The 288358-nt window shown below is 42.7% G+C and overlaps 2 protein-coding genes, 1 long non-coding RNA gene and 1 other non-coding gene across 59 annotated transcripts; all 4 read right to left on the bottom strand.

Annotated features, from left to right (window-relative positions):
- Window positions 1-29866: 29866 nt before the first annotated feature.
- On the bottom strand, window positions 29867-82291 carry SREK1 (splicing regulatory glutamic acid and lysine rich protein 1). Of its 7 annotated transcripts, none has more exons than XM_070056805.1 (13): window positions 81971-82232; window positions 73403-73536; window positions 67959-68082; window positions 67555-67670; window positions 64378-64542; window positions 64089-64267; window positions 62805-62935; window positions 61835-61949; window positions 52698-52817; window positions 51960-52304; window positions 44657-44752; window positions 37301-37454; window positions 29867-34359 (listed from the first exon to the last, which is right to left on the bottom strand). In XM_070056805.1, the coding sequence occupies exons 4-13, from the start codon at window positions 67615-67617 to the stop codon at window positions 34210-34212; spliced, it is 1518 nt and encodes a 505-aa protein (XP_069912906.1). In that variant the 5' UTR covers window positions 67618-67670; window positions 67959-68082; window positions 73403-73536; window positions 81971-82232; the 3' UTR covers window positions 29867-34209. The 7 variants fall into 7 exon arrangements, with proteins under 7 accessions (XP_069912906.1, XP_069912907.1, XP_069912908.1 ...); XM_070056806.1 differs by having other exon boundaries at window positions 67959-70907; window positions 81971-82187; XM_070056807.1 differs by lacking the exon at window positions 81971-82232 and adding an exon at window positions 81315-81885.
- Window positions 82292-121624: 39333 nt separating this feature from the next.
- Window positions 121625-256262, bottom strand: ERBIN (erbb2 interacting protein). 50 transcript variants are annotated; one of them, XR_011382068.1, is made up of 28 exons: window positions 255870-256131; window positions 255189-255300; window positions 216353-216400; window positions 211536-211733; window positions 208068-208185; window positions 196507-196585; window positions 195248-195337; window positions 194218-194274; window positions 190155-190218; window positions 186918-186992; window positions 185143-185287; window positions 184245-184317; window positions 183608-183737; window positions 182988-183103; window positions 181654-181723; window positions 168233-168332; window positions 153966-154087; window positions 152882-153055; window positions 151668-151853; window positions 145562-145676; window positions 141870-142053; window positions 139589-141137; window positions 134150-134293; window positions 131110-131220; window positions 127497-127703; window positions 126428-126520; window positions 123848-125146; window positions 121625-123688 (listed from the first exon to the last, which is right to left on the bottom strand). XR_011382068.1 is itself a non-coding variant. In XM_070056779.1 (28 exons), exons 5-28 carry the CDS (start codon window positions 211722-211724, stop codon window positions 123581-123583), a joined length of 4230 nt encoding a protein of 1409 aa, XP_069912880.1. In that variant the 5' UTR covers window positions 211725-211733; window positions 212658-212763; window positions 216353-216400; window positions 255189-255300; window positions 255870-256131; the 3' UTR covers window positions 121625-123580. The 50 variants fall into 50 exon arrangements, 46 of the variants coding, with proteins under 46 accessions (XP_069912880.1, XP_051709642.2, XP_051709646.2 ...); XM_070056779.1 differs by lacking the exon at window positions 134150-134293 and adding an exon at window positions 212658-212763 and having other exon boundaries at window positions 125072-125146; XM_051853682.2 differs by having other exon boundaries at window positions 125072-125146.
- Window positions 128443-128549, bottom strand: LOC127492911 (U6 spliceosomal RNA). Its single transcript, XR_007922729.1, has one exon. It is a non-coding gene; the product is annotated as a U6 spliceosomal RNA (small nuclear RNA).
- LOC138845209 (uncharacterized) lies at window positions 174006-180281 on the bottom strand. The gene is made up of 2 exons (XR_011382072.1): window positions 175457-180281; window positions 174006-174830 (listed from the first exon to the last, which is right to left on the bottom strand). It is a non-coding gene; the product is annotated as an uncharacterized lncRNA (long non-coding RNA).
- Window positions 256263-288358: the final 32096 nt, after the last annotated feature.

The following is a 288358-nucleotide window of genomic DNA, read 5'->3' as shown; positions in this document are numbered from 1 at the left end:
TAGAAGGGCCTGGAGCAAATGCTGGTGGTGGCCTGTCCCACCGCCACTCCCCGTTGCCTTCTTCCTACCCCAGTCTCAATGACGTTAGGTATTTAACCATCCATCCTGAGAGACCCAAGACAGTCCCTGGCCAGGTTTCTCTTAGCCACTGTTAGCGGTCTCCAGTTGACATCTGGCCACACATGCTAAGGAGACTGTCTTCTCTTCCCCCTGGGTGGAACAAGGATGCACACTGCCCCTTCGGCCCCTGGCAGCCACATTGTGACCCTGAAGAGAACCACCTGCAGACAAAGCCGACAGCCCAAGGATGGGATTGTGGCAAAATGGAAAAAAAAACCTACATCTGTGGGGAAAATACTGTTGAGCTGCTGACCTAACCAATTTTGGAAACTGTCATACTAAATTTCTTGTTAAGTAAAATCAGATGTGTCTTTAACTGCTTTGAGGCAGAGTCACTGACATATGAAAGCATCTTAATTGATACTGGCTCCATGCCTGATTTATCTTTTTTTAATAGCCTATCAAGTCCCATGTTCCACAATTAGAGATTAATTCCTTTGAATATTTATGTTTCTTAATAGCTGCTATGCAAAAAAAAACATATTATCTTAGAAAGGGAACTATTTTTCTTAGTACTGCACCAAAGACAATGATTTATAAAGGAAAATATTAATATGCCTAACTGCATAAATAGTTAAAACTTTTGAACATAGAAATACCAAAATAAGATTTAAAGGGAAATTACAAACTGGAGAACGATTTTTCTGCATAAAATACAAAGAATTAATTGCCCTTTCTACAAGTCTACAAAGAACAACTGTGCCAGTACTCACAGATGAACTCTCCAAAACACACAAAGGATATGAACAAGCTCGGGCCACCACATACGACCTCTAAGGTTTAATCTTACTAGCAATCAAAGTGCAATACACGATCTGTTCACCCTTCCCTTGCTCCTGGCTTCCGCAAGGTGCTCAGCGTGCCTCCTTCTCCTCCAGGCTGGTCTCGGCTGGCCACCGTGGCAGAGTGAGGGGCACAGCCAAGGCCTCCAGCCTGGCCTCCGAACCGGCACGCTCTCGCTTCCCTGCTTCCTACCTGCCAGAAAGAGTCAAAGACCAGCAAAGATGTGAGAGAAACTGCTTCTGCCTGTCGGTGGGAAAACTTGCAAACTGTGCTCACAGGGAAAGGTGGGCAATCAATGCATCACAGCATGAACTACATCATCACAACTACACTTTAAAAAAAAAATGAAGTGGGCCGGCGCCGCAGCTCACTAGGCTAAACCTCCGCCTGCGGCGCCGGCACACCGGGTTCTAGTCCCGGTCGGGGCGCCGGATTCTGTCCCAATTGCCCCTCTTCCAGGCCAGCTCTCTGCTGTGGCCCAGGAGTGCAGTGGAGGATGGCCCAGGTCCTTGGGCCCTGCACCCCATGGGAGACCAGGATAAGTACCTGGCTCCTGCCATCGGATCAGCGCAGTGCACTGGCCGCAGCGCGCCAGCCGTGGCAGCCATTGGAGGGTGAACCAACAGCAAAGGAAGACCTTTCTCTCTGTCTCTCTCTCACTGTCCACTCTGCCTGTCAAAAAAAAAAAAAAAAAAGTGGGGACCAGTGTTGTGGTACATGCTAAGCTCCATCAGGTCTGTGCTGTGTGACCTCTGGCAGCCTACCGGACCTCTCTGATTTCAGACTCTCACCTGCAGACTGGGGTTATGCAAAGAAAACTTCCTGCAGAGGACCGTGGTGAGAACAGTGCTGGGCACATAATAATAAGGCTCAATCATGCTATTTTTATTCATAACCTCTTCCTCTGGGAAGCCTACCCTGACCACCTGGGCTTCTCCCATCACAGAACTTGTCATAATATAAGAAGTTGCCTCATCCCCATGCTAGCCTCCCATCAGTGCCTGGACCCTCTGACTAGGACCACAGTAATGGCTACACCCCAAGGCATAGCACGCATCCAGCACATGGGGCTGGTGCTGAGACACAGCAGGTTAACCTGCTGCCTGGCACACCAGCTTCCCACATGGGTGCCAGGTCATGTCCTGGCTGCTCCACTTCCAATCCAGCTCCCCACAAATGGCCTGGGAAAGCAGCAGAAGATGCCCCAACTGCTTGGGCTCTGGATGGAGTTCTGGGCTCCTGGCTTCAGCCTGGCCCAGCCCTGGCCATTGAGGCCACTTAAGAGTAAACCAGCAGATGGAAGATCTCTCTCTTTCTGCTTCTCACTCTCTCTCTCTCTAATTCTGCCTTTAAATAAATTAATAAATTTTTTCTAAAAAAATCAAAAGAATTTGGGGCTGGTGCTGAGGTGTAGTAGCATCCCACATGGGCACTGGTTCAAGTACTGGCTGCTTCTCTTCCAGTCGAGCCCCCTGCTGATGGTCTGGGAAAGCAGCAGAAAATGGCCGAAGTCCTTGGGCCCCTGCACCCACGTGGGCGACCCAAAAGCTCCTGGCTCCTGGCTTTGGATCGGCCCAGCTCCAGCCATTGTGGCCATTTGGGGAGTGAACCAGCAGATGGAAGACCTTTCCCTATCTGTAACTCTACCTCTGAGTAAATAAAACCTTTAAAAAAAAAATCAAAAGAATTCAAATTTTACACTTATGCACGTGGACTCTTAGTTGTTTGCATATCAGACTTCGTACTTGCAGTATTTACAAAATAACAGTTAAGAATAAGGTTTTGGGTCGTAGATTTAACTCTTTAATCCATGTTGAGTGAATTTTTGTGTAAGGTGAAAGGTAGGGGTCTTGCTTCATGATTCTGCTCGTGGAAATCCAATTTTCCCAGCACCATTTATTGAATAGATTGTCCTTACTCCAGGGACTGGTTTTAGATCCTTGATCAAATATAAGTTGGCTATAGATGTTTGGATTGATTTCTGGTTTTTCTATTCGGTTCCATTGGTCTATCCATCTGTTTCTGTACCAGTACCATGCTGTTTTGATAACAACTGCCCTGTAGTATGTCCTGAAATCTGGTATTGTGATGCCTCTGGCTTTGTTTTTGTTGTACAAGACTGCTTTAGCTATTCGAGGTCTCCTGTGTTTCCATATGAATTTCAGCATCATTTTTTCCAGATCTGAGAAGACTGTCTTCGGTATCTTGATTGGTATTGCATTGAATGTATAAATTGCTTTTGGGAGATTGGACAATTTGATGATATTGATTCTTCCAATCCATGAGCATGGAAGATTTTTCCATTTTTTTGGTATCGTCTTCTATTTCTTTCTTTAAGGTTTTATAATTTTCATCATAGAGATCTTTAACGTCCTTGGTTAAGTTTATTCCAAGGTATTTGATTGTTTTTGTAGCTATTGTGAATGGGGTCATTAGAGAGCATTGGAGAAGCCCTGCAAGATATAGGTACCAGCAAAGACTTCTTGGAAAAGACCCCAGAAGCACAGGCAGTCAAAGTCAAAATTAACATTTGGGATTGCATCAAATTGAGAAGCTTCTGTACTGCAAAAGAAATAGACAGGAAAGTGAAGAGGTAACCGACAGAATGGGAAAAAACATTTGCAAACTACGCAACAGATAAAGGGTTGATAACCAGAATCTACAAAGAAATCAAGAAACTCCACAACATCAAAACAAACAACCCACTTAAGAGATGGGCCAAGGATCTCAATAGACATTTTTCAAAAGAGGAAATCCAAATAGCCAACAGACACATGAAAAAAGGTTCAAGATCACTAGCAATCAGGGAAATGCAAATCAAAACCACAATGAGGTTCCACCTCACCCCAGTTAGAATGCCTCACATTCAGAAATCTACCAACAACAGATGCTGGCGAGGATGTGGGGAAAAAGGGACACTAACTTACTGTTGGTGGGAATGTAAACTGGTTAAGCCACTATGGAAGTCAGTCTGGAGATTCCTCAGAAACCTGAATATAATCCTACCATACAACCCAGCCATCCCACTCCTTGGAATTTACCCAAAGGAAATTAAATTGGCAAACACAAAAGCAGTCTGCACCTTAATGTTTATTGCAGCTCAATTCACAATAGCTAAGACCTGGAACCAACCCAAATGCCCATCAACAGTAGAGTGGATAAAGAAATTATGGGACAGCTACTCTATAGAATACTATACAGCAGTCAAAAACAATGAAATCCAGTCATTTGCAACAAGATGGAGGAATCTGGAAAACATTATGCTGAGTGAATTAAGCCAGTCCCAAAGGGACAAATATCATATGTTCTCCCTGATTGGCGACAACTAACGGAGCACCAAAGGGGAAACCTGTTGAAGTGAAATGGACACTATGAGAAACAGTGACTTGATCAGCTCTTGTCCTGACTGTTGATGTACAATGTAATACTTTATCCATTTTAGTATTTTTTTTTGTTCTAGTACTATTGGTTGAACTCTGTATTAACACACAGTTATTCTTAGGTGTTTAAATTTTAACTGAAAAGTGATCCCTGTTAAATATAAGAGTGGGAATAAGAGAGGGAGGAGATGTACAATTTGGGACACGCTCAATCGGACTTGCCTCAAATGGTGGAGTTAGAAATGTGCCAGGGGACTCCAATTCAATCCCATCAAGGTGGCATGTACCAATGCCATCTCACTAGTCCAAGTGATCAATTTCAGGTCACAAATGATCACACTGATAGGTCTAAGAGTCAAAGGGATCACACAAACAAGACTAGTGTCTGCTAATACTAACTGATAGAATCAAAAAGGGAGAGAACGATCCATCATGGGAAGTGGGATACACAGCAGACTCATAGAATGGCAGATGTCCTAAACAGCACTCTGGCCTCAGAATCAGCCCTTAAGGAATTCGGATCTGGCCAAAGAGCCCATGAGAGTATTTATTTTAGGCATGGAAAGCCAAGACACTCTGGAAAAAAAAAAAAAAAAAGACCTAAATGAAAGGTCTCTGCGAGTGAGATCCCAGTGGAAAGAATGGGGCCATCAAAGGAGGAACCTTTCTCTGAAGGGAGGAGAGAACTTCCACTTTGACTATGACCCTGTCTGAATAAGATCGAAGTTGGTGAACTCAAAAGGCTTCCATAGCCTTGGAAACTCATGACTAGAGCCTAGGGAGATTACTGACGCCATAAACAAGAGTGTCAAATTGTTAAGTCAACAACAGGAGTCACTGTGTAGTTACTTCTCATGTGGGATCTGTCCTTAATGTGTTGTCCAATGCGAAGTAATGCTATAACTAGTACTGAAACAGTATTTTACACTTTGTGTTTCTGTGTGGGTGCAAACTGATGAAATCTTTACTTAAAATACACTAAATCGATCTGTATATAAAGATAATTGAAAAGAAATCTTGATGTGAATGGAATGGGAGAGGGAGCGGGAGATGGGAGATGGGAGGGGTGCAAGTGGGAGGGAAATTATGGGGAGGGGGGGAACCATTGTAATCCATAAACTGTACTTTGGAAATTTATGTTTACTAAATTCAAAAAAAAAAAAAAGAATAAGGTTTATGTTCAAGTGTCCCCTATAAGAATACAGATGCTCCTGAGGGACAATCCTCATTGAAGCCCCGCCCAGAGCTCTCCGGAGAGCCAGGTCAGAGCCTGCAGGGCTGCCTGGTCAGAGACCCAGGCTCAATAGGGAGGGAGCAGGGGGCCTGGCAAGGCACGTGCTAGGGGCGGGTCCTCACCCCCCAGAAAACCAGGCTTGTGTTCAGGCTCAGTGTCCAGGCTCAGCTCCCTCTTGCCAGCGCCTTCCTGCTCTGCGCCTATCTAAGTAGCACTTAGATTTCACCATCTCCCTGGCCCCTTTAAACGGCCCCATGCGGCAGAGCTGTTTCCACTGAGCCTCCCTGCAAAACTGTCCAGAGAAGCAACAGCAGGTGAAAGCAAGCATGCCTCGAGGGACCCAGGCGTCCCCACTGAAAGGCCCCTCTTACTGCTGCTTCCATTTTTCCTCTCCTCTTCAACTCCAATTTTCTCCATCCAATCCCTCATTGTCAACACATTTAGGCTTTTCTCATTGATAAAAATGAGATGCATGTCTCCTACACTTGGGACTGCCTAATGGATATTTGGGACAAGCTGCTGGTATACAGGAGAGACAGAAATAAAAAGATACAAATCATTCAGGAGGACTTTGCCATCGGGCACATTATTAAAATAAATCATTGCATTTCCCTAACACCAGGGGATATTTATCATTTCATCCATCCAGACTTAGCTCAACCATTTTTAAAATGTGCCCCCAAAGGGGTCTGAAAACACATATGATTTTAGCCAGTGCAGTGTCTGCCTGGCTCCATCAAGTTCAGTAATAAATTTGATTTCCTGAAATGTAGCAAAGTAGGTCAGCGCTGTCTGCCGAAATAGCGCACAAAAATCAAAACATAGAGACTGATGAGAAACTCATTTTCACGGTGGAAAATCCAATACAAGGGTACTTCAAAAAGTTCAGGGAGAAACTGAATTAAAAGATAAGTTTATTTTGGTGTGCAAAACCTTTTTTTAGGATATATTTATTTATTTGAAAAAGTTACAGAGAGAGAGGGAGACACATAGAGAGATCTTCCATCTGCTGGTTCACTCCCTAGATGGCCGAAATGGACAGGGCCAGGCTGGTGCGAAGCCAGGAGCCAGGAGTTTCACCTGGGTCTCCCATGTTGGTGGCCAGCGCTCAATACGTGGGACATCTTCAGTTGCATTTCCCATGCCATTAGCAGGGAGCTGAGTCACCAGTGGGGCAGCCAGGACACGAACCAGCACCCACATGGGATGCTGGCATCACAATGGAGGCTTAAACCGCTACACAACACCAGTCCCACTAGTGCAAACATTTTTGAAATCCATGCATATAAGGAATCTCCAAAAGGTTCATGGAAAATGCACACTATAAACAAAACTACGCATGGATTTCAAAACGTTTACACGGAAACAAATTTCTTGTTCATGTCTGCACTTTTTGACACTCCCTCGTGGTATGCTTTTTCTGGATATACTGAGCCCAGCAGCACAAAAGCACAGCACTGACCTACTTCACAGCCCCAAGGGCCTACTCTTCTTGTAGTCATGCATGAATAAGTCCTCGGATGACATAAATAAAATTCAAAACTATTTGGCAAGTAGGATCTTGGGAGCTGATATTCATCTCGTTGTATCCCACTCCATGTAAGCCACCCAATGCCCCAGCTAAATCCTTACCTAAATAGGTAAGGATAGGTAAGGTAGGGCAGTTGATAAAATTTTTATAGGCCAAAGTCATAGGAACTTCCCAAGCACCTCCCTGGCAGTCCCATCTCCTGATACAATGTCATGTAAACCCGGCGCGTAGACACAGGCCCCAAAAACAGGTCATTACAATCCAGCATGCAATGTGATGGCTGGGAATAGAAAGGCCGACTTAGGGCCACCCACAGAATCAGGCCCTGTTCCCTGGAACCTGTAAATGGTACCGTATAAGGAAAAGGATCCTGGGGGGTGGGATTAAATCATGGGTCTTGACATGGGGAAAATAACCTGGATTATCAGGATGGGCCCTAAATCCAACCACAAGTGTCCTTGGATGAGACAGGCAAAGGTCTGATGCAGACCCACAGAACAAAAGGCCATGTGAAGGCAGAGGCAGAGAGTGGAACGAGGCAGCCCCTGGACGCTGGGACAGGCAAGGAAGGGATTCTCCCCCAGAACCTTGGTGGGGGGCAGCGTGCCCTGCCTCCACCTTCATTCTGGACTCTGGCCTTCACAACCACGACAAAGAACTTTCCTGTTGTTTTCAGTCATTTGTGACGGCAGCCACAGGAAAGTAGTATGTGAAAAAGTTGGGAATGGTTTCACAGGAAAACAAAACGCCCACGCTGAGTTGCAGAGGGGGCAGCGATAGAAGGTTTGAGAAGCCGCTGGCTGCTCATGGCATAGCTGAGCATGAAGTGCAAGAGCGCATGAGAGAGGAAACCAGCCCTGGGCTGGACTGGGAGACACTCAGCTCGTGTTGTTGATGTTTGTTTTGAGAGGCAGAGTGACAGGGAAAGAGGCAGACACACACAGCGTTCCCATTGGCCAGCCCACTCCCCAGACGCCTTGACACTGAGGCGCAGTGACGGAGGCGGAGCTTCGCAGGAGGTGACAGCACTTAGGGTTGCAATCTGCGCTTTAGCAATGCTCTCTGTTGGCCCTGTGGCGACGCCCACCACCTCCACTCCCGGATCCAGCCTACCATGAAACCCTGCAGGCTCCATAGTCCCAAAATGTCCGAAGTCCTGCTTGTATCCCTGTAGCCACTGCTGCCGCTCTGATTCAAGCCATCATCACCCCTTCCAGACTTTGAAAGAGCCTCCCGCCTGGTCTTGTGCTGGCCCACTCTCCACACAATGGCCACATGGCCCTGGGAAAACAGAGGCTACACCCTGTCATTCCCCTCCGCAGTTCACTCCAAGCACAGCCCCCTTTTTCACCACTCTCCTGCCTTACACCCCCTGCCTGAGGCATCCCGCACCCCCAGCCCGGCTCGCCCTCCTGCTATTCCTTAAACACAACACGGTGTTGTTCGAGGGCTTTCCACAGACTCCTCCCTGTGTCTGGAATGAGCTGGCCCCCAGATACCCTTGACCTCCTTCCCTCCACTGAATGCAGCTACAAAACCTGAGCAGGATGCAAGCAGCAGCCACTTAAGGATCTGAAACCCAGAGTAGCACGAGGAGTGGGGGAGAAGATCAGCACTGAAATTACCGCCAAGCAGTGCAGAGCTTTTCACTGCCCTTTTAGCTTCAGCACGCCCTCGCCTGGACTCAGGGCAGTGAGTGTTAAGAGCAGAGACTGCAAGAGCAGACGACGGGTGATGACAGTTGGAGCAAGCGGAGCCCCCAACCCTGTGGCCAACTACAACAAAACATTCGAGACACGCCACCTGTGACAGAAAGGTTTATGTCACTCACAGTTCCGGAGGGTCAAGTCCAAGAGGAGGCGGTCCTGCTGGTTTTGGGTCCGCTGAGGGTGGTGGCTGGCAGGGGTGGAGCATGAGTTGGAAGGAGCACATGGCGAGCCAGGAAGCTCAATTCTGTCCACCTCCCCTTCCTTCCCAGTCCAGGAAGCCCTTGCACGTCTCTCTCACCTTCTTCCACAGCAGCCCCATAGCATGCGGTCTGTCCCTAGCTGAGGGGTATGAAGGACGAACAATAATGCAAATGGGAATCACAGCACCAATCGTCCACTGTGCTCAGTGCTTCACAAGTAGGAATCCTTACAAAACCCTCAAGGTGGACAGCATCATCCCCACCCCTCCCCTGACAGACTCAGTACATCACAGTGATGTCGTTTGTTTTGTCTGCAATAATTCGACTAAGTTCTGTTAAACTGGGTCTACCCCGGAGCGTATCCTAGACTCACAGACACCAAGCTGAGATGATCCTAGCCACGGGCTTCGACTTTCGTCATTTTATCCCACAACGGACAGAATCGGGCTGGTTTGGTTTATTTCAAATTTGAGTCCAACACATGAAAGGTTTGTGAACTGATGGGCCTTGCCACGGCCCTCATGCTTCCTCCCGGGTCCCAAATAACACACCGAAAGACGCTGTGCCGGCTGGGAGGAGTTTTGTGCAGAACGCAGAGCCATTCCTGTTTCTCACTGTGATTGGAATGAAACAATTTACGTTTTTGAGCGTCAATACCTTCAGCTGACCTTGCCGCTCAATGAAAACTCACTGTGATTTTTGTGTTGCAGCACATTCCAAGTTCAAAGTAAGATGGATCTATCTTAGTAATACACGTTGGAGAAAAATCAATTTCTATGACAAATGGTGTGATTCCCTCTGCTCTCAGGGCAATGTCTGCAGCCCCGCCTGAGCACCGCACATCCATTCCTGAAAGGCCACAGCTCCCTGTGCACCCGAAGTGCTTACTTGTTACCTTAGACTGCTTCAGGCCCAGCCGACACGGCAGGGGAAGAAGCCAGTATTAACCATTCGATTATAATGTGTCGGGAGCTTTCCATGCAGAGGTCCCCGTATGGGGCCTTGAAGGAGAAGTGCAATTCAGACTTGCAGAAAGGCGACTCGAGGTGATGGGATGCAGATGGCTTTCCAATCTGAGGAAGGAGAGGACAGGGGGCCGCATGCACAGAACAGCCTTTGACTTAAGCACAGAGCATGCAATCAAGGGAGGAAAAAGAAATGTGGGTTAGAGAGATTGAAGGGGACTTCATTAGGCAGGACTTTTGCAATGGCAGTAACTGGAACCCGATTCAAATGAGGAGAAGCCAAAAGGAGGGGGCATCTGTGTTTGTCATACTTGGAACATCTAGGGCTGCTGCTGGTCTCACGCATTTTAGATCCCAAAACGTCCTCAGTGTTTCCCTCTGCCCCTTTCCTCAGCCGAGCTCACCCACAGTTGCAGGCCTTCCTCTACGCCTCTGCCAGCCCACTTCCTCCAGGCAGCCTGGTAGGTCCAGATGGCCGGAAGGCAGGGCACCTGCTCAGCCATTGCCTCTGGTGTTTGCTGTGAGGGCAATGGAAAATCACTGAAAGATTTTCCCCAGGGCACCAGCAGGAGCGGCCCTGAGTTTAGAAAGACCACTGCCCAGTGGTAAAACGTGGAGAGGGGGTCAGACATGGGACTGCTAGGGTCGGACGGGATCAGCGTCTAAACCCAGGCAAGCAGGGTGAGGGGGAACACACACAGCAAGACGTGGTGCTGGTGCAGGGGCTGCTCCTTAAATCAGCTCTCCCCCGACCTCCAAAACTCAAACGTCCCTGTGTTTCCCAGGTCCTCTTCCCAAAACCTCCTTGCCCTGTTCCTCAACAATAGGTTCAACTGTAAGCGTCAAGATGCTAAATCACTATTTCTTAAGCTGTTTTTACCATCTTCCCCACCAAGCTGGCCTCGCTAGCTTCAGCTAGATGCAGGCTGATCTGCTGAGCTGCACGGGCACTAAAAGGACAGCCACGACCTACAGATGACTCCCGGACCCAAAGATGTGCCCTGTGCCCATGGAACAAAAACACTGGAGAACCACCGGAAACAGAAGGGCCCGACAGCTTTCGGAAGCAAGGGCTCTGAAGATCACGTTCCCTGCATGGACTCTTCCTCGTTCTGCCCCACCACCCAGAAATCACCCTGTGACATGTCCAGTCCTGGCCTCCTTCCTGACCCTCTAGACCTGTAACAGGGGAAACACGTTTCAGTCCCGCTCCATCCCCATGCTGACCAGCCAGCCATAGAAAGCCATAGAAAGCCTTTCTTTTCTTAAAGGGACAGTACACAGGCTGTGTATTGTGTGCACTGCAGAGAACCGCTTCACTTAGCAGCAGTGTACAGTCAGGGCTACTGTTAGAGAATTCTGGTCCTAGCTGTCACTGAATGGTGACGTTCTTCACTGAGATGGGCTATAGGAGGAAAACTTGCTTGAGGTAAAGTCTAATTTTCCAAGTCTAAGGAGATATAGTGGCATAGTGGCTTAGGCCGCCACCTGTGACACCAGCATCCCATATGAGTGCTGAGTCTAGTCTCCGATGCTCTGCTTCCAATCCAGCGCCCTGCAAATGTGCCTGGGAAGGCAGTGGAACATGGCCCATGTACCTGGGCCCCTGCCGCTCATGTGGGAGCTCCAGGCTCCTGGGGTCAACCGGGCCTAGAAATAGCCACTGTGGCCATCTGGGGAGTTAACCAGCAGATAACAGATCAATCACCCTTTCTGTAACTCTGCCTTTCAAATAAATAAATCTTAAATAAAAATAAATTTCTAGGTCTCTGTCACTCTGAAGCAGCGTTCGCTTTCCCCGTTACGTCAGCTCCACCTACTGTGTGCCTGCGTGTGGTGGTTCTGTCACAGCCGCTGCTGCTTGCAGGCCAGCAGACAGCAGCTGCACGCCCCGGCCCAGCCTTCAGCCATCGCTAAGCGTCTAGAAGACGTCCAGGGCTTCCATGTCAGCAAGGTCTCCCCTCTCAGCTCTACTTTCTCCCCTACCCGCTGGGCCCAAGCCCTCGAGGTCCTCTTCCCCAGTCAGCCCCCCAGGTGCTGCTGACACCTGCTTTTCACTGTGTCAGGACCGCCTCGGGGTCAGGGGCAGATCTTGAAGAGGACAGTGCTTCCTCTCGGGGCCAGCCCTTCAGAAGGGTATGGCAGGCTTCCCCAGGGCATCACATGTTCCAAGAGGCTGTGAGCCAGAGCCAACAGTCCCCTGTTATCAACAGGAATCTGCCCAGCTATTCCACATTTTAGTATAATCTCATGATTGCACAAGAATGTTCTAGAGTTTAGCCAGTTTTCGTCAGCATCCTCACGTCCCTCCCCTCTCATGCCCTCCCAGACTTCATTCCCTCCCTCTCACAGCTGAGAGCAGAACAGACTGGGCTCCCTGCCGCTGCTCTATGAGGCTAGGGCTGGCGGATAAAGACCTGGAGTGCTGCTGGAACACAGCCCTATGGGAGTCGGGCTCTGCGGAGCCAGAGGGCGCACTCGGTCACTTTAAAAGCTTGTTATTTTTGAGGCCCCAAGCTCTAGGAATGAATTCAGAAAGAAAATGAAAAAACGAATAAGACAGATAGCAGAAGTGTGGCCGCCACTAACAAAGGCCATCAGCTGAAACCAATTTGGACAGCTCAGCTCCGTCTTGGCTCATGAACTTCGCCATACCTCAGAGAAGCCCTCCAGCCACAATGCACGTGAGCTCGTGGTGCGCGCACACATATGCACACAGAGACGACTGGCTTTCAAGCTATCGAGCATGAAAAAGGCGAAGGAAGCTTGCGTTCCCTTACTTAAGTGGTAATCACCGTAGCTGCGATTTAGGACATAGATAGATAGAGCCCAGTTTCATGACACAGAACTCCCAAAATCTTTGGACTCTCACCAAGTGGTAAGTGTTTTCTGGATGCTAATGAGATGATTGGTGCCTGGGTCTCCTGGTAGCCTCAGAATGCTAGGGGACAAAATGCATGACTCGAGGGTTGGATCTTTCATCCTCTCCCCTCCAGAGGGGAAGAGAGAAGGGCCCAGGCCGAGCTGACCACCAGCAGCCAATGACTTAACCAAACTGTGCCTACGTAATAAAGCCTCCATAGACACTCAACAAGGCAGGCTTTAGAGAGCTTCTGGGTTGCTGAGCGTGTGGATGGCAGCACAGCCTCCACCATACCTTGCCCTACACGTCACCTCCACTTGACTGTTCATCTGCATCTTTCATGATATCCTTTAGAATAAACCAACAGAAGTCAAGAAGACGCCTTCCTGAATTCTGTGAGCCACTCTTGCAAACGGTTGAACACAGGGAACCTCCAGTTCATAGCTGAACAGTCGGGGGCACAGGTCACATCCTGGGATGAATGGTTGGAATCTGAAGTGGGGAACAAACTCATGAGACTGCGCTCTTAGCCCCTGGGGCCGGTCTCTAACTCCAGGTAGGCGGTATCAGAAGTGGACTGGACAGGACATCTGTAGTGCCTGGACAAGAACTAGTTGTTGGGAGAAATCCTTCAACACATTCTGGAGACTGTTGAGAGAACAACCGGAGCAGATGGTCCCAGATTGTTCTCCTGCTACTGCACAAGTGTCTTTAAATTGTTTACTTACAGTCCCTCTCTCCTCAATAAAACCCTTTACCTGTCCCACGTGTTCCATTTCACTTACTGGTGCCACCACCTTCAACCCAAATGCTCAAGTCAAAAGCTGAGCATCACCTGGAACTCTCTCACCTTCCCACACACAATCCATTAGTACCCTGAGACACCGTTTCCAAAAGGTAACTTAACGGCGCACTACCACTCCTCACCCTCGTTTTCACTATCCAGTTGTGTATACACATGTATCTGTGCCAGGAAGCGTATCCAAAGTAGCTTTTTTTTTATTGAGACAGCAGGGATACTCATTTTATTTTAGGCTGTTCTGTGACAGTAGGTATGAGCTTTTCCTACTATGAACAGGTATTACTTTCAAGCTAAAACAGTGCTTATGACGTATGTCCAAAAGGGCGCCTGCTCTTTGTCTTGCTCGCCTTTGAGAGGTGAGCGGAAAGAATACAGTGCTAAAATTCTAATGTATTTTCTATAAATTTTAAGATTTTATTAAATAATTCAGACATAGAAAGAAAGTGAATAATATAAAAATACCTCATTGTACTGAGAACCCAACCTGAGAAATAAAGTATTTTAAATGCAGGTAATACCCCTTGTATTTTTCCTAACCAACCACATAATAGATCAGATTTTAAAAGAAAGGAGTAAAAGCTAGATGCACCCTGGCTCTTGTCCCTAAACACTTACCCCCTGGTCTCACTCCCACTTGCTCCTAATTATTCCTCACTGGATACTGAGTTATACTGAATAACTGACTCTACGACTTTAATGCAGTGTCAGCACAACACCAGTAAAACTCCCACTATGTCCCTTGTTATTCAGACTCAATCCTTACAATAAACACAGCCTTTTTGGTTTGCTGTGCTTAGGTCCTTTATGGTCAGAAAAGGGAATAAATGAGCACAAAAAGGCCAACAGTTAAAAGAAAAACAAGACATAAATTGTGCCTACAATCTGTCTCCCTGCTTCGGCAGGACCTTGTTCTTCAATTAGCTGGTATGACTTCACTGTGAGAGCTTATGTCCAGACCTGGTGACTCAGAGCCAAAGTGGTTTCCTTAGCCATAGAGCTGCAGGTCAATAGTCGGGGGCCACTCACTGCCCATCAGGATGCGGCCTGCCTACATTTTCCATTCTCACCTTCTACCATCGCCTCCTATGGTTCTGCCAGTCCCTGGGAAGTGCTGAGCCCTTTCCCACCCTGGAGCCTTAGTACTTGCTTTGAACTCCACCTAATCTTTCTTCTCCTTCCCATGGCTGGCTCATGCTCATCCTTTCAAGTCTCAACTTAGAAATCATTATCTTCAGAGAGGCTTCTCCTGACCACACCAGGTAAACCTCACTGTTGGTGTTTTCCTGCACCGTATGCTGTGCTCAGAATCCTTATGTCTCTCAAACTTCCTATGTTTAAACCTAATGCAACAGGATTAAGAGGTGGGGCCTGCAGGAGATAATATAGGTCCTGAGGGTGGAGCCCTGAAGAACAGGAATAGTGCCCTTATAAAAAGGACAACCAAGGGAGCTTGTTTGCCATTTCAGCCATATGGACGTATGTAATCTTCTGGGTCCTTGATCTTGAACTTCAGAGCCTCCACAACTGTAGGCAAGAAATTCCTGTGTTTTTCAGTTACCCAGTTCAAGGTACTGGTTATAGAGACCAAGCATACAAAGATATCACATATATTAATTTTTTTCTAATACTTACAGGATGGTTGACTTGTTAACTGTCAGGTAGTATGTATGGCATGGCCTGCACCTAACTCGGGGCCCTGCACAAAGCTATGGTAATGACTGTCTACAGTGCTTTCGTATTTGTACTAGCATCAGGGCTGCATGCTGCTGTATGGATACAGCTGTGTCCTCCAAAGAGAGGTGTTCAAACCTCAATCGCTGGCACCTGTGGACGTGACCTTATTTGGAAGCAGGGTTGCTGCAGCTGTGGTTAAGATGAGACCACACTACCACAGGATGGGCACACAATCCAGTATGACTAGCACCCGTATGAGAAGAGAGGCACTGGAGCACACACAGGGAGAACATCAGGTAACAGACACAGAGGCTGGAGCGCCGGGTCTATTAAGCCAACAAGCTCCAGGTTGTGCTGGCAACACCAAACTTTAAGAGAAAGGTATAGGCCCTCCTGAAGGGTCTCTAGTCTGGACTGAGGAGAAAATAAATTTATAGTCAAGTCCCCTCATTTGTGGTACTTTGTTGTGGCAGCCATGTTGTCTGCTATGAGGGTGAAATGGGAAGGTGATAAAATATTCCTAAAATAAAATCTACGGGAAGACATTTGGCACAGCAGTTAGGATATTGCTTGGGCCGGCACCGCCGCTAACTAGGCTAATCCTCTGCCTGCGGCGCTGGCACCCCAGGTTCTAGTCCCAGCTGGGGTGCTGGATTCTGTCCCGGTTGCTCCTTTTCCAGTCCAGCTCTCTGCTGTGGCCCGGGAAGGCAGTGGAGGATGGCCCAAGTGCTTGGGTCCTGCACCCGCATGGGAGACCAGGAGGAAGCACCTGGCTCCTGGCTTCAGGCTAGCCGGCCGCAGCGGCCACTTGGTGGGTGAACCAACGGCAAAGGAAGACCTTTCTCTCTGTCTCTCTAACTCTGCCTGTCGGGGGAAGGAAAAAAAAAAAAAAAAAAAAAAAGATATTGCTTGGGATGCCACCATCCCATATCAGAATGCTGGGTTCAAGTCCCTGCTCCCCTTCCAATTCCAGGTATCTACTAACACACACCCTGTGAAACAGTAGGTGATGGCTAGAGTGGCTGGATCCTTGCTAACCATATGGGAGACCTGGACCGAGATCCAGGCCCAGCCCTGGCTGTTGTGGGCATTTGAGGACTGAACCAATCTATACAAGAAATGCTCTCTCTGCTTTCAAACAAAATGAAAATAAATTTTTAAAAATTAAATTAAAATCTAGCTCCATGGTAGAGTCTCTGCATAGTAATTAGTAAGGGAGTGAAGTTCAGCCTAATAACGAATATGGGGGACCTGGAAATTTTTAATAAACATCCTATTCCTTGAAAGTAAAATTCTCCTAACCCCAACTTTAACATTTTGTGAGCGAATGTTATTCCAACACTTAGAGCAAACTCTTTAAGACATTTTGGTTCACCAAGCAATTAAATCACTCATTAAACTTTTGCCACCTGATCAGGGAGAACAGAAAATCACATTAGAGTAATGTCAGATGTTCTCATGTTTATTTTAATAGCTGTAATACTTTTAAGTCATGTAGTGATAATGAAGTTACATCGGCCTTTTAGGACATCTTTGAACACAAATTGCATTAAGTCACATATCTCAGTTGGTCACCAAGAGTAATGGAATTACTACTGCCAGAAGCCATGACTGCCACTGAAGTAAAAATTTTATTTTTTCAAATATCATAAATGACAATGTTTGGAAGTTCTGTAACCACAGAATCAGAGAACTAAAAATATTTTTACCTGAATTTTAAGATGAGTTGTAATCTAAGTGTCACTTTGGGAAAAAAATCTATTCAAATTTTAAGATATTAAAGTAGTAGTCAAGAATTGGAAAGAAAATTGCTGGTGGCTGAGTAGCGGGTGTGGGAAAACCACAACCTAGAATTACGTGATTCTGTGCTACCCAGACTGTACCACGTAACTCGGGCTGAGACTTTGGCCACTCCCTTCCTCCTCGAACTTCGGTCGAGGCGCCGGATTCCGTCCCGGTAGCTCCTCTTCCAGGCCAGCTCTCTGCTGTGGCCAGGGAGTGCAGTGGAGGATGGCCCAAGTGCTTGGGCCCTGCACCCCATGGGAGACCAGGAGAAGCACCTGGCTCCTGGCTTCGGATCAGCGCAGCGTGCCGGCTGTAGCAACCATCTGGGGGGTGAACCAACAGAACAAAGACCTTTCTATCTTTCTCTCTGTCTCTCTCTCTCTCTAACTCCACCTGTCAAAAAAAAAGAGTAGGAAGAATGGGATCATTTTCGAATCCTCTCAATTTCTAAAATACTGTTGATAGGGGCAGTATTATTTGTATGGGTTCAGATTTCACAGCTAGCTTTTCCTCTTTTTAAAGTCCACAGGCCTCTTACTGGCCTCTCCATCTCTCCAGCTGTCACAGAGAACAGCCAAAGGCTGGGAGCAGGGGAAGGGGTCCCCTGCCATTGGTGGACCTTGTGTAGCAGGTTTACTGGCCAAGGATGCCCTGTCCAGCAAAGGGAGCCTGCACTCCAGATGGACCTCCACTGGCCAAGCCATGCACTCCTTAGCTTGCATCACCCAGAGCAACACCTGTTCCTACCTGCACAAGGGCACCCAAGAGGCCAGCGGCAGCCTTGCTCCCGCCTCCTTGGATTTCATAGTCCTTAGAGAGGCTGACAGAGTCCCTTTGTGTTTCAGAGAAGATTAAGAATGTACTTATTTGTACCATGCTATTATCAACGTTCCTAAGCATGGATAAAAAGCTTAATGAACCTAGGGTATTCTCAAACCAGAGAGTAGCTGTGTAACTTCAAGATTTCAGTTATCCTTACACTGCACATGACAACAATCTTAACTGTCCGTTTAGTATTGTCTAGCTAACATTGTCAAGAGTCATGATTTGTTCTAGAATCACATCATCCCGATGGGGCGCATCTCAGTTAAACCTCTGCTCAAGTGTCTGGTGTCAGCGTGCTCTCACGTCATGCGACTGGAGCTCAGAGTTAGCACAAAGAAAGGACACAGGCATGCACTAGAGCAGGCGAGTCGGGACTGCCTCCAGGCCAAGCGAGCAGCCGCGCACCCGCCTTTCCTGCTCCCGACCTGTCTGGACGCCACGTTGCCTAATCTAGAGGCACAGGCAGGACCACTGCGCTTTATACTAAGCCTCTGGTAGAGCGTCTTCCCTGAATCTTTAAGGAAACAGGTGTATATGACTGTGAAGAAACAAGTCCTTGTAAACACTGGCTCCTGCATCGTGCCGGCCATGATGTACCTGGGAAGAGTGCCATCAGGCCGGTTTGAAGCCTGCCTCATGAGAGCTCTTGTCCTCCCTCTTTTCTCAAACACAACCAAAAGATGGACTTACTGTGAAGCTAACATAGTTGCAACCTCAGGATCCCCCTCACTGTCACCAATCCTTCTGCCCTGGGAAGAACCTTAGCAATATGCCTACGTGAACTCTTCTTTCCATAGGAAGAAAAATACAATGTCAGCAAAATGTAGTCAGTGAAAACCACAGCTAGCATTATCACAGCTGACTTCCCTTTTAGCCAAAAGGGAGGAACAGGCACTACGGCTTCCACGCCACTTAAACAACAAAAAAACAATGATTTTCAGACACAGGTCAGTAATGATCCCTTATCAACAAATGAGGTCAGCCCTATTGACTGCTCCAGCTTACTGCCAAGAAAAACTTTTTAGGCTAAAGTAGAGAGAAGCCGAACTCAGGTTGAACACAGGGGTCTGAGTTCAAAGTGGGAGTCCCATGAGGTCAAGGTGGCCAGAAATCATAGCGTAAGACTAAAAAGAAATGAGCTACACAGAGAATGAGCTTGAAAGATCTGCATTTTCACCTGAGTAGTGAAACTAACCAAGGCCCAGGAAAAAAAATGCCTGAGAGATCACAGGGAAGAATCTCCAGTGCTGAGCTTGAAAAATTGCGCACCCATGGGTCTAAGGGCGCGGGCAGAGACATAATTCCTGGGGCATGAAGTATTCAGAGGGTGTTGCTTGGGGAGGTGGGCAGTATTAGCCCAGAAGTTTAAAAGGCTGACATCCTCCCTCACAAAGCTTAAATACCAAGTTTTGAAGGAAATAGTTCCCACGTAACTTAAGTGTGCTGCAAAACAAAGCTCAAAAAAATCCATGGGATACTGGAGCAGGATTTATTTATTTATTTGAAAAGTAGAGGGACCAGCGCTGTGGCATAGCAGGTAAAGCTGCCACCTGCAGTGCCAGCATCCCATATAGGCGCCAGTGCGAGTCCTCGCTGCTCCAATTCTGATCCAGCTCTCTGCTATGGCCTGGGAAAGCACTGGAAGATGACCCAAGTCCTTGGGCCCTTGCATTCATGTGGGAGATCTGGAAGAAGCGCCTGGCTTCACATCAGCTCAGCTCAAGCTGTTGCGGTCAACTGGGGATTGAACCAGTGGATGGAAGACTTCTCTCTCTCCTTCTCTCTCTGTGTAACTCTGACTTTCAAATAAATAAATCGAAAGAGAGAAAGAGAAAGAAAGAGAGAAAGAAAAAAAGAGAGAAAGAAGAGAGAGAGAAAGAGAGAGAGAGAGAGGTTCCATCTGCTGGCCACAACAGCCAAAGCCAGGAGCTAGGAACTCCACCCTGGTCTGCTACATGGGTAGCAGGAGACAAAATACTTGGACCACCTTCTTTCCTTTCCCAGGTGCACTAGTAGGGAGCTAGATCAGAGGCAGAGCACCCATGACTCATGTTGGTGCTCCAACATAGGATGCTTGCATAGAAAGCAACAGCTTAACCCACTGCACAACATCAGCCCCAGGAGCAGGCATTTTGCATAGCAGTTAGAATATTTGTTGGGACACCTATGTCCCATGTCAGAGTACCTGGGTTCAAGTCAACACAGCTCCCAATTCTAGCTTCCTGCCGATGCATTCCCAGAGAAGTAGCAGGTGAGAGTTCAGGAGGTTGGGTCCCTGCCACCCACACAAGAAACTCAGATTAAGTTCCCAGCTCCTGAATTTGGCCTGACCAAATTTGTCTGGTGTTACAAACATTTGGGAAGTGAACCAGCGACAGATCTTTGTCTCTTTCTTTCTTCTCTCTGCTTTAAAAATAGAATAAAAAACTTGGTGGCCAGCATTGTGGCATAGCAGGTAAAGCCATTGCCTGCAATGCCAGCATCCCATATTGACTCCACTTCCAACCAGCTCTCTGTTAACAGCCTGGGAAAAGCAGCAAAAGATGTCCCCAAGTGCTTGGGCCCTGCCACCCACATAGAGGACCTGGATAAAGCTCCCGATTCAGCCTGGCCCAGCCCTGGCAGTTGTGGCCATGCGGGCAGTGAACCAAAGATGGAGACCTCTGTCCCTCTTTCTAACTCTTTCAAAAAATAAGTAAATCTTTAAAAAAAAAAACTTCCTTAAAAAAAAAAAAAAGAGTATCTGTAGAATATAAAAAAGTTAAGCATCCAACATAGTAAAATTCACAAACAGTATTTTACATGCTTAAATTACATTTGTAAGTAAAATGGAGACACAAGAAATGTAAAGCTGACTTAAACTGAAACCCTCAAATTACAAAACACAGTATCTAGGTTTTTATTTTTTTTAAAGATACACTGGGATGGGGCCAGTGCTGTGGTGTACTGGAGTAAGCCACCACCTGAGAAGTTGGCATCCAGTATGGCTGCTCACTTCAAACCCAGCTCCTTGCTAATGCACCTGAGAATGCAGCAGAAACTGGCCAAGCACTTGGGCCCATGCACCCATATGGGAGAGCAGGAAGAAGCTCCTGGCTCCTGGCTTCAGTATGGCCCAGCTCCAGCCGTTGTGGCCAAATTGGGGGGTAAACCAGCAGATGGAAGTGGTCTCTCCTTCCATCTCTCTGTGTAACTCTGCTTTGCAAATAAATCAATCTTAAAAAAAGATATATCGGGTAAGTTAACAGCAGATGAGTGTATTAGTCACCTCGATATTAAGTACTACTCATGAACGAAATTCCCGCTCACGGTTTTGGAGGTTCACAGTTCAAGATCAGGCAGCCCCACTGGCTCAGCATCTTGTGATGGTGTTGTGCTGGCAGAATCTCCAGGCATCACAGAGCATCATTATGGCAAGAGGGAACGCATGCGGAGGAAGGATCACATGGCAAGCCAAGAAGCAAAGAGAATGGACAGGTAAGACACAGGCTTTCTAAAGCAACTCTGGGAGAATCACCTTCCAGCTGCATACTCCAAATGGCCTAAGGACCTCAAACTAGACTTACCTCCTGATCACAACTAATGGATTAAGCTTCCACCTGCTTAATACTGTTAACTTATGACTTCTGAGGTTTAGATATCTGCATGAGTTACAGCTAAATTTTGTTCATAAAAGGAATTACAAAAGGAATAAACTCAGATACAGCAATAGAACTATCCAAAACAAAACAAATAAAAACTCTGAAAAAAGAAAATGAACACAGCAACAATAAGTTGTGAACACCTCTTAAAGGTGACCACATATACACATACCTGGAGATCATAGAGTGGATGGGAGAGGGGATATTTGATGAAATTATGGTTGGGAACTTTCCAAATTTAGTGACAGCTCAAAACAGACCCAAGAAGTTCAAAAAACAAACATAAGAAACAAAAAACTATGCCAAAATTATACCATAGTCAAGTTTATCAAAACCAAAGGGAAAAAAAAAAAACACACAAGACTTTCAAAGTGGACAATCTCTGTAAATACTGATGGAGTTTGTGGATTCAAATGGCTTCCATAGCCCAGACAGCTCATGTCAAGAGCATCGGGTGATCACTACATCATACATGAGAGTGCTGTTCAATTAACAACAGGAGTCACTGTGCACTAACTTCCCATTCAGGACCTCTGTCCTCAGAGAGTTGTATTATAATTATGTCTAAGTGCTCGCAAAAGATGTAATATTCTTGTGTGCTTCTTTAAAGTTAAGTTTCTAAAAATAATTTTTAAAAAAAAGTGAAATTAACTTCAAGATGCAATGACTTTGAACAGCCCTTGTCCCAACTGTTGAGGAAGTTTTCTTCTTTCATGCAAGTTGTTGAACCCTTTACTTAGTATAGTCTGTCTTCTGTGTATAAAGTTAATCGAAAATCGATCTTACTGGAGCATGGGACTGGGAACGGGAGACAGACTGGGACCACAGGTACGGTGGGAAGAATCACTATATTCCTAAAGTTGTACTTATGAAATGCATGAAGTTCGTATTCCTTAAATGTATCTTTGGGGGGGGAAAATGTGGCCACAGGATAAAGGTCACAAGAGGAACAGTAAGAGTGAGATCAGACATCTTTTTGGGAACCAAGGAAATCAAATTTAGTGGGGCACATCTTTAAAGTACTGAAAACACCATTAATGTAGAATTCTATAGCCAGCAAAAATATCTTTCACACACAATACTGAAACAAAAACTTTCTCAGCATGCAAAAGATGAATCTATCCGCAACAGACCTGTACTATTAGAAAAGTTAAACGATGTCTTTAGGTAGAAAAAAACTACCATGGGATAGAAATCTAAAGCTAGGGGTGGGTGTTGTTGAGCAGATTAGACCACCACTCCCAAGGCCTGCACACAGCATGCAATCTGAGCAGCGCATCCTCTTGGGATCCAGCTTCCTGCAAGTGCACCCTGGAGGACAGCAGATGTGGTTTAAGAACTTGGTCCCTGCCACTCACGGGAGAGGCCCACATGGAGTTCTGGACTTCTGGCTTCAGCCAGTCCCAGAAAGAGCTATTGCAGCCATTTAGCGGGTGATGGAAGCCCCCCCACTCCCCGACCTTTCAAGTAACAATAAAACTAAAAATCAAGAACAAATCCACAGAGGAGAGCACTTTAAGTTGTACATTTGTGGGTAAATATAAGACACATTTTCTTCAGGACTGCTTTAAAATAGAGCTGATTAGGGCTGGCACTGTAGCAAAGCATGGCAGGTTAGGCCACAGCCTGCAACATGGGCAACCCCTGTGGGTCCTGGCTGCTACACTTCCCATTGAGCTCCCTGCTAAACTGCCTGGGAAAGCAGCATAAGATGCCCGAGTGCTTGGGCCCCTGCACCCACGTGGGAGACCAGGAGGAAGCTTTTGGCTCTGACTTCAGCCTGGCTCAGTCCCAGTGGCCATTTGGGGAGTGAACCAGTAGATACAGGATCTCTCTCTCTCTCCTCTCTGTAACTCTTTCAAATAAAATAAATAATAAAAAGAAAAAAATAGAGCTGTTTAGAACAAAGATAGCAAGGTATAGTGGGAGATTTTAATACATGCATCAAGTAAAATGCATGACAAAAGTAGCACAAATCTGGGAAACCGCAAGATTCTTATTCTATATATGAAATAGCATATTACTTAAAAGTAGACCGTGCTGGGCTGACACTGCACTTTTGACACTACCCTCTGGCAACAGAACGCCAATTCAAGTCCCGGCTACTTTAATTACAATCCAGCTTCCTGCTAATATGTTTGGGAAAAGCAACATGAAATAGCCCAAGTGCTTGAGCCCAGCACATATAGGGGAGCCTTGAATAGTTCCAGGATCCTGGCTTTGGCCTGGCCAAGGCCTGGCTGTTGTGCCATCTGAGAAGTGAACTAGTGCATGGAAGATCTCTGTATCTCTCAGAAACTTTGCCTTTCAAGTTAGTAAATCTTTGTTTAAAAAAAGTACACTGTGATAACTTTTATAAGCACATTCCTACTGTGTACCCTGGAAGGCAGTAGGTGACTGCCCAAGTACTTCAATCCTTGTCATTCATGTGGGAGACCCAGATTTATTTAGTTCTGGACTCCTGGCTTCAACCTAGCCCAGTACTGAAACGTGTGGGTATTTGGGGAGTGAACCAGCGGACAGATGGAAGACATCTGCATGTTTGTGTATGTGTGTATCTCCCTCTGCCTTTTAAAGAAAAAAAAATTTTTAACGATTTAGTTATTTGAAAGGCAGACTTAGAGAGAGAGAGAGACAGTACTTCCATCTGTTGGTTCATTCCCCAAATGGCTACAACAGCTGGAGCTTGGTCAGGCCGAAGCCAAGAGCTTCTTCTGCCGGGTCTCTTACATGGGGGCAGAGACCCACGCACTTAGGTCATCTTCCACTGCTTTCCCAGGCCATTAGCAGGAGCTAGAACAAAAGTGGAGCAGCTGGGACTCGAACCAGTGCTTATATCTGAATCTGGCACTGAAGGCAGCAGCTTTATCCACTAAACCATAGCACCAGCCCCTAAATCAAAATTTATCCCTGATATACAGGGATGGCTCAACAATTGCAAATCAATTAATGTGATACATCACATTAACAAACTAAAGAAAAAACCATATAATTATCTCAATAGATGCAGAGAAAGCATTTGACAAAATACAACACCCTTTCATGATGAAAACTCTAAGCAAATTGGTTCATTCCTCAAAAAAATCAAGGCAGTTTATGAAAAACCCACGGAGAGCATCTTATTGAATGGGGAAAAGTTAGAAGTATTCCCACTGAGATCTGGAACCAGACAAGGATGCACATTCTCACCATGCTATTGAATATAGTCCTGGAAGTTTTAGCCAGAGCCATTAGTCAAGAAAAAGAAATCAGAGTGATACAAATTGGGAAGGAAGAGTCAATCTATCCCTATTTGCAGAAAACATGATATTATATATTGGGGATCCAAAAGACTCCACTAAGAGACCATTGGAACTCATAGAAGAGTTTGGTAAAGTAGCAGGATATAAAATCAATACACAAAAATCAATAGCCTTTGTATACACAGACAATGCCAAGGCTGAGATTGAACTGCTAAGATCAATCCCACTCACAATAGCTGAAAAAAAAAAAAAAATATTTTGGAATAAATTTAACCAAGAGTATCATAGATCTCCATAAGAAATACAAAGCAATAAATAAAAGATACAAAAAAAAAAGAATATGTTCATGGATTGAAAGAATCAGTATCATCAAAACGTCCATTCTTCCAAAAGCAATCTACAGATTCAATGTGATACCAATCAAAATACCAAAGGCATTCTCAGATACAGAAAAAATTATGCTGAAAGTCATTTTTAAACACAGGAAACCTCGAATAGCTAAAGCAATCCTATACAACAAAAACAAAGCCCAAGGCATCAAAATACCAGATTTTAAGACATACTACAAGGCAGTTATAATCAAAACAGCCTGGGGGCCGTTGCTGTGGCACAGCAGGTAAAGCCACCGCCTGCAGTGCTGGGCATTCATATGGGCATCGGTTTGAGTCCTGCCTGCTCCACTTCCAATCCTGCTCTCTGCTGTGGCCTAACAAAGCAGAGGAAGATGGCCCAAGCCCTTGGGCCCCTGCACCCACGTGGGAGTCCTGGAAGAAGCTCCTGGCTCCTGGCTTCAGATCAGCACAGATCCAGTCGTTGTGGCCAATTGAGGAGTGAACCAGCAGATGGAAGACCTCTCTCTTCCTGTGTAACTCCGTCTTTCAGTTAAATTAAAGATAAAGTTAAAAAAAAAAAAAAAAAAAAAAAACAAACAGCCTGATAACTGCTACAAAAACAGATGGATAGACCAATGAAACAGAAATGAAACACCAGAAATCAATCCAAGCATCTACAACCAACTTATATTTAACCAAGGAGCTAAAACCAATCCCTAGAACAAGGACAGTCTCTTCAACAAATGATACTGGGAAAACTGCATTTCCACATGCAGAAGTATGAAGACCCCTACCATACAACTTACACAAAAATCCATTCAAAATGGATTAAAAATCTAAATCTACAACCTGACACCATCAAATTATTACAGAACATTGGGGAAATCCTGCAAGACATTGGCACAGGATAAGAGTTCTTGGAAAAGACCCCAGAGGCACAGATGGTTAAAGCTAAATTTAACAAATGGGATTACATCTAATTGAGAAGTATCTGTACTGCAAAAGAAACACTCAGCAAAGTGAAGAGGTAGCTGACAGAATGGGAAAAACTATTGGCAAACTATGCAACTGATAAAGGATTAATAACCACAATATACAAAGAGATCAAAAAACTCCACAACAATAAACAAACAACCCAGTTAAGAGAAGGGCCAAGAACTTAAACAGACATTTTTCAAAAGAGGAAATCCAAATGGCCTACAGACATCAAAAAATGTTCAGGATCACAAGCCCTCAGAGAAATGCAACAATTAGGTTTCACCTCATCCCAATTGGAAGACAGTATGGATACCTCAAAAACCTGAATATAGACCTACCATATGACCCAGCCACCCCACTCCTTTTTTTTCCCCATTTTTTTTCTTCTTACTATTTGTTGAACTCTTTACTTAACATAGAGCTAATCATATGTGTATAAATCAATTGAGGATCGATCTCAGTAAAAAGAGTAGGAATAAGAAAGGGAGTAGGAAGCTTATAACTATAAAGCTGTATAGTTCACCATACATTCCTATGGACTTACTTCTAAGGGTACGGTTTAAAAATGTCATGGGACCCCAAATCCCATCAGGCTGGGTGGTAAAAATGCCATCTTAAGTGTTAAAGTAGCCTCTCTGTCCCTTCATCTCTCTCAAGTTCTCCTCCCTCTTTTCCTTCTTCACCACCTCCTTCCCATCTGTTGGGTTTCACCACCAATAAACTCTTCCCCTTAAAAAAAAAAAAGTGTTAGTGATATTAAGTGTTAGTGATCATGTAAGTAGGAACAAGTATCTGATAACAGAAATTAAAAGGAGAGAATGTTCCAGCCTGGGAAGTAGTCTACCCAGCACTCACAGGATGACAATTGCTTTAAGTAAAACTCTGACCTTAGAATCAGCCCTTAAGGCTTCCTGTTCTGGCTGAAAAGCCCATGACAGCATTTCATGGCATGGAAAGCCAAGACACTGACAAAAAATGTTCTACATGAAGCATCTATTTGAGACCCCAGCAGAAAGAAGTGGCCACCAAAGGAGGTACTTTTCTCTAAAGCAAGATAACTTCCACTTTGCTTATGGTCTTGTCTAAATACTTATGGAGTTTGTAGATTCAAAAGGCTTCCATACCCTAGATGGCTCATGTCAAGAGCCCTGGATGGTCATTGACCTCATATATGAGTGTAAATTGCTAAATTTGCAACAGGAGTCACTGAGCACTACTAACTCTTCATGCAGAACCTCTGGCTCAATGAGTTCTATTATGAGAGTTAACTATAAAACTTATGTTTTTTTGTGTCCATGTGTGCGCAAATTATTGAAATCTTTACTTAGTATAGATTTTTACTTTACTTAGTATAGATATACCTAGTATAGTATAGTAAGTTAATTGAAAATGAAAAATTTACTTAATGGAGAATGAGACTGGGAAGGGGAGAGTGAGGAGGAGGGTTGGGAGTATGGGTGGGAGGGCAGGAATAGGAGGAAAACTGACTATATTCCTAAAGTTGTACTTATGAACAACAAAAAGGACTAAGATTCCAAAACAAAATTATAGCTAATAAGCCAACAAAGACGAAATGAAAGAATAAAAAGCATTCAACTGGGGCTGCTGCAGTGGTACAGCAGGTAAATCCACACTGCCTGCAATACCAGCATCCCTTATAGGCACCGGTTCGAGTCTCGAATGCTCCTCTTCCAATCCAGCTCTCTGCTATGGTCTGGGAAAGCAGCAGAAGTCTTTGGGCCCCTGCACCCAGGTGGGAGACCCAGAGGAAGTTCCTGGTTCCTGGGTCGGATAGGCACAGCTCTGGCTGTTGCAGCTATCTGGGAGCGAACCAGCAAATGAAAGACCTCTCTCTCTATGCTTCTGCCTCCCTGTAACTCTGCCTTTCAAATAAATAATCTCTTAAAAAAAAAAAAAATACAGGCGTTCAGTTAGCCCAAAAAATACAAATGAAAATAAGGGGAAAAAAAAAAAAAAAAAACAAAGGAAAAATAAGATACTACATTTAAATTCAATGACATCAATAACAACATTTAATGTAACTGAGCTAAACATTTCAACCAAAAGGCAGAATTTGTCAAACTGGACAAAAGCAAGCTTAATCTCTATGCTTCCCACAAGAAACACATTTTCCATTTAAATCCACAAAGAAGTTTGATGTAAAAGGATACAATAAGACAAAATCAAGCTAATGTTTAAAAAAAAATTAACAGCAATGCTAGTGTTAACATCAGAAAAAATATTTCAAAGCAAGTAACACTATCAGGAACAAAAAGGGTAATTTAATAATGATACAACGGTCAACTTAATATAAGGACAATTAAAAACCCTAAACATTTATGAACCCAGTAACAGAGCTTCAAAATGCATAAAGCAAACAAACTAAGAGAAATCACAAATGTAACAATCTAGTAAGAGATTTCAAGGCCTCTCATTCATGGATGGAAAAGCAGACCAAAAAGTAAGGATATAGAAGACTTGAACATCAATTACCAAGTGACATCATATAACATTATAAATGACATCTTTGAACAATAGCATAAACACAATCTTTTCAAATGCACACAAAACACATACCAAAGTAAGCAGTAAAACAAATCTCAGAAAATTTAAGGAATAAAGATACACAAATTATAGTTTTCTTAAAAAAAAAAGAATTATTTATTGAAAAGCAGAGATGGGGCTGGCATTGTGGGACAGTGGGTTAAGCTGCTACCTGCAACACCAACATTCCTTTTGGGCATCAGTTAGTGTCCTAGCTGTTCCACTTCCATCTCCCTGCTGATGGCCTGGGAAAAGCAGTGGATGATGGCCCTGCTACCCTATGTGAGAGACCCAATGAAGCTCCTGGCTCTTGGCTTTGGGTTGGCCCAGCCCTGGTCATTGTAGCCATCTGGGGAGTGAATCAGTGGACTAAAAATCTCTGTCTCCCTCCATTCTGTCTGTATCGCCCTCCATTCTGTCTGTAACTCTTACAAATGAATAAATAAATTACAAAAAAAAAAAAAAAAAAAAACGACAAGACAGAGTGATGAGATAGATCTTTCATCAGCTGATTTACTTCCCAAATGGTCTCAATAGCCAGGGCTGGGCCAGACTAAAACCATGCGTCAGGAACTCAATCTGGGTCTCCCATATGGTGGCAGGGGCCCAAGTACTTGGCCCATCTTCCACTGCTTTCCCACACACATTAGTAGTGAGCTGGATGGGAAAGTGGAGCCAAGGGGACTGGCACTCCGACTTGGGATGCTATCATCAAAGGCAGCCACATAATCTGCTGTAGCACTACACTGGCCCCACAAATTGTTTTCTAATCATAGTAGAATTAAGTTAGAATTCAGTAACAAACACATCTGTGGAAATTCCCAAATACGTGCATGACTGGCAATTTACTTTATTAAACAGGAACTCTGGACTCATGCTGTCTCCACTCCCCAGGAACCCTGAGGATACAGATCGTGTATCTAATATATACTTCTGATAACTGGGAAAAGGCATTAAAACTGTTAAGACAGGGCAACAATTTTCCTCATACAAATCCCATAGTAAGCAGATTTTATGAACAAAAGGGAAATGCAAAAAGCAGCCATCACTTACTAGAACACCACAAAATGTTTAAATATGAAAGTCTTGACTGGAGTTTTGGCCACACCACACGAAGATTGCCCAATATATAAAAACATCAATTTTGGTAGTAATTTTGAACACTGGAAGGGTCTACTGCTACCTTTCAGTTACCAATATAAACTTTAAAACGCAAATAAATGTCCCAGAAATAGGTGAAAATACTACTCAACAGTGGCAAGATTTTAAGATTTTCATTTTATTAAAAATATAGCAACATAATAGCAGCATCATTTAATAAATCTTTACCAGTACCATTTTAAAAGTCATCCTACTCGCAAATATACACCACCTATGCAGCATCTTTGTTCACATTTGAAATCCTCCCTTGATACTCCATAGCACTACTCTATTAAGCTAATCAAGATCAACGTAATGATTTAACTATTAATTTTACCTATACAGCTACACCATATACTCAAAGTTAATATTTTGGGGGAATCGGGAATTATTCTTTTAGGTCATTTGCCTACCTTAAACTGGTAGAAATCAATCTCTTCTTTCAGTGTGATTTTCAAGAATTTGAACTTATATACATACTTAAGCAGTTATCTAACAAATAAAACCTAATTAAGAATAGAGAGAACTACTTCATCCCAATCCTGGAAAAAGAAAATTTAGAGATAAAATAGGAGATGTCTCCCCCCAAATTAGCAATTTTCAAAATTAAAATGATAGGCAGATATAAATTTAAAAAACAAGCTACAAATTAAAACTCAGCTTCTAAAACTACTATCTTAAGAAAAATTCTATTAGACACAAACTAATAATTCTAACAAATAAATTGCTACAAATTATGAAAATATCTTAGACTAGAATGGAAAGATTATTAGTTATCAAATCCAACCTAAGAGAAAATGGACCAAAAATTACAAATGGCTTTAGCTTATTTTTAAAATAACATATCACTTACTGGGCAAAATTACCAATAAAAGTGTACTAAAAAAACCCACACCCTCAAACCCAAGAATAAGTATGGAAATTAATTTTACTGTAAAAGATTTTTATCTTTTAAAAGATAAGCAGGTTCCTGTGTCCAGAGATATAACTTAGCCCTTTTAAGAACATCAACTTTTGAAATTATTAGTATAAAAATTTAAAAATACTTAAACACATAAGGAATGTATGATCACTTTACTTTTACTTTGGGAGACTAGATATACTTCATACCCAACCAGATAAAATCAAGTACTATCTTTTAATGAAAATATAAAATAACCCACAGAAATATTACAATATATCATTCCAAAAGGATCCATTTTGCTAACATAAAAATCAAAGAAAGATGATTAAATCAAACCATGCTCCGTATTTCTGGTATCACGTAAATTGAAAAAAAAAAAAAGAGCCTATAAAAGCCTATTAATATACATTATAATCCTTAAATGTGAATGTCTTCAGTGGAGAGCAGGTTTGGATAATACCATATACACAGGCAAGGACAGATTCCTGAAAATGATGAATATTACAAAGCAAATTATTTTCATAACCAAAAAAAAACTATTTTTCATTATAAACGGCAGCTTTTAATTGAGCAAATCAAAATTTAAGCCTCTAATGCTCTGGTAATCAACATTGCATACATTAAAGCCCTTCAAAATGGAATTCTAAATATGGAATTTCTAAATAAGCTGACCAGTGTTTGCTGTAGTTATAGGCTAAATAATAAGATTGGAGAAAAAGTAACTAAGGAGGTAAGTTAGCAGTTATAGATTTACAAGCTGTCACACATGAAACTGACTGGCAAGTTTAGGAAGGCCCGTCCTATGTGGTCAGGTCAGTTTGTGTTGCTGAAAAGCAAGAATAAGAGTTCCAACAAAATTTTCCTAGAATGATGAACAGCAAGTACAATTTAAGGAAAAGCATATACTCTTGCATAATCTAGCTAAAAAAGATAATCAGAAGATATCAACTGTAAAATGCTGTCCTCTTGGCCTTACCTCAAGTTTTTCTGACAACATCTACCTGGGATGAAAAAGAGGTTTAAAGATAAAACACAAAGTACCTTGAAAAAAAAATCTACAAATGAAAACTTTATCAGCTCCAGGTCAACAAAAATCTCTTTCTCTCTCTCTCTCTCACTCACACACATACACACACACACACACACTCTCACTAGAACCTAAAAAGCTTTGCTTCCCTAAGACCAAGTCAAACGTCAAATACTGCATAATAATCTGATATTACTCTCTACAGAACCCTTGTACTCCCATTCATTTCCAGCTTTAATAAATCAGCATCTTTCAAGATTTTTACAATTTTTAAACTGAACAAATCAACAGCAGGAACCAGATTAAATGTTAATTACCAACATGAAAGACATTTAATAGAGTCCAGAGTATAAGAAAACACTCCAACTTCAAATGATAGTTTTATAGACAGCACACAAAACATGCACTCTATATGGCAAAATAATCTCTACACCAATTAAAAGAAAGGCAGGATGAAACTAAGATGCCCTTTTGAAATGCATAAACAAATAATTTCCTCTAAAATACTTAGCTTTATTAGAGAAATGGTACTAAAAATAACAAAGATTCAAACATTTGCTCTAGTCTACTTACATATCATAAATAAGACAGCTGTTGATGCAAGACACACAATCCTACACAGTCTCTCCATATGCACCCAAGCATTCTTATATCAGAATAAGCTGTTTACAGCCAACCGTATGTGGTTGAATGATTAAAATGACCATCTATACTTTACATAGTAAAGCATTTTCCAAAGTTTTAATGTACACAGTGACCAAAAAAAAACAAAAACAAAAAAAAAAAAAAAACCACACAGTAATTCTGAACACATGAAGAGTGATTAAGCAGCTTCATAATCAAACCAGGCTTCATTACTTGCAGTAAGGGCAACTCTTTCCATTCTCTACCAAATACTCAAACTTCAATAGTATTAACATTAAAAGAAAACTCAAGGTGAAACCAAGTAACTAACTGCTACTCAGCTTTTTAAATCTATCTATAAAAGTAACTCTTCCCATGAGGTAAGGCAACTGAGTAATCTGATTGTATTAAACTGCATTAAAATAATTATACTTGATTTTTTAATAACATGCTAATTATAATGCATGACTTTTTTGGAAATAGAACAGTAATGAAATGAATTAAGAAACCACAACTTAAAGAGTTTTGGGGGAAACCTTAGCAATGTTGTCATTTTACTACTTGCACATTTTCAGCAAAAAGTGAGCCTAAGAATGATGGATGACCTGTATCTTAAACTGAAGGAAACATACCCTTGAACATAAAACCTCCCAGGTATGTCTATTCTTCCCGTTAAGTATAATTTCTGCACATCATTTATGAGAAGATGATTGAGAGGTAACAGTTAAGGCCATCCAATGTAGACAACTAAAAGGTTTCCTTCACTTTAAAGAAAATAATGTGTTTCAATTATCACAGTATAAAACTGATGGTCCCAAAACTGCATTGTTGTTTCAAACTCTAGAGTCAGTCTTGAAAACAGGACTTCCTTCCCCTATTAGGTGAACTAAGAAGCTCTTCTGACACATCACTTGCACACTTCTCTATGGATGTAAATAGATTATCCATCTAGATTCCACATGAATTGCGAATGACTAGCACGTATAAAATTCTAGAAAACAGTACACCACATCATAGAAGGCACTAAAGCTTCAGCTTGTGCTCCCATAGCCCATTGTGAAAACCCAGTTTCCTTTAGATAAGGGCACCTTTGCCACCTATAGCTGACAATACACACTGAACTATTATTCATAATAAGCTTGGAAATGTCAAGAAAGTTTAAAAAGAAATGCTCACTTTGTGGGTAGACCCAATGATTCTAAACACTGAATACTAATACAGTATTAGTATTCAACACAGTTACTCTTCCTTTGAAAGAGAACAGTAGCATGCATTGTCAGTTGTTTTTTTAATCCACTTATTTAAACAATTTTAATCTGTCAAACTATTTTAAAGAAAAACTGCTGTCGTAAACAGTGAACAAAAGAAAACACAAGTGAGAATTTAACACAATCACTGTAAATCTTGTGAAGTAAATGTTAAAACTTCTTACATACTTTGCACTTACAAAGGGTGTGTTTATATTTGCACCAATTTCAAGCACATCATCAAACTGTATATACTGAAACTGTTTTTTCAAAAAGTAAAATACAAAATTCAGTAACCAGCCTTGTTTTAAAGAGCCTCCAAAGCTTATTACCAATATTTAGAGATGGTATAAATTTGGATCTCTGATGTTCTATTGTAATGGTTCATGGCAAACACTAATAAATCACATGACGAGTGTGTCGGCCACCATGGAATTGCACGGATTTTAGATGGGACGGCTGAGTAACATCTATTCTCTCCATGTCCATGCTCTTACTCAGAAACAAGATGACCACTACGTCACCTAACAGTTGGAAAGCTGTTAGCTGCTATCTTTATGCTCAACTGGATTTCTTCCCTGTTTACTACATCTGGTTGTTGAGACTTAAAAGCTTTGGATTTGATTCCAGCGTTGAGTGCAGAGGTGCCTTGGTTGGTCCTATACTGTTTCTGTTTTGGTAGAGAGGTTTTCTTCATTTGGCTGACAATTCCCATTTTGCTGGACTTGGTTCTCCTCAGTCCTCGGTGCATCCTTGTCATCTACTTCTTTGCCCACATCTGAATCCGGTTCTTTATTGTGCTCCTTCTCCTACAATGAATATTAATGTATACTTAATATTTTCCTAAGTGTTGCCCACTATATTTTGTATTTTTATCTTCTGTGAAATAACAACACTAAATATTTTTTCCCATTGTTTTCATATAAAAAAACAAAAAAGTGCCTGTAAATTTGTCCTTTGTACTTCTCATAAAATTAAATGAGAATAAAATGAGTGAACCAAAAGTTGTTTAGAAGCACAAAATAAATCTGACAGAGTTGAAAGAATGGGACAGATTAGAAGAGTGAAATATTTCCAAAAGATGTCAGGATAGGTTTGTAATAAGGATACCAAAAAAGCAAAACCAAGGAAACGAGGAGCCAGCACTTGCTCGGCAGGTTAAGCCGTCACTTGCAACACTGGCATCCCATCTTGGAGTGCCAGTTCAAGTCCCAGTTACTCCACTTCTGATATACCTGCTAATGCACCTGGGAAGGCAGAAGATGGCCCAAGTACTTGGAACCCTGGGACCCATGTGGGAGACCAAGATGGAGTTCTAGACTCCTGCCTTTGGATTGGCCCCAGAGCCGCCTGTTGCAGCCATTTGGGGAGTGAATCAGCAGCTGAAAGATCTCTGTAGCCATCTGTGTCTCTGTCTCTCTGTCTCTTCCTCTTTCACTACCTGGGCTTCTCCCTCTCTGTTGTTCTTTCAAATAAATAAATCTTTAATTAAAAAAAAAAGGCTTTCAAGAATTATAAAAATTTTGCTTTTAGCCTAAAGAGAAATAAGAACAGTGTCTGCTACATAGAAAATTATCAGTAAATATGACCAACATTATTGATAATAAACTTCTAGCACCATGAGTAAATAAAACTATAAAGTGAAAGTCCTAGAACTCAATTAATTGACTTCCAAATACAAATATACTTCGCCAATAAAAGCATTAACATAATTCATCAAGTACTTAAAATACTTATCCAAGTAGAAGCTTACTTGGTGAAATTTGGTTTAAGTATTCTAATTCAGCAAATCTAATTTAAACTATGTATTACAAAACTAATTACAACACAAAAGTTAAATTCAATAAAAAACATTCAGAAAAATGGCATCAGGTAAAAATCTTACCAGTATAAAATTAAACACAGAATTCTGAGACTGAAAAATAGAGTGATAGGGCGTAGGGTATAGCTGGGTCTGGAAAATCACTGTGTCCAGAATCAGCGGCTCAGAGCTCCCTGGCTACCTGGGGTGGGTCACTGTGGAGGGTTCTGTGCTCACACTGAGGACTGCACAGATCCTTTATGTGGTTCATGCCAGCACAGGTGAGGGTTGTACCACTGTGGACTAACCCTGGGCATTGAGCAACTTGGAAGAGAGGAGGTGAGGATCTGATTATGCCAATAAGCTTGATCATACCCTCCTCACTGCTGACAACAGAGGAGATCTACGACACCCAACATAGGTGTCACCCTGGATTCTCACCCCACCCTTGTCCACTGATCAGAACTCCCTAGCTCCACACAGCACAGGCCTCTGGGTATTCACTGAAAGAGCAGAGACTCCACCAAGCCACAGAGGCATAGTTCTAAGATAAAACCCATCAGTGTAGAAAATCAGTAAGTATTTCCACAAATGCCTAAAAATAAATGCAGAAATACAAGTAACAAGAACATGGAAGACAACGTGACTCCCCCAAAGAAATGCAACAACACTTCAAAAAAGGAAGTATGACAAAGAGATTGATGAAATGCCTGAAAAGAGGCATGCCATATGGGTGCCACTTTGAATCCTGGATTCTCCACTTCCAATCCAGCTCCCTACTAATGTAGCTGGGAAAGCAGTCGAAGATGGCCCAAGTGCTTGAGCCCATGCACCCATGTGGGAGACCTGGAAGAAGATCTAGGCTACTACTGGCTTTGGCCAGGATATCCATTAACCAATGACTGGATAAAGAAAATGTAGTATATATACACCATGGAATACTACTCAACTATAAAAAAGAATGAAATCCTGTCTTTTGCAACAAAATGGTACAACTAGAAATCATTACACATACTGAAATAAGCCAGCCCCCCAAAAATAAATACCATTTGTTTTCCCTAATCTGTAACAGTTCAAAAAAATGTAATGGGGGACAGTGCTGTGGCGCAGTGGGTTGACGCCCTGGCCTGAAGTGCCGGCATCCCATATGGGTGCCAGTTGGAGACCCGGCAGCTCCTCTTCTGATCCAGCTCTCTGCTATGGCCTGGGAAAGCCACAGGAGATTGCCCAAGTCCTTGGGCCCCTGCACCCACATGGGAGACCTGGAAGAAGCTCCTGGCTTCAGATCAGCGCGGTTCCGGCTGTTGCAGCCCATTGGGGAGTGAACCATCAGATGGATGGAAGACCTCTCTCTCTCTGCATGTAACTCTGACTTTCAAATAAGTAAATCTTTAAAAAAAATGTAATATATATGACCACAATTGACATTTTGAGAATTACTGGTTACAGCCCTTGTCTCTACTGTTGCAGAACAGTGTTTTTTTTTTCTTCTATTTGTTGAATTCTTTACATAGTGGAGTGTTAATTTTATGATTATAAAATAAACAAAGGATGTCAATGTAAAAACTGAAATAAGAAAGGAGGAGGAGTGAGGGTGTGAGTATGGGTGGAAAGTAACACTAAGCTCCTAAATCTGTATATATGATATATGTTCACCTTATATAAATTTTAAAAATTGTAAAAAAAAAAAACATTAAATACACTCATTACTTGCATATTTCTATAATTTTTCTCATTGCACACTATTCTGATTCTCTAAGGAATGTGGTTTTAAAATTTTAATTCACTCATATCTTCAAAATTTAATGAGATTTATCAATTTAACAAGTACTTTTAAAACCCAGCAATGTAAAGACACTGTTGCTCTCAAGAAGTTCAGTCTAAATGTTCTCCATGCCATAAAGAACAATCTCCATTAGTTATCCAAAGCCCAGAACTGAATGACTTACATCGCTTACTCTGAGTGCAGTACTGTTCTTCTCCACCTTCTCCTTCCCATCTCTGTCCTCAGAACCTTTTTTTATAGAGGTTGAGCGTTCTCTCTCTCTTCTTTCACTGCCATGGTCCCGTTCCTTTTCTCTCTTTTTATCCTTCTTATTTCTGCTACAAGAATATTGGCAATTTGTCAGCTTCTAAGAAATTAAAGATCTACTAGTCTTGACAAAATATCCTTATCTAACAGAGCAACAACCAAAAAAAAAAAAAATCCTTATAATTAGATGCACTAGTAATCAAAAATAGCTGTCCCTCACACAGAATTCTAAACTTTTTCTATTAAGTATGAATAATTTAGAAATACACAAAAAGCAATCAGAATAATTAAAAGACAGCTAGAAAACAGACCAAAGTACATATATAAGAAAATTTAGTATAATTAAGGTAGCATTTCAGATCACTACAGTTTCTAACAAGGTTTTGGGACATCTGGATAAGCACTTGGAAAGTGACAAAACTGGATCCACATCTCATTATTTCAGGCCCACATACAGAAAGTAAGTGTTTTTGAGCTAGAAACCAGAGGTTTTTACATGAAACTAAACAGTACTAGAAAAATCAGGGTAAATTCCTTTATAACTTGGATGAAGAGCTGAGCCAATCAGAAGCCAGAGCCAGGAGCTTCCTCCAGATCTCCCACACAGGTGCAGGAGCCCAAGGACTTGGGCCATCTTCTGCTGCTTTCCCAGGCCATAGTAGAGAGCTGGATCAGAAGAGAAGCATCAGGGATCTGGTGCACAGATGGGATGCTGCTGCTGCAGGCAGAGGCCTAGCCTACTGTGCCACAGCACCAGCCCCAATTGTATCTAATCATTACTAAAACTCCAAGTACTTCAAAGAAATGATCAGGGGCCAACACTGTGGTGCACAGATTAACCCTTGTCTTAAAGCGCCAGCATCCCTTATGGGCGTCGGTTCTAGTCCCAGCTGCCCCACTTCCAAGCCAGCTCTCTCCTATGGCCCAGGAAAGCAGTAGAAAATGGCCCAAGTCCTTGGGCCCTTACACCCACGTGGGAGACCTGGAAGAAGCTCCTGGCTGCTGGCTTCAAATCAGCACAGCTCCAACCATTGCGGCCATCTGGGGAGTGAACCAGTGGATGGAAGACCTCTCTCTGTCTCTACCTCTCTCTGTAACTCTTTCAAATAAATAAAATAAATCTTAAAAAAAAAAAAAAAAAAAAAAAAAAGAATAAGAAAGAAATGATCAGTACATCTGCCTACAGAAACCGTTATATAAAAGCAAAAAGAATTAAAAAACCAACTCAACACTAGCAAGAAAAATGACAAAACAAAAGCTGCCACCTATTTGTGTGTGTACCTTTTAAAAAAAAATCAGGGCCGGCGCCGCGGCTCAATAGGCTAATCCTCCGCCTTGCGGCGCCGGCACACCGGGTTCTAGTCCCGGTCGGGGCGCCGGATTCTGTCCCGGTTGCCCCTCTTCCAGGCCAGCTCTCTGCTGTGGCCAGGGAGTGCAGTGGAGGATGGCCCAGGTGCTTGGGCCCTGCACCCCATGGGAGACCAGGAAAAGCACCTGGCTCCTGGCTCCTGCCATCGGATCAGCGCGGTGCGCCGGCCGCAGCGCGCCGGCCGCGGCGGCCATTGGAGGGTGAACCAACGGCAAAGGAAGACCTTTCTCTCTGTCTCTCTCTCTCACTGTCCACTCTGCCTGTCAAAAAAAAAAAAAAAAAAAAAAATCAGGGCTGGAGCTATGGAGTAGCAGGTAAAGCCACCACCTGCAGTGCCGGTATCCCATATCGGCACAAGTTCAAGTCCCAGCTGCTCCACTTCTGATCCAGCTCCCTGCTAATGCACCTAGGAAAGCAGTGCATGACCCAAGTGCTTGAGCCCCTGTACCTACACGGGAGACCCAGAAGAAGCTTCTGGCTCTAGCCTGGCCCAGCCCCAACTGTTTAGCCATTTGGAGGCTGAACCAAGCCAACAGAATTTTCTCTTAATAACTTTGGCTTTGAAATGAAATAAATAATCTTAAAAAAAAAAAGTATGATTAGTGAAAGAAGCCAGTAATAAAACATCACACATAATAAATCTATATAGGAAAAATTCAGAATAAGCAAATTCAGAGACAGCAGTAGAGGAGGGGCTGGAAGAAGACTAATATAGGGTATACTGCTAAGGAGTACACACTTTCTTCTACAGTGATGAAAAATGTCCAGGAAGTAAACCCTGCTGGTATTTTCAAAACATTATGAACATAACTAAAATCAAGGACTTCGCCTGCAACACCTCATATCCGGGCTGCCCCACTTGCACTCCAGCTCCCTAATGGCCTGGGAAAGTCATGGATGATGCTCAAGTGCTTGGTTGCCTGCCACCCGTGAGAGACCTGAACGGAGCTCCCAGCTTCAGCCTACGCCAGGGCTGGCTGTTGTGGCCGCCGGGGAGTGAACCAGCAGATGGAAGATCTGTCTCAGTCTTTCTGTAACTCTTTCAAAATAAATAAATAAATCTTAAAAAAAAAAAAAAAAAGACTTGCACATCTTGAAGGGTAAATTCTATAAAATGTTAATTATATCTCAAGATTGAGGAAGCTATGTGGCGCTAAGCATAGTCACTAACCACATATACATACACACACACATATGCAAGCACAAGTATACTGTGCTTTGTGGAGAAATTAAAAAGACACTCGCTTAATTTTGCAAAAAAAAGCAGAGGAAGGAAAATATAAATGACTGATCATAAACAGAAGGCAAACAAGGTCAAAGGAATTAAGAAGGTAATGAAACCTTCTGAATATATCTTTTTCTAATGAGATCACAAATGAAAAAAAATTTAATTTTCCTAAGTATTTGTTTCAAAAACACAAATAAGGCCCACCTCTACAATCCTACACTTTCCATTATTCTCATCAAAAAAAAACAAAAACCCAGGGCTGGCACTGTGGCGCAGCCAGTTAAAGCCCTAGCCTGAAGCGCTGGCATACCATATGGGTGCCGGTTCAAGACCCAAGTGCTCTTCTGATTCAGCTCTCTGATATGGCCTGGGAAAAGCAGTAGAAGATGGTCCAGTACTTGGGCCCAGGCACCTGCATGAGAGACCCAAAAGAAGCTCCTGGCTTTGTATCAGAACAGCTCTGGCTGTTGCAGCCAACTGGGGAGTGAACCAGTGGATGAAGATCTCTCTCTCTCTGGGAGGGAGGGAGGGAGGGAGGGAGGGAGGGAAGGAGGGAGGGAAGGAAGGAAGGAAGGAAGGAAGGAAGCAAGCAAGCAAGCAAGCAAGCAAGCCTTGGTTCAAGTCCTGTGCAACAGGTCCCCAGGATTGGGTCCTAAGCTCCCAGCTTCTGCTGGGCCCAGACCTCACTACTGTAGATACTCAGAGTGACAGGACAGGAGCTTCCTCTGTGTGTCTGCTTCTCTCCTAACATATATAAAAATAATAATGATATAGTAACCTTCCTATATACAAACCAAACCTCCAATTAGGAAAAGACCACTTACAATAGCAACAAAAATGGAAAAATACTTTGAACAGGAAATACATATAACCTGTATGAAACAAGCACTGAATCATTCCTGAAAAATACTAAGGATGGCCTGAATAAAATGAAAAATATACCACATGCCTAGGCAGAAAGATCCACCGTCTTGAAGATTCATTTATTAACAAATCTGTTTATCAATGTTCCCTAAATTGATCTAAGAATTTGATGCGCTGTAACAGAAACCATCAAAACACTTTATTTAAAGAACATACACAACTGGCATTGATGGCCAAATGAAAAAATAAAACACACCAAAACAATCAGGAAAGCTCAAAGAAAAAGCAATGAGAGGTATCAGGAGATCTCAAAAAGATACTAAAAAACACCATATAATTTCAAGACTATAAAGTGTGGGACATGGGCACAAAAATGGACAGTAGACCCATTCTACAGTACAGACGACCGAGAAACAGATCAAAGCACATACAGAAAATATTCATGTATGACAAAGACAGTATATCAAATTAGTGTTAGGAAACCTAAGCTTTTAATTAATAGCACTGAAAAAATAGGGAAGCATTAAAAAAAAAAACTGTATCCATATACCAAACTATACCTATGGAAAAATTTAACAACTCAAAGCTTTAAAAATTAAAATCATAAAGTACAAGAAAAAACAATGGAGAAGTTCCATTATAACCTCATAATAAAAAGGACCTTTCTAATTTTATAACTCAATATCTGTTAACTCAAAATCTGTTAAGTCAGAGGTTGAGGTTGTGGCACAGCCGGTTAAGCCACGGCTTGCAACAGCAGCATCCCCTGTGGGAGTGCCAGTTCCAGGTCTGGTTGCTCCCCTTCTGATCCAGTGTCCTGCTATTGCACCTGTGAAGGCAGTGGAAGACAACCCAATTACTGGGCCTCTGCCACCCATGTGGAAGACCTGGAAGAACTACTGGCTCCTGACTTCATCCTGGTCCAGCTCTCGCTATTGTGGCCATTTGGGGAATAAACTAGTGGATGGAGTATCTCTGTCTCTTCTCCTCTGTCACTTGACCTTTCAAATAAATATTTTTTAAAAAATCAAGAAATAAAAAAAAAATAGATTAAAAAATTCAAAATCTTTGTAAAACTAAGTTTCATAAGTAATTTCTAAAATGAAACAAACTAGGAATGATTACTTATAATCACAGCACTAAATAATCTGTAGTGCAGGAGGGTAAAGCCCTGGCCTGAAGCACCGGCATCCCATATGGGCACCGGTTCTAGTCCCAGACCCCTGATGCTCCTCTTCCAATCCAGCTCTCTGCTAAGGCGTGGGAAAGCAGCAGAAGGCAGCCCAAGTTGTTGGGCCCCTGCACCCGCGTGGGAGCCCCAGAGGAAGCTCCTGGTTCCTGGCTTCGGATAGGCGCAGCTCGAGTTGTTGCAGCCATCTGGGGAGTGAACCAGCAGATGGAAGACCTTTCTCTCTGTCTCTACCTCTCTCTGTTAACTCTTTCAAATAAATAAAATAAATCTTTAAAAAAGTAATCTAATATAAAAAGTCCCCAGAAATAGAAACGCTCATCAGAAAAATGGACAATGTATACATACAACTCACAGAGAAGGAAATACAAATGGCCTTCAGATGTAGGAAGAGATGATCACCTTAACTCATATTAACAGAAATTAAATTAGTCTGATTATAATAAATTAAAATAATTAAATAATTAATACAATTATTATAATACATAATTACACTATATGATTATGTTATATTTATTATTAAATATGACAGTTATATTAAATGATATTAAATAGTATAATTATGTTAAGTATAAATATGTGTTGTGTGAATCTGTATTATATATAGATATATTAAATATAAATATGAATGTTTATATTAAATATAATTATATTAAGTGATATAATAATTATTAAAATATAATTATAATATATGATTGATATAAGTAAAAATTAATATAATGATTAAATTATTCTGATTATGATGTTGTAGTTTCTTCTATGAGATGAACAAAAATCTGTAACTGATAATCTGGTGCAAATGGGACTAAAAGCACTATCCTACTCAGCTGGTTATAGAATAGAAACTGCTGCCAGGCGAGCGCCGCGGCTCACTTGGCTAATCCTCCACCTGTGGCGCTGGCACCCCGGGTTCTAGTCCCGGTTGGGGCACTGGATTCTATCCCGGTTGCTCCTCTTCCAGGCCAGCTCTCTGCTGTGGCCCGGGAGGGCCATGGAGGATGACCCAAGTGCTTGGGCCCTGCACCCGCATGGGAGACCAGGGTAAATTTCCTGGCTTCGGATCGGCGCAGCGCGCAGGCCGTGGCAACCATTTGGGGGGTGAACCAACGGAAAAGGAAGACCTTTCTCTGTCTCTCTCTTTCTGTCTAACTCTGCCTGTCAAAAACAAAAAAAAAAACCTGCTGCCAACCCTTACAGAGGTTCATCTGACTATATTCCTCAAAAATTACAAACATCCTGGAGCCAGCGTTGCAGCAAAGTGGGTAAAGCCACCTCCTGCAATGCCAACATCCCTTATGGGACCTGGTTCCTGTCCTGGCTGCTCCATTTCTGATCCAGCTCCCTGCTAATGGTCTTAGAAAGCAGTGCAAGATGGCCTGACTCCTTGGGCCCCTGCTACCAACATGGAAGACCTGGAGAAGCTCCTGGCTCCTAGCTTCAGCCTGGTCCAGTCCTGACTGGTGCAACCATCTGGACAATGAGCCAACAGCTGCAAGATCTCTTCCTCTGTCTCTCCCTCTTTTTCTACAACTCTTTCAAGCAAATAAATCTTAAAAAAGAAATTACAAACATCCTCTAATGCAATACTACTGCTGAAAATGTTTCCTGCATGCTCTAAGTTACATATTAAGTATCACAAACTTTCAAACAGGAAAATTCTGAAAACTCTTTCTACTGCAGGCTGATTAATGCCTTGTTCAAACCCCAGATACTCCACGCTTCTGGTCCAGCTTCCTGCTGATGTGCTTGAGAGGCAAGTACTTGGGTTCCTGCCACCCACATGGGAAACTCAATCGGAATTCCCGGCTTCTGGTTTTAGCCTGGCACAGCCCTAGTTTTTGAGAGTATTTGAAGATTGAACAGGCAGACAGAAGATGTCCTTTAAAAAAAAAAAAAAAAAAAAAAAGATTTGAGAGGCAGAGTTACAGAGGGAGACACAGAGAAGTCTTCCATCATCTCCTCAAATGGCCGCAATGGCCAGAGGTGGGCTGATCAGGAGCCAGGAGCTTCTTCCAGGTCTCTCCCAAGGATACAGGGGCCCAAGCACTTGAGCTGTCTTCCGCTGTCATGTAGGTGCAGGGGCCCATGCACTTGGACCATCTTCCACTGCTTTCCCAGGCCATCAGCAGGGAGCTGGATCAGAAGCAGAGCAGCCAGGACTCAAACTGGTGCCCGTATGGGATGCAGGCATTAACAGGTGGAGGCTTAACCTACTATGTCAGGGCACTGGCCCTGGAAGTTATCTTTCAATCTCTCTCTGTTGCTGTGCCTTTCAAATATATAAATAAATCTTAAAAATGAATAAACAAATAAATAAAAACTGGCAAGTGCATAATAGTGTAGTTTGTACTACTTTTCATACAACCAGGAAAAAGATGACACATTCTCATCTTCTACACCAAACTGGAAGGATATACAAAAAAATTAATGAAGTTATTACAAACAGGAACAAGGTAATGAGCACATAAATTGAAGCCCAGACTTCTAGAACACCTCAAACTTTCTGAATGATGCAAGTACATTATTCACTCAAATATATACAGTTCTAAAGCAGGCTGAGGAGAATTTGTTAAACTATTTCCTGCTTCCTCCTGTGTAGTGTTAGCAACTGGTTTCAACTTACCCTCTTGGGGAGGGAGACCTGGAAGACTTCCTTTTTATGGTTTTTGATGTTCTTGGGGATCTAGAAGAACTCCTACTCCTCCTCCTACGCCTTTCCCTAAAAGCCAAAAATACACCGTTTTAAAAAACAGCAATCAATATTAAAGGTCAATTCAAATATATAAAAATTGAAAAGTTCCTTGATACTCGTAAGTGCACAGTATTCCTCAGAGGCCAGCTGAAACCCGTAACCTTTATGATTCCATTCTATTTCCTAATTTTAGAATACGGGTCTAACAATGAACCTTAAATTTTACAGACTGATCAAAACATTATCTAAGATTTCACATGAGAAAGGGCAGAGGTCCTCCTTTTTTCACCTATTTAAATATTTTTTTTAATTAATTAATTTATTTGAAAGGCAGAGTTAGAGAAAGAGATTTCCATCCACTGGTTCACTCCCCAAATGCCTGCAACAGCTGGAGCTGGGAGGATCCAAAGCTAGGAGACAGGGCTTCTTCTGCTCTCCCACACCAGTGCAGGGGCTCAAGGACTTGGGCCACCTCCTGCTCCTTCCCTGGCACATTAGCAGGGAGCAGGATTAGAAGGGGAACACCTGGGACTCAAACCATATGAGATGTGGGCACTGTAGGTGCTGGCTTTACTCACTGCATCATATTACCAGTCCCTAAATGATTTCTTGAGTACAGAAACTATATTAATGATATTTCAGATTCTCAAGTTAAAACTACTCTCCATATTTAAAACATCTTTCGTCTATCAGAACCTTTAACATGCATCTAGCTCCTTGCCATTTCATTGAAGATTATTCTCTAACAGACCCATTCCAAGAACTCAGATACCCTTTCAAGAGGTGAACCAGACCCAAATATTTAAAATGAGTACTTACGTTAACATAATTTTACAGAACGCTGCTTTGCCCTCTAACCTCCTACCACTTCATTATTGCTTTTAATTTAAAATTGAAGGGATGGGCATTTGTCCTGGTAGCTAAAGATGATTGCCAGGAAGGCTGCTCAAGTCCCAGTTCCACTCCCAATTCTGGCTTCTTCCTAATGCACACGCTGGGAGGCAACAGTGATGGCTCAAGTAGTTGGGTCCCTGCCACCCAAGTGGAAGACCTGGCTTGTTGCCTGGCCCACCCTTGTCTATTGCACATATCTGGAAAGTGAATCATCTCTACCTCTCAAATATATACATAGAAAGACACATACAGAGGCAGGTGTGTGCACAGTGGTTCAATCACCACTTGGGACAACACCAACAATTGTACTAAGAGTGCCTGGTTCCAGCTTTGGCTTCCCAGCTTCCAACCCAGCTTCCTACTAATGTGTACCCCTGGAAAGCAGCAGGTGAGAGCTCAACACTAGGACCCCTCTCCCGACGTGGGAGACCCAGGTTGAGTTCCAGGCTCCTGGCTACAGCTTGGCACAATTTTGGCTGTTGTAGGCATTTGGGGAGTGAAGGAAAGATCTGTCTTCATCTGTCTGTCTCACTCTCACCCAGCGCCCGCTTCAAATACAATAAAAATAAAATTTTTAAATGATAAAAATTAGTATTGCATGCACTAGTTACTTAGAAACAAGTAAAACTGTTAAAATTTGGAACTTTAATCCAACAAAGTAAGAAACAGAATAACTGTTTACTATTAACACACTATTTAGCTCAGGAGCCAGTGCTGAATTAAGCTGCTGCTTGCAAAGCTGCCATCCCGTATCAGCATGCCAGTTTAAATCCACTCTGTTCCAATCCAGCTCCCCACTAATGCCCCTCAGAAGGCACTGGAAGATGGCCCAAGCACATGTGTCCCTACTACCCATGTGAGAGACCAGGATGAAGTTCCTGGCTCCTTGCTTCAGCCTGGGCCAGATCTGGCTGTGGTGGCCATTTGGGGAATGAACCAGTAAATGGAAGATCTCTGTCTCTATCACTCTGCCTTTCAAATAAATACATCTTTTTTTTAAACTATTTTGCTTAACACATTAGCAAATGATTTCATTTATAAAGATGATTAACTTAGAAATAAAGAATTTAATGGTTTCCATAATTCAGGAGATGAGGCATGAGGGTATATTTATTTAATGACCAATCAATCTAATGATATCTCACAAGAAGCTCTGGTATTCAGTGACCACATACCTGAAAGAAAGAAATCTGGAATTCAAGCTCTTCCTACTAGCCTCAATAAATTGATTCTACACTAGTAAAAGCATTTTTCTAAGTTTCTCATTCACAAACAAAGTCTAAACAATGCTCATATGTGATACATGTGGTAGAAGTTTGAGAACACAAATCAATTCAAACTACTAATGCTCTCTCTTCTTCATTATCAAATTTTATTTAAGATACCCCAAAATAGTGTTTCCTGCTAGGGAAATTAGATAAAGATATTTCATTCAATCAGTGACATTCTGTAACAGTTCAGCATAATAACCTAAAGTACTTTATTCATAGCATGAGAATATCAGTATATTATAGACTTTAATTTTGCACAAAATGGTTTTGTCTAAATCAGTATAGTTTTTTCCTTGTATGTATAGGTGGATGTACAGTTACAATGACTAAGCTGATAATAATGAGTTAACTTTGGATACACAGTAATCTTGACTGTCAGTTATCTGAGAATAATGCTGTGAGTTAATATATAAACAAGTGGCATTGATTAGACTTAGATTTAAATTTTAATGCCTTATCTTACTAGATACCCCACTGGAGTGTTTAACCTGAGAGATGGGCGTAACTCAAGCACAACAGGCTTGCTAGGGTACCTGTAAAGTGCTGTCACGCAGACAGCATGGTATGCAGTAGCTGCTCAATTATCTTCTCTTTCCCTTTCTTGGTCTTACTTTCATTGACATTAACATTTATTCTTGGCCGGCGCCGCGCTCACTAGGCTAATCCTCCACCTAGCGGCACCGGCACCCCAGGTTCTAGTCCCGGTTGGGGCGCCGGATTCTGTCCCAATTGCCCCTCTGCCAGGCCAGCTCTCTGCTGTGGCCAGGGAGTGCAGTGGAGGATGGCCCAAGTGCCTGGGCCCTGCACCCCATGGGAGACCAGGAGAAGCACCTGGCTCCTGCCTTCGGATCAGCGCGGTGCTCTGGCCACAGTGCACCAGCCGTGGCAGCCATTGGAGGGTGAACCAACAGCAAAAGAAAGACCTTTCTCTCTCTCTCTCTCTCTCTCTCCACTCTGCCTGTCAAAAAAAAAAAAAAAAAATTTATTCTAACATCAGAAATTTTTTTCAAGTATCAAAATTTTATTAAAAAATATAGATTGGGATATAATGTTGGAAATGAAAATATTAAGCAGACTATTTTTCTCAGGAGTTAAAATGTTTCCTATTTAATAAACAAAACTCAGAGCATCTGAAAAGCAGAAAACTGCTAAAAGATGAAACCTCTTAACTCTTTACCAATCTCTTCTGAAAGCATGAAGATTTCAAAATTGCTCAACTCTTATGAATTAATGTGTTAACTTTTATTCACTCAGCCCTAGGGACTATACATGAGCATCTACACTTTCTTAAAGATCAAGTGACTTAAAATGACCCAGAAAAAATTAAACATGACAAAGTAATCAGAAAATTAAGTTGAAGGTATTAAAAATTAAAACATTTGGTGCTGGGAAGGTTAATGTCTAAGTCATCGCAAAAACACAAAGGCATATACGACACAATCAATAAAATCACTCTGCAGCGAAAAGTAGTCACAAGGCTCAACTGATAACCACAACAAGTTGTGGTTCAATGTGCAGAAATCTGGCAGTAATCTATTTTGAACCCCATTTTAACATATGAATATAAGGCTGCTGTCAACTTCATACTTCTGAGGCAGTATGTTGTTTTGTGTTGTTTTGTTTTGTTTTTTTTCTTATTTGAAAGGCAGAGCGAGAGATACACAGACGGAAAGGAGACATGCACTATTTCCTATCTAACTCCCGAAACACCCACAAAGGCTGGAACTGAGCAGCCATGGCCAGAAAGTCAGTCTTGGTATCCCATGTTGATGGCAGGAACTCCATTACTTGAGCTATCACCTCCTACCTCCCAGAGTAGGCATTAACAAGACACTACAAATCAGGAGCCTCAGTTTGAAATCAAACTCAGGTACTTCGGTACAGTACTGTAACCACCAAGCCTGTGTCCGAGGCAATTTTTAGAAGTAGGTTTCGCACTTTCTGTCTCTGGCACCCACAGTGTGAGGCGTCGCTGCTGCCGTCCTGTCCACGCACCTGCAGTGGATGATTGTGTGCGACTGCTCCATGTTCCCTCCAAGAGGAAGAAGCAGAACACAGCATCGAACCCGAAAACCTGAAGGCCCACAACTCGTTCTGCTACTTTTTTCCCTCTGCCCCACCTCCACTGCTCAAATAAATTAATTTTCTAATTAAAGTAAGATGCAGACCACATCCACTGGAAGACCATGGGCATGGAGCCGGCGGCTGACAGCAAGGGTGTCCTGGTGGTCATGGAGCAGAGATCTGGTCAGCGAAAACCAGCACCTCGTACATTGAAATACCATCAACAAGAATGTGCGGGCCACCCTCAGCAGCATTCGGCACATGATTTGCAAGAACAAACACCACCCTGATCTGCACATGGCTGCCATCAGCAGAGCCAGTGCCTTCCTATGTAGCCAGAAGCCGATGATGGTGAGAAGGAAGCACACCCGCCCTAGCTGGAGCCCCTGAGCCTCCTTGCCCCAAAGCAATACAGTCAGACTGTATCACCAAAGGAAAAAAAATAAATAAAATGAAAAGGTTCCAAAAACTGGTGAGAAAGTTTTAAACCAAATCTCTAAAAGGAAAAGTAAGGATAGACGTTGTGGTGCAGTGGGTGAAGCAGCTACTTGATATGCTGACATCCCCTATCAGAGTGACTGGGGTTGAATCCTAGCTACTCCACTTCTGATTCAGTTTCCTACTAACGCATCCAGGCAGCAGTAAATGATGTGATGGCCCAAGTACGTGGGCCCTTGCCACCCACACAGGAGTCTCAGAGTTCATAGCTCTTGGCTTCAGCCTGACCCAGTCTCAGCTATTGCAAACATTTGGGCAATGAACGAGCAGAAGAAAGGTCTCCAGCTATCTCTTGTCACTCTCGCCTTTGAAATAAATAAACCTTTAACAGAAGAAAAAGAAAAAATAGAGCTACTGAACTTCTGATACTCAGTACAGTCCAGGGGCAGACTTTTCCCAGCTTATTAGACACCGATGAGAGGTCCACATCCCACATCACAGAAGCTAGGTTCAACACCTGGCTCCAGCTCGTCACTCCTGCCTCCTGCTAATGCAGACCCTGGGAGACAGCAATAACTGCTCAAGTTGGGTTCCTGCCACCCTACAGGAGACCTGGACTGAGTTCCAGGCTCTCATCCTGGCCCCTGCTGGTATTTGGGGAGTGAACCAGCAGATGTGAATGCTTCTTTTCCCTCTCCCCCACCTCCACTGCTCAAATAAATTAATTTTCTAATTAAAGTAAGATGCAGACCACATGAAAAATTTCCTCTAAGCTTTAGTTTCCTCATGTTTTGGAACAGTTATAACAGTCTTCACATGGGCATACTTTGTGGATTAAATAAGGTGAAGCATGAAAATATACTGATATATAATATCTGGAAAACGATAATACCAGTCAACAGCTCGTGTTAAAAATAAGCTATTAAAGCACCAATTTTAAAGATGAGAAACAGGGCCAGCATCTTGGAGTAGCAGGTAATGCCACTGCCTGCGACATCTGCACCCCGCACAAGTGCTAGTTCATGTCCTAGCTGTTCCACTTCCAATCCAGCTCCCTGCTAACTGCCTGGGAAAAGCTGAAGACAGCCCAAGTATTTGGGCTTCTGACACGTTGGAAGACCCTGATGAAGCTCCTGGCTTTAGCCTAGCCCAGGGTTGGCCATTTGAAGCCATCTGTGGAGCAAACCAGTGGATGGTAGATCTCTGTCTCTCCTTCTCTGTTACTCTGATTCTCAAAATAAATAAATCTTATTTTTTAAATATTTATTTACTTATTTGAGAAGCAGAGTTACAGAGAGAGGTAAAGACAGAGAGGTCATCTATCCACTGGTTCACTCCCCAAATGCTGCAACAGCCGGAACTGGTTCTACTGCTTTCCTAGGCACAGCAGCGAGCTGGATCAGAAGAGGAGCAGTGAGGACAGCATCCCATATGGGATGCTGATGCCGCAGGCAGACTTAACCTATCATGTCATAGTGCCAGCCCATAATCCTTTTTTTAAAAAGAGAGAAAACACATGTCCATTTCTCTCAACTAGCTTTCTATAAAAAACCACCTTTAAAATAATTTTTAAACTTACATATTTATTTTTAAGAGACAGTTTATCACAAGTTAGGAACCACATTTATTTATAGTTATAGTATCATCTAGACTAGGGGATGTGGGTTTAGGTAACTGTAAACTTCATGGAGAGTTCTCATTTTGCAAATGTTACTATGGCAACCTGCTGCCATCTGGTGGCAGTGTACCTATTAATAATAAATTGAGACTAGTCCAGAGGGGATAAAAAATGTAACCTTTAAAATTTACAAATAAAAGAGAATCCACATTTAAATATCATGCACTCAACAAAATGGAGAGATAAAAATTAACCTAGACGAGGGAGAGGGCATTTAAACTAGTGGCTCTGACACCAACACATCACAGTGTCTAGGTTTCATTTCTGGCTCCAACTCCTCACTCCTGCTTCCTGCAGGATGATTTGAGCAGCTGGGTCCCTGCCATCCACATGGGAGACCTGGGTTGCATTTCCCGGCCTGCGTCTTTGGACTGTGTCCCAGCCTCAACCATTTTGGGCATTTGCAGAGTGAAACACCAGATGGGAGCTCTCTTTCTCTCTCTTCCTCTCAGAAAAGTAAATAACCTAGATGACAATAAGGACAAACACTACAACATTAGAAATCATTTGGCATAATAATATTACACCATTCCAAAGAAAGAAAGAAAGAAACTTGAGATCAAATTCTATATTTTTAAAAAATATTGTCTTCCCTTACCTTCCCACCTTCCAAGAAAATCACAACAAGAATGAAAAGATTAAAACAACAAAGGACAGCTAAACTTTTCAAACACCTTTGCCCACTATTATCTCGTCCTCTTCACACGTTCAATACTGGGGTAATCCCTATGCTAGAGAAATATTCTAGTCTGCAATCAGGGGAAAATGTTCTCATGTGACTGTACAGGTTTTACTTGCATAGAACCACCTTATCCCCTCTCAGTTAAAAATGCATGTTTTTACTGGTCATAAGTAAACCCCTTGGTACACATTTTAAGCATTATCAAACCTGCTGGAACTACGAGATCTTCTTGATGCATTGTAACTTCTGGGTGGCGTTCTGGATTTTTTATCCTTCTTTCTTTTTTCATCTATCTCTTTGGATCTGTCCTTTTCTCGTTCCTTGTCTTTGTCCTGTTCTTTTTCCTTCTCTCTGTCCCGCTCTCTCTCTCTGTCCTTTTCCTTGTCTTTGTCCCGGTCCTTGTCCCGGTCTTTCTCTTTGTCTTTACCCCGCTCCTTTTCTTTTTCACGTTCCTTCTCCCTCTCTCTCTCTTTTTCCCTTTCCTTTTCTCTATCTTTCTCTTTCACTCTTTCCTTTTCCTTGATCTTTTCTCGCGTATCTTTTCTCTTGTCCCTTTAAAAACAAAGAAAAATTAATTAATTAATTAATTGATTGATAACTAAAGCAATTCTTCCCCACCCAAGCAGGACCTCCCTCTCTTTCCTTAACAATTATCAACACTAAGTCATTTATAATGGCTATAAACATAACATACAGATTTCTATACAACTCAGGTGTACACAAAGCTGCTAAATGAAGCAATTACCAGGCTGAGTGGAGAAGTTTGGAAACCTCATGAGTCATACTGACCATCAGATTCAAATCAATGGCAACCAATATTAATCCTAGATTATTAAAACAATCAGAAAAAAAGTTTTATTTCTCTCATTTAAAACCTAAGCCACAACAGATTTTTAACAAATGAAGCCAATCAAAATGTTTTTCTTAATTTCCCCGAAAACTCACCGTGAACGTGAACGACTCCTTGATTTCCGTCGCTCTCTTGATTTGGAACGTTTTTTATGTGGGCTCTTAGATCTGCGTCTGTCTTTCTGTCGTGAACGTGATCTATTATGGGATCTACTCCTAAAGGAAAAAAAATTGTTAGAATATCAAGACCTAATCTTAAAATTTTTTAATTTTTTAAAATTGAAGATGTCTTTCAAATAAAAAAATTTAAAAATCTACCCCAACAGTATTTATCAACTTCTATAAATTTCCCATTTGTGCTTTAAATGACCAGAAACAAGTTTATTGGGAATATTACCAGATGTTTCTCTATCTAGAAGGCAGAAAATACAAATAGGATTTAAAAGCTACCTTCTACACCAGACCTACATTATTTCAGGTGTGGCTTTATTTGCTGCAATTAATGAAATGCTTCAAATTAGTACAGAAGGTTTCCCCCACAGTCCAAGTTTTCATACCATAAATTGTCTTTAACTCTTGACTCACAAGTCATTTGGCTATAATTCAGCTTAGTTTTATGATTCAATACTTTCTATAAATGGTTGTGTTAATCTGTCCTTACAAATATATTAAATACATATAAGCACAGTATAATGACAGTGCTAGCTCCATAGGAAAATAAATATCATTACTTATGAGTTAAAACAACATAAAATCAAAGATTAGGGAGCCGGCGCCGTGGCTCAATAGGCTAATCCTCCACCTTGCGGCGCCGGCACACCGGGTTCTAGTCCCGGTCGGGGCGCCGGATTCTGTCCCGGTTGCCCCTCTTCCAGGCCAGCTCTCTGCTATGGCCAGGGAGTGCAGTGGAGGATGGCCCAGGTGCTTGGGCCCTGCACCCCATGGGAGACCAGGAAAAGCACCTGGATCCTGGCTCCTGCCATCGGATCAGCGCGGTGCGCCGGCTGCAGCGGCGGCCATTGGAGGGTGAACCAACGGCAAAGGAAGACCTTTCTCTCTCTCTCTCTCTCTCTCTCACTGTCCACTCTGCCTGTCAAAAATAAAAAAAAAATAAAAAAGATTAGGTTGCAATCTGACATTGTAGCTGTACCTACAAACACAGCTATTAAACCTTTATTAGAGCCGGCGCCGCAGCTCACTAGGCTAATCCTCCGCCTGCGGCGCCGGCACACCGGGTTCTAGTCCTGGTCGGGGCGCCGGGTTCTGTCCCGGTTGCCCCTCTTCCAGGCCAGCTCTCTGCTGTGGCCAGGGAGTGCAGTGGAGGATGGCCCAAGTGCTTGGGCCCTGTACCCCATGGGAGACCAGGAGAAGCACCTGGCTCCTGCCTTTGGATCAGCAGGATGCGCCAGCCGCAGCGCGCCAGCCGTGGCAGCCATTGGAGGGTGAACCAACGGCAAAGGAAGACCTTTCTCTATGTCTCTCTCTCTCACTATCCACTCTGCCTGTCAAAAAAAAAAAAAAAGAAGAAGAAGAAAGAAAGAAATCTTTATCAGAATTAGCATTACAGCACAGCATGTTAAGCTGCCTCGCAATGCTGGCACTCCACACTGGAGTGCAGGCTGGAGTCCCTCGACTGCTCTGCTTCCCATCCAACTTCCTAGTAATGTGCCTGGGAGAGCAGCCCAAGCGCCTGAGCCCCTACCATCCACGTGGCACCCACACGGATCTCCTGGTTCCTGGCTTTGGCCTGGCCAAGCCCTAGCCATTGAGGACATTTGGGAATGAATCAGAGGATGGAACCAAAATTCTCTCTCTTTCTCTCTCTGCCTCTCCTTCTCTGTTTCTCTGCCTTTTAAATCTTTAAAAAAAAAAAAAAAAAAAAAAAAAAAGTCATTACTAGAACTCTTGCAGGAAAAGTAATTAATACAATTTTGACTGAGCCCCCTCGCCCTCTGAAATATTTGCTTTGGTAATGTTATCCTCTTTATAATGAAGTATCTTATGCACTACTTATTAAAACAGAACAAAACATGCAGCCAGCATTGTGGTGTGTATAAAGTTAAGCTGCTGCTCACAATGCAGCATCACAAATGGGCAGTGGTTAGAGTCCCAGCTGCTCCACTTCCGATCTAGCTCCCTGCTAACGGCCTGGGAAAGCAGCAGCACGTGGATTCCTGCCACCCATGTGGGAGACCCAGAAGAAGCTCCTGGCTTTGGCCTGGTCTAGCCCTGGCCATTGCGGCCATTTGGGGAGAGAAGCAGCAAATGGAAGATTCCACTCTCTTCCTCCCTCGCTGTAGCTCCGCCTTTCAAATAAATAAATCTTAAGGAAAAAAGAATAAATATAAAATAAAATTTGTGGGGTGGTGCTGTGGCACAGCAGGTAAAGCCGCCTCCTGCAGTGCCAGCATCCCTTATGGGCGCTGGTTCGAGTCCTGGCTGCTCCACTTCTGATCCAGCTCTCTGCTGTGGCCTGGGAAAGCAGCAGAAGATGGCCCAAGTCCTTGGACCCCTGCACGCGCGTGGGAGACCTGGAAGAAGCTCCTGGCTCCTGGCTTGGGATCGGCGCAGATCTAGCTGCTTCGGCCAATTGGGGAATGAACCAGAAGATGGAAGACCTCTCCCTCCCTCCATCTCTCTTCTCTCTCTCCCTCTCTCAGCTTCTCCTTCTCTGTGTAAAACTTTCAAATAAATAAATAAATCTTAAAAAAAAAAAAATCACAAACCTACCTCTCCCTAATACTGTCATAAGGATTAAATCAGACGATGTATGTGAAGCTGCCAAGCATTCTCTGACACAAAGTAAATGCTTATTAATTCTTCACTCTCATTATCATCATCATTTAAAATTAACCAACTTTGTATTTTTATTTATTCCAAAGAGGTAATGAACTGGGGCCGGCGCAGTAGGTTAATCCTCCACCTGTGGTGCTGGCACCCCATATGGGCGCCAGTTCTAGTCCTGGCTGTTCCTCTTCCTATCCAGTTCTCTGCTGTGGCCTGGGAAAGCAGTGGAGGATGGCCCAAGTCCTTGGGCCCTGCACTCGTGTGGGATACGGGAGGAGGCTCCTGGATCCTTCCTGGCTTCAGATCGGCACAGCTCTGGCCGTTGCGGCCATTTGGAGAGTGGACCAGCAGATGGAAGACCTTTCTCTCTGTCTCTCCCTCTCACTGCCTGTAACTCTACCTCTCAGATAAATGAATAAAAATCTTTAAAAAAAAAAAAAAAAAAAAAAAGAGGTAATGAACTGCCACAAGTATGTTTTATGTATCTAAAACTCCTCTTAATATTTAATATTAGAAAAATCTATAAAATAATATAAATGACTGCTCGTGGTAGAAGACCAAAATTATCTTTATTCTTCAATGATGAAATTTTATTTTAGACACATTTTTCAGTTAATCAAACTTTGTTTTCCAACAGCTAATTTTTAGCTGAACTACTGATGTGGTATATGGCTTTAAAAATAACACACTTCGGCTGGCGCCGTGGCTCACTAAGCTAATCCTCCACCTGCAGCACCAGCACCCCAGGTTCTAGTCCCAGTTGCTCCTCTTCCAGTCCAGCTCTCTGCTGTGGCCCGGGAGGGCAGCGGAGGATGGCCCAGGTGCTTGGGTCCCTGCACCCGCATGGGAGACCAAGAGGGGGCACCTGGCTCCTGGCTTCGGATCAGCGCAGCGGCAGCCGTGGCAGCCATCAGGGGAGGAAACCAGCGGAGGGAGGACCTTTCTCTCTGTCTCTCTGTCTAAAACTCTCTCTGTATCTCTCTCTCTAACTCTGCCTGTAAAAAGAAAGGAAGGAAGGAAGGAAGGAAGGAAGGAAGGAAGGAGAAGGAGAAGGAGAAGGAGAAGGAGAAGGAGAAGGAGAAGGAGAAGGAGAAGGAGAAGGAGAAGGAGAAGGAGAAGGAGAAGGAGAAGGAGAAGGAGAAGGAGAAGGAGAAGGAGAAGGAGAAGGAGAAGGAGAAGGAGAAGGAGAAGGAGAAGGAGAAGGAGAAGGAGAAGGAGAAGGAGAAGGAGAAGGAGAAGGAGAAGGAGAAGGAGAAGGAGAAGGAGAAGGAGAAGGAGAAGGAGAAGGAGAAGGAGAAGGAGAAGGAGAAGGAGAAGGAGAAGGAGAAGGAGAAGGAGAAGGAGAAGGAGAAGGAGAAGGAGAAGGAGAAGGAGAAGGAGAAGGAGAAGGAGAAGGAGAAGGAGAAGGAGAAGGAGAAGGAGAAGGAGAAGGAGGAGAAGAGAGAAAAACAGTGGAAGATGGCCCAAGTGCCTGCACCCCTACTACCCACATGGGAGATCTGGAGGAAGCTCCAGGCTCTTGGCCTGTCCCAGAGCTGGCCACTCCAGCCATCTAGGGAGTCAATCAGTGGATGGAAGACCCCTCCCTGTCTTCCTCTTTCAAAATAAATATAAATCTTTAAACACACACACACGTCTTCATACCACCTGTTTCATGCAAGAAGATAATTCATACCTGGTGAACTCTTTGTTACTAAGAATCTCAGACACAAAGGTCAAGTAGCTGGTGATATAGTAAACTACAAGAAAACATTTTTAGTCTACTTACAGATATTACAAGGGGTAATCTTTAAAAAAAAAAAAAAGGATTGGATTTATTTTGAAAGTCTCAAGTTACTGAGAGACAAAGACATCTTCCGTCCACTGGTTCAATCACTAGATGGCCACAATGGCCAGGTCTGGGTCAGACTGAATGAAGTCAAGCTTTGAAAAGAGCCTTTGCTTCTATGTACTTAATAAGAAATGTTAGTATAAGATTTCTGTTCTAACTAGAACCTTGCTAAAAATATAATATTTTGTTTTCCTTAAGTATTTTTCAACCTTAAGTAAGCAAAGAATTTTTTAAATAAATTAAGCACAGCTATTATAAATAAAATAAAAAGTACTGATCCTTTGGCTTACCACCTTACCCTGCAGCTCTTGAATGCAAAAAGTCACTGCCCAAGAGTGCTTACTGAATTTTGACATTAAATATTTCCTCATCTCTGTCTTATGCACTCACTAGCTGTCTGATTAAGAATTAATCAAAAATAGATCTAATCTGGCTAAAGATCTATCTTTAACACTTTTTATTTTTAATAATTTGCAAAATCATAGTTTTAAATAAAACTGTAAATAGCAACTTACCATCATGCTGCATCAAAGTTCACTTGCAAATCAGTTGCTTTCCAATAAAATATTATAAAATGTCTTAATAGTTCCTATGCTGGTCTGTAAAGGTCACTTAACTTAAAAATATAACAATTACAGTACTACCCACCTTTTCTAACATCATCTCTATGAATAAAACCAAGTAGCAAAATTTTGACAAAGTGAAAATATATCTCCCAAGTCCTAGGCAAGGTCACAGGGACAGGAAATCTCTTCCTGTCTCACCCTAAGAGAAACGAATAGGGAAAGCAGAAGGAGAGTTTGGGGATCGGACACCATAGCTCATTATCTGTTTTTTAACTGACACAGAAGAACTATACATATTTTTAAGTATTGTACTAATTCAATACAATATATGCATACCATATGAAATGATCAAGTCAGGGTAATTAACATTTCCATCTTAAAACATTTACCATTTCTTTGGTTAGGAACCTTCTAAATGCCTTCGGGTTCTTTATAAAATACATAATAATTTGTTGTGAACTAGTCAGTCTACTGTGCTACATAACACTAGAACGTACTCCCCAATCTAACTGTACATTAGTAGTCACTGTCCAACCTCCGTCTTCTACCTTCCCAGCCTCTAGTTAGCAGAATTCTACCCTCCAATCCTGTGAAATCAAATTTTTTAGCTTCCCCATTAGTGAGAAGCAGCATTTATCTTTCTGTGACTAGAGAAGCATAGCTTTAGAAGCATCTGAAAATTCTAAAGAACGTGGGCTCCTACAACCTATACTCCTCTAAGTCTAATGACACAGAGCAAGACCTGCGGACAACAACTCCCACCAGCAGAGGAGGGAAAGCCAAAAAAGGCCCGTGCCCCACCCCGTGTCCTGGAGCATGGGGTGTTCTAGGTCAAGATCCTTAAGTAAAATGTTTTTATAACCTCCTTTAAAAAGAACTCTTGCTCTTTTGTATTTAAGAACTTCATCGGCCAGCGCCGCGGCTCAACAGGCTAATCCTCCACCTTGCGGCGCCGGCACACCAGGTTCTAGTGCCGGTTGGGGCGCCGGATTCTGTCCCGGTCACCCCTCTTCCAGGCCAGCTCTCTGCTGTGGCCCGGGAGTGCAGTGGAGGATGGCCCAGGTGCTTGGGCCCTGTACCCCATGAGAGACCAGGAGAAGCACCTGGCTCCTGCCTTTGGATCAGCGCAGTGCGCCGGCCGCAGCGCGCGGGCTGCGGTGGCCATTGGAGGGTGAACCAACGGCAAAGGAAGACCTTTCTCTCTCTCTCTCTCTCTCTCTCACTGTCCACTCTGCCTGTCGAAAAAATAATTTAAAAAAAAAAAAAGGGCCGGCGCCGCGGCTCACTAGGCTAATCCTCCGCCTAGCGGCGCCGGCACACCGGGTTCTAGTCCCGGTCGGGGCGCCGGATTCTGTCCTGGTTGCCCCTCTTCCAGGCCAGCCCTCTGCTGTGGCCAGGGAGTGCAGTGGAGGATGGCCCAGGTGCTTGGGCCCTGCACCCCATGGGAGACCAGGAAAAGCACCTGGCTCCTGGCTCCTGCCATCGGATCAGCGCGGTGCGCCGGCTGCAGCGCGCCGGCCGCGGCGGCCATTGGAGGGTGAACCAACGGCAAAGGAAGACCTTTCTCTCTGTCTTTCTCTCTCACTGTCCACTCTGCCTGTCAAAAAATAAAAAAAAAAAAAAAAAAAAAAAAACTTAATCAAGGCCGGCAACACAGCTCACTAGGCTAATCCTCTGCCTTGCAGCGCCAGCACACCAGGTTCTAGTCCCGGTCGGGGCGCCGGATTCTGTCCCGGTTACCCCTCTTCCAGGCCAGCTCTCTGCTGTGGCCCGGGAGTGCAGTGGAGGATGGCCCAAGTACTTGGGCCCTGCACCCGCATGGGAGACCAGGAGAAGCACCTGGCTTCTGCCATCGGATCAGCGCGGTGCACTGGCCGCAGCGGCCATTGGAGGGTGAACCAACGGCAAAGGAAGACCTTTCTCTCTCTCTCTGTCTCACTGTCCACTCTGCCTGTCAAAAAAAAGAACTTAATCAAAGCTAAATGGATTTCTATAAGCAAGTTTAATGGTAGAATATACTGACCAAAAAAATACATATACATACCAAGAGCTAGTCATTTCAAATGCTACACAGACAGATCTACATGAGACTACTTCCATGAGTAAGAACAGTAATTCTAATTTAGACTGAAAACCCTCCCCCTCAACCCTGTAAGGAGAATATACCCAAATATATAGTACTTAAAAACAAAGACCTTAGCTAAATTATGAAAATTTACTATAATTTCAACAAGCAGATAAAACTTCCCACAGATTGTCATCAAGCAAAAAATGATATTAATCATCATCAAGTTTTAGTTTGTTCCAGCCTTGGACCCTAGTAATCTCTTAAAATCACAATTAAGATTCAATTCATTGGTCTTTCTTCCAACAAGTTACCACTTTTCAGTTCAACTGTATGTTTCTTCGACCTCTTTTTTTTTTTTTTATTTTATTTTTTTTTTTATTTTTTTTGACAGGCAGAGTGGACAGTGAGAGAGAGAGACAGAGAGAAAGGTCTTCCTTTGCCGTTGGTTCACCCTCCAATGGCCGCCGCGGCTGGCGCGCTGCGGCCGGCGCACCGCGCTGATCCGATGGCAGGAGCCAGGAGCCAGGTGCTTTTCCTGGTCTCCCATGGGGTGCAGGGCCCAAGCACCTGGGCCATCCTCCACTGCACTCCCTGGCCACAGCAGAGGGCTGGCCTGGAAGAGGGGCAACCGGGACAGAATCCGGCGCCCCGACCGGGACTAGAACCCGGTGTGCCGGCGCCGCTAGGCGGAGGATTAGCCTAGTGAGCCGCGGCGCCGGCCTCGACCTCTTTTACTCTCACGCCAAGCCATCCGCATACGGAAGTGTCCAGTCTCACACCACTGCTGCTTCTGGAAGTCTGCTTTCATTCAAGACTGACTTCTACTACACTGCCTAAATAGGAAATCCCTATACACCAGCTTCCTTCACCACTTGGCTCTGAACTTGCCTTACTGTATGAGCTCAGAGAGAGAGATAGTAAAACCATATTCCAAAGGAGATTTTGCAAGTCAAGAATAATGGAGAAATAAACGCTAGTAAATAGCCAGAAGTACAGCTCACCAGACTCAAAGGAAAGCATCCTATTTTCCTATCTCCTTTGATTCTCCTTCATTATCACAGGAAAACAAACTTGAGCTTGGGGGTGATACTCAACATACAAACTGCACATTTGTTCCTTCCTTCTTGCCCTCCCCTGAAACCCACTTTATCTAACATCCTTACAACATTCACACATGTATGCCCACATTACTTTTACTCTCTTGACACATAAACGTGTATGTACATGCAACATGCAATTAAGATCCACTGTATACACTTTAACACTTCAACCACAGTTCACTTCTGACATGATTCTTAGGGTATTTCCAATCAAGATCATGTTCCAAGTTTACTTTTTGAGTTTCCCCTTGAACCAAATGCAAAGCAGTGACAGACAAAATAAGAGGAAATTAACATGACAAAGCTATGACAAATCAAGACAGAAACAGTTTAAACACAGCACAATAGGTGGATCTGCAGCTGCAAGTTACTCCTGTGTCTCAGGTCCAAAAGTGGGCAGAGGAGGCTCCCATCACCAGAAGTGTACCAAGACTCAAATGCTCCATGACACACTGCACTGGAGACAGGGAATTGCTTGCAACAAGATCCGGGGTGGTGTTCCCCAGGCCTGGACTACACTGGGAAAAACAAAGCTGCAACTTAAGCAATATTTTCAGTTTTGCCACTAAGTTTCCTGACCTCAATTTGAATAAAAAGTCTGTCACTTCTGTATAAAAACTAGTTTACTCTTAGAAAAACCAAGAATAGACCATCTTTACCTAGAAAACTTCTAAAATTGATAATCAGTTGAAATATTACGAATTAAATATGAATTAGACAAAATTTAACTACATTATAACTAGAGTAATATTTACTGGAAACCACACTTCCAGGTGAATGCTACTGAAATTTCTAAATTGTTATTTTGACAAAAATTCATAAAATGTTTATTAAATATAAAAACTGAGAACAATATAAAATATGAGAGTCAGAATTCTCACCTGTGTTTTGACTGTGATCTTTTCCTTCTAGAATGGGATTTTGAGCTAGACCTGGATTTTGAGCGAGTATGGGAACGAGATCGACCGCCTTTTCTTTCATTGCTCTTTCCAGACTCTGGGAGGAAAAAACCACTTTGCAGTGTAAGCTCAGAACAATTAAAGATCCCAGTTAATAATTAGGCACAAGTGGAATGTACCACATATAGTGCAAGGGGCCTACTCTCTGTACATCCTCCTCCTGTGCAATTATCCTTCAGAAACATCCAAGAAAGTCATTGCAAAAACTCGTTGAGTGCAGCCACCCTGCAGCAGTACATATAAACCAGATAATTATAAACAGGTGTTCGTAATATTTTGTTGCTGCCATAACGTACGATTATAACATGTCTGTAATTCCTATGACAGTGATTTCAAGTCTCCATTATTTTCCTAGAATTGAAGCTTAAATTCTGAATGCTAATTTAGAAAATCTGCTCAAATGTAAACTGCCTAAACATTTTTAGATTGGATATTAAACTTATTTTAGCAACACAAAACTTAGAATTAGTGTTCTTCTCTAATTGCTAAAACAGAGTATCTGTATTTTATCTAAATCATGGGCTCTCATCTAATTTTAAAATTAAAATTTGGAGAGTAAACCTGCTTAACTGTAACATTTTAAATATATTTACTTGTTTCCAGCTTCAGAGTAACATACTTTGCTTGTAACAAATCAGTTTTGAATACTTAGTTTTCAATTAATATATAAAGAGCTGATTAATTCAGGCTAATGCATCTCAGTTGAGAATCCTGGGAAGTCAAGATTGGTGCCAAGTTGTACTCTGACATGAGTAGGCCACTTATTATTTGAGTCTCAGTCTTCTTCTATGTAAAATAAAGGGACTGAACAAAATAATTTCTGAAATCCCTTCCAGTCCTAAAATTCTATGATCTTTAAACTGTGATCTATATAACAACACTATGGCCTTACCTGGTTCAATAGCTGCTGAGATAAATGACTGAGCCTCTCGTACCCGCTTCATTACTTCTTCTAACTCCTTAGCTGCAGCCTGAGGTGTCATCTCAGGGGGTTTTACTATTGCATTGTTGGAGTGATTTATTCTAAATTAAAAATATTAGCATATCACAAATACACACCATATTTTACAAAACATGAAATAATTAAATGCTCATATGATACTTATAAATCTGAGGACATCTAAAAAGCATAGTAAGAACAATATAGCAAAGTAATGGTCAAAAACAACCTCAAAACCATGAGTAAACCCTTACCCTCACCTGCCATTCTCTCTTGCTAACAAAGTCAAATCAAAGAAAAAGAAAAGCTGAACCCTGGCTGATCTCCTCAACAACTCAAACAGGCTCGAGGAAGTGTTTTCCCACCTGGCTCAGAATTATAATAAATTAATATGTTGATACCAATGAATAATTTGTTGTCAATCTGGGCCCTCTGGGAGGATGAAGGGAAAGCTATATATCATGTGCACCATTTGTATTAATGCTGACTCAAACACACCTTCAAACCTGAGAGCCTTCTGATAAAACTCTTTGCCTAATACAAGCAGCTTTTCTAACGCACATAAATTCAATGTGCCTCACTTCATCCCTTCCATATTGAGAAGAAATAAGAACAATTATTTCTTCTATAATAGCAAAATCTTGATCAAACTGTGAAACTCAGGGAATCATCTACAGAGTTCAGACAAAACTGTGCCTCAATAATCACAGGAAACAGAATTTCTAGTCTTGAATTTCTAAAAAGTTACTTTTTACAACCAAGGATAGGAACAATCCTGAAAGTAAAAATAATTGGTTTAAAACACTTCTAGATACTTAATATTTTTTTCTGCAATTTTGAATTTACCAACGTTCTTATTACTAGAAATACTATAGTTCAAACCACATGAGAAGTTACCCCATTAGTCTAGTCATAATACAAAATCAACTTGATTTTGCTATAGCTTATAGAAAGAGACACAAGTGTTAGGTAGAGTATATAAACAACATCAACACTGGATTGGACCTTAGAAACAGAAAATTAAGAAAATAAGATAAATGTCTTCAAATATAACTTCAGGAATTTAAAGACTAAAATGGTAATTATCTCATGTATTTCATTTATACTTAACACAAAGTCTTCCTTTCCACACATTGCCAATTACTAGTAAAAAGAAAAAAAAAGGCCTTAATTACATCAAAGATATTTTAAATTTGTTTCAAAATCATTAAAATGTCTTTGTTTAAGATTTCTTACTTCAGTGGCCTGTCTCCAAACATAACTCCATTAAAAGCAAGGGCCCTTGGTACAGAATTTTGGTCTGCAAATTCCACAAAAGCAAACCGAGTTGGCTGAGTCTCATCACCTGCCATCCGTACAAACTTTACTTCTCCAACTTGTTTAAAAAATTCAAGTAGTTGATCAGCTGTGGTTGTCTAAAGAAACAAAGTGACACTTTAATAAAGTACACACTTCTATAAAATCAGGTAAATGTTTATCAAGTGACAGAGTTTCTTAGACGGTCTCTCGATTTCTCATTAGTTACCTGGGAATTCAAATTTCCAACATAGACTGTTCTCCTAATTTCATCAATTTTGGAAGGATCCACATTTCCCATGAGTGGCGGCTGTGGTATCTCCCCAAGTGCTGCAATGTTGGGGTCTAGTGCTGCTGCTGGTATAGCTCCCAGACTGCTAAGTGACACACCAAGCTATGACGAGAAAAAAGAAAAAAGAAAAACACACCAGATATTTTCTATTAGTGTTCAAAATTACCATTCTCCAATCTTGACAAGAATTCAATCACATACAACAAAAATGAAAAGAGACTTATGGACTCCTAACTTTAGCTCACTTCTATTTTTGAATTTTAAGATAGTGAAGTCACATTATTTTCGAATCCAATTAGATTTATATATATTTTTTTTTAAAGATTTTATTTATTTCAAAGGTAGTTACAGAGAGAGAGGGAGAGACAGAGAGAAGGGTCTTCCATCTGCTGGTTCACTCCCCAAATGGGCACAACGGCCAGAGCTGTGCCGATCCGAAGCTAGGAGCCAGGAGCTTCTTCCAGGTCTCCCACGTAGGTGCAGGAACTCAAGGACTTGGGCCGTCTTCCACTGCTTTCCCAGGTGCATTAGCAGGGAGGTGGATCAGAAGCGGAGCAGCCGGGGGCCCGAACTGTCGTATAGTGGGTAAAACCACTGCCTGCAGTGCTGGCTTCCTATATGGGTGCCAGTTCAAGTCCTGGCTGCTCCATTTCTGATCAAGCTCTCTGCTTTGGCCTGGGAAAGCAGTACAAGATAGGCCAAGTCCTTGCGCCCCTACACCCACATGGGAGACCCAGAAGAAGCTCCTAGCTCCTGGCTTCAGATTGGCACAGCTCCAGATGTTGCAGGTAATTAGGGAGTGAACCAGCGGATGGAAGATCCTCCTCTTTCTCTCCCCCTCTCTCTCTCTCCCTGCCTCTGCCTCTCTGTAACTCTGAATTTCAAATAAATAAATAAGGACCAGCACCATGACATAGTAGGTTAATCCTTCACCTGCAGCGCCGGCATCTCATATGGACACCAGTTCTAGTCCCGGCTGTTCCTCTTCCCATCCAGCTCTCTGCTGTGGCCTGGGAAAGCAGTGGAGGATGGCCCAAGTGCTTGGGTCCCTGTACCTGCATGGAGACCAGGAAGAGGCACCTGGCTCCTGGCTTCGGATCAGCACAGCTTCGACCACTGCAGCCATTTGGGGAGTGAACCAATAGAAGGAAGACCTTTCTGTCTCTCCCTCTCATTGTGGCTCTACCTCTCAAATAAAATAAAATAAAAAAATCAAATAAATAAATCTTAAAAAAAGAAAGAGAAAAAGTGGAGCAGCCAGGACTTGAACTGGTGCCCTAATGGGATGATGGCTCTGTATTCAGCAGCTTTACCTGCTAACGTCACAGTGCCAGCCCTAAGATTCATATTTTGCAACTGAGTATTTCAAGAATGTTTAAACTTGACACTAAACATGGACAATTGAGTCTCATTATGTCATCATATGTTAGGTAGTTATGTTAAATGAAGCTGACATGAACAATGAACTCATATTATTGAGTACTGAACAACTATTTCTGGGAAAATATAAGGTTAAGTTCCCGAGATATTCTGGTCATAATTTTGCCAATTGACAAATATACATAACCTTGCTTTATATACAAATTTCTGCCTAAAGACACTTTAAGGTATGCTGTCGATTCATTAACACAAATCCCATGCCCAGCAGTACTGTAACTCCTGACAAAACACATATTTTCTCCATAAAGCACACCTGTACACATTCCGGTACTAAGGAAACCACACAACACTTTGGTACCATGCTTGGAAGCTGGTCTATATGATGAAGTCAGCAAGAAAAAATAATTTCAAAAAATATGGCACTAGACTGTAAAAAGTGTGCATGTTTATAGTATGAGTGTTGAAACAAGGCAGAATGTCACCTTGTTTGACTTCATCTGGGAATGTACTTATCAATTAACTCAAATTGTGTCACTCTTTGTGTCCACAAGCGATCACAAAGGATTGATTTTGCAGTTGAAAAAAATGTCTAACCTTGTAAGCGAATTCACAAATACACAACTGAGTCTGATGGTAATTCAAAAGAATGACTATGAAGAATTCAAAAAAGTCAGCAATCATCACAGCAACTAATTTTGCTCAGTGATTATTAACTATAGGGCAAGCACTACGGCAAAACGGGTTAGCCACTGTTTTTGACACCAGCATCCCATATGAGCACCAGTTCATGTCCCAGCTGTTCCACTTCAGATCCAGCTCCCTGCTTACAGCCTGAAAAAAGCAGTGAAAGACGACCCAAGTGTTCCGGCCCCTGCTACCCACATGGGAGACCATGAAGAGGCTCTGGGCTGCAGCCTGGCCCAGGCCCAACTGAAGACATCTGGGGAGTGAACCAAACCAGTGGGTGGAAGAGCTCTCTGTCTCTCTCTCTAACTCTGACTTTCAAATAAATAAATGAATCTTGGAAGGAAGGAAGAAGAGGACAGCAAAGGGAAAAGGAAAGGAAAAAGCAAAGAACTTAAGAGAATTAAATGATTTTCCCTAAATCTACTGAGCTACCAAGTAGAAAAGGCAGGGTATCATATGGTCTGACTAAAATTGAAATACAAAATTTATTTAAGAAAACAAATTTAAGGCCGGCGCCGCGGCTCACTAGGCTAATCCTCTGCCTTGCGGCTCCGGCACACCAGGTTCTAGTCTATGGCATCACGCTGATCCGATGGCAGGAGCCAGGAGCTTCTTCCTGGTCTCCCATGCGGGTGCAGGGCCCAAGCACTTGGGCCATCCTCCACTGCACTCCCTGGCCACAGCAGAGAGCTGGCCTGGAAGAGGGGCAACCGGGACAGAATCCGGTGCCCAGACCGGGACTAGAACCCGGTGTGCCGGCGCCGCAAGGCGGAGGATTAGCCTGTTGAGCCGCGGCGCCAGCCAATATCTGATTTTCTAATGAGTAATCTGAGTTCTCAAATTTTAACAAATCCCCAACTACTTTAGAAGCAATTCCAAAAAACAGTTTAAGTCAGTGAGAACCTGAGGAAAAACAAAGACCTTTAAGTAGAGATTTCAAATTCTCTCCAAAAAAAGATCCAAAATGCAAGTAATTTTCTGAGCTCTTCATTCAAACAATCCATAGCTGAATGTTCTGCCACTCACTGGAGGACTGGAAGCACTTACTGTAGTCAAGGGATTGGGGGTTGGTATGGGAAGCAGTCCTGCACCAGGCATCAGACTTGTCATGGTTGGAGCAGGAGCCAATAAGGAGAGGGCTTTGGATTCCTCTGGGATTTTACCTGCAGAGGCAAGTTCCAAACATTAAAGAAAGCAGAAACACCACACAAACGTTACACTATCATTTTACAATTACCCTTGCACTTAAAAAATAATAATAATAAATGAGAATCTATCTATCAGATCCATACAAAGAAATAAATAAGAACTTAAGTCTTTCCTTTTATCCTGCTCTACTAGGAAAAATAAAAGTGAGCAAAACTTCAAAGACTAACAATCTCATTAATGGAATATTATTTTAAAAACTGAATAATGTAGACAATTATTTAACACTTTGAGCTATGGGTCACCTGTACTGGAAACTTAATGTTCATGAACCAAACGATATCAAGCATGGACGCTTTCCCAGGGCGGTGTTTTCGCGGTGATCGAAAGTTGTGTTACACATGACAACCGTTCGTGTTGGCTGCATCACTAATAGCACACAGAACATCAGATACAGAAAAGAAGAACATTTTTTAAAGTTTAATCCCCAGAAATGGCAAATAACCAAATCAGTCAAAAAAAAGAAAAAGAAAAAACAAATATGTGCGAATTGAAATTTGTTCCTTAATGAGTGCCCCTATCCTGTTACTGAAACTACCTACTTGTGATGCAAACAATTTTGATAACCTTCCATTTGATTCCATCCAATTTCAAACAAACAAGAAAACAAAAATCTACTCCACATAATCAAGCTGCAATTTAAAAGAAAGCCTACACACATTCCATTACTAAGGCAGCCCACCAACATCCAGGATGCCTGAGTCCAGTTCCAAGGAATATGCCTTGCAAAATTGTTACAAGTTTGGGGATAACTAACTACAACAAAAAAAGTTCCCAACTCTCAGGAAACTGCTATCTTGTAGAGTCAATTTCTGTATACTTATCTGAAGAAGGGTGGCTTAAATGTCTTATCAACATTTTAAATGCCTAATAACAACAGGTAATTCTAAAATAATCATAGAAACTAAAGGGAAAAAAGCCTAAAAGCTGAAAAATTCACTTTGAATAAATACACTGACTTGCCATATTTGTTGAACTTTAATCAATTAATTTTGGTGAGAACCGTAACTTTTACACATTTTCCCCACCTACAGTTTAGCCAAAAAAAAAGTATTTCTTAAAAAGGTGACTACATACATAGGAAGAACTACTCCTGTGGTAGTTAGCTACACATTTCCATTATAAATTTCTTCAGGTGTTTTAAGACAGTGTACAAAATCACACTAAGCTGAAACACAGCTTATAGTAAATTTTCAAAAAGCAATTCAATGCCTAATTTCATGGATAAATTCAAAAAACATGGATAAATTCAACATGGAAGTTAAAACTTGCTTTAAATAAGCTGTATCTTATTTATAGGAACAGAATAAAAATCACATTTTATTTAGCTTTAGCAAATGCCTACTATTTTCTAACTTTGCAGCATGTAAGTTTATATTACTTTAAATATCTTATTTCAAAGTAAATTCTGGAAAACAGCTTTCTTAACATGCATAAACAAAAGGTAGGTAGCCTCACTGAAGACATCAAATAACAGTAACCTAGTTTATATGTATTAATTACTAATAAACACATGTATTCATGAATATCCTCAAATATATTATACTGTTTATATTAATATCACACATTTTACTGTTACAAATAGATATTATTTCTGAAAAAGATTTATAAAACCTGAACACACTGGATAGGTCAACTGAAGTTCTAAGGTACAAATCCTATGCTTTACTATCTTAATAACTGCACCTAAAAAAAGGATTCCAACCCAGTAATTTTCCAAATTTAATATTACTTGCCAATTAATAACCAAAACTACCCATAAAGACAGTGTGGGAAGACTAAACAAAAAAGGGTATTCAACACATGCCAAAACATTCTGCATCATGAAGTCTTTCTCTTCTGGCTTAAATAAAGCATCAGTAGGTTGTCAAATTCAGACTTTGATGACAGTAATATACTATAAATCTCTATAAATGTAAGCTAATATTTTTATCTTACTTTAATTATCACTAAAGATACATTAACCCATTAAAGTCTCAAATTCTGAATTCTGTAAATATTCAACAACATAATATTTACTTCAAAGTTACCATAAGCAATTTATTTCTTGCTCAATTTGTTTTTATATGTGCCATATATATAGCACAATGGGACATAATGGGTTAAGAAAAGAAAAAGTTCCACAGCTTAATTTTCAAGATTGAACACTACCAAATTCACTCTCCAAACCTGAGGGGGCTTTTAAAAGTTCATGGAAAATTTGTCTTTATCTCTTTGCTCAAATTTTCCACTAATTTTTTGAAGTCCCCAATCAGTGTGCATAGAAGTATAAAATGCATTTAGCATTTTCCCATATTATACTCCTCAATGACAACTGAGAAGAAAACATCTCTCATGGGATTAAAGTCTAAATCTTAATATTAAAATTCAATTAAAACTATAATCTCAGAAATATTTTCAAAAAATTTTTCAAGCAAACAGAAAAATACACATGAAAATAAGTAACCAATGCTTCTCAAATATCCATTCCCCACATAGGCAAAAAAAAAAAAAAAAATGAAATCTTCGTAAGTCAAGGAAATAAGTTAAAATTCTATAATGAATAAGCAACGTATAAGTAAAGGCTCCTTTCTCCTCCACTCAAACTGCTGTAAGATATTCACTTAATTTCTCCAATGATTTTGTAAGCCTAAAATTCTAAGGGGAAGGATGAACATTAGAAGCAATCAGTGAAATGTGGACTTGGAAAAAAACTACAAAAAAGGTTACCTTGAGATCAGAAAGTGTCCCTTAAATTCTTATCAGTGTTCTAATGTTTTGAGAACAAAATGTATCTGATCAGTCTACAAACACCAATGAGTTTTACAACACTATATCCTAATTTACTGCATGAAAACTTTTTTCATCTTAAGGCTGAACTCTTCTAGTCATTTCCCAATATAATTTGCAACACATTATGACCTTTAATGGAATACCATTTACGAAGAACTGGAGAACCAGCTCACAAGTTAAAGTGAAAGAGATTTTAACAAAACAAAAACAAAAACAAACAAAAAAAAAGGGACAAAATAAAGAAAAAGAAACGAAATTAAAGCAAAACAATAAAAAACAGAGACAGGGCGTCCATCTTCTGCGGTTCAGACTCCGATCTCATTTCCCCAATGAAGGTTTCACTTGACGGCAGGTTTAGTGGCATGGCAAACAATGCCTAACTCAGGCAAGTGTAACAGGTCTGCCTTGGCCAGTCTAGTCATCTAATAATGCACAAATATCACATAGAGAAAACATACAAAACCAAATTAATAGTCAAAATCCATCTACCAAAAATGTGGACATAAAGTTATGACTGATGATTACGCTGACACCCTTTTTTGTTTGACCTTATCCTTTTCTAAGTGTTAACATTTATTTATAAAAGAAATCTGAAATGCACACAACAACAAAAAGAGGTCATATTTGGACAAGTATAATGAAAGTATGTTTTATTTTGAAATGGCCTATTTTATTAACAACAGCTAATGCTTCCAAAGTATGAAACTGTTACAAATCCAACACTACTTTTACAGCAAAATCTTCTTACTTCACTGTCTGCACTAAAAAATAGCCAATGAAAGAACCAAAAATACTTTTCTGAATATTTTGCCTACTGCTTTTCTCATTTACGTCATGATGCTGTTTCTGTAAGGTCAAGGAAAATAATGCAGTCGGGGAAGTGAACAGAAGACTGCATACAGCATCACAGTGTTTCTCTGCTTCCAGAACTTACTGCCCTGGGATACTTTCCTTCGGCTTTTTCAAATTCATCGCTTTTGTAGTATAATAATACATTATTTCTTAACTTGCAGTGCATAATCAGACTTCCAACATTTCACAGAAAACCTTCATGTTTCATAAATTCATAATTGCTAATTTAATATAACTAATGAAAAATATATCTGAATGCTTTTCTAATACCAGTTATTTTATAGTTTAAAATTTTCACTTATTTATAACCAAATTTCAGTGCAATTTTATAGTCTCGTGTTCAAAAATGGTAAATTTTATCTCAAAACAATAGTAAAAATATTTTTAAAAAGCTGTAACTGACTTTGCATTTATTAATTATGTAAAACAAACAAAAGAAACCTCTATATACCCATAACCTTAAATATCTATGACAAACCAAAGGGGTTCTTTGCTGCATCAAAAATTCTATGGGAATATATCAAAGGTTCCACCAAAGCAATGATAAAATTCTTTCTTCCAAATAGTAAGGAGCTAATTAATAAAAGAGCCTGTGGTGTTGGTGGGATAATTTTCTGTTTACTAAATCCTTCTACCTGATTTTTCTCTCTTGCAGCTTATTGGTATGAAATTTCAAGGATGAAGAACTAAACCATTAACCAGCTCCTTTCCCACCTCCCTATCCAATTTTGGTTTCACTGTACCCTTACAGATCAGCAGATAAGGATGTATTTAGCAAATAATTAACTTTGAATAAATCTTTACTTTCTCTACTCACTGTAACCCATCAAGCATGGGAAATCTACTCTGAATGTATCTGAAAAATTCCAGAACATCCTATTCTGGGACTTCAAAAATACCAGCCTAATTACTCACTATATTTGAGTGTAAGGTTTTTGACATCCCAAAATAGGCATTCTGAAATAACCGTAAAATCTAATAGTATAGCAAACTGATTATATATGATGTTACATTAATGTTAACTTGGCCAATAAAACAACTTTTAAAATTACACATGAAAGCCCATTAAATGATTTCTAGTGAACTTGTATGTTGTAAAACAGTTACCATTATCCACCAGAGAAAATCTATTTTAAGGACATTTAAATTTACAATAATCTAATACTAAAATTCATATACACATGCCATAGTCAGTGCTCTGAATAGAAGTTAATTACACACCAGAACTGTCAAAATTCAGCACAGTCTATTGTATGTGATTGGCTCTGCAAAAAGAAGTCACTAAAAATTATTAGTAATAATTAGCTCTTAAAGCAGTGTGTCATAAAATTTAACAAGTAACTCTAAGGCCTCTAGCCTTCCTCCTGTCTTCAACAACTATTTCCTTGATCGAGGCTTTGGAAAGCAGGTGGTGGGGAGGGGACCAGAATAATTTTTTCAATTACCACCTACCAAAAGCCAATAAAAGAAAAAAATAAATTCTAGCTGCAAACAATTATACTGAATATGAAACAATAGTCTCATAAGTAATAAAATAAGAGGATACTTGAAAGCATAAATTATGACTATTTTTCTTATAAATACCACTTAACCTCTCTATTTGGTAAAATGTGTACACTATTTTTATTTGTAATACTATTAATATTGTACACACAGGGTAAATATTTATTTACATATACAACTTCTCATATCATATCTCTATTTTTCTTAATTTCAGGAAGCTTTTTTACAACCTGAAAATTGACTACAAGAAAGCCAAAGCAAAAACAGCAAAGCCAAATAACTTACAAATTTTTTAAATGTTAAATCATAAAATCTGAAATACATCAAGCAAACTATTTTAAAATAATTTACTATTGGGTAAAAATCCCTTCCTTCTCCAAATTTCATTCTTGGTTTTACAAACATATTCTTTCTCTTCCTCTCCCTCTATCCTTCACATATATACGATACATACATACCCACACACCAGTACTGTCTACCTGCCATTTCTAGGAAAGTCAAAGGCAGTAACAGACAAGACAAACATTAAACAATAGGGAAAAAAAACATGTAAGATACCAACCTTCTGCACAAGGAACAACTATCAGAGCTCTGTCAATAAAAACCGTGTTAGTTAGATGCTGGGCCACACCAACACTTGATGGGTCACGAAACTTAACATAACATACTTTGGAGGAAAAAGCAAGAGGTGTGTTGCTGTAAGATAAAAAAGAAACACAATTATAAACATTTGCTTGGCTCTGTTATTTGCATTTAAAAGTTACTTCTTGTATCTTTACATAGTCTTACATAATCAACACATAAGAAATTTTTGGTGCTAAGGATCATTAAGGCATAAAATTTAATTTAGTCATTTAATCCTGATCTGCCAATGCAGAGGCAATATAGGCCAGTCTCTAACCTTACTTTTAAAAACTTGAAACTCAAATTAATCAGTAAAGTATGAAAACAGCTGATATAACACACAGACGTTTACCCAATATGTCATCATAAATGGGCAAAGTCCCTTTATAAAACCCCCTAACCCTTAGGACTTCAATTTTTTTATAGTAACACCTTTCAATCCAGCTGATGATATAAACATGAAACACTTCTATATTTAAGGAAATTAAGAAAATCCCAGGCAGTTCCTAGAGTACTACTACAAATACAGCCTCACCTACAGTAAAAGTGAAGCCATTCAATCAGTTTGCTCATCACCAAGACATCAAATTTTATAATTACTCCAACTCTGTGATTCTTTAGCATTTATCACTAAAAATTTCTCAATTGTCTTATAAACAACCAGATAACATGAACCAAAACTAAAGTCTTCTGCATTTAACAGACTGTTTTAAGCTAGACAGCAATGTGACTTTACAAACAAAAGGTCCTACCAAAAAAAATTTTCATATTTTATATGCAAAGAAGCATAAACTCCAGCCCTAGTTGATCAAGTTCAACCTAGGCAGACTTACAATAAAAATGAAGCAGACATAGCACAAATTTTTTTGTAATACAAATCCATCTTGCTAGATTATGAAATTTACCATCCTTGGGGCCGGCGCTGTGGCATAATGGGTTAAACCACCACCTGCAGTGCCAGCATCCCATATGGGCGCCAGTTCTAGTCTTGGCTGCTCCACTTCCAATCCAGCTCTCTGCTATGGCCTGGGAAAGCAGGAGAAGATAGTCCAAGTGCTTGGGCCCCTGCACCTGCATGGGAGACCCAAAAGAAGCTCCTGGCCCAGCTCTGGCCATTGCAGCCACTTGGGCAGTGAACTAGTGGATGGAATACCTTTCTGTCTCTCCCTCTGTTACTCTGCCTCTCAAATAAATAAGCAAAATCTTTAAAAAATAAAATAAAATTTACCATCCTCATGGACATTTTTCAACTTCTCATTTAAAGTCCATAATTCTTTAACAAAAAAAAAAAAAAAAACAGATCCAATAAACATATACCTTATCTATAACAAATGTACAACCTTTTGAAACATTGAGATTGTTCACACTAAAAAAGCACAGATCACTTGAAAAATATTATATATGACTTTTACAATAATTGTAATTTATTATGATTTACAAAACAGATAAGGAAGTTGACTATAATGCCTTGAACAAGCAAATAGCACTTAGGATTTCAAGACTAATCATCTAATTCCAAAGCTCATGCAACCTTATTTTTCAACTAATCAAGAATTTTTAAATCATTCAGATACACTATGTAATTACTAGTTCTACAAATAATTTTTTTAAGATTTATTCTATTTATTTAAAATGGAGATTTAGAGAGAGGCAGAGTAAGAGACCTTCCATCCTCTGGTTCACTCTCCAAATGGCTGCAATAACTAGAGCTGGACAGATCCAAAGCCAGGAGTTTCTTCCGGGTCTCCATGTGGGTACAGGGGCCCAAGTAGTTGGGCCATCTTCTGCTTTCCCAGGCCACAGCAGAAAGCTGGATTGGAAGTAGAGTAGCAGGAACTTAAGCCGGCACCTACATGGGATGCCAGCACTAGAGGCAGCGGCTTTACCCACTACACCACAGTGCCAGCACCAACATTCAATATTAAAATTCAAAAATCAGCACAGCTCCAGCTGTTGCAGGTGGATGGAGGGTGTCTCTCTCTCTCTGCCTCTTGAACTCTGCTTTTCAAATAAATAATAAAATCTTTTTTAAAAAAATTTAAAAATTCAAAAGTTTCTCTCTGTAATCTCTCACATAACAAAACTATCTTTAAACAGTATAGAATAACCACATTAATAATATTAGCCAAACATTGTGATAATAAACTGTATCTACATTTAAAATTTGAAACTATATTATTGGGGCCAGCGCTGTGGCACAGCGGGTTAACACCTTGGCCTGAAGTGCCAGCATCCCATATGGGCGCCGGTTCGAGTCCCGGCTGCTCCACTTCCGATCCAGCTCTGCTATGGCCTGGGAAAGCAGTGGAAGATGGACCAAGTCCTTGAGCCCCTGCACCCACGTGGGAGACCTGAAGGAAGCTCCTGGCTCCTGATCGGCATAGCTCCAGCCATTGCAGCCATCTGGGGAGTGAACCAGTGGATGGAAGACCTCTCTCTCTCTCTGCCTCTCCTCTCTGTAACTCTTTCAAACAAATAAATAAACCTTTAAAAAAAAAACTATATTATTAATGTACTAGTACTGCTGACTAAAGCTGCAAAAAAAACCCCAAAACATTTCTACCTCTTTGCCACCCAACTCATTTCTGCCTAAAGCCACTGAATTTGGGATTCATGCTAAGGAACACCAAAAATCCCCACTTATCTGACATATAAGTCAAAGCACTTTATGTATTGTCACTTCAGTAAATACTTCCACACTTCAATTTAACTCACCACCTTGAGTTACCAAATCTCCAATTTAGTTCTCTCCTGAACTCCAGACACCCAGATTCAAGTGCCTGCTGCAAGATTACACCTTGGTAGTCATGAGGACCCACCCCTTCATTTAGTAAGTGCAAAATACATTCACCAACCTCATTCCTTACCAATTCTGCCCTCTCCTACACTTCATATCTCAGTTAAAGATACCATCACACTGCCCAAGTCTGAAAGCCCAGAGTCACTAGTGTGACAGTCATTAATGTTGCTCAAGTACTTCCAAAGTTCCTTCTGGGTACACAGTAAAATTCCATTTTTGTTGCTAGAATTTAGGTGCAGCCACATAACTCACCTTAGTCAATTAAGTATGAACAGAACTAGTAAAGTATCACTACTTGTTAAAACTATTAGAGTCTCTGCCACAGTGACCAGCAAAATTCAAGACAGGTGATCCAATGATCCCAGTGATCCAATGAGTAGAGTTCCTAACCCCACCAATCAAGTGTAACAATTAATCTGTTTTATAAAACTGCTAAGACTTCAGGAGTTGTTTCCAAGATTCTGCCCATACTGACTTAACCACTACTGGTCAATAAATTCTGCTTAGATTCTCAAATACGTGTCATATAACTTCTTTCTTCATTTCCATTGTCAGTGCCTTCATCAGGCCCTCATAATTTCTCACATGCAATACCACAATGGCTCCTAACCAATCATACTTTAACCCTTTATTAGTGACAAAAAAAAAAAAAAAAAGCTGCCAGAGTCATCTTTCTGAACCCTAAATGTTATTCTGTCACTCCACAGCTTAAACTTCCTCAAAGGCACCCTTCTGACCTTGCTGCATCATCTAACTGCACCCCAAATCCAGGCATAAACACTTTTGATTCTGAAAACACACGGTGACAGCTGAGTCTTTGTACAGGCCATTCTATCTGGCCTCCCTAACTCCCTTTTTTGAATAGTAAATTCCACTTTTCTTCAAGGCTCAAGTTCCAAGCTTTCTGGTAAACCATCTTAAGATACCAAAGGGATTAGGTAGCCCCCTCTCCACAGTGCTAGCAAGACACTCCATACAGCTTCAGCATAGGCATTACCACAATTTCCTTAAATTGAGTGAAAACCCTCAACAGATCTTGTAAGCTTCTCTAGCCACAACAGATTTGCTGTTTGCCACAAGGACCCATTTCATAGGCTGAGCAGCAACCTGTAATCTGGGTGGTCAGGCTTGACCAAATGAGCTCAGAACAATCAGATTCTCTCTGTGGGCTGGAAAGTGACTTAGAGTCATCTTGGGCCAGATGATGAGTATAATTTAAGTCTGCAAAGAAACAGAGCAGCCACACAGAAACAAACTGGGCTGACAATAAAGCCTCTTGAGAGACTCTCACGGCTGATACCAATCTGGGTCCCAGTCCCAGTTCCCCAGTCTTTATCCTTCCATGTGGTGCAACCTTTCTTTCTAATAAGGTCCCTTTTTTAGTTAGACTGAGAAACACTGTTTCTGTCCTTTGCAACCAAAAGAATCTATGGTTACAATAACCTACTAAAGCCCTAGCCATTGTAACAGGTAATAAACTCTTGTTGCCCTAAATCTTCAAGATCCTGAAAACCCATCTCCAACCTACATTTCCTAAACTGACAGATTCTCTTGTGAAAGAATGAAAACCTAATCATTGCTGAGAATAAAAATATTTCCAAATATTCCCTAGTTGAAACTCACTTCATTTTTCATTTAATAACAACCGCAGGAATAGGAAATCTGAGCGTGGTTTGTAAAGCAGCTGAAGCTTGGGAATGAGTCTCAGTGTTGGGTCTGTTCTGAACGGCATTATCATGGCTGTATAGATACTAAGTATGGGTACCTCCCAACTTTAAGCCAGAAGCTGAAAATTAAATTCTGATCTCCCAAGCAATTTTTTTAGTCTTCACCTCCAATTACCTTCCTTAAAACAGAAAGGCGGACAACTTATATTTCCTTTGTATACATGTAAATATTTGAGCTTTTCAGCAAAGATGGTAACTATTTTAAACTTATAAGCTAAAATATGATATACTGACAAGTCTACAAGTGGATAATGAATATCTTACCCAGAAAAGTATTCATAAATTGTATATTTTCAAATTTAGATATTTCAACTGTATCTAAACTATTATACTTTTATTAAATAGGATTACTATTTTAAAATGTAGTCTTGATCTAGCTTTAATATTTTTAAAGAAGTTTCATATTTTATTTGGTCCAAATGCATGTTTTTATACCAAGCAGCAGTACCAAAACTTCACAGATTTTAGCTTGACATCAAATTGTTGTTTTTCACTATAAAACCTTACCCTTGAAAAGAAAATCAGAATTTCTCACTGGATGTTCATTCCAGACATCAAAGAACCAGCTTTTCACATGTCAGGAAAATCTCCTGGGCCCTAGCTGGTTACTCCTATTTTCTATTAACTATGGCGTTGGCATTGTACAATTTTTTTAAAAACTCAACGCGGGGGCCAGTTCTAATCGTGGCTGCTCCTCTTCCGATCTGGCTCTCAGCTAAGGACTGGGAAAGCAGTGCAAAATGGCCCAAGTGCTTGGGGCCCTGCACCTGTGCAGGAGACCAGGCAGAAGCTCCTGGCTTCAGATGGGATTAGCTCCAGCTGTTGCAGACATCTGGGGAGTGAACCAGCAGATGGAAGACTTTTCTCTTTGTCTCTGCCTCTCACGGCCTGTAACTCTACAAATAAAATCTTAAAAAAAAAAAAAAAAAAAAAAAAAACGGGACGGTGCCGTGGCTCACTTGGTTAATCCTCCACCTGCAGCGCCGGCATCCCATATGGGCGCCGGGTTCTAGTCCTGGTTGCTCCTCTTCCAGTCCAGCTCTCTGCTGTGGCCAGGGAGGGCAATGGAGGATGGCCCAAGTGCTTGGGCCCTGCACCCGCATGGGAGACCAGGAGAAGCACCTGGCTCCTGGCTTCGGATCGACGTAGCTCTGGCCGTTGCGGCCATTTAGGAAGTGAACCCACGGAAGGAAAACCTTTCTCTGTCTCTCTTTCTCACTGTCTGTCACTCTACCTGTCAAATAAATAAAAAAAATTTTTTTAAACTCCATGTGGTACTATCATGTCTAATATCTTATTAGCACATTCTAAAATATCCTTTAGACAGGGGTGCAAAACATGCAGTCCAGGGACCATACAAAGCCAGCAAAATCATTGGGTCTGGCCCTGCCAAGGCAACCACAGCGCAGGACTCAAAATTCAATAATCTATAGCAGACTAATTTTTGAGTTGATAATTTTATTTGGCTTGCAAATGGTAACATAAATATCCAAAAATGGGTATTTAGCCTAGTGGCTAAGATGCAAGCATCCCACATACCAATACCTGGGTTCTTTTCCCAGCTCCTGATTCAGTTTCCTGCTGATGCAGATCCTGGAAGGCAACAACGATGGCTCAAGCACCTAGGTCCTGTCACCCACATGGGAGACTGGATGAAGTTCCTAGTTCCTGGCCCAACCCTGGCTGTCACCAGCATTTAGGAAATTAATGAGCTAATGCAGATCTCTATCTCTGTCTCCCTCTCTGCCTTTCAAATAAAATAAAAATGAAAAAAAAGTTAAATTAGAAAAAAAGGGGTGGGGAGGGAGCCTTTCAGCCTGGCAGTGAAAACACCCACATCCCCATCAGAATGGTTAGGTACCACTACCAGCTCTGCTCCTGATTCCAGCTTCCTGCCCTGGCTGTTGCAGGCATTAGGGCAAAGAACTAGATGAAGGAAGAGATCTTCCCCCCGCCACCATCACTATCAGTAACTGGTAGACAGCTCATGCAAACACAGGTTTTAAATACCACAAATGCTATTATGTTAGCAAAGCATTCTGCGATGTATATCTTCTACCTACTACAACCTTGAAAGCAAAATCATTTTACCGAAGTTCACCTACAGAATATTTTACTGATTCCAATTCTTGAATGATACAACATTCCTCCAAACACTTCTCAATTATTAAAAAAAAAAAGTTCTGAGAACTTGAAATAGTTGAAAACATTTTCAAAAGATATTCAGGGCCGGCAATGTGGCATAGTGGGTTCGGGCACCGCCCACAGCACCAGCAGCCCATTTGAGCTCTGGTTCAAGTCCCAGATGCTCCACTTCTAATCCAGCTCCCTTCTAACGCGCCTGGGAAAGCAGCTGAAGATGGTCCAAGCGCTGGGATATCCCCCTCCCCACTCAACCCCCACCCCCGCACCCAAATGAAGCTCCTCACTTCCTTCTGGCTCAGCCCTGAGGGGTTCAGAGCATTTGGGGAGTGAACCAGCCCAGGGAAGACCTCTCTCTCTCTCTCTGCCTCCACCTCTCTGTAACTCTAGCTTCCAAATAAATCTTAGAAACAAAATTTAGATTGCTAACCAATCAAAAACATGGGTGTAGCCAAAAATACATTACTTGAATCTCATCATGAATAACCTATACAACCTTCGATTACAGCTCCTTCTACAAGACAAGGCAAACAAGACTAAGTACCAATGTCATAAAGGAGTATCTAACAGGGGACTGGCTGGGAGGGGGTCTTCTACATTTAAAGGAGATAAGTAAATGCTGCGGGTGGTCTGATTATACACCAGATCAAAAGGGAAAAGGGCATGATACTAACAGGGAATTCTAATAATTAACTGTAGCAAAAATTGATGAACACACGTCTACGGGACACAGATGCTCAATATATTATCGCTCCAACTGTTCTGTATGCATGAACTATTTCTCGAAAGAGGAGAAAAACTTAAGTGAAACTTAAACATCCACATGTGTAACAACTTTTACCAGTATGTACGCAGCGGCACTTTATGGTTCACACCCATCACTTTGAAATAAGGTAAATAGATGTCACTTTTTTGAAAAATTTCAGAAAATCGTAAGCAACGACTTCCTTCAAAGGACTGACACATTCAAGAAAATGCTGTCGATCTTCCAAAATCCACGATAAAAAAAAAAAAAAAAAGGTGCTTCTGCATGCACGAGTGTGAGTGATTCGCAAGCTTCCTGAGTAGGTAACACCGCGCAAGACAAACCCTACCACGTCCAAACACACCCCTTGGGAATGCCAGCTCAGGCCTGGCGTTCCCAGCGCGCGAGCAGCAGGGACAATCCTGCACCGACTCACCCTTCCTCCGAAAGGTCTGGAAAAGTGGGACCTTCCCGAGGGGACATTTTAATCTGGTGTCAACAGGGTGACCACACACGCTGCTGACCGTGCACGGGCTCGGTCAGGGCCAGCGAGATGCTAAGTTAGCGAAGCCGCCTCCTAGCGAACAAATGCAGCCCGAACTCCATTTTGCACCGGCCGCAGGCTTCCCCGTCTGCACTAACGGTCTGCCCCGAAGGCCTTAAGAACCCGACGGTGGCTCAGATGCGGTCTCCGCGACTCTCGGAGGGCAGAAAAAAATAAAAAATAAAAAAAGGCACCCCGGGCAGGCGTTCGCCTGGAGCACGCGCGCGGGCCCACCTGCGGCCATCTTACATTCGGGGAGGAGAAGCGGCCGGGGGCCCCGCAGCGAGCACGAGGCCGCAGACCCGGCCGCCGCGGCCTCTCCCACGCCTTTGTAAAGGCCGGGGGCAGGCGCCAACCCCCAAGACACGACTCACGGGGGCGCAAGCCCCGCCGGCCCGGCGCCCTCCTCACACATGGGCACCGGGGTGGGCACCGGCCGTCACGTGACAGGCCCCGCGCGCCCGCGCCGCGTCCGCGCGCCCCCACGCCGCGGCTCGCGAGGTCGCGATGGCGCCCGCGCCCCTCCCCCAGCCGAGCTCCGCACTTACTCCGGGGGGTAGAGCCGCAGCTCCTCGATTTCTCCTAGGAAGGAAAAGAGCGTCCGCATCTGCTCGCTGGTCACGGCCGACGACAGGTTCGTCACCTGAATCACCGCCGTAGGGATCAGGCCGAAGCCTAAACCCAAGCCGAAGGCGCCTCCGCTGTTCATCCCGCTCCCCAACGTCCGCGACGCGTCAGTGACGGAGCCGGGGAAGCGGAGCCCGCGCGGCCGCGAGCGCGCTCCCGCGGGCGGATTCCCGGCGCCGGGCAGGTCTAGCCGCCCGTGTCACAACTCGCCTGCTCCGCGGCTGCGCGCGCCGGCCGGAAGCGTCGCCCCGGCAACCCCGCGGGGCCGGAGCGGCCGCGGCCCGGGACGCCGAGCGCCCGGCGAGGCCGCCGTCGCCTGGGTCTTCTCCGATGAGAGGCTTGTCGCTGTTTTGTTTTTCAGTCAAACGTGGTCGAGGTCTTGCTCTCCTGTCAACATGGAAGGCCCGGCTCTCTGCTGTCTGTACGAAGTGAGCGGGCGAGGCGACCGCGCGGCGGGCCTGGTGGCGCGGGGCCGTGAGGCGGGAGTGACGCGGGCGACGCCCGTGAATGCTCGACCGGCGCTAGGGCGTCGTGGTTAAGCACCGACAGCTCCCGCCCCACTTTTATTTTTTAATTGGCAGGCGCCCTAATTGTGAAAAGACATGGAAAATTTTACAAAACAACGTAGATTCAGATTGCGTAAGAGAGAAGCTATGCCGTTGTGTTCACAAGTTGTGATTCATTCGCCCCTTCTGCAAGGGCGCTTAAAAAACAGATACACAAGGGCCACGGACAGCTTGCAAGCTAAGTAGAGAAAATAAGATTAAAAGATGTTTATCTGGGGCCGGCGCCCTGGCCTGAAGCGCCGGCATCCCAAATGGGCGCCGGTTCTAGTCCCGGCTGCGCCTCTTCAGAACCCGCTCCCTGCTGTGGCCTGGGAAAGCAGTAGAAGACGGCCCAAGTCCTTGGACCCCTGCACGCCCCCTGGGAGATTCGGGAGAGGCTCCTGGCTCCTGGCTTCGGAACAGCTCAGCTCCGACTGGTGTGACCATGTGGGGAATGAACCAGTGGATGGAAGACTCTCTGCTTCTGCCTCTACAGAATTAAAAAAAAAAAAAAAGTTTATTTGAGTCCAAAGAAATTTTGAACTCCATGCAGAATGGTCTCATGTGCCCTTCCCATTTTTTATGATCCTTCTCTTAGGAGATCCTAGACCAGCTGTTTCCAAATAACTTCCATGTTACCCTGAGGGTCCCAAATTCTTTCAGTGGCTCTGCAAGATCAAAAGGATTTTCGTAATAAAACTAAGGTTTTTATTGACCAGTCTGGCTTTGTTGACATCTGCTCTATTCATCTGATTAATAGCAATGGTTGATTAAACTGCCGACGCCTTAACCGGAATCAAGGCTGTGACACCACACTGGACCAGTAGGATGTAGTCTTCACTTCCAACCACCTAAAGCATACAAAAGTTAGGAAAAAGGGGTAAAGAGAAGTTGATTACGTCACACCCTATCGTACAGTTCCAAACAGTGCACGTAAGGACATGGAAAGTATTTCTGCTATGTCCGAGAGGGACAGCTGTCTTCAGTAAACATACTGTGTGCTGGAGTTTTCACACAAAAATACAGATCTTGTGATACTTGTATCTGCCACCTTAGCTTCACAGTTTGCCAATACTTAAAGGCTTCTCTGCCTGAGTCACCAGGAATATTAACAAATTTGTTTTTGACATTTTACAGTGAAATAATGTCAACATTCGGACCATCCCTACGACTCAGTGTGCAGCCACTTTCCACATGACCAGTGGGAGCTACTACAAAATCAAAAAGGGGGCCTGACATTGTGGCACAGTGCCTACAATGTACCAGATAGAGTCCTGCCTGCTCTATTTCAGCTTCAGCCTGGCCCAGCCCTGACTGTTGTGGCCATTTGTAGAGTGGACAAGCCGATGGAAGATCTCTCTTGCTCTCTCTAACTCTGCCTTCCAAATCAATTAATATATCTTTTTACAAAATAAAAAAATTCTAAGAGGTGCAAGACACTGATGGATTTCAATATAACAATAAAAAAGGTTAACTGATGGTTTCAGGCTACATTACAACTGCATGCTAAGAAGCTACCACATGTCAAGTTTGGTATTGTATCAAAGAAGAATATCTAGAATTATCTAGAAAGGCTATGAAAATAGTTTTCCCTCTTCCAACTCCTTATCTGTGTGAGATCAGATGTTCTTCATACATTGCAATCCAAACAGAACACAACAGATTGAACATACAAACATCCAAGACCTGAGCTGCCTCCCATTAAGCCAGATATTGCAGAAATTTGAAAAATAAAACAATACCACCCTTCTCACCAACTTTTAAAAATATCATTTCATCAGGGGCAGGCATTTGGCACACCAGTTGAGATACCCGCATTCCATTTCAATGAGTCCCAACTACTCAGCTTCCTGTCCAGCTTTCTGCTAATGTGTACCCTGGGAGGCAGCAGGTGATAGCCCAAATACTCAGGTCCCTGCAAATGCATGGGAAACCTAGATTGAATTCCAGGCTTCTGGTTTCAGCCTAGCCCAGCCCTGGCTGTCATAGGCATTTTGGGAGTGAACTAATAGATGCAAGATCTCTATTTCTGTATTTCAAATAAATAGTAAAATTTTTTTAAAAATCTTTTTTTTTTTCACAAAACGCATCATTTATATTAATACCTAAGTTTAAAATTGCTTTTCTATTTTTGTAATATTTATTGATTTATTTGAAAGAGAGGGAGAGAGAGAGTTTTCCATCTGCTGGTTCACTCAAGTGACTGGTACAGCCAGCGCTGAGACAGGCAGAAGCCAGGAAAACAGGGGCTTCCTCCAAGACCCCCAAGTGGGTGGCAGGGGCCCAAATATTTGGGCCGTCTTCCACTGCTTTTCCCAGCCATTAGCAGGAAGCTGGCTTGATAGTGGAGTAGCTGAGACATGAACCGGCACCCATATGAGATGCCAGAGTAGCAAGCAGTGGCTTTACCTATTACACCACCAGGCTGGGCCCGAAAATCACTAGATTTAAAACATCAAATTTGTTCATTTTAATTTCTCATGTCTAAATATAGATAGATATCCCATAAGTAACAGGTCTTTATGGTCCTCCATAATTTTTAAAAGTGTCTAGGAGTCTTGGAGACCGGCATTGTGGCATAGCGCGTTAATGCTGGCCTGAAGCGCTGGCATCCCATATGGATCGAGACCTGGCTGCACCACTTCCAATCCAGCTCTCTGCTATGGAAAAATGGGAAAGCAGTAGAAGATGGCCCACATCCTTGGGCCCCTGTACCCACATGGGAGACCCAGAAGAAGCTCCTGGCTCCTGGCTTCGGATCAACACAGCTCCGGCTACTGTGGCCAATTGGGGAGTGAATCATTGGATGAAAGACCTCTCTCTTTCTCTGCCTCTCCTCTCTCTGTGTAACTCTGACTTTCAAATAAAAATAAATACATCTTTAAAAGAAAAAAAAGAGTGTATAGGAGTCCTAAAACATCAGTGTTTGAGAATTGCTATCACAGGGATAAGGATGGGGGAACTGGCCACTTAAATTTAGTCCCAAGAGAAGAGTTAGTACTTGAGCTGATCCTGAACAAACACAATTTCAAATAAATCAATAAATTAAAAAGTATGTACACACTGTGAATAATTTCACTTCCCTGGAATGTGTTGAGACTTACCTAGTGGATCAGTGAGCTTTTCATGACTATGAAAAAATACCTGACACAGGCTACTTAAGAACAAGAGGTTTATTTTGTTTATAATCTTGGAGGTTCAAGGGCAGGGCACTGGCATCAGGTCAGTACTGGGAAGGGTCCTCTCTCCACTGCATCGTGTCGTGGCAGACTGCAGTGGCCAGGGTGCCTATCAGGGCAAGCGGTTATACCTCAAGCCAGCAGCAGAGAATGGCTGGAGCAGGTTAAACTCAGTTTTTAGAGAATTACCAAGGAGCCCCATGAGAGCCACTCCCAATACCTAAGGACCAGCCACTTGGCCCCACCCCTAAAGGGTTCCCCAGCAGCTTTGGATCACAATGGACGCTCAATGGACCCGCAGCACAGCACCTACCATATGTTCTGGAGATTGTCTGTGTGCCCTTTGTAATGTGTTCTGCTCTTGTTTGGTTTATGTTCTGTAAATGTCACCTAGGTCACATTCGTGAATAGTGCTAATTCAGGCTGTTAGAATCTATGTACCATGCTGCGCAGGATCCAAGCATGGCGAAACTGCCCTTGCTGCAGGTGGTGGTGGCGGGCAAGCGCAGGCACTGCAGGAGCCGACAGTGCTGAAGGCACACCTTCCACAGGCGTGAGTGTACCCTGAGAAGTGTGCCAGCACCAGGAAGGAAAATCCGTTCCGGCTGCATTAACTCTTCAGCGCCCTCTACTGACAACGTTTAATATTGAGCCATCTTGCAAAGGCCCAGATTCACTTTCAAAGAGCTAAAAATCAAGGGTGAACTTGGAGCTAAGGAGCAATAGAGAAAATAACTGAATCTGTCCCCGCTGTGGTATATGGCCATTAATGTCCCTGCTCTGTTTTAAGAAATTCTTACTGTGGGCCGGCGCTGCGGCTCACTAGGCTACTCCTCCACCTGCAGCGCCAGCACCCCGGGTTCTAGTCTGAGTCAAAGCACCGGATTCTGTCCCAGTTGCCCCTCTTCCAGTCCAGCTCTCTGCTGTGGCCCGGGAGTGCAGTGGAGGATGGCCCAAGTGCTTGGGCCCTGCACCCCATGGGAGACCAGGAGGAAGCACCTGGCTCCTGCCTTCGGATCAGCGTGGTGCGCCGGCCGCGGCGGCCATTGGAGGGTGAACCAACTGAAAAGGAAGACCTTTCTCTCTGTCTCTCTCTCTCTCACTGTCCACTCTGCCTGTCAAAAAAAAGAAAAGAAATTCTTACTTTGAAGTTTTAGCTCACTTCCTAGGTGTTGTCTCTCTGCCTATATAGCCTGGTAAGCTGGCTGCTGATGGGTCTGAGAGATTGGCCTAAATGCCTCAAGCTAAGTTCTCCCTGCCAAAGGACTTGTACCTGGGTTTACAAATACATTCAAAATTCGGGCACTTTTGAGGTCTGTCCCAGGATTGACCTCATCCTAGGCCCTCTCAGGCTTCCTCTGCAGGTGCACGCTGACTTCCAGGCAGCTGCAAATGTCTACAGAGTTCAGCAGGCCTCCTATGGCTCTCTCACTCCCAGGGTTTATCCTTGTTATGCTTCTGGCTGGTCAACAGATCTACCACATATCCCAGCCAGATTAGCACAAATGTGGGCCTTCCCTACTGGTTTGCTGGTAGGTTTGCTCGCTCTGTTGAAAACACCAGGTCAGGGCCAGGGCTGTGTCATAGCAGGTAAAGCCACCATCTGCAGTACTGGCATCCCATACAGGCGCTGGTTCGAGACCTGGCTCCACTTCTGATCCAGCTCTCTGCAATGGCCTGGGAAATCAGTAGAAGATGGCCCAAGTCCTTGGGCCCCTGCACCCACGTGGGAGACCAGGAAGAAGCTCCTGGCTCCTGGCTTCAGATTGGCCCAGCTCTAACCATTGCAGCCACTTGGGGAGTGAACCAGTGGATGGAAGACCTCTCTCTCTCTCTGTCTCTCTGTCTGTCTCTCTCTCTCTGCATCTCCTTCTCTCTGTGTGTAACTTTTTCAAATAAATGAATAAATCTTTAAATAAAAAAAAGAAAGAAAACGCCAGGTGATACTATCTGCCCTTATTTTTTATTTTTATTTTTTTAATTTTTTTTGACAGGCAGAGTGGACAGTGAGAGAGACAGAGAGAAAGGTCTTCTTTTGCCGTTGGTTCACCCTCCAATGGCCACCACAGCCAGCGCACCGCGCTGATCTGAAGCCAGGAGCCAGGTGCTTCCTCCTGGTCTCCCATGCAGGTGCAGGGCCCAAGCACTTGGGCCATCCTCCACTGCACTCCCGGGCCACAGCAGAGAGCTGGCCTGGAAGAGGGGCAACCGGGACAGAATCCGGCGCCCCGACCGGGACTAGAACCTGATGTGCCGGCGCCGCAAGGCGGAGGAGTAGCCTAGTGAGCCGCAGCGCCAGCCATATCTGCCCTTCTGTCCATATCAGTCAGCCCCTCAGCAGAAAGTGCGGGACTCCATGTGGTCAGCCATGCCCGCCCTATGGAGCATCCAGGCCTTTGGAGATGAGATGGGAATGGAACGGAAACAGCCCAGGCAAGAGCCCCTGAGGCTCCCACTGTCCTTACCTGATGTCTAACAGCTTTTCATAAACACTTCTCAGTTTGTTTGCCTTTAGTAAACTTTCAGGGCCTTTGAATGGCTGTTCCCGGGGAGACCACGTGCCAAGCTCTTCACTCCAGGAATTCGTGCCACTGGACTTTAAAGTGGAAATCTTCTCTGGGAACAGTTTTATGGTAAACACTCGTCATTCCTGTGGCGCTGCTACAGAGGCCCGAGCCATACGACCAAAGCTCCGGAAAGCTGTGCTGAGCACCGCTCTCCTGGCAGCCTTCCAGAGGCTGGGAAGCCCGTCCCTGGGAAGCCCGTCCCAGGCCACAGGACCGCCAGGCAGAGACTCCAGTCTGTTTCCTCCCAGCACTCTCCACTTGCCCTTCGACAGTAACTTAGGTGTGAATACCTTCAGTGGAAAGTGAACTTTGAACAGCTTACTTTGTTTAATCCGCGTTAGAGACCTCTAAAGTAGAAATTTTGATAAAGGTTAATCTGAGGCATAAAAGGAATGCTTAAAAAGAAAAGGACACACCAAGATTCCAACACAGGCTTTCTGGTTCCTAACTATGTCCTTTATTCATTGAATCAGAGTTGTTTAGAACATAAACCTTAAGCAGAAGATCACTTACGCTGTGTTCTTTTGATTTTTAAAAATTTGAATAATACATGTAAAGAACCCAATTCAAAAGATATGAAAGGATGAATAGTTAAAAGCCTCTCTCAGTCCCTTTTCCCAGCCATCCAGTATTCCTTTCATGAGAGAATAAATTATGCCATTTGCTTTGATCCCTCTTGGTCAGGCACTGAACTGTGTACCTAATGGGTTCTAACAAAGAGTTTCAAAGTCGCCACACAGTGAGTGTCCAGCCTAAGGGCTAAACAGCCACATCCCACATCAGTGTATCCGGGTTAAAAACTGGCCACTCCTGACTCCAGCTTCCTGCGAATGCCAACCCTAGGAGGCAGCAGTGGTTGATGTGGGAAAGGTCAGGGAGATAGTTCACCGGCTGGAGGCCACACCTGCCCCACCCCCATGGAATCCTATCATCAATCAGATGACCCCTCCCCTGACCTGGGACCTGGGCGCAGTCCCATGGAAGCCTGGGGAAGGGGAGGGGGCTCTCCCTCCCTTTTTTTCTCTCTCTCTCCACCTCGTGGGCCCAGGACAAGCAGAGCAGGGTCTGAAATTCTCCTTTTTTTTTTTTTTTTAAGATTTATTTATTTATTTGAAAGTCAGAGTTACACACAGAAAGAGAAGCACAGAGAGAGAGAGAGAGAGAGAGAGAGAGGTCTTCCATCCACTGGTTCACTCCCCAGTTGGCCACAATGGCCAAAGCTGCGCTGATCCGAAGCCAGGAGCCAGGAGCTTCTTCCTGGTCTCCCAGGTAGGTGCAGGGGCCCAAGGACGTGGGCCATCTTCCACTGCTTTCCCAGCCATAGCAAAGAGCTGGATCGGAAGTGCAGCAGCCGGGTCTTGAACCGTCACCCATATGGGATGCTGGTGCTTCAGGCCAGGGCATTAACCTCCTGGGCCACAGCGCGGCCCCCATGAAATTCTCCTTGTTAACTTTCCTGGCCTCCTCTCCCTAAATGAAAGTGTCCTGTGCCTACGTATTCCTCTCACTTTCCAAATAAACGTTATCATGCTACATGCCGTGCTTGTGCCTGAACTCAGCATTTTCTCTAAGTAAAAGGCAGGAGCTGGGATGTGAATGTGGCCCAGCCTAGCCCACAGCAAAGCACCTGGGTTCCTGCAACCACACGGGATGCTCAAATTGAATTACTGACTCTCAGATTCCTGCAGCCATTTGGGGAGTGACCCAAAATGATGAGGTTCTCCCTCTCTGTTTTCTCACTGTCTCTCAAATAAAGACATTTTTTAGAAGTGTCTTCTAAAGTAACCACATATAGGCAGTATAAAGATAGTTGGATTTTTTTATAAACTTTTTTTTAAAGATTTTATTTATTTGAGAGGTAGAGTTACATACAGTGAGAGACAGAGAGAAAGGTCTTCCATCCACTGGTTCACTCCCAAAATGACCGCAATAGCTGGACTTTGCCAAGTTGAAGCCAGGAGCCAGGAGCTTGTTCCGGGTCTCCCACGTAGGTACAGGAGCCCAAGGACTTGGGCCATCTTCTACTGCTTTCCCAGGCCATAGCAAGAGCTGGATCAGAAGTGAAGCTGCAGGGTCTAGAACCAGCACCCATATGGGATGCCAGCGCTGCAGGCAGAGGATTAACGTACTTCGCCACAGCACTGGCCCCTAGAAGCAACATTTTTAAAAATTGCATAAAAGGTGGGGGGGGGGGAGAGAGAGAGACTGATCTCCATCTGCTGGTTCACCCTCCAAGTGCCCATAACAGCCAGGGCTGAAGTCAGGATCTAGGAACTCAAATACGTAAGTCATTCCCCGCTACCTCCAGAGTCATCAGCAGGAAGCTTGAATCGGGAGTGGAGTTGGGACTGGAACTCAGTCAGTCCAGTCCGGGATGTGGACATCCCAAGCAATGGCTGATGGCTGCGCCAAACATCTGCCTGTTGGATTTTTTAAATGTCTTTCCTGACATCTAAACAAAAGAAATTGCATTAATTATATTAATGAAGCTAATCATTTTTCTACCCTAAATTAAAACTTTCTACCCTAAACTAAAACTTCCTATTTGTCCTCATTTTGTGCTTGGGGAAACAGCTCAGAAAGAATAACTGCTTACAGGTGGTCTGGAGGAACAAAATGCATAGTCTTGCAGTACAATTACAATAGAACCAAGTACTGGCAAGATGAGGTAACAGAGGATAAGGGTGGGGGCCTTGTGGTACAGCAGGTTAGGCTGCTGCTCTTGAGGCCATATCCCAGCGCAGGGTGCCTGGTTTGCTTCCTGGCTACTCCACATTTCCAATCCAGCACAGCATCCTGCTAACGCACCTGCGAGGCAGCAGGTGGCTGGCTTCCTGCCACCCACATGGAATACATGGATGGAGTTCCTGTCCCCTGACTTTAGCCTGGCCTAGCCCTACCTGCTGCAGCCATCTGGGGCTTGAACCAGCGATGGAGAATATATCTAGTCGTTCCTAGTACTAGCTGTCAACTTTCTTACAAGTTTGAAATTTTTCACACGCACACGCATACAAAAGGGAGCTCATGACAGAGGACATGGAATTTTAGCACGCTTAAATTTAAGTCAGGTATGTTTCGCCTTGTCAAAACACAAAGTGTTGGGTAGGAAGACAGGAATTAGCCTATGAGTGTGACAGGGGCCTAAGGAAAACACACACCTGCCGAGAGGAACGGAGCAGCCTCCAGCAGCCTTGCAAGCAGCCAGTGTTTATACTCCAGAGACCTCCCCAAACCCCAGTAACGGTCCAGGCGGCCCCAGCCTCCCCTCGCCGCCCCCCATCACCACCACCAAGGAAAGCACCCAGAAGAATCCTCTCTGCCCAGCTCCAAGTGGGCTACCCACTCTGATGATATCGGGCAATAAGCATTGGGAGAATTTTCACCAACTTCACAGCCAACAAACCCTTTGCCCAGGTGGGGGTCGAGGATAGAAAGGGAGGGAAGGCCTTCGAGGCCCCAGTCTGGATCCCAGCTGCACTCTCAGGGACGCCCGTTTGCTCTACCTGGTGTATTTCTCCTAGCTTGGCTCTCGGTTTTTGGCTCTGTTTTTGGCCAGGTGTATTCTCTCCATTAACCTATGTAACCTTGCTTATCCCAGCCTGAATGACTGGACACTCACTCTCTGGGTACAGGAGCCCAAGGACTTGGGCCATCTTCTACTGGAGAGGTGTCCATCTCCATCTGTTTGACAGATGGAATTACACAGTGAGAGAGAGAAACAAAGAGAAAGGTCTTCCTTCTGTTGGTTTACAACCCAAGTGGCTGCTACAGCCAGAGCTACACCGACCCGAAGCCAGGAGCCAGGTGCTACCTCCTGGTCTCCCATGGAGTGCAGGGCCCAAGCACTTGGGCCATCCTCCACTGCACTCCCTGGCCACAGCAGAGAGCTGGACTGGAAGAGGAGCAACCAAGACAGAATCCGGCGCCCCGACCGGGACTAGAACCCGGCGCCCATATGTGACGCCGGCGCAGCAGGCAGAGGATTAACCAAGTGAGCCATGGCGCTGGCCCCCAATTAAACCTTGCTACCTTGCTTGCCACTACCCTATGTCTCATGCCTGAATTCTTTCTTGCATGAAGACAAGCCATCTGCACTAACAAAAGGAGCATGCTAAAATTCTAATTTAATAATAAGAGGAATTAAAAATACTTTGTAGTGGCACAGCAGGCTACACTGGCACCTGCGACACTGGCACCCATGTCAGAGCACTGAGTCAAATCTCAGCTGCTCCACTTCTGATTCAGCTCCCTAGAACGCACCTGAGAGGCAGCAGACAATGGCCAAAACTTAGGTCCCTGCCACACGTGTGGGAGACCTGCATGGAGTTCCTGGATCCTGGCTTTGGCCTCGCCCAGTCCCCACCACGGCAGCCATTTGGAGTGTGAACCAGCGGATGGAAATTCTCCCCCCCATCCCCCTCCCCGTCTTTCCTTCTCTCTGCGTCACTCTACCTTTTAAATAAATAAAATAAACCTTAAAAAAAATCCAAGAACTAAAATCACTCTAGAACCATTTTTTAAAATAATCTTTACTTCACAAGAGGGACCTTAACTTTATGATACAGTCACCTATCACAAATATTTTTTAAAAGATTTATTTATTTTGGCTGGCGCCACGGCTCAATAGGCTAATCCTCCGCCTTGCAGCGCTGGCACACCAGGTTCTAGTCCCGGTCGGGGCGCCGGATTCTATCCCGGTTGCCCCTCTTCCAGGCCAGCTCTCTGCTGTGGCCCAGGAGTGCAGTGGAGGATGGCCCAAGTGCTTGGGCCCTGCACCCGCATGGGAGACCAGGAGAAGCACCTGGCTCCTGCCTTCAGATCAGCGTGGTACGCCAGCCACAGCGCACCGGCCGCGGTGGCCATTGGAGGGTGAACCAACGGCAAAGGAAGACCTTTCTCTCTGTCTCTCTCTCTCACTGTCCACTCTGCCTGTCAAAAAAAAAAAAAAATATATATTTATTTATTTGAAAGACAGAGATAATGAGAGAGAAGGAGAAAGAGAGAGAACTTTCTTCACTGGTTCACTCCCCAAGTGGTCACACATCTCGGGCTGGGCCAGGCCAAAGCCAGGAGCCAGAAGCTTCTTCCAGGGCTCCCATGTGAATGCAGGAGCCCTAGCACTCAGGCCATCTTTCACTGCTTTCTCGGGTGCATTAGCAGGGAATTGGATAGGAAGTGGAGCATCTGGGACTCAAACCGGCACTCATATGGGATGCCGGCACTGTAGACAGAGTCTTAACCTTCTACGCCTCAATGCAGGCCCCACAAATATTGTTTTACATGGGTCACAAACATTGATACTGAGTTTGGGTGAAGGGTACATATATTAACATTTGAGTGAGGTGAGCCTCCAGGATATATCTAGTAACTAGGTCTTGAGTTAGAAAACTTGAATTAAAAACAGACATTGCAAAATAAATTGCATGTGGACTTTTACCTACGTACACAAAGGAGAGACCAGCTATTTTATAAATCACTCAAAAGCCTCTACCTCTAGAGGCAAGGACATATTTGAAGCAAAGAAAACCAAGTTAATCATCCCAGAAATAGAAGCTGAGAGATTTTTAGAGCTAAGTTTGATTAAGACCCAATTATTTTAGCACTGAATTACCTGAGAGCTATTATATAAGGAATTGGGATGAAAAATAGGAAAAGAGCAGATATTTCTTCTCTAAAAGTAACAGTTATAAAATTTCATTATGAAAGTAAGGCATTTTCAACATTTTGAAAATATATAGAAGCACAAAATAATTTGCTTATACATTCAGAAGACTATCAATATTTTTGCTTAACACTTGCCCTTTTATATAAATATATAATATAAAATATATAGATTTGTAATATATACTATATTATGTATAATATAGATTATATATATATATATTTGTAAAAAATGTTTATTTGAGAGGTAGAGAAAGAGACAGAGAGAGTTCCCATTCACTAGCTCCAGCCCAGAAGCCCGTAGTGGCCAGACCTGGGCCAGGCAGGAGTCAGTGAACTCAACACAGGTCTCCCATGTGGATGGCAGGAACCCAGTCACTTGCGTTACCATGGCTGCCTCCCAGAGTCTCCATCAGCAAGAAGCTGGAGTCAGGAGCCAGAGCCAGGCATCAAACTCAAGTACTCATATACGGGAAGTGGGCATCTTAATACTAGGCTGGGCAGGGGCTGACGGGGCACGGTGGGTTAACCTGTTGCCTGCAACACTGACTGGCATTCTACATGGGTGCCTCTTCAAGCCCTGGCTGCTCCATTTCCCCTCTCTGTCTCTCCTTCTCTTTAAAAAAAAAAAAAAAAAAAAAGCCGTCTGAGGGACGACCAGCATGGTGGCACAGCAGATGAAGCCGCTGCTCACAACACCTGGCGTCCCACATAGGAGCACAGGTTCAAGCCCAGATGGAGGCTCTTGTCTCCAGCCTGGTCCAAACCCAGCACACGTGGGCGTTTGGAGCGTGAACCAGCAGATGAAAGATCTCCTTCTGCCACTCTACCTTTCAAGAAAAAACAAAATACATCTTTTAAATAAACCTTTTTTTTACAAAAGAAAAGCTAGAAAGAAAAATCTGAGCTTTTTTTCTTTTAAAGATTTATTTTAACTTTACTTGAAAGGCAATGAGAGAGAGAGAGAGAGAGAGAGAGAGAGAGATTTTCCATCTGCCAGTTCACTCCCCAGGTGGCCACAATGGCTAGGGTTAGATTGAACCAAAGCCAGGAGCCCAGAACTCTATCCTAGTCTCCTGCATGGGTACAGGGACCCAAGCACTTGGGACATCTGCTGCTTTCCAGGCACATTAGCAGGAAGCTGAATTGGAAATGGAGCAGCCAGGATTCAAACTCCATGTCACCGGTGGCTGCTTAATCCACTGTGTCACAACACAGTCCTCTGAGCTTTTCTTTTCATCTTATGGTGTCTTCAATATTTTAAAGATCTGTAATGATGTTCCTTTTTTGTATTTCCAATATTATATCTCCTCTTTTTTTTTCACAATACCATTCTTACCACAATGCAAAAATTTAACATAAATAAATAAACAAGCAAAATAAAATAAAATAACACCCACTCACGTTGTAGTCAAATTACTGAAAAAGAATGATCAAGAAAAAAAAGTAGGGGGACATTGCGGTGCAGCAGTTTAAGCCGCCATCTACAGTGCTGGCATCCTGTATAAGCACTGGTCTGAGTCCCTGCTGCACTGCCTCCTCTCTAGCTCCCTGCTAATGCGCGGGGGAAAGCAGTGGAAGATGGCCCAAGTACTAGGGCCCCTGCATCCACGTGGGAGACACAGATGGAGTATTTAGCTCCTGGCTTCAGCTTGTCCCAGCCCTGGCCATTCTGGCCATTTGGGGAGTGAACTAACAGAGGGAAGATCAATCAATCTCCTCTCTCTCTCTCTCTTTAACTGCCTTTCAAGTAAACAAAATAAATCCTTTTTAAAAAGAAAAAAATAACCAAAATGGACCAAAAAATTACAGTTGGCATCTTTGCCAATCCATATTAAGTTATTTTACTACTAGAAACATGAGGAATTAACTGTACAAAAGAATCAACTTTAAAAGCATTTTGTAGGGTACATCATTTCTGTAACCATACAGCGTATTTAAGTGATACCAATAGTAAGTGAACAAACATCTAAGAAACGTATGCACTGTGAAATTTAAATTATTCTTAGGACACATTCACTAGGAGTTACATTGCCCTTTTAGTGCCATAATTTGAAAGAACTAAAATTGTCAAAAATCATATTTTTAAAAAGTTACATGTCAGTGGGCTTTTCCTTGATAATTTATTCAATCTAAAATATTTAGAGGTTTGTTGGACTTTCATAAATTCAATACAATCTTTATATTGGTCTACCTGCTACTATATTGAATGATTTTTTAAAACTGCAGAAATGTAGATTTTGCTAATATCAAAAGAAAACTATCCTAATAGATTCACCTTGTTTTCCAGTGAGCTATAAATTACCAGCTAAGTACTGATCAATTCTTGTCTAACAAGAGTTGATTCATTTGAGCAGTATGATTTATTTATTTTTAAAACCAAACACCTCCTCCGTAACTTACAATGGTTTTGCAGTAATGCGCATCAGATCAGAAGCTCTGGGAAACTGTCTCTAGGATGACAACATGTTTCAAGTGGTATTGAAAGGTGTACTAATGGACACGTAACAGTAAACATAGCTGTTATTACATGAAAAAGAGCAGAGACAAAAGACATACAGGAAAACACTAATGAGAACAATGGCCGCCTCCTCATCAGAATCCATGCAAATTAGAAGGGAATGGGGCAGGGCCGGCACGTGGCTCGCCAGCCTAATCCTCCACCTGCGGTGCCGGCACCCTGGGTTCTTGTCCCGGTTGCTCTTCTTCCAGTCCAGCTCTCTGCTGTGGCCCAGGAAAGGAAGACCTTTCTCTCTCTCTCTCTTACTATCTCTGACTCTACCTGTCAAAAAAAAAAAAGATTTATCCTGGACAAAAATGACTATGAAATAAAGGTGAAATAAGACATCTTTATAGAAATGGGAGCTGAAAGAAACTGTAGCCAGCAGATTCCATTCTTTAGAAATGCTTTTACTGAGTACAGAATCCCATTCAGGCTCTCACTTTTTCTTTCTTTCTTTCTTTTTAAGATTTATGTATTTGAAAGACAAAGTTATAGAGAGGGAAGGAGGGAGAGAGGAGGACAGATATCTTCCATCCACTGGTTCACTTCCCAAACAGCCGCGATGACCAGAGCTGAGTGGATCCAAAACCAGGAGCCAGGGGTTGCTTCTGGGTCTCCCACCCGGGTTCAGGGGCCCAAGCACCTGGGCCATCATCCACTGCTTTCCCAGGCCATCAGCAGGGAGTGGGATGGGAAGCGGAGCAGCCAGGACTCAAAGCAGCGCCCATATGGGATGCCAACGACACAGGCAGAACCCTAACCTACAATGTCCAGCGCCAGCCCCAAGGTGGGGCCCAAATACTCAAGCCGTCTTCCTCTGCTTTCCTAGGTCTGGGATACAGGCAGTGCAGGTGGCAGCGTAACCCACTGCAGCACCACGCAGGCCCTCATTTCCATACTTTTTGACTTCATTTTTGCTGTAGAGACGTCAAATGTGAGTCTATTTGTTAATCACTTGCCTTAATGATCTGTCGGTGTTGTTTTTTTCTTCTGGCTACTCTTAAGCTTTTCCCTTTTATTTTTGTATTCTACGCTTTTTTTATTTTCCCTTCTTGGGTTTCATTTGGCTTCTGAACCTGGAGATTTGTCTCTGGACAATTTCCTCCTCTGAGTGCCCGCGTTTGCTTTGGTTTTGGCCTGAGCATTCTGGCTTTTCTCAACAACTTACAGATGCATGTAATATTTTATTAAAAAATACTGTATCTGAAATTTTCTCATTGTGGAACTCAGTTCTACTGCATTAACCTAGGTAAACCTCTCTCCAGGATATGTAATTTCAGCAACCGTATTTGAAATCTCTGCATGTGCTTTCTTGCTCTCTGTTCTCTTTTATTAATTATGGTATCTAATTCTTCTAAGGACGCACGGTCTCCCAAAAATCTTGGAAGAGAAATGGGCGTCTGGCCTAGAGGTGGGCGTCTGCATCCCACAGCCGAGTACCTGAGTTTCAGTACTTTCTCTGGCTTCCTGCTAATGGGGATCCCTAGAAGCTGCGGGGGATGGCCCAAGCAGCGAGTCCCCACCACCCACGTGGGAGACCTGGACTGAGTCCCTGGCTTCCAGCTCTGGCCTGGCGCGGCACCAGCTATTGTGGGCTTTCGGGGGATGAATCAGCTGTTGGAAGATCTCTCTGTCTCTGTCTCTCTCCCTCTCTCTAAGTCTCACAGAGCTACTTACTGGGAATACCTCAGGAAAAAGATAGCTTCTCATGACAGCGCTTGTCAGAACAAACATTGGTAATGCGGCCTCCGTCTCACTTCCTCTTAAAAAAAAAAAAAAGAAACTTGGATGAGACGGGCAGGCTCTTGGCCCAGCAGGTAAGCTGGTGAAGACGCCGACGTCCACAGCAGAGCGCCTGCGTTGACCGCGGCTGTGTCAGCTTCCTGCCAACACAGGGCAGCAGCGGTGACTCGGTGGTTCCGTCCCTGCCATACCCGTGGGAAGTCTGCATTGAGTTTCCAGTTTCTTTCACAGCCCCAGCACAGCCCGGCTGCTGCGAACACACAGGGAGGGAACCAGGGGAAGGAAACGTGATCCTCCCTGCCTCCCTCTCTCTGCCTCTCAAAAAGATCTTTTTTTGTAATCTTGGAAGATACACCTTTTTTTTTTTTTTTTTTTTTTTTGGCCAGGCAGAGTTAGACAGTGAGAGAGAGACAGAGACAGAGAGAGTTATAGACAGTGAGAAAGAGACAGAGAGAAAGGTCTTCCTTCCGTTGGTTCACTCCCCTAATGGCTGCTACGGCACCCACATGGGTGCAGGGGCCGAAGGACTTGGGTCATTTTCTACTGCTTTCCCAGGCTACAGCAGAGAGCTGGACTGGAAGAGGAGCAGCCGAAACTAGAACCGGCGCCCATATGGGATGCCGGCGCCGCAGGCAGAGGATTAACCTACTGTGCCACGGTGTCGGCCCTCTCTTCTTAGTTTAGTGCTCCTCATTCTTTTATCTTCAACCATCCATTTGGGATCATTTTTCTTTTGTTTGAAAAATAATTTTTAGAATCTCCTTTATTTCAGATGCCCTCCTTAGTTTTTGTTTAACAATGACTTTCTTTGAGCTGTGTTCACCAACTATAGGATTGTATATGAATGATTGTTTTCTTTCAGCTCATTAAACAACCCTTCAACTGCCTTGGCATTCATTGTTTTGATTTGCAAGTCAATTGCCTATCAAACTATGGCTCCTTTGAAGTTAACTTTTTCTCAATCTGATTTTAAGATTTTTATCTTCATCTTCAATTTTCTGCAGTTTCACTGTAATGTGTTTTGCTGTGGAAATTGGACACTGCAGACTCACCATCATTTTGAAAATCTCCGTCTCTGAGACTATTATTCATTCAAATGTGCTCTGTGCCCCATTTTCTTAAGCTTTATTTATTTGAATGGCGAAGTGATGAGAAAGTGGAGGTGTTGGAGAGAGAGAGAGAGAAAATCTTCCACTGCTGATTCACTCTTCAAATGCCCACAATAGCCAGGATTGGGCCAGATCAAACCTAGGAGTCCAGAACTCCATCTGGGTCTTCCTTGTGGCCCAAGTACATGAGCCATCACCTGCTGTCTCCTGAGGTTCGCATTAGCAGGAAGCTGAATTAGAAGTGCAGAGAGGTGGGGAGTCAAACTGGGCACTCTGATATGGGATGCATGTGTCCCATGCCGGGCTAACCCACAGCACCACAGCACCTGTCCCACACCACTGCCTTTTTTTTTTTTTTTTTTTTTTCAGTTTGAGGCTTTATTCTAATTTCTGGCCACGCAAGTTCATTCCTACTGTGTTTTTTTTGTTTATTGTTTATTGTTTTTGTTTTTTAAATGAGGAGACAGGGATGGGAAGGAAAACCTTATACCACCCCCAAAGAAAACTTATTTAAGGAATACAAACTTCATGCATTTCATAAGTACAACTTTAGAAATGTAGTGACTCTTCCCACCATATCCACCCTAAGGTTTATTTATTTATTTGAAAGGGAGAGAGACACAGAGAGATGGTGGGGGAGAGAGAGAGAGAAAGAGAGAGAGAGAGAGAGAGAGAGAGGGCTCCCATCTGCTGCCTGACTTTCTAAATTGTTGCTACAACCAGGGCTGGGCCAGGCAGAAGCCAGGAGCCAGGAATCCAAGTAGTTGGGCCATCATCATGCCGCCCGGGTGCATGAGCAAGAAGCTAGATTGGAAGCGTATGAGGACCAGCGCCACGGCTCAACAGGCTAATCCTCTGCCTAGTGGCGCTGACACCCGGTTCTAGTCCCGGTAGGGGCACCAGATTCTGTCCCGATTGCCCCTCTTCCAGGCCAGCTCTCTGCTATGGCCCGGGAAGGCAGTGGAGGATGGCTCAAGTGCTTGGGCCCTGTACCCACATGGGAGACCAGGAGAAGCACCTGGCTCCTGCCTTCGGATCAGCGCGATGTGCCGGCCACAGTGCGCCAGCCGTGGCGGCCATTGGAGGGTGAACCAACGGCAAAAGGAAGACCTTTCTGTCTCTCTCTCTCACTATCCACTCTGCCTGTCAAAAAAAAAAAAAAAAAAAAAATTATCTAGAGGCCAGCGCTGTGGCGCAGTGGGTTAACGCCCTGGCCTAAAGCGCTGGCATCCCGTATGGGTGCTGGTTCTAGTCCTGGCTGCTCCTCTTCCAGTCCAGTTCTCTGCTGTGGCCTGGGAAAGCAGTAGAAGATGGCTCAAGTCCTTGGGCCTCCACACCCGTGTGGAAGACCCAAATGAAGCTCCTGGCTCCTGGCTTCGGATTGGCACAGCTCCAGCCTTTGTGACCAAATGGGGAGTGAACCAGCGGCTAGAAGACCTCTCTCTCTTTACCACTATCTGTAACTCTGTCTTTCAAATAAAGTGAGTCTTAAAAATAAAAAAGAACTTATATCCTTATATTATGATTCATTTAAAAAATTATCTAGCAGCTGGCATTGTGATGTAACAGGTAAAGCCATTACCAGCAATGTCAGTATCTCACATGGTTGCCTGTTCGTGTCTCAGCTGCTCCACTTCCAATCCAGCTCCTTGCTAATGCACCTGGTAAAAGCAGTGTAAAGATGGCCCAGGTGCTTGGGCCCCTGCCACCCACATGGGAGACCCAGAAGAAGCTCCTGGCTCCTGGCTTCTGCTTGGCCCAGCCCCAGCCATTGTGGTCATCTGGGCAGTGAAGCAATGGATGTAAAACTTTCTCTCCCTCTCTTCCTCTCTCGATAACGCTTTCAAATAAATAAATAAATAAATAAATCTTTTAAAACATTTTCAAAATTACCTAGATTATTTCTTATTGTTAAAGAAATTTTCTTCTTTTAGATTTGTCAGAGTGAGGGAAAAACTTAGTAAACTTTTTTGTTAGCAACTAAAATAAAAGATGCCCAGTGACTAATAAACAGAAGTAAGTGGACACTTGATTTTTCCTAATGTCCTAATCCAGTGGACTCCTTCCTTTTTTTTGAATGTTTTGATACAAACTGGCTCTGATTAATATATTTTTAATATAATAAATTCTTGACAAATGAAATTCTGAGCTTATGAGTCATATTGCCAAAGCAGTAGCATAAATAATGTTATGTATTTATTGAAACTTGTATTTGCTCTATTTGAATGGCAGAGAGAGAGAGAGAGAGAGCACATTTCCATCTCTTGATTCACTCCTCAACTGCCTGCAGGGCCTGGAGCCATGCTGATAGGAGCTGGGAACTCAACATGAGTCCTCCAAGTGGGTGACAGAGATCCAAGTAAGAACTTGAACGGTCACCTGCCGTCTCCCAGGACGTACATTAGCAGGGAGCTGGAGTCGGGAGCAGAGCTGTGACTCGAAGCCAGGCACTCCCGTATGCAGGCAGGTTAACTGCCAGACCAACTCCTCAAGTAACGCTATTGATTTTTAAAGCATTTTTATTAATTTTATTTTTATTTATTTGAAAGACACACACACAGAGATTCCATATACTAGTCCACTCACCAAACACCTGAAACGGCAGAGGCTGGCCAGCCAAAGTCTGGAACTCAACCCAGGTCTTCCATGTGGGTGCAGGAACCCAAAATCTTGGGCCAACACCTGCTGTCTCCAGGCTGTGCATTTAGAAGCAGAGGCAAGACTCAAACTCCGGCATTGCAGCAAGCGCTGCAGGCGGCCCGTGCCTCAGCCTAACTGCCGCACCAAACACCAACTACCAACAACGACCTTGAACATGAGAGTACATACCAGAGCACACCACTTTTCCAACATAGCAGTGAGAAGGTTTCGGAAGTATTTAGATAGGACAGCTGATGTTCCAGACCCTCCCACCAGTTAAACCCAACCCATTTTTAAACCCTAAAGAGAGGAATCGCAGTAGAGGCTTTTACCTTTTCCCCTCTGTTGTGAGGAAACTGAGGATGAAGACAGATGGGGTTTTTGGCAAACGTGAGGCCAGCCTGCCTGCCGGCAGCAGGAACTGGCTAGCGCCCCGGCAGACGGTGCTGGTAATTCCTCAGTCAATTAAAGAAGTGCCATCCGCGATTTGCCAGTCGGAAGACATCTTAACTACTTTTTCTTAAAGCCAAGAGCAACTCCTGTAGAACCTCTTCCAGAGCCACGCAGCCAACTTGGGGTTCCCTCTTGACAGCCTGCGCATGTCGGTCTTCCGGGGAATGTGTGGTGATGCCTAGAGATACTGCTCGCAGGCACGGGAGCTGCTTCATGTGACAGCGTGTCCCATCTGAACAACGCGTGCATGATGCAGCCATGTACCCACAAATATTGATGGAACTGAAGCGCCCAGTGCGTGCGTATATGCAGGTCAAATCCCTGATTCCGCCTGGCGTCAGCACGAGGCTTTGCAGGCACGCAAGCAGCTCTTCTGGCTCCCCTGTCTCCACGGTGTGCATCGATTCCCCAACGTCAAGGTTGTCCTCATAAAGGCCTAGGAGACCCTCCACAAGCTTCCCTTTTGTGTCTCCGTATTTTGACCCCTCTCTCCTCCCCGCCCCTCCTCCCTATGTGTGGGTACAATGTGAAATTCCAAGTTAGAGAGACAAATCATCCTTTTATTTTTTATTTCCTCAAATATTAAAATACTTTTTTTTTTTGCCTTACAGAAAATACTAACAGAAAACCTTTGCTGAAGAGTGGAACACACATTTTTGCTTCAAAAACCACAAATAGGGGGCCGGCGGCCGCCTGCAGGGCAGGCATCCCAAATGGGCAAATCTTTGTGTCCTGGCTGCTCCACTTCTGATTCAGCTCTCTGCTGTGGCCTGGGAAAGCAGTGCAAGATGGTCTAAGTCCTTGGGCCCCTGCACCCACTCTCTCTTTCTCTCTCTCTCTCTCTTTGCCTCTCCTTCTCTCTGTGTAACTCTGACTTTCAAATAAATAAATATCTTTTTTTTGAAGATTTATTTATTTATTTGAAAGATAGAGTTAGAGAGAGAGGTAGAGCCAGAGCCAGAGAGAGAGAGAGAGAGAGAGAGGTCTTCCACCCACTGGTTCATTCCCCAATTGGCTGCAACGGCCGGAGCTGTGCCGATCTGAAGCCAGGAGTCAGGAGCTTCTTCCCAGTCTCCCATGTGGGTACAGGGGCCCAAGGACTTGGGCCATCTTCTACTGCTTTCCCAGGCCACAGCAGAGAGCTGGATCAGAAGTGGAGCAGCCGGAACTAGAACCGGCACCCATGTGGGATGCCGGCGCTTCAAGCCACAGCTCTGGCCCCAAATATCTTTTTAAAGAATGGTTCTAGGGGCTGGCTCCGTGGCTCACTTGGTTTATCCTCTGCCTGTGGCACCGGCATCCCATATGGGTGCCGGTTCTAGTCCCAGCTGCTCCTCTTCCAGTCCAGCTCTCTGCTGTGGCCCGGGAATGCAGTGGAGGATGGCCCAAGTGCTTGGGTCCCTGCACCCACATGGGAGACTGGGTGTGGGGCACCTGGCTCCTGGCTTTGGATCGGCGCAGCACCAGCCGTAGCAGCCATTTGGGGGGTGAACCAACAGAAGGAAGACCTTTCTCTCTGTCTCTCTCACTGCCTAACTCTGCCTAATTAAAAAAAAAAAGAGAGAGAGAGAGAGAGAGAGAGAGAGAAGAAAGAATGGTTCTCTCAGTGCTGGAATGACAGGCAGTATAATGCTCTTACTGCGCCTTCAACAACTTTCAAAGTACAGATCATCCTTTCACGTGCTGAGCACCTGCTGCACACCCAGAACCAGAGTGGATGTAAAAGGCTCTTCTGCGAAGTTTCCTGTAGTTTTAGAAATGAGACCACGTAATACTCATGACAAAGTGAGAATCAACTGGTGCTAAATTACATGGTATGAATTTTCAACACCAAAGAATGGAACTGCTCTGAGTTTAGAAAAGGCACATTGGGACCATCTCCTTGTAGAGAGTTCTCATGACAATAATAAACTCACGGCCTCCAAATCTTTATCTCACTCCTTTCTCTGGGTGCTGGGTGGGCATTTCTAAATGCCCTGAACTAAGCAAGTGCGACACAGGACTTGTTATTCCTCATCTCAGTCAGTGTCACCGCCACCTCCGCCTCCTCCGCCTCCTCTGCACCCCGAACCTTGAAGTCACCCCTGATTCCTCCAGCCTCTCTGCGTCCCATTTGCCTGATGCTTGTGAAGGATGCCCAAGATAAGCATCCTCCTGTTTCTTTTTTCTTTTTTAAGATTTATTTATTTGAGGCCGGCGCCGCGGCTCACTAGGCTAATCCTCCGCCTAGCGGCGCCGGCACACCGGGTTCTAGTCCCGGTCGGGGCGCCGGATTCTGTCCCGGTTGCCCCTCTTCCAGGCCAGCCCTCTGCTGTGGCCAGGGAGTGCAGTGGAGGATGGCCCAGGTGCTTGGGCCCTGCACCCCATGGGAGACCAGGAAAAGCACCTGGCTCCTGGCTCCTGCCATCGGATCAGCGCGGTGCGCCGGTCGCAGCGCGCCGGCCGTGGCGGCCATTGGAGGGTGAACCAACGGCAAAGGAAGACCTTTCTCTCTGTCTCTCTCTCTCACTGTCCACTCTGCCTGTCAAAAAAAAAAAAAAAAAAAGATTTATTTATTTGAAAGGCAAAGTTACAGAGAGGCAGAGGTAGAGAGAGAGAGGTCTTTCATCGGCTGGTTCACTCTCCAGATGACTGCAACGGCCGGAGCTGCGCTGATCCGAAGCCAGGAGCCAGGAGCTTCTTCCAGGTCTCCCACGCAGGTACGTGCAGGAGCCCAAGGGCTTGGGCCATCCTCCACTGCTCTCAAAGCAGGCCATAGCAGCTCTGGATTGCAAGTGGAACAGCCAGGACTCGAACTGGTGCCCATATGGGATGCCGGCACTGCAGGCGGTGGCCTTACCCATTATGCCACAGCGCTGGCCTCTCATCCGCCTTTCTAAACTCCCAGTGCCAGTACCTTAGCTAATCTGCATATCGGATTGCTGCCCTCTAACTCTGCCACCAGCTCTGAGCTTTGTCCTCCAGCCGCTGCTCCCCCGTGCGTCTTACAGACAGCAGAGCGAGCGCTCCTTCCGGAGAGCCAAGCACACAGGCCACTCCCTGTGAGCCTCAGACTAAAATCCCCTGCGAGACATCAGTGGGCTTCCTTGTTCCACATCCCTTCCAGACGCCCTTCTGGATGCTCTCGGGGTTGATGGAAGGGAGGAGCTGCTCTCCCAGCGATCCAATCCAACAAGTCCCATCGGAGTCAATCAAGGCGGCTGATCCGAGGGGGTGGGGCAGGTCTGGAGGAGGGACTTTGGAAATGCGGTTCCTGGCCAAGATTCCAGGCTCCCGGAGGCGCCACACCTGCCATGCTGGGTGGTGCTGCAGGAGTCAGGGAGCTGAGGAGGACACTGAACAGGGCTGGTCGTCTTTATTCTCTGTTGCTGTGAGTACCGGGGAGCATTCAAGCTGCACACGTAAACTATCTCACAGCTGCTGTGGGGCCAGATACGGTGTGGCTTGGCTGGGACCCCTGCCCAAGGTCCCACAGGCTGCAGGCAAGATAGAGGCGGAGCCAAATTCTCACGCTCAGCTGGAGTTTGGGGTTCTCTTCCAAGTTCACATGAGGTGGTGGAATCCGGTTCCTTGCAGTTCTTGGACTGAGGCCCTCGACTCCTAGAGGCCCCCCTCCCACGGGCAGTTCGCAAAGTGGTTGTTCACTTCTCTAAGGCCAGCAAGACTTCCAAGTCTTTCTTTCAGAGAAGGTCTCGTCTCTCTCCCTCCCCCTCTCTCTGTCTTTCTATTTATCTTTCATTCGATGGCTCCTCCACTTTGTTATCCCTTCCTCTCTGATCCTAGCTGTAAAATCACGTTATCGGAGGCAGGGGTTTGGCCTGCTGAGTAAGACACCGACATTCCATATCCGAGTGCCCGGGTTCAAGTCCCGGCTTTGCTTCCGATGCAGCTGCCTGCTTACTGCCCCCTGAGAGGCAGAGGGTGGTGGCTCAAGCATTTGAGTCTCTGCTACTCATGTGGGAGACTCCAACTGAGTTTCTGGCTCTTGGCTTTGGCCTGGCCCAGCCCTGGTTGTTGTGGGCATTTGGGGAATGAACCAGCAGATGGAACATCTCTGTCCTTCTAGCTTTGCCTTTCAAATAAATAAATAATTTTTAAAAACTTCATTATGGGGGCCAGCACTGTGGCGCAGTGGGTGAAACCCCAGCCCACTGGTTCAAGTCCTGGCTGCTCCGTTTCCAATCCAGCCCCCTGCTAATGTGCCAGGAAAAGTAGTGGAGGATGGTTCAAGTGCTCGGGCCCCAGCACCCAAGCTTGGGCCATTGCGGCTATTTGAGAAGTGAACCAGCAGATGGCAGATCTCTCTCTCTCTCTCTCTGTGTCTCTACCTCTCTCTGTAACTCTTTCAAATAAATAAAATAAATCTTTAAAAAGTTACATTATGGAAGGGCAATTTTTCTAGGCAACTTTTTTTTTTTTAAAAAAGATTTGTTTATTCATTTATTTGAAAGAGTTCAGAGAAAAAGGGACACACACACACACACACACACAGATCAATCTTCCATCCGCTGGTGCACTCCCCAAATGGCCACAACAGTTAGGGCTGGGCCAGGATGAAGCCAGGAGCCAGGAGCTCCATCCAGGTCTCTCACATGGGTGCAAGGCCCGAGTCCTTGGTCCATCCTCCACTGCCCTCCCAGGCCCAGTAGCAGTGAGCTGTATTGGAAGTGGAGCAGCTGGACTCCAACCAGCACTCATATTGGAGACTGGCATTTCAGGTGGTAGCTTAACCTGCTATGCCACAACTTTAGCTCCTCTTGGTGGTTTGTTGAACAATTACTTTCACCCATTAACCCATTGTCTAGGTACTATTACCAACCCTCTGTCGCATATGGGTAAATGAGACAGAAACTTCAGAGAACTTGCCTAAGTTCACACAGCCATTTGTAGCTAGCTAGAAACACTAAATGCAAAAAGGAGGAATACCTAGAGACAGAAGACTCACTCTCTCCATAGAGTTGCACTCGTGGGTGTCAGGTGAGAGGGCATTGGTTATAATGATTTTTTTAAAAAAAGATTTATTTATTTATTTGAAAGTCAGAGTTACACAGAGAAAGGAGAGGCAGAGAGAGAGAGAGAGAGAGAGAGAGAGAGAGAGAGAGAGAGAACTATCTGCTGGTTCACTCCCCAGTTGGCTGCAATGGCCAGAGCTGCGCCTATCTGAAGCCAGGAGCCAGGAGCTTCTTCTGGGTCTCCCATATGATTGCAGGGACCCAAGCACTTGTGCCATCTTTTTTTTTTTTTTTTTTTTTTTTAATCTCTCTCTCTCTCTTTTGACAGGCAGATTTAGACAGTGAAAGAGAGACAGAGAGACAGAAAGGTCTTCCTTCCGTTGGTTCACCCCCCAAATGGCCGCTACGGTCGGTGCTGCACCAATCTAAAGCCAGGAGCCGGGTGCTTCCTCCTGGTCTCCCATGCAGGTGCAGGGCCCAAGCACTTGGGCCATCCTCCACTGCCTTCCCAGGCCATAGCAGAGAGTTGGATTGGAAGAGAAGCAGCCGGGATTCGAACTGGCGTCCATATGGGATGCCAGCTCTGCAGACGGCAGCTTTACTATGTTTAAGTCTACAGTTCAGTGGTGTTAAGTGTACTCATACTGATGTGCAAGAGATCTCTAGAACTTTCTCATCTTGCAGGACTGTAGCTCTATATCCACTTAGACACTAATTCTCTCGCTTTTCTGCCTCTAGTCCCCGGTAATCATCTTTCTTCTTTCTGTTTGTGCTATTTTGACTACATTAGATATTCCATATGCATGTAGTCACACAGTATTTCTCCCTTTATGACTGGCTTATTTGACTTAGCATATCCTTGTGGTTCATCCACCTGGTAGCCAGGCCAGGATTCTTCTACGTGTCTTAGAGCTGGAAAATATTCCATTGTATACAGGATAAAATGCTAACAGTGTTGAGATACCCTTTGTAGCCCCGGGAGGGGGCTCAAAGATCCAATGCAACCAACTTGGCAGGAGGAGGAAGGCCCACGTCCCATTTGATGTGGCCTCTCCCACTGTGAGAGTTCTTGGCAGAAGTAGTAATGCTGGCACACAGGGGAAGCCTCTGTGTCATAAACTGAGAGTCCACTCTTTTGTTCCCAGGATACAGTCTTACCCAGTGCCAGGGGGAGTCCAGGAAGTGACTGTGGCATCTGGGTGCGACAGGCCTCATCAGCAGCCTGCTTTCAATCAGTCTCATTGGAAATTGGGTCTTTGGGCCAGCACTGTGGCACAGCAGGTCAAGCCACTGCCTGCAATGCAGGCATCTCATCTGGGAGCACCAGTTCCAGTTCTAGCTGCTCTGCTTCCGATCCAGCTCCCTGCTAATGCACCTGGAAAAGCAGAGGAAGATGGCCCAAGTGCTTGGGCCCTTGCCTCCCATGTGGAAGACTTGGTTGGAGTTCCAGTCTCCTGGTTTTGGCCTCTTCAGCCTTAGCCATTGCAGGCATTTAGGGATTGAACCAGCAGATGGAAGATATCTGGATCTGTCACTCTGTCTTCCAAATCAATCAATCAATCAAGTCGATTGAGTCTTTATTGAGGACATCTAGTTGACTGATCCAGGGTCTCCAGTTGACAGCCAACATTTGTTTCTATAGGCCACAAAGAAGGATGTCTTAAATCTGCCATTTGCGATTCTCCACGTGGCAAATCAAACAGATCAATGATAATAACCTAAGATTTAGAAATAACATAAGGTTTGTCAACGAGGAGTATTCTCTTAGAGCTATGAGAACGGCCTTGAGTCCTGTCCACTGCATGGAGTCCATGTACACTGTGGGTTCTGCTTAGCTGAGGCCAAACAGTCTCTCTGGCCCTGTGGAATCACAGGGTTTTGGTTTAGCTGAACCCCAAGTGAAATAAATCCTAGGCCTTCGGGAAAATCTCCATGAATCAAGTGTGCCACTGGGCCCAGGACTTCTTTTAGTAGAGAAGTCGGTGGTGGTGGTGCAGGGATAGCGCAGCTGCCAACCTGTCAGGTGCAGCTGAGATTCTACGGCGGCCAGACCAACAGCATCCTGGAACACAGCGCTGCTAGGCTGACGGATGAGGCACGCTCAACACTTCTCATCTTATTACTCATTGGGTTCAACTTGATCCACCCCCAAAATGGGTAGTATCTGAAGTAGGCTAGGGACTCACAAGGCCTCCATGGTTTCCTGGGAGCAAATTACTAGCTGCTTTTCAAAAGAGGTGTTCCTTGGGGCTGGCGCTGTGGCGCAGTGGGTTAACGCCCTGGCCTGAAGTGCCGGCATCCCATATGGGTGCCAGTTCGAGACCCAGCTGTTCTACTTCCTGTCCAGCTCTCTGCTATGGCCCAGGATAGCAGAAGATGGCCCAAATAAATAATAATAAAAATAAAATAATCAAAATAAATAAATCTTTAAAAAAATAAAAAAAAAAAAAGAGGTGTTCCTGGCAACGAGGTCGTGGAGATGAGCTCAGCGCGTCAGAGGCACTGCCGGAAGCCCCGGTGGACACCATCACTCTGCTGAGGCTTCATGCTGAAAAAGGTCTTAGAATTCAGGAGCAGGCAGGTGGGGAGCTTGCCACAGATGGCTTCATAGCTTCGATGCACCACCGTGGTTTGGGTCTCACCCAAAGAATACAGCCTATTGTGTATAAATGACAAAGTATAGTGCCCAAGCGAGGTACATGCTGTTCCCAGTATTAGACTGAAAAGTTCAGTAAGGTGCTAGGCCAGTGCTTTTGTGGAGAGATGCTGAAGAGAATGGTTCTCCCTTCATTGCCAGAAAGACTAAGCATTATGAATGTGCCACACTGTCACTAAGGACCCTGAATTTTTTTTTTTTTTTTTGACAGGCAGAGTGGACAGTGAGAGAGACAGAGAGAAAGGTCTTCCTTTTGCTGTTGGTTCACCCCCAATGGCTGCTGCGGCCAGCGCATTGTGCTGATCCGAAGCCAGGAGCCAGGTGCTTCTTCCTGGTGTCCCATGGGGTGCAGGGCCCAAGCACTTGGGCCATCCTCCACTGCACTCCCTGGCCACAGCAGAGAGCTGGACTGGAAGAGGGGCAACCGGAACAGAATCCGGCACCCCGACCGGGACTAGAACCTGGGGTGCTGGCGCCACAGGCGGAGGATGAGCCTATTGAGCCATGGTGCCGGCCAACCCTGAAGGTTTTTAAGGTTTATCATCCCACCCCTAATGCCTTCTTGTTGGAGGTACAATGACACTGCCTTCAGGACCACTGAGATCACACACAGTGAAAGCTTCCACACAGTGCAATCCTGCCTGGAAGAGAATGAACAACAATTCTGCAGACTTGTTTCAGTCCCATCGTTGCTGCCCAGCCATTCATTAACAGGTGCATCATCGGGGATTCTTGTCCTGACCACTCACTGCCAACCAAATGGATGACATGAGATGCTAGAGAGTTCTCTCACTTGCCCTCACTGGATCACCAGGGACCTTTCCTTTCTTTTCCAGAAAGCACACATCTTTGATACCAAAAACTGACAAATATCATATCAAATATCGGATGTTTTAGTCCAGTTGCAAACTCACAAGTTTGCCTGGCACAATTTCATGGATGCTGGTAAAAGATGTGAAACTTTTGGGTTGCCGGCACCACAGCTCACTAGGCTAATCCTCCACCTGCGGCGCTGGCACACCGGGGTCTAGTTCCGGTCGGGGCGCCGGATTCTGTCCCGGTTGCCCCTCTTCCAGGCCAGCTCTCTGCTGTGGCCAGGGAGTGCAGTGGAGGATGGCCCAAATGCTTGGGCCCTGCACCCGCATGGTAGACCAGGAGAAGCACCTGGCTCCTGCCTTCGGATCAGCGCGGTGCGCCGGCCTCAGCGCGCCAGCCACAGTGGCCATTGGAGGGTGAACCAACGGCAAAGGAAGACCTTTCTCTCTCTCACTCTGCCTGTCCAAAAAAAAAAAAAAAAAAAAAAAAAAGAAAGAAAGAAAGAAACTTTTGGGTCAGAGACAAAAGACTGGATTGCTGAAGGCAGATGGCAAAGGAAGCACCATGAGTTTCATGTCAATGTCGGTGCCCCCTCCCCACCGCTCCCCATCCTAGGATCCATGGAAGTGACACAGAGCAGCCCACACAGATGGTGGCGAGGCAGTGGGATTGCATGGAAACTGAAGAATCTAAAGGCTGGGAAAGTTGAAACTTTTATAAGGGGCCAGAAGCAAATCATCCTGGACTTTGCCCTAGAGGGAAACATTGTCTTTAGTGTACTGAACAATAGATAATTCTGCCCTCTGCTCCAGGGGAAGCCACTTTCTCTGTCTCACAAGGATGTTCACTACGCAAACATCTTGGACAAATCACCCAGGTCAGAGGTACCCAGCGCATCACCTCTGAGATGTGCAGAAATAAGACACTCACAGAGAACTGACTCCCAGCAAGAACTTCCATGAACATAAACACAAAATTCTTTACCAAAATATTAACAAAACAAATAGAGCAACATAGAAAATGGTTAATATGTAATTGCCACATAGGTAATAATCCTTAAATGCAAGCTTCTTTTATTCAGAAATTAACCAATGTCAATGAACATACTAACACATTAAAAAGAGAAAAGCATATGCTTGTCTCAGTAGATATAGAAAAAGCACTTTTTCAAAATTTAACGTCCACTTACGATAAAACTTTTTTTAAAGATTTATTTTATTTATTTGAAAGACAGAGTTACAGAGAGGTAGAGACAGAGAGAGAGGTCTTCCATCCGCTGGTTCACTCCCCAGATGGCCGCAACGGCCGGAGCTACGCCGATCCGAAGCCAGGAGCCTCTTCCCAGGCGGGTGCAGGACTTGGGCCATCCCCTACTGCCTTCCTGGGCCACAGCAGAGAGCTGGATCAGAAGACGAGCAACCGGGACTAGAACCGGTGCCCATATGGGATGCCGGAGCCTCAGGCCAGAGCTTTAAGCCGCTATGCCACAGCGCAGGCCCCACAATAAAACTCTTAATACAACTAGAAAGGAACGTTCACAATCTGATCAAAGACGTCTACAGAAACAAAACAAAAACCTGGAAGCTAGCATAATACTGAAAGACTTAGTTTTTTCCTCTTGAAGAAGTGAAACTATGGCCAGCAAAGGATCCCTCTGCCCTTAGTTAACAGCGAGCTTCCCTTAGCTGCCCAACACGTCTGCCTGGTGCACAGTAATGCAAGGTGTGCGGCGCGTAACAAATCTTCCCAGGCAGATGAATCAATTAATTCACAGGCTTTTATTGGGGTTCTGCTCCCGGGTGAGGTTCCCCGGTCCCAACAGAGCAGGGACCGGAGAAGTCGTGCGTCAGAGATTGGGAGGGCCCCATTTACAGATACAGGGCATGGGGTTAAAGGTTGAGGCGGGTCTGATCCTCACTGGTTGACCTTTAGGCACCCACAGGGACCTTGACAAGGACTTTTCTTCCCAAGAAGTGCAGGTAGGGACTTCTCCATTCCCGGAAGTATAGGCCTTCCTCCTTGCGGATCCCAAAGCTACCATCTAACTGTTATCCCATATAGTTGTCTCTGCTGGAAATTTGCTGAATTGTTCTCTTAGGCTCCTTGAGAAAACCAGACAAAACCAGCTGCAGCCAAAATAAACTGGTGCCTGTGCAGAGCAGCTACCAATGGCCTGACAGTGACCTTATGGTTCACTGCAGTGTTAAATGACGCACCCAGATGGCATGTCCATGGCCGCCTCTGAAGGCGCAATGCCTGCGAAGGCAGACTTGTTCCTGTGCGTGCCCGAGGGAGTTTCAGGCTCCTCTCCTCTGCACCTGTGGTGTTCCATCACTTTGCTTCCCAGCTATACTCCATTTACCATAAATTCCTGAACCACTTTCTGACCAGGGAGATGAACTTGGGTTTGTTTCCACCCCTTCCTTTCACCCCCCACCTCCGCCATGTCCTTACAGAGCCTTCTACTAAAGCTTCTCCCAGAAGATACACATCTGGTGTGGTTTTCCAGCAGCGGCGGACAAGTAGGGTGGGCCTGTGCTTGGTCACGAAAGCATGTTCTTACCACTTCTGCTCAACCTTGGACTGCATATTCTTGCCAATGCAATATGGCAAGAAAAGTAAAGATACACACACTGGAATGAAAAATGACAGATACATGGAAACTGAACTGCGTGTTACAGGGTTTCCCCTTGACGCCCCAAACATAAAATTCTCTTGTTATGCTTTGCTTTCCCATTGAGTCTGATCTTTTTTTTTTTTTTTTTAAAGATTTAGTTGTTTATTTGAAGAGCAGAATTAGAGAGAGAGGAAGACACAGAGGGAGAGAGAGATTGATTCCATCTGTTGGTTTACTCCCCAAATGGCCACAATGGCTGGGCCTGAGCCAGGCTGAAGCCAGGAACCAGGAGCTTCATCTGCGGCTCCCACATGGGTGCAGGGGGCCAAGGATTTAGGCCATAAACTGCTGCCCTCCCAAGGCTCATTAGCAGGGAGCCCGAACTCGAAGCAGCTCAGTGCACATACGGATGCCAGAGTCCCAGGCAGTGGCTTAACCCACTGCACGACAACGCCAGCCCCAAGGATTTATTCATTTATTTGAAAGGTAGAGGAATAGAGTGACCTTCAGTCCACTGGTTCACGCCCCAGATGTCCACAGCCAGGAGCTCCAGCTGTGTCTCCCACGTGGCTATAGCCCCTGGCCATCCTTCACTTCCTTCCCAGGCCCAACAGGGAACTGCATTGGAAGCGGAGTAGCCAGGCCTCGGATCTGCACTCAGATATGGGATGCCAGCAATGGCTTTACCACTGCCCACAAACACACCCCTGATCGTGTTTTTGAAGTCTGTGCATTTTAGGCCATGGCCACGCCTGTGCAGAGAGAACCTGGAGCAGGGAACTGTGGGTCGTGGAAGCCGGGCATGCACGGAGGGGGAAGGCTCTGACTGGAGGAACCAGAGAAGCCAGGGCAGCACTGAAACTTGGGAACATTGGATGCAGCTCAGAGGCGAGGGGGTCCCTCAGTCACAGAAATACAGAATTTAAAGCCCTCTTCCCACGCTGGCTTGATTCCAAGCCCCTCCTACCAGGGTTTGCCTTGTCAGGCATTGCCACTTGCCAGCTGACTCCCACCTCTCCTGGAACGGGGAGGCTGATGAGACTTCTCTGGCTTCTTTATCCGCAAGTGGTAGCGATAAAGCCTTTCTCTTCTCAGACCTGCTTCATGGAGCAGTGGGCAGGAGGCCTATCACAACATGATGGTCTCTGTTAACAGACGAAAAAGCTCATGGAACTGATGAGATTAGCAAAGTCACAGGAAACAGGTCAATATAGAAAACCAATTGCATTTCTGTACTTGGCAATGAACAACAGAAAATGAAAATTGGGGCTGGCGCTGTGGTGTAGCAAGTAAAGCTGCCTCCTGCAAAAATGGCCTCGGTGTAGGTCCCGGCTGTTCCCTGAGAATGTGCTTGGGAAAGCAGCAGCAGATGGCTCAGGTACTTGGGGCCCTGGCACCCACGTGGGAGACCTGGAAGAAGCTCTGGGCTCCTGGCTTCTGCCTGGCCCATCCCTGGGCTCTGCAGCCATTTGGGGAGTGAACCTGTTGCTGGGATACTAAGACACCCGAAGCTTTAGCAGGAAGCGGAACTTGTTTACCTATTGATACTAGCATAGGGCCCACAAATCAGAGCCACAAACAAAAAGGGAATTGCCTTATATACAATCTTAGTTTATTTTTTTTAAGATTTATTTATTTATTTGAAACTCAGACTTACACAGAGAGAGGAAAGGCAGACGGAGAGAGAGGTCTTCCATCTGCTGGTTCACTCCCCACTTGGCCGCAATGGCTGGAGCTGTGCTAATCCGGAGCCAGGAGCTTCTTCTGGGTCTTCCTCGAGGGTGCAGGGGCCCAAGGACTTGGGCCATCTTCTACTGCTCTCCCAGGCCACAGCAGAGAGCTGGATTGGAAGTGGAGCAGCCAGGTCTCCAACTGGCGCCCAAATGGGATGCCAGCACTTCAGGCCTAGGCGTTAACCCACTGTGTCACAGTGCCGGCCCCTACAATTTTAGTTTCTTTAGCTCCCTTGTATGGTTACATACATTACGGTTGGGTACATTAAGGCTATAGTGTCGGTATAGGGTTACCATGTGTATTTAGTTAATGGTTAGGCCACTGGTGTCCTTTGTTCTGGGAGAGTTCTCAATCTTTCCTTTGATCTGGGAGAGCCCTTAACTTTCCTTTTGGAAAGTTTCTACCACAAATCAGCATATAGAAGGCCTCTCTCTCCTCTCTGTAACTTTCAAATAAATCTTAAAAATAAAGAAACTATACATCAAAATCTACAAAATATTACTGGGAGAAATTAAAAGCATCAAGTTAACTAACGATCATAGACTGGTAATTGATCTAATTAATAAGTTAAGATTCCCCAAATATAGGATCGATGAAATTCCAACTAAAATCCAAGCAAGCCTTTTTGTGTTGAAACCGGCAAATTCAAGGGTGGCACAGGAGTCAAGATGCTGCGTGCGATGACAGCATTGCATGTCAGAGTGTGGAGTCTGAAGCTCAGCTGTGCTCCTGATTCCAGCTTCCTACTAAGATGCACACTGGGAAGCTGTGGTGATGGCTCAAGTAGTTGGACTCCTGCCACCTACCCTGGGGACCTGGACTGCATTCCAGTCTCCTGGCTCTGGCCTGGTCCACTCCCAGCTGCTGCAGGTATTTGAGGAGTTAAACAGTGCATGAAAGGTCTGTGTGTCTCTGTCTCTTTGCCTTTCAAATAAATAAATTAATTAAATCAACAAATTCATTCTAAAATTTATTTGTAAGTGCAAAAGACTTAGAATAGCCACAATGATTTTCTTTCTTTTTAAAAGATGTTTATTTGTTTGAAAGGCAGAGTTAAAGAGAGGCAGAGGCAGAGGGAGAGAGAGGTCTTCCATTCACTGGTTCACTCCCCAGATGGCTGCAACACCCAGAGCTGCGCTGATCCAAGGCCAGGAGCCAGGAGCTTCTTCTGGGTCTCCCACATGGGTACAAGAGCCCAAGCACTTGGGCCATCTTCCACTGCTTTCCCAGGCCATAGCAGAGAGCTGGATTGGAAGTGGAGCAGTCGGGACTTGAACTGGTACCCATATGGGATGCTGGCACTGCAGGTGCTGGCCTCAACCAAAATGATTTTCAAAAAAAGAAAAAAATTGCAAGAATTACTTTTCCTGACTTCAAGACTTAATGTAAATCTCAGTCATCAGGACAATGTGGTTCTGTAACATCTTTTCTTTCCCTTTTCACACTCACCTTGTGACCAGCCACAAATCCGAAACTGCAAAGAAAATACATCTTCCTCTCCTTTTCACATTTTAATGAACAAAAGCTAACTGCTAATCTTGAGACTAATCAGAATGTTTGTTCAATGATGACTAACACTTTTCTAAGAACTCCAGGGACTAATTTCAGGAAACAGCAGATCTCAGGTAGGGAAGGAATTCACCATCACCAGCTACACACAGCCAAGCTTCACAGCAAACAAACCTCCGCTGCACTAGCTCAGGATGAGCCCACCTGGAAACCAGACGGACATCAGCCAACCAGACCCATCATCTTCCCGAAACTCCCCAATGCTCCTTTCTCTTTTCAAAATCCTTCTGCTAACTTACAAATTGGGAAAGGCACTTTTGAAACTGAACATGTCTGCCTTTTTCCCCGCTGAATGCTAGCCTCCTGAATAAACCTGTTTCCTTGCATCAACTCTGGGGAACAGGCTGTCCAGCTATTAGGTAAGAAAACAGAAATTAGCCTACATTTGTGAAAGGAGCCTAAGGAAAACAGAGAGCCTGCAAAAAGGAATGTAGCAGCCTCAGAATCATGCCTTGGAAGCAGCTCCGCATTTTATACAACAAAACCCTGCCCAGGACCCCAGTGACTTTATAGGTGGTCCCAACTTCCCCTCTAAGAAAAGCACTCAGGAGAAAGCTACCCAGTCTGGTACCAGTGTGTAACAAAACCTTGGGAGGAATTTCACACCCAGGTAACCCACTGCCCAAGGGAAGAAGGTGGGGGAAAGGAGAAATGGAGAATTGGACCCCATACCTTTATAAGACCCCAGTATGAATGCAAATTGAGCTCTCACCTGGCCTGCCAGGGGTATTCTCTTCACTGAATTTTGCTCCATTGCTTACCCTGGTCTGTATGTAGACTGGGCACCCAGATCCATCTGGCAGCTGGTGGAAACCTGGCTACCTTGCTTACACCGGTCTCAGGTCTGAAATTCTAATAGTAATAAGCCGTCCAAGACTAATTTTAACAGTTTCTTGTATTGGCATAAAGAAACAGATATATGAAACAGCACACAAACTTATCAAAACACCAAGGTGATTCGATAGGGCAAGAACACTTTTTTTTTTTTTAATTTTTATTTATTTGAGAGGCAGAGTTACAGTGAGAGGAAGAGACAGAGAGAAAGGTCTTCCATCCACTGGTTCACTCCCCAAATGGCTGCAACAGACGGAGCTGCGCCGATCCAAAGCCAGGAGCCAGGAACATCCCCCGTCTCCCACATGGGTGCAGGGCCAAAGGACCTGGGCCATCTTCTGCTTTCCCAGGCCACAGCAGAGAGCTGGACTGGAAGAGGAGCAGCTGGGACTAGAACCGGTGCCCATATGGGATGCCGGCACCGCAAGTGGAGAATTAACCTACTGCGCCAAGGCGCTGGCCCCAAAGAACAGTGGTTTTCAACAAAGGGTACAGAAACTGTTGGCTCTCTGTGATATTGTGAAGTTTCTATTTGGTCTTTGTTCCAGTTCCTAGCATACACTCCTAAAAGCCTTGGAATCGCCACGGTGATAATGGCTCGTCGTGTACTACTGAGTTCACTGAGGGCTGGCAGGTAGCTTCAGGATGGCAGCTGCTCACAGGAGACAACAGCAGGTAGAGGACTGGGAACCGGCAGGGGCTGAAGGTTTAAGCCAATCGCCAATGGGCAATGATTTAGTCACTCACACTGATGTAATGAAGCCTCCACAAAACCGTGAAAGGGGAGCCTGCACACTGCGTTGTAGCTGGTAAAGCCCGCCACCTGCAGTGCCGGCATCCCACAGGGGATGCTCCACTTCCAATCCAGCTCTCTGCTATGGCCTGGGAAAGCAGAGATGATGATCCAAGTCCTTGGGCCCCTGCCCCCAAATGGGAGTCCTGGAAGAAGCTCCTGGCTACTGGCTTCGGATTTGCACAGCTCCAGCTGCTGTGGCCATTTTGGGAGTGAACCAGTGGATGGGGAAGCCCTCTCTCTCTGCCTCTCCTTCTCTCTGTGACTCTGATTTCTTATAAACAGACAGACCTGAAAGGACAGGGTGCAGTTTTGGAAGGGCAGCGCATGGAGGGTTCGTGGCAGGTGATCCCCTGCAAAGGGAATGGATGCTCCACACCTCTTCCTCTGTACCCTGTCATCTGTGTCCTTCACCATCCTTTATAACAAACCAGCAAACTCAAAACGTTTCCCTGAGTCTTGTGAACTGCTCTGCCAAATTAATCAAGCCCGAAGAAAGGTATTAGAGAGAGAGAAGGAGAGAGGAAGAGATGAGACTTTCCATCTGTTGGTCAGATGGCTGCGACAGATCTGGGCTAGGTTGAAGCCAGGAGCCAAGAGCTTCCGCTGGATCACCCACGTGGGAGTAGGGGCCCAAGCACTTGGGCCATCCTCCATTGCTTTTCCCAGACTATTAATAGGGAACTAGATCAGAAGTCGGACACCAGGATTTGAACCAGCACCTATATGAGATGTCAACATCACAAGCAGCTGCTTAACAAGCTACATGATGCCAGTCCCATAGGACATTTTAAAATTTCACGGATTCAGATGAACTGACAATTCCTTTACAGACCAACATTAAACACCTGTGCCAAAATTCATGAATAAACTGATGATATGATTTTATGGGTATAATTTTTAACTATTGAGTAAGAAATTTTAAACACTGTTTCTAAAAATAAGACAGTTCTGGTTCTGAAGACTTACTATACTTATTAAAGTCAGTTCACTAAAGGGTTTAGGCATTATCTAAAAATGTCTACATTTCTTCAAAAGATTTTTCTATCCAAATTTCAAACCCTTATTTACCCTAATAAAATTTCTAATGGAATCTAATTTTCCAACATTTTGTAAGAAAACTTTGTTCATTTTATTTAAGTTGTTAACCACATCCTTTGTTCATTTTATTTAAGTTGTGAACCACATCCTTTTATTTTTAAATTTATTATTATTTTTATTTGAAGGGCGGAGGAATACAACTCTCTCACCCACTGGCTCACTCCCAGAAGACAAGAGCCAGAACTTCATCTGGATCTCCCACGTGGTGGTAGGGACCCAGGTACTTGAGTCATCATCTGCACCTTCCAGGATGCACGCGGATACACTGAATCGGATGCAGACATGGGACTTAACCCCAGGCAACTCCAATATGGGAAGCAGGCATCCATTGCTGTGCCATAATTACTGCTCCTGTTAATTTTTTAAAAAATGTTTTAAAAAAGATTTTATTTATTTGAAAGACAGAGTTACAAAAGAGGTAGAGACAGAGAGAGGTCTCCCATCCGCTGGTTCACTCCCCAGATGGCCGCAATGGCCGGAGCCGAGCTGATCGAAAGTCAGGACCCAGGAGCTTCTTCTGGGACTTCCACGTGGGTGCAGGGGACCAAGCACTGGGCCATCTTCTACTGCTTTCTTAGGCCACAGCAGAGAGCTGGAATCAGAAGTGGAGCAGCCGGGACTAAACCAGCACCCATATGGGATGCAAGCGCTTCAGGCCAGAGTTTTAACCTGCTGTGCCACAGCACCAGCCCCCAACTTAAGTGCAAAACTTTAACGCTATTAATTTTAGGTTATATCATGTGTTACTCTTGGTAACAAACATTCTCATTCGATCTTTAATTATAATAATATCACAAAAACTTAAACAGAATAAAATATTAGTGCATATAACACATGCTATATTTGTAATATTTTAATAGGCAGAAAAATAAGCTAAGATTAGATCACTGAGGAGCCAGCGCTGTGGCGTAGTGAGTAAAGCCGCTGCCTGCAGCGCCAGCATCCCATATGGGCGCCAGTTTGAGTCCTGGCTGCTCCACTTCTGATCCAGCTCTCTGCTATGGCCTGGGAAAGCAGTAGAAGATGGCCCAAGTCCTTGGGCCCCTACACTCACATATAGGAGACGGGGAAGAAGCTCCTGGGTCCTGGCTTTGGATCAGCATAGCTCTGGCCATTGTGGCCAATTGGGGAGTCAACCAGCAGATGGAAGACCTCTCTTATCTCTGCCTCTCCTTCTTGCTCTATAAAATTCTTTCAAATGAATTAATTAATTTAAAAAAATCACTGAAAAACCAACTGTTCTTTGGGTTAGTTCCTTTTCCAAATTTTTAATCTATGTATCTAGAATAAAGTAGCTGAACACTTCACAATTATAAGTTTCATGTATCCCTGACCAAAAGCATAATGTAGGGGCCGACACTGTGGCGTAGCAGGTAAAGCCATTACCCACAGTGCCGGCATCCCATGTGGGCGCCGGTTCGAATCCTGGCTGCTCCACTTTCAATCCAGCTCTCTACTATGGCCTGCGAAAGCAGCAGAGGATGGTCCAAGTCCTTGGGACCCTGCAGTTGTGTGGGAGACCCGGAAGAAGCTCCTGGCTCCTGGTTTCAGGCCAGCACAGCTCCAGCCATTGCGGCCATTTGGGGAAGTGAACTAGTGGATGAAGACCTCTCTCTTCACTAAACAAACAAACAAACAAAAACAAAAGGCTGGTGCCACGGCTCACTAAGTTAATCTTCCGCCTGCGGTGCCAGCACCCTGGGTTCTAGTCCCGGTCGGGGCGCCAGATTCTGTCCTTGTTGCTCCTCTTCCAGTCCAGCTCTGCTGTGGCCCGGGAGGGCAGTGGAGGATGGCCCAAGTGCTTGGGCCCTGTACCTGCATGGGAAACCAGGAGGAAGCACCTGGCTCCTGGCTTCAGATGGGCACAGCACGCCGGCCGTAGCGGCCATTTGGGGGGTGAACCAACGGAAGGAAGACCTTTTTCCGTCTCTCTCACTAACTCTGCCTGTCACAAAAAAAAAAAAAAAAAAAAAAAAAAAGGCTCTAACTCTTTCAAATAAATGAATAAATCTTAACAAAAACACAATGTGATTGTGAAAATTTAAAAGCAATAGAGAATGTGAAGATTATAGATCATCTAAGAAAAAAGGGAACAGAGACTTGTTTTAAAGAAGCCGTCATTCTTTTTTTTAGAGATTACAACACACATACAATAAGTGAATTTTATCAAAATACAGCACATTTCTTCTACTATATCCATAAAAATCAATTCCTATGTAAATAGTACTGAAAATCAACTAAAATGAGTTAAAATTTACAAAGAGTTGTTAAAGGGTTTCAATCAAAATTATTAAAACTATACAGTACAATAACCAATTGACAACATCTTGAAAGAAGTGCAATATTTGAGTTCACATATTTTAAAAAGTGCTGCCTAGTTACTTTGACTAGCATATGTGGAAAATGAATCCAAGTTATTCTTGCAAAAATAATGCAGGTTGGTGTTTTATCGCTAGTCCTATAAGAATTTTTATTAAATCAAAGTTAAATAAAGAATAAAGCATAACATATTAAAAATTCCCAAATTTTCTTAGTAATTAAAAATGAATTGCAAGAACTGAATATTGCTCTAAAGACTAGCCTCAACTAAAACATTTATTGGTCTTCTATGGCACTTTTTTCTGGTCCAAATAACCATGCATTAATTCTTACCACTGCATGTTACTCAAATTTTATTTGATTACATAGAAGAAAAAAATTAATGGTTTGGAAAAACAAAATTAATAAACCTCTATCATCAAATATTTGTTACAGTAATGAGGAACAGAAGGCAGTTGGTGGTAAAACACTATTACACTGATAAACTTAAGAAACCCTTTAAAGACTCTGAAGTGTTGAGTTCACATTTAACGTTACCTGTAGGAACAGCCCTTTATTTGAACGTCTTCACACACGAGCAGGCCTCAAGGACCCTCCCTTTGCTCTACAGCTCTCCACAGCGATTCTCACTGTGCCAGTTCACAAGCTTGCTTTGGTTTCCTAGCTCCATGCGTGCTCCATGTTTCCTTTTACTTTACCAAGGCAATGCAAGGCCAAACAGAAGTCAAAAGGCTTTCCTAAACCTCCTTACATTTTGTGTTACAGGTAACACAATCTTAAAACTGGCCATTTTAATTTCACTTGCTGCTTAAAATAAAAAAATTATAAATTAGATTTAAATGGAGTACTATTATAAAACAGATTGCAAGTACCACCATTTACAAATAAACAAACAAACAAACAAAAAAGTCAGGGGATTTCCATAGCACAGAAAATGCATGGACATGCATCCACAGTAGAGTTAAAAAATTTCCTGTGACTAAAAAATTAAAAACTGAATCACCAGTAACAAATGTATAGTCAATTACTATGACAAGAACAGATCCTGTAGAGCTCTTAAAATGTAATTATTGTCTTTTCCACTCCTTAAAAAAGACATTACATATTTTATTGCATTATTCGATCAATAAAAACACATGGACAGCTTTTTTTTTTTTTTCATTCTTTGCTTCCAGATCTTTATAGGAAATAACTTTTAATCTGGCCTTGGAAAGTGAACCCATCAGCACCACCTTCACCTACTCACTCTTCAATTCAATATGCACATAGCAAAAGCCAACACTTCAAATCTCTGCCCACATTAAGAAAAGTAGTTTCAGCAGAAAACATTAATCCCAGTCAAATAAAAATAAGGGCACAAAAGCTATGAGGCAGACGGCTCTGCCATCCGCCTCTGGGCTGCAGTCAAGGCTAACTATTGCCTTGCACACAGTCATGTACATGAAATCCAAAAATAAAGCCACCATCTATACAAAAACAACGTGGGTTTGTTTCTGCAGCCTTGATTGCTATGTTTAAAAACCTAACAGTAAGTTTCATATGGTACGAATTCAACAGTCTTCTTTATATTCTGTACAGTGGTTCTTTCCCTCTAACCACAAGTTCCATTATTTCATTAATGTACAAATTTGAACATAATTTTTTGAGTTCTTTATATATAAAAATAGTCAAAATATTAATTTCCCCTGCAAGTATCTTCCAGTAAATCTTGCTGTCTTCCCCCTTGCTTGTCCACAGTGCTTATGAGGGAACTTCTCGTACAATGATGAGTTCTACTGTATTCTGGAAAGTTTTAAGCAAGGACACTGCTTGTCCATGTTCAATATTGATAAAACTGTAGCCATTAGCCTAAAATAAAGAGGAAAAATGTCTTTAAGAAAAACATTTCATATAATTTATTTGCATTTCTGTACTTAAATTTCTGCCAAGTAGTTCACAAACCTGGCAGAAAATAACAATCACTTTGGCAACTTAAAACACACCAGGCTTATAGGTCCTACCCCATACCTTTGTAAATAAAATCTCTGAAGATGTAGTCCAGGAACCCGCATTTTGTCCACGTTTTCAGACAAATCTTATGGAGCAGCCCACTGTAGTAAACACTTGTCTAATTCAGTGTCAGACATGGTCCTGTCTGTGTGTGTGTCCTAATGTAGCCTGAAGTGACCAAACTGCAAGGTAGGGGGCGCTAGCCTTCTCATTTGCCTTAGCAGATGAAGACCACCAGACCTAGAATTAAAGCTGACATTATTGAGGTCTTACTATGTACCATGCACACAGTCCTAAGTGCTTCAGAACATGAATTGAATTCTTTGATTTTCATAACAACATTCAAAAGTTTTTCATCTTCTTCTACAGAAAAAAAATCCAGGCATGGAGAGGTAAAATAATTTCCTTAGTCATAAAATTGCAATAGATTCCCAAATGGTTCAGGAAAAATAAGTGTATATGAATGTGTGAGTGTGCATGGAGAGGGAGGGGAGCAGAAAGGGAAGAGGACAAAGTCTAAAGACAATGTGGCAAAATATGAGCAACTGGTGACAAAAAGAAGTGTACACAGGTGTTTGCTGTAATATTCTTGTAACTTTTAAGTTTGAAATTATTTAAAAACTTTTTAAAATTATATGTATAAAAAACTTACAAATTACTATATATCTCCCCCTAAATTATATTTTTAAAAACTGTTAGATCCAGGATCAAACTCAGGCAGCCTCAGTCCCAGAGTCTGTACTTTTGGTTAATAAGCTTTACTATCTCTATCCTAATTTTAGTTTGAGGATTATTTATTTTTTAAAAAATTAATTACTGGGGGCAGACATTTAGCCTAGTGGTTAAAGATGCCACTTGGGAAACCTGCGTCTCAAATCAGAATGCCTGAGTTGGAATGCTGGCTCCAGCTCATGTACTTAAGTTCCTGTCACACATTCAAGGAACCTGAATTGAGTTCTCAGCTCCTGGCTTCAACCTGGCCCAGCCCCAGCTGCTGCAAACATTTTGGGAATGAACCAGCACCAACAAATAGGAGCTCTCTCTTTCTGTGTCTCTGTCTCTCTTCAAATAAGAAAGATGAATGTCTGCACTATTAACAATGAAGGCAGGAATAGAAAACGAGAGCTGTATTTCTCTGAGCCTGTCTTCTAAGCCAGAGCCACGCTGTGCATGTTCAGATAAAATAAGCACCTAAAGAAACTGAAAAAGAGGGGACATGGGAAAATAAAAAATCTTAATTACCTGAATAATTTTATCACCTGGTTGCAGTAATTTTGATGCTGGTCCTTCAGGCTGTACTCTTGTTACAAATATACCCTTTAATAACAAGAAAGTTATTTACCACAAAACAATATGCATAAACAACAGAGTACACACAGCAATCTTATTTTCATGTCATGTAAATATGTGAATCATGGCCCAAGATTTCTTAGGGTCCTAGTGTGACAATCATTTATTTATTTTTTTAAAACTTTTTTTTTAAAAAAATACTTATTTATTTGAAAGGTGAAGTGACAGAGTGAGAGTGATTATGCGAATGTGAGCAAGCACTCATGCTCAAGATGGAGATAGGCCATTTACTGGTTCATTCCCCAAATGGCCAGGGCTAGGCTGAAAGCAGGAGGCCAGAATTCCATCCAGGCCTCCCACGTGAGCGGCAGGGGCCCAAGTATTTGGGCCACCATTTGCTGCTTTCCCAGGCAATTAGCAGGGAGCTGGATTAAAAGTGGAGCAGCTGGGATTTGAAGTGGCACTCTGGTATGTGATGCTATTTTTGCTAGTGGGAAGCTTAATTTGCTGTGCCAATAGCTGGTGCCAACCAGCTCCCTGCTGTTGCTCCTGGGAAAGCAATGGAAGATGGCTCAAGTGCTTGGGCCCCTGCTACCCATGTGGGAGACCAGGATAAAGTTCCAGGCTCCTGGCTCCAGCCTTCTGGGGGGTAAACTAGTGGATGGAGATTTTTGTCTCTCCCTCTTTCTCTGTCATTCTGTCTTTAAAATAAGTAAAATAGATCTTTAAAAAAGGGGGAGGTGTGGCACTGTGGTGTGGGGGGTTATTGCGATGCCAGCATCCCATATGGATGCTGGTTTGAGTCCTGGTCGCTTCATTTCTGATCCAGCTCCCTGCTAATGTGCCTGGGAAAGCTGTGGAAGATGGCCCATATACTTGAGCCCCAGCACCCATGTGGGAGACCCATAAAAAGCTCTTGGCTCCTGATCACCAAGTCCTGGCTGCTTTGGCCATCTGGAGAGTGAACCAGTGAATGGACGATCTCTCTCTTTCTTTCCCTCTCCGTCTCTGAAACTCTGCCTTTCAAATAAATAATCAATCTTAAAGGAAAAAAAAAGTTACAGAATTACTTTCACAGAGGTATGGAAAAGCAGTAAGAAAATTAAGAAGCACTTGATATTATCATGAACATTCAAAATTTCTGGTTATATTTTCTTTCTCAATTACTTAGAACTGATCAAATTTCAAAACCAAAGTTAAATAATACAGAGGGAAATTCAAAAAATGATATCTATCCAGATTTACAGAAACATCTATTCAATTTTCACTTATATACAAGAGATATTGGAATTAATAAACAAAGCTTACATCATCATCAGGTCTGAATGGGTTTCCTCTACCTCCAACACCTCCTGATATGCTAAATCCAAGCTCTGGATCCTTTTCAATTCTTACTCGAATCTGAGTTAACATGAAAATAAAGAATACTACTATAACTATTCCAAAACAAGCCACAACATGACAATATTCATATTAAATATTGGTGAATTAAATTCAAATAAATATGTAAGGATTCCTCAAAAATAAACATTTGGGCAGATGAAATGACACTGTAACACAGAACATTATGTTAATGAGTTAGTGAGTTAAAGGCACAGCTAGGATTACAAAGCATAGCTCCTATTTTTTGCTTATCTTAGGAAATTAATGTTGACCCTATTTTACTTTTTAGATACCATGGATTCTAATGACATAAGCACAACACAGGTATTATCAGTTTGTACTTGTGGACCGTCTAAATTAAACAGTATCTCCGTCTATTGGCTTGTTTCACAATATATCTAAAATATTCATTTGTGGTTTTGGGATAATAACTCTTCATTTCCTGAAATTGATAGTGTTTATAACCTAGCTATAAAAATGTTATCACAACTAAACTTTTTCACAGATTACTCCCTTTTATCAGAGACTCAGCCAAGACAAAGCACTTGATCTTTATCTAAGTTCCTAACAGTATTTATCACTTTATCAATAAACTACCAATATATATGAATGGCCTAGGAATTTAAGTAATTTTTAAGATTAAATATTACAATAGTATGTAGACTTCTAGTCCAGTCAAATTTCAAAACCTGAGGAATGAAGCCTGTGTCACAGCTTAACAGCCTAGTATTTATACTCCTATAGAAGGTCTAAATACTGGAATATTATCAATTATTTCTGGAAAAACAATCTCCTTGAAATAAAAAAAAGCCACTCCAGAAATACTAGCTCCTATGGTATGATCTATGAAGTTTAACATCATATAAACAATATAAAACTAAACCTTTAAACAAATGCTAAAACTCTATATAGTATTATTGCTAATAATTAAATAACCTATAAAAACACATGACAAGCTTAGTCTCATATTTCAAGTAGTCTTGATTATTCTTACCTCTTGTTTTGCCAGTTCTTGGCCTTGTCTAGGAGAACAATGGGGCTGTGTATATGGAGGTTGGTGGGCCACTTTCAGCATCAAGTAATCAATTAGTTGTTCTCTAGAGGGATGCCTTGCCACAGATGCCTGAGGGGGGTGATGTATTTGACTATAATTTGCCTGAGGCCTGAGAGGCTGGCCCATCTGTCCATTACTCAAAGGCATCTAAGAAAAACATGAAGTATCTTAAAATGACCAATAATAATGTCTTAATACAAATATTTGGATTTTTTTCTTGGAGGATTAAAGTACTAAATCACTAGAGTTTTAACATTCTAAATTACATAACACCATGCCACTTACTATTTTTCTCTAATTTTAAACCTTAAAACAAAGAAGGTATTAGTGTCTTAATTCTAAACTTTCCTGATAGATTCACTCTTTAAAGCTTTCAAATGAAACTATATCATCTATACTTTAAATTATTGCTTTGTTAGACATAAATGTTCCTACCCTTTTTACAGTAACCAAGTATTAAAATGGTAAATAGTATTCAGAACTTTTAATTAAAATTTAAGTAAATGTAAATGACTATCTTTCCCCATACTAAAGTTAATCAAACACACATACATTCAAAATATATCCAGGGGTTGGTGCTGTGGCACAGGGGGCTTAAAGCCCTGACCTGAAGTGCCAGCATCCCACATAGGTGCCAGTTCAAGTTCCAGCTGCTCCACTTCTGATCCATCTCTCTGCTGATGTATCTCAGAAAGCAGAGGAAAACAACCCAAGTCCCTGGGCCCTTGCATTCATGTGGGAGACCCGCAAAAAGATCCTGGCTCCTGGCTTCAGACTGGCTCAGCTCCAAGCTGTTGCGGCCATCTGGAGAGTGAACCAGTGGATGGAAGAACTCTGTCTCTCTGTAACTCTTTCAAATAAATAAAATACATCTTTTTTTTTTTTTTTTAATATGGAACGCTTCACGAATTTGCGTGTCATCCTTACGCAGGGGCCATGCTAATCTTCTCTGTATCGTTCCAATTTTAGTATATGTGCTGCCGAAGCAAGCACATAAATCTTTTTTTTTTTAAAAGAGTATATCCATTCATTTTTCTTCAGATAAAAGTTAACTTTGTGGTACACTTTTCCTTAATTTGAGTTAATTTTCTACATTTATTCCTTTCTTTCCAGATTTAACAACCCAATTCAATTATCTATGTGGCAGAAAGTTTCTTTATTCCTCCTATGTGTATTTATAAATTTGAAATTTAAAACTCTTATAATATAAATCTCATATTAATTGCAAGAATCAACTGTTGACATTTTACTTTATTTCTCACAAACCAAACAAAAACTTGAGATTATTAGTTTATCATGTTTAAAGAACTATCTTTGCTTTAAATGCTGCTCATTTTTTAGTGACTGAGCCTGAATTTTAGACTTCACCTTTGCAGCTTATTAGTATGAGGGAGAAAAACAGGCTACATTCATGTTATAAATATTTGCATACAAAAATATTTTTGCATAAAAAGGGGGAAATAAATACATTTAAACTATTCAATCATTTAAAAATTTGTTAGAAAAGTTTGGAAACTGGTAACATTTTTAGACCTGCACGTTAATTCTTATGTGAGGGCCGGCGCCGCGGCTCACTAGGCTAATCCTCCGCCTTGCGGCGCCAGCACACCGGGTTCTAGTCCCGGTCGGGGCGCCGGATTCTGTCCCGGTTGCCCCTCTTCCAGGCCAGCTCTCTGCTGTGGCCCGGGAGTGCAGTGGAGGATGGCCCAAGTGCTTGGGCCCTGCACCGCATGGGAGACCAGGAGAAGCACCTGGCTCCTGGCTTTGGATCAGCACGGTGCACTGGCCGCAGCGCGCCAGCCATTGGAGGGTGAACCAACGGCAAAGGAAGACCTTTCTCTCTGTCTCTCTCTCTCACTGCCCACTCTGCCTGTCAAAAAAAAAAAAAAAAAAAAAAAAATTTCTTATGTGAATGTCTAGCCTTGCTGAAAGATACACAAAAGTCAGACTGAGGTGAAGAAAATGTACACTTTTTTAAAAAAAGGAACTCTCGGGGCCAGCACTGTGGTGTAGCAGGTAAAGCTGCCACCTGCAGTGCTGGTATCCTATATGGGCACTGGTTCAAGTTCTGGCTGCTCTCTGCTATGGCTTGGGAAAGCAGTGGAAGATGGCCAAATCCTTGGATCCCTGTACCCTCATGGGAAGACTGGGAAGAAAACTCCTGGCGCCTGGCTTTGGAGTGGCGCAGTTCTGGCCGTTGTGGCCAACGGGGGAGTGAACCAGAGGATGGAAGACCTCTCTCACTCTCTCTGCCTCTCCTCTCTCTGTGTAACTCTGACTTTCAAATAAATAAATAAATCTAAAAAAAATGTACTCTTTCATTGTTAGACCTGAGAACTTAGTACAAAATTGTGAGTGGAGATTTTATGACACAGCACAAAGATTATACTACTGTAGGACAAATCTTGTATTGGTGATGAAAAAGAAAATAAGGAGGCATATTATCCCTGTTATTTTTGAAGAAACTATGGTTATTTGTTACCTGGTCACTATAGATTTAAAGTACTTGATTTGCCCAGAAGTAATTAACTGGTTGTGCTGTTGCTCTACTGTACACAGTTCTGCAGCTATCCCTTGTGTTTCTCTAAGTTTGTATCATTTATTCCTATGTGCAGGTTCAGCATCTTTCTCCCAAGTAAAATCCAGATAATAATTACTACTGACCTAAGAGTCCTCACAACTGGACTTTTGGTCTTGCCTATATCAATGTTTAACACACACATGAACTATATTAAGCTATGATTACCAGATGGCTCAGAATATTAAAAAGTATAAAATAAACTTGGAAATGCAAATCACACAAAGCATATGACAAAAAAAAAAAAAAAAAGAACTGGATGACACAGTTCAAATAAAAGAAAAAAAGCTCACGTAAAACAGATGTGTCTAACTTATGTATCAGGTGCCTGGGTATCTATTCTCATAAGGAAAAGTTACATAAAACAAATAATTATGCTTTATAATTATACTTGGTTATACTAGAAGGCACAGGATTAGTTAATAAAATGAGAAAAAATAGCTGAGAGAAAATAGTAAAGAATTAGCTATCTGGCATTGGCCACAGATAATCTATTTCCAAATGAGTCACCCTTTTTTCTTTTGGGCTAAAAAGGGGCTGAGAACACAACCATTATCTATTTCATATACAAAAGTCAAGGTGATCTCTAACAACATTTGAAGTATATTTAATAACATTTGGTAACAGTAAAAGATCCTAGAATAAAGAATTTAAGTTGATATTCAACTCTCCAAATGGGTGTATTATCAAGAATAACAAAAAGCCCTTGCTTCAAATGATAATATTTATAAGTAGGTAGTACTAGAGAAATTCAAATGCATCAATAAAACAATTTTCCAATATGGAAACTCATGAAATAAACCAAGAATAACAGACAAATTCTTTTTTATTTATTTCTGAATTAAAAAACCTAATTAATCATTATGGGAAAGCCTTCTCAAAAAAAAGTATTATCAGTTAAAGCATAAATGGTAGTTCTAGTGCAAAACACAGTAAACTCACAGATACTACTTCATTTATTTCCTGAGCACCTACTTTTATCAAGCTGTCTGGAAGAACATCTTTGTGACTAAGTGTAGCTGACGAGTAGTTCTGCTGTCCTGAAATGAATGTATCATCTTGGCAAGGATCTCCTGGACTGGATGTCTGGGGATGGTTCAAATGAGGAGGAAATAAAAGGTAAACAAATAATGCTCTTCAAGATGTGAAACCAAAATGATGATGACACTGAGAGAAGATTATCAAAAAATAATGCTAGATAGTGGAAAGATGACAGCCCAAATTGAACATTATCATCATCACTGCCATCAATTACTACCTTTAACTTCTTCCAAAGGTGCATGGCAAGATGCTTGTTCTTGCAATGTGTGAAAAAAATGATAGATGCATACTGTTAATCTATTTCTTAGTAATAGACACACATAGAAGACAAAATCTTCTACGTTTCTTCTTCCTTTTTAAAATACAATACACAATTTTTTACACTTTTTAAGAAATAAATTCAATTATTAATCAAAGTTAAGGGTCTCAAATTTTAAGAGCAAATTAAACATACTATTGATGAGCACCACAAAAATTTTTTTTTTTTTTTGGTAAAAAAAAATTAACCACTGTTCTTTTAATAGCATGGTACCACATGGGATTTTTTTTCCCCCTAAACTTTACTGATTAGCAGCACCAATAAATTTATGGTCTTACAAAACTTACTTTAACTTAATTCTGTCCCATTATTTTAAAAGCACTGATTTGGAGAAATGCTTCTAAAATCAACTAGTTTGTATCTTCATATGCCAAACAATACTTTAATAATTGACCTTACTGATTGGTTTAGAGGAAAAACAGACTCAATCTCATTATCCCTGAATATTTCATATTATAAGAAATAAGACACCTGTATTTTTCACTATAATTTAGGTCTAAGCACATCTAGACATATATTAGTAAACAGATTATGATAAACAGCACTATTTTCAAAACAGTACATGACTAGCAACAGAAATATAAATTACCATGTTGAAAAATAATCTGAAATCTACTTCATTAGAAATTTATATCTTAGAAATGATTTTTGCAATATATCTACCTTGAAGACCTAGTTGCTAGTTCAAACCATGGCTTAGCAATTTTGGACATGGTAGCTAATTTTGTGTGTATAAGCAATGAATATTTTCCTTCTTGTGATACGCTTTTAGAATATGTAATAATCAACTTGCAGCTTGAAATTTAAATCCAAGCCTGAAAGTACAATTATGTTTATCTACTCCTTAAAAGAACAAGCATATTTTGAATGAAAAAAAATTCAAAGGATTTAAGAAAAATAAGCACAAAATGTTATTGTAAAAAGAATATGGAAGGATAGGCATTTTGGCCAAAGGTTAAACTGGCACTTGGGACCCATCTATATTAGAGTGCCTGGGATGGAATCCTGTCTCTGCTTCTGATCCAGCTTCCTTCTAATGAAAACCCTGGGATGCAGCAGATGATGGCTCAAGTACTTAGGTCCCTGCCACCCACAATGGAGACCCAGATACAGTTCCTGGTTCCTGGTTCCCCGCTCCTGGCTCCTGGCTCCCGACTCCTGATTTTGGTCTGGCCCAGCTATGGCTGTTGTGGGCATTTTGGGGTAAGATGGAGGGTGAATCAGCAAATAAAAGATGTTTCTTCACATGACTCTCATTTTGCCTTCCAAATAAATAAATAAATTTCAACAGCACAGGAATCAATTGGTGCTAGGTGACAAAAGACAGGGTTAAGACTAGGTCAGATGGTAGCCAGTGAAAAATAAACCCAAGAGACTGTTCCTATTCTAGAACACAAAACAGGAATGTAGAAGGGAACTTCAAAAAGTTTATGAAAAAATGGAATTAAAGATAGTTTATTTTGAAGTAAAAAAAGTTTGAAAACCATGCATAGACTTTTCATAACATTAATTTTCCAAGAACTTTTTGAAGACCTCTTATATTCAAGAAAAGAAGGGTGATAGTGACACTAGGAAAAAGTGAAAGACTGAGAAGTAAGCAGTCAATATGGAAATAAAAACTATGGAAAGGGGATGAAATACAGTTATGGGGGAGAAAAATCTTTTCATTTCAAGATGGGAGGAGGGAGCAGAAGAAGTTATCTGTTTAGGAGATGTGCTGCTTCTAGTTATTATGGTGATGGGGCTGGTAAGCTGTTGCCTGCAGTACCAGCATCCCATAAGGGTGCCAGTTTGTGTCCCGTATTCTGGCTGCTTCACTTCAGGTCCAGTTCCCTACTAATGCACCTAGGAAAGTAGTAGAAGATGGCCCAAGTATTTGGGCCCTTGCCAGCCACACAGGAGACCCGGATGAAACTCCTGGCTTCTTCCTGGTCTGTTTGTGCAGTTAACCAGTGGATGGAAGAGCTCTCGTCTCTGTCACTCTGCCTTTCAAATAAATAAAAAAAATCTTAAAAAAAAAAGTTGTTATGGTGTGAAAAATTTTGCTACAACTGCCAAGCCAGAGTTGGTCACATCTTTCTCTGCCCTTAATTTCATTAAAATAATAAACCTTTCCGTTCACTACTTAGGACTATGGTGAAATATGAGTATGATGAAGGATCTGGCTTTTGCTTTCTCACCGGTATTACTACAACTTCTCCAGCATCATATTTCATCAGACCTAGTGAATAATGATTAAATTTAGTTCCAGGCCAATCACTGGAGGTAAAATTATTCCTTCCTGAATGAGCTCTATGGATTAAATACAGCATAGCCTTAAAACCCTGAATAAGGGAGAGTGAGTTAATTTTACTATTAAAAGAAAAACCTATAAATAGTTTTAAAAAAGCCTCTCAGATAGCTACTCCTAACTGATAAGCTCTTTTTGCACAGATAAAAAAGAATAGTATGTTAACTTATGACCAAAGAAAATGAAGGGTTAGACTAAATCGGCATTGAAGAAAGTTTTAGAACTAAGCCATGGAAGAACTTGGAGGAAATCAAGATTTCTAATCCAGAGTAAAAAAACTTCTTCTAGAGCCATGTAAAAAACATTTAAAATTTGGGGTTTTCTCTTTAATGTGCTAAAAATATTGGTCTACTACAGGTACTCACTCGAAAAATGTGCCCACCAGAACCTCTTCCGTCTGCAACACTCAAGGCAAGACTGCCCTGGCTGCCATGCAGATCCCTAGAGCTGCCATAGTGAAAACTGCTTACAGCAGTCAAATTGGAATTAAAGGACCTTGACAGCATGCTCTGGATGAAGAGGGGACAGATTTAAGAGATTAGTGTAGCATGCAAAATCCACAAGACATGTTATGTATATAGACTTATTTACAAGTAATCCCAATACCACACAGAAATCTCATGCAAGTTGAATTTGTTTAGATGCACAGAAAGAAGTGGTCAGAGCCACTGAAAGATGTATTATTTACCATATATTTACATAACACACAAATATACACATAAATTAAAAACAAGGGAAAATTTACAAACATATAGCTCTTTTATCATGCTATTATTTCCTAACACATTTTTTATGCTTCAGAAAATAGAAACTGACACAATATTCAAGTATATATTTAGATAGTCATGCACAAACTGATTTCTCAAGATAAAGATGAACTTTACCAAGTTAAATGGATTTCTAGAGCATTCACTTCATTTTACAGAAACGAATTCTATTTTACTAAGTAAACTGAGAGGTTAAACATATATACTCTAACGCAAAATATATTTGTGAGAAGTATCTGACTCATGCCAATTTCCATTTCTATAAAAAGGTATCTTCCACATTTATATCTTACATTAAAGTTTCACACACACACACACACACACACACACACACACACACATTTTAGGATAAAACTTTTGAAAGGTTCCTGCTGCTCTACAATATCCAGAAGAAAAAAAACTAAAAAATGCATGTGTAACACATTTTTCCCATTCAAAAAGATCTCTGTTTTGGGAGTACTGGTGGCCTTTGCTGCCTAAACCTGAGGAACCACTCATGGAATCCTTCCACAGACTGAGTTCAGAGGTGTTGGGTGGAAAGGTACACAACAGCCCATGTGTGTGAAAGAGCCAAAAGGAAAAAAGAAGTTGACATGGCAAAGAACACATTAGCCTTCAAAGAGTGCTGCCCATGCTCAACAACCTTGTTGAGGGTTCCCAGCCTTCCCCACTTCTCTGTGACATCACAGAAGAATCTTCCTAGCAGCACCAGGAGGGCCTGTTCAGTCTGATACCACTGTGAAAATGAAACTTCAAGAGCATTTTCATGAATTTCACTGGAAAAAGCTCTGCTTAGCAACATCCCAGAAAATGAAGGAAGGGCAAGGAGAAACAGCAAGAAGTGGATCACATACCCATATAAACCCCAGTCTAAATGCACACTGGACATCAGTTCCTTGCTGAGCTGCCCATCTAGCCTGTTGGATGTACTGGCTTCATCAAACTTTATTAGCTTGTTTATTGCCACTCTGTCTCAAATCTGAAAACTCTTTACTAAGAGGGGGACAAGAACCTGATTCAGCCATCTCTGGTAATAAATGTACCTTCAGTAAGTGCACTGTCTGGCTTTCACTTTTTGATACGGTGTTATGGTGTTATTTCATGTGAATGCTTTTTTTTTTTTTTTTTTTTTGGACAGGCAGAGTGGACAGTGAGAGAGAGAGAGAGAGAGAGAGAGAGAGAGAGAAAGGTCTTCCTTTTTCTGTTGGTTTACCCTGCAATGGCCACTGCGGCCGGCGCACCGCGCTGATCTGATGGCAGGAGCCAGGTGCTTTTCCTGGTCGACCTGGGCCATCCTCCAATGGACTCCTGGGCCACAGCAGAGCTGGACTGGAAGAGGGGCAACCAGGACAGAATCTGGCGCCCCAACTGGGACTAGAACCAGGTGGAGGATTAGCCTATTGAGCCAAGGCACCGGCCCATGTGAATGCTTTAAGTCATGTCCATGAATACTGAGCTCTTGATGGTCATATTGGGAAACCCATATTTTGTGTGCATGGCCTGTTAGCAGGAAATACAGAAATTGGGGCTGGTGCTGCAGCACAGTGAGTAAAGCTGCCCCCTTTGGCACCAGCATCCCATGTGGGCGCTGGTTTGACTCCTGGCTGCTCCACTCTTGATGTAGCTAGCTCCCTGCTAACGGCCTGGGAAAAGCAGCAGCAGATAGCTCAAGTGCTTGGGCCTTTGTCACCCATGTGGGAGATCCGCATGAAGCTCCTGGCTCAGCCCTGGCCTTTGCCGCTATCTGGGAAATGAACTAGTGGATGGAAGATCTCTCACTCTAACTCTTCCAAGTAAAATAAGTAAATCTTAACAACAACAAAAAAAGTGCAACAGACCTATTTAAAAAATAAAAAAAGAAAAATTCCTCTGCCTGCGGTGCTGGCATCCCATATGGGTGACGGGTTCTAGTCCTGGTTGCCCCTCTTCCAGTCCAGCTCTCTGCTGTGGCCCAAGAGTGCAGTGGAGGATGGCCCAAGTGCTTGAGCCCTGCACCCGCATGGGAGACCAGGAGGAAGCATCTGGCTCCTGGCTTTGGATCGGTGCAGCACCGGCCATAGTGGCCATTTGGGGAGTGAACCAATGGAAGGAATGCCTTTCTCTGTCTATAACTCTGTCAAAAAAAAAAAAAAAAAAAAAAAAAAACCTAAAATTACAGAAATCAGGGCAGGCATGTTTGCCTAGTGGTTAAGACATTGGTTGAGACACTTGTGTCCCATAAGGGAGTGCCTAGGTTTCACAGCTGCCCCTGCTCTTGACTCAAGCTTCTTGCTACTGCAGATCCTGGGAAGTAGTGGTGATAGCTCAAGTAACTGGGTCCCAGTCACAGGTGGGAAACCTGGATTGAGTGCTGGGCTCCTGGCTTCAGCCTGATCCACTCCTGGTTGTTGCTGACATTTAGGGAGTAAACCAGTGGTTTGAAGATCTCTCTCTCCATCTCTAAAATACATACATACATACATACATATATATATATATTTTTTTTTTTTTAATTACATACACCAAACACTACAAATGACACACAGAGTTTTAGCATGTTGTTAACTAGAGTGGTCTTTTTTAATGACATGCAGGTCCAGAAATATACAGGGGCTGGTGCTGTGGTGCAGAGAAGTCGCCACCTGCAGTGTTGGCATCCCATATGGGCGCCAGTTTGAGTCCTGGCTGTTCTACTTCCAATCCAGCTCTCCACTATGCCCTGGGAAAGCAACAGAAGATGGCCCAACTTCTCCCTGTACCCACGTGGGAGACCTGGAAGAAACTCTTGGCTCCTGGCTTAAGATCGGAAGAGCTCTGACCGTTGCGGTCAATTTGGGAGTGAGCCAGCAGATCGAAGACCTTTCTTTCTCTCTACCTCTCCTTCTCTGTGTAACCCTTTCAAATAAATAATAAATCTTAAAAAAAACCCAAAAAACTGTACTCTGTCACAACCCATGTGCAGAGCTCAATTAAATGTTAGGCATGATGTTCTCGGCAATCCTGTTCATTACATGCTGACAGCTGCATAATACAAACCAACATGGCATTTATCATGTTGTGTTAACCGTATTATGGTTTGCATTGCTTCATACTTGAATTTTTATATAATAAAGAATATCACAAGTGCTAATATTAATAGTAATTCAGTGAAAATAATTTAAGAAGTTCTTACTCCTTATTAGTCTGATATGGGATGTCAGCATCACAAGTGGTGGCTTAACCTGCTGTGCCACAATGCCAGTCCCTGCAATAATTTTTTTTTTTTTTTTTTTTTTTTTGCCAGAAAGAGTGGACAGTGAGAGAGAGAGACAGAGAGAAAGGTCTTCCTTTGCTGTTGGTTCACCCTCCAATGGCCACCGCGGCCGCTGGCCGGCGCACCACGCTGATCCGAAGGCAGGAGCCAGGTGCTTCTCCTGGTCTCCCATGGGGTGCAGGGCCCAAGCACTTGGGCCATCCTCCACTGCCTTCCCGGGCCACAGCAGAGAGCTGGCCTGGAAGAGGGGCAACCGGGACAGAATCCGGTGCCCCGACCGGGACTAGAACCCGGTGTGCCGGCACTGCAAAACGGAGGATTAGCCTAGTGAGCCTCGGTGCCGGCGGGGCCAGGAGCTTCTTTCAGGTCTTTTACATGGGTGGTGGGGCCCAAGGATTTAGGCCATCTTCCATTGCTTTCCCAGGGGCATTAGCAGGGAGCTGGATTGGAAGTGGAACAGGACTTCAACCAGTCCTCATATGGAATGCCAGCATCGCAGGCTGTGGCTTTACCTGCTATACCACAACCCTGACCCCCAAAATAAATCTTAAAGAAAAAAAAAAAAAAGACATGGAAAGCAATGAGACAGCTGGCTGCTACCTGCTTCCTATTCACTAAAGTTCAGGCATATCTGTCTGATAGAAAAGGAGGCAGAGAACAGTCTTAGAATTAAACTACACAGAAAATAATCAAAATTTCTCTCTTCCTCCAAATCTGCTACTTTTCCTCTATGTCCAGTAATTGCAAACAGTATTCCTCAAAACTGTTTTAGTTATTCAAGACAAAAATCTCAAGGTTTGTCCTCTTTCCCTAGTGACTACTTATAGGAATGCTCAATCAGAAGTAAACGCTTATAAAAAGTCTGTTTCAGAATGGCTCCTGAATTCATTCCTTTGTCTCAGCTCCACTAATAACAGTTTATATTTCATTTCTTATCTGGATCACTAACTGGCCTCTTAATGCAATCTCCTTGACTACAGTCAGTTCTATACTATCACCTGAAGTTTATTTATAAAACACAGCTATGTTACTCCTCTGCTTAAGAAATTTCCAAGTTTCTTAGGAAAAGTACAAAAGTTCAAATAACCTCAACAGTATGTAGTTACAACAGAAACAAAAAGGACCAAAGAGAATAAAGCAAGCTGACAGACACTCAGCTATTTAAAGTTGAGAGGGTCACACTAGAAAGAACTAAATATTGGTTGAGACTCAAAAGGAAGATACAGTGCACTAATCACATTTTATGTATCTTTCTAAGAATAACAACTGAAGCTGAACATGGTCAGAAATGCAGTTCAGAAAAGTCCAGAATGCCATGCCAGAAGCCTTCTGCGTCAGTAACAAGGTTAGTTCAAGATAACATAGATGAGGAAAAATAAAACTCTTGGGCAAAAAATTTACATTTGCAATACATTTTCTGTTGTTTTATTAACTACACAAGTAAACTGCTATTTTCTTACAATATTTACAAGGCCAACAATAGAGAACAGGAGGTCAGAAAATCCTAAATGGAGGTACATATGTATTATTTCTCATGTGGGAACAATCTAAAAGAGATAAAGACATAAACATGAAAAGTGAATATTCACCCATCAGAAAAACCGGGGAATGAGAAAGGGAAAAGAAGCATACACTACCACCTCAAGTGTCCTGGTTAAGTTTAAACTTAGAACTCTCAGTATTAGGGAAAATCTCCTAAAACACAGACAATCAGTGATTTAGAGTATCCTGTTTTATCTTATTTAAATATTTCATGAGACAATAGTTAAGCTCATAAAGAAGAGAATAAATTTATGTTCAATTACCTTTTCTAACTTTTTGGCCTCGATGTGTCGAAGTACTTGTTCTCGCCAATCATGAGGAACTTTACTTTTTCCTGGAGGCTCTAATAAAGAATGTTCAGAACCCACCCTTGTATTTGGTCTTTTTGAAGGGCTAGTCCGTGAATAATTGAAATCACTAACTGACATAGTTCTCTCTGGTATTTCATTAACAGAAGGCCGAGCACTCTGAGGCCTTGATGCATTTGGACCATCAACGCTGTATGTTCGTGCAGAAAGAGGTCTCTGTGATCCTGACATCATTGGTGGAGTTCTTCCCACTGAATGTAACTCTCTGTATGATAAATAATCTCCCTCAGGAATTTGGGCCCTCCTTGTGGGACCTAGATCACCAAGATTTATAGAGGCTGTGGAGGACACACTACTTTGTCGCTGAATTGTACCTCGAGTTACTGCAGGAATGAGTCGTTCATTTGGTGAGATGGCCCACATTTCCCCATGTCTTGCGGGGCCAAGTCTCTGATGTAAATGGTATGCAGTGTTAGCTCGAACATTATTATGGTTAGAGAAATTCATATTGGCAGAATGTTTGGCATAGCTGTGATTTTCTGTGCTCTCTGATCTAGGAAGGCGCTGAGGAGGAAAACTTACTTGATCTACTTGTGGATTTTGTTTAGAATGCCACAAAGTGTCTTTGACTGCAGGATTGCTACTGTATTGGATGTTATATTGTGGGGGACCATATATTTGAGGCATAGATTGTGGGCCACTTGTTGTGGGGCCTCTTACTGTATTTGGCTCTTCAGGATTATGGTTTGAATCAAACTTGAAAATCGCTTTTGTACCTGATATTAAATCAGAAGATGAAGAAGAACCAGTAAATACTTGCAATGGTTGATCATATAACAGCGTGGCAGACTTGCTCCTGACTATATTTTTTCCATCAACAGTAGATGTGATTTTAACTGCTGCACTTGGTTGCTGAGGTCCATTATCACTAAGAATGTCATAGATTTTTAATCCTCCAGTTTCTATATTGGTTATGCTATGAGATTTCACAACAGATCCCACTGGACCACTTCTCTGAGGAGAGAGATCTTCAGTGCTTTTAGAAATACCCACGTCAACGGTAGCATCAACGCCATGTGGTTCAGCCCTACTAGGAGACTGTGGCGTGTCCTCAGAATGTCCATTTACTTTGTTTGTGGATTCCAAATTAGGATACTTATTTCCATTTTCCAAAGGCTCAGCTTCTCTTTTAGAATTACTGCTTAAAAAGTTGGTTCCAAGCATTATATCTTGCGTCTTTGATCTTCCCGCCATATCAGGTTGAAATGTTTCATTAGTTATAAGTTTATTAAAATTCATATTGAGATGGTCTAATTTCTGAGATTCATTGGATGTGGCTGTTGATTCAACACCTTTATCAAGCAGAACTAATCGCTCTTCAATATTCAGATCATATTCAGGTAAGTCAAAATCTTTTTTATCACGAACCTTGAATTTTTCCTCTGTTGAATTGTTTAAAATATCTCCATTCTGTAAAAGGCTGTTGAAATTTTCATCTTCTTGCCTAAAATAAAGGTAATTTTAAGAAAAACAAAAAGTTACGTATTCTTAGCAACTAGGGACATTAGTATCTAGTTAGTACAAAGTTAGAGTTGATGAGAAGCACGGATGAAATGCATTTATTATCAAGAATGTAATTTTGAAATATTATCTTAATAGTCAAGTAATAATGATTTATAGTAGTTGGTAACAAGTAAAACATAATTACACAGACATACCTACATTAAATGTGACCAATGCATTAAAGCTAATTTTCACAAAATGGCTTAATATGGCTACACTATAAAAAAGATATTACAGGGGCCGGCGCTGTGGCGCAGCAGTTTAAAACCTTGGCCTGAAGCGCCAGCATCCCATATAGGCGCCGATTCTAGTCCTGGCTGAATTGACCTTTGAATGGCATCTCCCCAAAATGATTCTGAATTTCTAAGTACAAAAATATCTTTTTCTACTCATTTACCTAGAAATATTGTATAATTTGTTCAACCTTTGAATCAGGAGATTGAGAATCTAACTGAATTCTTTATTCCTCCATTTAAAAAACTTACTTGAAAATGGTGATTATAAATTTAACTAAGCAGATAATTAGTAGTAAAATGGCAGAGAAAATATACGTTGCTAGAATCTTTTTTAGAACCACTTTTATAGTTATTCACGAAACACTTTGATTTTTAAAATTTGCCCATTTCTACTTAATTATTAAATGAATAAATTATTTTCTAAAATGTTCACAAACCTGATTTTGGCATTAATATCAATATGAGTTTGTTTCACTGGAGAGCAGAGAGAGGTGTCTTGACTACTATCTGTATTAAGAGAAACTGAATCAGACATCCGAGATGGAGAAGAACAATTGCTGTTATTCTGATTGCTATTGTGTGTAACTTCATCTGATAAAGAATCTGCATCCTTTATATCATCTGAAACAAAGAATTTAAGACCAATGATAAATTCACTAAGAATTTGTATGAAATGTTTTTTGTTGATGACAAATGGCATTTATATTGTTCTGATTGCATATATGAAATAATAAATCATATGGTAAGAAGATGACAAGAGAACATCACTAAAAATTCAGTCTTTTTTTTTTAAATACTTATTTATTTGAAAGGCAGAGATATAGAGAGAAGAGAGAGATAGACTGAGAGAGATCTTCCACCCACTGGTTCACTTCCCAAATGGCTGCCAATGGCCAGGACTGGGCCAGGTCGAAGCCAGAAGCCAGGAGCTTCTTCCAGGTCTCCCATGTGGGTGCAGGGGCCCAAGCACTTGCGTCATCTTCCACTGCTTTCCCAGGCACATTAGCAGGGAGCTGCAAAGGAAGTGGAGCAGCTAGGACTTAAGTGCCCATGTGGGATGCTGACACTGCAAGTGGAGGCTTAACCTATGCCACAGCACCAGCACCGAAAATTCAGTTTTAACACAAAGATAACAGAATTTTAAAACAGAAATGCCACTTTTTTTTTTTTTTTTGACAGGCAGAGTGGACAGTGAGAGAGAGACAGACAGAGAGAAAGGTCTTCCTTTGCTGTTGGTTCACCCTCCAATGGCCGGCGCACCGCGCTGATCCGAAGGCAGGAGCCAGGTGCTTCTCCTGGTCTCCCATGGGGTGCAGGGCCCAAGCACTTGGGTCATCCTCCACTGCCTTCCCAGGCCACAGCAGAGAGCTGGCCTGGAAGAGGGGCAACCAGGACAGTATCCGGCACCCCGACCAGGACTAGAACCCAGTGTGCCGGCGCCGCAAGGCGGAGGATTAGCCTAGTGAGCCGCGGTGCCGGCCGAATTTTTAAAAATTTAACTATTAATGCTACCTAGATTTTTAACTAGTGATATGCTGTTTTCTAAGAACATCAAATTTAGTGAATATGCCTTCTATCAATTCACAAGTTGAAAAACTCATCACAAAAATAGTTACAGTTTAACAACTTATCTGGATAAGAAATCATTTCATACATGAGTGGATTTTTAAAAATCTGGTAACAGAAATGAACAATGCAACCAATCTACTACAACCACCAACTGAAAAACCAAGGAATTTTCAAGGTCAGCTCTCTCATTTCTTTATGTTTTTAAAGCATTTCATAATGTGAGATGGTTGTATTAGAATTATATAAGCAAAAACAGACAGTGGTCATATTCTATTTTGGACAGTTGATGTAAAAAGTAGTTACTTAAAGCAGTGAGAAAAGGTTGTTTTCACTCAAGTCTAGCCAAACCATGGAAATAGTATAAGCAGACACATCCATTAAGGGTATATGAGTTAAAGATATTTTTACTGTTCTCAGATCTCAGACGCACAGCTTAACTAGTCTTATAACATCAACTTCAAGGTATTTGGGTCTTGGATTATTAATTTTAAGAAATATGGTTAAACTGGATGTTTGTTAAGTTCTTTCCTGGACATATTCTACTTCCTCTTCTTCATCACAGGGTTATCTAGAAAATAACATGCAAAATATTTAGCATGGTATCTAAGTAAGTAGTAAGGAAAACACTCAATGCAGGGCTGGTGCTATGGCACAGCAGATTAAAGCCCTGGCCTGAAGCGCTGGCATCCCATATGGGCGCAGGTTCTAGTCCCGCCTGCTCCTCTTCTGATCCAGCTCTCTGCTATGGCCTTGGGATGGCAATGAAAGATGGCCCAGGTCCTTGGGCCCCTGCACCCACGTGGGGGATCCAGAGGAAGCTCTTGGCTCCTGGCTTTGGATCAGCGCAGCTCCAGCCGTTGCAGCCATCTGGGGAGTGAACCAGCGGATGGAAGACCTGTATTTCTCTATCTCTACCTCTCTCTGTAACTCTTTCAAATGAATAAAACTTTAAAAAAATACTCAATGCATACTAGGTATCCTATCATAATTATGAACACAAGCCATCCAAGGGCCAATTTGACATCAACACTGATGTCATAATGGCTAAAGGCTGGATAAGCATTTGATAGTAATGAAGAGATAACCGGGCTTTGGTGGAGTAGGATAAGGGAAGTAAGGACATCCTTCAAAAATCATCTCATGTGTGAGATTCTGTTGCATGAAAAAATAGCTGGTGGGATAGTTAAAAAAATGTTCTGGAATAATTAAAGAGTAAAATAACAATGAACATCCACCATACATCAGGTACTGTACTGGATCTGAATAGTTTACATAATCGTCAATTTGATATAAAATCTTTCATTAGCCTCACTGTATGTCAAATTACATATATTCTCATACATATGGATGAAATTAAGTAACTCAAGGATCATGTGGTAGATAAATTATATAAATGGAATCACTTGTGAAATTTAGGTTTCTCTGACTGTGAGGTCCGTGTCCCCATAAGTAAATTTGTTTGAGGGGAGAGAAAAGATTAAGGGGACTTGTCATCATGACACAGCAGGTTGGTTAAGTTACTGCCTGCAATGCCAGCATTCCATATCAGAGCACAGGAACGAGTCTCAGCCGCTCTGCTTCAGCTTCAGCTTCTTGCTTTTGTGCCTGGGAAAGCAGTGAAAGATGTTCCAAGTGCTTGGGTCCCTGCCACCCACAAGAAAGACCAGATGGAGGATCCAGACTTTGGTCTCGCCCAGCCCTGGCTACCATAACCATTAGGGGAGTGAACAAGCAAAAGATCCGTCTTGTCTGTCTGTACGTCTCTCTGCCTTTCAAATAAATATAGTAACTCTTCAAAAAATATTTTTAAAAAATATTTCTTTAAAGGTAAAGCTGCTGCCTGTGATGCTGGCATCCCATATGGTGCCAGTATGTGTCCCAGCTGCTCCACTTCTGAAACAGGTCCCTGCTAATGGCCTGGGAAAGCAGCAGAAGATGGCCCAAGCCCCACCCACATGGGAGACTCAGATGAAGCTCCTGGATTTTTTTTTTTAAGATTTATTTATTTGAAAGGAAGAGTGAGGGAGAGGCAGAGGCAGACACAGAAAGAGAGGTCTTCCATCTGCTGGTTCAGTCCCTAGATGACCACAATGGCCAGAGCTGATCTGATTCGAAGGGAGAAGCCAGGAGCTTCCTCTGGGTTTCCCACGCGGATGGAAGGGCCCAAGGACTAGGGCCATCTTCTACTGCTTTCCCAGGCCATGGCAGAGAGCTGGATCGGAAGTAGAGCAGCCAGGACTCGAACCGGTGCCCACATGGGATGCTGGCGTTTCAGCTGACAGCTTTATCTGCTACACCACAGCGCCGACCTCAGAAACTCCTGGCTTCTGCATGGCTCAGTCCTGGCCTTTGGGGCTACTTGGGGAGTGAACCAGCAGATGGTTTTTCTCTGGCTCTAATCTTTAAAAAATACCCAAAAAACAAAAAGCACTTGTTTTAAAAGTATGTTTTAAACAACATGACATTCAATGAATCTGCCCGTATCTCCCACTTCCCCCTCCATTTATAAATTTTCCTTTAGATCTTTTCTGTTCTTTACTGCTGTCCTTCAATAGCTAACCTTTTTTGTTATTACTAAGTGCTACAACTTTTGGCTGGTTAATAGAGGTTTCAATTAATGGTGGTCTCATCTCTGCCATTTTCATCTCCTCATCAGAAGAAAGGTCTTCAGATTCCTAGTTCAAAGAAAGAAGGGGGAAACACAAGAATTAAATTTTGGTTTCTTTAAATGAGTATTACATCATAAGAACTTCAAAGGGAAAACAAAGAATATTAAATATTAACATATATGAAAACTTGTCATGATAACTGTGACTAAAATTAGCATATGATGCAATTTTTTCAAGACATGGCAATAAAACTATGGCCATCATTTTTTTGTTTTTGTTTTTTTTTTTAGAGCCTGGGCTCTTTTTTTTTTTTTAATTTATTTGACAGGTAGAGATATAGATAGAGAGACAGAGAGAAAGGTCTTCCTTCTGTTGGTTCACTCCCCAAATGGCCGCTGCGGCCGGCGCTGTGCCGATCCGAAACCAGGAGCCAGGTGCTTCTTCCTGGTCTCCCATAAAGGTGCAGGTGCCCAAGCACTTGGGCCATCCTCCACTGCTATCCCAGGCCACAGCAGGGAGCTGGACTGGAAGAGGAGCAACTGGGACAGAACCAGTGCCCCAAACAGGACTAGAACCCAGGGTGCCGGCGCCACAGGCGGAGGATTTGCCAAGTGAGCTGTGGCGCCAGCTGATGCAAACTAGTTTTTTTTATTTTTATTTTTTATTTATTTTTTATTTTTGACAGGCAGAGTGGACAGTGAGAGACAGAGAGTCAGAGAGAAAGGTCTTCCTTTGCCGTTGGTTCACCCTCCAATGGCCGCCGCGGCCAGCGCGCTGCGGCCGGCGCACCGCACTGATCCGATGGCAGGAGCCAGGAGCCAGGTGCTTTTTCCTGGTCTCCCATGGGGTGCAGGGCCCAAGCACCTGGGCCATCCTCCACTGCACTCCCTGGCCACAGCAGAGAGCTGGCCTGGAAGAGGGGCAACCGGGACAGAATCTGGCGCCCTGACCGGGACTAGAACCCGGTGTGCCGGCGCCACTAGGCAGAGGATTAGCCTAGTGAGCCGCGGCGCCGGCCCGCAAACTAGTTTTTAAAAATAAAAATGCTATGGGAAAATTTAATTAATTTATTTAAATTTATTTGAAAGTCAGAGAAAGAGAGAGTAAGCTTTAATATACTGGTTCAGGCCCCAAATGCCCACAACATCCAGGCTATATCAACTGAAGCTAGGAGCCAGGAACTTAATCTGGGTCTTTCACGTGGCTGGGAGGCATCCAAGTACTTGAACCATCACCTGCAGTCTTCCATGTACACATCAAATTGTACCAAACTATGGCAATTATTAACAATATGATAATGTACCTATGGGATAATTTTCTTACGTAGGCCTTAATTCAAGTGTATTAATCATGACCATATTCCTTGTACTGTCAAGGGCATGACAAACAGAAAAGAATAAAAGCCAATTCCTATCTTTAAAAAACTAAGTTTATGGGGCCGGCGCCGCGGTTCACTTGGTTAATCCTCCACCTGTGGTGCCGGCATCCCATATGGGCGCTGGGTTCTAGTCCCGGATGCTCCTCTTCCAGTCCAGCTCTCTGCTGTGGCCCGCGAAGGCAGTGGAAGATGGCCCAAGTGCTTGGGTGCCTGCACCCGCGTTGGAGACCAGGAAGAAGCACCTGGCTCCTGGCTTCAAATCGGCGTAGCTCCAGCCATGGCGGCCATTTGGGGGGTGAACCAACAGAAGGAAGACCTTTCTCTCTCTCTCTCTCACTGTCTAACTCTATCTGTCAAATAAAAAAAAATTATTAAAAAAAAAAACAACTTGGTTTAGTCAGGGTGTTTCAACAAAGCCACTCCCTAATTCTCAAATGTATTCTCTTAAGGATCACTGGATTTCAAGGACTCATAGGGACTGAGGTGGTCAGGTATTAAAATAAACTAATTTCAGTTTCTACCCAATTTGAAGACAGATTTTTAAAATAATTTTCTATGATCTTGTCTCTAATATTTGGTAACTGGTCCAGATTAGCTATCACTGAATGCTATCAGTACGAAATAGCTTGTTAGTAGTAGAAGCAATTATATATATATACACACACACACACATATGTATATACGCGCTACATATGAAATAAACTCATCTGCAGGCTAAATCATTCCATGTGAATATGATGAAAATAAAAGTCCTTAAGAAAAGGTTCCCGGTATATATTAAATGTATGAAGTTGTATTCCTTAAACAAACAAAAAACAAAGATGCCCTGTCACCTAGTTGTTTAAAAGAAATGTTAAACAGATCTAAAGGAAGACATAAACTATGATACAATAGTAATTTGGGTCTTCAACACTCCACTTTCATCAATGGATAGATCAACCAGACAGAAAATCAACAAAGAAATAACAGAGCCAACAGAAACGATGGATCAAATGGACCTAACTGCTATATACAGAACTTTTCATCCCACAATTGCAGAATACACATTTTTCTCATCAGTGCATGGAACTTTCTCTAGGATAGACCATACAGTATATAGGCATAAAGCAAGTCTCAGCGAATTAAAAAAAATGAAATCATACCATCAATCTTCTCAGATCACAATGGATTGAAGCTGGAAATCAACAACTCAATAATCTCTAGAACATATACGAACACATGGATACTAAACAACATGTTCCTGAATGAATAGTGGGTCATAGAAAAAAATCAAAAGAGAAATCAAAAAAATTTCCAGAAATGAAGGAAGATGACAATATATCATATCAAAACTTGTGGGCTACAGCAAAAGAAGTTTTAGGAGGGAAGTTTATAGCAATTGGTGCCTACATCAAGAAATTGGAAAAGTACCAAATAAATGAGCTTTCAGTGCATCTCAAGGACCTAGAAAAACAACAAACTAAACCCAAAATTAGTTTGGAGAAAAGAAATAATTAAAATTAGAGAAAAACTAAACAAAATTGAAACCAAAAAATAATACAAAACATCAGTGCAATGAAGAGTTTGTTTTTTGAATAAAATTGACACATCAATGGCCCAACTAACCTAAATAAATAAATAGAGAAGACACAAATCAATAAAACTGGAGATGAAAAAGGAAATGTAACAACAGATACCACTGAACTAAAAATAATCATCAGGAATTACTACAAATAGTTGTATTCCCACAAATTGGGAAACCTAGAAGAAATGGATAGATTCCTGGACACATAAATCAACCAAAATTGGGTCACAAAGACACAGAATACCTAAACAGACCAATAAACAAGATGGAGACTGAATCAGTAATAAAAACCCTTCCAACAAAGAAAACCCCAGGTCCTGACGTCTTCACTGCTGAATTTTGACAGACATTGAAAGAAGAACTAATTACCATTCTCAAAGCTACTCAAACAATTAAAAGGGAGAGAATCCTCCCAAACTCCTTCTATGCAGCCTGCACCACCTTAATTCCTAAGCCAGAAAAAGATATGAGAAAGAAAACTATAGACCAGGTTCACTGATGAATATAGACGCAAAAATCATCAACAAAATACTAGCCAATCAAATCCAATAACACATCAGAAAGATCATCCACCTGGATCAAGTGGGATTTATCCCTGGTATGCAGGGATGGTTCAACATTCACAAATCCATAAATATGATACAACACATTAACAATCTGAAGAACAAAGACTATATGATTATTTCAATAGATGCAAAGAAAGTATTTGATAAAATACAACACCCTTTCCTGATGAAAACCTTAAGCAAACTGAGTATAGAAGGAACATTTCTCAACATAATCAAGGCAACCTATGACAAACCCACAAGCAGCATCTTATTGAATGGGGAAAAACTGGAGGCATTCTCACTAAGATCTGGAACCAGACAAGGATGCCCACTCTCACCACTGCTATTCAATATAGTCCTGGAAGTTTTAGCCAGAGCCATTAGGTAAGAAAAAGAAATCAAAGGGATATAAATTGGAAAGGAGGAAGTCAAACTATCCCTATTTGCAGATGACAACATTCTATATATAGGGGATCCAAAGACTCCACTAAGAGACTACTGGAACTCTAAAAGTAGCAGGATATAAAATCAACACCTTTGTATACACCTACAATGCCATGGCTGAGAAAGAACTTCTAGGATCAATCCCATTCACAACAGCTACAAAAAAATGTAAATATCCTGGAATAAATTTAAGCAAGGATTTCAAAGATCTCTATGATGGATATTACAAAACATTAAAGAAAGAAATAGAAAAAGACATAAAAAAAGTGGAAAAACCTTCCACAATCATGGATTAGAAGAATCAATATTATCAAAATGTCCATACTACCGAAAGCAATCTCTAGATTCAATTTGATCCCAATCAAAATACCAAAAACATTCTCCTCAGATCTAGAAAAAATGATGCTAAAATTCATTTGGAAACACAAGAGACCTCAAATAGCTAAAGCAATCTTACAAAACAAAAACAAAGCTGGAGGCAACAAAACACCAGATCTCAATGCATACTACAGGGCAGTTATAATCAAAATAGCTTGGTACGGCATATCTGTTTGATGTGTAGACTAATGGAACAGAACTGAAATTCAAGAAATCAATCCACGCATCTACAACCACCTTATCTTTGACAAAGGAGCAAAAATCAACTCCTGGAGCAAATAGTACTGGGAAAACTGGATCTCCACGTGCAGAAGTATGAAGCAAGAACCACACCTTACACCTTACACAAAAATTCACTCAAAATGGATCAGTGACCTAAATCTATGACCCGAAACCATCAAATTATTAGGGAACATTGGGGGAAACCCTACAAGACACTGGCATAGGAAAGACTTCTTGGTAAAGACCCCAGGGGGCTGGCACTGTGGTACAGTGGGTAAAGCTGCCGCCTGCAGGGCCGGCACCCCAAATGGACACCAGTTCAAGTCTCAGCTGCTCCACTTCTGATCCACCTCTCTGCTATGGTCTAGGAAAGCAGTAGAAGATGGACCAAGTCCATAAATAAATTTAGCAGTATATGGAGATAAAATAAAATGGCACAACCACTTGGGAAAAATGTTTGGCAGTTCCTCAGTTAAACATAGTTATTGAATGATCTAATAATTCTTCTATAGCCAAGAAAAACAAAAGCAATATCCACACAAAAACCTGTACACAAAACAGAGTACTTCAAAGTTTGTGGAAAAAAGGAATTAATAGGTAAAGTTTATTCTGGAGCAAAAGATTTAAGTCCATGCCTTCAAAAAGTTCCACTTTCCACAAACTTTGAAATATTCTGATATTCAAGACAGTCTTGTTTACTACCAACAAAAAAGTGGAAATAACCCAAATGTATACCAATGAAGAACAGATGAACAACACAGTATATATGTACAACAGAGTATTATTCAGCCATAAAAATGACTGCAAAATTGATATATGCTACAGGATGGATAACCTAGACAGTATCTTGCTAAGTGAAAGAACTTGTCATAAAGACAACACATGATTCACTTCATGCAAAATGTCAACAATAGGCAACTTTATAGAGGCACATAATGTAAATTTTTGGGAAGTGACAGTTAAGGACTATGGGATTTCTCTCTGGGATGTTAAAATGTTCTAAAATGACTATAATGATGGCTATACAACTTTGTAAAGAAAATAAAAGACACAAACTGTATGCTTTAAATGAGTGAATCGTATAGTATGTGAGAGATATCTCAATAAAATTGTCTTTAAAGAAAGTTAGAGGAAAGACCACCTCAAAAAAAAAAAAAAAAAGTCAGATATTTAGCAAAATACACCCTTCACATTCAGTGATAAATGCTTAAATAAGTCAAAGAATTGAGTATAATTACAGTAGCAGCCTTTTCATTTTTAGGTTACAGAAATAAGAGTAAATATAATTATGTATTTTACAGTACATATATCCTCCATAATATAATTGACATAGTAAACACATGAGCACCAAAGGTATAAAAGTGAGAAGTTTAAAGCAATGTGAAGAATATTCTAGTAAATATCAATAATGAACTTATTAACATTATTTTCCATAGTCAGTATCAAGCTTCTATCTTTAGCTAGCAAACAAATATTAACTTGCGAAGTCTTACGACTGCTCCAGAATGATTATAAAATCATACCTCAAAAACATCATCATGGTTAACAATGTGCTTCACATTCTCAGAGGCTTTCATATGTGCAGTCACTGATAAACTCCCAGGACTGATCTCAGTTTCAGGTTCACTGATCTTCAAAATAGAATTTCCTATCATATACTTTTCTCTTTCATCAACTTTGCTTTTTATTGCAGCAGTACTTTCTGAAGTCTAAGTGAAAGAAAATATTAATTCTTATATCTGTTTTTGTATTAAAGTTTAGATAAAAATTTGCAAGTAACGTGTCAACTTTCAGGAAACTTTAAACTTAGAAACTTGTTATCACTCACAGATAAAAATACCCATTTGGGGAACAGGTGGCCTCTGAAGATTCATGTGCCACATTATAATTGATAATTCAGCTAAGGCTACTCTTCCCCTTAAAAGTTGCAAGGCTGCCTTAGACAAATCAGTCACTTAACTTGGCAAGCTCCACACTGATGGTCAGAATTGTTTTCTGCTCATTGTGGGATATACAGTAACTGTAATGATCTGATAAAATCTTATTCAAATGTCTGTTTTAACAATTACCTTTGAAATCAGAATTGGATAGATTGGATCAGTATTACTGGAGGGCACAAATAATATTTTCCCAATAATCATTTCCCAGGCATACTCTTTGTTCAGGCAATGATTTTCTTGCTTTTAAATATTTACTTTATTTATTTGAAAGGAACAGTTACAGGGAGAGAAAGACACAGAGCTCTTCCTGGCTGCAATGGCCAGGGTTGGACCACGCTGAAGCCAGAAGCCTGGACTCTATATGGTTCTCCCACTCTGGTGGCAGTATCCCAAATACTCAAGCCATATTCCACTGCCTTCCCAGGTGCATTAGCAAGGAGCTGGATTGGAAGAGGAGCAGCTGGGACTCGGACTGGTACTCATCTGGGATGCTGACACTGCAGGCAACAGCTTAATCTGGTGCACCATGAGGCCATCCCCTAGGCAATGGTTTTTTTGAGAGACTACGTTGACTCTATCCTGCCAAACTGAAGATTGTACAGCCATGGAATGATAATAATAGCAATTAGGGAGTTCATTATCACCATAGCTTTGCAGTTCAGGTAGTTGATAACAAAACCACAAACTTAGAAGTACATTTAGCATATACAGAAAGGATCAATTTATCATTTAGAAGTTAAAATTTTTAATGAGTTGGATATAGGCTTTGTCAATCCCTTTGAATTGAGTTTTCTAACCTTTTCACCCATATCTTTGTTTACAACTTGCTGATCTTCATGTGGTTTTAAATCTCTTCCAGAGTCTTCATTGGTCTCTTCATCTTTTAATCTATGTACAATGGTTTGAACAGTTTTGACCATATTCTTAAGCTCATCTGGGTATGGTGTTGGATATCTCTTTAAATTTCCTTCCTAGAGGAATTAAATAAGTGAAACATAAAGTATAAATATTTCTAATGTCAATCTCAAAAAATTTTATAATCCATCTGAACTACACCAAATACCTAGCTCACAACTCTGAGGACAGATGACAGGTTTTAAAAGTATTTTAGACTTTAAAAAATGTGGTTTTAGCACAAAATAGTTAAAGACTTAACTACAAATTTTAATGTTTTGAAATCTTTTTCCAACAGACTTAAATATTTTCTATTTGGAGACACAGTGGGGATACTGACAAAATTGTGTCACTTGGGTTTGAAACAGATATGCTTTCTACCATCTAGACATTTATCCAAATGTAAAATTCACACATACACTTAAGTCTCCTGTGCCAGGAACAGAACTCTGCCAAGGTCAGCCTAACTGTCATTTTCTGGGATTCAGCTAGGTACATAAGTGGCAAATAATTACATCCTTAAGTAAACTGTAAATATGTACTTTCTACTAAAATCATTGTGACACATGTTCTCAATCCCATAAGGAATCGAAATATCTGTAACAAAAAGTTATTAATTTCCGGGATTTATGTAATTAAATCTTAAAGGAAAGGGGGAAAATCACTATAAATTTAGGGAACAAGGAAGAAAACTCAACTCGAGTTTTAAAAGCCACTAATTAGAGACGAAGTTCTGGTTAATTTCCCTAGCCTAAAGAAGAGTCTGGTTTTCTCTTAAATTAACTTTACCAGAAATTCAGCTTTTAATAACATCATTTTATATTGTGCTCAAATGTTTTCACATGTGAAATATTTTGGATTAGTAAGTTCCCTGAGGACAAGGAATGAATTTAGTAGTTTTTCTTAAGACCCAAGTAGCACAGTAGAGGTGTATAGCACCAATTTAAATATTAGCAGGTCTGTTTAAATCTGAAGGAGCAGACTCACCCTTGGAGGTGCTTCCCTTTCATCTTTGTCTTCATCACATTCAAATGCCACTTGAGCTCGCTGTTTCCTCTGTTCCTCCCACAATGAAGGATTAAAACTTTCATTATCTGATATGAACATAACTGGAGAAAAGAAAAACCAAAAAACTACATATTACTGTAATTATAGAAAACCACTATTTAGTAATAATTTTCTTTATGTGTTATGTTCTTCAGAGCAAGTCTAAGTTAAGGCTGGCAAGGATAGCAGCAATAAAACCCTAAGGTAACTATCAGACTGTGATTCTAAGGTTTCTTTACAAAGTAAATCACATTATCTTTTCTCTCTCTGCAGCTGATGTGTCTCTTGTTTTTATACCAGAAGGGGCCCTGAAGAGAGTCTATCAATTAAAACACTAGACAGACAGTTCTGTGAACTACCCTGCAAGGTAACATGGTAATACTGTATATAAGATATAATTTTGTTCAAATTTGCATTTTTGTAACTTCTAATTCCAGTAGTTTATTATGTGTATAGGGGCATGGGAAAGTTTGATAACATTAAGATATTTTGATAAAAAGGATTACCTCAATGGTATGCCATCTTTGCATTAAACATTATATACAAGGTAGATCACTAAAAATGTTAGGACTTAAAAAATCCTTTCAACTATTTTACACTCTACAGAAACTGTAATACAAGAGAAAAATCACAACTCTTTTATCCATTAAAAAAATGACTATCACTACTTAAGAAGAAATTAAAAGCAGCCGGCGCTACGGCTCACTTGGCTAATCCTCCACCTGCAGCGCCGGCACCCGGGGTTCTAGTCCCAGCTGGGGCGCCAGATTCTGTCCCGGTTGCTCTTCTTCCAGGCCAGCTCTCTGCTGTGGCCTGGGAGGGCAGTGGAGGATGGCCCAAGTGCTTGGGCCCTGCACCCCATGGGAGACCAGGAGGAAGCACCTGGCTCCTGACTTCAGATCGGCTCAGTGCGCCGGCCACTGAGGGGTGAACCAACAGAAAAGGAAGACCTTTCTCTCTGTCTCTAACTCTGCCTGAAAAAAAAAAAAAAGATTAAAAGCACCAAAATTATTAGCTAATAAGAAAACTGAAATTCCTGGAATACCCATACATGGTCAATTTGAATGTTTATATGAAACTAGCATAATGCTAAAAACTTTAAATTATCATTTATATTAAGCCCTTGTTGAAGGCTTCTATCCTTTTAAAATCTCATGTCTATACTAAGTATGCCATGAAAACAAATACTATTCATGAGAACAGAACTTTCTGATTTATCCTATTCTCTGTATTCATTATTCAGCTCACAAATATTTTCTACTTGTTTGGTTGCATTGCTTAACATTTAGTCACCAAATCAGAATTTCTGTTGTTATTCAAAACAAATGTGGGCTATGGTTCAAACTCCCGTTGATACACTTTTGTGGTATCCTTAATGAGGGAAAGAGACCCAAGTAGTATCCAACAAAGACTATTTCTGGGATTCATATAAATCTCTCTCCTACTTACGGCAGTAATTCCAATCACTAGACTCACCCAGAGATCACTAAGAGTGTTGGATTATAGTGACAGAATTTTGCACACTATGCAGAACCACAAGGTACTCACAAGCAACCTCACTCCTGTCAACTTCTATCCTACTCCCTTCTGACCATTAATCCCACGCCTTCAACGACAGGTGGTTGTTATTATTAAGGTGATTATTCATAGGTAATAATGCTCTGTCCCTATATGATTGGTAATCCAATCATATCCTTTCATTAAGGACTCAAGTATTTGGCTACAGATTTTCTCTCCAGACCTGCCAATATCCTGAAAGATGTGATGACCCCATCACCAACACTGTGATTTTATAGTTCCTTGATGTTCTCAATCCCAGTATCCATCCAGGTGACTAATGATCATTAAGATCACGGCTTTCATGAAACTTTTCCACTTCCCTAGCACACCTGCCCCTGCAAATCACTCACTTCTTTATTACTAATGCCAAATTTTCAGTTCCTTAACCACCTTTCTTTTTCTCCCTATTAAACCCACTCCAGGCTTTACTTCCTTCTCTATTAGGCTAATTTCAGTACACATTGCTCTTCACCACTTGCCTCAAATGTCCTTTCCCCAGCCTCCAGAGGCAAATCACACTTCACTGTGAAAAGAAATGTAATAAAAACCTTCAGACTGACATTCCCCTAATATCTTGTGTTCCCAGTTATACATATATTGTTACATGGATGTGTAGATAATAATTTATTAGATACTTGAAGGTAATGGCTTTTAAGTATTAGCTGTACCACACTGCCTATTACATAAGAGGGTTAATAAAAATGAACTAAATGTGAACAAAGTGTTTAATGCTCTCTAATTGGTATAAAACCCAAACCCAAGAATATACTGCCTAACATATCTATTTCTTAGAGGGAAGGAAAAACTTTTCATGCAACTGAAAAGAAATTCACTGATCTTATCACACAACTGCAGTCTCCGATTCAGTATTTTAATGGCATTGTTGAATGCACTGCTTAAAACATCCAAAGTAAGAAACTTGGAAGTGACGTTACAACTTCTAAGAGCACTCAAATTATCATAATTGATACTTATATTTCAAGCTTTTCCATTATATACTCTGCGCTACTCTAAAATTAACAGTGGTTCAAAAGGCTTCCAAAGCCTTGGCAACTCATGACTAGAGCCTAGGGTGATTACTGATGCCATAAACAAGAGTGTCAATTTGTTAAGTCAACAACAGGAGTCACTGTGCACTTATTCCTCATGTAGGGTCTCTTGTCCTTAATGTGTTATTCAATGTGAATTAATGCTATAACTAGTACTCAAACAGTATTTTACACTTTATGTTCTGAGTGGGTGTAAACTGTTGAAATCTTTACTTAATATATACTAAATTGATTTTCTGTATATAAAGATAATTGAAAATGAATCTTGATGTGAATGGAATGGGAGAGGGAGTGGGAAAGGGGAGGGTTGCGGGCAGGAGGGAAGTTATGGGGTGGGGGGAAGCCATTGTAATCCATAAGCTGTACTTTGGAAATTTATATTTGCTAAATGAAAGTTAAAAAAAATTAACAGTGGCAAGATTTTGTTAGTTCTATTTTTCCTATCAGAAAGAAATTTCTTACCTGAACTATGATCTCATTTAAGAATAAACAGAAAGAGGCCGGCGCTGCGGCTCACTAGGTTAATCCTCCACCTTGCGGCGCTGGCACACCGGGTTCTAGTCCCGGTCGGGGCACCGGATTCTGTCCCGGTTGCCCCTCTTCCAGGCCAGCTCTCTGCTGTGGCCCGGGAAGGCAGTGGAGGATGGCCCAAGTGCTTGGGCCCTGCACCCCATGGGAGACCAGGAGAAGCACCTGGCTCCTGCCTTCGGATCAGCACGGTGCGCTGGCCGCAGTGCGCCAGCCGTGGCGGCCATTGGAGGGTGAACCAACGGCAAAAGGAAGACCTTTCTCTCTCTCTCTCTAACCACTCTGCCTGTCAAAAAAAAAAAAAAAAAAAAGTATAAACAGAAAGAAAATACAGCAAAATGATAGAAAAATTAGGCCAGGCAGATGTGCATAGTGAAAATGGAAACCAGTAGTAACAACTCAAGTTAAAATGGCTTAATGCAGGATTTAGAACTATTTCTATAAAGGTCCAGATGATATTTTAAGTGTTGTAAACCAAGAGGCAATCGATGGTAACAGTATCTATTTTGGAGGCTGTTTAAAGCATGAGAATTTTAATGGATACATAGTAGATAGCACTGTTTGATTCAAACTGGCTATTATTTTTCTTTTCTGTCTTATAACATCAGGAAAATTATTTTTCTCTGAAGGGAGGAGAGAACTTCCACTTTTGACCATGGCCTTCTCTAAATATGATCAGAGTCGGTGAACTCAGGGGGCTTCCATAGCCTTGGCAGCTCATGACAAGAGCCTAGAGTGATTACTGATGCCATAAACAAGACTGTCAATTTGTTAAGTCAACAACAGGAGTCACTGTGCACTTACTCCTCATGTAGGATCTTTGTCCTTAGTGTGCTGTACATTGAGATTTAATGCTATAACTAGTACTCAAACAGTATTTTTCACTTTATGTTTCTGTGTGGGAGCCAACTGTTGAAATATTTACTTAATGTATGCTAAACTGATCTTCTGTATATAAAGAGAATTGAAAATGAATCTTGATGTGAATGGAACGGGAGAGGGAGTGGGAAAGGGGAGGGTTGCGGGTGGGAGGGACGTTATGGGGGGGAAGCCATTGTAATCCATAAGCTGTACTTTGGAAATTTATATTCATTAAATAAAAGTTTGAAAGCAAAAAAAAAAATTTATATTTATTTTAAAAGCAGAGTTATAGTTAGAGAAGGAGAGAGATATCATTCATTTGCTGGTTCAATTCCCAAATGTATACAACAGCCAGGGCTGAGCCAAACTGAAGCCAGGAGTTTCATCTGGGTCTCCCATGTGGGTGGCAACAGCCCAAGCACTTGGGCCATCTTCTGCTGCTTTTTGCAGGCCATTAACAGGGAGCTGGATTGGAAGTGAAACAATTGGGAAATGTACTAGTGCTCATATGGGATGCTGGTGATGATTTTACCTGCTACACCACAATGTCAGCCATCATTTTTCTGTTTTTTTTTTTAAGAGAGACTTATTCATCTATATTTGAAAGGCATAATGACAGAGGGAGAGACAGAGGCAGACATAATGACCATCCACTGGTTCACTCCCTAGATGGTCACAATAGTCTGGGTTGAGCCAAGCCAAAACCAGGAACAGGGAATTCCATCAAGGGTAGCAGGGGCCCTACTATTTGGGTCATCCTTCACTTCCTTCCTAGGCGCTTTAGCAGGAAGCTGGATTGGAAGCAGAGTAGCTGGGACTCAGACCAGCAATCCAATATGGGATGTGGGCATTTCAAGCAACATAACCTGCTATGCCACAATACCAGGACCAATTTTTTCTAAGGTTTTTTTTTTTTTTTTAAAGATTTATTTATTTAAACTCAGAGTTACACACAGAGAGAAGGAGAGGCAGAGAGAGAGAGGTCTTCCATCGGCTGGTTCACTCTCCAGTTGGTGTCAATGGTTGGAAATGCAGCGATCTTAAGCCAGGAGCCTCTTCCAGGTCTCCCACATGGGTGCAGAGGCCCAAGGACTTGGGCCACCTTCTCCTGCTCTCCAAGGCCATACCAGAGAGCTGGATCAGAAGTGGAGTAGCTGGGACTAGAACTGGCACTGCAGGCAGCATCTTTACCCATGATGCCACAGTGCTGGGCCCCCATTTTAAAAATTTATTATTTTGGGGCTGGCATTGTGGCACAGTGGGTTAAAGGCCCAGCCTTCAGTGCCAGCATCTCATATGGGTGCCAGTTTGAGTCCTGTCTGCTCTATTTCCCATCCAGCTCCCTGCTAATGCACCTGGGAAAGCAGCAGAGGATGGTCCAAGTCCTTGGGAGCCCCGCACCCGTGCAGGAGAAGGTCCAGGCTCTCTCTCTCACTGTCTAATTCTATCTGTCAAAAAAAAAAAAAAAAAAAAAAAAAAAATCTTGGACCCAAAAAACTCAATAAATGAAATTAAAAAAAAAAAAAATACAGTTGACAGCCTCAACAGCAAAATTACCAGACAGAATGTGTGAGCTTAAAGATAGAGCTTCTGAAATAACCCAGTAAGATAGTTTCAAAAAAGGAACAAGGAAAAGTTTCTAAGACTTATGGGACACCATTAAGCGAATAAGCATATGCACTGGGGGTCTTCTATAAGAAGAGTAGGGAGGCTAATCCTCTGCCTGCGACGCCGGCACACCGGGTTCTAGTCCCGGTAGGGGCACCGGATTCTGTCCCGGTTGCCCCTCTTCCAGGCCAGCTCTCTGCTGTGGCCAGGGAGTGCAGTGGAGGATGGCCCAAGTGCTTGGGCCCTGCACCCCATGGGAGACCAGGAGAAGCACCTGGCTCCTGCCTTCAGATCAGCGCAATGCGCTGGCCGTAGCGCGCTGGCTGCGGCGGCCATTGGAGGGTGAACCAACGGCAAAAAGGAAGAACTTTCTCTCTGTCTCTTTCTCACTGTCCACTCTGCCTGTCAAAAAAAAAAAATTAAGAAATAAAACTAAGAGTTACATACTTCAAAATTCCACTCTCATCAATAAAAATCAACCCAGAAACATTGGAGTTTAACTATACTTTGGACTAAATGGAGCTAACAGACATTTATTGACCATTTCATCTAACAGCTGCAGAGACCATATGTTGGGCCACAAAGCAAGTCTCAACAAAGCCAAACTGATATAGCATGACTAATACTAGAAACTGTACAAATACACAGAACTCAAACAACATTCTCTCTGAAAGATCAATTGGCCAATAAGTCAAGAGAAACTTAAAAATTTCTTGAAACCAATGAAAATGAAAACACACAATATACAGAACCTATGGGATATTGCAAAAGCAACACTAGGAAGATTATAGGAAGTGCTGACATTTAAAAATAATAGATTACAAATTAATAACCTAATGATAAAACTCAAGGAACTTAAAAAGCAAGAAGAAACCAAACTCAAAGATAGAAGGAAAGAAATAAAGATCAGAGCATAAACAAAATAGATTAAAAAATACATAAGATCAATGAAATAAAGACTTGTTTTTTCGAAAAGATGAATGGATAAACTTTAGCCAGACTAACCAAGAAAAAAAAAAAAAAAGAAGAAGAAGAAGAAGAAGAAGAAAAGAACCAAAGAAATGCAATCAAAAAAACCAAAGAAAGAGGACACACAGAACCCGATACTACAGAAATGCAAAGGCCTGGGGTTGGCATTGTGCCACAGTAGGTTAAGCCGCTGCCTGCAACACCATTATCCCATATGGGAATGCTTGTTGGAGTCCAGGCTGCTCCACTTCTGATGCAGCTCCCTGCTAGCACACCTGCAAAGCAGAAGATGGCCCAAGTGCATGGTTCCCTGACTCCCAAGTAGGAAACCCAGATGGAGTTCCAGGCTCTTGGCTTTGGACTGGCCCAGCCCCAGGCACTGCAGCCATTTGAGGAGTAAAGTAGCACATGAAAGATCACTCTCTTCTCCCGACCCCCATAATTTTGCCTTTCAAATTAATAAATCGTAAAAAAAGAAATACAAAGGCTCATTAGGGACTATTATGAGAAACCATATGCAACAAACTGGAAAGCCTAGAAGAAATAAATTGCTGGATAGATTAACATACCAAAGTGAACCACAAAAACATAGAAAACATTAACAGATGAATCAACAATAAGATTTAATCAGTAATAAAGTCTCCCAACAAAGAAAGGCCAATGCTAAGCCACTTCACTTCTGAATTTTTCAAAATTTTTAAAAGACACCAATTGTTTTCCAACTACTCTGCAGTATTGAAAGGGAAGGACCACTTCTAAATTCATTCTATAACACCACAGTATTTATACTGATACCAAAAGCAGACAAGGAAAAAAGAACAAAAAAACAAAAAACACTACAGACTCATCTATGAAGAGAGATGCAAAAATTCTAACCAAATATTAGCAAATCAAATCCAACAATATGTAAAGTAGAATTTACCCCATGGATGCAAAAATGGTTCCACATACATAACACATTACAAATATGGAATGAAGGATAAAAAGCAAATATTCATCTCCACAGATGCAAGGAAACATTTGATAAAAATCAAAATTCTTTCATGACCAAAACCCTCAAAACAAAAAAAACCAACACAATAGGGGCTATATATGACAAATCCACAGCTTACATCATATAGAATAGCAAAAACCTGTAATTGTTTCCTCTAAAATCAGGAACAAGACAAAGATGTCCACTTTCAATCATTGGAAATCTTACAGCAGCAAGATAAAAGAGAGAACGTCATCCAAATAGAAAAGGAGCTCAGATATCTCTCCCCAGAAAACATACTTAAAAATTTTTTTAATTGAGATGCAGAGAAGAGAGCATTTCACTACCCTAATGCCAGCAATAGTCAGGAGGCCAAAGCTGGGAGTCTGAAACTCAATCCAGGGTTCCCATGTGGGTGGCAGGAACCTGAAATCAGAAGCCAGAGCAGATGTGCTAATTGGCAGGTTAACTATTATGCCAAACCATCACTCTGGCAACATGAATTTAGATATTGAAAAGCCTAAAGCTTCACCAAAAATTTGTTAGAACAAAAAAGGGAAATACATTCCATGTTTATGAATTGGAAATTATTTTTTTAAATAATGCAATAGTTGTGTCTGCATTTTTTAAAATTTATTTGACAGGTAGAGTTATAGACAGTGAGAGAGAGAGAGACAGAGAGAAAGGTCTTCCTTCCATTGGTTCAGCCCCAAAATGGCTGCTACGGCCGGCGCTGCGCCAATCCGAAGCCCCGAGCCAGCTGCTTCCTCCTGGTCTCCCATGGGGTGCAGGGCCCAAGCACTTGGGCCATCCTCCACTGCTCTCCCAGGCCACAGCAGAGAGCTGGACTGGAAGAGGGGCAACCGGGACTAGAACCAGCGCTCATATGGGATGCCAGTGCCACAGATGGAGGATTAACCAAGTGAGCCACGGCGCCGGCCCCATGAATTGGAAATTATAATGTCCATAGTAATTCAATACAATTTCTATCAAAATACAAATGACATCCCTGACAGAAACAGAAAAAAGCATTTCTAGAATGTGTATGAAACAAAGACACTGAATAGCCAAAGCAATCTTTAACAAAAAGAACAAAGTTGGAAGCATTAGAACACTTGACTTTAAGTCATACTATAAAGTAACAGAAGGCAACACAGTATGGTATTGGCATAAAAACAAACAGACTGTTGGAACAGACTCTAGAACACAGAAATAAGTCAATGTATATACAGCAAACTGATTTCAACACAGGAACCAAGAATGTACACTGATCTTCAAAAAAAGGTGCTGGGAAAATTGGTTCTCCATATGCGGACCAAGAAGCTAGACCTCTAGTTTTCACCATTTACAAAAATCAACTCAAAATGGATCACAGACTTAAATATAAGACCTTAAACTATGAAACTACTAGAAGAAAATAAAGGAGAAATGCTTTAGAACATTACTCTAGGCAAAGAATTTTTGGATATAACCTAACTACTCAGGCACCAAAATGAAAAACAGAAAAATGAGATAAACCAAAAAGTTTCTGAACAGCAAAGCAAACAGCAGAGTGAAGGTACAACCCACAGAATGGGAGAATATATCTGTAAACTATTCACCTGACAAGGATATATAAAGAATTCAAAAGCTGCAAGAGCAAAATCACGAAATAATCTTACTTTAAAAATGGGCAAATGATCTGAGTAGACATTTTTCAAAGGAGGATATACAATGGCCAGTATGTGATAAAATGCTTAACATCAGTCAAGGAAATGTAGATCAAAACCACCATCTACTATCACCTCTTCCCAGTTAGAACAGCTATCACCAAAAAGGCAAAAAAAGTAGGAGTGTTTAGCCTAGTGAATTAGACGCTGGCTTACCTCAGTGAGAATGGCTGTTATTGTAGAGATAAGAAATAGCGATGGGTGTGGAGCCCAGTGATCAACATACCAGGTAAGACCTCTGGGTCCTGCTCTGGAATACCTAGGATTGATTCTTGCCTTTGGCTCCAGATTCCAGCTTTCTGCTAATTTAAATCCTGGGGGGCAGAGGTGATGGTTGAGGTAATTGGGTTTCTGCCACCCAGATTGGAGACCTTGACTGAGTTTCTGCTTCCTGGCATCAGTCCTACCTAAGAGCCTTGACCACAGTATTTGGAAAGTAAATCAGCAGACAGGAGCACTCTCTCTCACATACGTACATGCATACACACATACAAAAATAATTTTTAGAAGATTTACTTATTTATTTGAAAGGAAAAGTGAAAGCGAGAAAGAAATACTTTCTACCCACTGGACTACTCCCCAAATTCTCAAAACAGCCAGGGCTGGGATAGGCCAAAGTTAGGAGCAAAAAACTCCAAACAGATTGCCAATGTCAATGGGCAGGGGCCCAAGAAGTTGAGCCATCATCTGCTACCTCCCAGGAAGCATTATCAAGAAGCTAGAGGGGCTTGCGCTGTGGCTTAGCGAGTAAAGCCACTGCCTGCAGTGCCAGCACCCAATATGGGTGCCGGTTTGAGTCCCGGCTGCTCCACTTCTGATCTCGCTCTGTGGTTTGGCCTGGGAGCAGTAGAATAAGGCCCAAGTCCTTGGGCTCTTGCACCAGCATGGGAGACCTGGAAGAATTTCCAGCTCCAGGCTTCAGATCTGTATAGCTCCAGCTGTTGCGGCCAACTGGGGAGTGAACCATTGGATGAAGACCTCTTTCTCTGCCTCTCCTCTCCTTCTCCCTCTGTGTAACTTTGACTTTCAAATAAATAAATAAATCTTAAAAAAAAGAAGCTAGACTGAAGTGGAATGGAAGGGACTAGGACTGGCTCTCCAATATGAGATGTGGAAGTCCCAAGCAGCAGCTTAATTTTTTTTTTAAATATTTATTTATTCGAAAGTCAGAGTTACAAAGAAAGAAAAAGAGAGGGAGAGAGAAAGAGAGAGGTCTTAACCATGCACTGTTTCACTCTGCAATTGGCTGTAACAGCCAGAGCTGTGCCAATCCGAAGCCAGGAGCCAGGACCTTCTTCCAGGTCTCCCATATGGACTGCTTTCCCGGGCTATGGCAAAGAGCTAGATAGGAAGTGGAGCAGCCGGGACTTGAACTGGTGCCCATATGGGATGCTGCACTGCAGGCAGTGGCTTTTTCCTGCTAAGCCACAGTGCCGGCCCCACAGCAGCTTAATTTAAAGTACCATAATATCCACCTCAATTAAAAAAAAAAAAAAAAAAAAAAGAATTGCCATCAAGGAAGTGGAAAAGAGAACCGTTATATAATGTTGGTTAGAATATAAATTAGTGGGGCTGATGCCGTGGCATAGTAGGTTAATCTTCTGCCTCTGGCGCTGGCATCCCATACAGGCACTGGTTCTAGTCTCGGCTGCTCATCTTCCAATCCAGCTCTCTGCTATGGCCTGGGAAATCAGTAGAAGATGGCCCAGTGCTTGGGCCCCTGTACCTGCGTGGGAGACCGGGAAGAAGCACCTGGCTCCTGGCTTCGGATTGGGGCAGCTCCGGCCATTGCAGCCATTTGGGGAGTGAACCAACGGAAGGAAGACCTTTCTCTGTCTCTCCCTCTCACTGTCTATAACTCTACCTCTCAAATAAATCAATAAAATCTTAAAAATATATATATATAAATAAGTACAACCATTATAGAGAAGTGTATGCAGTTTTCTCAAAAAACTAAAAAAAAGAACTACCTATCATCTACCCAGAAATCCCAATACTGGGAATACATGCAAAGGAAATGAAACCAGTATACTTAAAGGACATCTGTATTTGCATATTTACTGCAGCACTATTCATACTAGCCAATAAAGGGAATCGATCTAGATGTCTGTACAGAAGAATGAATAATGAAACTGTGCACTACTACTCAGCTATAAAAAAGGATGAAGTCCTTGAAGTCCTGTCATTTGTACCAACATAATTGGAACTACAGGACATTTCATTAACTGAAAAAACACAGGCACAAAAAGACAACTAATGCATGCTCTCACATGTGGAATGTACAAAGTTGAACTCAAAATATTTAAGAATACATCTGTGTTTACTAGAACCTGAGAAGGGTATGGGAGAAAATAGGATAGAGAAAGCATAGTTAACAGGTATAGAGATGCAACTACACAGGAGAAGTAACTCCTAATAATTCAACAGCACAGTTTTGGGGCCGGCACTGTGGCACAGAAGGTTAAGCCTCTGCCTGCGGTGTCAGAATCCCATTTGGGCACTGGTTCAAGTCCCAGCTGCTTCACTTCCAATCCAGCTCCCTGCTAATGCACCTGAGAAAGCAGCAGAAGATAGTCTAAGTACTTGGGCCTCTGCACCCAAGTGGGAAACCTGGAAGAAGCTTCTGGTTTTGGTCTGGCCCACTCCGGCCATTGTGGCCATTTGGGGAGTGAACCAGTGGATCGAAGATCTCACATTCTCTGTTTGTCTCTTTCTCTATTTCTGCCTTTCAAATAAATAAACCAATCTTCAAAATAAAAAAAAAAAAAGCACAGTATAATAACCATAGTTTAAAACAATAACAACTTTAATAGAAAGTAATAGGGTTTTTTTAGTGATAGGATTTTTTTAAAAGAATTATTTATTTATTTGAAAGGCAGAGTTACAGAGAGGCAGTGAGGCAGAGGCAGAGAGAGAGGGATCTTCTACCCACTGGTTAACTCCTCAAATGGCCACAATGGCCGGAGCTAGGTCGATCTGAAGCTAGGAGCTAGGAGCTTCTTTTGGGTCTCCCACATGGGTGCAGGGGCTCAAGGACTTGAGCCATCTTCCACTGCTTTCCCAAACCATAGCAGAGAGCTGGGTAAGAAGTGGAGCAGCTAGGTCTTGAACCAGTGCCCATATGGGATGCCAGCACTGCAGAGAGTGGCTTTACCTGTCGCACAACAGCGCCGGCCCCCAGTAACAGGATTTTGAATGTTCTCAAACATACATATTTGAGGTGACTGATCTGAAGATGCCCTGATCGGATCTTTTTTTTTTTTTTTTTTACAGGCAGAATGGACAGTGAGAGAGAGAGAGAGAGACAAAGGTCTTCCTTTACCGTTGGTTCACCTTCCAATGGCCGCCGCGGTCAGCGCACCATGCTGAGCCAAAGCCAATTTGTACTTCCACCAATAGTATATAAGAATACATCTTTCTGTGCATTCTTGGCCAAAATGAATATTAGTTGTTTTTTTTTTGTTTGTTTGTTTGTTTTTTTTGTTTTTTTTTTTTTTTTTTTTTTACAGGCAGAGTGGACAGTGAGAGAGACAGACAGAGAGAAAGGTCTTCCTTTTGCTATTGGTTCACCCTCCAGTGGCTGCCACGGCCGGCACATCGCGCTGATCCGAAGCCAGGAGCCAGGTGCCTCTCCTGGCCTCCCATGCGGGTGCAGGGTCCAAGCACTTGGGCCATCCTCCACTGCCCTCCCTGGCCACAGCAGAGAGCTGGCCTGGAAGAGGGGCAACCAGGACAGAATCCAGCGCCCCAACCGGGACTAGAACCCAGTGTGCTGGTGCCACAGGCGGAGGATTAGCCTATTGAGCCACGGCGCCGGCGGCTGATCTTTATATATTATGTGTGTGTGTATATATATATATCTTAAAATGTCACAAATATGCACAATTACTATGTGTCAATTACAAAAAAAAAAAAAGAACAATTAAAAATTCTTTAATTAGAGAAAACAGGGAAACTGGAGCTAAGTAACTTGTTAAACTTGCTCATGATATATTAGAAATTAAAATCAATGATTAATTTGTATTTCTCAGGGGCTGGCACTGTGGCGCAGTAGGTTAATCCTCCACCTGTGGCGCCAGCATCCCATATCGGTGCCAGTTCGAGTAACGGCTACCCCTCTTCCAATCCAGCTCTCTGCTATGGCCTGGGAAAGAAGTAGAAGATGGCCCAAGTCCTTGGGCCTCTGCACCTGCATGGGAGACCAGGAGGAAGCACCTGGCTCCTGGCTTTGGATCGGTGCAGCACCGGCTGCAGCGGCCATTTGGGAAGTGAACCAATGGAAGGAAGACCTTTCTCTTTCTCTCTCTCTCTCTTTCTCACTGTCTATAACTCTACCTGTCAAAAATAAATAATTTGTATTTTTCAGTTTTTTAATACCTTAATAGTTAATGTATAGACAATAGATTTTCACTGTTTCAGGAAAATAAATAAAAATTATATTTTAAATATAAAACAATAAATGTTCTAAATGTTACACATAAGCACAGACTACTATATCAGAAATAATTTGGTCCCTACTCTTCACATCATAAACCACAAAAAAAATTAGTGGCCAACAGTAATTCTTTTATTGGATAAAATATATGAAAGAACTTATAAATAACATTTATTGCCAGAGTTCTACAAATTATCCTGATCTAATGTAGAAATCCAAGGATAGTTGAAGTTTATCACAGGAGTGAGTGAAACATTTCCTGATTTTATGCAAAACTTAACATGCATTTTTAACATACAGCTGAGTTCCAATTATGTAAAACTTAACATCCATTTTTTAAGTTACAACTGAGTGATTTTTAATATAAAAATCTATAATGAAGTTTAAGAGAACATTTTTATCAATTCTTCAGAGTTCCGCCCATCTATTAAATTTCTGAGACTTAAAATTTGCTTCATACCTTTGCTTTACTCAGTATTTGTTTCTGAAAAGAAAAAAAATTCGTAAGTTCCTACCATCCTCAGTCCTTGGCTGCTGAGGGAACATGTAGTTAGTAAGCACCATTTTCTGAGTCTCTGAATCAGTTTCTTTTTGAAGAGGTATCAGGGGTTTGGACTAGGGAGAGAAAATAAATGTTTAATGTTCATCAACCCTAAAGCAAATGCATATCCAGCAATTCCTCGAAATAAGTATCAATGTGCAGGTGACAATAACAAATTTAAATGTACATGACAACACTTTAAGCACTGACTTAACTTGGAGGAATAATCCCTAATGTGCAACAGCACAGCAGAGTAACTACAGTTGACAACAATTGAATATTTAAAAATGGTTAACAGAGAGGATTCTGAATGTTCTCACAGATACATGTCTGAGGAGACAGATATAATGGCTTTGATCTAATCTTTAATTATTGTAAATAATGAAATACCACAATGTATACCATAAATGTGTTATTTCTACATGTCAATGAGAAGACATTAAAATTTTTTGAATGACATAAAGATCCAAATTAAAAAAGTAGCTTTTAGTTCAAAACAAATTTATTTTGTATTGCAATTATCACTGAAATACTTTTAGCTTAAAAGATTTCATACACTAAGCACATCACAGTCTAATAATTATTATCACACTCATTTAATAAAGCTGTAAAATAAGCCTTTTCATTTTCTGTTATTTTGTACTCTTAATATTTCCCTTTGCAAAAAGTATTTTACAAAAATCATCTGGAAGATTTAGTCTAGCTGTGTAAAGATTTATTCTGGTTAGCAGCTAAACAATGAGTGCTTAAAACAAATCCCCTCATGTCTCCTGACTCCATTAATGACACCAAGTGTCACATCACCCAGGTAATTTTGGACCTCATTTTTTCTTAAGAATTTTTCCCTTGCTAGTTAACAAATACCAATCTAGTTACTTAGAGTCCCACAACAACAACAACAACAACAACAACAACAAAACACTGATTCCAAACTCCCAATCCTCCCCTCTTATGCCACCCTATAAATTAATTCTTTGGACCTACACCTGTGATAACCGTCTAGCTAGTTAATTCCAACCCATTATTCACTGTTGCTTTTTTTAAAAAATTCCAATCACTGTCTTTTATTTGAAAATCATATATAACAAAAGAGAGAGAAAGAGACAGATCTTTCAACTGCTGGTTCACTGCCTAAATGCCTGCAACAGCTACAGATGGGCCAGAATGAAGCCAGGAGACTGGAACTCAATCCTATTTGAACATTTTCCATTTTCTCTGTGCCCTCTCTTTGTTTTGCAGCAAACTATCGAGCATCCAAACTTGTGAGCATGTTTTCCTTTACTTCCACAATGAAAGTTGTAACTCTACTCTTTTCCCAAAACAGTTCTTCCCCAAAGCTTCAAACACAAGTTTGGCTATTCTCCTACATCTCGTTCACTCTCTCCAGGTGGGGGTAGTACTTACAATGTTGTGAGAGCATTACTTCTCTAACCTCAAATTTATTTTTTTTATTTTTTATTTTTTTGATAGGCAGAGTGTTCAGTGAGAGAGAGAGACTGAGAGAAAGGTCTTCCTTTGCCGTTGGTTCACCCTCCAATGGCCGCCACGGCCGGCGCACCGTGCCGATCTGGAGCCAGGAGCCAGGTGCCTCTCCTGGTCTCCCACGCGGGTGCAGGGCCCAAGGACCTGGGCCATCCTCCACTGCACTCCTGGGCCACAGCAGAGAGCTGAACTGGAAGAGGAGCAACTGGGACAGAATCCGGCACCCCAACTGGGACTAGAACCCGGTGTGCCGACACCACAGGCGGAGGATTAGCCTATTGAGCCACAGCGCCAGCCAACCTCAAGTTCAAATTCCTTTTGAGGCATATAACCCTTGTATCTATACTCACCCATCTCTCCCACCATTCACTAATCTAATCATTTAAAGATTGAGAATTTCTAATCCAAAAATCTAAAATGCCCTAAAATCTGAAGCTTTTTGAGCACCAACACAGTGCAACAAACTGAAAATTCCACACCAGACCTTATGTGATGGAAATGAAGTTAAAATTCAAGGTACACCAAAAATTCTGCATAAAATTGCCTTCAAGCTACATGTATAAAGTATGTTTAAACATAAATGAATTTTGTGCCGAGACCTCTGTCCTATCCCTAAAATACCTTAATATGTATATGCAAAAATTCCCAAACCCAAAATACTATGGACTCAAGTATTTCAGGTAAGATAATTTTAACCTCTATTCTTTTATCTATTTGATAGGTATTTATCTATTTGAAAGGTAAAGTTAACAGAGAGGGAGGGACGGACAGAGAGAAAGGTCTTCCATCTGCTGGTTCACTCCCCAAACTGCTGCAACGGTCAGAGATGAGCCAATCCGAAGCCAGTAGTAGCCAGGAGCTTCCTGTGTGTCTTCCACGTAGGCGCAGGGATCCAAGCACTTAGGCCATCTTCTACTGCTTTCCCAGGCCACAGCAAAGAGCTGAATCAGAAGAAGAGCAACCGGGACTAGAACCGGTGCCCATACAGGATGTCAGCACTGCAAGCAGAGGTTTACCCTATTGTGCCACAGCACCAGCCCCCACCTCTATTCTTGACTCTCAAAAAAAATTATTTTACTTATTTGTGGGTGGCAGGGACACAACTATTGAGCCATCACCTCCTGCCTCTCAGGATGTACATAAGCAGGAAGAAGGAGTACAGAACAGATGCAGGACTCTAATAAATCAGGTATTCCAACATAAGATGCAGACCTCTCAGGTAACCTCTTCAACACTGAGCCAAATGCTTGCCCCATGAAAAGGCGTGAAGTTAGCATGGTATTAAGATGCAACTAAAGGACTGAGATATAGTGTGGTTCAGAATGGAATTCACATGACAAAGTATTGAAAATGATGGCAATAGTGGACATGAAGACCTATCAGAAAGCCATCTTAGGCCAGCGCCGCGGCTCACTTGGCTAGTCTTCCGCCTGCAGCGCCGGCACCCCGGGTTCTAGTCCCGGCTGCTCCTCTTCCAGTCCAGCTCTCTGCTGTGGCCTGGGAGGGCAGTGGAGGATGGCCCAAGTGCTTGGGCCCGACACGTGCATGGCAGACCAGGAGGAGGCACCTGGCTCCTGGCTTCAGATCAGCAAAGCACGCCGGCTGTAGCAGCCATTTGGGGGGTGAACCAATGGAAGGAAGACTTTTTTCTGTCTCTAACTCTGCCTGTCAGGGAAAAAAAAAAAGCCATCTTAGTAGTCTCAGGTAGTCTCAGCACTGTCCAACTATATGTTACAGAACTATGTATCACAGAACTGTATGTATCATGAGAACCAAACAAAATTTCCAATTTTCTAGTAACTGCACTTCTTTAAAAGGCAAAAAAGAAAGTAATTTTTATAATGCATTAAATTTAATTTAATACACATTCAAAATATAATTTACCAGGTAATCCAAAATAAAAAAAACGATGAATGTGGTAATTTATATTTGTAGAAAACTATAAATGCTCAGTGTATATTTTACACTTATACCACATCTCACTTTGGTCCAATCCCATGATACTAGCGGCTACTCTACTGGAAAGCGTAAGTCTAAGTCAAACAGGACTATGGGCAGCACTTAAGGGAAGTGGCTGTAGGAATAAAGCAAAGCACATAAAGATTAGAGATACTGAAGATTTTCAATAGAACTTGGCAATGAATTGGGCTGAAGTACACAGAAAACAGCAATTAACACCAAATACTTTTCACTGAGCTGAAGAGTCCACCACTATGAGGAATAGAAAAATATTTGGGGCACAAGTTTGGGCTGGTTGAATTTCAGACATGTAGGTGGCAATGAGCCATAATGAATGTGAAGTTCAGGCACAGAAATGGCTGAAGATACTGTTAGGAACAATGAGGATATAGATAATTTTGGGAGAAAGCATAAAGAAATTAAAGTAGATCCTAGAACACCAGGAGGACCTCCAACATACAAGGCGACAGGCAGAAGAAATGCCTTAAAGAAACATACAGCAAAAGCAGTGTTAAGAGGGAAGTTTATAGTAATTAGTGCCTACATCAAGAAACTAGAAAGTTGGTCTGCGCCGCGGCTCAATAGGCTATTCCTCCACCTAGCGGCACCGGCACTCTGGGTTCTAGTCCCGGTTGGGGTGCCGGATTCTGTCCCGGGTGCCCCTCTTCCAGGCCAGCTCTCTGCTGTGGCCAGGGAGTGCAGTGGAGGATGGCCCAAGTGCTTGGGCCCTGCACCCCATGGGAGACCAGGAGAAGCACCTGGCTCCTGCCTTCGGATCAGCACGGTGCGCCGGCCGTGGTGGCCATTGGAGGGTGAACCAATGGCAAAAGGAAGACCTTTCTTTCTGTCTCTCTCTCACTGTCCACTCTGCCTGTAAAAAAAAAAAAAAAAAAAAAAACTAGAAAGTTACCAAATAAATGAGCTGTCAATGTACCTCAAGGACCTAGGAAAAAAACAACAAACTAAACCCCAAATCAGTAGTAGGAAAAAAATAATTAAAATTAAGGAATAAATAAATAAAATTGAAACAAAAAATACAGAAGATCAATGAAATGAAGATCTAGATTTTTGAAAAAATAAACAAAATTGACACATCATTGAACCAACCAAAAAAATAAAAAAAAAAGAGAGAGAGAAGACCAAAATCAATAAAATCAGAGATGAAAATGGAAATTTAACAGATACCACCAAAATAAAAAGAATCATCAGGAATTACTATAAAGAGCTGTATGCCAACAAATTGGGAAACCCCCCCAAAATGGATTGATTCCTGGACACATACAATCTACCAAAATTAGTTCACAAAGACAAAGAATACCTAAACAGACCAATAAACAAGACAGAGATTGAATCAGCAATAAAGACCCTTCCAAAAAAGAAAAGCACAGTTCCTGAAGGCTTCACTGCTGAATTCTGACAGACATTTCAAGAACTAATTCCAATTCTTCTCAAGCTATTTGAAATAACTGAAATGGAAGGAATCCTCCCAAACTCCTTCTATGAAGTCTGCATCATCTTAATTCCTAGGCCAGAGAAAGATATGACAGAGAAAGAGAACTAAAGACCAAGTGCCCTGATAAACATAGATGCAAAAATCATCACCAAAGTATTAGCCAATCAAATCCAACAACACATTAGAGGGATCATCCACTCAGACCAAATGGGATTTATTCCAGGTATGCAGGGATGGTTCAACATTTGCAAATTCATAAATGTGATACAACACATTAACAAACTGAAGACCAAAAACCATATGATTCTCTCAACAGATGCAGAGATAGCTTTTGATAAAATTCAACGTCCTTGAGGCATGGCGTAGCGGGTAAGGCACTGCCTGCATCCGAAGTGGGTGCTGGTTTGAGTCCCAGCTGCTCTATTTCTGATCCAGCTCTCTGCTACGGCCTGGGAAAGCAGTGGAAGATGGCCCAAGTGTTTGGGCCCCTGCACCCATGTAGGAGACCCAGAAGAAGCTCCTGGCTCCTGGCTTTGGACAGGCACAGTTCTGGCCACTGTGGCCATTTGGGGAGTGAACCAGCAGAATGGAAGATCTGCCTCTCTGTAATTCCATCTTCCAAATAAATAAATAAATCTTTAAAACAAGTCCTGTCATTTGCAACAAAATGGATACATTTAAAACCATTATACTTAGTACTTAGTGAAATAAGCCAGTCACAAGAAACAAATACCATATGGTCTCTCTGGTTTGTGGTAATATATTATTTAAAATGTAATCTATAGAAGCAAAACTGACACCTTGAGATGCAATGATTTTGAACACCCCTTTCCCTGATTGTCAAGGAACAATGTTTTTCTTGTTTGTTTGTTTTTGTTCTTTTTTCTTCATACTATTCGGTGAACTCGACTTAGTGTAGGGTTAATCTAATGAGTATAAAATTAACTGAAAATTGATCTCTGTAAAAAATAAGAATGGGAAAGGAAGAAGGAGGAGAAAGAAAAGTGGGCGTGTGGGAAGGAGGGAAGTGGGGGAGAAGAATCACTATGTTCCTAAATGTATTTATTAAATGTATGAAGCTGTATTCCTTAAAGCAATTTTTTTTGCCTTTTAAAGGGACAACCAGCAGAATATGGTGATAGACACTAAGTAGCTCTCCCACTCCAGTACTGCCACAATACTTGCTGTTCACCTGATTGTTAGCCCCTTGATCTTTCAACATTTTCCTCATCCTTTGCTCCTTTCTTCGCTTCCATTTTTGTACCACACCATTTCAAACACTGACATTAATCAAGATCTACTATATCTTCCTCTTGCATATGGCATGGCAAAGCTGTAGCCCAGAATCATCCCAATTCTGTTTTCTCAATATGACACAGCTGGTAAGTACAAGTACATAAATGATACCAACAGTACTTCAATATAACACTCAATGTTGCCTAAAAGTCATTCTACAATTCTTAAATTGTATTCTGAAGATAACTACTTTTAAAGTATCCCCTAAAGTAACAGAGGATTAAGAATGGCTACAAGTAGCACAACTACCTTCCAATGGTCTATAAAAATGCTCTCTTACATTAAGAGATCCTTGTTTAACTTGCACCTAAATACTAATTTATCTGTTACTTGTCATCTAACCCATGCTGGTTATAGATTTGGCAAAGCAGCAGTAGATGGCCTGTCGCTCCCCCTCTTCGTGGAGGAACGACACAGAGTCCTGCCTAGGCTTCATATCCGAGTCACGGCACCATTATGTCGCTCCCCGTCTTCATGGGGGAACGACACTAAACCCTGCCTAGGCCTCATATCCGAGTCACGGCACCATTATGTCGCTCCCCCTCTTCGTGGAGGAGCAACACAGGACCCTGCGCTGTTCTTTCGTCTGCTCGGCCCTCCCCAGGTTTGCTGCTGGTTCTTCCCGGGTTGGCTACTATCCCTTCCACCTCCGTGGAAGGGCAGTTCCCCCTGGCCACATTCCCCACTTCCGCAGGGGAGCGGCATATCGCCGGCCGGCTCTTCTCGGGGGCTGCACGGGTTCCCTTAGATGTTCCCCATAGATGTTCCCGGTGCATGCCGTCTCTCTCCTCCTTTATAGTCCTCCTCCGCCAATCCCAACTCGGCTGCCCACACGCCGAGTACGCTGCTCTCCAATCAGGAGCAAGTCCTACAGTTAATTGGTTGAACTGGAGGCAGCTGTGCAGAAGCTGTTTACTTCTCTCCCAGCGCCATATTGTGGGAGAGCAGATGCATAGAATAAGTCTTAATTCCAGTAACAGTCTAGTCCGGTTTGCTCCCCACAATGGCCCAAGTGCTTGGATCCCTGTCTTTAAGGTGGGAGACGTACACGGAGTTCTAAAAAATTCCTGGTTTTCGCCTGGCCCAGCCCTGTCTATTGTAGCCATTTAGGGGGTGATGGAAGATGGCTTTCTCTCTGTTTTTCCCTCCCTCTCAATTACTCTGCCTTTCAATTAAATTAAAAAAAGAAAAGGATAATGGACTAAACAAATTCCATGTTACCAATCTTAAGGTCAAGAAAGTTTTAAAATAAGCAAATAGTCTAAACAGTATTAGAAAAAAGGAAATTACGTCACCAGAAGCAATTTTGAGAAATTTCTGAGGGTCAGAAATTAAAAGAGAAAGCAGCAGTACAGAAACCCTAGCCTGAAATAAACCCGGGGATTCACACAACCACCAGCTGGTTCTATACTTATATATTTGGATATAACAAAGATACTTGTTACTCAATATGCTTAAATAGAGTCAACGTCTTCCCATAAACATTTCTTTTCCTTGTGATTCCTTTTCTTGTTAATAGAAGAACTACCTTAGCTACTCAAGCCAATTTTCTGCTACTCACCTTTCTGCTACTTCTCTTTCTTCCCACATACATGCATTATTCATCTTTTACTGACGAGACCTTTTAAACTATTCCTTAAAAACACCTGGCTCTTCTCTGGCCCTGCTATCCATTACTTTAGTTCAAGACAACATTTTCTGCCTCCTACAGTGCTGGCAACATCCTACAATTCAGTCAAGCCTTCATGCTTCAGCATCACCCCTATGAAGTGCATCTTTCACAACGTGGCCAAAACGGCCTTTCTAAAACAGCAATGTGACCACACAGTTTGCCTTTACAAATGTTACACTGGTTCCCATATGCTATATTCTCATAAGGATTACCTCTTCATTACTTATACTCATGGCAGATATAAATAACTGATCACACATAGAATGACCAAATGCCCAATTTGCTATACACAGACACATTTCATACATGTTGTTCAGGCATAATTATCAATAAAATCTCTTTAACTCTCCAAAGTATCCTATTATACAAGAGATAACATGAACATCTTAAATCAAAGCAATTTTCCACTGAGCTTGAATGCGCTAAGACACTTCAACACAATTATCAGGAGCCATCAATAAATGGGTCAGCACTGACATACAACATAAAAATAATCTACTTGCCATCCTTGAAGTACAATATAAATTCCTTTGTATGGCATACAAGGTTCTCCATAAACTGGTCTCTGTATGCCTTTGTGGCATTCCCTATCTCTTCCATTTCACAGAGTATGTCTAATCACAATGAACTACTTGTACACCGATTAAAAATACTAGGCTGCATTGCAACTAAATGCTCAGGCTCTTGATATGCCTTCTAGTCAAAGCACTGTTGTCCTTTGTTTGTCTTATTTCTCTTTCAGAGTTCATTCAGGCAGTGCAGGCACTTCCTTGTCTAGAAAACATGCTCCAGTTATCCTCTTTATTTGGGATCTCAAAGCCTAATCCTATTAAGTATTTCACCACACTGCATTTAAGTATCTTTCTAAATATCACTGTTTCCCTCACCTTAGACTGCTGGGCACACAGCAGATGTTCAACAATGGTTCTTGAGAATCAAAACTGAATGAAAGAGGCCGGCACCGCGGCTCAATAGGCTGGCTAATCCTCCGCCTTGCGGCGCTGGCACACCGGGTTCTAGTCCTGGTCGGGGCACCAGATTCTGTCCCGGTTGCCCCTCTTCCAGGCCAGCTCTCTGCTGTGGCCCGGGAGTGCAGTGGAGGATGGCCCAAGTGCTTGGGCCCTGCACCCACATGGGAGACCAGGAGAAGTACCTGGCTCCTGCCTTCGGATCAGCGCGGTGTGCCGGCAGTGGCGGCCATTGGAGGGTGTTCCAACGGCAAAGGAAGACCTTTCTCTCTGTCTCTCTCTCTCACTGTCCACTCTGCCTGTCAAAAATAAAAAATAAATAATGAATGAAAGAATAAATAACTGTTCTGCTCATGCCTCTGGAGACTCAAATTACTGCAAGTACTGTCCTACATAAGTCAGGAGATCAACTTACTTCCATGATTCATATCCCAAGTTCTTTTGTATACTTTCACTCCTACACTTTGTTCTTTTACAGAATAATTAAGGCTTCTTACAATAAAGGTCATCAGGTACAACTGATGTAAGTTTTACCAAAGTAAGTAACTTACTAAAGTAAGTTTACTAAAGTAAGTTTTACTAAATACTATGTCAAACTTCGAGAAACAAAGATCTTACCAATTTCTGTTTTAAAATAACTAACAAGGGGAAAGTAGGGAGAAAATGACAGAACACTAAATATGAAGAAATTACAGCAAAGACTTGTCAATTTCACTAAAATGAGCCAGCTGGCATAATTTGTCAGCTTTAACTTATCTGCAAAAGTGATACCATAGTAATTTAGTCTGAGTCCCCAAATATCAGGACCTATGCTTCATTCACACTTTAGTTAGAAAGTGGCTTAAGAAAGGGTCTAACAAATGTTTTCTCAATTCAGCTGCAAAATTTCACATTTAAATTTTTAATAAGAGAAATAAGTTAAAAATCCAACACATAATAAACTAATTAGCAGTACTCACATTCTAATAAAAGCAAATACTTTATCATTTTAATATTTTCATGCCATATTTGAAAAGCAGGTAAATATTGGTTGATTCACAACCAAATATTGAGATCAACGTAAGGATTTTAGGACCTTAGTAACAATTAGGTGGGAAAGAGGTCTCTCAGTTCAAAAGACTGGAGAATCTTTAAAAGCAGATAACTCGATTTATTTACCATGGCAACAATTCCTGGGCTGTTAATATAATCCATAAGAATTATATAATATAGTTTCCCAAGTAAATTTGCCTATGATCAAATGAGTATCATATGAGAGAGTATCATATGAGAACAGTATATACAAACCCTGAGAAATACATCTTTAGATAATTATAAAGTTGCTCAAAATCAAATGGTATGCTTTATTTTTGTTTTGTTCTTTTTTTTTTTTTTTTAAGATTTATTTTATTTATTCGATAGAGTCACAGAGAGAGGTAGACAGAGAGGTCTTCCATCCACTGGTTCACTTCCCAGATGGCCTCAATGGCCGGAGCTACACCAATCCAAGGCCAGGAGCCAGGAGCTTCTTCCGGGTCTCCCACGTGGGTGCAGGGACCCAAAGACCTGGGACATCCCCTACTACTATCCCAGGCCATAGCAGAGAGCTGGATTGGAAGAGGAGCATCGAGGACTAGAACCAGCGCCCATATGGGATACCTGCATCTCAGAACAGGGTGTTAACCCACTGAGCCACAGCGCTGGCCCTCACAGTATGCTTTTAAGTTAAAACTTGATATTTTATTTTAAAAAGTTTATGAGGAACTCCAGCACACCAATGATAAGAATATAAATTAGTCATTAGGGAAACAATTTAGAAATTCCTCAAAAAATGACACAGAACTACCATGTGATTTAGCAGTCCCAATACTGATTATTTATCCAAAGGAAATGCATATCAAGGAGCTATCTGGACTCTCATGTTTAAAGCAGCATTACTGACAATTACCAAGATATGAAATCACTGAAGTGCCCATCAATGGTTAAACGGAGAGAGAGAGTGCACACACACGTATGTATATGGAATATTATTTAGATCGTAAGAAGATGGAAGTCTTGTAATTTGCAACACCATGAACATTACATTAAGTGAAATAACCAGGGCAGAAAGACAAATAATCCACGATCTCACTTATATATGGATTCTAAAAAAAAAGGTAATTTCATAGAAACATAAAGTAAAATGGCAGCTACCAGGGGATGGTGTGTAATGGAGAGTAAACTGGGGTATGCTGGTCAAAGGGTGCAAAATTTGTTTTAGACAGAAGGTGTAAGTTCAAGAGAGCTATTATACAGCATGGTGACTATGTTAATTACAATGTATGGTAATCCGGAAAATTGCTGAGTATATTCAAAGTGTTCCACCACAAAAAATAAGACCAGTATATGAGACAATGCTAACAAAATCAGGGGGTATCAAGTGTGATTTCCTAATCTCTATATATTTTTATGGATTTAAAAGAAATTAAGCAAACACAACAGGATTTATACCTAATTTAAAAAATTACCAAACTACTTTCTGAGACTTTCATTACATATATAAGGGGACTTCAAAAGGTCTGTGGAAAATAGAATTAAAAGATAGAAACAAAAATATAGACCTTATTTCTCAACCTAAGTTCCATCAAACTCAAGACACAATATTTTAAGTGGTGACAACCAGCCATTTAGTCCATCTCTAAAGAAATGAGAGTCCTAGAAATTTAACCAGGTAAATGCAGTCTTTTGTACATCAGTATCTGAACAGGTGTCCTTAAAAGATTTTTTTAATATTACAAAACAAATAGAAGTTACAAGGAAGGTGAATGCCAAATGATACCCTTCAAAACCCTCACAAAATTGCTTGTTTGATAAGAGGAATGAAATGAGCATTGCTGGCCGGCGCCGCAGCTCACTAGGCTAATCCTCCACCTTGTGGTGCCGGCACACCGGGTTCTAGTCCTGGTCGGGGCGCCGGATTCTGTCCCGGTTGCCCCTCTTCCAGGCCAGCTCTCTGCTGTGGCCCAGGAGTGCAGTGGAGGATGGCCCAAGTGCTTGGGCCCTGCACCCCATGGGAGACCAGGAGAAGTACCTGGCTCCTGCCATTGGATCAGCACGGTGCGCCGGCCGCAGCGGCCACTGGAGGGTGAACCAACGGCAAAAGGAAGACCTTTATCTGTGTCTCTCTCTCTCACTGTCCACTCTGTCAAAAAAAAAAAAAAAAAAAAAAAAAGAGTCCTTCACTACAGCAATGCTTTTATCTCTGGCATTTTTCTGTTAAAAGATTTTGCAGCCATTCTCAAAACACTCTCCAGTAAGTAGATGTTATAATTTTTTTGGCCCTCCAGAAAGTCAACAAGAAAAATGCCCTCAGCATCTCAAAAAACTGTTGCCAAAAACACTGCCCATCTGTATTGGCATTGACTGGACATTTCGACCTCTTGGTAGGAGTGCTATGATGGGACTTTGTTTTTAGGATCATGCATATAGCTTTATCATAAATATAGCTTTAGCTATATTTCATCTCCTGTTACAATTCTTACAGGAAATGCATTAAGATCTTGATATCACTTATTTAAAATTTCCATTGACAGCTTTGCTCATCTTCAGCTGACTGGGGAGCTTCTGACATCCAATGAATAGAAAATTTGTTCCATTTTAATTTTTCAGTTCGAATTGTTGAAGCCAAGCCAACTGAGATATCTATAGAGTTGGTTATATTTGTTTCTGCTGTTAATTGTTGGTCCTCTTCAATTACTGCACAAAAAATTAATTTTTTTCTTGCAAATTGATATGGATAGTTTGTCACTATGAGCTTCAACTCCAGTACTGACTAGTCTCTTCTTAAAGCAAGTTATCCATTTTTAGACTGCTGATTTCCTTCTCTAGGTTATTGTCCCCAGAAACTTTTCATAGAGCATCAATGATTTCACCATTCTGTGTTTGTCCTTGCTTCAGTTATAGCTGAATTCATGTTGATGGTCTTATCCCCGTTTTGCTTTAAAATATATAAAATATATATATAAAATATATATATATATAAAATATATATATAAAATATATATAAAATAACTCTCCGAAAGGGAGAGTTAGAGAGAGAGATCTATCTGCTGGTTCACTCCCCAAATAGTGCAACGGCCAGAGCTGGGCTGATCTGAAGCCAGGAGCCTGGAGTTTCCTCTGGGTCTCCCACAGAGATGCAGGGCTCAAGCACTTGGGGCATTTTCCATTGCTTTCCCAGGCCATAGCAGAGAGCTGAATAGAAGTGGAATAGTTGGGACTCGAACCAGCACCCACTTGGGATGCTGGAGCTGCAGATGGCAGCTTTACCTTATCCCTCTTTTCGTACTGATGTCTTATCCCTCCTAGTGTCTCAAAACTAGATCCCAATCAGATATGTTAAAAAAAGTTAGTATGAGTTCATTTTGGTGCAAAAAAAAAAAAAAAAAAAAATGAAGTCTATGCACAGTGTCTGCATAATACATGTTTTAATACATTCTATATGTATACCAGTGTATAAATGCTCTTAAATGGCCCAATGTATATTGGAGTGCCTAATTATATAACATAAATGATATTTTAGTAATTTACAAAACCAGAATACCCACCTGATTATCTGAGAGCCACATAGCTGTCAACTGCTGTAACTTTGTAAAGCTAAAGGGCAGATTCTTTAATCTGTAGGGAAAAATATAAAAAAATTAAATTTTAAAATTAATGAGAGCTGAATCTAGTGGTCTTCTGAACAATGCTGTAAATCTGCATATGAAACCAGGATAAAAAGGTCTTTGTATAGAACATATGACAAAATATAATTTAGTTTTTGAGAATTAATTTCATAAAAGAATTTTTCATTCAAATCAATCCAACGTGCAAGAAAATGATAATTTAATGATTTTAAAGAAATCTGTTAAAAAAAAAAAAAAACACAGCTGAGTGTCCTTACCTTAGAGAAAAGACAAGAACACATTTAGACACATTAGGCAATGTCTCATAAAACTGATTTGAGCTTTTCATTTCTATTCAGAGAAAACTGTTACAAAAAGCACTCAGTGATAGCATGTTGTAAAAGCTGTAGTGCTACTCTATCTTGGAGCTAGTACTTATATAATCAAGAAGCCTATTCTAAGATAATAAGAGTAAGTACATAAATACTCATTAAATGCTAAATTAAAAAGCACCCTATTGAATACCTTATATGTATATCATCTTCTATGTCTATCTTTCAAGGCAATTTGTCAGAACCTAGAGCTCTAGTTTGAGGTAGGAAATATGGGCAGAATTTTATTTAAAAAAAGCGGTGGTTCTTTTTAATTAAAATTTAACAGTAAACAGATAGAAAACCGAGTTTAAATGAAAGTTCTACCATGCAAGCTATCTGAGTCACCCTTAATCTGAGTCTTGAACTTCTTCATAAAACGGGAACATCTGTTGTATTATTTAATAGGCTTGTTCTGAAGACTTGGTTAAAATACCACGAAAGTAAAACAGAGAAGCACTGTAAAAATAATGTTTTATCATCATCATTAGTATCTTTACTTCCAGAAAAAGTAAAGATTTTCTGTTTTAAATTAAAACATTATTCTAATAGGCTCAGATAGGCTCAGTTCCAGTCACTGTGACCATTTGGGGAGTGAACCAGCAGATGGAAGACTTCTCTCTCTCTGTCCCTCTCTAACTCTGCCTTTCAAATAAATAAATCTTAAAAAAAAAAAAAAAAGAAAAGAAAAGAAAAGAAAAGAAAGAATAAAAGTTGTATGGCTAAGTAGAGCTGAAATGAACAGTGACAACCCTAGCATGATAATTACATCAGATAAAATTAGCACGTTCTATTAAAAATATAAATATGTAAAATGGAATAAGCATAAGCTATGCTATCACACACTAGAAGAAACTTTAATTTTACTCTATAAACCAATTGATGAATACAGTATCAACAAACCTATTGTCACTTAAATTAATGACTTTTAATTTCTGCATATCACCCATCTCCTCTGGAAGTAGCTCAAGCTTATTAGAATGGAGAAACAACACAGTTACATTTTTCCAGTTTCCAATCTGAAAAAAAAAAAACAAAAAAACAAAAAAACACACACATAAATTTGGGGGTTACAAATTTGGACTTTAGGCTAATCAACAGATGATTAATGTCATTTTTAGAAAATATAAAAAGTAGGCTTCATGTTTATAAAAATAATAATGCTTTTCTTCCCCTCCTTAATGATTAATTTTCAAGTACAAAGGAAAGTACTTAATGAGCTTCACAGAGTATGGAGTTTTGGTCTGTGTCATTCATTCCTGTAGCTCTGCTACAATGTATGGCACAGAGAATACACACAATACAAACTTGCTGAAATAATGGATTTTAAAAAATGAGTGGATGAAGGTAGTTTATATGGGTGTAAAACATAACACCCTAAATTAACATAACCTGCTACACTCATATTCAGAAAAAAAGTAAATGAGTAAGAAAATTAATGAAATTACAGAAGATAGCTTATAATAAAGACACTTAGAAAAAAATGAAAGGACAAAATCCAAAACAAATTTAAAATATAATACCTCTGGTGGTAACTGTTGTAAGTAATTATGATCTGCAGCAAAAGTTCTTATGTTAGTAAGTTGTCCAATAGAGGAAGGCAAAGCTTCAACTTCATTGAAACTACAATCCAGTTCTTCTATTGATATTAACCTTTAATTTAAAAAGGAAATGGACATTACGAAAGAACTTTTCTTTATATAATCCAACATTTGAACTTGGCTAACAAACCTTAGTGAAACTTTACGGAGCTAAACTTAACCAAAAATAAACAGATTGAGGCCAGCACTGTGGTGTACAGGGTTAATACCACATTGGCATCCCATGTTGGAGTTTCGGTTTGAGTTCCAGGTGTTCTGCTTCCAAAACAGCTTCTGGCTAATGCACCTGAGAAGGCAGTGGCAGATGGTTCAAGTGCTTGGGCCACTGCCACCCATGTGGGAGACCAATATGGAGTTCCTGGTTGTTGGTTTCAGCCTAACCCTGCCCTTTGGCCATTTGGGGAGTAGACCAGCAGATGGAAGATATTTCTCTCAATCTCTTCCTCTGTCTCTGGCATCTTAAATTTATTTCCTTCAGAGATCATTTATGCAAATATCTGAATATATATAGTATGTTGAAATGAAAGTAAAATCTTCTGTGTATTCACAAAAAGCTTACCCTCCTATAGAGTCTGGTAAATACATTAATTGGTTTTCATCTATTTTAAGAGTTGTTACATTCTTCAGTGAACCTATTGAGAGAAGATATACAATTTTTAAGCTAAAATTAGAAGTCTACCAATAGTTAATGTGATATACATTACATTTGATGTATGAATTAGAAAGAAGTGTCCTAATTAACATACCTAGAAGAGACACTACCCCTACCCCATTCACTCTATTGTTCCTTAACCCTTTATTTTCAATTTACACCCACATCACCACTTAACACAGTACACTGCTATTAACCTCCACTAAAATGTGAGCTTTACAGAGTATGGAGTTTTGGTCTGTGTCATTCATTCCTGTAGCCCTGCTACAATGTATGGCACAGAGAATACACACAATACAAACTTGCTGAAATAATGGATTTTAAAAAATGAGTGGATGAAGGTAGTTTATATGGGTGTAAAACAAACTATTCTATATAGATGAGACACTAAAACAGTAAAATATATTTTAATCTAAAAAGCAAAAAGTATTGATTAAATCAGAACAGAGTAGAGTGCTGGTGGATTTGTAAAATGTACCTTAGCTAAAACAACTATGTAATTAAACAGAGAAATACATAAAAATATATTTTGGTGTTTGTTTAAAATATCATGAAGATGCCAAGAATGAAAATTTTGGTCTTTTCATCAAAATAATTCAGTTTTAGGAAGGGCATTTGGAACTAGTGGTTAAGATGCTGCGTAAGATGCTCATGTTGTCCACTGGAATATCTGGGTTCAATACCTGCCTCTGGCTCCTGACTGCACCTTCCTGCCTCGTAACAAGTATATAAAATTTGAGTTTACATGGAAGAAACTCTTCCATTTACTTCAGAAGGAATTACATGAATTTAAAGCAATACTAACCAATAGTCTCAGGCAGTTGTTGAAGTGAATTGCTTGATAATAGGAGGTCTTGAAGGTTTTCACATGCTGAAATTCCTTCTTCAACCATTTCAATATTGTTTTTAGAAACATCCAAATATGTGAGCTGTTTCAAACTACCAATAAACTATAAGTGAAAAAAGAAAATCTAATAACTCAATCAGTATTAAATAAGCTGTAAAAAGTTGAAGTATTCAACCTAGTATCAAGTTTTTATTCATAATTAAATGTTTACATGAGAAAGACGACTCACAAAATGTTTTTTAAATGCAAACCAAAAACAGATATAAAACTAAGAATCTCTATTAATTTCAGCCTAGCCTGTGACAAAGGATTGATCTACGGGAATTCAGCTGTTTATCTCCCTTAGGGATCTATGTGGGTATTTTAATTGGTTCTTTAGGTCTGGGAGCACACAATGTGTTAGTTGATAAAATAGAAAGCCTACGGGAAAACACCCCAAGTTTAACAATTCCTTGGGAAAACTTAATTAGGATATAAATTCAGTTGCTACCTCTGGAAATGACACACTCTCTAATTTAAAAAGAGACTACATGCGGAAGTCATTGTGGCACAGTGAGTTAAGTGACAGCTTAGGATATCTATATCCCATATCAGAGTGCCTGATTCTAGTCTGGCTATTCCACGCTTACAATCCAGCTTCCTGCTAATGTCCCCAAGAGGCAGCAGATAATGGCCCAAGTACTTGGGTTCCTGCTACCCATACGGGAAATCCAAATGGAGTTCTTAGTTCCTGGCTTTGACCTGGCCTAGCTGTAGTGGTTGTGAACATCTGGGGAGTGGATTAGTGGAAAAAAACGTATCTCTCTCTGTCTCTGTCACTCTGCCTTTCAAATACATAAATTTTTTTTTTTTTTTTAAAAGAGACATTATTTTAGGCTGAGCATCTGGACACAGTAGGTAAAGCCACTGCTTAGGATGCCCACACTCAGTACTGGCGTGCAGGTCAAGTCCTGGCTACTCCACTTGTGATCCAGCCTCCTGCTAATATGACTGGGAGGCAGCAGGTGATGGTTCAAACACAAGGGTCCCTGCCACCCACATGGGAAATCCAGAGTTCTGTGTTGTTGTGGGCATCTGGAGAATGAACCAGCAGATGAAGATCTCTGTCTCTTTCTTTCCCTCTTTCTCTTTCTCTGTCACTCTGCTTTTCAAATGAAATAAAATTAAAATTAAGAGACTATCTCACACAAATGTTTCTAATGAGAATTTTGATTTTTTTTTTTTTTTTTTTTTTTTTTTTTTGACAGGCAGAGTGGACAGTGAGAGAGAGACAGAGAGAGAAAGGTCTTCCTTTTGCCATTGGTTCACCCTCCAATGGCCGCCGCTGCAGCCGGCGCACCGCGCTGATCCTGGCAGGAGCCAGGAGCCAGGTGCTTTTCCTGGTCTCCCATGGGGTGCAGGGCCCAAGCACCTGGGCCATCCTCCACTGCACTCCCTGGCCATAGCAGAGAGCTGGCCTGGAAGAGGGGCAACCGGGACAGAATCCGGCGCCCCAACCGGGACTAGAACCCGGTGTGCCGGCGCCGCAAGGTGGAGGATTAGCCTATTGAGCCACGGCGCCGGTGAGAATTTTGAATTTTAATAAAAAGTGTTGTTTTTAAAAAAGTGTAATTTGTTTCTACTTGAGGAATTAACAATTTTTTTCACTAAAAATAATTTTTAAATACACAATTTGAAAAACTTCAAAGGAGTGACAGCAATAAGTGAAGCCATTAAAACTTTCATACACATACCCCTGGAATAAAAGTCAGTCTATTACCATCCATCCAAAATTCTTTCAATCCACTTAGCTGCTCAAGTACTTCAGGCTGTTTGGGTAAGAAGGGGAGAAATCAAATTAATTTACATGAATTGGGAAGCAGGCTACACAGCAGACTCATAGAATGACAAATGTCCTAAACAGCACTGGCCTCAGAATCGGCTCTTAAGTGATTCGGATCTGGCTAAAAAGCCCATGAGAGCATTTCAGGCACAGAAAGCCAAGACACTGTGGCAAAAAATGACCTACATGAAAGATCTCTGTGAGTGAGATCCAGTGGAAAGAAGGGGCCATCAAAGAAGGAGGTACCTTTCTCTGAAAGGAGGAGAGAACTTGCATTTTGATTATGGCCAGTCTAAATAATGTTGGAGTCTGTGGACTCAAAAGGCTTCCATAGCCATGGTAGCTCATGACAAGAGCCTCAGGTGATCATGAACATCATAAATAAGAGTGTCAACTGTTAAATCAACGACAGGAATCACTGTGCACTTGCTCCCCATGTAGGACTTCTGTTCTTAATGAGCTGTACTAAAAGAATTAACAGTAAAACTAGTCTTCAAACAGTATTTTATACTTTGTGTGTCTGTGTGGATGCAAACTGTTGAAATCTTTACTTAGTATAGAGTTGATCTTCTTAATGAAGAGCGCGATATGCGAGGGAGTAGGAGGTGGGACAGGAGTGGGAGTGGGAGGGTGATTATGGGGGAAGAACCACTATAATCCAAAAGCCGTACCTATGAAATTTATATTTATCAAATAAAAGCTTTCTAAAAAATTTTACATGAATGTCTTTATCTGGCAAAAGAAGCCCTGAAAATTTCTAATAATCTTTGGTTTCAATAGATTGAATAAATGAGGGTAGGGTAGAAGCAAAGCCAGGATGTGAGCCTTTCCATTGCACTATAATTACTATAACAGCATTAAGGCAGGAAACAAAAATAGGCATTTCATAAAAGTAGATTACATAAAACTCACATAAGCTTTGAATTAAACCACACGGTCAAGTATTTACACAATAATAATAAAAAAAGCAAGTCTCACACTTGGAGCATACCAAAAAGATTCATTATCCAAACAGATGCAGCCTTTTAGGAAATATCAGGAAAACAAATAACAAAGACATTTCCTGGTGACATTAATAAAGAGGAAAATAGGGACCGGCACCATGGCATAGAAGGTTAAGCCTCGTCCTGTAGTGTCAGCACTCCATATGGGCGCTGGTTCAAGTCTTAGCTGCTCCACTTCGGATCCAGCTCCCTGCTAATGCACCTGAAAAAGCAGTGGAAGATGGCCCAAATACTTGAACCCCTGCACCAAGTGGGAAACCTGGAAGAAGCTCCCAGCTCCTGGCTTTGGCTTGGTTGGCCCACCCATGGCTCTTGCAGCCATTTGGGGAGTGAACCAGCAGATGAACACCTCTCTCTCTTTGTCTCTCCGAACTGCCTTTCAAATAAATAAAATACTTTTTTAAAAATAAATAAAGAGAAAAATAAAAGCCACATATATCCAAAATGTCCGATCACAGAAAAAGGTAGATAAATAAAGGCATAACCACATAAGAATATTCTGCTACTTAAACAAGCAGTAAAATTTTCCAATTACATGTCAGAAAACTCTTTATAATACCTAAAAATTAATTCAAGTGTTAAGGTAAATGTTGGTATTCAGGTAAAATTTGTCCTTGTACATTGGCCCTTCCAGGCTGAAGATTCAAATGCCTCCTTCAAGGTTATTTCTGCCACACCACAGAGCCATGTGCAATCAATAATCATGTGATGGCTTAGACTACCATTATACTTAATCTTCATAGTAACATGAGTCATACGTAAGAGGCATGTCATTCGATTATTGCCAATGCATAAATATAGGTAAGAATTCTAGAAGTAACTTGGATTAAAAGAAAATTCCTTTCGTGCTTTGTTGTACTTCTATCATAAGTTTTTAAAAAATGTTTAATTTTATAAAACCAAGATGGTATAAAAATTAAGACTCTGAAAGCTTACTAGGTTTATAAAATTAATATTTACTGAGAATTTTCACACAGTTAACATGAAACAGAATAATATATAAAAACCCAAATATTTAGAAATGATACAATAAGTAATAAAAATAATATATTTTTTTAAAGATTTATTTATTTGAGGGGTAGAGTAATAGACAGTGAGAGGGAGACAGAGAGAAAGGTCTTCCTTCCTTTGGTTCACTCCCCAAATGGCTGCAACAGCCAGAGCTGCACGGATCGGAAAGGAGCCAGGAGCTTCTTCCAAGTCTCCCACATGGGTGCAGGGGCCCAAGGACTTGGGCCATTTTCTACTGCTATCCCAGACCACAGCAGAGAGCTGGATTGGAAGAGGGGCAGCCAGGACTAGAACTGGCACCCATATGGGATGCTGGTGCTGCAGGCAGAAGATTAACCCACTGTGCCACCGCACTTGTCTCAAAAATATATTTTTTCACATGGAATAGAACTTCCCAAACAGAATAAAATCCACCAGCTTGATGAATTCTTCTTCAGAAACAATTTCCAAAAACATTGCTTACATACTCCTATCCTTATAGTTCAGTCTCATAGCGCACTTAGCATACAAAACACAAACACAGCAAGAGGTCTCATTACCAATTCAAAAAAGTATACTTTCTCAAAATTTTAAGAGAAATATTAGGGGTCTTAAAAAGCTTGTACAAAATGAGATTATGAAGAAAATCATGCATGGATTTCAAAAATCTAAAAGCCAAAATAAACTTATTTTTGAATTCCTTTTTCCATGAACTTTCTGAAGTGCCCTCACACCACAATGTTCACATTTTCCTCAATCAAATGTAAGATTTACAGAAATAGGGGCCTGTGCTTTGTCACAGTAGATTAAAGTCCCGGCCTGCATCACCAGCATCCCATATGGGTGTTAGTTCAAGTCCTGGCCATTCCACTTCCAATTTAGCTCCCTGCTAAAGAGCCTGGCAAAGCAACAGAGGATGGCCAAATGTGTGGGCCTCTGCACACATGCAGGGTACCCAGAGGAGGATCCTGCCTCTTGGCTTCAGGATCAGCACAGTTCCAGACGCTGCGGTCATCTGGGGAGTGGACCAGCGGATGGAAGACTTTTCTCTGTCTCTACCTCTCTCTAACTCTTTCAAATAAATGAAATAACTCTTTAAAAGAAAAAAAAAAAAAAAAAAAGGATTTACAGAAACTGAGACTGTGACAACTTACCACTTCTGTGAATTCATTACTTCCCAAATCCAGTCTTTCCAGCTGGGTCAATCTATTCATAGTCCTATTCACAATGCAGCAAAATCAAAAATTAAATATGCAGTAATATCAATTACATGGAAGCTTTCAAATTTTATAATTTAAAACATTCTTAGGTAATGTGTAATATATTATATATAGGCTTTCACATGTAAAGTTAAAAAGTAAAAATGTTAATTTTCTAAGAAAAATATGAAATACACAATTTGGAAGACACATAGTAATTACTATCATAATTCCAAAAAGTGTTTTTCAGGACTGTTAGCTCATGTATTTATAAAACTCCAAAATAACGATAACTCTGAAAATTAGTTTCAAAATGATGAAGAACAGTAAAGGTAACTTTGCTCTCCATATGTTCAAATTACAACTCAAATACAATTCAAAAGAAACTTTTATAAGAATTACAAATATAAACAAATGTTATTTAATTTAAATTAAAGCAATTAACACCATTTTGAACTTCTAACAATATCAATACTTCTCTGTAATTACAGGAACTTTAAAAACATAGGAAAAAAGGCACATTTGGAAACTAACTGCTAATTAATTCAAACATTTATAATCAAATTTTAAGAAACATTAATTAATACACTGAGATTCTACCAACTACAAAATAAGAAACTATTAACAAATTATTTGGGTATGACAAAAACAGGAAAATATAATTATACTGTTAGTATATTAATACATTCATACTTTGGAAATCAACATCATTTAAATCCAGACATGGGGCCAGCACTGTGGTGCAGCAGGTTAACACCCTGGCCTGAAGCGCCGGAATCCCATATGGGCGCTGGTTCTAGTCCCAGCTGCTCCTCTTCCAATCCAGCTCTCTGCTATAGCCTGGGATAGCAGTAGACAATGGCCCAAGTCCTTGGGCCCCTGCACCCACGTGCGAGACCTGGAAGAAACTCCTGGCTCCTGGCTTCGGATCGGCATAGCTCCAGCCATTGCAGCCATCTGGGGAGTGAACCAGTGGATGAAAGACCTCTTTCTGTCTCTACCTCTCTGTAAAAATAAACCTTATTTATTTACTTATTTATTTGAGAGGTAGAGTTACAGACAGTGAGAGGGAGAGACAGAGAGAAAGGTCTTCCTTCATTTGGTTCACTCCCCAAATGGCCACAACGGCTGCAGCTGCATTGATCCGAAGCCAGGAGCCAGGAGCCAGGAGCTTCTTCCAGGTCTCCCACGCAGGTGCAGGGGCCCAAGCACTTGGGCCATCTTCTGCTTTCCCAGGCCAGAGCAGAGAGCTGGATTGGAAGTGGAGCAGCTGGGACTAGAACCAGTGCCCACATGGGATGCCAGTGCCGCAGGCAGAGGATTAACTATGACACAGCGCCGGCCCCTAAAATAAATCTTTAAAAAAAAATCCACAGACACCATAAATGATTGCAAAAGAACACAGACTTTCTATCTTCTTGAAAATGTAACAAAAATTTATGAGTAAAACAAAACTCAGCTGGGGTCAGCACCGTGGCATAGCAGGTAAAGCCACCACCTGCAGTGCTGGCATCCCCTACTGGGTGCCAGTTCGAGTTCTGGCTGCTTCACTTCTGATCCAGCTCCCTGCTAATGCACCTGGGAAAATAGTGGAACATGGTCCTAGTCCTTGGGCCCCTGCACCCACGTGGGAGACCAGAATGAAGCTCATGCCTCCTGGCTTCAGAAAGACCCAGTTCTGGCCACTGTGGCTATTTGAGGAGTGAACCAGTAGATGGAAGCTCTCACTTGCTCGCTCTCTCTCTACCTCTGCCTCTCTCTAACTCTTTCAAATAAATCAATAAATCTTTAAAAATATAAATAAAACTCAGCTACAACACTTGTCCAGCTTGTTAATAAAAGAAATTCAGAAGACACCATAATTGTAACAATACTATGTTGTTTGTTTAAATTAGAAGCAGCTAATTTTTCTCAATCCTTACATTTAAAATATGCCATTTTATTACCATTCCTTCAACAGAATCCATCACAAAATGCCAATTTTTCTCAAAGCTTTGATACAGATTGAGTACCCATTCTTACTACTATATTTCTAATGTCCCTTACTGATATCTCTGTCCAGAAAAGTTGGAAGCTCTATCTTCTTCATAGCAAAGCAAAAAGTATTTTCAGAATCTTTCTCCAGATGTAAAAAGATATATTCTATGAAAATAAGCTCTTATATTAAATAAAGAGGGCAGTGGGGACAGGGGGGATTGAAAGGGCAAAACATAATCTTACATTTCTTGCTTCAATAGTATCAGAATAACAAGACAGTAAGTTTTAGAAAAGTGCAAAAATAAAAAGCAGTGCATTAGAAAAATTCAATTACAGACAATGTCCCAGAAACATGTTTTTAAACAGATTCAGGAAAATATGCACAAAACACGTAAGTAATAAAAAAGAGAAACTCTGACAATACTGTAACATCAGAAAGTATCTCTACCTCAACTCTCTGCAGCTATTATCAGCTACTTTGGTTCCACTCATACATTTCAGAAATTTAAGAATTTCATCTTAAAAGAAAATTCAGCTTCCTAATTCAAAGAGAAAACAGAATCAATGTCCTTCAAATTTCCACCCATCTACCTCTAGAATCCATTTGTAGATAATTTATTTTACCTTTTGTCCTGTCTTATGGGAAGAGTACAACATCTTTTGTGTTCTTGGTACTATGCCCACCAGCATTTTCCCCCCCAAGATTTGTTTATTAAAAGGTAGACGGACAGAGATCTTTCATACACTGGTTCACTTCCCAGATGGCAGCTGTTCTTGAAATGGCACTATCTCAAGCCCCAGATGCATATTAGTAACTTTGCATAGTAAGTTCGGCCTCTCCAGGACTCAGCCTGGCTTACTAGGGGTCAGGTGACCAAATGGCCCAACCACGAGCATCAGCTCCACCCTTACCCTAATGGGATTCCTTGCTCCCATTTCCTTACCCCCTCAAGGTTGTACCAGAACCTGCTTCCCACGCACAGGCTCTCCTGACCTCTCTCTCTTCCTCTCCCTTTTTGCCCTCTCTCGCCCTTGGCGTCCAGCCTGTTGGGTTTCCCCCCACCCAGCAATAATCTTTAACTCTGGTGTTTGGTGTGTTTTGTGTTGGCCTTTCAGCAGCAACAGCCAGTACTGGACCAGGCCAAGGCCAAAGCCTGGAATTCCATATGGGTTTCCTACCAGTGGCAGGGGCCCAAGTTCTTGGGCCACCTTCCATTGCTTTCCCAGGTGCAGGAGCTATATAGAAGAGGAGCAGCCAGGATTCAAATTGCGACTCCAATATGCGATGGTGGCATCCAGGTAGTGACTTGACCTGATGTATCACAATGCCAGCCCCTTGCCATTGTTGTCCCCCCCCACCCCCCAAGATTCATGTTCTTATTTGAAGGGTAGAGTTACAGAGAGAGGAGGGACAGAGACAGTTCTTCCATCTAATGGTTCACTCCACAAACGGCTACGATGGCTGGGGCTGGGGCTAGACCAGGCTGAAGTCAGGACCTAGAACTCCATCTTGGTCTCCCACACGTGTGACAGGGGCCCAATCACTTGGACCATCATCTGCTGCTTTCCCAGGTGCATTAGCAGAGAGCTGGATTGGAAGTAGAGTGGCAAGGGCTTGAATTGGTGCCCATATGGGACAATAGCATCACAGCATCACAGGTGGAGACTTAGCCTGCATTGACAATGCCAGTCCCAGGCCATTAAGGGCCTAATTACTCCATTTCTAATTTACAATAGATTAGAATGCCTGACAATCTAGTTATCAGGCTTCACTCAAAGACCCTATGAATTGCTCTAATGAGTAGTATGTCTAAGTTCTAGCATGCGAATTTGGGATCTCTATTTGGGACTCAGGTGGGCTTCACATACTTTTGTTAGAGAAAAGAATATGTAACTGAGAGCTGTAAAAATCACTACTAATTAACAACAGTACCATGTTAAACAACCACAGACACATCTGTTTTTTATATTTAACATTAATCATAATTAAATGACCAAATGTGCTAGTCTTTAAAAATAACTGGTGGTAAAATTTACTCACTTAGGCAACATTTTCAACTGGTTTTCTCTGAGTTCTAATATCTGGAGTTTAGTTAATCTGCAAAATAAAAAACAAATAAGTATCTAATGACAAAGAAAAGGAATTAACAAATTAAAAATCACAATCTAAAGCTCTCTGATATAGCGTATTATGTGCAGACTAATTAAAAATTACAGAGGAACACAAAAAAGCACAAAGGAAGAACAGATTTGTGCTCCTCACAGTTATGGTGGAAAAATTAGGTAAGTACTACTAGATATCTTCAAAGGGACAAAGTAACTATCCCTAAATACCAATCCTGAAGCATTTCATGCTTTTTACTTAGAATATCTACAAAAATTGCTAAGCACTGGTGAATTAGACATTAATAATTCAATTCTAGAGTGCAGTTCTGAGAGAAAAAGGGAACATCAAGGAGGAAGAAAAATTCTCTGGCACTTCTGTGATACACACCCTCCTAAAAAGTAAGGAAAAAGGATTAAGTGTTGCAAACACCAGAAACAAAAGAGGAATCTAACCAAGTACCCCAGTTATTTTTACACAAAATATAAAATCAACATACATAGGATAGCACTTCATCTAGTCATTAAATTCAATGATAACCTGACACCTATTCACTGGTTTAAAAAAATTATTCAGGGACTTAGGGAATTGAGGTAGATTACAGAAACAATTTCTCTTAAGAATTTTCATACTAGTGGAGTAGACAGATAAACAGTTTTAAAATGATTTTACAATGAGATAAATGCTAAGAAAATAGCATTCAATATTGCAATTTTACAGAAATTACAACCTTTTTTCTAACCTTAAAAAATCTTTTTAAATCTAAAAATCTCATGCTATTGTTTACTTCTGAAAATAAATTTCTACTCAAAATCACAAGATCCAAAAATATTGTAGAAATCACAGTACTTAGAAATAATTATAGAAGAGCTTATGAAATTTTAATTAATAGTATTACTAAAAAGTTTATAGGTTTGTAAACTTTATAAGAACCAACTCAATAGTTTTAGAAGGAACTGTAGTTTACCTGCCAAAATTAGCTGGCAAGAACTCAAGGAAAGCATCATTCAAATACAACTGGGTTAGGTTTAACAGCTGAGAAAATCCATCAGGGAGCCTATATAAAATATACAAAAATTTAAATTAGGAGTAGTATTTTCAAGTATCACTTTATATGTTTACTATGGATTTTAACAAGTATAAAAATCCTCATGCAGGCCAGCGCCGTGGCTCACATGGCTAATCTTTCGCCTGCCCGCCAGCACCCCAGGTTCTAGTCCCAGTTGGGGCGCTGGATTTTGTTCTGGTTGCTCCTCTTCCAGTCAAGCTCTCTGCTGTGGCCCGGGAGTGCAGTGGAGGATGGCCCAAGCGCTTGGGCCCTGCACCCACGTGGGAGACCAGGAGGAAGCACCTGGCTCCTGGCCTCGGATCGGCCGGCTGCAGCGCGCCAACCATGGCAGTGATTTAGGGGGTGAACCAACGGAAAGGAAAACCTGTCTCTCTCTCTCACTGTCTAAATCTGTCAAAAAAAAAAAAAAAAAAAAAAAAAAAAAAAAAAAAAAAAAAAAAAACCAAAACCTCATGCAGTAAGATATATCAGACTTTGACTTATTTATTCCTCTATTTTCACACTGCTCATCTTCCACTTGGTCCAAGTGATACCACTCTGGAAATACTGTATTAACATATGAAAGTTGGGTTGAATATTCAACTCAGCTATGCTTCATTTTGTTCATCTTTTTTATTACTATTTCATTTCTGCAAAATTTACTAGCTTTGGTGCCAAGAAAATTTTCTATTTATAACCATCAGCATCATAAAAGAACACACATAACTTGTGGGCTATGATAAATCAATCATATGTTTTTGTTTTCATTTTCCCCCTTCTCTTTTGTTGTTTTGCCTTCTTGATCCTTCAATTTCTTTTATGGTTTTCAAAAATTTGAATGGGTCATAAATCTGATTCAAAGGCAAAGACATTCTTATATTGTGCAAGTAACTCTAGGTGAGGAAACCCGTATTCTAGTCTCATTTCTGACATTACCTATCTGTAACAATTAGACCAAAACTACATGCATTATCTCTTTTGGATTTTAATTTTATGTTTGTAATATATGAGGTCAGAGAGATTACTTATAAAGTTTCCTTTTATTCACTAAAATGGAAATTCTATATGAATTTAGAATTGGTAGACAATTTTCATTAAAATATTTTAAGAGATAGTTCCCTGTTGTTTTCTAATTGTGATAATCACAAAAATAACCTATTCAAAAGAGAAGAACTTACTTGGAAATAGGGTTTACACTGGCCTCCACAACTGTCAAAACCTTACAATTTTTTATGTTTTCTGGAAACTCTTGTATTCCTAGAAAACAAACAATGATCAAATTAAAAGACTATTACAAAGGCCAAAATAATAACAATAATTTATACATTAGATATGAAAGTAAACTGCAATTAAGCAGGAATTAAATAACACCAGTGCCAATCCAACAGAAACCCCATGACAATTTCTCTTTCACCTTTTCTTCATTTGCCTCTTCATAACTGCTGTTTACTTTACCTTTCCTTCTCCTAGTTCTTCTGAAAACAAGAGCTTTATGTGATGATGTTAAGAACACAAAATGCAGAACATTTAATATTCTGTTTCTCTCACATAAAAACAAGAATTTATTTTCAATGCCACCCTCCTGATTGAGCTGGTCCCTCCCTCCCTCCCTCCCTCTCCCTTCCTCTCTCTCTATATATAAACTAACATAGTTGAAAACAAAGCTGCAGAGAAAAGCTGTGGAAAAATCTGTATCAATAATGTTCCTTTGTTATACATTCTTTTTAAAAGACAACTCTGAGGTTTACAATAAAAATGAAGCTCCCACAAAATATGTGCATCTTCTTCATATCACTCTTATTTAACTACAAAAGAACTCTTTATTTCTGACACTTAGGAGCTAGTCTGTTGTTATCAACTAGTCTTCCTTCTTTTTTTTTTTTTAAAGAATTATTTATTTTTTAATTTTTTGACAGGCAGAGTGGACAGTGAGAGAGAGAGAGACAGAGAGAAAGGTCTTCCTTTGCCGTTGGTTCACCCTCCAATGGCCACTGTGACCGGCATGCTGCGGCCAGCCCACCGTGCTGATCCGATGGCAGGAGCCAGGTACTTCTCCTGGTCTCCCATGGGGTGCAGGGCCCAAACACTTGGGCCATCCTCCACCGCACTCCTGGGCCACAGCAGAGAGCTGGCCTGGAAGAGGGGCAACCGGGACAGAATCCGGCACCCCGACCGGGACTAGAACCCGGTGTGCCGGCGCCGCAAGGAGGAGGATTAGCCTAGTAAGCCGCGGCGCCGGCCTAGTCTTCCTTCTTAATACAATCAGCCCTTGCATTCAAATGCAGCCTTGGTGTTTTCCTCTTACACTAAACTATTTCCTGGAAACAACAGTGTCAGACTAGGCCATGACACATCAAGGTAAAAAAACAAATCTATAATCTCAACTGAACAAAGATAAAACATGCTCACTGTCCAAAACAAAAAAAAATGCAAATTTTCCCTGTCATGGCTAGTAAATGACTGCTCATATTATTAATGAATATAGCTTTTGGCCTTGTTCTAACCTGCCCTCATAATAGATAAGATTCTGTCCCGGTTGCCCTTCTTCCAGGTCAGCTCTCTGCTGTGGCCCAGGAGTGCAGTGGAGGATGGCCCAAGTGCTTGGGCCCTGCACCCCATGGGAGACCAGGAGAAGTACCTGGCTCCTGCCATCGGATCAGCGCGGTGTGCCGGCCGCAGTACGCCAGCTGCAGCGGCCACTGGAGGGTGAACCAACGGCAAAGGAAGACCTTTGTCTCTCTCTCTCTGTCCACTCCGCCTGTCAAAAAAAAAAAAAAAAAAAAAAAAGGGCATCCCAAGTAGTATATTAATGACAGTGCTAAAGGCCCACCCCTAGAGATTTTAGTATAGTTTTAAGATTTATCTTACTTGACAGAGAGACAGAGAAAGGGGGACACAGACACACAGACAACACACACAGTCACTTTTTTCTGATATAGGTATAGCTACTCTACTTGCTTTTGGTTTCTGTTCACATAGAAAATTTTTTTTTATCATTTCATTTTCGGTCTACATGTATCTTTCTTTTTTGACAGGCAGAGTGGACAGTGAGAGAGAGACAGAGAAAGAAAGGTCTTCCTTTTGAAGTTGGTTCACCCTCCAATGGCTGCTGCGGCCAGCGCACCGCGCTGATCCGAAGCCAGGAGCCAGGTACTTCTCCTGGTCTCCCATGGGGTGCAGGGCCCAAGCACTTGGGCCATCCTCCACTGCACTCCCTGGCCACAGCAGAGAGCTGGCCTGGAAGAGGAACAACCGGGACAGAATCCGGCGCCCCGACCAGGACTAGAACCCGGAGTGCCGGCACCGCAGGCAGAGGATTAGCCTGTTGAGCTGCGGCGCCGGCGGTTTACATGTATCTTTAAAGGTGAAGTAGATTTCCACTAGGCAGCATGCACTTTTTGTTTTTCCCCCCAATTCCTCCTGTTTGCATGTTTTAATTAGGGAGTTTAGTCTACTTACATTACAAGTAAGTATTACTGATAAGCAACGACTTAGTCTTGTCATTTAAATAAATTTCTTCCATTTATTTTGAATATTTGTTAAAAACACCAAAGAACTCTACAAAAGATCACTTTGACAATCTAAAGTCACAATTTTCAACCAAGTGCTTTTATGTAACCACAGCTTGCTGAAACTATTAATAGTAAAGTATGCCACATTATTTCCCTGCCTCTTTCCAAAGAAGGCATAACAGCTGATGAACCTGAAAAGTGTAACTGGAAGATATATTAAGTATCTGTTAAAATGCATTCAGTATCATTAGACTGCAACGATACAAACACCTAAAAGGAAAAAACACTTATGCAAGATTTCATATCAGATACTACATTGGAGAAAAAATTAAAGGGTACTAATCTTCCTTTTAAGTGATTTACTACCTAATCAAAAATGCAAGTATCAAAATTAAAATTTCTTACAAGAAGCCACATCAACCTAATAGGCATGCTATATTATTGTTTTCAATAAAGTAGACTTACATAGGCATATACACATTCAGCTTAAATATCACCAGCTGATTAAAATAACCTCAGTCAGTTCTCTAGTAAAATGGGTTCATTATATCACTTATAATGATGACTATAAGATGAGGAATGAGGGGCTGGCATTGTGGCATAGTGGGCAGTCACAGCCTTCAATGCTGGCATCCCATATGGGTGTTGGTTCATGTCCTGGCTGCTCCACTGTTAATGGCCTAAGAAAAGTAACAGAAGATGGCCCAAGTGTTTGGTTCCCTGCTACCCACATAGGAGACCTGGAAGAAGCTCCTGGCTCCTTCCATTGTGGCTATCTAGGGAATGAATTAGCAGAAGGAAGCCCACTTTTGTCTCTCCTCTCTCTGTTAACTCTTTAAAAATAAAAAAAAAAAAATCCTTAAAAAAGATAAGGAATTATAGTTGCTGGAACTTACATTAGGCAAGGTAACAGTCCTGACACTATTATAGTGTCTTATCTCTCCTTAGCTAGCTTTGTTCACCAACAAAAAAATAGTTTTATTTAGACACAGTTCAAGAACAAAAGGGAAAAAAACCACAAGAAACAAAAACAAAGGGACTGGCCAGCGTCACAGCTCACTTGGCTAATCCTCTGCCTGCGGCGCCGGCACCCCTGGTTCTAATCCTGGTTGGGGCGCCGGTTCTAGTCCCAGTTGTTCCTCTTCCAGTCCCGCTCTCTGCTGTGGCCCAGGAGTGCAGTGGAGGATGGCCCAAGTGCTTGGGCCCTACACCCACAAGGGAGACCAGGAGGAAGCACCTGGCTCCTAGCTTTAGATCAGCGCAGCGCACCAGCCTGCACCAGCTGTAGCAGCCATTTGGGGGGTGAACCAATGGAAGGAAGACCTTTCTCTCTGTATCGCTAACTCTGCTTGTCCAAAAAAAAAAAAAAAAAAAAAAAGACTGATTTCTGCAACATAAAGAATAGATAAGGTCGTTTCTATGTGAGCAATCATAGAAAGAAAGGAACATATCAATTTAACTTTTAGTTACAATATGTTTTAAGATTTTACTGGCAGAAATAAATAATGTCATTTCTCCAGGCAGAATAATTACATACTTATTCTAAATCTTTTCATCTCATTAAAAATATCTCCAACTCCTCATAAATATTCACATGGAACTATTATTAATAAAATCCAAAAAAATTATTCAAATAAAAATCATTTAAAGCAGGTCTTTGATATAAGCAACAAGGAACTCCTGAAATAGATGATATGGTCTAGTAAGCTGTCATAACTGTAAAATAGGTAATTCTTTAAGAGTATATGAAGAAGGGCCAGTGATGCGTGGGGGGTTAAACTACTGCCTGCAATGCTGGTATTCCAAATGAGTGTGTGTTCAAGTACTGGTTGTTCCACTTCCGTTCCAGCTCCCTGCAAATATGCCTGGGAAAGCAGTGGAAAATGGTCCAAGTGCTTGGGCCCCTGCTACCCATGTGGAAGACATGGTTGGAGTTCCAGGCTCCTGGTGGCTTTGGCCTGGCTCAGCCCCAGCTGATGCAGCCATTTGGGGAGTGAACCAGCAGACAGAATACATTCTCTCTCTCTCTCTAACTCTGCCTTTCAAATAAGTAAATCTTCTTTTAAAATAGTACATGAAAGTCTGAAATATTAATTTAATGAAAGTAGAGAGCCATAACACCACTATTATCTTAAAGCAGTAAGCCTATAGTACAAGCATTTTCAGGGGGAGATATCTGAAATAATTTATTACTGAGAAAAGCAATATATTTATACAATCAAGACCAGTAACAAAATGTATTAGGTACAAACAATTCCAGATGCATGAGATTTTATTAGTAATACTCACATTATCTCAAGTCTCTTTCCTTAAAATGGTAACTTCTCCCATTTTAAAAGGCCAAAAAGTAAATATAGACAACTCTTTGGGATGGAAGAATAGACTAGTTGACTTTTAAAGTCACAAAAAATTCTAAAATTTTTTAATGCTTTAGAGTAACTTATCTATCAGCATATGGTAGCAAATTAAATTCATTTAATTTTCAACTTCAATCAAGCAAAAACTGGCACTATACTAGGCACTAGGGACAGAAATAAATTCTTCATAAGGAGAAGTTTTACATGGTGGGCACTTACTTAATCTTGAGTGAAATCATACGGGAAAAAGTCATAAAAATCAAACACCAACTGATCTCAACTCTTAAACAATGGCAATGGGGAACAGGTATTTGGCTCAGTGGTCAAGAGCCACCTGGAGGGCCACACTGTGGCACAGTGAGTTAAGCTGCAGCTTGTGAAACTGGCCTCCCATATAAGCAGCGGCTGGAGTCCTGAGTCCCAGCCGCTCTACCTCCATGCCAGCTCCTTGCTAATGCCCCTAGGAAGGCAGGAGAAAAGTGGCCCAAATACTTGGGCCCATGTGGGAGAACTGCCAGGAGTTCTAGGCTCCTGGCTTCAGCCTGACCATGCCCCAGCAATGAGTCCATTTGGGGAGTGAATTAGTGGAAGACATTTGTGTGTGTGTGTGTGTGTGTGTGTGTCTATCTCTGCCTTTCAAATAAAAAAAAATTTATTAATCACTTAGGATGCACAAATCATAGTGCCTGGTTCAAGTCCTGGTGACTTCAAGCTTCCAACCCAGCTTACTCCTCATGTGCCTGGGAGCCACAGGGGAGACGTACGCTGAGCTGAAGGCTTCTGGCTTCAGCATGACCAGTCTGGCTATTTTAGGATTGTGCAGAGTATACCAGCAGATGGAAGAGCTCTGTTTTTGTCTCTCTTTATGCCTTTCAAATAAAATTAAAATAAATAAAAATGTATAAAAAAGATGACAGTGTCATTTAAAAGATGGTCAAACTGCTCCCGAATCTGAAAGACTAGAGACACAACTACAGACAACCTTTAACTTGCAAGAGGTAAAGGGATTAAAAAGGTGAAAGGTGCATTATTAGGCAACAGGAAGAAATATGATGTTAAATTTCTTGTGAGTATAAAGATACTGTAGTTATGAATAAGGATTGCCTTATTTTTTTTTTTGAAGATTTTATTTATTTGAGAGGTAGAATTACAGAGAGAGAGAGAGAGAGAGATTGAGAGCAAGGTCTTCCATCCGCTGGTTCACTCCCCAAATGGCCACAATGGCTGGAGCTGGGCTGATCCAAAGCCAGGAGCTTCTTCCAGGTCTCCCATGTGGGTGCATAGGCCCAAGCACTTGGGCCATCTTCAGCTGCTTTCCCAGCCATAGCAGAGAACTGGATCGGAAGTGGAGCAGCCGGGACAAGAATTGGCGTCTATATGGGATGCCAGTGCTGCAAGCAGGAGCTTAACCTTCTACACCACAGTGCTGGCCTCACAGGATTTCCTTATTCTTGGAACTATGTATTCCAATATTTAAGGGTGATTTCATGAGGTCTGCAATTTAAACAGGTATAGCAAGAAGAAACTAAACATAGATAATATTTTTAAAACTTTTCCCTCAACATATTTAAATTTATATACATGAAAAAGAGCAGGAAGGCAAATGTGGCAAAATGCTAACAAATCAGAACTGGTAAATTCACAGGTATTCTTCCATCTTTCATGCAGGATTACCTAGTTGGTATTTTTAAAAAAGGTGGAGAAAAAGCATTAATGTGTTACAGCCTGTGCAATACATGAAAGGTGGAGAATAAGTACGAATGGTGGGCAGATTCAAGATGGCTGAGTAGAGAAGGCCAGTGTCAGCCTCTCACTCCGTGGAGAAGTCCTAAATCAACTGTATTCTTGAGGTGAGTGCTCAAGGAAGAACAACTGAGCACAGTAAGGAAATAGTGGGAAAACAGTTGTAGCCTGAGTAGCAGCACACAGAGATGACTCCCAGTTGCAGAGGAAAAGGGTGAGCAGAGCCCTGAGAAATCCCATTTGCAGGAATACTTAAACCCACAACCCTCACTAGAGAGGAATCCACTCACTACAAAACAGCAGTTTAACAAGGTGAGCTCCCCAGAAAACCCACAGCTACTTTGTTCAGAGAAGGAACTCCTACTGTCTCTTCCCCAACCCTCCCAGAGCACAGGTGCAATACAGCGTGGTGCAACCTTGCGAAAGGAGTCACTGTCAGAAGCCATACCATGCTGAGACAGAAGCCATCTGATAATCTTTTTCCCAGGAGCCTCAGACATACCTGCATTCTAGCAAGGAAAACAGCCCCACACGTCCAACTGGGCACAACAGAGTAAAGGCAATCCCAGTACCCTAGTCCATAGAGCTCTCGGCATATCATCAGATAGTAGAAGCAGAGCAGCAAGGATATTCAGCTTTTAGGAACCTAGAAATACAGATGCTTGCCCCAGATTTGGGAATCACTGTCCTCCCCACTTCTTCCCCTCCTCTTGACTACTTAAAACATCACACTGGTTGATGTAAAAACTTGTGCACACCAGGACTAGGGTTCCTATGCCCCCATTCTGTCTGCCTATTGAGGCTCAGAGCTCCCCATACACTACAGACAAGTTCTTGCAATAGAGTCTGATCATGGAATAGGAATGTGCTCGTGCTTCAGGCAATGCACACATCTGGGAGGGTGAAACACCCAGGACGGTGCACTCACTCTGAACGATGAATCAGTCCATTCCCAACATTAGCAAAGAGAAGCACCTGCTGACTAAGCTCTACACCATTCAGCCCTAGCCCCTGAAACTAACAGTAGCCAGAGTTTCTGTGCCACACCTAACACAGGCATGTCTCTAAACTCTTGCACCTTCTGTGAAATATTCAGTACCACTACCATCAGGGAAATGAGAATAAAAACCAAGAGACACAATCTCACTCCAGTTAAATGGTTATTAACCAGGCCATCATCGAGGCACAGCAGGTAAGCTGCTGCCTACAATGCCAACCTCCAGCACCAGAATACTGGTTCAGGTCCTGGATGCTCCACATGCAATGCAGCTCCCTGCTAATACATCTAGGAAAGCAGCAGATAATGGCCCTAGTATTTGGGCCCTTGGAAGACTTAAATGGAGCTCCAGGCTGCTAGCTTCATTGCAGCCACATGGGAAGAGAACATCTTTAATTACAAGATAAATACAAATATTAATATCTCACACCTGTTGGAAAAGTTATCAAAAAAGACAAAAATTGGGACCAGTGCTGTGGCACAGCAGGTAAAGCCACCGCCTGTGGTAACGACATCCCACATGGGCACTGGTTAGATTCCCAGCTGGTCCACTTCCAATTCAGCTCTCTGCTATGGCCTGGGAAAGCAGTAGAAGATGGCCCAAGTCCTTGGGCCCCTGCACCCGCGTGGGAGACCTGAAAGAAGCTCCTGGTTCCTGGTCTTGGATCAGCGCAGCTCCGGCCACTGCAGTCATCTGGGGAATGAACTGGTGGATGGAAGACCTCTCTCTCTCTCTCTCTCTCTCTCTCTCTCTCTCTCTCTCTCTCTCTCTCTCTCTCTCTCTCTCTCTGCCTCTCCTCCTCTCTCTGTGTAACTCTTTCAAAAAAATAAATGTCTTAAAAAAAAAAAAAAGATCTCCCTCTTTGCCTCTCCCTCTCTCAGTAACTCTTTCAAATAAATAAAGCTTTAAGAAAAAAGAAAACAGGTCGGCGCCACGGCTCACTAGGCTAATCCTCCACCTTGCGGCGCCAGCACACCGGGTTCTAGTCCCGGTCGGGGCGCCAGATTCTGTCCCGGTTGTTCCTCTTCCAGGCCAGCTCTCTGCTGTGGCCAGGGAGTGCAGTGGAGGATGGCCCAAGTGCTTGGGCCCTGCACCCCATGGGAGACCAGAAGTACCTGGCTCCTGCCATCAGATCAGTGAGGTGCGCCAGCCGCAGCCCACCAGCCACAGCGGCCATTGGAGGGTGAACCAACAGCAAAAGGAAGACCTCTCTCTCTGTCTCTCTCTCTCTCACTGTCCACTCTGCCTGTCAAAAAAAAAAAATTAAAAAAAAAAAAATCAACTGCTGCTAAGGATGCAGAGAAAAGGAAACCCTTGCACACTGCTGACGGGAATGTAAATTTTCCATAATAAAGCTATTATGGAAACACAGTATGGAGGCTCCTCAAAAATTAAAAGCAGAATTATCATAAGATCCAGCAGTCCTGGATTAAATAAACAAATAAAATAAATATAATAAATCTTCAAAAAAAACACAGCAGTCCCACTACTGGGTATATGTTCTCTGGGTATATAGTTCATTTTTTGTTACTGTAAAAAAAAAATTACCCAAGGCAAGCTACTTTATAAAGAAAAAAATTTGTTTTGACTCACAGTTCTAAAGGTGCAACATTCATGGGCCTTGTCCGGTGACAGCCTTCTTGCTGACAGAGTATTACATGGCAAGAGACAGGCAGTGCATGTGTCTAATCTCTATCCTTCTTATAAAAGCCATGGTCGGGGGGAGAGGGAGTGGCGCTGTGGCTCAGCAGGTTAATGCCCTGGCCTGAAGCGCCAGCGTCCCATATGGGCACCGGTTCGAGATCTGGCTACTCCACTTCCAAACCAGCTCTCTGTTATTGCCTGGGAAAGCAGCGGAGGATGGCCCAAGTCCTTGGGCCCCTGCACCCACGTTGGAGACCTGGTAGAGCTCCTGGCTTTGGATCGGCACAGCTCCGGTGGCTGCGGCCAATTGGGGAGTGAACCGGCAGATGGAAGACCTCTCTCTCTCTCTCTCTCTCTCTCCCTCTCTGACTCTCCTCTCTCTGTGTAACTGACTTTCAAATAAATAAATAATTAAAAAAAAAAGCCATCAGGACTCAATCATGGGGGCTGTACTCTGATCTGATGCAAACCTAATCACCTTTAAGAGTTGAACTGAGTTTCTAGTCTCTTAAGACCATTAACATGATTTGAGAGATTCAACTCATACATGAGTTTCATGGGACAAACCATATTCAAAACACAACACATCCAAAGGAACTAAAACACGAGTCACCATTGTGACTGATCCTTACAATGCTGGCACCCTGCATCATATTGAAGTGCCAGTTTGAGTTCCATCCAGCTCCCTAACACACCCGAGGCCCTTGTCTCACACATGGGAGTGGAGTTCCAGGCTCCTGGCTTTTGCCTGTCTCAGCCCTGGCTATTGTGGCTATTTGGGGAGTGAGACAGCAAGTAGATCTCTCTCTCTCTGCTTTATGCCTTTCAAATGAATAAATATTTCTTAAAAAGGAACTGAGGGGTTGGCATGGTGGCACAATGGTTTGAGTGGCTATCTGCAGTATCAGCATCACATATGGGTAACAGTTCAGGCCCTGGTTGCTTCAGCAACTTCTGATGCAGCTCCCTGCTAGTGTGCCTGGAACAGCAGCAGAGGATGGCCCAAGTGCTTCAGCCCCTGCACAGATGGAGCTCCTGATTTCAGCCTGCTCCAGCCACAGCCCCAGTCATTGCAGCCATTTGGGGAGTGAATCAGCAGATGGAGAACTTATCTCTCTTTCAAATACATAAATCTTAAAAAAAAAAAATTGAAACAATGTCAAAAAAAATCTATACCTCCCATGTTGACTGTAGTACAGTTGCACTGTTCACACAACTAGTATGTGTAATCAACCTAAGTATAAAATGGAAAAAGAAAATATGGTATAGGTGTGGGTGTGTGGTGCAGTGATTAATACATTGCTTTGGATGATGACATCCCATATTGGAGTGTCTTAGTTCCAATTCTGGCTCCATTTCCGATTCCAGCATCCTGCACACCCTGCGAGGCAGGAAGTTCCAGTAGTAAGTCCCTGCTATTCACACAGGAAACCAACAATGAGTCCCAGCCTCCAGCCAGGCCCTTACTGCTGTTGGCATTTGAGGAGTGAACCAGCAAATGCAAAATATGCCTCTGCCTTTCAAATAAATAAATAATTTAAAAAAAGAAAGAGAAAGATATGATATGTATGATATAATGGTATATTATTCAACCTTAAAAAACAAAGAATTTCAGGGCCGGCACTGTGGTGCTATGTGTTAATCCTCCACCTGCAGCATCAGCATCCCATAAGGATGTTGGTTCTAGTCCTAGTTCTATGCCCGGCTGCTCCCCTTCCAATCCAGCTCTCTGCTATGGCCTGGGAAAGCAGCAGAAGATGGCCCAAGTCCTTGGGCCCCTGCACCCATGTGGGAGACCAGGAAGAGGCACCTGGCTCTTGGCTTCGGATTGGTGCAGCTCCGGCCGTTTCGGCCACCTGGGGAGTGAACCAACGGATGGAAGACCTTTCTCTCTGTTTCTCCCTCTCAAATAAATGAAATCTTAAAAAGAGAGAGAGAGAGAGAGAGAGAGAGAATTGCTATCAGTGTGACAACTGGGCAAATGTGGAAGACATTTTAAGTAAAGTAAGACAAATACTGCAGGATCTCATTTATACATATAATCTTAAAAGGCAAACTCACAGAAGCAGAGAGCAGAATGCTGGTTAACCAGTTTGGTGGGGAAGGAGTTGGAAGATTTGGACATGTTGGTGAAAGGGTCAAAGGGTACACAATTTTGGTAATGAGGTAAGTTCAAGAGATCTACTGTAAAACATGGTAACTAGTTAATAGTTTTAAAAAAAAAACTTACATAATCTCTATCTGCTTTTAGATTTCAAATTTCATATTTAGAAATAAAATATAAGCCAAGAATTGTATCTGCTATAAAACAGACTGTTAAACTTTTAAAATGGATAAAACAACTTTATATACATATAAAAAGGATTTCTTCCTAGATGAGCTAATTTAACACATTACAATCAGACTTTGAAAATTTTATATTTTCCTTTGTGGTAACAATAGAAATCTTAATAATGAAACATGTTGGAAGAAAAAGAAATCTTACCATTTTTGCTGACATCCAGTTCCCTGAGATTAATAAGATTTGCAATAGATGCTGGTAATGTGGTTAAATCATTGTCTGGTAAACTCAGTTTGTGTAGAGACTGACAGTTAAAGAGTTGCTATTGAAAAAAAGGAAAGAAACAATCTTGATTATCTTTTAAGTTGCCTTAAATATTTCACAAACTAATACAAATAAATGTTATTAGTCATATTAAAACTGAATGACTTGTAATTACACCAATACCAGGAAAGATCTTGAATTGTTTTGGTAATGCTGTTATGGATATGAATACAAGTGAAACATTCAGAATGATTTACAGCCCTCATAATTCAACCCTAAGCAAAACAAACTTAGAATAAGTACATGGCTACATTCTTTGCTGAGGTAATAAAAAATAACTGCTATTAAATGTAATCAACTGTGAGGCTTGCTTCTCCAACAACCTATTCCAAAGTAAAAGCTGTAACATTGTTACCAAAGTATAAAATTTTTAGGTATGATTAGATGGATAAATGATTCAGTTATTTGCATGGTTATATCAACTTCTCTCTTTTTTTTTGGACAGGCAGAGTGGACAGTGAGAGAGAGAGAGAGAGAGAGAGAGAGAGAGAGAGACAGAGAGACAGAGACAGAGAGAAAGGTCTTCCTTTTGCCATTGGTTCACCCTCCAATGGCCGCTGTGGCCGGCACACCGCGCTGATCCAAAGCCAGGAGCCAGGTGCTTCTTCCTGGTCTCCCATGTGGGTGCAGGGCCCAAGCACTTGGGCCATCCTCCACTGCACTCCTGGGCCATAGCAGAGAGCTGGCCTGGAAGAGGGGCAACCAGGACAGAATCCGGCACCCCGACCGGGACTAGAACTTGGTGTGCCGGTGCCGCAGGTGGAGGATTAGCCTAGTGAGCTGTGGTGCTGGCTCAACTTCTCTCTTTTCAACACAATCCCCAGACTCAGACTCCACTGGTGGGGACCAGGAAAGGAGATTAATGTTGCATTTTCCATATTCTTGAGCAGAACTGGCTAAGGAAGATAAATTACTTCCTAAAGAATGACAGAGTAAAAAAGCCTTTTGCACATGCCATCTAGCATGTACAGAAACACACAGAAATCTAAAACAAGTACTTCAAGAAAAAAGGCTATATGCAACACACATAGTTTCTATTCTATGCTATTAGGGTCAACAGATGCAATACAGGATTCTCAACTAAATTTGGATTTCAAGTAAATAGTAACAATTTATATATAATATATATATTTTAGTAAAGAACATACAAGAATATGTTGAATGCCACATACACTAAAAGAAGAATTATTCCATGTTTGTGTGAAAATTCCAATTAACTGGTGATCTGCATTATAATTTTTTGATTCATTTTTTTTCTTTTTCTTTAAAGGAGCATGATCTGGGCATTATCTGCCTCTAGGCTGTTTCTTTATTCTAAAGATTTATTTATTTATTTGAAAGTCAGAGTTACACAGAGAGAGGAGGAGAGGCGGGGGGGGGGGGGGGGCGGGGAGGTCTTCCATCCATTGGTTCACTCCCCAGATGACTGCAATGGCTGGAGCTGCGCTGATCTGAGACCAGGATCCAGGAGCTTCTTCCAGGTCTCCCACAGTGGTGCAGGGGCCTAAGCACTTGGCCCATCCTCCACTGACTTCCCAGGCCACAGAAGTGAGCTGGATTGGAAGTGGAACAGCCAAGATTCAAACCAGCAGCCTATATGGGATACAAGCATGGCAGGCGGCAGCCTTACCAGCTACGCCACAGCACTGGCCCCTCATGTTTTCAAAATCTGGCCACACATACAAAGTATGAGTCACTAACAGGTCTCTACCCACAATTTCAAAAACATTATTTTTTGGGTGGCAAATGATCCCAACAATGAAGTCAAAGCTCCTGCAACTTTTCCTTAAAACACAAGAAACCAGGTAAAGGATAAAGGACTAGGGACCGGCACTGTGGTATAGTAAGTAAAGCTGCCACCTGCAATGCTGGTATCCCATATAGGTGCCGGCTCAAGTCCCGGCTGCTCCACTTCTGATCCAGCCTTCTGCTATGGCCTGGGAAAGCAGTAGAAGATGGCCCCAAGTCCTTGGGCCCCTGCACCTGTATGGGAAAGGTGGAAGAAGCTCCTGGCTCCTGGCTTTGGATCAGCCCAGCTCTGGCCATTGCGGTCACCTGGGGAGTGAACCAGCAGATGGAATACCTCTCGATCTCTCTGCCTCTCCTTCTCTCTCTGTGTGACTCTTTCAAATAAGTGAAATCTTTTTAAAAAAGAAACTGATGAAGGACTAGTATTTAAGAGAAAAGTACACAAAAAAGAAGGTGATAATTTAAGGCAGTGTTTCATGACAATAAACCAATTTGCTCTTCCCAAATACTAGATTTCAGACATGGAAGTCCTTCCCAAACATTTCCAAACTATAATGGATGAAAACAGAATATGCCACTTAACAGTGGAATCATGATGTCATAGCTCAAACAACTATCCTCAATTAAAACACTGGATACCAAGAGAAATTATCAATTTTTATGAAAACTAGAAAACAATAGGACTAATTTAAGTTCGTTGTCCAGAAATTGTGTGCTGTCATTGTCTTAGTGGCTATAATACAAATGGAATTAAATACAAAACTTTAAGTTATTTCTGTAAGTATTCAAGCGATTAATTTGAAGAGATAAAGTTTAAAATCTACTTTTTAAAGGCACAAATTGTGGGGACCAGTGCTTTGGCAAAATGGGTAAAGCTGTTACCTGCAAGGCCGGCATCCCATATGGGTGCCATTTATGTCCTGGCTGCTCCTCTTCTGATCCAGCTCTCTGCTTATGGCATGAGAAAGCAGAGGAGCATGGCTCAAGTGCTTGGGTCCCTGCATCTGCATTGGAGACCCAGAAGGCTCCTAGCTTCAGACTGGCTCAGCTCCAGTGGTTGCGGCCATTTGGGAAGTGAACTGTCTCCTGTCTCTCCCTCTGTCTATACGTAACTCTACCTCTCAAATAAAGTCTTTAAAAAAAAAGTTAATTGTGGCATATACCCCAAGATAAAATTATACCAAAATATGAAAACAACACAAATTGGGGTGGCACTGTGGCACAGCAGGAAAAGCCACTGCCTGCAATGCCAGCCAGCATCCTATATGGGCTCTGGTTCGAGTTCCAGCTGTTCCACTTCTGATCTAGCTCTCTGCTAAAGCCTGGCAAAGAGAAGATGTCTCAAGTCCTTGGGCACCTGCACCCACGTGGGAGACCTGGAAGAAGCTCCTGACTCAGCTTCGGACGGGCCCAGCTCTGGCTGTTGCAACAAATGGGCAGTGAACCAGCAGATGGAAGACTCTCTCTCTCTCTCTCTCTCCCCCTCTAATTCTGCCTTATAAATAAATAAATCTTTTTTAAAAAAAGAACAAATTTATATGGATACTATTATGGTAATCAGGTAACAACAACCAATCTTGAAAGACATTACTGACATACCTTTGGAAGTTCTTCAATTTGATTAGCATCTAAATAGAGTTCTTCCAAAGTTTTTTCAAAAGTAAAAATCTCTTTGGGAACTTGTTCCAAACTGCAATGAGAATAATCCAGAGTAGTGACAGTCTCCTCTTCCCCTCGAAGACAGCGACATGGTACCAACCGCACAAACAAACTTCGTTTTGTAGTCATTTTTAGACACTGAAATGTTCAAATAAAAAATCAAATTATATACACATTACAACAATTTTTCAAAACAAGTTATTCCTATTCATTTGTCACAACTCATATGATAATAAACTAACACCTCTTCCTCAACCAAAAGCAACCAAAGAGAATTGATTTAACACTGCTTTTGAGGCTGTGGTGTAGTGGATAAAGCCGCCACCTGCAATGCAGGCATCCCATATGGCTGCCAGTTCTAGTCCCAGCTGCCCTACTTCCAATCCCGCTTTCTGCTAATGCACCTGGGAAAGCAGTGGAAAACAAGCTAAGTACTTGGGCCCCTGCACCCACATGGGAGACCTAGTCCTGGGCATTGTGGCCATTTAGGAAGTGAACCAGCAGATGGAAGCACTCCTGCTCTCTCTTTCTCATTCACTCACTCCCTCCCTCCTTCCTTCCTTCCTTCCCTTTCTAATTCTAACTCTGCCTTTCAAATAAATAAAGTAAATCTTAAAAAAAATGTTGCTTTAACACTCACATTTACATCTGTAGGTTTTCAAATTACACTCAAACAATATGGCACTTTACAATCTGAAGTAACCATTTATATGTTTCCACAAAAAATGAGTTTTGTGAGTCTGCTTCTTAGTTCTTAAAAATTCTAACCTAACATTTTTCTTTCAATTTCTGGCACTAAAAGTCCCATCATTAATTAAGAATGTGACTGTGCAATTATGAGTAGGAAATAAAAATACAAAGACACGGGGCCGGCGCCGTGGCTCACTAGGCTAATCCTCCGCCTTGCGGCGCCGGCACACCGGGTTCTAGTCCCGGTTGGGGCGCCGGATTCTGTCCCGGTTGCCCCTCTTCCAGGCCAGCTCTCTGCTGTGGCCAGAGTGTGCAGTGGAGGATGGCCCAAGTGCTTGGGCCCTGCACCCCATGGGAGACCAGGAGAAGTACCTGGTTCCTGCCATCGGATCAGCACGGTGCGGCGGCCATTGGAGAGTGAACCAATGGCAAAAGGAAGACCTTTCTCTCTGTCTCGCTTTCTCACTGTCCACTTTGCCTGTCAAAAAAAAAAAAAAAAAAAAAAAAAAAAATACAAAGACACTTTAGGATTCCTAACCAGCCATTGGGGGGGTCAATCACCCTGCAACTTTCCTACAAGAAAATTTCCATGTTTTTCAAGTACATTTTCTTTCAATGAGATAATAGCCTTATAAGTCTTAAATGTGTTAGATTACACACAGGAACACAAACTTGCTTAAATAAAGTATAGACTTCAGTTTAACTGAGGGAAAAACCAATTCTGAATCAGCAAAAATTTTTATCAAGGCTAATTTTATTAAGTACACAATGTAGGCACTTAATTGCCCATAGGATGAGGTAAGATTAGCAATAAAAACTTACTTCAGTAAGAATGACTGAGAGTGTTATCAATTCTTTGTAGGTAAAATGGTAAATTCTTTTTTTCAAAACAGATTTATTTTTATTCATGTGAAAGAGTAACAGAGAAAGGGAGAGAGTGAGAAAGGTCTTCATACACTGGCTCCTCCCCAATGGCCAGGCCAAAGTCAAGAGCCTGAAACTCCACCTGAGTTTCCCATGTAGGTGGCTAGGGCCTAAGTACTTGGGCCACCTTCCACTGCCTTTCCAGCCACATTAGCAGGGAGCTGAGTCAGATGCAGAGCAATGGAGACTTGAATGGGCACTCTAAAATATGAGATGCCCACATTCCAAGTGGTGGTTTAACTCTTTGCACCACAATGCCAAACTCAAATGAAAATTTTTTTTCACTTTTTAAAAAAGATTTATTTATTTCAAAGTCAGAGTCTCAAACCAGTGACCATATGGGATGTCAGCAGAGCAGGTGGCGGCTTTTTCCACTATGCCATAGCATCCGCCCCAACAAATGATAAATTCTTGACCTAGGCAGAAGACAATATACAATTGGTGCCACAGGTTAAGACTGGGCCATTTTCCTCCCTCCCTCCCTTCCTCTCTCTCTCTCTCTCTGCCTCTCCTCTCTGTATAATTCTGACTTTCAAATAAATAAATAAATCTTTAAGAAAAAAAAAAAAAAAGGGCTGGCACTGTGGCGCAGTGGGTTAATGCCCTGGCCTGAAGCACCGGCATCCCATATGGCCGCCAGTTCAAAACCTGGCTGCTTCACTTCTGATCCAGCTCTCTGCTATGGCCTGGGAAAGTAGTAGAAGATGGCCCAAGTCCTTGGGCCCCTGCACTCTGTGGGAGACCTGGAAGAAGCTCCTGGCTTCAGTGTCACTCAACCCCCACCATTTCGGCCATTTGGGGAATGGACCAGTGGATGGAAGGCCTTTCTCTCTTTCTCTGCCTCTCCTTTTTCAAAAGAGGAAATCCAAATGGCCAACAGACAAATGAAAAAATGCTCAGGGTAACTAGCCATCAGGGAAATGCAAATCAAAGCCACAATGAGGTTTCACTTCATCCCAGTTAGAATGGCTTTCATACAGAAATCAACAAACAACAAATGCTAGCAAGGATGGGGGGGTGGGCGCAGAAGGTATCCTAATCCACTGTTAGCAGGAATGTAAACTAGTACAGTCACTATGGAAGATAGTACGGAGATACCTCAGAAATTTGAATATAGATCTACCATATAACCCAGCCATCCCACAAATGGAAATCTACACAAGCAAATGAAATCAGCATATGAAAGAGTTATCTATACCCCCATGTTTATTGCAGCTCAATTCACCATAGCTAAAATATGAAATCAACCCAGATGTCTGTCAACTGAAGATTGTAAAAAGAAATTTATGGGATATGTACACCATGGACTACTACCCAGTGGTTAAAAAAAAAAAAAAAAAAAAAGAGATCCTGTCCTTTGCAACAAAATGGATGCAACTGGAAACCATTATACTTAGTGAAATAAGCCAGTCCCAAAACACAGATACCATATGTTTTCCCTTATCTGTAGTTAACTAAACAGAGTATCTGAAAGGTAATTTACAGAAGTGAAATTGACACTTTGAGATGCAATGACTTTGAAGAGCCCTTGTCTGAACTATTGAGGAACAGTTTTTTTTTTCCCCATACTATTTATAGAACTCTTTATTTAATGTAGGGTTAATCTTAAGTGTATAAAGTGAACTGAAAATAGATCTTGGGGCCAGCTCTGTGGCATAGCAGGTAAAGCTGCCACCTACAGTGCCAGCATCCCATATGGGCACCAGTTCCGAGTCCCAGATGCTCCACTTCCGATCCAGCTCTCTGCAATGGCCTGGGAAAGCAGTGGAAGATGGCCCAAGTCCTTGGGTCTCCACACTCATGTGGGAGACTTGGAAGAAGCTCCTGGCTCCTGGCTTCAGACTGGCACAGCTCCAGCCACTGCGGTCAGTTGAGGAATGGACCAGCGGATGGAAGACCTCTCTCTCTCTCTCTCTCTCTCTCTCTCTCTGTCTCTCTGTGTAACTCTGACTTTCAAATAAATAAATAATCTTTAAAAAAGAAAATGGATCTTAGTGGGGCTGGCGCTGTGACGTAGTGGGTAAGGCCACTGCCCACAGTGCCAGCATCCCATATGGGTGCATGTTCACTTTCTGGCTGCTCTACTTCCCATCCAGCTACCTGCTAATGTGCCCGAGAAAGCAGCAGAAGAAGGCCCAAGTCCTTGGGTCCCCACACTCATGTAGGAGATCTGAAAGAAGCTCCTGGCTCCTGGCTTCGGATAGGCCCAGCTCTGGCCGTTGAGGCCATTTGAGGAATGAACCAGCAGATGGAAGACCTCTCCTTCTCTGCCTCTACCTTTCTGTAACTTTGCCTTTCAAATAAATATATAAATCTTTAAAAAAAGAAAATCAATCTTAGTAAAAATTAAGAATGGGAATAGGAGGGGGAGGAGGAAGAAGGGTGGGAGTGAAGGTGGAAGGAAGGGGAAGAGCAGGGTGGGAAGAATCACTATGTTCCTAAATTTGTATTTATGAAATGCACGAAGCTTGTATACCTTAAATAAAGATTTCTATGTACAAATAAATAAATAAAATACGACAGAATGAGATAAAGAAAAAGAAAAGAAAGTATAATATGAAAGATAAGTAAATGAGTAAGAATATCCAAAGAAATCCTCCGTTACAGAATAATTCAAGGAAGTAATTCATAAGGGAGAAATTCTAGCCTGGTTTGAAAAGGGAACTGATCAACATGGCAACAGCTAAATAGAGTTTATGGGTTATGCGAAAACTACTTTATAATTCAGAAATTAGGTGATGCCATTGTGGCAAAGCAGGTTAAACCACTGCCTGCATCTCATATGTACCAGTTTGAGTCTCAGCTACTCCACTTTCAATCCAGCTCCCTGCTAATGTGCCTGGCAAAGCAGCAGAAGGTAGCCCAAATGCTTGGGTCCCTTGATCCAGGTAGGAGACACAGAAAAAGCTCCTCGCTCCTGGCTTCCAGTCTGACCCAGCCCTGGCCATTTAGGGAATGAACCAGCAGATGAAGAGCTCTATATATAACTCTCCCTTTCAAATAAATATATATTTTTAAATGCTCAGAAGTCATGCTGTAGACACAGGGTCTTCTAAACACAATGGAAGAAAAGGAGTCAATCCAGAAAAGGGGCACAAAAATGAGCCGAAAACTTTGTAACAGAAGAAACTAAAACTACTTACCACTGGGTTGAATTTATTTCCCTGGTGTTTCTTAACTGAGCCAACATTCTGTGGTAAGCAAAAAGAGAACCGAAATTAACAATAAAAATGGGTCTTTATTGACTATAATGAAATATCTCTTCTAATTTTGAATTTACACCAAAAGATAAATTACAATTATAAAATTTTATCACTGTTAACTGAAAATAGTTAAGAACAAACAGTAAAAATACTAGCTTCTTAATATACTCATCTAGGTGCATTTGGCATTTGGTTAACTGCCACTTGGGGTGCCTGCATCCCAGATCAAAGTGCCTGAGTTCAACTCCTGGCTTGACTTCCAATACAGCTTCCTACTAATGTGCACTCTTGGAAGCAACAGGCGAAGGCTCAAGAACTTGGGGCCCCGCCACAAATATGGGAAATGCAGAAAGGGCTCCAGGCTCCTGTCTTCATTCTAGCTCAGACCTGGCTCCTGTAGGCATTTAGGGAGAGAACCAGCTGATGGAAGATCGCTTTCTCATGTGTGTGTGTGTGTGTGTGTGTGTGTCCTTCTTTGCCTTTCAAATAAATACATTTTAAAAAACAAAAGAGGGGACTTGATATTGTAGCACTGCCATCTGCAGTACCAGCATCCCATACGGGCACTAGTTCAAGTCCTGGCTGCTCTGCTTCCAATACAGATCCCTGCCTGGGAAAGTAGCAGAGGATGGTGCAAGTCCCTGGGCCCCTGCCACCCATGTGGGTGACCCAGAGAAAGCCCCTGGCTCCTGGCTTTGATGTGGCCCAGCCCTGGCCATAACAGACAGCTATTTGGGGAGCAAAGGAATAGATGGAAGATATCTGTCTCTCCTCCCTCTGTGTAACTCAAATAAATAAATCTTAAAAAAAAAGAAAAAAGAAAAACACATGTGCACATATACTCACACAAATGTGCTCTTAAATAAACAGCTAGTTTCTTAAAAAGTATATCGTTCTCAGACATTTGTAATGTTGATAACTGGGATCGGCACTGTGGGTAAAGCTGCTGTCTGCACTGTAGGCATCCCATATGGGCAATGGTTCCAGTCACGGCTGTTCCGCTTCTGATCCTGCTCCCTGCTAATATGCCTAGGAAAGCAGCAGAAGATGGCCCAGTTGGGGGACCAGGAAGAAGCTCCTGGCTCCTGACTGTTGCAGCCATTTGGGTAGTCAACCAGCAGATAGAGACCACTATGTCTCTCCTCTAACTCTTTCAAAGAAATAAATAAATCTTAAAAAAGAAAACAGGCCTAAAAAAATCCATCATCTGTATATTTAAAATATCTTTTCACCTAAAATTATAAGGCTGACTGATTTTAACTTACTGAGAATAAATTTTTTCTATACAAATAAATTCTAATTATATTTAATTTCAGTTTTTTTTTTTAAATAAATGATCTTGTATTTATTTTGAAAGAGTTAGAGAGAAACAGCGAGAGGTACAAAGAGAGATTTTCCATGTGCTGGTTTACTCCCCAGATGGCCACATAGCCAGGGCTGGGCCAGGGAAAAAATAGGAGCTTCATCTGGGGCTCCCACTTGAGTGACAGGAGCCTAAACACCTGGGCCATCTTCCGCTTTTCCCAGGTCATTATCAGGGAATGTGATCAGAAGTGGATCAAGCCAGGACTTGAACCAGCACCCATACAGAATGCTGGCAGGTGAGGGCTTTATCCGCTATGCCATAAAGCCAGCCCCTAAATTTCAGGTGCTGATGGTTCTATGTGGTAGGCACTGCTAACTGCTTCTTGGGTTTATTTTCCATTAAGAATCTTGACTGTTCAAGAGCAGTAATGGGCTCTGCTAATTTCTTACTTTTGAGCTTTTCAGGCCAGGAAGAGTAGACAGGGATAGGTAATGTAGTTAAGATCAAAGACTTACACAAAACTTACAAGTATGTCTTGAGGTAGACTCGGGACTGATTCTGGGAAAGCATTTGCTTTTCTGATGAGAACAAGTGTCTGACACTACCAGTCTCCCCCACTTTCTAACTTTGAATCTGTATACAATGTCTAGTGCTACAACAATCATACTATTATCATAAGCAATAGCTATGAGGATTAAAAGTTTGTGAAATTGGCCGGCGCCACGGCTCACTAGGCTAATCCTCCGCCTTGCGGTGCCAGCACACCAGGTTCTAGTCCCGGATTCTGTCCCGGTTGCCCCTCTTCCAGGCCAGCTCTCTGCTGTGGCCAGAGAGTGCAGTGGAGGATGGCCCAAGTGCTCAGGCCCTGCACCCCATGGGAGACCAGGAGAAGCACCTGGCTCCTTCCATCAGATCAGCGCGGTGCGTCGGCTGCAGCGCACCGGCCACGGCGGCCATTGGAGAGTGAACCAACAGCAAAGGAAGACCTTTCTCTCTGTCTCTCTCTCTGTCCACTCTGCCTGTCAAAAAAAAAAAAGTTTGTGAAATCATAAGACTGACATAATAGAGAGGTAAAATAAGCTGGGGATCTGTAACAGCACTGCCCCGCAGCTGAACCAAGGCTAATTACGCCTACTTCCGGATATCCTGGCATGTGAAAAAATTAAGTCCTTTATTTGCTTAAACCACTGCTAGACTTTCTGTACTTGCAGTCAATACATTCCAAAGTGGGAGAGCCTAAAACCTGAAACAGTGATCTTTTTTTTTTTTTTTTTTTTTTTTTTTTTTGACAGGCAGAGTGGATAGTGAGAGAGAGAGAGACACAGAGAGAAAGGTCTTCCTTTGCCGTTGGTTCACCCTCCAATGGCCGCCGAGGCTGGCGCACTGCGCTGATCCAAAGGCAGGAGCCAGGTGCTTCTCCTGGTCTCCCATGGGGTGCAGGGCCCAAGCACTTGGGCCATCCTCCACTGCACTCCCTGGCCACAGCAAAGAGCTGGCCTGGAAGAGGGGCAACCAGGACAGAATCCGGTGCCCCGACCGGGACTAGAACCCGGTGTGCTGGCGCCGCAAGGTGGAGGATTAGCCTAGTGAGCCGCGGCGCCGGACTGAAACAGTGATCTTAATAAAAAGTATATACATCATAAATAATATTTTTCTTAAAAATTCAGGCTGACAGCCATAAACATGTATTTCAGAATTTTACAGAGTCACCCTAATATAGTCATTTGTCTATGCTGAATGGTTCAGGATTACTGTACTGAGTTATTTAAACCTTCACCACAAATTCTACACCTGTTGAATACCACACACACACACACACACACAAATATTTTTGTGTACTTCAATTAAAGACAGCTACCAAATCTTTTATCATTCAATATATTTCCACAGACAATGAGACAGTCTGGTAGAATGGAGCTGCCAGTAAATTAAAATAGAGTAAGACCATGGTAAGAGCAATTTTAGAAGAAAAGTGAGAAGCTTGTGTTTAAAGCTTTAGTTTGAAACATCGGAAAGATACTAAGTAGAATCTTCAGTAGGCAGTTGTATATGTACAGAGAGGTAGGGAGAGATCCAAGCTGAGAACATAAAATTTAAAAGTCATCTGTTTACAGATATTTAAAGTAATGAAATTAGATGAAATCACCAGGATTATTAGGGGAGACAGAAAAGAAAACAGGTCTAAAACTGAGCCTCAAGACATATAAACTTGGGGCCTGGGCTGTGGTATAGAAGGCTAAGCCTCTGCCTGTAGTGTCAGCATCCCATATGGGTGCCAAGTTCAAGTCCTGGCTGCTTCACTCCCTATCCTGCTCCCCGCTAATGCACTTGGGAAAGCAAAAGGTGGCCCAAGTACTTAGGCCCCTGCACCCATGTGGGAGACTCAAAAGAAGCTCCTGGCTCCTGGACTTGGCCTGGTCCAGCACTGGCCACTGTGGCCATTTGAAGAGTGAACCAGTGAATGGAAGTGCTCTCTCCGTCTCTGCCTTTCAAATAAATAAGTAAATCTTAAATAAATGATTTTTAAAGAGAACGTATAAAATTGAGGGTTAGAAGAGGTAGGATCACCAAAGGACACTAAAGAGATCAGAAGAGAAAAATCCAGGAAAGTATAGTATCCTCAAAGCCAAGTGAAAAAATTCAAAGAGGAGTAAGGAAATTATCAAACTCTGTGAAAAAGAACTTAGCACTGTCATTGGCTATTAATGTAAAAATCACTGTTAATCTTGACAAAGTAACTTTTTTTTTTCTTTTGACAGGCAGAGTGGACAGTGAGAGAGAGAGAGAGAAAGGTCTTCCTTTGCCGTTGGTTCACTCTCCAATGGCCGCTGCAGCTAGCGCACCGCGCTGATCCGAAGCCAGGAGCCAGGTGCTTCTCCTGGTCTCCCATGGGGTGCAGGGCCCAAGCACTTGAGCCATCCTCCACTGCACTCCCTGGACACATCAGAGAGCTGGCCTGGAAGAGGGGCAACCGGGACAGAATCCGGTGCCCCGACCGGGACTAGAACCCGGGGTGCCAGCGCCACAAGGCGGAGGATTAGCCTAGTGAGCCACGGCACGGCCCAAAATAACTTCTAGTGATGAGGTGAAACACTGACAGGAATCCAAGAAAGAACATAATTGGTGTTATGGTTTAGATGTGATTTGTTCCCCCAAAAGTTCAAGTATTAGAAACTTTGTTTCCAATGAGCTTGATGTTAAGAGGTGGGGTGTGTGTGTGTGAGTGTGAGTGTGAGTGTGTGTCAGGGGGCAAAGTCCTTGTAAGGGATTAAGCTATTAGAAAAGCTTAAGCCTGGGGCCGGTGCCGTGGCTCACTTGGCTAATCCTCCGCCTGAGGTGCTGGCATCCCACATGGGCACCAGGTTCTAGTCCTGGTTGCTCCTCTTCCAGTCCAGCTCTCTGCTGTGGCCGGGGAGGGCAATGGAGGATGGCCCAAGTGCTTGGGCCCTGCACCTGCATGGGAGACCAGGAGGAAGCACCTGGCTCCTGGCTTCGGATCGGCATAGTTCCAGCCGTAGCGGCCATTTGGGGGGTGAACCAACAGAAGGAAGACCTTTCTCTTTTGTTTCTCTCTCTCATTGTCTGTAACTCTCTACCTCTCAAATAAATAAATAAAATCTTAAAAAAGAAAAGAAAAAAAAGAAAAGCTTAAGTCTAACTGGTGGTATGCCCTCTTCACACGTGCTCCCAGCTTGACACCATCCACTCTTAGACCCACACCAAAGGACAAACCAATGGGGCCACCAGATCCTGGATTGTCGGCCTCTAAAACCACATGCTAGTTAAACCTTTTTTATAAAATTACCTAGTTTCAGGGATTCTGCTAGAGTAGTGAAAAACCAACACAATTGGACAAGGCAAATACAGACAGCTCAGGCAGTTTTACTATAAATTAAGACATTCAAAAACTACAGCTGTTGCCAAGAACAGGTATCAAGTGGTTATTTGCACAGCAGTTAGACTCTGGTGAAGACCAAAGATAATCTGAATCTTCAGTGAAGACACAGAAGTGTCCAGGTTCAATTGCCAGCTCCAGCTCCTGACTGCAGCTTCCTGTTAATGCAGACACTAGGAGGCAGCAGCGGTGGTTCAAGTAACTGGCTTCCTGCCTGCATATAGGACACCTGATTAAGTTTCTGATATTGGTCTCAGTCTATCACCAGCTTGAGGAGTAAACTTGCAAACTGGAGTTCTATGTTTACAAAGAAATAAATACAGCAGTGGATTTGTAGGCAGATGGGAATAATCGAGTAGAGAAAAAGAAGAGCCCAATGATGGGTTTTTATAAACACAATTTGGGCAACCACTCAAGGACTGTCCTAGTAAAACAAATCTTACGATAAAAATAGCTGCTCCTAAGAAAAAAGAGAACATGAAACAAATCTTGAAAGTAACTGTTTAAATGAATGAAGTCCACTTGGGATATTTTCAAAAATACCCCCCCCCAATATTTAGTAATTGGAAAACATTCTTGATGAGTATTTTAAAATACCTTTGTGATTCTTTTTTACAACACAGTTTCAATAATCATCAATACATGTGCAATTTCATTTCACCTACAACAAAGCCATTATCATTTGACTGAAGCCTCAGTTTTAGGATTATTATGAAAACTAAAACATAAATTATAAAGGCCTTTTTTAAAAGTATATATTATATTCAAGGCTGGCACTGTGGCATAGCAGGCTAAGCCTCCACGTGGGGTGCCGACATCCCATATGGGCATGGGTTCATGTTCTATCTGCTCCTTTAAAAAAAAAAAAAAGATTTACTTATTTGAAAGAGTTACACGGAGAAAGAAGGAAAGGCAGAAAGAGAGGTCTTCCATCTGCTGGTTCACTCCCCATATGACTACAATGGCCGAAGCTGTGCTGATCTGAAGCCAGGAGCCAAGAGCCTCTTCCTGGTCTCCCATGCGGGTGCAGGGACCCAAACACTTGGGCCATCTTCCACTGCTTTCCCAGGCCATTATCTGCTCCTCTTTTGATCCAGCTCTCTTCTATGGTCTGGGAAAGCAGTGGAAGATGGCCCAAGTGTTTGGGTCCCTGCACCCACGTGGGGTACCAGGAATTAGCTCCTGGCTTTGGAATGGCCCAGCTCTGGCTGTTGTGACTATTTGGGGAATAAACCAGTGGATGTAAGACCTTGCTGGCTCTCCCTCTGAAACTCTACCTCTCAAATAAACAAACTTTAAAAAATATATCCATTAAGTGAACCAACTGATGGAGGTCCGTCCTCCCTCTCTCTCTCTCTCTCTGCCTCTGCTCTCTCTGTGTAACTCTGAATTTCAAATAAATAAATAAATCTTTAAAATATATATACATATCCATTATATTCTTATATTTATCTAAAGACATCACAAGGTAAACCTGGCTGGAAAGAAATGTTACATTGGTGCAATCTTCCGAAATGAGTTCCAATATTAAGATAGGGAACAAAGGTCCCTCAGGCATGCCCACAGCTATTAAATAGTATTTGGTGGTTGTTTAAGATCATTTAGCTTACCCATAATGAAATGAACGCATTCTAAGAATAAATACAGATGGAGCGGGCCGGTGGAGTGGTATAGTGGGTAAAACCACTGCCTGCAATGCCAGCATCTCACATGGATGCTGGTTAATGTCCCAGTTGCTCTGCTTCTGATCCAATTCCCTGCTAATGGCCTGGGAAAGCAGCAGAAGATGGCCTAAGTGCTTGGGTCCCTGCCACCCACCTGGGAGTCCCCAGTAAAGCTCCCGGCTCTAGTTTTGGCCTGGCCCTGCCCTGGCCATTGCAGTCTTCTGGGGAGTGAAGCAGCAGATAAAATATCGTTCTCTGTCTCTCCCTCTAACTTGCAAATAAATCTTTTTTAAAAAATAAAAGAGTACAGATGGAAAAAGCATACTTCCATGTAACCAAAAAGAACTAGTCTCATCACCTCAGTATGTTCACACTTGCCCTTTTCCAGTCAAAACCCTAACCAAGGCAACCTATTCTGAATACAGGTGCTATTACATTTGTTATGAAAACACAGGCTTCAGTTCTCAAGTGCAAATGACACTGCTGGGTCACAGTCTATGAGTATGTTTAATTTTCTTTAAAAAACTATTCTTTTAGGAGCACACATTTGGCCTAGCTGTTAAGCTGACACATAAGATGCCGGGAACCCATATAGGAATGCCTGGGTTTCAGTCCCGGCTCTGGCTCCCACTTCCAGCTAATGCAGACCCTGGGAAGCAGTAGGCAGTGGCCAGTAGATATTCAGGAGTAATTGGGTCCCTGTCATTCACATGCCACCTCTGGTTGAATCCCTGGTTCCCAGCTTCAGCCTGGGCTGGTCCTGGCTGTTGCAGATATTCTGGGAAAAAACTGGGAGGTTTTTCTCTCAAATTTTTAAAAACTAATGTTGTACAGATAGTTTTATCATGTAACACTCTCAGTGAGTTCCAATTACATCCTCACTAATCTCCCTGTCTCTCTTAATCTTAGCCTATGTACTGGGTGTGCAGTAACATTTTTTATTTTATATTTCTTGAATTACAAATGGTGTTGAGGAGCTTCACCAGTACCTGGACTTCATTTAGACAATGAGATAGATGTTGATCATCAAGTCTTTCATCATAATGGCATAAGGCTTTAGTTGAAGAGTGATCAAATTTTACATAGCAGCCAGCAATGTAGTGTAGTGGGTAAAGCTGTGACCTGCAACACCGGCATCCCACATCAATACTGGTTCTTGTCTCAGCTGCTCCACTTCCAACCCAGCTCCCTACTAACTGCCTGGGAAAAGCAGTGGAAGATGGCCAAAGTGTTTGGGCCCCTGCCACTCACGGGAGACCTGGAAGAACTTCCTGGCTTCTGCCTGCAGCAGTGGATGTTGTGGCCATCTGGGGAGTCAAACAATGGATGGGAGATCTCTCTTTCAAATAAATAAATCTCTTTTAAAAATGTATGTATCTGTGGCCAGGGAGTGCAGTGGAGGATGGCCCAAGTCCTTGGGCCCTGCACCCCATGGGAGACCAGGATAAGTACCTGGCTCCTGCTATCGGATCGGCGCGGTGCGCTGGTTGCAGCGTGCCAGCTGCGGCGGCCATTGGAGGGTGAACCAACGGCAAAAGGAAGACCTTTCTCTCTGTCTCTCTCTCTCACTGTCCACTCCTGCCTGTCAAAAAAAAAAAAAAAAAAAAGTATGTATCAGTTTTGCAAGAGAGCACAGTATATTGGCAGGCAAATCCTCATGAATATCTCAAGTTTCTGTGTCTGGGTCTTCTGCGAAATGCACTTTATAGCCAATTTAAGGTAGCTGTATAGGGGCCAGCATTGTAGCACAGCAGGTTAAGCCGCTGCCTGTGACACTGGTATTCCATGAGTGCCTTTTCAGGTCCAGGCTGCTCTATTTCTGATCCAACTCCCTGATAATGGCCTGGGAAAGCAGTTGAAAATGGTCCAAAAAGTTGGGCCCCTGCCGCCCACGTGGGAGACCCAGTTGGAGTTCCAGGATCCTGGCTTGGGCTTGGCCCTGCCCTGGTAGTTGTGACCATGTGACCACTTGAGGAATGAATCAGCGAATAGCGCTCTTTCTCACTCACTCACTCTCTTTCTCTGCCTTTCAAAAAGGGGGGTGGGGGACAAGGCATTCCAGGATAATAATGCTTATCAAAATTGAGACAATGGGCTGGTGTTATGGTGTTGTGTAACGGGTTAAGCCAAGTACTGGCTGTTCCACTTGCAATCCAGCTCCCTGCCAATGTACCTGGGAAAGTAGTGGAAGCTGGCCTAAGTACTTGGGACCCTGCATCAAGAGAGAAGATCTGGATGAAGCTCCTGGTTCCTGTCTTTGGCCCAACCCAGTCCTGGCCATTGCAACCATTTGGGGAGTGACCCAGTGGATCAAAGATCTCTGTCTCCTCTCTGTAATTCTGCCTTTCAAAGAAATAAATAAAAAAAAAAAATTTTTTTTTTCAGGCAATACAATTCCCACTGCCCAGAAAATACTTGCTAACCCAAAGGAAAGGACAAAAAGGTTATCAGTGATCCTAACCACATTTTCTATTTTGTGGTTCCTCTCATCTAACACATAATACTGTATATACAATTACTATATGACCTGCATGTGTCATTATGTAGAGAATAAGGATCTGAGAACTGACACAAAGAACTGCTTTAATTGCTGCTTGGGTGATGGGTAATAAATTTTTTGATCTACAGTCTTTGTTCTGGTAGGCTTCATTTTCAGTTTAAAAGAAGAATCTTCATTGCTTCTGACACAACTGAAAAACACAGACAGTATGTTTCAGCGGCAGCCCCATTTTATCTCCTTGTATGACCATATACAACTTTTTCTGGTTGCTCTAGGAATTTACAATATGCATTCTTTAGTCATCATAGCCCATGTTCATATAATATTATCTCACTACATATATAATCTAAAACCTATGGAAGAATATACATTTACTTCCACCTTTTCTGCTACTGTCTTATATTTTACTTCCTCACATTATAAATTCTATAATAAACTATAATTTTTTGCTTTATCTACTATCATTTATATCAAAATCAGACAATGTTTTTAATTCACACACTTACCATTTCCTGCATTACTTCTAATTTTGTTATAAATGTACATATGTATGATTGATTTGAATGACAGAGAGACAAAGACAGAAAAACAGGGAGCTCCTCCAACAGTGGAGGCTGGGCCAGGGCTAAGCAAGGAACCAGGAACGTGATCTGGGCCTTCTGCACAGGCGGCAGGGACCCAGATACTTGAACCATCAAGTGCTGCCTCTGAGGATGTTCATTAGCCGAAAACAGGAAGCAGGCACTCCAACACAGTGCGTGTCCCAAATGACACCTGAAATCACCATGCCAAATGCCCTCCCCTCAATCTTTTTTTTTTTTTTTTTTTTTTTTTTTTTTTTTTAAAGATTTGCTTATTTGAAAGGCAGAGTTACAGAGAGAGAAGAAGGAAAGAGAGAGAGAGAGAGCGGTCTTACATCTACTGGTTCACTCCCTCAATGGCCACAACAGCCAAGGCTGGGCCAGACTGAAGCCAGGAGCTTCTTCTGGGTCTCCTATACACCTGAAGGGACCCAAGCACTTGGGCCATCTGCTGCTGCTTTCCCAGGCACATTAGCACAGGGAGCTGGATCAGAGTAGAGCAGTCAGGAATCAAACAGGTGCCCATTTAGGATACTGGCACGGCAGGTGGTAGCTTAACATACTACACCACAGCACTAACCCCATACTTTCTTATGATAGACCTGCTATTAGGCCTAGTTTGAACAACTTTTGAATTTAATATGTATTTCCAAGTTCCAGAATAGGCATTTTTTTAATTTTTCAGAGTCTTCATTACTGTCCTAAAATACCCAAACCTTCATATATTATCCTGTCGATTGCCAAAATGTCCTTGTCTACTTCTAATAATTGGGTCACCTATAAATGTTTTTGTTAACTGTTTTCTCTTGATTTTATATATACAATTATCTTTTCCTGCTCCTGTTTCATAATTTTCATAATATTCTAGACACTGTAAGGTAACAGCCAAAATTTTAGTATTAATATTGTTTCATTGTTTTTCCCCCCAGACAATGTAAGCTCTTTCTGCTCTTCTCAGGGTTAAGTGCTTGGCTGATGATTCAGAATGGCTGCAGTTTTAATTAGATAATCCACCTGTGATTAATTTAACCTCTAATTTCTCTACTGCAATTGCCACCTTTTGATCTTGTCAAAATCCCACGTAGTAGGAGTTTGGGCTGTAGTTCTATACATTTTTGGTTCTCAAATTTCAAGCACCCTCACCATTTATAGGAGCACACAGTTGTTCCATTCCTCCCCTATTGCTACTCTTGGGCAAAATGTAGTGGGTATGGTGGATGGAATAATCAGGCTTAATTACTGGATTCTGCCTTTGGCACTGTGTCAGATTCTCATTCCTTCTCTAAAGCCCACAGTGTCATTCAATGATCAGATCATTTATCCCCATCTCTTCAGTGTCTTCCCATTCATGGCATCCTCTCCTCTATCTGCCTAGACTAATACCAGGTATCTGTCACAAGGCAAGAAAACTGCCACATTTACCTACCTACTCTTGGTTCATGTATTTCTGAAATTCAGACCACTAGGCTTTCCTTGAGTCCTATTAAATTTTGCTAGCAAAAGATACCTGGTATTAGTATTTTTCATACCTAGTGGGTATGTATTTGGAAGTCAGAGACAAAGAAGAGATCTTTCATCCATTGGGTCACTACCCAAATAGCCACAACAGGCAGGGCTGGGCCAGTCCAAAGCTAGAAGTTTCATCTGGGTCTCCAATGTACCTGGGCCATCTTCTCCTCCTTTCCCAGGCACATTAGCAGAGAGCTGGATTGGGACTCAAACCAGGGCCCATATGGTATGCTGGTGTTGCAGGTGGCAGTTTACCCCACAACGCCCCAACAAGCCCTATTTTTAAAAGAATGATTTTTATGCAAGTTGTTCTTTTTGTTACCATAAACAAATACAGAAATTAAGATTTAGGGAATTCTGTCAATCAGTGATTCTCAAAAGGGTTATTTTGAAATATGTGAGGATTTTTTTCTGTTATCAGAGTAAATGGACTTGCCAAAAGCCAGGTATGGCTGGTGTACTGTAATGGAGTTATCCCTTAATTTTCAATGTCTTCCAGTCACGAAGGAGAACAACTCTTTACAATCTGTGCCTAGAACCTAACTCTGTAAGCATATAAACACAATTTTTATTTTTCTCACATTGTTTTAATATACTGTAAATACCTAATAAATTAAGAATAAACTTTGTTTCATTTCAAATTTTACTAATAGTTGTTTCTCCATTTCATTAAATCTTGTCAGGGATAGCAAGACCTCTAATTAAAATTTAGTTGCCAATGCAACACATCTGCATTAATCTCCATATGTAGCAACTGTACTCATTGCAAGCTACCATTTAAGAGCAAATACCTAACTGTGGCTGCAACATGAAGATCATCTATGCTCAGGTTTTGAGCATAAATCCATTAAACCAGAATCTCTCATTGGATATAGGTGTATTTTTGCTTTATTTGCATCATTTTTGAGGTAAAGTTTATATAGAATGCAATGCACAGTTCTTAGGTGTATAATCCTCCTGGAAAAATAAATACTCCAATCAAGATATAAGATGTTTCCACCACCTACAAAGTAGTCTCATGGCCCCCCAACCAGCCAATGATACTACTTTCCACAGGCACTCACTCCTCATATCTCTAAAGCTTTACCTTAGTTTCTGAATTTCTTATAATCATATAGTACATACTACTAGATCTCTGATTTCTTTCACTAAACACAGTATTTCTGAGGCTCATCCATACTGTATCAGTAGTTCATTCTTTCGATGGCATTCTTTTCCTATCAGTGTGCGAATAGTATTACAATTTGTTTATGCAGTCTTTCTGTTAATTAACAGCTGAGTTGTTTTCATCTGAAGACTAGAAAACTAACAGATCTCCCAACATACTTGAGAGACAATTTTTCATTTCTCTTGATCAAACACCTATAGTGGAACTGACTGATACATGTATACCTTAGATTTTAAAAGGAGCCCATATTAGGGCTGGCACTGTGGCGCAGTAGGTTAATCCTCCACCTGCGGGGCCAGCATCCCATATGGGCGCCCGTTCGAGTAACGGCTGCCCCTCTTCCAATCCAGCTCTCTGCTATGGCCTGGGAAAGAAGCAGAAGATGGTCCAAGTCCTTGGGCCCCTGCACCCACATGGGAGACTGGGAGGAAGCACCTGGCTTTGGATTGGCGCGGCTCTGGCGGTTGCAGCCATCTGGGGAGTGAACCAATGGAAGGAAGACCTTTCCCTCTCTCTCTTTCTCACTGTCTGTAACTCTTCCTCTCAAATAAATAAATAAAATTAAAAAAAAAAAAGGAGCCCACGTTGAAGTTCTCCAGAAACACTGAAATTACTTAGTGACATTTTCTAATGAGTTCTAGTATTTCTATTACAAAGCTTTTTTCTTAATACAGTTTGCTCCAATCAGTAGGAAATCATGTTTTTCTTTTTAAAATATTTGTGTCGGAGTTGGTAGATAATGTTACCTATGATTTCATTTCAAAAAGTAAAGAAGGGCCAGTGCCGGGGCTCACTAGGCTAATCCTCCGCCTGCCACACTGGTACTCCAGGTTCTAGTCCCAGTTGGGGCACCAGTTCTGTCCCGGTTGCTCCTCTTCCAGTCCAGCTTTCTGCTGTGGCCTGGGAAGGCAGTGGAGGATGGCCCAAGTGCTTGGGCCCTGAACCCGCATGGGAGACCAGGAGGAAGCACTTGGCTTCTGGCTTCCGATCGGCGCACCACGCCAGCCGTAGGGCCATTTAGGGGTGAACCAACGGAAGGAAGACCTTTCTCTGTCTAACTCTGCCTGTCCAAAAAAAAAAAAAAAAAAAAGTAAAGAGGAGCTGGGTCAATGATGTGGTGTGGTAGGCTAAGGCACTGCTTACGGAACCAGCATCCTATATGGGAGCTGGTTCAAGTCTCTGCTGCACCACTTCCAATCCAGTTCCCTGCTAATGCACCTGGGAAAGAAGCAGAAGCTAGAGCTTGAGCCCCTGCACCCACATGGCACACCCAGATGAAGCTCCTGGCTCTTGGCTTCAGCCTGGCCCAGGCCTGGCTGTTGTGATCATTTGGGAAATGAACCTGCAGATGAAAGACTTTCTCTCTGCCTCTGCCTCTCCTTCTCTGTTACTTTTTTTTTGTTTGTTTGTTTGTTTGTTTTGACAGGCAGAGTGGACAGTGAGAGAGATAGACAGAGAGAAAGGTCTTCCTTTGCCGTTGGTTTACCCTCCAATGGCCACCACAGCCAGCGCGCTGCGCTGATCCGATGACAGGAGCCAGGTGCTTCTCCTGGTCTCCCATGGGGTGCAGGGCCCAAGCACTTGGGCCATCCTCCACTGCACTCTCTGGCCACAGCAGAGAGCTGGTCTGGAAGAGGGGCAACCGGGACAGAATCCGGCGCCTCGACCGGGACTAGAACCTGGTGTGCCGGCGCCACAAGGCGGAGGATTAGCCTAGTGAGCCGCGGCGCCGGCCATAACTCTTTCAAATAAATAAATCTTTAAAAAAAAAAAAAAGGAAAGGGGGACATGCTGGATATGCTCTATAAATGTGGGGAAAGAGGGCATAAAGTCATGGAATCACATAAACCTTTGTTAAAACTAGGTAAACTTAACTGAACCTGTCAACAAAAAAATGAAAATTTATTCATAATCCCACCTTTTATTCAATTTGTAATTCTGAACCAAGAAGCCTACCCTCTGAAAACTCTTAAGTTCATGACTCAACCCCAATTTAAAAACTCTCTAAAAAAAAAAAAAGATTTTATTTATTTATTTGACAGATAAGAGTTACAGAGAGAGAGAGAGAGAGAGAAAAGAGAAAAGTCTTCACTGGTTCACTCCCCAAATGGCTGCAATGGCCAGAACTGGGCCAATCTGAAGCCAGGAGCCAAGAGGCTCCTCCAGGTCTCCCATGTGGGTGCAGGGACCCAAGCACTTGGGCCATCTTCTACTGTTTTCCCAGGCCATAGCAGAGAGCTGGATAGTGGAGCAGTCAGGACTATAACAAGTGCCCATATGGGATGCCAACACCATAGGCAGAGGGTTATCCTACTCTACCACAGTGCCAGCCCCTAAAATCTCCTGTTCTTAATCATTAGTACATTGACATCAAATTCTTAGTCTTGACTGCATTTTGTCTAAACCAGAGTTAGAAGTCATAAATCATGGGGCTGGCACTGTGGTATAGCGGGTAAAGCCACTGCTTGCAGCGCCGGCATCCCATATGGGTGCCACTTCCAGTCCTGGTTGCTCCACTTTCAATCCAGCTCACTGCTATGGTCTGGGAAGGCAGTGGAGGATGACCCAAGTCCTTGAGTCCCTGTACCCGTCTGTGTGGGAGAACCAGAAGCAGCTCCTGGCTCCTGGCTTCAGATGGGTGCAGCTTGATGAATCAATGGATGGAAGACCTCTCTCTCTCTTCTGCCTCTCCTTTGTGTAACTCTTTCAAATAAATAAATAAAATCTTTAAAAAAAAAAAGTCATAAATCACTGACACATTAAACTGACAAAGTATACTATCAATTTTCTTAAAGTTATGAATGTAAACAATCCGCAATATTAAGTCTTCTAAACCAGTAAGAAAAAAAAGATGAAGTCAGTTAAGCTGCCATCCGTCACGTTAGATCCCACATCTGAGCACTGGTTTGAGTCCTGGTTGCTCTGTTTCCAAACCAGCTCCCTGCTAATGCACCTGGGAAAGCAAAGGAACAGTACACAAATTTGGGCCCCTACCACCCATGTGGGAGACCCAGATGGAGGTCCTGGCTCCTGCCTTCTGCTTGACCCAGGCTCAGCTATTGCTGTCATTTGGGGAGTAAATCAGTAGATGGAAGATCTCTTCCTGTTTCTCCTTGTTACCCTACCTTTCAAGTAAGTAATCCTTTTTTAAAATCAATTTTATATAGATTATTTCCAAAAAAGTATACATATATGTGTGTGTATATATATGTATATATATATGTCTTCAGTAATCCTTCTTTCAGCTATGAAAAAACCCTTATTTTTGTAATTTATCTTAATTATACTTTTTCCACAAGCTCTTAAAAATTTTTATTTATTTGAAAGGCAGAGAAACAGAACAAGAGAGAGATCTGTCATCTGCTGGTTCACTCCTTAAATGCCCACCACAATAGCTAAAGTTTGATCAGGCCAAAGCCAGGAGACAGGAAACTCCATCAGAGTCTCCCACATGGGCTGCAGGAGGAGCTAAGTACTTGTGAGGTCATCTGGTGCCTTCTAGGATATTCATTAGCAGGAAGCTGGATCAGAACTGGAGGTGGAACTCAAATCTAGACACTCCAGGAAGAGACATGGGCATCCCAAGTTCTGGCTTAATCCCCTGCATCACAACACCCTCCACAAAACCCATGCTCAATTTTTCAGAGTTTTGTCTTGGAAAAGTGCCAATCTCAATAATCACATTACAGTGTATTTACCAACGAAGTTCTAGACTCCTAGCTTACAGCCTTGCTTAGGCCTGACTGTTGCATGCATCTGAGGAACAAACCAGTAGATGGAAGATGTTTCTTTTTCTACCTTTCCAAAAAATAAATAAAAATTTAAGAAGAAAAAGGTATGTTTGTTTTTGTGTAAAAAATTTTCAAATCCATTTCTTCATAATATTCATTTACCACAAATTATGACAAAAAATTTTGCATCAAAATAAACTCACTTTTCATTCCATTTTTCCATTAACTTTCAAAACCTGTTTTCATTATTTTTTAAAAAAGATTTATTTATTTGAAAGTCAGAGTTACACAGAAAGAGAAGAAGAGGGAGAGGGGGAGAGGGGGAGAGGGGGAGAGGGGGAGAGGGGGAGAGGGGGGGAGAGGGGGAGAGGGGGAGAGGGGGAGAGGGGGAGAGGGGGAGAGGGGGAGAGGGGGAGGGAGAGAGTGCTCTTCTATCCACTGGTTCACTCCCCAATTGGCTGCAACGGCCAGAGCTGCGCTGATCTGAAGCAAGGAGCCTAGAGCTTCTTCTGGGTCCCCCATGTGTGTGCAGGGGCCCAAGAACTTGGGCCATCTTCTACTTCTTTCCCAGGCCATAGCAGAGAGCTGGATAGGAGCAGACAGGACTTGAAACGGCACCCATATGGAATGCCGGCACTGCAGACGAAGGCTTAACCCACTATGCCACAGCGCAGGCCCCATTATTTATTTTTTAAAAAAGTATTTACTTTGGAAGAATTAGAGACAGAAATCTTCCATCTGCTGGTTCACTCCCCAGATGGATGCAACAGCCAATGATAGACCAGGCCAAAGCCAGTAACTAGGAGCTTTATCTGGATCTCCCACATGAATAGCAGGAAACCAAACACTTGGGTCAACTTATACTGCTTTTCTCAGGCCCTCTTCAGGGAGCTGGATCAGGAAACAAACCAGCACCCATACAGGATGCCAGGACTGCAGGCAGCAGCTTTACCTGCTACGCCACCTCAGGTCCTTTTTTTTTTTTATTTCAAAGACCTTTGCTCTCATCCACTGGTAAACTCCCTCAAACACCCGTAACATCCAGAGACTGGGTCAGGCTGAAACCAGGTATTAGGAACTCAACCACATAAGCCATCATCTGCTGCCTCCCAGGGTACAAATTAGAAGGAAGCTGAAATCAGAAGCAAAGCCAGGATTCTACTCAGGCACTCTTATATAGGATATGGGCCTCTAGGCCTAACCATTAGGTCAAATGCCATCCCCCATGCTCTCTTTAAAATGCCAATGAAATGTTCTTCAAAAAATAACTGGTACTGTGAGAAAAGCAAATTACAGAATAATGCTAAAATTACTAGGCAAACCTTTATGGAGAAACAGGATAACAGCAGCATAGCAAAAGAATATTAGTAGATGGGGCTGGAGCTGTGGCATAGTGGCTAAATCTGCCATCTGCAGCACCAGCATCGCAGATTTCAGGACAATTTGGGAATTCTGCATATCAACAGACACTATTAACAAAATAAGGGGCTGGCGCCCGTGGCTCACTTGGTTAATCCTCTGCCTGCAGCGCCGCCATCCCATATGGGCACTGGGTTCTAGTCCAGGTTGTTCCTCTTCCAGTCTAGCTCTCTGCCGTGGCCTGGGAGGGCAGTGGAGGATGGCCCAAGTGCTTGGGCCCCTGCACCAGCATGGGAGACCAGGAGGAAGCACCTGGCTCCTGGCTTCGGATTGGCACAGCATGCCAACTGTAGCAGCCATTTGGGGGGTGAACCAACGGAAGGAAGACCTTTCTCTCTGTCTATAACTCTACCTGTCAAATAAATTAAAAAATAAAATAATAAAAATAAAAGGGCAAACCATAGAATGGGGGAAAATATTTGTAATTCATATGTAAGAGATTGATATCTGGGGCTGGCCCGTGGTGTAGCAGGTTAAGCAGACACCTGGAGAGCCAGCATCCTATATGGGTACCAGTTCAAGTCCCAGCTGCTGCACTTCTGACCTAGCTTCCTGATAATGCACCTGGGAAAGCAAGTGGAGGATGGCCCAGGTACTTGAGCCCCTGCACCCATGTGGAGACCCAGAAGAAGCTCCTGGCTCCTGGCTTCAGCCTGGCCCAGCTCCGGCCATTGTGGCCATTTGGGGAGTGAACCAGTTGATGGAAGAGCTCTGTCTCTGTCTGTCTCTCCCTCTCTCTGTAACTCTTTCAAATAAATAAAAAATAAATCTTAAAAAAAAGACTGATATCTACTACATAGATAACAACATAATATAGATAACAGCATACAAAGATCTACAACTCAACAATAAAAAAAAAAGCTGATTCAAAATGGGCAAGTGATTTAAATACATCAAAGAAAATATACAGCCAGTCAATAAGCACATGAAAAAATGCTCAACCTCATTCATGACTGGGGAAATATAAACAGCCATTAGGATGGCTACTATACTGGCTGGCTTTGAAGCGGCGGGTTTATTTGCCATGTGCAACAATGGCATCCCATATGGGAGCGCGTTCCCCCAGCTGCTCCCTGTTACTGAGCCTGAGAAAGCAGTGGAATTGAGCTCCCATACCCACATGGGAGACCTCGATGGAGTTCAAGGCTCCTGGCTTCAGTCTGGCCCCGCCCTGGTTTTTGTGGCCATTAGGGAATGAACCAGCACATGGTAAATTTCTGTCTCTCCCATTCTCTGTAACTCTGCCTTTCAAATAAATTTAAATATATATACCACGTTATCTATTACATATATTACAAGAAGGATCAAGGTCAATGAAACAAGTAAACAGAAATAAATCCCAAGATGTTAAGTAGTGACAAAGATCCTTTAGGAAACATTTATTATACATAAATTAAGGAGAGTTTGGGGCTGGCACTGTTGCAAAGTGGGTTAAAGCCCCAGTCCACAGTGCCCACATCCCATATGGGCACTGGTGCAAGTCCTGGCTGCTCTACTTTTAATCCAGCTCCCTGCTAGTGCACCTGGGAAAGCAGCGGAGGATGTCCCGAGTCCTGGGACACCTGCACCCACACAGGAGGCCCAGAGGAAGCTACTGGCTCCTGACTTTGGATCGGCCCTACTCCGGCCGTTGTGGCCATTTGCAGAGTGAATCAACAGATTCTCTCTCTCTCTCTCTCTCTCTCTCTGTAGCTCTATCTTTCAAATAAATAAAATGGGTCTTAAAAAAGTTTACCATGGCCGGCGCCGCGGCTCACTAGGCTAATCCTCCACCTTGCGGCGCCAGCACACCGGGTTCTAGTCCCGGTCGGGGTGCCGGATTCTGTCCCGGTTGCCCCTCTTCCAGGCCAGCCCTCTGCTGTGGCCAGGGAGTGCAGTGGAGGATGGCCCAGGTGCTTGGGCCCTGCACCCCATGGGAGACCAGGAAAAGCACCTGGCTCCTGGCTCCTGCCATCGGATCAGCGCGGTGCGCCGGCCGCAGCGCGCCGGCCGCGGCAGCCATTGGAGGGTGAACCAACGGCAAAGGAAGACCTTTCTCTCTGTCTCTCTCTCTCACTGTCCACTCTGTCAAAAAAAAAAAAAAAAAGTTTACCATTACAATACAAAAGGACCAAAATAGCCGTGATTTAATGATATATAAAATCTTTACTGTTTATCACATTAAATTTCAAGCAGCTCAAGGAAAAGTTTAAAAATTGGTATTAAGAGAGAATTCTAAAAGTAGTCAAGGAACAGCAAAGCTTAGGAGGTTAAGCTAGGGACCGATACTGTGGTGTAGTGAGTTAAGTGGCCCCGCCTACAATTCCAGCATCCCTTGATCAGTTCCAATTCCAGCTGTTCCAGTACTTAAAAAAAAAAAAAAAAAAGAGAGAGAGAGAGAGAGATTATTTATTTGAGAGGCAGAGCCACCGAGAGAAAGGAAAAGACAGAATAAGAGATTTTTCATCTACTATTTCCCTCCCCAAATGGTTGCAATGGCCAGAGCTGTGCCAGGCCAAAGCCAGAGCCTGGAGCTTCATCAACATCTCCTTTGTGGGTGCAGGGACTCAAGGATTTGGGCCATCTTCTGCTGATTTCCCAGGTGCATTAGCAGGGAGCTGTATCAAAAGTGGAGCAGCTGGAACTTGAACTGGCACCCGTATGAGATGCTGGTACTGCAGCTGGTAGCCCAAGTCACTATACCACAGTGCTGGGCCCCTGGCTGCTCCACTTCAAATCCAGCTCCCTAGTGTTGCATCCAAGAAAGCAGCAGTGTGGGCTCCTGCCACTCTAAGGGAAATAGCCCTAGCCATTGTGACCATTTGGGGAGTGAAACAGCAGATGAATATATCTCTTTCTATGCCTCTTCCTCCCTCTCTATGACTCTGCCTTTCAAATAATGTTTTGTTTTTTGTTTTTTTTTAAAAGGTTAAGTGGCCACTTGTGACAGTGAGGCCCTGTATAGGAATGCCAGTTCAAGTCCCAGCTGCCCCACTTCTGATCCAGCTTCCTACTAATGTACCTGGGAAGGCAGGGAGTTAAGACTTTATGCTAGAGAAAGTGAGAGCAATACAACCAAATGGAAGCCCTTAGGCAGCATAAAAATCTCCCATCTAATCCTAATAGCTATCCTGCTATTATTGGGAGATAATATCAAACAACGGAAGGGAAATTATTTGCAGTTAAAAATAAAGGTTATCAAATAACCAATGTTCTTTAAAGTACTTGTTACTGGGCAGGTATGTGGCACAGCAGTTAAGCACCTGCCTGGGATACCCACATCCCACACCAGAGTGCATGGATTAAGTTCCAACTACTCTGCTTGTGACCCATCATCCTGTTAATGAACATCTGGGAGGCAACAGGTGATGGCTTAAGTACTGAGGTCCCTGTCACCCACATGAGAGACCCAAATTAAGTTCTAAGCTCCTGGCTTTGGCCTGGCCCAACCTTGGCTATTGTAGGCATTTAAGGATACACACCAGCAGATGAAAGAGCTAGTCATCTATATATCTATGTGTGTGTGTGTGCACACGTGTGTATTTCAAATAAAAGGAAAAGTTAAAATTTTTAAGAAGCACTCATTATGCATCTTAAATCATGAAATATTAGAATATACTATATAATACATTTATGATCAATTTTAAAAGGTACTATTAGCAATGAATTTATAATTATACACACAAAAAACACAAGCATATCAAAACAGCTCAGTGTTTTAAAGTCATCAACAAGTAAAATACGAAAAATGACCAGGGGCTGGCGCTGGGGTGTAGTGGGCTCAGCCTCCACCTGTGGCACTGGCATCCCATTTGGGCGCAAGTTCTAGTCCTGGCTGCTCTTCTTCTGATCCAGCTCTCTGTTGTGGCTGGGCAAAGAAGTGGAAGATAGTCCAAGTACTTGAGCCCCTACACTCTCATGGGAGACCCTGAACAGCGCCCCTGTTGCGGCCATTTGGGGAGTGAACCAGCAGATGGAGAACCTTCCTCTGTCTCTTCTCCCTCTGTCTGTAACTCTACCGCTCAATCAAATAAATACAATCCTTTAAAAAAAATTTTTTTTTAAATTACTTCCCTCTATTTTAAATATCCAGGTAAGAACACAACTGATGAAATAGCTAGCAGCATCTCTCACACTCCCTGAAAATATTTTTAGAAATAAACTTAAAATATATGTCTTTCATAAAAAGAACAAGTATGCACAGTAACAAAAAACAATGATATGACAAGAACAAAGTCATAACAGGCATCAAATGCTTAAAAATGAAAAATGTACCTTTCTAGGAATAGATATGCTACTGCAAAGTTTTGATTAATGACCTCCTAACTTAATATATAAATTCAAATCACTCAATTAACCCAGCAACAAAAACACTGGGGGCTGGCATTGTGGTGCAGGGAGTTAAGCTGCCACATGGGACACCAGCATCCCGTATTAGAGTACTGGTTTGAGTCTTGGCTTCTCAGCTTCCAATCCAGCTCCCTGCCAATGCACCTGGGAAAGCAGCAGAGATGGCCTAGTGCTTGGACCCGGCCACCCATAGGAGAGACCAGGATGAAACTCCTGGCTCCTGGCTTCAGACTTGGCCATCTGGGGATTGAACCAGTGGATGGAAGCTCAGTCACTCTCCCTTCCTCTCTCTGTGTGCCATTTTGCCTTTCAAATAAAATAAAACAAAACTTTTTCAAAATGGTGTCACTACTGGTAAGAATTTAGCAGGGGTAGGGAATGTCCAGATGGCAGGCCATTAGACCTACAAAATTATTTGGTCTGTTCCTGCCAACGCAATGACAAGTGAGACTCAAAATTCAATATATGTATAATAGACTAATTTTTTAAAAAATATTTATCTTATTTATTTGAAAGGCAGAGTTACAGAGAGGAAGAGAAAATGGTCTTCCATCTGCTGGTTTACTCTGCAAATGGCCACAAGGCCAAGGCTGGGCCAGGCTGAAACCAGGAACTTCTTGGTCTCCCACATGGGTGCAGGGTCCAGGTACTAGGGCCATCCTCTGCTACTTTCCCAGGCGCATTAGCAGGGAGCAAGCAGACTAATTTTTAAATTGATAATTCTGTATGGCCCAAAGACTATGTTAAGGATATACAAATGGTCCTTAGCAGAAAAAAGGTTCTTCACCCCTAAATAAAACTAGATGATTTCCAAAAGCCCAAATAAGAAAAATTAACTTTATTACTTTTTTTTTTTTTTTAAAGGCAGATTTAGACAGTGAGAGAGAGAGAGAAAGGTCTTCCTTTTCCTTTGGTTCACCTCACAATGGCCGCTGCGGCCGGCGCACCGTGCTGATCCGAAACCAGGAGCCAGGTGCTTCTCCTGGTCTCCCATGCAGGTGCAGGGCCCAAGGACTTGGGCCATCCTCCACTGCCTTCCCGGGCCACAGCAGAGAGCTGGCCTGGAAGAGGGGCAACCGGGACAGAATCTGGCACCCCGACCGGGACTAGAACCCGGTGTACCAGCGCCGCAGGTGGAGGATTAGCCTAGTGAGCCGCGGCGCCGTCCAACTTTATTACTTTTATAATCTCAGTGCTAAACCGTTTCCAAGAACAGCATTAAACCCAACATGCCAAATGACTGACAAATCTGATTACTTTAACTGAAACTTGTATATGGCAAACAGCATAACCAAGGCATAAGGGTAAGCAACAAGCCAATAAAATCCACGTAGAACACCTAAGATATACAAAGAAGTCTTACATTTCATTTGCCAGTATCATAATTTGTCAATTTAAACTGAGGTCATCTGACTCCGAAGCCTGTTTTTTTTTTTTTTTTCCTTAAATTTATTTATTTTGAAAGTCAAGAGTTACAGAGGTCTTCCATCCACTGGTTCACTCCCCAAATGGCCACAACAGCTGGCCTGGGCCAAGCCAAAGCCAGGAGCCAGGAGCTTCTTCAAGTCTCCCATATACGTGCAGGAGCCCAAGCACTAGAGTTGTCCTCTGCTGCTTTCCCAGGCCATTATCAGGGAGCTGGAGCAGAAGTGGAGCAGCCGAGACTGCAACCAGCGCTTATATGGGATGCTAGCACTGCACGCAGAGGCTTAACCCTCTATGCCACAGTGCCAGCCCCTGAAGCCTGCGTTCTTAATATACCACACCATATTGCCTCCAAGATTTACACAGGTATAAACTGCCGGCACCGCGGCTCACTAGGCTAATCCTCCGCCTTGCGGCGCCAGCACACCAGGTTCTAGTCCCGGTCGAGGCGCCGGATTCTGTCCTGGTTGCCCCTCTTCCAGTCCAGCTCTCTGTTGTGGCCCGGGAGTGCAGTAGAGGATGGCCCAAGTGCTTGGGCCCTCACCCCATGGGAGACCAGGAGAAGCACCTGGCTCCTGCCTTCGGATCGGCGTGGTGCACCAGCCACAGCGCGCCTGCCGCGGTGGCCATTGGAGGGTGAACCAACAGCAAAGGAAGACCTTTCTCTCTCTCTCTCTCTCACTGTCCACTCTGCCTGTCAAAAAATAAAAATAAAAAAAGAAAAAAGAAAAAAAAAAAACAACTAACATTCATTTTGGCCAAGAATGCACAGAAAGATGTATTCTTATATACTATTTATTGGTGGAAGTACAAATTGATACAAACTCTTCAGAGGAAATTTAATTTTTTCAACATTAAGTAATACATAGGAATATATCTGGAAGATAGCACTGTGGAGCATTCTTTCTGTTACACATTTCTCTATCTGAATTTTTACAGTAAGATTATTGTTACCAGTGTTGTGGTAAAAAGTTAAGCCACTGCTCGAAATGATGGCATCTGATATGGGCACCAGTTCTTGTCCCAGCTGCTCCACTTCCGATCCAACTCCCTGCTAATGCACCTGGGAAAGCAGTGAAGGATGGCCCAACTCCTTGGGCCCCTGCACCCATGTGGGAGATAGAGAAGCTCCTGGCTCCTGGTTCCTAACCTGCACAGATCCAGCAATTGCAGCCAATTGGGGAATGAACAAATGGCTGGAAGATCTCCACCCACCCTGCCTCTCAAATAAATCTTAAAAAGATTAAAACAACTGTTTCAGGACCAGCGCTGTGGCGTAGCCGGTGAAGCCACCGCCTGCATTCCTGGCATCCCATACGGGCACTAGTTCAAGTCCTGGCTGCTCCGCTTCCAATCCCGCTTTCTGCTGTGGCCTGGGAAAGCAGTAGAAGATGGCCTAGTGCTTGGGCCCCTGCACCCATGTGGGAGACTCAGAAGAAGCTCCTGGCTCCTGGTTTCGGATTGGCACAGCCTCAGCCATTGTGGCCAATTGGGGAGTGAACCAGAGGATGGAAGACCTCTCTCTCTCTGCCTCTCCTTTTCTCTCTGTGTAACTCTTTCAAATAAATAAATGAATCTTAAAAAAAAAAAAAAAAAAAAAAAAAACTGTTCAGTCCTTCACCTATCAAGGCTTTCACCTAATGTCTCTTATCCAGCTTCTTACCCTTCCTTAAAACACCTCCCTTTACTTGTATACAGGACAGACTGATAGAAATGATACTGGTTTCAATAACTAAGGCCAGACAGGTAAGAAAGACAACTTCCAGGGTTTCTAGCTAGGGAAGGATCTCAAAAGAAAGATAAGATAGGATACTGGCTGGTATCAGGTATCCATGACAAATCAAACAGGATCTCCTATACATAAACAATCCCTGCTATACTGTATGTAGCATAAGGATAATTAACTAAATATTTTTTGAATTCCAGGAGATCAATGGGACACCTAAAGGATCCATTTGATGCTGGTAGGATCTTTTTATCTTTTCCTGGAAGATTGAGAACAGATCTTCTCTAGTCACAAAAGGATATCCCAGGATGTCTCTTAAGTCATTTACAAAATCTCCAAGAATGAGGAAGTCAAACCAACTTATTCTAGACTGGGTGATAGCCTTGGCCATTAGGAGATTCATTTTTAGATTACAAGTTTCTTGTACCAGCCCTAACACAAACATGACCTGCACACCTCTTCACCTCCACCTCAGGGTGGAGAACTGACCTAATTAGAATTATAGAATTATAACTGACCAGTTAGAATTGACCTAAGGTCTGAAATTCAAAGGACATCATTATCAGAAAGGTAAATGCTCCAAACTGCTCCTGCCAACAATATTACATCAATATGGAAAAACAGCCTTGCCAACAAATTACTGCACTCATACTGAAATCAAGAAACTAACTAAAGGAAATTATCTAATGCAGATTAAAAAAAGTACTAGATTCTTTCCACCTTTCAACATAACCTGAAATATTTCACCTAAATATTTTTAATTAATGCTTGTTTTAAAAAAAAAGATTTATTAATTTGAAAGAGTTACAGACAGAGCAGAAGACGACTGTGAGAGAGATATTTCATCCACTGCTTCACTCCCCAAATGGCCACAACAGCTGGAGCTGGACTGGTTCAAAGTCAGGAGTTTCTTCCGGGTCTCCCACATAGGCACAGAAGCCCAAGCACTTGTGCCATCTTCCACTGATTTCCCAGGTGCATCAGCAGGAAGCTAGATCAAAAGTGGAGCAGCTGGGACTCAACATGGGCGCCCATGTGGGATGACAGCACTACAGGCAGCTTTACCCACTAAGCTACAGTGCTGGCCCCAATGCTTATTTTTTACATTTTAGAATTTTATCCCCTTAGAAATATGTCAGAAATTGTACTGCAGAGCCTTTTGGCTCAAAATGTCTGAACAAATGTTTACAACTCTCCTCGCCATCCCCACCAAACACAAAGCACAAAAACAAAATCAGTTCTCACTGTCAAGACATAAATACAAGTATGAAAAGAAAAAGAAACTCTAGAATGAACCCTGTAGAGATTAATTAGAATTATTATTGTGAACTTGGTTTTATCAAAGAAGGAATATAGATGTAAAAATGTGCATATATAAAAATACTTATTAGCTCTACACACTGCCTGTGATAGCAAAACTCCAGAAACAAAGAACAAGTACTCAGATCCTGGTTTCTAACTACCATTTTCCACTAAAATTAACTAGAGAAAATGAAGTTTAGAACACTGTATTATGTTAAAAAGCAAGGACATTCTCAAAAAAGGAAGTGACATATCAAGAGAAATAATAAAAAATAATAAATTAGCTTGATGGAGTTCTCACTGACCAAATCAAAAACAATTTGATCAGGGCTGGCACTGTGGCATAGCAGGTAAAGCCACTGCCTGCGATGCCAACACTGGCATACCATATGGGCACCGGTTCATGTTCGAGCTGCTCCATTTCCAATCCAGCTTCCTGCTAACAGCCTGGGAAAAGCAGTGGAAGATGGCCCAAGTGCTTGGGTCTCTGTCACCCATGTGGGAAACCTGGAAGAAGCTCCTGGATCCTAGTTTCAGACTGGCCAAGGTCCAACTGTTACAGCCACCTGGGGAGTGAACCAGTGGATCGAAGGTCTTTCTCTGTTTCTCCCTCTCTTTCTATAACTCTTTCAAATAATTAACTAAATAAATATTAAAAAAAAAAAAAAAACGATTTGACCATCAAAATAAAGGGGCAGGCACTGTTGCACAGCTGGTTAAGCCAACAACTGTGATGTCTGTATGCCTATCAGAGCACCACTTGAATCGTAGCTACTTCTCTTCCAACCCAGCTTCCTGCCAATGCACCTAGGAAAGCAGCAGATGATGGTACAAACAGTTATGTCCCTGTCAGTCCTGTAAGAGACCCAAACTGAGTTCCAGGCTCCTGGTTTCAGCCTAGCCCAGCCATGGTTGTTGCAGGAATTTGGGGAATAAACCAGCAGATGTCACTCTGCTTTTCAAATAACTTTTTTTTTTAATGATAATGGATTATAATCCTATAAGTATAGTAGAGAACCAATAGTTCTCTAGATGCAGAATTAAAAGTAGATGTTAAGTAAATGAACTAAAAATCTGAGGACTGAAATAGTTTCAAAATACCACTCCCCATAATATTTATTAATTACAAAGGAAGAAACAGTACCTTGAAAAAGGAAAAGTCTAGCAGTCACAACTTTAATCATATAATTTAAGTATCAGTAGTTGAACAAATTGCCTGCCACCTGATAAGATGCAATGAGAAAAATGTACCATCATGTCTGTAACACTGCCAAAGACCTAATTACAGAATCTAGTAAAAGACCAAATCATAAAAAAAGTCAAATGAAAATTAAAGGATATTCTACAAATAACCAGGCCTATAATTTTCAGAAGTATCAATACCTTGAAAGGAAAGACAGAAAACTGTTCCAGATTAAAGCAGAATAAAGACATGTGACAATTAAATGTAATACATGCACCATGGTATAAATATAACAAGGAAGAGGGGTGGCATATGGCACAGCAGCTTAAGCCACCCTCCAGGACACCCACATCCTACAGCAGAATGCCCAGTTCAGGCCCTGGCTACTCCACTTCCAATGCCACTTCATCAGGACGCACGTCCTGGGAAGCAGCAGTGGTATCTGAAGTCCTTGGGTCCCTGCACCCAAGTGGGAGACCCAGATTGAGTTCTGGGCTCCTGGCTCTGGTTTTGGCCTGACCTTGCCCTAGCTGTTGTAGGCATTTTAGTGAGGGAACCAGCAGATGGAAAATCTGTCTGTCCTTCTGTCTCTCTGCCTTTCAAATTAAAATGAAAGTTATTAAAAATAAAAATAAATACTTAACTCCTGAACTCATGCAGGGCTTTAAACCCAAAGTCATAAATTAGTGGTACAAAGAAAGCTGAAAATCCAGTTACGGTGTTCAGAAGGTGAGCCAAGTAGAAGGTCCCTAGACTGTTGCAAAGGTGTTGGGTGGGGGGGGGGGGGGGTGTGCCTTGGTGGGTAACTGTCATAAAAAGGCTGGTTGAAATAAGCTGAATTCAGGGGCAGGCACTGTGATGTAGCTAGTAAAGCCGCCGCCTGCAGTGCCAGCACCCCATATGGGCACCAGTTCAAGTCCCAGATGCTCCTCTTCTGATCCAGCTCTCTGCTGTGGCCTGGGAAAGCAGTAGAGATGGCCCAAGTTCTTGGGCCCCTGCACCTCCGTGGGAGACCCAGAAGAAGCTCCTGGCTCCTTCTCTCTCTGTGTAACTCTTTCAAATAAATAAATAAATATTAAAAGGGGGGAGGGGCAGCGCTGCGGTGCAGCAGGTTAAAGCCTTGGCCTGAAGTGCCGGCATCCCATATGGGCAACGGTTCTAGTCCCAGCTGCTCCTCTTCCAATCCAGCAGAAGATGGCCCAAGTCCTTGGGGGCCCCTGCACCCATGTGGGAGACCCAGAAGAAGTTCCTGGCTCCTGGCTTCGGATCAGCACAGCTCCAGCCGTTGCGGCCATCTAGGGAGTGATCCAGCAGATGGAAGACCTCTCTCTCTGTCTCTACCTCTCTGTAACTCTTTCAAATAAATAAAATAAATCTTTAAAAAAAAATAAAAAAGTTTTTAACCCTAAGTGGGGGGACTATACACATCTGAGAGACCTGACACCCAACACAAGCATAAAGTGAGATCCTCAAAAGAAAGAATTGGAAGACCTGTGTCCTGGTCAGTCAGCCAAGTAATAAAACCATAACACTGAATTATGAAAGCCTCTGTACAGCTCTGCACTATGAGAGATCTGACACTCAGACAGTATGACTGTAAAACTGGAGAATATCTAGAAAAGGACAGGACATTCATACACTAAGAAGTTAAGCTACCCACATACTCTAAAAGAGAAACTATTAAATATTCCTTTCTTCCTTCTTCTAAACAATTACCAAAGCCAGAAAAACAGGGATTCATTTAAGCTGGGAAAACACTTAAGAGAGTCCATAATACAGAACTTTGACCACCATGAGAAATCTAACATTTGAGGAAAAATGAAGAGTAAGATCAAAATTTCTCTAGCGTTAGAACAGGAAACAGAGATTCAAGGTTCCATGGAGACAAAAATAGAGCTAAAGCAGCTCAGAGAGCTAAGCTGTAGCTTGAGGCACCATCATCTCATGTCGGAGCACTGGTTCAAGACCCAGCTACTCCTCTTCCAAACCAGCTCCCTGCTAATGAGCCTAGGAAGCAGCAGACGACACCTCAACCACTTGAGTTCCTGCCGCTAGTGTGTGAGACCCAGATGGAGTTCTTGGCTCCTAGTTTCAGCCTGGTCCAGCCCCAGCTGTTGAGACCAGTCGGAGAGTAAATCAACAGATGGGAAGACCTTCAGTCTCTCTATGTCAAATTGTTTTTCAAATAAGTAAATCTTTTTTTTTAAAAAATCATACAGCTAAAAAGTATATTTTTAAAACATATGTTTAAAATAACTGCATAGAACTAAAAGCAGAGTGATCTCAAAGATCAAGTCTCAAGATTCTCCCAGACCTGGAGGAAGCTCCTGGCTTCGGATCAGCACAGCTCCAGCCGTTGCGGCTATTTGGGGAGTGAACCAGCAGATGGAAGACTTCTCTCTCTCTCTCTCTCTTTTTTTTTTGACAGAGTGGACAGTGAGAGAGAGAGAGACAGAGAGAAAGGTCTTCCTTTGCCGGTGGTTCACCCCCAATGGCTGCCACGGCCAGCGTGCTGTGGCCTGCACACCACGCTGATCCGAAGGCAGGAAACAGGTGCTTCTCCTGGTCTCCCAGGGGGTGCAGGGCCCAAGCACTTGGGCCATCCTCCACTGCACTCCCTGGCCACAGCAGAGAGCTGGCCTGGAAGGGGGGCAACCGGGACAGAATCTGTCACCCCAACTGGGACTAGAACCCGGTATGCTGGCGCCACTAGGCGGAGGATTAGCCTGTTGAGCTGCGGCGACGGCGTAGACTTCTCTCTCTCTGTCTCTACCTCTCTGTGTAACTCTTTCAAATAAATAAATAAATCTTAAAAAAAAAAAGGAGCAATTAAAAAAAAAGATTCTCCCAGAATGTAATACCAAAAGACAAAATAAAATAGTAAAAATTCTATAAACCCCAGCATTGACCTAAGTTCCTAAATTTTGGCTCAAAGTCCTGGAAATCCACAAACTTAAAGAATCCCTGAAACACTTTTAAGAAGTCCGTGAGGTCAAAACTATTTACATGATAATGATGAGGCATCATTTTTCCCTTTTCCATTACACTGACATTTTATATTGATAGTAAAGGGTAAAGGTAAGTAAAACTGCTAGCACCTTAGCAAGAACAAAATGTCATCAAGTTACTAGCACCATCACACACTCTAGATTTATTTTTTATTTAAAGATTTATTTTATTTATCTGAAAGGCAGAGTTAGAGAGAGAGAGAGAGAGAGAAGCAGACAGAGAGATATCTTCCATCTACTGGTTCATTCCCCAAATAGCCACAACAGCCAGATCAAAACCAGGAGCTTCCTCTGGGTTTCCCATGTGGGTGGCAGAGGCCCAGAGACTTGTGGCATCCTCCACTGCTTTCCCAAGCGTATTAGCAAGGAGCTGGATCTGAAGTGGAACAACCAGGACTCGAACTGCCATCCATATAGATTGCTGGCATCGCAGCAGGGGCTTAACCAGCCTTGTTTATTTTTAAATGCCACTTTCACTTGATTATCTTCAATAAGAGTAAAAAGTAATTCTCTTGTTTTTTTCTGCTACTGCATAATGACTTTTGTTTTGCTTTTTGTTTTTGTTTTTTTTGACAGGCAGAGTGGACAGTGAGAGAGAGAGACAGAGAGAAAGGTCTTCCTTTGCCGTTGGTTCACCCTCCAATGGCCGCCGCGGCTGGCGCGCTGTGGCCGGCACACCGCGCTGATCCGAAACCAGGAGCCAGGTACTTATCCTGGTCTCCCATGCGGTGCAGGGCCCAAGCACTTGGGCCATTCTCCACTGCACTCCCTGGCCACAGCAGAGAGCTGGCCTGGAAGAGGGGCAACCGGGACAGAATCCGGCGCCCCGACCAGGACTAGAACCCGGTGTGCCGGCGCCGCCAGCTGGAAGATTAGCCTATTGAGCCGCGGCGCCAGCCAATGACATGTTAACATTTGAAAAATATGTTTAACACAATGAATCAGTATTTTCCAACTATCCAATGCATGTTACAAATCATGAATTAGCAGATTTATCAAAAGTGCAAGTCAAACCAATCAATGAATTTTAAAGTAACAAGAAAGGAAAAGTTCATTGTTAGAACTGCAGATATGCCACTCAAACTAACCTTTAAAAGACTACTACTTTAGGTTCACATTTGGCACAGCAGTTAAGGTGCCATTTGGGACACCCACATCCCACATCAGAGCACCTAGTTGTGTCCTGGTTCCTATACTTCCGATCCACCTTCCTGCTAAAGTACACTCAAGGATGAAGCAGGTGATGGCTCAAGTACTTGGGTCCCTGCCACCCATGTAGGAGACCCAGCCTGACCCAGCCCTCCCTGTTATGGGCATTTAGAGTGAACCAGCAGATGGAAGATCTGTCTCTCTGCCTTTCAAATAAAACAGAAAATAAATACTGTAAAAACAAACAAACAAACAAAAACTACTACTCATCAAATTTTGTATCAAAGAGTATCCACAATAAACTAAAGACTATGAAAATAGGGGCCGGCGCTGTGGTGCTGCAGATTAAAGCCCCGGCCTGCTGTGCCGGCATTCCATATGGGCACTGGTTCGAGTCCTGCCTGTTCTACTTTCAATCCAGCTCTCTGTTATGGCCTGGGAAAGCAGTAGATTGCCCAAGTCCTTAGGCCCCTGCACCCACATGGGAGACCCGGAAGAAGCTCCTGGCTCCAGGCTTTGGATCAGCGCAGCTCCAGGCGTTGCAGCCAACTGGGGAGTGACCCAGCAGATGGAACCCCTTTCTTTCTCTGCCTCTCCTCTCTCTCTCTAACTCTTTCAAATAAATAAATGGGCCGGCGCCACAGCTAAATAGGCTAATCCTCCGGCACACGGGGTTCTAGTCCCGGTCGGGGCACTGGATTCTGTCCCGGTTGCCCCTCTTCCAGGCCAGCTCCCTGCTGTGGCCCAGGAGTGCAGTAGAGGATGGCCCAAGTGCTTGGGCCCTGCACCTGCATGGGAGACCAGGAGAGGCACCTGGCTCCTGGCTTCGGATCGGATCGGCGCAGTGCACTGGCCACAGTGCACCAGCTTCAGCAGCCACTAGGGGGTGAACCAACGGCAAAGGAAGACCTTTCTCTCTGTCTCTCTCTCTCACTGTCCACTCTGCCTGTCAAATAAATAAATAAATAAATAGATTTTTAAAAAGACAATGAAAATATTCCTCCCTTTCCACACAATGTGGCAGGGGGGAATGTACCTGTACTGAAAATGGGCAATATTTTCTTTTTTGTCACTACCCTCTAAACAAATGCAAGATAACAACTACGAGTATTGACATACTATTATAAGTAATGCAGATAAGTTTCAAAGTATACAGGAGGAATGGTATAGGTTATATACAAATACTGTGCCATTGTATGTATTGTTTAATTTTTATTTGAGACAGAGATATTAAGTTTCTCCCTGCTAGTTCACTCCCCAATTGCCTGAACAGCCGGAGCTGACCAGGGAAGGAGATCTGAGCTCAATTAAGGCCTCCATTGTGGGGGGCAAGGACAAAACTACTTGAGTCATCACCTGTTGCTTCCCAGGGTCTGCACTGCCAAGACGCTGGACTCAGGACCCAGAGTAAAGAGGTAACTCCAAGCACTCCAATATGGGATGCAGGTATCTATCTTAACCTCTTGGCCAAAAGCTCAGCCCACCTTGTCATTTTATATAAGGGATTTGAACATCCAAAGATTTTGCTATTCCCAAATAGAAAGGGTGTTCTGGAATCAACCATGCACAGATATCAGGAACAACCATATTTAATTTAGCAAAATAGTTCTTATTAAAACAATGTTAACATGCAGTGGCTTGTAATATTTAATTTTTAAATTTGTTTTCATTTCTAATAAAAAGAAATCTGATAGATAACTCACATACACCAAAACTCTTAGGAGTCCTCAATAACTTATAAAAGTATCAAGGGATTCTAAGACCAAAATGTGTAAGAACAATGGCCTTAGGGCTCCTACACCGTAACGGAATGAATCCTCCAACAAGCAAATGAAATATGTAAGGCACTCTGCTCAAAGTTGTCCCAGACTATTCTACTGATGTTCTGACCTATCATTTATTTTTTTTTTACTCTGATTGTGCGAAAGCCATACATTTCACTTCAAAATTTGAATTCTGGGGCCATGGTTTTGCCATAGCATGTAAAGCCACAGCCTGGGACACCAGCATCCTATATGGGCGCTGGTTTTTGTCCTGGCTGCTCCTCTTCCAATACAGCTCCCTTTAGTGGCCTGGGAAAGCAGAGGAAGGTGGCCCAAGTGTTTGGGTCCCTGCGTCCACGTGGGAGATTCACATGAAGCTCCTAGCTCCAGGCTTCTGCCTGGTCCAGCCATGACTGCTGCGGACATCTGGGGAATGAACCAGTGGATAGAAGCTCTGTCTCTTCCTCTCTATATATAACTCTTTCAAATAAATAAAATCTTTAAAACAAAATTTGAATTCTGATCTTTTCCCTGGTTAGCAACATGCAGCACAATAATCTCTGACGACACTGGGCAGCAGTAAACCACAGCAGCTGGCTACACAATCATGAGGAGAAACAACCAACATTCTACAAAATACTGTGTCACCAGAGTTTTCTGCATACAGGTATTCAATGAACTACACAGGATGACCAACACTTCATTCTAAAATAGGCTTGTATTAGGTGATTCTGCACAACTATAGGCTAATGTAAGAATTCTGAGCACATTTAAGGTAGACTAGGCTAACTCATGAAGCTTGGCAGGTTAGGTGTATCAAATGCCTTTTTGACTTAACAGTACTTTCAAATTACAATGGGTTTACTGGGATGTAACCCTGCCACAAGTTAAGAGCATCTGTATTTTCTGAATTATTCCATTTGCCTTCCATTTTTCTATAACTTTACTATCATGTCTTATTTTCACAATCTTATAATGCAGTTAATTTACTTTTCTCATCACTTCCAAGACACCAAAAAGGTAAGAAACACCTCACTACAAAAGTAAATGGACTTCGAATAATATATTTATGAATAATGCTCAAGACTTTATTATGCTTGTTTTGATCACTTAAGATGTCCTTTTTAAGGTATTTCTAGTTCTTCTACATTCTTTTAAGAATTACTTATTTTATTTATTTGAAAGGTGGAGTTACAGAGGCAGAAAAAGAGAGGTCTTCCATCCACTGGTTCACTCCCTAAATGGCCACAATAGAGCTTCTTTCAGGTCTTCCACATGGGTGCAGGGGCCCAAGCACTTGGGCCATCTTCCACTGCTTTCCCAGGCCATAGAAGAGAGCTGGATCAGATATGAAGCAGCCGGGCAGCCAGGACCAGTGCCCATATGGGGTGCTGGCACTTCAGGTGGTGGCTTTATCTGCTACACCACAGTGTGGCCCCTCTACTACACTCTATATATATCTAAAGTCATAGATGTATAAATAATATCCAGATAAGTAGCTTATTTTATTAAGTTTCAGATATTTTTTAATGTCATATACTTTCAATTATAAAGACTGGTAAGGAAGGTCTTTACCCATGGTGTCAGGAACAAAATTTGAAGTGACAATAAAGAATGTGACAGAGTTCCAGTGCACTTATTTCATGAAAGCAGAAGACAACTGTAAATTTTAGACACAGACAAAAAAGACATCCAACTTGAGAGGTAGGAAAAGAGACAGGAGCAAAAAGGAAAATGGAAAGTGCAGAGCAGTGTTTGTATGTTTAAAGAGATCAAAAGCATAAGGTAGAAGGGGGTTATAGAGGGTCTTAACATGTAAGAATATATGACCTGATATGACCGAAACAGTTAATTCTGGGGACATTAAGGATGAACAAGATAATTGAAAAATGAAATTCAAATAAAAAAGTATACATTAATATCAAGCTTAATTACAGTTATGTACACTGAGCTGGAATGCAAAAAGAATATTCAGAATTCAATGGGTTAAGTCATCATCTATGATGTCAGCAACCCATGCAGCTGCTCCACTTCCAACCCAGCTCCTTACTATATGCCTGGGAAAGCAGGAGAGGGTGGCCCCAGGGCCCCTGCGTACACGTGGAAGACTTGGATGAAACTCCAGGCTTCAGCCTGGTCCAGCCCTGGCCACCACAGTCATTTGGAGAGTGAACCAGGGGACAGATCCCTCACTCTCTCTTTCCTTCTCCCTCTCTTTTCAAATAAATATATTAAAAAAGAAAAAAAGAATTAAATGGGGCTGATTAAGTACACTTATACTGCATGTTATGAACAGTTTATTTAAGGGAAAAACATAGTCTGATAAAGTTTGGAAAAGAGAGGAAAAAAAATACAAATAAGAAACAAGAGACCAATATGGAAAAATAGAGGAAGTAAACAAACCTAACTACAAAAATAGGAAGCCAGGGGCCAGTGCTGTGGTGTAGTGAGTAAAAATGCCACCTGCAATGCCAGCACCCATGAGTGCTGATTCAAGTCCCAGCTGCTCCACTTTTTAACATTAACTTATTTTACTTGAAAGTCAAGAGTTACACAACGAGAGGAGAGGCACAGAGGCAGAGAGGGAGGGAGGGAGGGAAGATCTTCCATCCACTGGTTCACTCACCAATTGACCGCAACAGCCAGGAGTCAGGAGCTTCTTCCGGGTCTCCCACGCAGGTGCAGGAGCCCAAAGATCTTCCACTGCATTCCCAGGCCACAGTAGAGAGCTGGATTCAAAGTGGAGTAGCCAGGACTCGAACCAGCGCCCATCTGGGATACCGGCAATGCCGGCGGCGGCTTTACCTGCTGTGCCACAGTCCCAGCCCCTGCTCCACTTTCAATCCAGCTCTCTGCTATGGCCTGGGAAAACAGTAGGAAATGGCCTAAGTGCTTGGGCCCTTGTACCATGTGGGCGACTGGAAAGAAACTCCTGGCTCCTGGCTTCTGATCAGCCCAACTCTGGTTATTGCAGCCATTTAGGGAGTGAAAGAGCAGATGGGAGATCTCGCTTTCTCTGCCTGTGCCTCTCTGTAACTCTGTTTTACAAACAAAATAGAGGGGGCCGGCGCTGTGACATAGCAAGCCACCTCTGCAGTACTGGCTGTGATCCCATATGGGCGCCAGTTCGAGTCCCAGCTGCTCCACTTCTGATCCAGCTCTCTGCTTTGGCCTGGGAAATCAGAAGATGGCCCAAGACATTGGGCCCCTGCACCTATGTGGGAGACTCAGAAGAAGCTCCCTGTCAGTATGCCTGGGAAAGCATTAGAGGATGTCCCAAGTCCTTGGACTACACCAGAGTGGGAGACCTGGAAGAAGATCCTGGCTCCTGGCTTCAGATCAGTCCAGCTCTAGCCACTGCAGCCATTTGGGGAGTGAACCAGTGGATGGAAGACTTCTCTGCCTCTCTGTAATTTTACCTTTCAAATAAATAAAATCTTTGAAAAATGAAAAAAGAAGCTATCATTTATTACCAATACTTCAACATCATCAAGGTCAAAAGTAACTGAATTTTAGTGATTTACCAATGATACGTCTCTATAGTCATCACTTAATTAACAGCACACAATGAAAATCTGGCTCCCATATTTGAACCTCTGTAAGCTTTTTATACATAAATTTTTGTTACAGTTTAACCTCAAGCGGCAAAGTGATTCTGTAACTTAGTACTTTGAATTGGTGGAAGTTCTGAAAACTCATGATTACCTTCAACAAACATATCTTTTAAATTGTATTCTGTGCAAATAAGTAAACACATAATTTATCCTAAGAAAGTCTATACAACACTAAGAATACCCAGATCCTGAAGTCACTTAAAATATTTTAACTGACTGCTTTTCTAAACATCTCTTCAAACCTCACATTTTAAACAAAATTTTGGAATATACAGTTCAACAGTGCAAAACCTAAAATTTAGTCTGTTAATGCTAAGTAACAGAATTTTAAGTAAACCACAAAGAAAGTTATGCATCATTAAGAGGTAAAAAGGAACCAAAGATAATTACAAAAGTTAACACCTCATTTTTAAAAATGTGTTGCCTGCCTGCAAACATACCATTCTTCTCCAGGAGGAGGGGGGAAACCAAGAACTTTATCAAAAATCAGGTGTTTAGTCATTATCAGGTGCTACAATAATTTTTACATAAAATTTATGAACACAAATACCTTTGTAAAGTGGTAATTCTGGGTCAAACTTGCTCTATTATGGCTTTGTTGCTCTGAGGCCAAGTATGAACCATATAAGGAAACTGAAGTTCAATGTCATTTATTTTGTTCCATTCTTTCAGATGCCCAACAACAACCTCCTTTGCTGCCTAATACATGGTCTGAATTCATAAAGTAGATCAGCTGTGCACTTTAAATTCCTTGATAAGGCTAATTTGGCTTAAAAGGAATTATATGATGGTTCACAATTAAAAAAAAAAAACAGAAATCACACTCTCAGAAAAAAAAAAAAAACAAAGCAATACAGTTAAAAGTCTCCCATTTTGAAAAGTACTTTTAAAAGACGAAGTAGCAAATATCAAGTTGTGAAATAATTTGATCCTGATTTTAAAATTTACCTTTTCTCTCTGAACGGAAGTCAGCTCTTTCTCCTGGGGTTTACAGTAATTACTTTGCTAGTATTTGATAAACTAGGCATCGATTTATATTAAAATGATTCCACAGATGATCATATTTTCTTAGCATTTACTCACAAATACAATATTTTTTCACTACCTTTACCACAAAAGTACTGGGGAAAAAAATAAACTTAAGACACTAAAACGCCGCTGAAAGCAGGGAGTGGGTTTGCCATGACCCAAACGCGTTGACTCTAGGAAGTCTACCCATTGGCTCAGGGGTGTTCAGAGCTCTGCCTGCTGCTAGTAGGTCTGTCACGCTTCACGGAGTCCTGCCCCACACTAAGTTCCTCTCCCTTATTAGGCCGAACCGAACGAAACATTTGGGCCAACACAAAAATCTAAATATCCTAGTATTCAAAGGCACAGCTTTTTTTATATCCCAATCAGTGTGGTTCCCAAGAAAATCTTTGAAGCGTTTTACTTCCCTCCCTACATAGTCAGTGCTGACCTGCACGGCAGTCCGAGCAAATCAAGCTGCGTTTTAATTACACACCTTCATCTGTAATCCTCACTCCCTCCTTCTCCATCCTAATGGTTCAGTCACAAGAAAAGTCTAGCAGACGCTTGCTTTCAATTAATGAAGGAAATATTTTAGGAGTCAACACCTGAAAAGGACAAGTTAACACACGTGAAAAAAAAAAAAAACATTACCTGCCCTGAAAACTAAAGCTGGCAAAAAGTTGCTTGTCCCTAAAATCCAATAAACTAGACGCAACAAGGCTCTGAACCAAAAACAGTCTCTGCGCGATGAACTCCAAAGCCAAAACCATCGCTATCAGCACAAACAAACGCGGCAGCCATCTCAACAGCCGCAAATCGACGGAACTTTCCTCCCAACCAAGTCGCCAGACAGGAGCTTCGCACACCTCGCAGAGGCTCCAGAAAACGAAAACTTCTGGAGCTCGCGCTCAACAAAGGCACTCTTTCTCCAGGCGGCCCAAACTTCCCGTCCCACTGCATTCTTACCATCGCTTCTACACAAACCACAGCCCAGATGGCAGACCGGGGCTTAAAAAACAAAACAAAACAAAACACACACAGCTCTCCCACTTCACCACCTAGAACACTGTGCGCTCCGATCCGAGCAAAGAACTGACGGAAACTTGGGCAAAAGGATCGCCCCTTTTCCGGTCCGTGCACTGTGTGTCTTCCAGACGCTTCTCGCGAAAATTACCTTTCGGCCGGACGGCGTCTCAGGGCTGCTTTTTCCAGGCTTCGCTGCCCATGATTCCCTCGCCCGCGTTAGTCACTTCGCATCCAGCCGAGTCTCTCCGGTGAGAACGGATGTGCAGCGGCCGCCCGCAGCAGCAGAGTAGGCTGCCCGGGTGGGGGTTGGGATGCGGGCTGGCTTCCTGGTCTCGAGTTTGCAGGAGTTTCCCAGCCCCAACTAGGATCTCCGCCGAGAGGAGGAGGAAAAAAAAAAAAAAAAAAAAAAACTTTTTCACTCGTGACACCGCCCGGAATTGCCGTGCGAAACTCACTTCCTGCCTCGGCGCAAGGCAGGAGCCAGCTCCGTCCAGGGGAACCCGGAACCCCAGCGCGCGCGCCGCGGAGGGGGAGGGGAGGCGCCGTCGGCCGGGCCCCGCGCGCCCCGCGCCCCCGACGGCGGCGGCGGCGGCCGAGACGCCGCCCGGGCGCTCGGCGGGCCGCGGCCGCGCTAGGCCGGCCCTGCTCCTCGCCGCCGCCCCCAGAGCCGAGCGGCCGGTTATTGTCTCGCTAGCGCCTGCCGCGCCCTTCGCCCGCGCCGCCGCCGCCGCCCGGAGCCGAGGGGCCGGGCAGGCTCGATGGCGGCGCCCTCGTCGGGCCGGCCGTCCTTCTGTCCGTTCCTCGCAGCGTTCCCTGCTCGCCCGCCTCTCGCTTTCCCGCCGCCGCGCCGCCACTCCCCTGCTGCTGCTTCTTCCCCGGCGGCGGCGGCGGCGGCCGCACGGGGCGCGGGGCTGGGGTGGGCGGCAGCCCGGTCCTCCTCACGAGTTCGCGGGGCCGCGGCGGGGGCCGAGGCTGCGTCCCGCGCCGCCGCGCCACCTTCGCTCGGGCGAGAGACGGCGAGGGGAGGGGCCCGGCGGGAGGGAGCGGAGAGCGACGAGGAGGAGGAGGAGGAGGAGGAGGAGTGGGGCTGGGGCGCAGGGGAGTGACCGCCGCGCAGGCCGCGGCGGAGGCTACGGCGCCACCGCCCCGCCGGCGAGGGGGGAGAGGCTGCGCGCGGCCGCGCGGCGGAGGGGGCGGGGCGGCCTCCCGCGGGCTGCGCCCCAACCGCCCACAGCCGGGCCGGAGGCCGGCGCGAGCCAGTCAGCGCGCGCGCGCGCGCGGGGGCCGCGCGGCCGACGTCGGCGGCGGGGGGCGGCGGGGCCTGGGGGGAGGGGCCCCGCCGTCCGCGGGTTCGCGTGCCGGGCGCGGCGTGAGGCCCGCTCGGGCGCCGGTCCCCGGGGGCCTGCCTGCGGGCTCCGTGACCCCCCGCGCACGCCGGCTCCCCAGCCCGTGGCGAACGCAGACGACGCCGCCGACCTCGGCCCGGGAACGCAGAGCCCTCAGGCCGCCGCCGCCGCGCTGGCCGGTTGAGTTTCTTTGTACACAGCGGCCGGTGCGCCGGGGGCTGTTCGAGTCCAGCCCCGATTTGCAGGCAGCAGGTATCCGCTGCGGCCGCTGCACTCCAACTTCTTGTAATGGCACGCTCGGGTTGCAAGCCGCCGCCGCAGCGGCCCAGCCGAGCTTCCCACGCCAGCCCTCGCTCGCTCGCTGGCCCCGCCGCGCAGCTGGGGCTCCTCCAGGGTTCGGCCTCGCACCGGCGCGGAGACAAAGCTGGCGCTGGCCGGGGGAAAATGGCCCGCGAAATTGCCTCGAGCTCGCGCCTTTGTTAGAAGAAACGCCGGCTGCCCTCTGAAGGCGACGCAGGCTCCCCAGCCCAGTGGTTTCGGTGGCGCAGCGGTTGGCTTGCGCTGGCCCTCGTAATTCATCCTGGCGGCTTTTGCGTTTAGAGAGAGACTCTTTAGCGTCCTGTCAACACATACGGCATAGAGAGCGTGAGCCATAATATTGCACAGTTGTTGCAGTTGCCGCATTAAATATGTTGACAGACGGCCTTGTTTTACCCGGAGGAGGAGCGGAATGGGTACGGGGAGACCTTCCCTCCACCCCCGCCTCTGCTCTGCTTCACTGTGTACAGCGATGGTGCTTTGGGCCCCAGGTCCCCGGAGGCACTGGTTCAGGTCTTCCGTCTGTATTCCAGAGATAATTGCTTATTATCAAGTTTGAGTAAAGAGCTATATGCCCTACAGACAATTCTTGGCCTGCATCCAAAGGGAAGAATTCATAAAGTGCACAAAGAATTACTTACCTAAATGAGTTGTGCACAAGTGACAAACACTGGAGATAACTCCGGTCAGCTTTTAAGGGATGGGAACATTGTCACTGCTCCCAGAACTGCTGGCATTGACACAGGTATTAGTCCCTTGGTGTAGAGCCTAAGTTGAAAATTAGCACCAAAATGTACAGGTACATTTAGTGCTGAAACAGAGAGGCTAGAGCATAAACTGGAAGCTAAGGAATGGCAAGCAGGCAGGTATGCTAGTAACACCAAGCTCGGTATCTATTTTATATGAATATTAATCGTAACCATTGCATAAGAAGCTAAAGTTAGCATATTATACAAGCTATTTTTAATTGTCGCACTTTGGAAAACTAATGAGTCTGATCAGAACTTAGTGGCATAGCTCTGAACTAAAAATGTCACCCGCCTAAAGCATACCAGGATGGAGTGACTCCCATACCCGTGAGCAACCAGCAGGACTTTGGCATTCCAGGGTCCCCCCCCCCCCCACACACAAATGTGATACCACGGATACAAATAAACTTAACACCCTTCCCCAGAACCTAAATAAAGAAGACCAGTCCACATCTAGGATAAGGATTGCCCTGATTCTAGCCTTTTTGACTTAAACTAACACTCAGAATCAACTTGGCTAATTACCATTGGGATTAGAAAGTCTCTATAACCAAAAACCCCTTCTCCAGTTCACCTGAAATTCTGCCATTAGAGTTTTATCCCTTTGAGTAGTTTGTTTCTCCAAAGCCATAATCCCAGGAAAAGTAATGGTTTAAGCCCTATTTATCCCTAATTCATCAGATGGTCTCCCTAAAGCAGCTTTTGATGGTAAGGAAAAGTAGAGAGAACATATGCTGATGCTGAGTAGATAGATAAGAGGAGAAAATGTGATTTCATTCCTTGGAGCACTATTTGGAAAGTAGAGGCGAATAGTTAATGAAATAACCTTCGTTTGATTGTTACGTCCAACTTGCTCTTACCCAAACTCCAGCATTAAGAGGATGGAAGCCAGGAAACACTTATCAGGAGCTGTCTGTTCTGTGAGCTGGTTTGCTGGCAGTCCCTTCTGAATTCTGCATTGGTGTTCATACAGAAGAGTGAAATGATGTTATATGATCAAGGCATCCAATACTCAGAAATAATGACTCATTTGTGTTACTCATCATTGACTACTTAGTTATAATTCATATGAACAGCACACACAGATACAGCTAAATCTTCCATTGGTTCTTCTTTACAAAGTGTTCCTGTTCCATACTTGTACTGAATAGTTTCCGTTGAAAACCCTCCCATAGGACCTTGAACTAAGATGGACTCAACTTTTTGGTTATGATCAAAACAAGAGCTGAATCCCCTACCCCCACCCTGCACCCTCAACAAGGCTGCCTATGAGTCTGTAATGATTGAGTGATATCTGGGACCAACTTAGAGAGCGAGCTAATAGATGTTTTGCTGATAGGGCATCTTCATCTTCCCCACTGTGGGACTCTAAATAATTCTCTGGGAAAGGGAATCTTTTCTTTGGGATTCTCCTTCCCAGTGGCTGGGCTCAGGAAAGTCATTACTGTCTGATGCAGGTAAGCTGCTTCCTGTGGAGGAAAGCCTCAAGGGACCCACTAAGGGGAATGAGCCCCAAGAAAGGGCCAATCTACTGTTTTGCGGGCATTTGGCCTAGTGCTTAAGATACCTGTTTAGACCACCTGCATCCCCTATCACACTGGGTTTGAGTTCTGTTTCCAGCTCCTGAGTCCTGCTAATGCACACCCTGAGGCAGCAGGTGACAGGTGATGGGTCAAGCTGAGTCTCTGCCACCCATGTGGAATCTTGGTTGGAATTTCTGTCCCGCCTTCCAGCTAGTCTCAGCTGTTTCAGACATGTAAGGAGTTAGCCAGCAGATGGAAGCGTCCCTCTCTCTCCCTCTCTGCCCCTCAAATCACGAAAAACAACGCTTGAAAAGGGTCCCCCGGCATTGACACATGCCAGCCAAACAAAAGATAGCAGAAGGCAAGGAAAGGTGTGGGACAATTCTTTTCTCCTTTTCTCAACCCCTAAAGCCAAAGGTTTTATCAAAGCGGTGTTTGTGGAAAATAGATCTTCAACTTAGAATAGTGTTAGATTCAAAAGAAGTCTGGAAGCATTGGATCAAATAGGTCAAGATGCATTGTACCATGTATTTTTAATAGGAATGTGATGTCCTGTGTCACTTTCAGCTTAGCCACTGCCAGAGCTGCCAGGAGGGTAGGAGGGTAGGCTAGAGAGCGGAGACTCTTGGGCGTGAAAAGAAGCACCCGTGCAGGAATCAGTGTTACGCTCCCGTGGTTCTACCTTTCAAGCATGTTTTCAGTGTTATTTTATGAATCACAGGGAAAGTCTGCCTCTATTTGTGCAAAACTTTCTGAAAAGTTTTAAAATCTTTTTCCTCTAGTACAGTAGTTCTCCCCCCTTATCTGCAGGGGACACATTCAAAGAACTCCAGTGAATTCCTGAAACCACAGATAGTGACAAAGAACTATATATATATATATATATATACACACACACACATATCTATATATATGTTTTCCTGCACATACATACGATGATGAAGTTTAGTTAAAATATAGGCACAGTAAGAGATTATGATAAAGCTAACAATAAAATAAAAAAAATAACAATTATGTGAAATGTGGTCTCTCTCAAAATATCTTATGTTGTCCTTAGCCTTCAACTTGAGGTTATATGAGATGATACAATGCCTACATGAAAAAATGGAGTTGAACAATATAAGCATTGCGATATAGCTTTGGTGTACTAAGTAAGGGTTACTGGAACACAAGCACTGTGATACTTCAATGGTGGATCTGATAACCAGTTTAGCTATTCAGTGATTAATGGTTGGGTAGCATATACGGTGCAGACACACTGGACAAAGAGATGATTCATGTCCTGGGCAGGACAGAGTAGGTTGATTTCAGCACACTACTCAGAATGGTATAAACTTGAAAATTAATGAAGTGTATTTCTGGAATTTTCCATTTAATATTTTCAGACCATGATTTTCTGAGGGTAACTGAAACTATAAAAGCAAAACTGCATATAAGCAGTGGTAGGGGGAAGGACTGGTGTGTAAGCTTGATAATCTTTTTTTCTATCCTGTACATTTTTGTTAACTGTTAAGGTTAAATTTATTTCAGATGTCCTATACATGTTTTCTTTTTTTTTTTTTTGTCCTATACATTTTTGAAAAATAAATAATGTTATTTGTGTGACTTCTGAAACAAAACTGCTTGAATTAGAAATTTCGCTGCTGACTTTTTTGGACAAGTTCGTGAACACGTATGAACATGAACTTGAGCTTCTTTTGCTCTAGAATGGGAGACATAAGCATTTATTTATTTATAAACTACCCTGTAGACTACTGAGAGAACAACAGGGGGCAATGCTCATAAAGTGCTTGTGCACAGTGCTTGGCACACTCAAAACTGTCAGCTATTATTCGTAGTGCAATTTAAATGCACTGATAATACATGCCATGCATGATAACATGTACCATCTTTTTAAAAATTTTTAAGATTTATTTATTTATTTGAAAGGCAGAGTTACAGAGGGGCGGGGGGGGGGGGGTCTTCCATCCACTGGTTCATTCCCCAGATGGCTGCAACGGCCAGAGCTTTGCAGATCAGAAGCCAGGAGCAGGGAGCCCCTTCCAGGTCTCCCACATGGGTGCAGGGACCCAAGCACTTGAGCCATCCTCTACTGCTTTCCCATGCCTTAGCAGAGAGCTGGATTGGAAGTGGAGCAGCCAGGACTCCAACTGGTGTCCACACGGGATGCCGGCACTGCAGGCAGCGGCTTTACCTTGCTACGTCCCAGCGCAGGCCCCCATGTGCCATCCTTCCTAAAACAACTAATGTCCATCATCCAAACTAAGATACCTTGTGAGTGAAATCTATACAAGCAACAAATGTAAATGAGGACTGTCCTAGCCCAACTGGACAAATAGTCACCTTAATAATATTCAACTCTGTTGCCTTCTTCCAAGTCATTCCTTTCTCCAGTACTCCCTAGTGAGAATCAAAATTTATTTCTATCATATTACAATATGCATATTCCACATCATAGCAAATGGTAACCTTCTTTGGGTAACAAAATTGCATTTTTCCTACTCATTTAATCCCACACTTAAGATACTTTATTTGAGGAAGCAAGCATTTGGCACAGCAGTTAAGGCGAAGTTTGGGACACGTGCATCCCATATTAGAGTACCTGGGTTTGGGTCCTGGCTCCAGTTCCTGAGTTCATCTTACTTAATACGTACCTGGGAGACTGCAGGTGATGGTTCAAGTACTTGGGTGCCTTCTAGCCATGTGAAAGACCCAGATTAAGTTCCTGGCTCCTAGCTTCAGTTGATACAGCCTGGATGTTGTGGGCATTTGGGGCCTGAACCAGTACATTAAAGCTCACTCTCTCTTTCTCTATCTGACTTTCAAATAAATTTAAATAAATTAATTAAATTTTCCCATAGCATTTTATTTTTAAAAACTAGTTAGCATAAATAATATGAAAGTGTTAATATTGATATATGGGTATTAAACATAATTTGAGGTGTAGTAAGGGTAATGCCTTACTCTAAAATGCAAGCCAGCTATATTACAAGAGAACTTTCTTTTTTAGTTAGGCATCATATTATTCCTATTTCAAAGTAAAAGTAACTATCTATTTGATCAAAGACTACCAAATAATCACCAGAATGCCGGATAAATCTCATCTAAATCTTGTTTAATCAGTTTTTAAAATTTTTTTTAATTTATTTGAAATGCAGAATTAGAGAAAAAAAGGGAGACACAGAGAAAGAGAGATCTTTCCTCTCCAAATGGCTACAACAACGAGGGCTGGGCTACGCTGAAGCCAAGAGCCTGGAACTTCATCTGGGTCTCCCACATGGGTGGCAGAGGCCCAAGCAGTTGGGCCATCTTCTACTGCTTTCACAAGTAGGGAGCTGCAATGTAAGTGGAGCAGCCAAGTCTCAAACCGTTGTTCATGTGGGATTCCAGTGTCAAAAACTATGGCTTAACCCGCTAGACCGCAATGGCAGCTCCTGATCAGTATTTAGAAAATGATCTTTGTCAACTGGATTTTCTAAGATAATGTTAGAGGTGGGCATTTACAGTTACCCACCTCCCACAGAGTACCTGGGTTGGAAATCTAGCACTAGTTCCTGAGTCCAACTTCCTACCACTGTAGACCTAGAAAGTACCTGCGATGGCTCAAGTAATTGGGTTCCTGCCACCACCCCCACGGGAGACCTCAATTGAGTTCTTGGCTCCTGGCATTAGCCAAGCCCAGCCTTGGCCATTGCGGGCACTCAAGAAATGAACCAGCAGATGGGAACTCTCCCCCCGCCCCCGTCTCTGTTTCTTTGCCTCTCAAATAAATATACAAAATTTTAAAATAAAGCCAAATAATTCCAGATATATTTTAATGCCCATACTTTCTTCCCTTGGAAAGAACATTATTTTCTAAAAATTAGCTACAAATTTTGTTTTAAAAAATGCTGACCTAGGCCGGTGCTGCGGCTCAATAGGCTAATCCTCCGCCTAGCGGCGCCGGCACACTGGGTTCTAGTCCCGGTCAGGGCGCCGGATTCTGTCCCGGTTGCTCTTTTTCCAGGCCAGCTCTCTGCTGTGGCCCGGGAAGGCAGTGGAGGATGGCCCAAGTGCTTGGGCCCTGCACCCCACGGGAGACCAGGAGAAGCACCTGGCTCCTGCCATAGGATCAGCGCGGTGCGCCGGCCACAGCGCGGCAGCCAGCCGTGGCGGCCATTGGAGGGTGAACCAACAGCAAAGGAAGCCCTTTCTCTCTGTCTCTCTCTCTCACTGTCCACTCTGCCTGTCAGAAAGAAAGAAAGAAAGAAAGAAAGAAAGAAAGAAAGAAAGAAAGAAAGAAAGAAAGAAAGAAAGAAAGAAAGAAAGAAAGAAAGAAAGAAAGAAAGAAAGAAAGAAAGAAAGAAAGAAAGAAAGAAAGAAAGAAAGAAAGAAAGAAAGAAAGAAAGAAAGAAAGAAAGAAAGAAAGAAAGAAAGAAAGAAAGAAAGAAAGAAAGAAAGAAAGAAAGAAAGAAAGAAAGAAAGAAAGAAAGAAAGAAAATTCTGTCCTGGCTCTGCTCGCAACACCAGCATTCTGCTAATGCACACCCTGCAAGGCAGTAGGTGATGGCCAACGTAACTGAATGCTTACCACCCACAAGGCAGACACAGATGGAGTTCCTGGGCTTCAGCCTTGCCTAGCCTCTACCACTCAGGGCATTTGGGGAGTGAATCGGTGGAAGGGAGCTGTCTCTGTCTAAGAGAGAAAAAGAGAGAGGGGGAAAAAGGAGAGAAAGAGAGAGGGGAAAAGGAAGGAAAGAGAGGGAGGGAGGAAAGAAGGGAAGAAAGAAAAGGAAAGGCAGGAAGGGAGGGAGGGGGAAGGAGGAAGAAGGAAGGAAAGGAGGAAATTTAGAATAAACTTAACATTTGGATAAAAAGACTTTCAAGTCATAAATCTATGCTCACTTCTGTCTTTTTTTTTTTTTTTTTTAAGGTGTATTTATTTATTTGAACGAGTTATAGAGAGAGGGGGAGAGACAGAGAGATCTTCCATGCACTGGTTCACTCCCCTATGCCTGTAATGGCTGGAGCTGTGCTGATCTGAAGCTAGGAGCCAGGAGCTTCTTCCGGGTCTCCCACACAGGTGCAGGGGCCCAAGCATTTGGATCATCCGCTGCTGCTTCTCCAGGTGCATTAGCAGGGAGCTGGATCAGAAGTGGAGCAGCTGGGACTCGAACCAGTGACCATATGGGATGCTCACATTGTAAGTGTTGGCTTAACAGCTCCACAGTGCCGGCCCCAGTGGTCTTTTTTAGAAACTATGCTGGGCCCAGTTTTTTTCTTCTTCTACTTGACCCTTTGTTTTTTTTCTCTATTACTTGTCTTCACAGTGGTTGACAGGAAGCAAATTCAAAGAAATGTGGAGAGAATCAGTATTATAAACCAACCTTTCTGAGGAAACAGTTATAGAGAATCATGCCTAGTCTTTGGTTTAAGTGACTCATTAATTAATTAACTTAAAAAAAATCTCTACAGCACTGACTTTGTGGTGCAGTGGGTTTAGCTGCTTCATGCAGCAGCATCCTGTATGGGAGCACAGGCTTAAACCTGAGTCCTGGCTGCACCACTTCCTATTCAGCTCCTGCTAACGGCCTGGGAAGGCAGCTTGGGCCCCCTCCACCCATGCTGAAGACCTGGGTGGAGCTCCTAGCCCCCAGCTTCCACCTGGTCCAACCCTGATGGTTACGGCCATTTGAGGAATGAACCAGTGGATGGGAGCTTTCTCTCTCCCTCTCGCCATCACTCTGCCTTTCAAATAAATAAAATGTATCTTTAAAACAAAAACGCTCCAGCAGAGAAGTAGAGCAACTGCCCGTGGAGCAGTGGAGAGGGCACTAACAGTAGAAATACCTTCTTCCTCAGCAGGTGCTATGTTTTTCTCAGTTATGTTCCTAACAACACAAATTTGGGTTTGATTAAATCTTAGATTTATTCATGCATTTAGAAATACAGTTGCTTTTATTTAAAACTGACTTTTTGCTAATTCCATGAGCAACCACAACTTGGAGTTCATTGCTGACACTTTCTTCCTCCAGCCCGTGCACATGCAGGCTCCACACGCAGTTCCCCCACACTCTACCCTCCTCACCTCAGTAGCTCAGTCTGATTGGCACCCTCGGCTACGTTTCCACAGAGTAGGGCTGCATTATGGTTACGGAGGACAGATGCATTGTGTTCACATACTACTCTGCTTTTCTTCTTTGAGCATTGGTAGCTTGTATCTTCCAAGGAATTTATTCACCTCATCTTTTCTTCTGAACTTACTGGCGTAAAGTTGATGACAGTCTTTCCTTATTCCACTTGTAATGTTTGTAGAATCTACAGGGATGTCCCCTTCCTCCACTTCCTCCTCCTCCTTCATTTTTAAAGATTTATCTATGTATTTATTCGAAAGGCAGAGTTACAGAGAGGCAGAGGCAGAGCAGGGCAGGGTTGGGGAGGAGGACCCTGGCACATGCGCCATCCTCTACCGACTTCCCAGGCCATAGCAGGGCTGGATCGGAAGTGGAGCATCCAGGACTTGAACCGGTGCCCGCTATTCCACAGCGCCAACCACCTTCCCAAATTTCTGAGCCACAAAAAATACATCAATAAGCCTCTCCCTCTCCTACTTCTACATCTCTCCTTGAATCCTTCCATAGGATTCTTCAGCCCAGACAGAACCCTGATGCCTTAGCCTGGGGAATTTGAGAGCTATTTCCTTCCAGGCCTTAAGCCCCTTACACAAGCAGCACTTTTGATTTGCTGGAACAATTTCCTACCACCTCACTCAGTTCACTTTATTTTGAGGAACCGAGTGTCTGAAAATCCATGGTTTCCAAAGTACATAATCATTGGAATTTGTGCAAACTGTATCACACACATCCCCGGGAACCAGTGTTCTGGCCTAAAGGGGTATGCCCAAGGAGGAAGCCACATGTCCGTGCCTAGGCCTGATTCTTCCCTCCTGACCTCCATGGAGGGCGACACCAGGACTCTCTGTGGGGCCATGTCTGAACCACGCAACGCCAGCCCGCACGCTTGTCAGATGGCGTCTCTTCCCTCTCTGCTGGGTCATAGGAGCACGCTCTGATTATTGGCCCAGGGAATTCTTCCTGCTTGAGAGAACTGAAAAGCAGTCACTGCTCCAGCTGCAGTCACAAGCAGTGAAAGATGGCTGGGCGTTCCATTACCCTGCTTTTTAATAGGTTTTACCCACCTAGATGTTAAAACCCTTACATGTTTTCAGATGCTCTCTGTATTTCTTTTTTGTAAACTGCTGGTCTGTGTCTTTTGTAAATAGTTTAACTGGATTGTTATTTTCTTCTAGACTCAAGACTCTGAATTACAGATATTGATTATTTCTTTTCTTACTTTTTAAAGATTTATTTATTTATTTGAATGTCAGAGTTACACAAAGAGAGGAGAGGCAGAGAGAGAGAAGTCTTCCATCGAAGGTTCACTCCCCAGTTGGCCACAACGGCCAGAGCTGCGCTGATCCAAATCCAGGATTCAGGAGTTTCTTCTGGGTCTCCCACGTGGGTGCAGGGGCTCAAGGTCTTGGGCCATCTTCCACTGCTTTCCCAGGCCATAGCAGAGAGCTGGATTGGAAGTGGAGCAGCCAGGACTTGAACTGGCGCCCATATGCGATGCTGGCACTGCAGGCGGTGGCTTTACCCACCATGCCACAGTGCCAGCCCCTTTTCTTTTCTTTATTTTTTTTAAAGATATATTTATGTCCTTGAAAGGCAGAGTTACAAAGAGGCAGAGGTGGAGAGAGAGAGAGAGAGGTCTTCCATCTGCTGGTTCACTCCCCAGATGGCTACAACGGCTAGAGCTGCGCTGATCTGGAGCCAGGATCCAGGAGCCAGGAGCTTCTTCCGGGTCTCCCACACAGGTTCAGGGGCCCAAGGACTTGGGCCATTGGGCCATCTTCTACTGCTTTCCCAAGCTGGGCCATGGCAGAGAGCTGGATCGGAAGTAGAGCAGCCAGGATCCTAACTAGTGCCCATATGGGAAGCCAGCATTGCAGGCCGGGGCTTTAACCTGCAGCACCACAGCACTGGTCCTTCATTTCTCTTTTTAAAATAAGTTTTGGGAGCCAGCATTGTGGCATAGTGGGTTAAGCCACCTAGTATGTTGGCATTCAATATGGGCACTAGTTGGAGTCTTGGCTGCTCCACTTCTGATCCAACTCCCTGCTAATACACCTGGGAAAGCAGCAGAGGATGGCTCAAGTCCCTGGCCCCTGCACCCATGTAGGAGATCTGGATGAAGTTCATGGTCCCTGGCTTTGGCCTGGCCTAGACACAGGTGTTGTGGCCATTTGAAGAGTGAACCAGTGGATAGGAGACTTCTCTGTGTCTGTCTGTCTGTCTGTCCTTTCTCTCTATCTGAAACTGCCTTTCAAATAAAATACATAAATCTTTTTTTAAAAAAGTTTTACATATTTGTATTTATTTCAAAGAGAGAGAAAGAAAAAGAGTGAGAGAGAGAAAGAGAGAGAGAAAGAGAGAGATTGAGAGATTTTCTATCTACTCCCCAAATGCCTGCAACAGCTGGGGCTGGGCCAGGCAGAAGCCGGGACCCAGGAACTCCATCTGGGTCGCCCACTGGGTTGCAGGCACATAATTACTTGAACCATCACCTGCTGCCTCCCTGGAAGTGTATCAGCAGGAGACAGGATCAGAAGTGAAGTGGGGAGTTTGAACTTGGCACCCTGATAAAGGATGCAGGCATCCCAAGCAGTGATTTAACCTTAAATCACTGTGCCGTAATACCCATCCCAAGAACTGAGTTCTATCTATGTTTTTGCCAGTGACCAGTTGTGTGATATGGGGCAGGTCTTCAAATCTGAGTTCCCTCACTTTTAAAATACTGTTGAGTCACAAATATGGTGACCTCTAAAATCCCTTCCTGCTTACTCTACTCAACTGCTACAGAAAAGTCTTAGATTCTAAATTTTTAAAAGCTTATTTTCTCCTTCCTTCCTTCCTTCCTTCCTTCCTTCCTTCCTTCCTTCCTTCCTTGACAGGCAGAGTGGACAGTGAGAGAGAGAGAGAGAGACAGAGAGAAAGGTCTTCCTTTTCCATTGGTTCACCCCCCCAATGGCCGCTGCGGCGGGCGCACCACGCTGATCCGAAGCCAGGAACCAGGTGCTTCTCCTGGTCTCCCGTGGGGTGCAGGGCCCAAGGACTTGGGCCATCCTCCACTGCCTTCCCGGGCCACAGCAGAGAGCTGGACTGGAAGAGGAGCAACCAGGACAGAATCTGGCGCCCCGACTGGGACTAGAACCTGGGGTGCTGGCGGAAGATTAGCCTAGTGAGCCATGGCGCCGGCCAAAAGCTTATTTTCTCAGGGCTGGTACTGTGGCACAGAGGGTAAAGCTGCCGCCTGCAGTGCCTGCATCCCATATGGGGACTAATTCAAGTCCAGGCTGCTCTACTTCCAATCCAACTCCACTATGGCCTGGAAAAGAAGTAGAAGATGGCCCAAATCCTTGGGCTCCTGCACCCATTTGGGAGACCCAGAAGAAGCTCCTGGCTCTTGGCTTTGGATTAGCCCACCTCTGGTTGTTGTGGCCATTTGGGGAGTAAACCAGCAGATGGAAGACTCTCTCTATCTATCTATCTCTCGCTCTGTCTCTACGTCTCTCTGTAACTCTTTCAAATAAATTAAATCTTTAAAAAATGTTTAAATAAATAAAAATTATACATAGGGGCCAGCATTGCAGTGCAATGGATAAAGCTGCCACCTGTGACACCTGCATCTCATATGGGCACCAGTTCAAGTCTGGGCTGCTCCACTTCCAATTCAGCTCCCTGCTAATGCACCTGGTAAAGCAGTGGAAAATGGCCCACTGCCACACGTTCCAGGCTCCTAGCTTCAGCCTGGCCTAACCCTGGCTATTGTGACCATTTGGAGAGTGAACCACCAGGTGAAAGATCTCTCTCTCTCTCTCTCTCTCTCATTTTCTCTCTCTCCCTTTCCCTAACTCTGCCTTTCAAGTAAATAAATCTTTAAAATAAACAGACCTACTAAACAACATTTAATATACCTTACGATATTTTTGTTGATGATAATAATGAATTATATTCCTGCCAATGTAAGAGAAAAAAGATAGTTTTTATTTACGTAGTGATTGTAGTATGCTTTCATGTTCATCACCTCATTTGGTGCCCAAAGTAACCCTATGAGACAGATAAGATTGCATTTACCTTTTCATTTTATAGATCATGAACTACTACATAGAGAGTTTAAGTAATTTATCCAAGGCCACCAGATAGTAAATGCTAATGCCATTGCCTGGGCTTTTCTGAAAGAGAGTTTATTGGTTAGGTTTTATTTTTACCACAGGCAAAACAGAATTATCAGTTATCTGTGAAGTAGGCTAGAAGCCAGGCGAATAGAGTAAAATAGCAAAAATGAAAAAAATCACATTCAAAATTATAAAATATTTTAAAACTGTTTCTTCTCAACACATTTATTTCTACCTAAAGAAGCTTAAATAAACAACTTTTTAAAAGGAAGTGGTATGTCTGAATATTTTAATATGCTGTATAGCAGAAAAAGCAAGAGAAATATATAAAATTTTGTATAAGTAAATGAAAAGCCTCATATGATTTATCTGATGTTTGTCATTAATTTAAGGGTACAAAAACAAAGGAATTGGGCCAAGGAAGAACAGAAGAGAAAGAAAAAATTGAAAAATATGCTACTATTTAGATCATCATTTTAAAAATTTTATTTTTTGTTGTTTTTTTAAAAGATTTATTTATTTATTTATTTATTTGAAAGGCAGAGTAACACAGAGAGAGCAATGTTCCATTTGCTGATTCATTCCCAAAGGCCTGGAATTGCTGGGGCTGGGCCAGGCTAAAGCCAGGAGTCCAGAACTCCATCTGGGTCTCCCATGTGGTGGCAAGGGCCCAAGCACTTGAGCCATCACCTGGTGTCTCCCAGCATACATTAGTAGGAAGTTACATCAGAAGTGGAGGAACTGGAGCTGGCACTGTGATGTAGAGGGTTAAGCTGAAGCCTGCAGTGCCAGCATCCCTTAGGGGCACCGGTTCAAGTCCCTGCTGCTCCACTTCTAATCCAGCTCCTTGCTAATGTGCCTGGGAAAGCAGTGGAAGATGGCCCAAATCCTTAGGCCCTTGTACCCATGTGGGAGACACAGAAGACGCTCAAAGCACCTGGCTTCGGATCAGCTCGGCTCCAGCCTTTGTGACCATTTGGGGTTTGAGCCAGGGAGGTGTCTCTGACTCTCCCTCTCCCTTTCTCTCTCTGTAACTCTGCCTTCCGCCCACCCCCCCCCCCCAAAAAAAAAAAAAAAGTGAAGGAGTTGGAACTTGAACCAGCACTGGATATGGGATGTGGGTATTGCAAGTGACAGCTTAGCCAGCTACACTACAAAACTTGCCCCTAAAATCTTTTTAAAATATCAAATTAAGTTTGTAGAAAGCAATAGCAGAGGAGAAAAAGTGAGAGTTAAAAATCACTCACAGCAAGTGGTGGGGAAAAAAGTTTTAGGGTTAAACTCTCTTAAAAGCCAGAAAATGACATTGATTGAGGGGAAAAAAAAAGTTAAAAAACAACAGCAACAACCGTGAATAGCACTGACGTTAAGAGGAGTATGGGGGGAGGGGGGCAGCGCCATGGCTCACTTGGTTAATCCTCCGTCTGCAGCGCTGACATCCCATATGGGTGCCGGGTTCTAGTCCCGGTTGCTCCTCTTCCAGTCCAGCTCTCTATGGTGGCCCAGGAAGGCAGTGGAGGATGGCCCAAGTGCTTGGGCCCTGCACCTGCATGGGAGACCAGGAGAAGCACCTGGCTTCTGGCTTTGGATCGGCACAGTGCCTTCTGTAGCAGCCATTGGGAGGGTGAACCAACGGAAGGAAGACCTTTCTCTCTCTCTGTCTCTCTCTCTCACTGTCTGCAACTCTACCTATCAAATAAATAAATAAATAAAAAAGATTAAAAAAAAAAAAAAAAAAAGGAAAGCCCTGAACCCCAGGTCTGACGGTCAGAGGGCTGTGGGCTGCTCCGTGACTGGAACCCCTGGGCCTGGCACCATCCTTAAAAAAAAAAAAAAGAGGAGCATGGGTACAATTTTTAAATATATAATATAAAAATAATACAACAATCATCTCTATGAAAGTTAAAAAGAAAGAAAACTCTAAACACCATTCAGTTTCTGATGAGTCTGAATTCCCCAGGAGACAGGGTCCTGCTGCACCAGGCATCTCCTGGTGCAGCCTTAAACACAGCTCCCTCTGAACTCGCCCTTGGGTGCTCCGGCTCCTGCTGCCACTTGACCTCGGCCGCGGACAGAAGTGTCTGACTTTGGAGAGCTCACACTCATTCAGCTGACTCACAGCACAGTCTCCATACCCTTCGTCCTAGACCTTTATTCCCTTCTCTTCCTCAGTACGTCCTTATCAGCATAATAAATCGTGATGTCAGTTAATAGATAACCGGCCTGTACAGGATCATCTGGGTAGGAAGTCACAGAGCTGGAATGTCACCCAAGCGACCTGAGACCAGAGCATACGCACCAGCCAGGAAACTGCGTGTAATTCTGTGACTGCTTATAGTGCCTGTATCTTAGATTTTCCACACCACATAGAAGCCAACATTTTCACTTTTAATCACGGGGGATTTTTTCATAATCCACAATCTTCTGTCAAATAAAAACAAAAGGTTTTAATTTCATCTCAAAATATTTCCTGTTTCCTCATCTTTCTCTTCTTCTGTTTATTTAAAACAAAAGTTGGTCCATTCGTTCTCTTTTTTCTATTGTTCGTGCGTTGGAAAAAATAAAAGGTTTACCAAATATACAAAGGAGAATGAAAAAACTCCACCAAGTATGAACAGCTAAAAATAGGACCCTGATAATGATGGTATTCAGTGCCTTGATGTAACTGTATGGACTAGGTGATTTCAAGGCCGTTTCTCCAGAACATGATGTTCATTTTTGGGTAGCAGCAATGAGCAACTGTTCTAGATCTATAACTACACTCACATCTTGTTAATTTGTGGGACTGAATGAAAAATGAGCCAGTCCAATGCGCTTCTGCAGTAGCTTACCTGGAGGTAAAGATAGGTGTTTTCCCTCTCTCTTTTATTTTTCTTTTAAGATTTAATTATTTATTTGAAAGTCAGAGTTACACAGAGAGAGAAAGTGAGGCAGAGAGAGAGAAGTCTTCCATTGAAGGTTCACTCCCCAATTGGCCGGAGCTGTGCCTATCCAAAGCCAGGACCAGGAGCTTCTTCTGGGTCTCCCATGTGGGTGCAGGGGCCTAAGGACTTGGGGCATCTTCCACTGCTTTCCCAGGCCATAGCAGAGAGCTGGATCAGAAGTGGAGCAGCTGGGTCTCGAACTGGCACCCATATGGGATGCTGGCACTACAGGCAGTGGCTTTACCTGCTACGCCAAAGCATCAGCTCCAGTGTTTGCTCTTAAATTTACTTGTAGTCATACCATCTGGCTTTATCAAAAAGTCATTTGTTGGGGCTGCTGTTGGGGCATAGTGTGTTAAGCCATAGTCTGTGACTTCACTGGCATCCATATGGGCTCCTGTTCAAGCCTGGCTGCTCCACTTCCAATCCAGCTCCCTGCTAATATGCCTGGGAAAGCAGTAGAGGAAAGAGACTGGGAAGATTTCTCTCTCTCTCCTCTCTCTCCCTCTCTCTGTAATTCTGGCTTTCAAATAAATAAAATAAGAATTTTTCAAAAACACCATTGGTCGGCCAGCGCCGCGGTTCACTAGGCTAATCCTCCGCCTTGCGGCGCCGGCACACCAGGTTCTAGTCCCGGTCGGGGTGCCGGATTCTGTCCCAGTTGCCCCTCTTCCAGGCCAGCTCTCTGCTGTGGCCAGGGAGTGCAGTGGAGGATGGCCCAAGTGCTTGGGCCCTGCACCCCATGGGAGACCAGGAGAAGCACCTGGCTCCTGGCTTCGGATCAGCGCAGCGTGCCGGCCGCAGCGCGCCAGCCACGGCGGCCATTGGAGGGTGAACCAACAGCAAAGGAAGACCTTTCTCTCTGTCTCTCTCTCTCTCTCACTGTCCACTCTGCCTGTCAAAAAAACAAAAACAAACAAACAAAAAAAAAACACCATTGGTGTTGGAATCTTGCTGGTATGTGTAATGTAACAATGTGTAATGTGGTATGTACATATGTGTATTGTAATATACAACAATAGAGTGAGCATGGCTCACTCATTACTGATTTTCAATACTGATACATTATAAAATCTAAGTTCCTCTCTTTTCATGTGCATAGGACTCATTGATGCTTCTCAGTTACAACTGGAGAAGATAGTTTAAAAAATCATTGCCAACATTAAATTTCTATTCACAGTCTTTTACGTTCTCACACCACCTCATTTAGAGTCTTGTGTTTAAACATAAGTAACAGCCCTACAAGAAGGTATTATGTGGTTCATCTGCCCTTCCAAAAGAAGCAAATCTAGACTGTTAACCTGCTGTGTAATCCCTGCACAGACTACAGCGCCTTTCAGTGGGAAGCCAGGCTTTGCCAAGTGCGGGAGGATTGCAGTTTAAACATTATGGGGTCAAGTTCAACATTTGTTCCATTCACAGAACCCCCACTGACATCAATGGGAGTTTTGTGCAGTGTAGAATTTCTTCCTCAGTTAAGTAATTTCTATAACGCCTTCTGTTTTCTAGAACAGATTCCACAAAGAACATAATAAAGAAAATATATGTAGTACTCCTCTTTTTTTAGACCTATTCTAGCAGTAAAATGCCATCTACAAAAAATGCAGAACATGACTTAGAGGGTAAATAAGTGATTTTACAGAGACTGTAAAGAGACTTCTACATCATTCTAGATTCATCTGTTTGCAATTCTTGAGACTTTTTTTAAACTTGTGATATAAAAAGCACAATTGAATTCAGTCAACAGCTTTTGAACCTCTGAGATTTTATGCCTCACAATATACCGTAATTGGCTGATTGGGAGCATAGAGTTCTCAAGCTTATTAGATCTAGATATGTGGATCTCCATATCAATTCCAGAAATATCCCTAGGTAAATAAAGGTTGCTAAATAGAAAAAAGGAAGTCACTGGAATTTGTGTAGTTGTTGGAAGGATAGGCAACCTGTGTTACTGAAGTTGAAAACTATGATATAATTTTGTTATTGTTAAGTAATATAGTAGCATTGATGAAAATTACTAGGGCATTAAATTAAAATATTCAAACACTTTTAATTTATAATTAGCCCATTATTTATGTGATATAATACGAAAAGAACTTTGTTTAATAGACTATTCGATTAGAAAATCTAGATATATTATCTGATACATAGTATCTGTTAGTTTGCATAATTACACATTAATATACATTACAAATGAATTACAATGTCCAACATCATAATTTAGAGGTTTTTTTTTACTTTTAAGACTTTAAAAAGTATTTATTTATGGGGTTGGCACTGTGGTGTGGTGGGTAAAGCCACTGCCCACAGTGTCAGAATCCCATATGGGCGCTGATTCAAGTCCCAGCTGCTCCACTTCTGATCCATCTCTCTGCTGTGGCCTGGGAAGCCAGAAAAAGATGGCCCAAGTCCTTGGCCCCTGCACCCGTGTGGGAGATTCAGAAAACGCTCCTGGCTCCTGACTTCATTTAGATGCAGCTGCAGCCATTGCAGTCAACTGGGCAGTGAGCCAGAGGAATGGAAGAACTCTCTCTCTCTCTCTGCCTCTCCTTCTCTCTCTCTCTAAAAAAAAAAAAAAAAAAAAAAAAAAAAGGTATTTATTTATTTATTTGTAAGACAGAGAGGAAAGAGAGAGCTCTCATCTGTTGGTTCACTCCCCAAATGCTTGCAGCAACCAGGGCTGGGCCAGGCCAAAGACACTAACCAGGAACTCAGTCCACATCCCCCACTTGAGTGGCAGTGACCCACGTACTTGAGCTATCATCTGCTGCCTCTCACGGTGCACTTTAGCAGAAAGCTGGAATCAAGAGTGGGAGCTGAGCCTCCAGCCTAGACATGCTGATATGAGATGCAGGCATCCCAGCTGGTGGCAACTATTGTGCCAAACACCCCCTTTTTTTAAAAAAGACTTTAAAAAGGAAATCTAAGATTTCTTATAGGCCAAGTAAATACTCTAAATTGTAAAGAATCTGGTGCATGTTTTGCTTAATCTTCAGAAATATTTTAAAACAGATTGCATTCTAAACATAATTAGTATTCTCTAAAAAGCTTTGGCATGATGCATTGATACTGCACATAAGGAAGATCCTTCCATTTTTCTATCACTCAGGAAAGTTGATTTTTTTTTAAAGATACAATGTTGGGGCTGGCACTGTGGCGTAGTGGGTAAAACTGCTGCCTGCAGTGCTGGCATCCCTTATGGGCGCCGTTTCAAGTCCTGGCTGCTCCACTTCCGATCCAGCTCTCTGCTATTGCCTGGGAAAGCAATAGAAGATGGTCCAAGTTCTTGGGCCCTTGCCCCAACGTGGGAGAACTGGAGGAAGCTCCTGGCTCCTGGCTCCTGGCTCCTGGCTTCGGACTAGCGCAGTTCTTGCAGCCATCTGGGGAGTGAACCAGCGGATGGAAGACCTCTTTCTCTCTCTGTCTCTGTCTCTGTCTTTGCCTCTCCTTCTCTTGCTGTGTAACACTAACTCTCAAATAAATATGTTTAAAAAAAGATACAATGCTATGTCTCTGGATTGGTAGGGGAGTTTTTCTAGACTTCTCTTTTATTTATTTAGTTAGTTAATTTAAAAGACAAAGAAAGAAAAGGCGGGAGGGTGAGACAGAGAAGGAGAGGGAGAAAGTTAGATCTCCTCTATGCTGGTCAAGTCTGCAGATGCTTGCAGCAGCCAAGGCTATGCCAGGCCAAAGCCAGGAGCCCAGAAGTCCATCTGGGTCTCCTAGGTAGGTGGCAGAGACCCAAGTACTTGAACCATCACCTGCTGCCTCCCAGGTGTGCATTATAGGAATTGGAAGGGAAAACAGAATTGGGACTGGAACCAGCATCTCCAATGTGGGCAGCAAGCATCTCAAGTGGCCACTAATCCACTGAGCCACATGTCCACCCCAGGAGTTTTCAAAAAGATAATCTGGGAAAGAAGGAAGCTGATACAAAGATTTTTAAAAAGGCAAAAACAAAGTTAGGACTCTGACCTATGCAATAACTCACTCCCTGTTGTATCCAAACATCATGCCATTGCAACATTTTATGACTAATTTAATTACTAGTGACTTCCCATTCTTCTTTCAAAATGTAATTTGTCAGGTTTTTCAGAGCATGTTGAGCTCACACCAACTACTATTTATTAGTGGTATGCTTACTAAGTAAAAACTTCCAGGAATTCAAACAGTATCACATATCACCAGTGTTTACAGAGTGTCTGTTATGGAAGCAGTATTAGGCTGGGCACTTCACATGTGATATCTCATAAAGGAATTTAAGAGAAACTAAGTTATGAAGTTTTAGGTATATCTGAAAGGGGTATGGCAATTCCAAAGGGAATCGTAAAAGTCCCCACTTATAACCAAGAAAGAGTGTCCATTCTTTTTATTTTTTTAAAGATTTATTGATTTATTCAAAAGGCAGAGTTACATAGAAAGAGAAGGAGAGAGAGAGAGAGAGAGGTCTTCCATCCACTGGTTCACTACCCAGATGACCACAATGGCAGGAGTTGCGCCGATCCAAAGCCAGGAGCCAGGAACTTCTTCCAGGTCTCCCACATGGGTGCAGGGGCCCAAAGACTTGGGCCATCTTCCACTGCTTTCTCAGGCCATAGCAGAGAGCTGGATCAGAAGTGGAGTGGCCAGGACTCGAACCATCACCCATATAGGATGCTGGCAGTGTAGGCGGCAGATTTACTCACTACACCACAGCACTGGCCCCAGAGTGTCCATTCTTTTGTGGCCTTTGGAGTTGGGTACAGATCACCAGATGTGTGACAGTTTTAAAAATTCGTCCACAAATTCTCTGACAGTGTTCTCGCGAAGAACTGCAGCCTATGAACTTTCTCCTTGAAGATGATTCTGCCTCAAACAATTCAGTTCAGAAGAAATGACAAGGGCGTGGAAGGTAACATAGTTAACATTTTGTTCACTGTTTGCTCTTAGAGACATCAGCTTTTAAGTGAGCTTTCTCCTTGCCCTGAGGTCACCATGTGTGAGAAAGGCCCAACCAGCCTCCCTGGAAAGACCACACGGAGAGACCTGACAATGGCCCACAGGAATTGAAGAGAGAGGCCTGGCCAGCCTCCTCTTGCACTGCGCCCTCCACTTCCTCCAACTTTACAACTCCAACCAACATCACATGAGAAATGTCAAGATCCAGAATTGCCCAGCCCAGTCCTTCCGAAATTTCTGACCCAAGCACAACATGTGATCTAGTAGTAATTATCACAGTTTAAGCCAGTAAGTTTTGGGGTGGTTTGTATAGCAATAATAGCCAGAACAGACGTTAATTTTTTATTTTTGAAAATTTAAAAATATATATTTATTTACTTGAATAAGAGAGAGAGAGAGAGAGAGAGAGAGAGAGAGAGAGAGAGAGATTGATCACATTTGCTCATCCTCTAATGCCTGCAATAACCAGGACTAGGCCATAAGTTGGAAGCCAGGAATAAATCCAGGTCTCCCACATGGGTGGCAGGGACCCAGCTACTTGATTGAGCCACTGAATGGAAGATTTCTCTCTCTCTCTCTCTCTTTCAGATGGAGTGAATATAAACAAGTAAGTCACTCCCCCAACTCCCCTCAACTAGTTGCAGAAACCAACTACCTGCCTGAAGAATTTTGGCTTCCTCGTGTTGTCATTTAACTTGCTCCTTTTGCCCCTGTAATTCCTGCAAATGAAAGTGGGCTCTGAAGTATTGGTTAGATTTGGGGTCAACACTTTCCCCCCAACAAGGAAATGACAGAAGTGCTGTGTGCTTTAAAATGCACCACGTCAGGAGGCACACAGAAATGTGGATTAATCAGTCATGTGCTGATAGCCTCATCCTCCTGCAAAGCCCCCATCAGCCTTTCAATTAACAGCTTCATCCAACAATGACTGTTGCCTGAATCAAGTCTTTCATCATTGCTACTGGGTTGTCATTATTTCTGTGCCTCTTCAGCCACTAGTGCTAGGAAATGTGTATACAAGGAAATCAGTATACAGATTCTCCATGACTTAACCTACCTTAAACATCAACAGAACACTCACATTGGCTTATACGTTGGCAAAATCATTTAACACAGCTGTCTTTTGTTATAAAATGTCGGATGTCTCATGTAATTTTTTTTTTAAGTATTTATTTGAGGGGCTGGCGCTGTGGCGCAGTGAGTTAATGCCCTGGCCTGAAGCGCCGGCATCCCATATGGGCGCTGGTTCTAGTCCCGGCTGCTCCTCTTCCAGTCCAGCTCTCTGCTATTGCCTGGGATAGCAGTAAAAGATGGCTCAAGTCCTTAGGCCCCTGCACCCACGTGGGAGACCCAGAAGAAGCTCCTGGCTCCTGGCTTTGGATCGGCACAGTTCCAGCCATTGCGGCCAATTGGGGAGTAAACCAGTAAATGGAAGACCTCTCTCTATCTCTACCTCTCTCTGTAACTCTTTCAAATAAATAAAATAAATCTTTAAAAAAAGTTAAAAAAATATTTATTTGAGAGACAGAGAAACTGACAAAGAGCTCCCCCAATAGCTGGTTCACTCCTCAAATACCCACAATAGTTGGGGTTAGACCAGAGTGAAGGCAGGAGTCAGGAACTCAGTCCAGGTCTTCCACATGGATGGCAGGGATCCAAGTACTTGGGGTATCACCTACTGCTTCCCAGGGTACACATTAGAAGGAAACTAGCAGGCCGGCGCCGCAGCTCACTAGGCTAATCCTCCGCCTTGCGGCACCGGCACACCGGGTTCTAGTCCCGGTCGGGGCACCGGATTCTGTCCCGGTTGCCCCTCTTCCAGGCCAGCTCTCTGCTGTGGCCAGGGAGTGCAGTGGAGGATGGCCCGAGTGCTTGGGCCCTGCACCCCATGGGAGACCAGGAGAAGTACCTGGCTCCTGCCTTCGGATCAGCGCAGTGCGCCGGCCGCAGCGCGCCGGCCGTGGCGGCCATTGGAGGGTGAACCAACGGCAAAGGAAGACCTTTCTCTCTGTCTCTCTCTCTCACTGTCCACTCTGCCTGTCAAAAAAAAAAAAAAAGAAGAAGAAGGAAACTAGCATTCTGATATGAAATGCAGGCTTCCCAAGCAACAACCTAACTGCTATGCCAAACAGCCACCCCAAGTTCTGATTATTTATTTATTTTTAATTTTAGCTCCCACATATAAGGGAAAACACACGGTATTTGTCTTTCTGAGTCCAACTTATTTCACTCAACAGGATATCCTCCAGTTGCATCCATTCTGTTGCAAATGAGAGAATTTTGTTATTTTTATAGCTAAATAATATTCCATTGTGTATTTTTGCCACATTTTCTGTATCCAGGAGCCGGGTGCTTCCTCCCGGTCTACCATGCAGGTGCAGGGACCCAAGCACTTGGGCCATCCTCCGCTGCCTTCCCGGGCCACAGCAGAGAGCTGGACTGGAAGAAGAGCAACCGGGACTTGTACCCGGTGCCACAACCGGGACTAAAACCTGGGCTGCCGGCGCCGCAGGTGGAGGATTAGCGCTGATTTTACTTACATTCTTTGATTTTCTGCTTGTTTCTGCTCCATGGAAATTCTTTCCTCTTAATCTCAATGTAGTTACTTATTTATTTTAACCTATAGTGTATTTTAGAGTTTTGAAATGATAGCAATATTACCTCTAGCAATTAGGATGCAGGTTACAATTTATTATTTCTTTGTAACTCTCTTTGTTCTTAAAATTTGTTCTGTTATGTTGTAGTGTAGCTGGTAAAATGGTAGCCTATTAGGCAGTCATCTCATATGGGTACGGTTCATGTCCTGGCTGCTCCACTTCCCACCCGTCTCCCTGCTAATAGTCCGGGAAAAGATGGCCCAAGTGTTTGGGCCCCCTGTGGGAGACCTGAATGGAACTCCTGCTCTGGCTTCCGCCCGGCCCTGTGCTAGCTGTTGGCACACATCTGGAGAGTAAACCAGAGGATGAAAGATCTCTCTGTGTGTGTCTCCCCTTCTCTCTGTAACTCTGCCTTTCAAAATAAGTAAATAAATCTTTTTTTTATTTTTTAAAGATTTATTTATTTATTTGAAAGTCAGAGTTACGCAGAGAGAGGAGAGGCAGAGAGAGGGAGGTCTTCCATCCAATGGTTCACTCTCTAATTGGCCACAATGGCCAGAGATGCACCGATCTGAAGCCAGGAGCCAGGAGCATCCTCAGGGTCTCCCAAGCAGGTACAGGCGCCCAAGGACTTGGGCCATCCTCTACTGCTTTCCCAGGCCATAGTAGAGCTGAATCGGAAGAGGAGCAGCCAGGACTAGAACCAGTGCCCATATGGGATGCTGGCACTTCAGGCCAGGGCGTTAACCTGCTGAGCCACAGTGCCGGCCCCGTAAATAATAAAATATATAATAAAAATATATATATAACACTGAGATTAAAACTGGTAAAAATGACTTACTTAAAGGGAGAGAACAGGGTGAAAATGAAAAGTATTGATGTGACATCTCTGGATTTGTATTTTTATATAGTTTGACCATGTAAAGTATATAAATGTTTTACATATAAAGTAAAAATTTTAAAAGCAATCTACCACATTCTTGTATCTGACCAACGCACATTGTACACATGTATTGAGATGTCACACTCTACCCCATAAATAGGTGCGATTAATGTTAGAATACTTATTACAAAAATCAATTAAAACACTTTTTAAAAAAATATTTGGCCAGCGCCACGGCTCAATAGGATAATCCTCCGCCTGCGGGGCTGGCATTTCATATGGGCACCGGATTCTGTCCCGGTTGCTCCTCTTCCAGGCCAGCTCCCTGCTGTGGCCCGGGAAGGCAGTGGAGGATGGCCCAAGTGCTTGGGCCCTGCACCCACATGGGAGACCAGGAGGAAGCACCTGGCTCCTGGCTTCAGATTGACGCAGCATGCCGGCCATAGCGGCCATTTGGGAGGTGAATCAACGGAAGGAAGACCTTTCTCTCTGTCTCTCTCTCTCTCTCACTATCTAACTCTGCCTGTCAAAAAAAAAGAAAGAAAAAAAAGTGAATTTATGTTCTTTTCTATAAAAATAAAGATAAAATAATCATTTTTAAATGACTACATGAATGTGGAATTATTATTTGATGGGTACAGAGTTTCTGTCTGGGGTGATGTAAAAGCTGTAGAATTAGGTTGTGGTGATGGTTTTACAACATTGTTAATGTACTTAATGTCACTGAATTGTACGTTTAAACATGGTTAAAATGGTAATTTGAGGGCCGGCACTGTGGCAGGTAAAGCCGCCACCTGCAGTGCTGGCATCCCATATGGATGCTGCTCCCCTTCTGACCCAGCTCTCTGCTGTGGCCTGGGAAAGCAGTGGAAGATGGCCCAGTGCTTGGGCCCCTGCAACCGGATGGGAGACCCAGAAGAAGCTCCTGGCTCCTGAATTTGGATTGGAACAGCTCCTGCTGTTGTGGCCATCTGGGGAGTGAACTAGTGGATAGAAGACCTCTCCCTCTCTCTCTCTCTCTCTCTCTCACACTCTCTCTCTCTCTCTTGCTTTACCTCTCTCTGTAACTCTGCCTTTCCAATACATAAATAAATTTCTTTAAAAAAAGATAATTTGTTATATATACATATATATTTTACTACAATTAACAAAAATAAGGTAGTTTTAAAATTACCGCAGACTATGCTAAGCACTAAGTGAAAGTAAGTACCATGATTTTTTTTTAAAGATTTATTTTATTTATTTGAAAGACAGTTACAGAGAGAGGTAGAGAGAGAGAGAGAGAGATCTTCCATCTGCTGGTTCATTCCTCAGATGACTGCAATGGCCAGAGCTGAGCTGATCCGAAGCTAGAAGCCAGGAACTTCTTTCAGGTCTCCCACGCAGGTGCAGGGGCCCAAGAACTTGGACCATCTTCTACTGCTTTTCCTAGGCCATAGCAGAGTGCTGGATCAAAAGCAGAGCAGCCGGGACTCAAACCAGCGCCCATATGGGATGCTGGCACTTCAGGCTGGGGCTTTAACCTGCCATGCCACAGTACCGACCTCAGTATCATGATCTTATCTTGCTTTAGTTAGGTTATTTAAAGGGGTCCAAAATATTATTAATTGCTTGGTATATAAGAATAACAAACATAAACTAATATTTATTGAGTGGTCAACTAAGTATCATATACACAATGTATCATTTAATATTTCCAAAAGTCTATGAGATAAGTATGCTTATTATCTCCATTTTAAATACAAAAAACCTGAGGCTAAATGTTTAAATCATTTGACAAAGGCCCCACTAGTAAGAGGCAAAACCAAGGTTTAACTCAGGTTTGTTTGACATCAAATCATTGCTATTCAGCTGTATATTGCCATATAGGGACTTGCTACACATCATCCTTGTGGTTATAAAAAATTCTTTCATAACTTTCCAGCTATGAGTTTACTTAAGAGATCTGTTATGTTTACTTTTAAACGTTTGAGTTTCCACTATGTTTAAAAAACTGATTAATTAAGCTTCCATGGAAATCATCCCAGATTATTATTTTATTAATTTTATAATCATGTTAAGTAGTGATAATTATGACATGCTTACTGTATTTTGGCTAGAGATAGAGTCAACAAGAAGGTGCAATTTATGATGCATTTTGGACACATTTTTCCAACATGAGGTCAGCAATTTTCTGGAAATGCTGGAGAAACAAGTCAACCACCATCTTTCCAAATCCAGCAACCTCAGGGTATACAGGGTTTGGGTTAGGCTTGCAGTTAAGGGACATAACCAGCTCACACTTTTTGTTTCCAGTCTGGTAGATTAAAATGTATACTGTTATATGTTCCACATGCAGCGCACTGGTTCTAAGACCTGCTCCTCACGTCTTCTTCAAGCTCCGGAACTGTCAGGAGTGAGTGCTGGTTAAGGGCTGGTAGAATGTAGACCCATTAGGATCTTTGGGTGTGGATTAGAATCCCTGCCAGGATCCTGAACCAATCCACTCCTTTAGGTGTCAGTATGAGTTTAAATTCTGAACGAGACAACCAGCCACGTCCCTAGATGGACATACATAGGCGCTCCTTCCCTTGAGCCCCGTGAACTGACTCTTTAGACACTGGAGGCTCCATCTGGCATGCAATGAGCAGCCTAGGGTTTGACATGCAGATGAGCAGTCATAAAATGCAGAAGAATCTTTGTAAGAGGCCTGCTTGAAACTTTGACTTAATTTTTCCAAATAAAATATAATCATGAACTCATTTAAAATAAGGAATTAAATGCTGCTTCAAGAGCTGTCAAGACAAATGGGAATTTAGGAGCACTGAAAACTCACTACTGAAAGAAATGCAAAAGCTATTAAAAATTATCACTTTTGACCGTACGTTTAGTATGAGGGTGAGAAAGTAAAGTTCATGCCAGGAATTTGTACAGTCATGCAGAACTGAGCATACAAGTAACTCAGTTAATCAGAGTCGAAGGAGGATAATGAAATCGGCCTTTAAATACTTAAAACTTGGACAAACATGCAGAAACCAGAAAATCCAGAGGCTTGACCCTCTCAGGGTCCAAAAGATTAGACGTTCAGAAGATTAGACGTTTCCCTCTCCTGGTTAAGCCTCTGCAGGAAGTCCTTCACATGAATTTCTACTGCCCCTAAGTGTCACCAGCCATTGTACAAATGACCAGAATTAGACATTCACATTTGAAAACAAAGTGTGTTCTACCACTCTAATTTGAAGGCTATAGGCCCTTAAGTAACCACTGAAAGACATACACAGGAAATAATAAATGCATGTTCAATATTCATGATACCTGTCATGGAGGGAAGCTGTGGAACAGACAAGGTGAAACAGAGTGACTAATATCACACATACTTAATTTAATGTACATTTGTTAATGTAAATTGTTTCCCTTTTTAATTAATTTAATTTAAAAAAAATTTTAAAGATTTATTTATTATTTTACTTGAAAGTCAGAGTCACAGAGAGGCAGAGGCAGAAGCAGAGGCAGAGAGACAGAGAGGCTGGTCTTTCATCCGCTGGTTCACTCCCAAAATGACCGCAACAGCCGGAGCTGGGCCGATCTGAAGCCAGGAGCCAGGAGCCTTTTCTGGGTCTCCCACCCGGATGCAGGGGCCCAAGGATTTGGGCCATCTACTGCTTTCCCAGGCCAGAGCAGAGAGCTGGATCAGAAGTGGAGCATGCAGGACTTAAACTGGCACTTATATGGGATGCCGGCACTGTAGTCAGTGGCTTTACATGCTACGCCACAGCACTGATCCCTGTTTCCCTATTTTTTAAAAATATTTATTTATTTATTTATTTGAAAGACAGTGTAACAGAGAAAAAGGCAGAGTGACAGAGAGAGATCTTCCATCTGCTAGTTCACTCCCCTAATACCATTACAACCAAGGCAATACTCACTACAGCCAGTGCCAGCCCAGGCCAAAGCCAGAAGCCAGGAACTTCATCTGTGTCTTGGCAGGAATTCTAGTACTTGGGCTATCGTCTGCTGCCTACCCGGTGCATCAACAGGAAGCTGGATACGAATCACAGAGCAGCCAGGACCTAAACTGGGCGCTCTGATTTGGAATACGGGCAACCCAGGTAGCACAATACCTGCCTCTATTTTATCTTTATTTAGGCCAGGATTTCTCAACTTTAACACTACTGACACTTTGAACTGGACAATGCTCTGTGGTAGGGGCTGTCCTGTGTACTGTGTGACCAGCATCACTGACTTCTACCACTATATACAAAAATACCTCCTCAGTTGTGACAGATGCATCTACAGACGTTGTCAAATGTCCCTTCAGGAAAAATCACTCCCTAGTGAAGACCACTGATTCATGTCAATTTCCAAATTTGTTTATGGTTTCCGCTATGCACACACCTGCTGGACAGTAGAGAAAATGGCCTAAGAGAGTCTAAGGAGAAGCTGGCCCAGGACAACAACAATTTATGGCAGATAATCTGCAGTGTGGATAATCAACAACTAATTCATGGGAATTAAATATAGGGCTGGGAGCATCTTATTAGAGCCAATTGGTAGACAGTGAGTGATCGAGGTTGATATAAATACCGGACATAGTTATAATCACCTTCCGGGCACCAGACTCTGGCCACTGAAGATCAAATCAAGTATTCCTTTTATAGAACTGCATGACTTGATACACATTGTGCAATCGGGAGCTTGCTTGTTTTTCAGTCATTGACAGCTGGGCCAGCGGAAAGGCTGCCAGATGCCTGGATCATGCAACCGATCTCAGAAAGCACATTGGGCACGAGAAGATACAGAGGGGATCCGGAATTTAAGGAAAAAGTAACTACTTCGAACTTAAACATATACCCGATGATGCTTCTGCTACAGCTAGGCAAACAAAGTATGTTTTAGCCTCCTGTATGTGTTTGTATACATTTCAGGGACAAAACCCTCATTTCTATGAGAAATCCTTCCATTATGATAGCAGGATGGCTCGTGAGTTGCTGCTGTGAAGACCAGTACTACAAAACACAGGCTGAATCACCTCCCAGTCTCCCCTGAGGACAATTCCACGGTGGACATCTAGAAGAGCTTGCTTATGATACTTCCTATTGGAATACTATAATGTGTGTTATTTTGTGTATGACTTCTTTGACTTGAAATTGTTTTGTGAGATTCATGTGTCATTGTTCATGGCTGTAATCTGTTTTCATTACTACATATTATTTATTTATTTATTTTTTGATAGGCAGAGTTAGACAGAGAGAGAGAGAGAGAGAGAGAGAGAGAGAAAGGTCTTCCTTCCGTTGGTTCACCTCCCAAATGGCTGCTATGGCCAGCGCACTGTGCCCATCCAAAGCCAGGAGCCAGGTGCTTCCTCCTGGTCTCCCATGTGGGTGCAGGGCCCAAGCACTTGGGCCATCCTCCACTGCCTTCCCGGGCCACAGCAGAGAGCTGGACTGGAAGAGGGGCAACCGGGACAGAATCCGGTGCCCCAACCAGGACTAGAACCCCGGGGGCTGGCGCTGCAGGCAGAGGATTAGCCAAGTGAGCCGCAGCGCCGGCCATTGCTACATACTATTTCAATGAGTTAATACACCACAGTTAATTTCTGTACTGTTGGATTATTTTCAGTTTGAGATTTTTAACATAGTAATTTTCTGGGAAAAAGACTAAAAGGCAAGAGTGTCAGAAAAATAAACACTTGTTAACTTATATGCTTTGTATTCGTCTGTTAATCACACTGACTGTTCCTAAACTCTACTGTGTGTCCAGTGTGAGACACTCCTCTAAGTTGTTCAGATGTGCCTGTTTGGCTTGAGAAATAGTTTACTCGGCTGAATTCACACCAGGTGCAACAATCCCACTCCATGATTTTCACTAATAGATTTCCATCTACTTATCTGTTAAAGCTAAGAGATGTGTCTAGGACTTGATCCTTGAATATATTCTGTGAAACAATTTTATTAGTGATTTAATGAGGACCCCAGAAAAGATATTTACTACGTCCAGTCTAACACAGTGCCTTGCACTTAGAAGGCACTTATTTGTGGAATGAGCTAATAAATGAGTGGATGGAAAAATGACTATGTAAGAGGCAAAGTTTGATTAGTAAAAGAAAAATGTTATTTTATCTAAGCAAAGAATGTGTAAAAGGTAAAGCAGTTTGTCCAAACTCAGCCAGAAAACAGATGAGCTGGGTTATATGCCCTGGATAACTTCAAAGCACTTAACCTCAAAACTAGGTAGAGTATTAAGAAAAGATGGGGCTGACGCTATGGTGCAGCAAGCTAAGCCTCCGCCTGCAGCGCCAGCATCCCATTTGGGCAGCAGTTTGTGTCCAGGCTGCTCCTCTTTTGATCCAGCTCTCTGCTATGGCCTGGGAAGGCAGAAGATGGCCCAAGTGCTTGGGCCCCTGCACCCATGTCTATAACTCTACCTCTCGAAGAAATAAATAAGAATTTTTTTAAAAGAATAGAAATAGTACTAGGGGTGGATAGAACTCCTGCACTGAAGAGACAAAAGCAGTTGCACACATGTGGAATCGTGTACTGGCAACGGCCACAGCTCATATGGAAAAGACCTATTGGCTTCAGTTGACACAACCTCAGCTGAGCACACACTACTAAAAAGTCAATGTCGGCCGGCGCCGCGGCTCACTAGGTTAATCCTCCGCCTTGCGGCGCCGGCACACCGGGTTCTAGTCCCAGTTGGGGCGCCGGATTCTGTCCTGGTTGCTCCTCTTCTAGTCCAGCTCTCTCCTGTGGCCCAGGAAGGCAGTGGAGGATGGCCCAAGTGCTTGGGCCCTGCACCCGCATGGGAGACCAGGAGGAAGCACCTGGCTCCTGGCTTCAGATCAGTGCAGCGTGCCGGCATTTGGGGGGTGAACCAACGGAAAGAAGACCTTTCTCTCTGTCTTTCTCTCTCTCTCACTGTCTAACTCTGCCTGCCAAAAAAAAAAAAAAAAAAAAAAAAGTCAATGTCCTCTGAAGCTACATTACTCAACATATTAAAGTAGCAAAAGTCCTATACAATCCAGTTTGTCATCTTTCCCTTTTCTCTGCCTGACCAGTATCTTGGACAAGACGTTGTAAGAAGATTCAACTCCTGATTCTGTGTCCCTGTGTTTTATTATCACTGGAAATACACATCACCTCATACACACAAGTAACCAATAAC

The sequence above is a fragment of the Oryctolagus cuniculus genome, chromosome 14 (genome assembly GCF_964237555.1).
Source record: "Oryctolagus cuniculus chromosome 14, mOryCun1.1, whole genome shotgun sequence".
Taxonomy (NCBI): Eukaryota; Metazoa; Chordata; class Mammalia; order Lagomorpha; family Leporidae; genus Oryctolagus; species Oryctolagus cuniculus.
Note: the sequence above shows the minus strand (reverse complement) of the source record. Positions and strands in the feature narration are given on the sequence as shown.

Coding starts and splice junctions, on each gene's coding strand:
- SREK1 (XM_008262289.4), bottom strand. CDS start 82,131: ATGAACAGCGGAGGCGCCTTCGGCTTGGGTTTAGGCTTCGGCCTGATC. Junction 64,543..67,554: donor CCCCCAATCCCTTGACTACA/GTAAGTGCTTCC, acceptor TTCTCGTCATAG/CTTGGTGTGTCACTTAGCAG. Junction 52,305..52,697: donor AGGAGTCGTTCACGTTCACG/GTGAGTTTTCGG, acceptor TTGTTTTTAAAG/GGACAAGAGAAAAGATACGC.
- ERBIN (XM_051853682.2), bottom strand. Junction 185,288..186,917: donor GACTGACTTTTATTCCAGGG/GTATGTGTATGA, acceptor TTTCACTTATAG/TTTATTGGTAGTTTGAAACA. Junction 134,294..139,588: donor AGGCCAAAAAGTTAGAAAAG/GTAATTGAACAT, acceptor CTCTTCATCCAG/AGCATGCTGTCAAGGTCCTT.